Consider the following 288,358-nt stretch of genomic DNA (forward strand, 5'->3'; position numbering starts at 1 on the left):
TCCAAGACTCAATAGCTGTGGATGGTCACTACTAGTCCTAAATTTCCCAGGATAATACCTGCCTTAGAGTGTTGTTGTGGGTTATAAATGAAATACACATGGAAAATATTTAGTTCAGTCCTCAGAAAATGGTACCCATTGTTGTTATGTCTCCCAATGCAATTACTACCTGTAGGTGAGATTTATTTTAACACATTAAAAAACATCTATTGAGAAAGAGACTCAGCTCACTGCTGTAGAGCTGCTCAGAATCTCCTTTCAGGAAATAATCTGAATGTGCTTGTTGACAGTAACTGTTACTCTGGAAAAGGAATCATTCACAGTCTTCCTGATTAATTACTGTATCACTTCCCATCATTATCGTTTTCATCTTACTTGACTGTAAATATATAATCTAATGATCCTTTCACTTAAATCACTCCTTTGATGATGGGATTTTCAAAGTACTTTTTAGGCTCTCATTAATTAGACAAATCCACCCATTTTTGTAGAGCCTATCACTGAGACACTTGAAGAACTTTGGGGAATAGGAAATTCCCCCTGATTTTTCGAGAGAAGACAGAGAGACAGCCTCACAAATTTTAAAACATCACAATAGAGGAGGAGAAAAATTCTTCCACAATGATTTAACTTTATTACTATTGCCTTACTAATGTTTCTTTGCAAGTTCCCATGAAAAGCTTTTCTCAAATGCATGAATTGACCACAGTACATAGCATGACAATTCGACCCTCTTGGAAACTTTACCTCCGTATTTCAATTATCTTCCTCTTTAAGGCCTGGTATCATGGGGATTCTGGTTCCCCAGCATTACCTTCACTTTTCTTATTTCATACCATGAAAATAATGATCTAGCTGAGTGTTTCATTTTCCTCTTAACTAGGTGGAACTGGTTATTGGATAACTGTGAATTTAAAACTACCAGGCTAAAGGAAAACATCAATTTGAAAATGAACCAGGAATTGATTGGAGCTGAGCTTTGGCTGGCAATCTGAGCAGGGAACTTGGCTGTCAACAAATGAGGCATGTTTTAATTAAGAGTTTTTGTTACATCATCACAGAGAGTAAAGACATTGTGGTTCTGTAGATTTTATTTTCGACGCTTAAGGAGGCTCTCCTGCTATGAGACTTTCATCAGAATTTGACTTTTGCCATTCTGGAAGATGATGAGAAAGAAAATGTGCTATCTTCCTTGGCTTGTACAGTGGTTAAGAAAATAACCAGATTCTTTGAAATTATAGAAAAATTACCCCTCTTCAGAAATATTTTAGAAATGGAGTGTGAGATCATTGCTGTGCCCTCAGCAGGGAATTCACACGTCAATGTGTGGTATTATCCTCACTTTGCTTAGGTCTCTCTTCAAATGCCCCCTCATTTATCTTTCTTTATAGCACATATTCCAAACTTCCCATTGAATTTTATATTTGGGTAGGGTTATTTATAGTCTGTTTCCTCAACTGGAACATGAATTCTACAAGAGCAGGTACTTGAGATGATCACTGCTTCACCTCTAGTCAATAATGGCTGAATGAAAGTTGAATGAGTTGAAACACATGGTGGGAAAATGGAGTTAAAGACTCGTGGTGTAAAATGGTGAAATGAGCACAACTCCCAGCTGGGAGCTATTGGTCCTAATTGCAAAGAATTTTTATAAAAACCTAATTCTACTTGTAAGAGCTTCGAGCATCATTTTCCCTGACCCCAGGCAGAAGAGAGAAGAGTTGAGCTAGGTGAGCATCAGAGAGTGAGGGAAGGCTGTGTTGGGGCTGGCAAAGGCTAGGTGTGAGTGGCAGTGTCGAGGCTTTCTCTCAGGTAGCTGGTGACAATAGCCTGATGCATTGGCAACTGACTTACTCCCCTGTTCTCCATGACTCCTACTTTCCTTTCTCACTCCTAAACCTCATTCAAGCCTTCCTTTGTTGCTTTTCTTCCATATTAGTATCTCTCTTTCCCTCTGCCTTTCTTAGTGGGATAGCAGATGACTCCCTCTGGTAGAAGTGAAATATAAGATTTGGAGCTAAGGGACAGGGACATTAAAATATAGTTTGTTCTTTTATTTACTGGATGAGCTGCCCATTATCTGTGGTTGAGAGTTTGGTTACAAATTTTTTTCCAGTTTGATTTTTTTCCAGGCAGTATTAAGGATGGAAGAAATTTCAAATGCTGTAATGAACATGAAGAAAGCAAATTTATCAAACACAGGTCTAGGAAAAGTTCCCTGATGCCAAAGTTCTGAGCATACCTTGTCTTATTCTGTAACTGTAGAGATCCAGGGGATGGAGCCATATTTTGGAATGGCATATAATTTAAAACAAGCAAAGGTCTCAATAAAGCATGTCTCATTATCATGCAATCAGATTCTTGGAAGGGAACATAGATATTTTGAGGTTAGCAACACTTTGTTAACTGTACGACTTTGGACTATTCATTAACGTCACTGAAATTGGTTTGCTTGTCTGTTAAGTGGGTGTCAGAGAGGAGACTGGAGATTGAGGTCCCACCAGACTAGGTCGCAGTCATGGGTATAGTCCCTCCAGGACAGGAAGCTGTACCATCTGGTATTTTCATGGGGTAAGAAGATTGAAAATCTTTATTTATACCCATTCTAGACAGTGCTAAGACTCAGGAAAATAACTGAGTACTAAATATTAGGTAAAATAGAGCTTCAAGATGGTGGAAGAGTAAGACGCGGAGATCACCTTCCTCCCCACAAATACATCATAAATACATCTACATGTGGAACAATTCCTACAGAACACCTACTGAATGCTGGCAGAAGACCTCAGACCTCCCAAAAGGCAAGAAACTCCCCACGTACCTGGGTAGGGCAAAGGAAAAAAGAATAAACAGAGACAAAAGAATAGGAACGAGACCTGCACCAGTGGGAGGGAGCTGTGAAGGAGGAAAGGTTTCCACACACTAGGAAGCCCCTTCGCGGGCGGAGACTGCGGGTGGCGGAGGGGGGAAGCTTCGCAGCCGCGGAGGAGAGCGCAGCAACAGGGCTGCGGAGGGCAAAGCAGAGAGATTCCTGCACAGAGGATCGGTGCCATCTGGCACTCACCAGTCCGAGAGGCTTGTCTGCTCACCCGCCGGGGTGGGCGGGGCTGGGAGCAGAGGCTTGGGCTTCTGGCGGATCCCAGGGAGAGGACTGGGGTTGGCTGCGTGAACACAGCCTGAAGGGGGGTTAATGCACCACGGCTAGCCGGGAGGGAGTCCGGGAAAAAGCCTGGAACTGCCTAAGAGGCAAGAGACTTTTTCTTCCCTGTTTTTTTCCTGGTGCGCGAGGAGAGGGGATTAAGAGCACTGCTTAAAGGAGCTCCAGAGACGGGCGCGAGCCGCGGCTATTAGCGCGGACCCCAGAGACGGGCATGAGACGCTAAGGCTGCTGCTGCCGCCACCAAGAAGCCTGTGTGCAAGCACAGGTCACTATCCACACCTCCCCTCCCGGGAGCCTGTGCAGCCTGCCACTGTCAGGGTCCCGTGATCCAGGGACAACTTCCCAGGGAGAACTCATGGTGGCCTCGGGCTGGTGCAATGTCATGCCAGCCTCTGCTACCGCAGGCCCGCCCCGCACTCCATGCCCCTCCCTTCCCCCGGCCTGAGTGAGCCAGAGCCCCCGAATCAGCGGCTCCTTTAACCCCGTCCTCTCTGAGCGAAGAACAGACGTCCTCAGGCAACCTACACACAGAGGCGGGTCCAAATCCAAAGATGAACCCCGGGAGCTGTGCGAACAAAGAAGAGAAAGGGAAATGTCTCCCAGCAGCCTCAGGAGCAGCGGATTAAATCTCCACAGTCGACTTGATGTACCCTGCATCTGTGGAATGCCTGAATAGACAACGAATCATCACAAATTGAGGAGGTGGACTTTGGGAGCAACGATATATACATTTATTTTTCCCTTTTTCTCTTTTTGAGAGTTTGTAAGTGTATGCTCCTCTGTGTGGTTTTGTCTGTATAACTTTGCTTTTACCATTTGTCCTAGGGTTCTGTCTGTCCTTTTTTTTTTTCTTTTCTCACTTAAAATTTTTTTCTTAATATTTATTTTTTATTTTATATTTTAATAACTTTATTTTACTTTACTTTATTTTATTGTATTTCATTTTATCTTCTTTTTTATTTCTTTTTTCCTCCCTTTTATTCTGAGCCGTGTGGAGAAAAGGCTCTTGGTGCTCAAGCCAGGCATCAGGGCTGTGCCACTGAGGTGGGAGAGCTAAGTTCAGCACACTGGTCCACAAGAGACCTCCCAGCTCCACGTAATATTAAATGGCAAAAATCTCCCAGAGATCTCCATCTCAACGCCAAAACCAAGCTCCACTCAACAACCAGCAAGCTACAGTGCAGCACACCCTATGCCAAACAACTAGCAAGACAGGAACACAACCCCACTCATTAGCAGAGAGGCTGCCTAAAATCATAATAAGGCCACAGACACCCCAAAACACACCACCAGACGTGGACGTGCCCACCAGAAAGTCAAGATATGGCCTCATCCACCAGAACACAGACACTAGTCCCCTCCACCAGTAAGCCTACACAACCCACTGAACCAACCTTAGCCACTAGGGGCAGACACCAACAACAACAGAAACTATGAACCTGCAGCCTGTGAAAAAGAGATCCCAAACACACTAAGTTAAGCAAAATGAGAAGACAGAGAAACACAGCAGATGAAGGAGCAAGGCAGTAACCCACCAAGCATAACAAATGAAGAAGAAATAGGCAATCTACCTGAAAAAGAATTCAGAATAATGATAGTAAAGATGATCCAAAATCTTGGAAATATTTGGAGAAAATACAAGAAACGTGTAACAAGGACCTAGAAGAACTAAAGAGAAAACAAACAGTGATGAACAGCACATTAAATGAACTTAAAAATTCTCTAGGAGGGATCAATAGCAGAATAACTGAGGCAGAAAAACGGATAAGTGACCTGGAAGATAAAATAGTGGAAATAACTACTGCAGAGCAGAATAAAGAAAAAAGAATGGAAAGAATTGAGGACACTCTCAGAGACCTCTGGGACAACATTAAATGCACCAATATTCGAATTACAGGGGTCCCAGAAGAAGATGAGAAAAAGAAAGGGACAGAGAAAATATTTGAAGATATTAGAGTTGAAAACTTCCCTAATATGGGAAAGGAAATATTTAATCAAGTCCAGGAAGCACAGAGAGTCCCATACAGGCTAAATCCAAGGAGAAACATGCCAAGACACATATTAATCAAACTATCAAAAATTAAATACAAAAAAACAGATATTAAAAGCAGCAAGAGAAAAACAACAAATAACACATCAGGGAATCCCCATAGGGCTAACAGCTGATCTTTCAGCAGAAACTCTGCAAGCGCGAAGGGAGTGGCACGACATATTTAAAGTGATGAAGGAGAAAAATCTATAACCAAGATTACGCTATCCAGCAAGGATCTCATTCAGATTTGATGGAGAAATTAAAACCTTTATAGACAAGCAAAAGCTAAGAGAATTCAACAACACCAATCCAGCTTTACAACAAATGCTAAAGGAACTTCCCTAGGCAGGAAACACAAGAGAAGGAAAAGACCTACAATAACAAACACCAAACAATTAAGAAAATGGGAATAGGAACATACATATCAATAATTACCTTAAATGTAAATGGATTAAATGTTCCAACCAAAAGACATAGACTGGCTGAATGAAAACAAAAACAAGACCCATATATATGTTGTCTGCAAGAGACCTACTTCAAACCTAGGGACACATACAGAGTAAAAGTGAGGGGATGGAAAAAAATATTCCATGCAAATGGAAATCAAAAGAAAGCTGGAGTAGCAACTCTCATTTCAGACAAACAGACTTTAAAACAAAGACTATTACAGGAGACAAGGAAGGACACTACATAAGGATCAAGGGATCATTCCAAGAAGAAAATATAAAAATAGTAAATATTTATGCACCCAACATAGGAGCACCTCAATAAATAAGGCAAATACTAACAGCCATAAAAGGGGAAATTGACAGGGACACAATCATAGTAGGGGACTTTAACATCCCACTTTCACCAATGGACAGATCATCCAAAATGAAAATCAATAAGGAAACACAAGCTTTAAATGATACATTAAACAAGATGGACTTGATATTTATAGGACATTCCATCCAAAAACAGCAGAACACATTTTTTTCTCCAGTGCTCATGGAACATTCTCCAGGATAGATCATATCTTGGGTCACAAAACAAGCCTTGGTAAGTTTAAGGAAATTGAAATTGTATCAAAAATCTTTTCTGACCACAATGCTATGAGAATAGATATTAGTTACAGGGGAAAATCTGTAAGAAATACAAACACATGGAGGTTATACAACACACTACTTAATAACCAAGAGATCACAGAATAGGAAATCAAAAAATACCTAGAAACAAATGACAATGAAAACACGATGATCCAAAACCTATGGGATGCATCAAAAGCAGTTCTAAGAGGGAAGTTTATAGCAATACAATACTACCTTAAGAAACTAGAAATATCTCAAATAAACAACCTAACCTTACACCTAAAGCAATTAGAGAAAGAAGAACAAAAAAACTCCAAAGTTAGCAGAAGGAAAGAAATCATAAAGATCAGATCAGAAATAAATGAAAAAGAAATGAAGGAAATGATAGCAAAGATCAATTAAAAAAAATGCTCGTTCTTTGAGAAGATAAACAAAATTGATAAACCATAGGCAGACCTATCAGGAAAAAAAAGGGAGAGGACTCAAATCAATAGAATTAGAAATAAAAATGGAGAGTAACAACTGACACTGCAGAAATACAAAGGATCATGAGCGATTGCTACAAGCAACTCTATGCCAATAAAATGGACAACCTGGAAGAAATGGACGAATTCTTAGAAATGCACAACCTTCCAAGACTGAACCAGGAAGAAATAGAAAGTATAAACAGACCAATCAGAAGCACTGAAATTGAGACTGTGATTAAAAATCTTCCAAGAAACAAAAGCCCAGAACCAGATGGCTTCACAGATGAATTCTATCAAACATTTAGAGAAGAGTTAACACTTATCCTTCTTAAACTCTTCCAAAATATAGCAGAGGGAGGAACACTCCCAAACTCATTCTACGAGGCCACCATCACCCTGATACCAAAACCAGACAAGTATGTCACAAAGAAACAAAACTACAGGCCAATATCACTGATGAACATAGGTGCAAAAATCCTCAAGAAAATACTAGCAAACAGAATCCAACAGCACATTAAAAGGATCATCCACTATGATCAAGTGGGGTTTATTCCAGGAATGCAAGGATTCTTCAATATACGTAAATCAATCAATGTGATACACCATATAAACAAATTGAAGGAGAAAACCCATATGGTCATCTCAATAGATGCAGAGAAAGCTTTCAACAAAATTCAACACCCATTTATGATAAAATCCCTGCAGAAAGTAGGCATAGAGGGAACTTTCCTCAACATAATAAAAGCCATATATGACAAACCCACAGCCAACATAGTCCTCAATGGTGAAAAACTGAAAGCATTTCCACTAAGATCAGGAACAAGACAAGGTTGCCCACTCTCACCACTCTTATGCAACATAGTTTTGGAAGTTTTAGCCACAGCAATCAGAGAAGAAAAGGAAATAAAAGCAATCCAAATCTGAAAAGAAGAAGTAAAGCTGTCACTGTTTGCAGGTGACATGATACTATACATAGAGAATCCTAAAGATGCTACCAGAAAACTACTAGAGCTAATCAATGAATTTGGTAAAGTAGCAGGATACAAAATTAATGCACAGAAATCTCTTGCATTCCTATACACTAATGATGAAAAATCTGGAAATGAAGTCAAGAAAACACTCCCAGTTACCATTGCAACAAAAAGAATAAAATATCTAGGAATAAACCCACTGAAGGAGACAAAGAACTGTATGCAGAAAATTATAAGACACTGATGAAAGAAATTAAAAATGATACAAATAGATGGAGAGATATACTTTTTTTTGAATTGCAAGAATCAACATTGTGAAAATGACTCTACTACCCAAAGCAACCTACAGATTTAATGCAATCCCTATCAAACTACCACTGGCATTTTTCAGAGAACTAGGACAAAAAATTTCACACTTTGTATGGAAACACAGAAGACCCTGAATACCCAAAGCTATCTTGAGAAAGAAAAATGGAGCTGGAGGAATCAGACTCCCAGACTTCAGACTATACTACAAAGCTACAGTAGTCAAGACAGTATGGTACTGCCACAAAAACAGAAATATAGATCAATGGAACAGGATAGAAAGCCCAGAGATAAACCCATGCACATATGGTCACCTTATCTTTGATAAAGGAGGCAAGAATGTACAATGGAGAAATGACAGCCTCTTCAATAAATGGTACTGCGATAACTGGTCAGCTATATGTAAAAGAATGAAATTAGAACACTCCCTGACACCATACACAAAAATAAGCTCAAAATGGATTAAAGACCTAAATGTAAGGCCAGACACCATCAAACTGTTAGAGGAAGACATAGGCAGAACACTCTATGACATAAATCACAGCAAGATCCTTTTTGACCCACCTCATAGAGAAAAGGAAATAAAACCAAAAATAAACAAATGGCACCTAATGAAACTTAAAAGCTTTTGTGCAGCAAAGGCAACCATCAACAAGACGAAAAGACAACCCTCAGAATGGGAGAAAATATTTGCAAATGAAGCAACTGACAAAGGATTAATATCCAATATTTACAAGCAGCTCATGCTCTCAATATTACAAAACAAACAACCGAATCCAAAAATGGGCAGACGACCTAAGTAGACATTTCTCCAAAGAAGATATACAGATTGCAGACAAACACATGAAAGAATGCTCAACATCATTAATCATTAGAGAAATGCAAATCAAAACTACAATGAGGTATCATCTCACAGCAGTCAGAATGGTCATCATCTAAAAATCTACAAACAATAAATGCTGGAAAGGGTGTGGCGAAAACGGAACCCTCCTGCACTGTTGTTGGGAATGTAAATTGATACAGCCACTATGGAGAACAGTATGGACATTCCTTAGAAAACTACAAATAGAACTACCATATGACCCAGCAATCCCACTACTGGGCATATACCCTGAGAAAACCATAATTCAAATAGATTCATGTACCAAAATGTTCATTGCAGCTCTATTTACAATAGCCAAGACATGGATTCAAGCTATGTGTCCATCAACAGATAAATGGGTAAAGAAGATGTGGCCCATATATACAATGGAATATTACTCAGCCATAAAAAGAAACGAGATTGAGTTATTTGTAGTGAGGTGGATGGACCTAGAGTCTGTCATACAGAATGAAGTAAGCATGAGAAAAACAAATACTGTATGCTAACACATATATATGGAATCTAAAAAAATAAAGAAGAGAAGGTGTTCAGAAGAACCTAGGGGAAGACCTGAATAAAGACACAGACCTACTAGAGAATGGACTTGAGGATACGGGGAGCGGGAAGGGTAAGCTGTGACAAAGTGAGAGAGTGGCATTGGCATATATACACTACCGAACGTAAAATAGATAGCTAGTGGGAAGCAGTTGCATAGCACAGGGAGATCAGTTTTTGCTTTGTGACCACCTAGATGGGTGGGATAGAGAAGGTGGGAGGGAGGGAGATGCAAGAGGGAAGAGATATGGGAACATATGTATATGTATAACTGATTCAGTTTGTTATAAAGCAGAAACTAACACACCATTGTAAAGCAATTATACTCCAATAAAGATGTTAAAAAATAAATATATATATATATATCAGTATAGTGTGAAAACGTTTGTAAAGCTGGCAATAAAATTAAAAAATGTGTATGTATTAGGTAAGTTATGCCTGCTAAGTCAAAGTTTGTTTCATTTAAATATAGCCTCAGGTATATTTAGCCTAAAAATTCAGCACCATTCATGATTTTTAAAAATATGAATTAATTGCAAAAATAGAGAACCTAATGTGATAAAAGGCATCTACAAAAATCTAGAGCTGACATATTTAGTGGTGTAATATTGAACTCTTTCCCCCTAAGTCTGGGAATGTCCATTGCTACATGTCTACTCAATGTAGTTTTGAAGGTTCAGTCAATAGGGAAAAAAGGAGTGAAAATTATAAACATATTTATAGCCTTAGGTATAGCCCCCCATAAACTTGTTTCTATGGTTTTGTGCTATGTTTTTTGTTAGTTTTCTTTCCCTTTATCTTTTCCTCTCTTCTTTCCTCCTTCTCTTTCTCCCCATTCTTCCAGTCTAAGATGTTGCACTTGCTGTACATGGTAGCTCTGGTCTTAGGGGACTCAACTCTGATATCTGCTTCCAAGATGAGGAAATCCACATCCCTAATAAGCCCTAAAGGTTTTCCCTACAGACAGTAAAATGATAATATGAATATTGTAAATAAATTTATGTGAAGAAGCTGACAATTTAGATGAAATAGAAAAATTCTTTAAAAGCACAACTTATCAAAGCTGACACAAAATAGAAGGTCTGAATAGGTCTATATCTGCCAAAGAAATTGCATCCATGATGAAAATCCTATGAAGAAAACTTCAAGCCAAAATGGCTTCACTGGCTAATCTCTCCAAAATTTAAGGAGGAAATAATGCTGTGTTTACACACAGTCTTTCAGAGAATAAAGAAAGGGAACACTTCCAATTCACGTTGTGAGGTCAGTATAACCCTGACACTGAAACATGATAAGGACATTATAGGTAAAAATTATATTCCTTTATCTTCTATGAACATAGGCTCACAATTCCGAAACATAATATTAATAAATAGAATACAACAATATAGAAATAGCATAATACGTCATGACCAAGTAAGGTTTATTTAATGAATACAATGACGTTTTAATCTTTAAAAATCAATTAGTCGGGGCTTCCCTGGTTGCGCAGTGGTTGGGAGTCCGCCTGCCGATGCAGGAGACGCGGGTTCGTGCCCCGGTTCAGGAGGATCCCACATGCCGCGGAGCGGCTGGGCCTGTGAGCCATGGCCGCTGAGCCTGCGTGTCCGGAGCCTGTGCTCCGCAGCGGGAGGGGCCGCAACGGTGAGAGGCCCGCGTACCGAAAAAAAAAAAAAAATCAATTAGTCGATACAATTTCAAAAATAACTGTAAAACAGAGAAAATCATATCTCAATGGATACAAAAATGGTCTTGGACAAAATTCAGCACCATTCATGATTTTTAAAAATATGAATAAATTGGGAAAATAGAGAACTTAATGTGATAAAAGGCATCTACAAAAATCTAGAGCTGACATATTTAGTGGTGTAATATTGAACTCTTTCCCCCTAAGTCTGGGAATGTCCATTGCTACCATGTCTACTCAATGTAGTTTTGAAGGTTCAGTCAATAGGGAAGAAAGGAGTGAAAATTATAAACATATTTAAGAATAAAAGAAATAAAATTGCCTGTATATACAAATGACATAATTAGCCACTTGAGGATTCCAAAAGAAGTTATGCACTATAGAATTAGTGAGTAATTTAGCAAATTTGCTGGATGGGAAATCAGTAGAGAAAAAGTACTTTTTTCTATACATCAGCTGAAAAAGAAAAGAAAAAAATTTAGAAAAACAATGCCCTTTAAAATCGCACCTTAAAACTGTATTTATGGGTTAAATTTAATGAAAGATGTATAAGACATCTATAATTAAAACTACAAAGTGTTGCTAAAAAAAATTAAAGAAGACAAGGAAATAAAGAGACACATCAATTTTGTGGACTGGAAGAGTTAGTAATTTTAAGGTATCATTTGGCCTAAATTGATCTATAAATTCAATGTGACCCCAATCAAAATTCTAGCACGTTTTTGTGTAGAAATTGACAAGCTGATTCTAAAATCTATATGGAAATGAAAGGACCTTAAAAAACTTAGATAATATTGAAGATGAACAAAGCTGGAGGGCTGACACTCTCAGATTTCAAGACTTACTATAAAGCTCCAGTAATTAAGACAGTATGGGATTATGCAAGGAGAGACCAATAGACTAATTGGACAGAATTAAGAGTCCAGAAATAGACTTACATGTATACAGTCTCTCGATTTATCACAAAGGTGCCACTGCAGGTCAGTGGGAGAAGGGTTGTCTTTGCGTTAAATGGTGCTATAGTTTTAAATATCCATATGGAAAATGAACCTTGCCTCCTATATTACAGCATACAATAAAAGTAACTTAAGATGGAGTATAGGTCTATATGTGAAAGATAGAAAAATGAAGCTTCATGAAGAAAATAGAAGATATGTTTTTGACCTTAGGGTAGGCATAGATTTCTTAAACAAGATACATAAAACACTCACCAAAAACCCCAAACCAAAATCAAACCAAATTGTACCCCAAAACAAACAACCTGATTTAAAAATGGGCAGAGGAACTGAATAGACATTTTTCCTAAGAAGAAGGGCAGATGACCAACAGGTACATGAAAAGAGGCTCAATATCACTAATCATCAGGGAAATGCAAATCAAAACTACAATCAGATCTCACCTCACACCTGTTAGAATGGCTATCATCAAAAAGAACACAACAAATGTTGGCAAGGATGTGGAGAAAAGGGAACCCTTGTACACTGCTGGTGGGAACATAAATTGGTGCAGTGACTATGGAAAACAGTATGGAGTTTTTTCAAAAAAACAAAAATAGAATTGCCACATGACCCAGCAGTTCCACTCTTGAGTATATATCTGAAAAAACCAAAAACACTAATTCGAAAAGATACCTGCACCCCAATGTTCATAGCAACATTATTTACAATTGCCAACATATAGAAGCAACCTAAGTGTCCATCAAGAGATGAATGGATAAAGAAGATGTGGTACTAGCCACATGTGGCTATTGATCACTTGATCTGTGGCCAGAATTAACTGAGAGATGCTGAAAGTGTAAGATACACACCAGATTTTGAAGACTTCAAATGAGAAAAAGGAACATAAAATATACTGTTAATAATTTTTTATGTTGAAATACCATGTTTTATATGTACATTAAATAAAATGTATTATTAAAATTAAAAAAGGAAGATGTGGTATGTGTGCGTGTATATATATATATATATATATATATATATATATATATACACACACACACACACACACATGCACACACACAATGGAATACTACTTAGTCATAAGTAAGAATGAAATTTTGCCATTTGCTGCAACATGGATGGACTTGGAGGGCATTATGCTAAGTGAAATAGGTCAGACAGAGAAAGACAAATACTGTATGATATCACTTATATGTGGAATCTAAAAAATACAACAAACTAATGAATATTACAAAAAAGAAGCAGACTCACAGAGACAGAGAACAAGCTAGTGGCTACCAGTGGGGAGAGGGGAGCAGGGAGGGGCAATATGGGGGTAGGAGAGTAAAGGGTACAAACTATTAGGTATAAAATAAGCTACAAGGGGCTTCCCTGGTGGAGCAGTGGTTGAGAGTCCACCTGCCAATGTAGGGGACACGGGTTCGTGCCCCGATCCAGGAGGATCCCACATGCCGTGGAGTGACTGGGCTTGTGAGGCATGGCCGCTGAGCCTGCACGTCCGGAGCGTGCTCCACAATGGGAGAGGCCACAGCAGTGAGAGGCCCACGTATCGCAAAAAAAAAAAAACAAACAAACAAACAAAAAAAAACTACAAGGATATATTGTACAACATGGGGAATATAGCCAATGTTTTATAATAACTATAAATGGATTATAACCTTTCAAAATGGTGAATCATTATATTGTACACCTGTAACTTATATAGTATTGTACAGCAACTATACTTCAATAAAAATCCCTCAAACCCTCATACTCTGGACTTTAATAAAATCACAACAGCAGATTCATTGAAAGATATCAGTCATTATAAGAATAAAATGACAAGTCACGTACTGGAAGAAGATATTTGTAATTTATATATCTGACAAAGGACTGGTATCCTGAATATATTGAGAGTTCATGTAAATTAATATGACACAAACAAACTATACAAATTTTTAAAAATTTCAGGCATTTCATGAAATAGTATATCCAAATAACCAATAAGCATATCAAAATCTAATCTATATTATTATTCACCAGAAAAATGTGAATTCAAACCACAATAAAATACCACTTTACATCCACTAAAATGGCAAAACGTTAAAGGATTTACAGTATGAAGTCTTATTGTCAAATACTGCTGGTGGGAGGGTAAACAAACATTTTGGAAAACTTACAGTTTCTATGAAATCTACATTCTTATAATTCAGGAATTTTTCTCTTAGTTACATAAGAAATAGAAATGTATACATATGTTCACCAAAACCTCTACAAGAATGTTAACAGAATTACTATTCATAATAGCTAAAAACAAGAAACCACAAAATGTCAGGAGAATGGATAGAAAACCATTGTGCATTCATACAATGGAATTAATACAGACAATAAAAAGCAATCAACTACTGTTGAATAACAGGGCTGAAAATCAAAATAATTATGCTCTAAGAAACCAGACAAAAAAAGTACATAGTTTTGATTTTATTTACATTTGGTTCAAAACAGGTAAAACCAATGTATTTGTGACAGAGGTCAGAATAGTGTTTATCTTGGGGGAGCGCCATTATTGGGAGACCATGAGAGAAATTCCTCCAATGCTGGTACTGCTCTATGCCTTGATTCAGTAGTGGTTACCCAGGTGGATACATACGTAAAAACACATCCGGCTGTATTGTTAAGATGGATGCACTCTATGTATGTTATAGTACAAATTCAAAAGTAAGCAAAATTAAAAATTAGATTTTGGTGAAAGTAAAAGGCATCAGTTAAAAGAACATAATCAAATAGGATAAAATAATAAGAGATAAGGCAACCCCTAGAAGAACACAGGTCCCAAATTCTCACATCTCTGGAGCAGACCACCAGGTTACAGCTCCCTGCAGTGAAACAGCAGGCAGTGTATACTGCGGTCTGTGCAGAATTTAGGTTCACTAGAGGTCAGCTAATTCTCTGAGCATCAGGCTTCAGAGATACCGGCCCTTTGGCTCCTGTGGATGGGTCAACTGGTACCAAACAGGCATTAACACCTCAAAGAGAGCAGGGCTCTAAGCAGCCTCAGGCAGCCAGCTGAACTGTCTGCAGTCCAGTAGCCTGTGGCAACCAGAAGAGAATTGTTGGCATTTAGACCTTCTTTTTCTCACCAGCAGACCCCTGGAGTACAGCCACCATCCTTTGCCTTTTGTCCATTATCCACAAAAAAAGTAGTTCCATCCTTGTTTCTCATGATGGGCTTTTAGGCACTGTCAGTAGACTACCACTAGGTAATCTATTTTAGGACATTGGAAAACGACTTGTAATCCATTCTGATGGAAAAATGTGTTCAATAACTGAAAGACTATTTCAATCCTGATGTTTGGAATTCTTATCACATTCTCAAACTTTTCTGTGTAAATAGTTGAGATTAACAAAGAGCTCTGTCTATATCATTGTTTTCTGTTGCCCTAAGCTTGCTCTGTGTAGATGCTGGCCCAGATGCTGAGCTGAACCAAAAACTTCTAGTCTTTGGTTTCATAAAGTATAATGACTAAAGTAAGAGCTCTGTTTGATAGTGACCATCTCAGCCTTTTATTCATCACAAGCTGTAAAGGGAGGCACAGTTAGTATTTGTGGTCATATGTTGACCAACTGAAATCTCATAGATTGTTTTCAAAAGTAAGTAAAAAATGATTTTTAGAGATGAGGTACTGGAAAGAGTAATATAGCATTGTAATAGGTAGCTCTTTTGCCCAGCATACATTCGTACTTACTAATATTATCTTTATTTATGTAAGACATTAAAATTTCAACATGCTTCTGTACAGATTGTCTCATTTGATCCTCATAAATTTCTATAAAGTAGGTACCATATCCACTGGGGATCCACTCAAGGTCACCAAGTGAGTGGAGGAGATGAAATTAGAATGCATATATTTTAGTTGCTCTACTGCAATTTCTGTGATTGGTAAGGCTGGACTTTCACAAGTGAGGTCTTTTGCTCTTGAGCTCTCAAACTTGAGAGGTTGATCTAGCAAGTGTTCTTTTCCCTTTTTTTTTTTTTCTCATATTAGCACAAAACTTTTCAATTCTTGACATTTATGCAGGAGATGTTCAACACACCATTCTCTGAAGTAGGTCATGAAAGGGGCATGGACCACACGGAGATCTTGTTATATTTTCCCAAACAAATAGACACCTGTGATGAAAGTAGGGAGCTTGTAAAAAAAAGATGAACAAAGCTTCACATTTTGCTTTAGGTTTAGAGAGTGTCAGACAAACTTTTATTAAATCATTAGAGCAGGGAGACAAATGCAGAGCTGCCATCTCAAACACCTAAGTGTCCCTAATTTCTTTTACAAAGTGTAACATATAGGACTTAACTCTAAGAAGAAGGCTAATTACAAAAATTAAGCTCTCTGTAAGTTCATTCAGCATGTGAAATGACTAAAAATACAATTCATGAACTGTCACTATTTCCTACACTATCCACGTTACTTTTCTCCATTGTTTTAGTGAGGTATAATTTTATATTTAGCAAAATTCCTCCTTTTTTTAGTGTTCAGTTCTGCAAATTTTGGCTAACGCATGCAATTTATAACAACCACCCGATCAAGATATAGAATAATGCTATCACCCCCTAAAGTCCTATATCATGTATGTTTTATGACTTTCTACAATTACCTAAAATGTGTTGACAAACCATGAAATCCAGTAACAGAAGTTAAGCTCTGTGTGCATATGCTAAATATGTAAATAATTTCCCTAAGTGGTGTGGAGCTATGTCTCTCAGACTCTGTAACTCTTACCATTATTCCAGGGTACACATGGTTGAGGTCTGGAGCTATAAAGCTAAGGAATACCCTAACCTATATAGAGAGAACTAAGAAAGACCCTTTGTCAGGAAAGTGGAACCTGCTGGAGGTGGACTCCAGCTCCCTGGCTGTAAAGAAATAATATATTGCTCTTCTTTTCTTTGACAACAACACAAACCCTTCATCAATAATTTTTGACTTAGCCCAGTGTGAGATTTTTCTCCCCTGTATGAATACTGCTCTGATTTTACAGGAGAAATCTATTAGAGAACAGAATTTACAGAACTGTGCTGTACTTGTAGAAATGCTTAATTCCACAATTCTATGATTCTAGCTGCAACTTGGCCATAAAGTAAGGGATGTGAATTTTATCAATGAGCAAGCTATCCTGGACTGAAACCCCACAGAAGAAGAAGGGATTAATTAATTAATTAATCGGACAAGTAAGAATCTGCTGCTTCTGGCATCCTCCAACTGTGTGTAGAGCAAGCATCATTATATTTTAACATGCTGGGAACACTCGTCTTGATTGAACGTTAGTCAATAAAAATTCCCCTTTAAAGGGATGATGCTGTGGGGTCCGCTCTTGTTTCCTGAATCTGCAGTGACACGCTGAGAATTCAAAGAAAAGCATACCGCACAATACTTAATAAAGTAGCCAAGAGGCACCATCCCTTGTCCATTAGAAATACAGTAAATTTTTCTGAAAGTTAGATTTAATGTCATTTTTTCCTCCTTGGAACCATAGATTACATAAATATTTCCATTAGATCCAAGACAGAGTTACATGATAACAATGATGAAATGAAAATTATAGTTATCCATTGGTTAGCAGAAGAAAAAGGAGATAGAAATTTATAGTGAAAGTAAAACTCAAAGGAATTCAATTCCATTTGCAATTAAAGCACACACTTAAGTATGAGGTTATGCAGACTTAGCTGATGAGCTGAGCTAATTTATAGGTATTTAATTAACTCCACAGGGTAGAGTCCCCTGTTGTTGCTTTGTGAATGTAATATTTATATTGATAATTATAAAACTAATTTAAAATATTAAAGGAGACCACCTACGTGAATGCAGTAAAGCCCAATCTCTCTCAGACTCCAGATGGTCCATATCAGATTGTGAAAATTGACCCAATATTCATTGGGAGCTTTACTTGGGACTTCAGTGGTAGGGGAACAGGACGAAAAGAGAGAAAAGGAATATAGAGCAAGATTCCTTCCTTTTGTTTTCTTTGGGTGGAGGAATCTAGAGTATCCTGTTTTCTTTTTGCCATCTTGGCTGAAAGTAACATAGTGCCAACAACATGAAATAACATCTCCTGTAAAAGACATAGACTGCGGACAAACCAGTCAACTCCTCAATTAGAATTAATTCAATGTAACTTTTTTTTTTTTTTTTTTTTTTACTTCTCTTGCATTTCTCCTACTTCCTATACAGGCACATTTTTTCAAAGTTAAAAGCCATCACATGACTGTTTACTCCTTTCTCTTTAAGAACTGACTCTAGAGTTGGTTCAAGGATCAGCCCACACAAGCGACAGAACTGAAGGATTATGATGGATATGTTTCTGTTCTCCCAGCAGCAGGGAATAATGTTACTGAGTTTAGTGAGCAGAACTCTCCTGAAAAAAAAAATCCATTAAACTCAACCTTCTTAGAGGAAGTAATGGCAATGTAAAAAGTGATATTATTTAGTTGACAATATTTACTGAGCACTTGATGCACAGTGTCTGTACAATTTTCTCTAAGCTTCATACTGCCTGTCTTTGAAGAGGAGAATGGAAAGTATTATTTTCTAAATTGTCTTGGGTTAAAATTCTGATTGATTACAAAATATTAGAGAAATTGTTAGTAGAGCAAATATGCTTTTAAAAGAATGAAAACTTTATTCACTACTCATAAGTGTATACTTAAAATCCAACACTAGGGACTTCCTTGGTGGTCCAGTGGTTAAGACTTCACCTTCCAATGCAGGAGGTGCGGGTTCGATCCCTGGTTGGGGAGGTAGGATCCCACATGCCTTGCGGCCAAAAAACCAAAACATAAAACAGAAGTAATATTGTAACAAATGCAATAAAGACCTTAAAAATGGTCCACATCGGAAAAAAAAACTTAAAAAAAAAATCCAACACTATATCTATTACTGTACATCATATTCAAGTAGCTCTCCCTGTTCTCTGCTTCTGTCTTCCTATCTCCTTCCCTGACTCTGATGCTCCTGTACTCCTGCCTCCCTCTTGTAAGGACCCTCATAATTCCATTAAGCCCACTCAGATAAATCAAGGTAATCTCCTCATCTCAAGGTCCTTAACATATTTACATCTGCAAAGTCCCTTTTGCCATATAAGGTAGTACACACACAGGTTTCAGGGATTAGGACGTGGATAACCTCGCGGGAGCCATTAGTCTGTCTACCCGATATGCCAGGTGCTAAGCTTTTTCCTTGGTGACAAACCCACTTTTCTATTTCGCCGATTTGAGATAATGGACTTTACACACAATATTTCTGCTTTAGTAGCTGGTTCTCTGTTAGGTTATGCCAATAGGGGGCATTAAAAGATATCAGAAGGCAAGAAGAAGAAGGGACTGAATTCTTTCTGTATAGCTTGATGCTCTTACTGGCATTGCTCCAGCAATGGTCCTTACAGGGAGCAGCAGATGGTGAGGATCACAGCCTTTTTCCACATTCCCAGAATGGCCACACTTTCAGAATCAGTCTCATTACCCTCAGACTACCCACAGAAGCTGGGCAATGGACCTCTTCATAGATTCAAATCTCAACTCATCAGAGCCACTGCTCCAAGCATCTGGGCTCCCTGATAACCTCAAATTATTTTCTTTGTTTCTCCAACCCTAGAGATGACAGTACTTCTTGCAATAATTACTACAGTGTTCATTTTTAGACTTTTCAGTTCTCCAACATCTGTTTAACCATTTCCCTACATTAAAATCTCTTGGTTGGAATACCCAGTACACTTTTGGTTCCCTGACATATTTGCACTGTGATCAGTTTTTCAAATCTCCTAACAAATGGGTGTGAAATTAAAGAGTGATAATAGCCTTTGAAGAAATGAATAGGAATAGCTGTGAGGGAAGACAAATGATATCAAGCCTGTCTGATGCTGGCTGTTTTGTAGGAAATATTATGGTATGGAAAGAAAAATCTATTTTCCCAACAAAATCATTTCACAGGATTATAAGGTTAAATTTTTCTTCTTAATGTGAAGCAACCAAAACCCAAAAGACATTCACACCGGTTTTGATTTTTTTTTTTGAAACAGAAAAATCATTTAAAGGAATAAGATACTGGATTACTAGAAAATCTTAATCCATCTTAAAGTTAAAAATATGCAAAAAATAGTTTAGTTTGGCCAGATTTAATTCAATATTTATGTAATTTTTTTTTTTTTCAGTACACGGGCCTCTCACCACTGTGGCCTCTCCCGTTGCGGAGCACAGGCACCGGACGCGCAGGCTCAGCGGCCACGGCTCACGGGCCCAGCCGCTCTACAGCATGTGGGATCTTCCCGGACCGGGGCACGAACCCGCGTCCCCTGCATCGGCAGGCGGACTCTCAACTATGTAATTTTTAATACCAGTAGTTTAATAGTCCATCTCAGTGAAGATCTTAATAAAATTTCATAGGCACATGTGTGCGCGTGCACACGTGTACGAGAGAGAGAGGGGAAGATTTATGTCATAAAACCTTACAGTCTTCAAATAAGCCGCCCAGAGAAGCAATCCATCTGAATTTCTAGATGTGTGTGCTGTAGTAAAACCACACTCACAATTTGTGACCTCATTTGTTACGTGTTTGAACATCCTCTCGATTACACTCTTGCCAGAGTGTAAATGCACTCGACCTAAAATAGTAATGTTTCAATCATGGAAATGTGATCTTAATCCTGTTTAAGTCTGCTTTTTATACTCTGACATTAATTAGCAACCCAGAGCCCCTTCTAAACCTCCACACCCAGTCTTTGAAGAGGTTTTTCATCAGATAGGAATGATGTTTGTTTAGGAGTGCACTTCTCTTAATGGACTTAATATAATTATTTTACAAATGTCCAGATCCTGACCACAACCCCCTTCTTCCCCACACCCCTGCTCACCCTCAATGGCCTGTAGAGCTCTTTAAGCTCATCAAGACACTGGGAGGAGGTGATGTGATATCAGTCTACCAGAAGTCAAAACAATCAAGTGTACATGCAGTAAAAAAACAACACCTTGGGGGTTGGGTAGAAGGAGTTTTCAACCTAGAGCAAGTCACACTGAAAGTTACCATATATCTAAAGATGGGTTACATGAACAATGGAGTTTAAAGGGAAAAATATTTCCCGGAAGGAAAAACTGAAGTGATGTGTGTGTGTGTGTATGTGGTGTAGAAGGTGGATAATATTCTTGCATTCCAATCTGATGTCTAGTGCTAGTAGTAAGAAGCCCAGGGACTGTAATAGAGGTTCAGATGTATAGATTTTTTCCCACTGGCTGCTGAGTGAGTCATTGCCCATCCTTCTGCTGTACCCTCCTTCTTAAAGCACAGAGCCTCAGGGTTAACAGAGAGCTCTCCTTACCCTGAGAAAGGCTTGTTTACTGAGAACTTAATGGGCTCTTATGATAAAATTAATTATGCCATTGTCCAATACATTGACCCACCATAGAAATTATTTTAACAGTCTGAATTATCGTGCAATATAAGAGATTCAAATATATGCTAGTTAGAAAAGAGAAATTCTATGAAAAAATAGTAATTTTAACTTGAAAATCTAGAAGTAAGAACAAGAATTGTCCTTGGAGTTTAAATTCTGGAGGAATAATATCAAACTTAAAGATATCTGGATTAAAAGGAGGAATCAAATGACAGAAGAGCAAAACCCATTAGAAATTAATTTTAAGTTTATAAACCAGATTCACGATTCAAATTTATGGACAAAGGTCTAACTGGCAACCTTTGTGCTGGGCCCAGACTCCAATAAGTCCTTCACCTTAATGTCACAGGACAGTGAGCATGGGAAAAGTGGAATTATTGGAATAACATATATTAAGGGATATAAAAAGGCTATGGTTGTGGAGAGAAGATCTGAGGATACTTAGTACATCAGCAGAAGAAAGACATAGAATATGGCTACAGTGAGCCAAATGACAAATCAATTTGAATGGATATATATTTATTCATTGGAACCTTTGCATTTCTCTGATGACTCAACTGAAAGTTCAGACCTAAAGAGGGGTCCTTGGGCATTAATGGGTTAATGCATCTTAATCCTCATGTGAGGATCTAATAGAATCATATACATAATGTGTTGCTTATCCCAGTGCCTACAGTATGTACTTACGACTCAGCAACTGTACCTAATATTATTACTGTGCCTGCTCTCTTCTTTGGGAGTGATTTTCAGGGAATAGATGGTAGGGAGTCTGAGTCACTGAGAGAAATGTGGCTGATTAATTTCTCTTTTTTTTTTTTTTTTTTTGGTACGCGGGCCTCGTTGCGGAACACAGGCTCCGGACGCGCAGGCTCAGCGGCCATGTCTCACGGGCCCAGCCGCTCTGCGGCATGTGGGATCCTCCCGTACCGGGGCACGAACCCGTGTCCCCTGCATCAGCAGGCGAACTCTCAACTACTGCACCACCAGGGAAGCCCGAATTTCTCTTTTAATTATTGTCAGATGAAGATGTATTTTCCAACACTATTTTAAAAAATTTTTAAATTATTTTTTAAATGTTATTTTTCATTATCTTTTGGCCTGGCTTATGTCCCTGGGGATTAAACAAAAATTTACCACTTGGGTGTAATTTCTATTGAAATGATATACACTGCAAAAATAGTTAAATGAAAAAAGAAAAAAAATCAAACCTTACTAATATAGACAAAACATCTGAATAATTGAATAAATCACCTTGTATTCATCTGGTGTTGTATTAGAGGGTAGCTTTAGGCACAACTATGCAATAGAAAGTGAAGTGAAGAGGAACAAGCTAATTAGTATTGTCAAATAAACAAGAGTCTAGATGTGCCAATTTTGGTATCTTCATCCAAATTAATCAGTCAAATTTTCTACAGTAATTGTATTAACTGGATAATTTCCAAATTTCATCTAACTTTTGTTTTTGTTTCTCTTCTTAGCTTTCCCTACTTTCAGCCCATGATGGGTTCTGCTTTTCTTCTCCTTTGTTTATTGCTTGCAGAATAGATTATACAGACTTGTCTATAGCCTAATCTTCAAATGGTTAATACTTATTAGTGACGGATACTTAAAATTATCCTTTGTTAGTCTGAAACCATTTTTCCATGTGACCAATTAGCTGACCTGCCAATATTTGCCTCACATGGAATCTGTCTGCATAATTTTTAAATTGTTTATATTTCAATTACTCCTATAACTATTAACTTCAGCAAATGTCCTACCATCAAATCAAACCACTAAATACATTACAGGTGAAAATGTGTTTACTTCATATTACCTTACTATCGTTTCCAACAGCTATTTTGTATAGTTTATTTTAAAATCATTTTTAACTAGGTGAAGGCCTCCCAATCTCCTTTAGAGCCATTGTAATAAACTTCAGTCAGTTCAAACCCATTCTTTTCAAATGCTGAATTTTCCAAATCCTGGGTTTCTTAGGCATAAGCCAGGAGCCACATCTCAGCTTTTTAAAATATTGGTGAAACAAAATAAGAAAGGCATGAATAATCGTAATGGATGTATTCTTTTTAATCTCACTAATCAAATTTAATAATGAGGAATAATGAGTAATATCTTATGGAAAATTATACAAACAATTGTCATGTATGAAGAATTTAAGTTTTATAACTACAAAGAGTATAAGATTATGCTGGGTAATAATTTCCATGCTATAAATAATTTTAAATAGAAAGTAACTTACTTCCCTGTTATTAGCCAGCGCATACTGGGACATTCTTCCTTAACAGCCTGCAGGTGGCCACATTACTTAGCCATAACTTTATTTATTTATTTTTATTGAAGTATAGTTGATTTACAATGTTGTGTTAGTTTCTGGTATACAGCAAAGTGATTCAGTTGTATATATACTCTTTTTCATACTTTTTTCCATTATAGTTTATTACAAGATACTGAATATACTTCCCTGTGCTATACAGTAAAACCTTGTTGTTCATTTTATATATAGTAGTTTACATCTGATAATCCCAAACTCCTAATTTATCCTTCCCCCGTTTTTCTTTCCTCTTAGGCAACCATACATTTGTTTTCTATGTCTACGAGTCTGTTTCTGTTTTGTAAATAAGTTCATTTGTATCATTTTTTAGATTCCACATATAAGTGATATCATATGATATTTGTGTTTCTCTGTCTGACTTACTTCACTTGTATGATAATCTCTAGGTCCACCCACGTCGCTGCAAATGGCATTCTTTCTTTTTTATGAATGAGTGATATTCCATTGTATATGAATACAACATCTTCTTTATCCATTCATCTGTTGATGGACATTTAGGTTGCTTCCATGTCTTGGCTATTGTAAATAGTGCTGCTATGAACACTGAGGTGCATGTAACTTTTTGAATTAGAGTTTTTTCCAGATATATGCCCAGGAGTGTGGTAACTCTATTTTTAGTTTTTTAAGGAACATCCATACTGTTTTCCATGGTAGCTGTGCCAATTTACATTCCCACCAACAATACAGGAGGGTTCCCTTTTCTCTACACCCTCTTCAACATTTATTATTTGTAGACTTTTTGATGATGGCCATTCTGACTGGTGTGAGGTGATACCTCATTGTAGTCTTTATTTATATTTCTCTAATAATTAACGATGTTGAGCATATTTTCATGTGCCTTCTGGCCATCTGTATGTCTTCTTTGTAGAAATGTCTATTTAGGTCTTCTGCACATTTTTCATTGGGTTATTTATTTATTTAGTTAGTTAGTTGTTTTGTTATTGAGTTGTATAGCTGTTTTTTTGTTTTTTTGTTTTTTTTTTTTGCGGTATGCGGGCCTCTCCTGTTGCGGAGCACAGGCACCGGACGCACAGGCTCAGCGGCCATGGCTCACGGGCCCAGCCGCTCCGCGGCATGTGGGATCTTCCCGGACCGGGGCACGAACCCGTGTCCCCTGCATCGGCAGACGGACTCTCAACCACTGCACCACCAGGGAAGCCCTATAGCTGTTTTTATATTTTGAAAATTAATTCCTTGTCGGTCACATTGTTTGCAAATATTTTCTTCCAGTCCCTAGGTTGTCTGTTCGTTTCATTTATGATTTCCTTTGCTGTGCAAAAGCTTATAAGCTTGATTAGGTCCCATTTGTTTATTTTTGTTTTTATTTCAATTGTCTTCGGAGACTGACCTAAGAAAACATTGCTATGATTTCAGAGAATGTTTCACCTATATTCTCTTCTAGGAGTTTTATGGTGCCATGTCTTATATTTAAGTCTTTAAGCCATTTTGAGTTTATTTTTTGTATATGGTGTGAGGGAGTGTTCTAACTTCATTGATTTACATATGGCTGTCCTGTTTTCCCAGTACAACTTGCTGAAGAGACTGTCTTTTCTCTATAGTATATTCATTATATATTCAATCAAATGTGTGTTCCCTCTGGTAGCTCAGCTGGTAAAGCGAAGGACTGTAGATGCCTATCTGTGGCCATCCTTGGGTCGCTGGTTTGATTCTGGCTCAAAGGAGAGAGGTTTTAAATTTATCGGTGGAACAGAGTAGAGAACCCACACAGCACCGGTCAATTAATCTTTGACAAAGGAGGCAAGAGTATACAATGGAGGACTTCCCTGGTGGCGCAGTGGTTGAGAATCTACCTGCTAATGCAGGGGACACGGGTTTGAGCCCTGGTCTGGGAGGATCCCACATGCCGCAGAGCAACTAGGCCCGTGAGCCACAACTACTGAGCCTGCATGTCTGGAGCCTGTGCTCCGCAACAAGAGAGGCCGCGATAGTGAGAGGCCCGTGCACCACGATGAAGAGTGGCCCCCACTTGCCACAACTAGAGAAAGCCCTTGCACAGAAATGAAGACCCAACAGAGCAAAAATAAATAAATAAATTACTAAACTCCTACCCCCAACATCTTAAAAAAAAAAAAGAATATACAATGGAGCCATAACTTTTAATATTGCATTTTTGAATTTCCACACAAAATCAAAATTAGTCTTGTGACTCTTTGTGTCTGCAAACCAGTATTATTTACTTTGAGAACTGGACCATTTTTCAGTGTCCTGACCACATAGGTTTTCTGCCAAGTCCATTAATTTGGAGATTGCATGCTTACTAATTTTTCTATTTTAGGAAGGTAGCACTATAATTTCTCATTCCCCAGTGATATTTACGTGTGGGTGTCCTCTTGGATTATATTTCCTTAGCTCTTATTCTCTTCCATGTGTTTTACAAATTAGAATCACTCAGCCTGGGAAATAAGACATTTAGGCATTTGCAGTCTCCTTCCAGAAATTTTTATCAGTTGTTATGTGACTTATTATAGATTTTGGCATTCATCTCTTCCAGGTCCACAATTGTCTTTGCTGGGCCAGGAAAGCTGCTCCTTAGCCATTTTGTATTAATGATAATTTGTCCTTATTTTATGTAGCGTAAATTTTGTAACACTTTCTCCAGCGCTTGTAAAGGCAAGTTTATTTACAAGCTCTCTATACAAGCTTTCAAAGATACTCTGACTCCATGCATAGCCATTTAGCACTCAGTGCAAATATTAGATAATTATTAAATAGAATGAATTCTTATATCTTAGAATTATGTTATTTCTCAATAGTAGCTGTAAAAGTCTTTATATGTATTTGCAGGGACATCTGAAAGTGTTCTTAGTATTTTTGTCAAATGGTATTTTCAAACTATATGTAATAATTAAATGAAATTATATTATTGTATTGCCTCTATGGGAAGGTAAAAAAATATGTCTTATATAAATGTGGTACATAATAAAATAATTCAGTAGTCATTTGGGTTACTTTGTGTGTAGTGGACAAAATGAGGCCTAGGTCTTAGGCTTGACTTTTTTATTAGAGATGTATGCATTTTCTTTAGCTTTTTCAAAATAAAAGAGTAACATTTTGATAAAAAAATACACAAACTTCAATCATTAAAAAAGATAAAGTCTTTAGACTATAAAGAATAAATGCAGTGATTACAGCACATATAGTTTCAAGGAAATTAATTCTCTCTTCAACAGTATATTCACATAGTAATTATACAACCAGAGGATGTGGTTACCTTTAACTTAAGGTAGTCTATGTTTGTAAAGTTTTAATTTTACTTTTTACAATTTCCCTACAAGTTGTATAAACATCCCTACATACAACTTGAGTTAAATAACACAATTTAAAGCATCCAATTTATATTGTATCTAGGCTACTAATCAGTGAGTTGAGAAAAATCTCAGTTAATTCGTTCATTAATTGGTGACTTTTAAAATCCGAATTGAGTGGTTGATTGACTATATTAGATAATAACATATCAAAATATTATGGATTAAATATTATCACATATGGAATTTACTTAAAATCATTCAATTTGAAGGAGCAGTGTGTAAAACATAAAAGTTCCCCATTAGCAGATAATTATTGAGTCTGAGGAACGAGTATGTGAAGGTTTATTAATTGTTCTCTCCAATTTTGCAAGTGTGTGAAATTTTTTATGATGAAATGTTTTAAAAGAAACCAAGTGAGAAGATAGCTGTGGCTGTAAACTACCAAAAAATATTTGTTATTTACCACCAGAACAGTATAGTCACAGGTTTACAAGAGCTAGCCATCATAAACATACACTCAGAGCAAATGATGAATCTGTTCATGTTCAGCACTAAAGTTATGGACAGCTACTCTGAGCGAACATAGTTTATGGCTTAGATGCAGGATCCCCTAAGTTTATTATTCATTGACTAAGACAAATGCAGGATTTGGACAAAGGTGTAGTCTTAAATGATGCTAGAATGGTAGTCAGAAAGATGAATAAGCACAAATAGTCATTGTATCTAATTCTTTGTTTTTCTGTGCTGAGCATTGCTCAAAGCTCCCTGAACAGTCAGATACTTGTCCTGCCTCACACACTGTGTCCAGATTTCTGACACTATCTTCCACAGCTGATCTGCAGTTCTAGGGCTAGAGCTAGACTGAGAGCTCATTATTTGACTTTTCTTCTCAGAATCTCTTTCTCTAAGGTGTTAGTGGTGTACCACAGCATTATCTTTGCCTGTCAGACGGCCCTAGTTACAGATGATTGCCTTTGGGGTTTGCAAGAAGAGACTGAAAAGAAATGCAGATTGAGTGAGTTATTCTGCAACAAGGATTATCATTGTTTCTGTGTACCTTGGGAACTATTCGAGAATGGCAGGAGGACACAAATGGTTTTTCAGGGCATAACTGTGCATGAACACTCATGAGGTGGCACATGCAGGTGTATCATTTGCTTTATTGCATCAATCTGTTCATGCCATAAAATGTAAGTGAAAATCTTATTGATGGGGAGTACATATCAAAGTTGCCAATGACATTTATCATTTGCAAAGGTCTACAAGGCTAGGACCCTTGGAGCTCCAGAAAACTTAGGTTGGGCTGTGTCCTTCTACTTATTGGTGGGAAAGTGAAAAATAGCCCCTGACATCTAGAATTTCTGGTATTATCAGCCAGGACTTGGTGTTCATCTGTTGAACATAAACACATCCATGGAACATCAACATTATACAAGGCCACCCCAAGACGTTGAGCAACAACAACAAAAAAGAACATGAGCCCTCTGTAATCATGGCTGAAAATGGACAAAACATCAGTATTGTCCATGCCACAAAAATGATCTTATATACCCCACTCTAATGAGTGACTCCTGCTTCTTTACTTCTTATAGCTCTAGCATTAGTATAGTCTCTCCTCATTCTAGATAAGATTTATGAAGATACTCATTGAATTACCCCCTACACCACTTCCTAACAGCATCCAAATCAGAGCAAAGCCCCACTTCCTTAAATCCTCCCCAAATCACAAAACATAGGGGAAAATCCTATAATAATTTCTTGCTAACATCTTCTTACTGATATGGCCCAGGGTTCCCATGATTTGTATTCTCTCTTGCTACAAAAAGTGATAAATCCAATTTGTATAATTTCAGGTGTGTTCCTGGCAATCACTGGTTGGAGGATAAACTAGTACTAAAGGGTTACAATGGGAGCCTTATAATTGATAAAACAAGTATGATTCTTCTGTCCAATCGAGTCATTAGTTTTTAAAATTGTGACGAAATACACATAACATAAAACTTACCATCTTATTTTTAAGTGTACAGTTCAGTGACACTGAATAATGTTTACATTATTGTACAACTACTACCACTATCTATCCATCTCCAGAATTTTTATGATCCTAAACTGAAACTCTGCATCAATTAAAATGTCATTCTTCACTCTCCCAACCCTTCATAATACTGTTCTATTTTCTGTCCTTATGAATTTGATTATTTTAGGTACTTTACATAAGTGGAATCATAGAATATTTGTCCTTTTATGTCTGGCTCATTTCATTTAGCACAATGTTTTCAGAGTTTATCCATGTTGTAGCAGGTATCGGAATTTCCTTCCTTTTTAAGGCTGAATAATATTCCATTGTATGATTATACCACATTATATTTATCCATTTTTCTGTCAATGGATATTTGGGTTGTTTCCACCTTTTTGCCATTGTGAATAATGCTCCTATGAGCACTGGTATAATTATGGTCATAGTTTTTTTTTTTTTGCTGTACGGGGGCCTCTAACTGTTGTGGCCTCTCCCGCTGCGGAGCATAGGCTCCGGACGCGCAGCCCCAGCGGCCATGCCCACGGGCCCAGCTGCTCAGCGGCACGTGGGATCCTCCCAGACCAGGACATGAACCTGTGTCCCCTGCATTGGCAGGCGGACTCTCAACCACTGCGCCACCAGGGAAGCCCTTGTCATAATTTTTTTAGCAATGAGAAGTAGAATAGTTCCAGGATTTTTCTGATTCTACAAGTAAACCTAAAACATTCTCCTTCTTCCTTCCCTGGCTAACCTCCACCCACAGGAATCCCCATGCTCTGAGAAATCAAACAGTTTGCTAGTGATGACCTCTGGAAATCTGGAAGAGTACACCATGTTATTTCCAAGTGTGATCACTGACTTTACCAAGATAGCAATAGGATGGAAAGAATTAGAAAAGCCAGTATAGATAGGCAAAACAATTCTGAAACAATTTTTCTTTCAAAATATATTTTCAAAATTAAGTTATAAGTTGTTTGCTACATAGTGAAGTACGAAAAATCAAGCATGCTAAAGGAGGGCTTTTGACATTGAGGTGAGAGATACAGCCAAGTCATTTATTTATTCAGACATTAAGCTATCATTTGCCACTTTCTGCCTGAAACATAAACTCAGTGAGTTCAGGGACTTGTGCTCTATCTTCCCTCTCTAGGACAGAGCACATAATAGACACTCAATAAATACTTATGAAATAAGTAAATGAATGATTATAATGAGTCCTTATTATGTCTTAGGCACTGTGAGAGGCATGACTGGGTATCAAATATCACCATCACTGTCCACATAATGCTTTAAGGCTAACTAGGGAATTAGAAACACACTACAAGACAGCTATAAACAAACTGTAATGAGTGTTCAGAAAAAGGAAAAATTACTTCTGCTTATGAATAATGACAGAAGTTGCAAAGATGAATTAGAATGGAAAGTGTTTTTACAGGTGAAAGCATGAAAGTGTATTCCATGTGGAGTTAATAGCATGAGCAAAGGCGTGGTGGTTGCAAGAAGCAAAAGGACGAACTATAGTTTATAGTTTATAAAGCTTCCATTCTGTTCAATAAACTTTAAATTCTCACTTGACTTAAGCTTCATAGCACCTTCCGTTTTCCTACCCCTCAGGAGGGAATAATCATTCTTCATGCTTCAGTTAAGGAAATCAAAAAACACATAGTAGTTAACTGGGGAAACCTGAATTTGAATCCAGGCCTTCAGATTCCATAGCTTATGATTCCGACCACTAGATTGTATTTAGTGAGTATTAATTAGCTTATTTTGGACTTGTATATAAGATGTAGACGTAGAGGAAGAGAGAGGGGTACAACCAAAATCTCTGCAGGGTTAAAATGGTGGAGGGAAGTGGAAGTTGTCACTTTTTTCTACTTTGAATTTAAGTGTAAAAAGCATTTTTATATGCTTAAAATACAATAATTCCATCTTATGATGGAATATCTGGGTAGAGGTTGCAGAGAATGATCAGAAAGCATTGATTATTAGTAGTTAGTTTTTACAAAGATTCTTTATTCCCCTTTTGTATGTGTTTTCTTTAAGTTTGACTCTATAAATACATATTTATGAACACCATGTTTTTTAATGATTTGGCCGAGTTGTTTTAAACAGAGCTCCTCTTTAAAAATATTATTCAGCTGAAATGTGTTCTAAAGTTTTCTGAGCTGTAAGAATCCTTGTTTTTCGGAACATAATTCAACATCAATTTAATATAAAAAATAAAAAGTATATAAAAAATAAAAGTATATATCTCCAACAATTGAGAAATATTATGAACTAATGAAAGAAAACACGTAGTAAAGAGCCATGTATTTCTGAGTGGAGGAGGATATGAAGTAAGGAAATGTTCCAAATAAATAGCATGTTTATAAACTGTGTATAGTTTCGTTTTGATAAACAGCTGAGGATTACATGAGTAAGTTTTAATAGGAGCAGGAAACCACTGCAATAAGTCATTCTCCTCTTTCCATTTATGCTTAAAAATTTTTTAAGGATAAGTTTTTTTAAGTTTTTCTCAACAGCACAATTAAAAATCATTAGTATTTTTTCATCTCTGTTGTAATCATAAAAATGTTGACCCATACCTTGAATTCTCTGAATAGAGTAAAACAACTAAATATTTTCATTCCTCCTCCTGCTATTGCCAGCAGCTATATGTTAAGAAATAATCATAAAGGAAACAGAAAGGTAGAATAATAGTGTGATGGTTAATTTTATGTGTCAACTTGGCTAGGCTATGATACCCAGTAGTTTTGTCAAACACTAGTCTAGATGTTGCTGTGAGGGTATTTGTGGATGTGATTAGCATATGTAATTATGTGACTTTGAATAAAGCAGATATTACTTTCTATAATGTGGGTGGGTCTCATCCAATCAGTTGAAGGTCTTAAGAGCAGAGGCTGAGGTTTCCCGAAGAAGAATTTTGTTTCAAGGCTGCAACACAGAAATCCTACCTGAGTTCCCAGCCTGCTGGCCTGCCTTTCAGATTTGCCTGCTCTCATGATTATATGAGCCAATTCCTTAAAATAAATCTCTCTATATGTCTATATTTATATCCATATTACTGTGTCTCTGGGAAACCCTGACTAATACAGTGGGCAAACTAAAGCCCATAGAAATTATATGATTTTTCTAATATCATTTAGTAAATGGTGACCAAGCTATAATAGAAAGACGGGGAAACTGGGTCATAAATTGCCTTAAAATATTGATTATAATTCTGGGAAAGAAATTCATAAACTATCCACTTTCAGCACCGTCCTTTTTAGTGGCTCGCATGCAGAGAAATGTAAAGTTTCATGAAAAACCACTACAGTAAAAAATCTGAAGTTCAAAGCAGATAAAACAGGGGAGGGATTGTTTGTTTGCTTTACCAAAAGATAAAGGGTACTATTCTTTAGAGAGGCATATTTCCTCAACATTTAAGGTGGTTTCATTTTTTAAAAATGCTTTGTAAACTTTCAGGGACACATAGGTTCAATACAATTGAATAGGGCATGTTTTTAACGCCATCTTACTAAAAAACAAAATCCCAAGATTCAATAATTATTTCATTCTCTTGAAAATGAATATTTTATAAAGATAGAAGTGACAAAGAGAGGGAAATACACATTTTTATCTTAATAAACATAGGTCTCACATTTTGTCTGATGCTTTGCTGATAACAAAGCTCTTTCATTACACTCTTTTCTGGAAGCTTCACCACAAATCTCTGAGTTACTCTGACCATTTTATGATGGAGACAACCAGGGCTGACAGAGACTAGAAGACTTGCCTAAATGACTCAGAGACAGAGCAGCCAGTTCCCAGATCTGAGCTCTCCTCATTGCCCTGCAATGATGCCCACAGAGCACCAGCATTAGCCAGAGGGTGGTGTTTGTAGGTCTCTTGACCAGCAATCCTATAGTGAGCTGAATTCTCACCCTAATCAAAAGGATATGTGGGGCTTCCCTGGTGGCGCGGTGGTCGGGAGTCCGCCTGCCGATGTAGTGGACACGGGTTCGTGCCCCGGTCCGGGAGGATCCCGCATGCCGCGGAGCGGCTGGGCCCGTGAGCCATGGCCGCTGAGCCTGTGCGTCCGGAGCCTGTGCTCCGCAATGGGAGAGGCCACGGCAGTTAGAGGCCCGCGTACTACAAAAAAAAAAAAAAAAAAAAAAAAAAAAAAAGGATATGTGAGTTCTACTGTGCTAACAGAAATATTAAGATTTACCTTGGGAAAAAAATCCCAGTACATCCTTTCTCATTCTTAAAGATAACCCTACCATGTTCTTTTGCAATTATGAATTGATTCTATGGGAGAACAGAAAATTTGGTCACATGGATAAGGTATTCTCTCTCCTCTCTCCACCTTTCCCACAGTGCTCCCTATTTGGAGTGAATATTCTTTGAGTTCTGCATCCTTGTACAATAAGCAGGCTTTAGCTGTGGTTGTTTTTAAAAAATGCTATATGGTTTACTGAATTGAAAAAAAATATCCCCACATTTTACAGCTCTCTCTCCTACCTTGGTTTTCATTTTCCCAACTTAACAGCATTTACTTTAGGAAAAGGATTTTACATCACTGGCGCAAAGAACAGAGGCACCTTTATTGCATCTACATTCACTGGGCTGCAAAGACCCCGCACATTTTCAGTCCGTTGCTTATCATTCCTATTCAGGCCATCCCTGGACTCATCACATTTGTGAGATTTGATTTTTCTCCTCTTTCTCATCTGAGAGCAGGTGGACCAAGACAGTTCTTTGGAGGCTCGACAAGTGATTTCTCTTGAGAGAGGCACACCTCTCTAGTCTGCCAAGGAATGAAAATTCAGACAATCACATAGATCATTTTGAATGCTGCCAAATAAATTCCACCAAATGCTACTGGCAATAATTACAACATGTCACTGGGAAATGTGGTGATTTTCTTCTAGCGTCAGGCTTCAGCCATGTCCTGAGTGCCACGAAAATGACACAGAGAGGACATAAACAGCTTTCTCCATAGATATAGCATACATTTCTCATAATCAGGGAAATGAAGGGGTTGATGTGCTTCTTTACCTTGAAATGTCTAGAACAGGGTGCCAGGGATTAAGTAGGAACCACCTGGAACTTACTGTTCTTTGCTGACAGCACACTTGTCAACTACTCCAAAAATTAGGCAAAGTGGTGAAGAAAGACCACCATTTTGTTATAAGCAGGGCTCTGGGCCCCGACTGAGGAAAGAAAATAACCTGTTGTAGCTTACAAAAAGAAAAGCTCTTCTGTAAGAATGGAAAGTCCTGAAAGCCAGTAGGAGAGTCAGCTCCCCAGGAGGTGATAGCATCCCAAAGTCTACTAGGATTTTAGGGTCAGCCACAAGATTGTCTTTTATACAAGCAGGGCTAGGAAGTCTCATCAGAGGACCGAGCAAGGTCATGGGCAAAGCAGCTGTGTGACCCAAGTTAAAAAAAGAAAAAGGAAAAAAAAAATAGTAAGAAGCCAAGGAACGCTGCAGAAATGGCGAGAAAAGACAGAGACGCATAGGAGGGATAAGACAGGAGGAGGGAGTCGGGGAGGGCGGGGAGAGAGGAGAAAGCTGAGCGCGGACGTCAGGAACAAAAGCTCCAGCGGAGTCTGGCGGAGGCACTAAGGGAGCATGGGGTGTTTTGAATAATTATTAAAATTAGCATGTGTCTGCGCCATCCTGTGGGTGTGGCGCGCAGCGGAGTGTAAACTCTAGCGGGGCTGGAGCAAACATTCGATTAGCGGCAGCAGCCTGCCAGCCTGCCCGAGGAGCGTGAGGACCAGCGCGCGGCACAGCGACCGCACGATGGCCTCGTCTCAAGGGAAGAACGAGCTGAAATTCGCCGACTGGATGGCCACTCTGCCCGAGAGCATCCACAGCATCCCCCTCACCAATTTAGCCATCCCAGGTAGGCGCGCTGAGGCTGCCGACGGGGCGCTCGGCGTCCGCTCCACCTGCCCCGCCCTGCTTTATCTGCCACGAAGTGGTAACTTGCCACGATGCCCGCGGGAGGGAAACTCGTCTCCAGGGGTGGGTCTCGGCCAGGAGAGTGCGTGCCTGGGAGCCTCCGGGCTCCTGGCGTTTTCCAAACGTCTGGGGACCGCGGCGCGGGGAGTCAAGGTGACTGATTTCCCATGGGTTTTTGAAGCAGGTTGTGTGAGAAGGCTGGGGCAAGGGAAAGGCTTGGCTCCAGGACGGCCCCTCGTGGCCCCCTGCCACGTTTTCCCCGAAGACTTGGGGCTGGGGGCGATTTCTGGGGCTGTGGGGTGATAGTGACCGGCGAGAGCGAGCTGCTGTCCTAAGGGCTCGGCTCCGGCCCGTGGACCTCCCACTCCATCCCTGTCACGGAATCAAGCGGATCTGGTGGATTTCTCTGTTAGAACCTTACCCGAGTCATTAATATTCGTCCCTAGTCTCCTTTAAAGAGACAAAGCGCTTCCCGAAGAGTGATGAAAGTTCAGGGACCCGCGGCGGCGGCGTGATCGCTGCCCTTGACCGGGAGCTGAAGGGGGAGAGGAGAGGAGGCAGCAGTTTCCTGATCTGCGTGGACCTAGAGGGCCTGGCCGGGTGGCCGCCGTCTGGATTTTGGTCCAAGGGCTGTTAGCAGCCTACAGCGCGCGGGTCAGGAAAGCAAACCCTCGTGGACCGTGCATTTGTTGTTCGGGACAGAAGCTGGGCAGGGGAACCTGCGTGAGCTGCGGTGGAGGGGTGGGATTAATAGGCAAATCTTAGGGAAAAGATGATTGCGGTGGTGTCCGGACAGGCTAGCAGGACAGAAGCCTGGGCAAAGCGAGGAAGAGACTGGAGGCATCCAGAGGCTTCAGCATAGCGCGCACGACTGGGACCAGAGGACGAGGCAGGTTATTGGGACGGGAGCGCAGCAGACCCTAGTTCGGATGTGCAGGAGGGAGGGTCGTTTCAGGACGGTGTACCACGGTGACAGCTGGGGACACAGCCATACTTCGTTGACTTTTCGCTTGGGCTGAGGGTGCAGATGCCTGACCCTTCCAGGACTCAGCTTAGAGGGCAAAATACCCTGCCCCAGGCTGTGCCGTGTTATCAAGTTCAACCTTCTGGTCTGCCTTCTCTAGATCTGCCCTATCCGGCGCCCCCTCTCAGCCAGTGGGGGAAATCATACTTAAAAAAAAAAAAAAGAGGAAAAGATGGGTTTTCTTGAAAATCCCAAGAGTCTTTAACCAGTAGCCCTGGAATTGATCAGTAACTCAAATCAATGGTCGTTCATCAAGTGGATGTTTGCCAGTTATGATAGGCACAGGCTACACTCTGAGAGCCAACCCTGGAAGGGAAGGGTTCTTCTACTTTTGTCCTTCTTCAAGAGGTAGCTTCCCAAGAGCCCAGGTGTCTCCAAGGAAAAGAACAAGACAGCTTCTCCACTCTGCACTTACCCTGCTCCCTGGGTGAGCCTGGGGATCGCTCTTTTGAAGGAGACCATAGAAAGCACAGAACTTTGTTGGCAAAATTCCACTCTCACTTCCACAGGCATTCCTATCCTCTTTTCTTCCTTCCTTTTTATTTTTTGGTTTTTAGAAGGTTACTTTTACATGGTCTCACCTGAGAATTTATGTTCACATAAAAGGTAAGAAGGGCAAGGACCCTGTTGCCAGCCTCCTGATAGGTGACTCTCCAGAGACACAGGGAGGTTAAAAGCGCAAGTTCACATTGCAAGTTCTGAGGGATGGTGTGATACTATGTCTGAATCTAAGTTACTTTTTTATAATACTTCACTTTTCAAAGCCCTAGCATGTAACCCAGATCACATAATCCTTCCCCACACCTTGTGAAGCAGTCGATGCTGATAAGTATTAACTCCATTTCACAGATGTGAAAATTGCACCTCAGTGAAGGGAAATGACCTACAATCAGTTCAGTGATATAACCCTTAAAATGGTCCTTAGGAAAAAATCTCCTAGGAATTTTGGAGGGAAATCTTTGGGGTTTGTATCTGGATGATTCAGCAACAACAAGTACTAATCAGGGTGAGAGGACAAGGGAATAGGCATTAGCAGGAACAGGATGAATTTTCTTTCCACAGGACAAAGTGAAAACCTGAGGTCAGAGGCTTTGATATTCTGATAGTCCTACAGCAGAGACATACTGATGATGGCATTGGATGCAGTGGGAATTTCCACTACTTTCCCGACTCCTCTTAGCTGTATACTCAAAGTGGATCCCCTGCAAAGCCTTCCATTCTCACCCTCAATACTTCTGAGAAAAAATAAACCCCTATTTCACCAATCTACACGCCTGAATTTCTCCATGATTCTGTAATGTACATTTGGCAGATCTGCACATATAAATCCAGGTTTAAAAATGGGCTTGATACCTTTCCGCATCACTCAACTTGTGAGAATTTTTGGAGGAAAAAAGACGTTCAAACTTCGATAGTCAGGGAAGACTAATTGGAGACTATTAAACACTAATGGAATAATTGCCTTAAAATCATGCTAATAGCTTCCTGGCTGCTGCTTGTTTACTTGGCCAGTTGCTACAGCTTGAATTAAGTAATTATCTCCACCATTTAAAACCACTCCTGATGTACCACACAAGTGTTTTTCTGTAGAAGGGAACGGCTGCTCGGTCATCCTCAAAGCTTCAGGTTTTCCTAGGTGGAGCAACTGGAGAGTGAAGAGCTGTCTAATTATGAAGCCATCCACCTGGGGCAGCTGATCTGGATCACCCAGAGCTAGTGCAAAGAACAATCTGCAGGTGTGTGATATTCCCCACCAGGTGTGCAGTTCTGGCATCTTTAAATGTTTCTCAAGTGTCTGCATCTTGATTGCTTTCATAACCAAATTTCTCAGCGGCTGTTTTGCATTGAAATGGCCTCACGATTCGGTATTGACTGGCCTAAGGAATTAAATTAGTAATCGGTGTTAGTAGTTTTACTTTCACTTTATTTTTCAAAGGAATGGTAGTGTCGTAACACACTGACAGTTACTCGGATTTCGGTCTCATTTGTCTTTTCTTCCTATCTCTGATGACACCAAGCTAAGTTTTCATTCATACATGTTTGCTTAACAATATCCTGGCATTTTGGTTTATGAATAATGTGTCCTGTCACCACAAACAGTTGAGAGAGGATAAACAGGGATGGAAGCAGGGAGACAAAGTATCAAATTCAGGTGAGGTCTGATGAATTTCTGGCATCTTTGAAGCCGAGTTCTAACTCTATAATCGTAGTGCTGCCAGAACCATTGTAAAAAGATCCGTCATGGGAGCAAGCAAGCTATTGCTTGTAATTTGTTGGTGATCTGGATCTATGACAGGGAGTCATTCTGTCCAAAATCTAAAAGATCAGGAAGGGTTTTTACTCCATAAGAGGGGTCTGTTATGCATTTTCTGATATGTGATGAAAGTCTTCTTCACATAATACAGTAAATTGACCATGTAATAATGAAAGATTGGCTAAAATGTTGTGGGACTAGAATCTCAGAAAGAGTGTATGTTTCCTTGGTGTCAGAGTTGATTACTGAGTTGACCACCAGTTGGCCTTCGAGCTGGACCCGGGCAGAGTTTGCTTCCCCCATCCCCTGTCTTTGGAATGTACTTTCTGCCCACTGTTCACACAGTGGGAACCATTTTCAAGGATGCAGCCTTGAGAGAGCAATGTGTTACTGAGACCATCTGGACAGTGTAAGTGGCTGAACCTCTTTAAGGCCTCTATATAAACTTTTAAGATTCTGGCGGGTAGGTGCGGAGATCCAGTCATCTTGCAGCTGCCTTAAAACAAGCTTCTTAGGTAAGTTCCCTGCTTATTAAACTTGCCATCTATCAATCTGGAAGTGATATGCCTTTCTTTGGTCTCTCCCTTGCCAGTTTTCAAATCAAAACTTGAACAGGAATTGTTGATTGTACTTTAGATAAGGAACACAGAAATGCCTTAGAAATCGATCACTGTTCTTGTAGATTCTGTACACTCTTCCAGAAAATGCTAACACCAATGAAAAAGAACCGTCTTACTTAGGGAAACTAGATGTTTATATAGCTCCAGTTTCTGTGTTCTTGTGTTGGCTTTTATTAGTTTTAAATGTCTTCCCTCACAGTGATCTCTTCTTGTTGTTCCTGGAGCCAACTGTCTTCCTTTTCCTTATAATTTACTCTTTCTATTTTGATTGGGATGAGACAATCTACAGAGCAAATCTGGGACTGGGTCTAATTGTACAAGTTTCTTTTAAAACACAGGGCATTTTTTTTCATCATTTTAGTTCTGATAGTGATATGGAAGTTCATTTTTCAAAGCAATCAAAAAACAACAAAATTGTTTAGAATGACTATCTTTCTTGTGTTGCCTTTCCAATTCCCAGTTTTGGTTTTGGTTTTGCTAAAAAGAAAAAAATTGAATATCTGGAACATAATTTATCGTACTGGGGCTCGCTCTTGATGAACTGAACTGAATCACCAACTATTACTAATCAATATAAAATGATACTTCCGTCATTTTACAATTTACAAAGTGTTTTCTCATGAACACACATGCTTTTCACATGTTCTATCAATAGTCTCCTAAGGCCTTGCTACTCAACGTTGATCCAGGGACCAGCGGCATCAGCATACATGGGTGCTTGATAGAAATGCAGCGTCTTGGACCCCAGCCCTCAGGCCGATTTAATCACAATCTGCATTTTAACAAGGTCCCCAGGTGATTTATATACCCATTTAGTTTGAGAAACACTGCTTAGGGTATCTCTAAGAGGAACCTTTCTGTAAGTGGCAGAACCAAATTTAAATATACATCTTTGACTAAGTTCTTTCTAATGGACCATGCAGTCTATCTGTGAGTGTTAAAATTTACAATCAGGCTTAGAGCCAGAGCCCCCATATCTGACTCAAGGCTAATGGCCCAGGTTGGAAACATTTCTGATAACTGACATTACAGTTCAATAAAATCACAATAAAAGTGATTTAATTGCTACCTAAGTGTGCAAATTAGGTCACTGTGATAAATGTAAAATCTTCCCCCTCATTTCCTTAAAGTCCTGATGCTCATTGATACCAGCCGTCAATAGCACTTAAAATCAGACCATCTGGTGATGCTACTGGTCACTAATGACAATTTAGGAGACACTCCATATTGGTTCTTGTCCATTTAATCCCACTTTTTTGTGCGTGTTACAGGACCAGCTACTTTTGTTATATTTATAGGTCACAGATTTGTTCACCTTATCTATAAACTAAAACTTTTCAATATTGCTCTGAAGTAATAGTGGCATCATAAATGCAAACTGTAGTAATAATCAGCATCAGAAAGATCTCAGACACAAAAGTCAACAGTAACTTGAGTTTTGATGGAAAGAAGATCAATCTTCGTATTTGCAAACCATACCTCATTTATTTTAATCATGGTTTATATGGAATAGAAACATGCATAAATGTGGTTATAACTCACTTGCTTGAATTTTAGTTATTTTAGCATAATCAGTGTGCTAAAAGAGTTAAAATTTTAAAAAGAACCTTCAAGTTGTTAAAATAGATACGTTTATATGTTAAGGCTCACACACTTTACTCATATGAAGATTTCTCATATCATTACTTAGTTTCTTGTATCCTATTTAATTCCAACCCTACCTAATGAAAATAGAAAGAATAAGTTACAAAGAAGAGGAGTAAAACTGTTGAGTGACATACATCAGCAATAAAAATAGGAAATATTTATGAGGAAAGACTAATAAATGAGGATACAGGGACACAAAATGTAATGTTCCCTAAACTCTATCAGCCCCAAAGTAAAATCGGAGTCATGTTCATTGTCAGTTTTGACCGCTCTCAAGTACCTCCTTCATGGACTTCCAAATAATTCTAGAGGGCTTCCCTGATGGCGCAGTGGTTAAGAATCAGCCTGCCAATGCAGGGGATACGGGTTTGAACCCTGGTTCGGGAAGATCCCACATGCCGCGGAGCAACTAAGCCCGTGGGCCACAAATACTGAGCCTGCTCTTTAGAACGACTAATAAGCCCGCACACCACAACGACTGAAGCCCTTGTGCCTAGAGCCTGTGCTCCACAGCAAGAAAAGCCACTGCAATGAGAAACCCACGCACCGCAATAAAGAGTAGACCCGCTCACCGCAACTAGAGAAAGCCAGTGAGCAGCAATGAAGACGCAACGCGGCCATAAATAAATATATAAATAAAATAATTTAAAAAACCCAAATAGTTCTAGAAATCTCTGGAAAAATTCTTAAATATGTTTTATAAACCGATTTTGTGGGCTAACACACGTAGTATCAGCGATTTTCCTTCTTTCCTGTTTTGGGGAAACCTATGGGGAGTTGTCATGTTTGCTGCTTTGACATGTAGAGGAACTGTACTTCCATAGTTTTATACCCAAAACACCACTGCTGCTGGCAGACCCACCAGGGCTTGTGCTAAGTCTGCAGAGGCCCAACACTGAGGATGTTAATGAGTAACAAGGACCTTGGATTCCGCTATGGTCAAAGGCTCTCAGAACTGGGTTTCCCCCATTGTGGAAGGTGCTGATGCCAATTCTACTGCTTACGCTGTCACTGCTGAAGCCATGAGTGCCAACACTGCCAGATCCTTTCAATCCTTTTGCTTTTTGTGTGGATGCCAACAAAAGAGCTCTTTGAATTTATGTTGATTCTTTTGGTGTTGCCACCTTGCCCTAGGACTCAGGTATGAGTTTATGAGGGCCGGGCAGAGGACAATAGGTTTTATTCTGCACTCTGCATCATTCTCAATGTTCATTCACTCTCTGCATGCACATGTGCATGTGCAAGTGTATGTGTGCATGCCCATAGGTGTATCAACTTTCTCTTAAGATAACTTCTTTTCCAAGAAGCTTCTTGATATTTCCTATAAGTAGACCTCTGGTGCTACCTAATTAATCATTCCTCCAGACAGGTCCAAAGTAGGAACAGAAGCTGGGGTCCATACTGTTCCCAGTGAACAGCCTGGGACAATGTAAATAGAGCCAAATAATCTGATAGACCTAAGGTAGTTATTAACACCTTCATTGTTTTAAAGCACATTAATAGAGTAATTGATGTGTCCTGAGCCTTCAAGAGAAGGTTAAATCTCATACACACATATGCACACATTTTAACTATCGTTGGTTAAAGGGGTCAGCTCTGTTAATCTGGAAATTTTACCTATTACCACCAATGAGGTTTATCCATAACCATTACCCATGGGCACTCAAGGAACTTCTAGGTACAATCATGGAGTTTGTTATCCTCAAGAAGCTTATAGATTCTCTTAGTTCTCTTTCTCTGTGTAGGGTTAGGATCAGTCTCAGAAGATTGGGGACCAGAAAATTATAAAAATCATATATTCTAGAAGGCAGGGGAAAGTGAGAGAGAAAATTACCATGGTTCAAATGAAATTCGGCAACCAGAAGCTTTCTATAGCACCATATGCTTTTATTATGCTCTATTAAGAGAGGAAGATGGGTCAGAAGGAGACGGTTAAACATGCTTGAGAAGCTGCCAGGATTAGTCACCTCCGGAGATCAGTACTGAAATGGATGGTCCGTTGATTTGTTAGATGTGCTCTTGTTATGTTCCTATATTTCATTATAGATCCTGGGAGTGGACAACTCTTACACCACTCTATCTTAAATGTCAGCTAATATTACGTTTCACATAGAAGAATTCTTCTTGTGAATTAATTTTTATGAAGCAGCCATGTTTATCCTTGGTCAACGTTATAAATGATGGTTGTGTTCCTTGATTCACTTGGAGAATTTTTCTTCATGAAGGTAAGTGGACTCTGATGAATGAATGACAATCTTAGTTGCCTTGTAGGCTTCCCTGGAGGTCCCCTCTGTCTTGTTGGCTGGTGAAGAGGAAGATGTACTTGAAGGGGTCTTCATGGGCAAATGGGAACCTATTTCAATACAGAACTCTGACTATACTCCTCTGTTGCCATGTGGAGGAGGAGGAAGATGAGAAGAAGGAGGAACAGGGCTGTCTCAGCACAGAATTAACTCTAAACACACTCCTGCCATGACCTGCTCTGGGCTTTTCTCAGGAAAAATAAATTGGTCAAGGGGATATAAAGGTATTACCTTGAAAGTTGCTAGAAAGGAAGGCTGCAGAACTGTCACCCCTCATGTCCTCATTTCTCTTTGCATCAGTTCAAATTCCTTGGGTCTAGCATTAGAGTTTCACTCTTGAAAATGTCCTTAATTCTCATCTTACTCTTTCTTGTTCTGCTTACTTGGAAGAAACTCCAACTCAGTTAAACTCATTTTTCTACATTTTCCAATCCCAGAAAACTTCAGTGGCTAAATATTTTTGAAGAAAGAGTACACAGCCTGGATGGCTCCACTAACTAGACATTTTTGACCATGAATCTTACTGCACATCCTTAGTAATCTTACTGCATATCCCTAGTAATCTGACTGCATATCCCTAGTAAATTCATTTTCCTATTCTCTGAGACAATAACTTCATACTCTTCTTGCTTCTCAAATCAATATATCCCTCCCACCTCACTCTAAACTTACGACCTCACCTCTTATTTTACAGGAAAAAAATAGATGCAAACAGATAAGAACTTTCTCAGTTTCCCACAATTAACCCATCACCCCCCTGCATCTATTCTGCATATTCTGTATTTTCTTTAGGTAAGAAGAAGTCATGACCTGATCCTACCTAAGTCTAGCTCTCTACTCATGGGCTGGATCTCATTCACTCAAATCTCCTACGTTTGATCTCAAATTTATCCCCTCTCTTTCCTGCCACTACCGGATCATTTCAGTCGCTACACAAACATATATTACTATCAATATTACCTCTCTTAAAGAAATAAAAATCCCCCTTGACTCCACACCTGTGTCTCTATCCACTGCACTATTTCTCTGATATTTGTAAAAATATCCCCTTTGTCTTCAGGTTATTTCCTTTCCTCTGCCTACTGCATACTAATCTCATTATTTCCCCACCACTGCACTAAAATTGTTCTTATCTAGGTTGCCAATGATTTTTTTTTTTTTTTTGCTAAAGTTAATGGATAATTCTCTATCATCTTATTTGACTTTTCAGCATCATTTGATGTGACTGACCACACTCCTCTTCTTGAAACATATTCTTCCTTTGGTTTCTTAAGACACTTTTTGTGTGTGTGTGTGTGTGGTTAAAAAACACATGACATAAGATTTACCCTGTTAATTGTTTTTTAAGTGTTCAGTATTCTTAATTATAAGCACAAAAGTGTATAGAAGATCCCTATAACTTTTTCATCTTGCATGACTGAAACTTTATCCCCATTAAATAGCAACTCATTATTTTCCCTTCCCACTAGGCTCTGCAACCACCATTCTACTTTCTACTTTGATGAAGTAGATACCTACTTCATGTAAGTAGAATAATGTAGTATTTGTTCTTCTGTGACTGGATTATTTCACTTAGCATAACGTACTCAAGGTTCATTCATGTTGTAGCATATGTCAGGATTTCCTTCCTTCTTCACAGCTGAGTAATATTCCATTGCATGTATATACCAATTTCGTTTATATATTCATCTGTCAGTGGACATTTAGGTTGTTTCTGTATCTTGACTATTGGGAATAATGGTGCAATGAACATGGGAGGGCTAATATCTCTTTAATAGCCTTTTTCAATTATTTTGATTAAATACCTAGAAGTGGGATTGCTGGGTCATATAGTAGTTATATTTTTAACTTTTTGAGGAAATGCCATATTGTTTTCTGTAGCAGCTGCGTCATTTTACATTCCTACCAACAGTGAACAAGGGTTCCAATTTCTCCATATCTTCACCAACATTTGTTATTTCTGGGGTTTTTTTTTTGATAATTACTATCCTAACAGGTGTGGGTTGATATCTCATTGTGGTTTTGATTTTAATTTCCCTGATGATTAGTGATGCTGAACTTCCATTCATGTACCTGTTGGCCATTTGTATGTCTTTTTAGGAGAAATGCCTATTTAAGTCTTTTGACATTTTTTAGTCAGGTTATTTGGTATTTGGTTGTAGGAGTTGATATATTTTGGAAATTAATTCCTTACAGATATATGATTTGTAAATGTTTTCTCCCATTTCATAGGTTGCATTTTCACTCTGTTGATTGCTTCCTTTGCTATCCAGAAGTTCTTTAGTTTCATATAGCTCCACTTGTCTATTTTTTCTTTTGTTGTCTGTGCTTTTCATGTCGTAACCAAGAAATCATTGCCAAGGTCAATGTCCAGAAGATTTCCCCTCATGTTTTCTTCTAGAACTTTTACAATTTTAGGTCTTACATTTAGATCTTTAGTTCATTCTGAGCTTATTTGTGTATGATGTATGGTCCAGTTTCATTCTTCTGCATGTAGATATCCATTTTCCCAACACATTTGTTGAAGAGACTAAACATTCATCGTTGTGTATTATTGACACCCTTGTCGAAGATCAGGTGACTGTATATGTGTGGGTTTATTTCTGTGTTCTACATTTTGTTCTGTTGGTCTATACGTTTGTCTTTGTGCTAGTACCGTACTGCTTTGATTGCTTTAGCTTTGTAATATGTTTTGAAACACAAAGGTTTATGCCTCCAGCTTTGTTCTTCTGTCTTAAGATTGTTTTGTTTATTTGGAGTCCTTTGTGGTTCCATATGAATTTTAGCATTGTTTTTTCTATTTCTGTAAAAAAAAAATGCCATTGAGATTTTGACAGGGATTGCTTTGAATCTGATTACTTTAGGTAGTTTGGGTGTTTTAACAACACTAAGTCTTCCATCCACAAACAGGGGATGTGTTCCCTTTTATTTGAGTCTTCTTTAATGTTTCACAAATGTTTTTCAGTTTTCTGAGTACAAGTCTTTTACATCCTTGGTTAAGTTTTGTTTGTTTGTTTGTTTTTGGCCATGCTATGCGGCATGTGGGATCTTAGTTTCCCAACCAGGGATCAAACCCGTGTCCCCTGCTGTGGAAGTGTGGAATCTTAACCATTGGACCACCAGGGAAGTCCCCCTTGGTCAAGTTTATTCTTAAATATTTTTTTCTTTTTGATGCTGTTATATATAAGATTGTTTTCTTAAATTCGCTTTTGGATTGTTGATTTTTAGTATATAGAAATAAAACTGATTTTTGTATGTTGATTTTGATCCTGCAACTTTACTAAAAGCATTTATTCTAACAGGTTTTTGTTGATTTTGTTGTTGTTGTTGTGTGTATGTGTGTAATCTTTAGGGTTTTCTACATATAGAATCATGTCATCTATAAATGGAGAAAATATTAGTTTTTTCTTTCCTATTTGGATGTCCTTCATATCTTTTTCTTGCTTAATTGCTCTGGCTAGATTTCCAGTACTATGCTGAATAGAAGTGGTAACAGTGGGTATACTTGCTTTGTCCTGATCTTAGCAGAATCATTTTCAGCTTTAACTATGATGTTAGCTGTGGGCATTTCATTTTTTATGTTAAGGTAAATATCCTTCTGGTCCCAGTTTGTTGAGTATTTTTATCATAAAAGAGTGTTGAATTTTGTCAAATGCTTTTTCTGCATCTATAAAGATGATCATGTGATTTTCACCCTTTATTCTGTTAATGATGTATCACATTGATTGATTTTCATATGTTGAATGTTCCTTGCACTCTTGGATTAAATCCCACTTCGTCATAGTGTGCGATTATTTTAATGTGCTATTGAATTTGGTTTGCTAGTATTTTGTAGAGGAATTTTGCCTTTATATTCATCAGGGAGATTGGACTATAGTTTTCTTGTAGTGTCTTTGGCTAGCTTTGGTATCAGCGTAATGCTGGCCTCAAAAATGAGTTTGGAAGTGTTCCCTCCTCTTTAACATTTTAGAAGAGTTTAAGAAAGATTGTCATTAACCCTTTAAATATTTGTTAGAATTTAGCACTAAAGCTGCCTGGTCCTGGGCTTTGCTTAGAGATTTTTAATTACTGTTTCAATCGCCTTATTAGTTATGGGTCTGTTCAGATTTTCTATTTCTTCATGATTCAGTCTTGGTAGAGTGTATGTTTCAAGAAATTTATCCATTTATTCCAGGCTATACAGTTCATTGGCATAAAATTGTTCTTAGTAGTCTCTATTAATCCTTTTTGTTTATGTGGCCTCAGTTGTAATGTCTCTTTTTCATTTCTGATTTCATTTATTTGAGTCTTCTCTTTTTTTCTTAGTCTTACTATAGGTTTGTCAACTGTGTCTATCTTTTCAAAATACCAACTCTTAGTTTTGATGATTTGTTAAAGCTATTTTTCTATTCTCAGTTTTATGTATTTCCTCTCTAATCTTTATTATTTCCTTTCTTCTATTAACATTCGTCTTAATCTGTTCTTTTATTTTCTAACTTCTTGAGGTATAGAATTAGGTTGTTTATTTAAGATTTTTTTTAATGTTTTAAATCAGAAAAGACATACTGTACTTGTTTGAAATTTTTTGCCTTAAAAGAGATCTTTCTTCTTTTTTTAATGAAGGTGTTTATTGCTATACACTTTGTTCTTACTAATGCATTTGATGCATCTCATAAGTTTTGGTATGGCATGTTTTCATTTCCTTTGTCTCAAGATATTATCTAATTTCCATTTTGATTTCTTACTTGACCTATTTGTTATTAAAGAGTATATTGTTTAATATCCATATATTAAAGAAATTTTCAGCTTTATTCTTCTATTGATTTCTAGTTCAATTTTATTGTGGTCAGAAAAGACACTTGGGGCTTCCCTGGTGGCGCAGTGGTTGAGAGTCTGCCTGCCGATGCAGGGGACACGGGTTCGTGCCCCGATCCGGGAAGATCCCATATGCCACAGAGCGGCTGGGCCTGTGAGTGATGGCCGCTGAGCCTGCATGTCCGGAGCCTGTTCTCCGCAACGGGAGAGGCCACAACAGTGAGAGGCCCACGTAACACACACACAAAAAAAAAGAAAGAAAGAAAGAAAAAAAGATAAAGAGAAGACACTTGGTATGATTTCAATCTTTTAAATTTATTTAATCCTTTTGTTTTGTGACCTAACATGTGATTTATCCAGGAGAATGTTCTGTGTGTGCTGGATAAGAATGTGTATTCTGCTGCTGTTGGATGGAATGTTCTGTGTAATTTGGTCTATAATGTTGTGTTCAAGTTCTCTGTTTCCTTGATCTTCTGTTTGAACCTTCTATCCATTATGAAAGGTGGAGTATTGAAATCTCCTATTATTATAGAGTTACTGTCTATTTATCCCTTCAGTTTTGTCAATGTATGCTTTATATATTTATATACTCTGATGTTGGGTGTCTATATTTATTTATAATTTATATATCTCCATTGTTATGTGACCCTTATGTGACAGTTTTGTGACAGTTTTTGACTCTTGGACAGTTTTTTGACTTAAAGTCTATTGTGTCTGATATAAACATAACTGCTCCTACTTGCTTTTAGTTTCCATTTGCATGAAATATATTTTTCTATCCTTTCATTTTCAGTCTATGTGTGTCCTTAAATCTAAAGTGAGTATCCTATTTCAACAGCACATTAAAAAGATCATGAACAATGATCAAGTGGGTTTTATCCTTAGGATGCAAAGATTGTTCAACATACACAAATTAATAAATGTTATACATAGCATTAATATAGTAAAAAATAAAAATCACATGATTTCTCAATAGATGCAGTGAAAACATTTGACAAAATTCAATGCCATTTCATAATTAAATCTTTCAAAAAATTAGGTATAGAGGGAATATATCTCAATGTAATAAAAGCCATATAGGACACATTCACAGCTAACATCATACTCATATGTAAAAAGCTGAAAAGAGTTTCCTCTAAAAACAGGAACAAGATAAGGATGCCCACTCTCACGACTCCTATTCAATCTAGTACTGGAAGACCTAGCCATAACAATTCGATAAGGAAAGAAATAACAGTCATCCAAATAAGAAAGGAAGAAGTAAATTTTCTCAGTTTACAGAAGACATGATCTTATATATAGAAAACCCTAAAGGCTCCACCAAAAAACCTGCTAGAACTAATAAACAAATTCAATAAAGTTGCTAGGTACAAAATCAATATACAAAAATTAGTTGCCTTTCTATACACTAAAAACAAAATATCTGAAAGAGAAAAAAGGAAAACAATCCAATTTACAATAGTAAATTGAAACAATAAAATAATTAGGACTATAGGTACCCTTCACTTTTTGAAAGTTCACTTTATGCCATTTTGCTTTTATGGAAGACCTACATTAGTACTTATTTTTCTAACCAAAAAAAAAATCTGAAGATTTTCACTTTTACGAAAAAAAGCAAAAGGCAAAAAGTGTTCAAATTTGTTTTGCAGTGAGTCATTACAAAGGCAGCACTCACCCTGAGCTGCCAGAGTGGCACTTCTAAGCTCCATCCCTGGGAGCTATGCTCAGTGTCTCAGCATCAAGCCACCATACATTGAACTGTGTCTGTGAGCATCTTTGCATTATCTTGATTTATTTTATACATCAATTAACAACATCTGTCCTAATTACTTCTTTGATTTATGCCATTTACATTTACAAAAGGTTTCATAGGAACACTCTACTTTCAGAGAGTGAGGGAAACCTGTAAACTTAACCAAGGAGGTGAAATATCTGTACACTGAAAATTATGAGATGTTGATGAAAGAAATTGAAGAAGACAGAAATTAATGAAAGATATTCCATGTTGTGGGATCAGAATAATTAATATTGTTAAAATGCCCATACTACCCAAAGCCATCTATAAATTCAATGCAATCCCTATAAAAATTCCAATGGCATTTTTCACAGAAATAGAAAAAAAAATCCTAAAAGTCATATGGAACTACAAAAGACTTGAATAGCCAGAGCAATCTTGAGAAAGAAGAACAAAGCTGAAGCATCACAGTTCCTGATTTCAAACTATACTACAAAGCTATAGTAATCAAAACAGTTTTCTACTGGCATAAAAACAGACATGTTGACGAATGGAATAGAATCAAGAGTCCAGAAATAAACCCATGAATATGTGGTCAACTATTATTTGACAAGGGAGTCAATAATACTCAATGGGAAAAAGATAATCTTTTCAATAAATGGTGTTGGGAAAACTGGCAAGAGAATGAAATTGGACCCCTTTCTTATACCATACACAAAAATTATCTCAAAATGGATTAAAAACTTAAACATAAGGGCTGAAACTATAAAACTTCTCAAAGAAAACATAGGGAAAAGCTCCTTGACTTTGGTCTTGGCAATGATTTTTTCGATATGACACAAAAAACACAAGCAGCAAAACTGAGAATGAATAGGTAGGACTACAACAAACTACAAAGCTTCTGCACGGCAGAAGAAACAATCAACAAAATGAAGAGGCATCCTAAAGAATGGTAGGAAATATTTGGAAACCATATATTTAATAATGGGTTAATTTTCAAAATATGTAAGGAATTCCTACAACTCAATAGCAAAAAACAAATAATCTGATAAAAACTAGCAGAGGACCTGAATAGACATTTTCCAAAGAAGACATACAAATGACCAACAGGTACATTAAAAGATGCACAAAATCACTAATCATTATTAGTTACTAGTCATCTAGTTACTGTCATCTCCCACATGAATTACTCCAAAGGCCTCCTAACCAGGTTCCCTGACCTCTTTTTGCCTTTCTACACAGAGTATCTTTTAAAAGTATAAATCAGGTACATCATTAACTTGTTTAAGACCCTCTGCATTTATACTAAAATTACTGTCCCTATCTCTCTGACCTCGACTCTTTCTACCCTTTGCTTACTCACTAATCCCAGCTATTCTTTCTGGCCCTCATACCTCCAGATTCCTCCCTGTCTTAGAGCTTTGCTTGGAATCTTCCTCCAGATTATCAACAGCCTGCCTTCTTCTCCTTATGGCCTCAAGTATGATGCCTTCTGCTCAGGAGATATTCCCTGACTGTGTTAACCAATGCAGTTCACCTCCACCCTCATCATTTTTTCTAACAATTGATTGGCTTATCTTCTTCATAGTGCTTGGGTAACAAAAATTAATTTATTTATATCTTATTGTCTGTCAACTGGGTAGAATATAAGCACCTTGAAGTCAAGACCTTATTTGAATCTTTTCTAGTGCCCCAAATATGCCTGGCCTATAGTTGTGTGGTATATATATGTTGACAAATGAAAAAGCCAGTATAGAGGGACTCTGATCTTGCACAAAAGATTCTGTTCTGTTGATCTGAGAACAAGCCAACCTAAAGAAATTATTCAAGTCAGCTCCATTATTCAAAATTTTTAACAAGTCTGGATCCAAAATGGGTTAATTTCAGTAAAGGGATGATCTCACTGAACTTTAATAAAGACTATATATTAAATAAACTATTTATTAAATGGGCTCAATGTTTTTTGAATGAGACATGATAATTGAACAAAATGAAATAGAAATTTGTTTTATACAGCAGTTTTTAGCCATTATGGCACTGAGTGTTCAACCAATTTCTTATAATTTATATGTTTATATACTTAATAATTGTTATAATAAAGACTTTGAAGAAATATTAGATTGGCCTATGCCTTCAAGGAAAAAAAACTTTGCTATCTTTAATACTGCTTTGATTTTAAAGTTTTGTATTTCAGTTATCTATAAGTTGGTAATTCAAGTATGATCTGTATAGTGACTTATTGAACCAAAATATAGTAATAATATTCAACTCCACAATTATTTTGAATAATGCTTTTATTAGCCTCTGTAAAGGAATATGAGGAATTCTATTAAAATACAACAAAAGTATACATGATAGCCACAAGGCAAAAAAGAGGATCCATCTACAAAACCAATATAATGGATTTAAAATGTCACATACAAAAGATGTAAGAGCTGGCACTAAATTGCAGAAATGTGTTAATATGGGTGAAGTCAAGAAAGGGTTGAGATTAAAACAATGAAGACAATACCAAGATCTCTCTTTGCTATACTTGGAACTAGAAGTAGTATAAGGAAAGGTTAGAACATTGTTTAGGGCAGATGGTGTGAAATGAACAAATGATAAAAAGAAATAAGGACTATGTAATTCAGGCAGAGGAGATATAGTTTAAAAATGCTGGCTCTGGTTTCAAACACCTGGGGTTTGTAGCGTGGCTTTGCCATTTATTAGCGCTGTGCTTCAGTTTTCTCAACTAAAATGTGGGGATAATAATAATACTTCATAGACTGTTATGAGTACTTCATAAGTATAATACTTCTTAGGTTGTTGTAAGGATTAAATGAGGATGCGTGTAAAGTGTCTAAGAAGGCCTGGTGTACACGATATTACCTACTCATGTTTGACTTGTGATTTTCAATCAGGATGAATAATCTTCAGAAGAAAAGTGAGAGGATTGTAAGAAAAAATGTTTTCAAATGTGTTCAAGCTTTTGTGCCAAGGCAATGTATATCTCTGGGTACTAAGGGGGAAAAATGATAAAATACTATAGAATCAAGGAATCATTTCTAGAGATTGTGAAAACTGAGGTATAAAGGTATGCAAATGTCACAATGTCCAAAAGAGGAAAAATAAATCCCAGCGACTTCATATGGTAATACCTGAATGATTTGTAAGTGATTAAAAAAGGAAGTGATGGTAAAGGATCACTTTGTACTGTGAAAAGTGAATCAGTTGGTTGACATGGGGCCCTGATGGCAGTCCTGGATCTGCAGCCAAGTGTTGGGCAAGTCACTTAACTCAACTAGGTCTGTGGTGTTACATCTGTAAAACTGCTTGGCAGTTAATGTTGTGGACAAACTTTGTTCAAACCATGACTCTGCTATTTACCAGCTGACTCAGGGGAGTCACTAAAAACCCTCTGAGTTACAATTTCCTCAGCTCCCAAATGGAGATAATGACAGTACCAAACTCACATCCTTTATGGTGAGGATTCAATAAAATAAAGTATCTAGCATACCTGTCACAGAATAAATGGTCAATAAATGTAACTGTTTTTCTCATTCCATCATGTCTAATTAAGCTCATTTACTTTGCTAACAGGGTCCCTTGTGGGACCTACCTGGCTCTTTGCTTTTGTAGCTCCTTTTCCCTTGTCTCCCCTCAGTCAAAGCCTGTTGACTTTTCTCTTTTCCCTTTGCAGGCTCAGCCCTGCCATAGGCTCCAGAACCCGTCCCACCATAAACAAGGGAATGTAAAGAGGGCCATTTCACCAGTTTCCTTACTGCATCTAGTACTCAGCTTCTAATGCAGCTGCATAGAGAACAATGAACTGTTGTAGGAGGGGCACACATGAGTAGCTCAGAGAGGGGAACGGAGCTTCCCATTGGTGATAAAGGTATTGGCCAGGTAGACCCAGTTGCAAGTGATTAGAAGAATATCCATATCCAGAGAGGACAGGGTCCAGCAATAGTTCTGGTCCAGCACAGAGAACAGAGTCCAATACATGGACAGAGATAATAAGAAACCTACAAGCAGATTTCCCAGAAACACAGGGAAACTTCAGCCAGGTTGAACTTGCTCACATGAAGTTTACTTGTCCAAGTCTGAGCTTTGGACACCACCTTAGATGGTTAAACTTTTCTCTTTAAGTTCTTCAGCCCCAGGCTGTACCCATATCCTAGGATGATAAAAGTTCTGTATGATTCTTCCCAGTCCCACCCAGTCCCAGAATACCTTGTGCCAGCCGGAGGTCTCTTTCACTGTGATTTATGAGAAAACTCCTGATTGTTACATGTTGATACATTAGGTAACAGAGGCTAAATTTTAAAATGATTTATAAACTTGAAGATTAATTGGAGCTATTTTGACAAGCTTTAACAATAGTCAAACAAATAAATCAAGATATAAAATATGTAAAATCAGGTCGACAGAAACTTGATTTAACTGTGGTTTGTGAGAAAAGGATCTAGGGCACATAGCCAACTGGGAGCTGGCTGTAAGTCAGTAGGGTGACATGGCAGCAATAATGTGTATGCACACGTGGGCTGCAGCACCAGATATAGTTAGCAGAGCAACGGGTATAATAGCCTGGCTGACCCTGTGCTGGGCAGAGCCATCTGCAACATGGTGCTCTGTTCTGGGCTTCAAACTTTCACGGAGATTTTGGAAAGCTGCAGGGTGTAGGGGGAACAAGGGATTGTGGATTGTGGGGAAGGCTTTACCGAGTCATTGACTCTGATGTTTCTGGAAGCCAACTTTCATGGGAATATAGCCACCTCTCTTCAGACACATGAAGGAGAAGTCTATGAAGTTCTAAATTAAAGCAATAAAAAAAAAGAATTTAAAAGGATGAAGATTTTGGCAAGCTGAAAACAAGGAAGAACCTTTTATCAATGTGATTTTTACCCTCTCTAGTAGAAATGTGTAAAGAGAGCTGAATGGTTATCTTCAAAACATCTGCATTTACACAGAATTTGATCCAGATGACCTCTAAGGTCTTTTCTCCTTCTAAGACACTGTGATTTTGGATATATTACTTATTGTCTCATAACATCAGTTTCTTATATTAAAATGGGGGTAGAAATAGTACCCATCTTCATATGATTGTTGTATAAATCAACTCACTGATCACTCTTTCTGCCTTAACCTGTCCTCCATCTGTAGCATGGTTTTGTTCTTTTCCCTTCGTTTTTATAGTTTTACTTATTGTTTAATTGCCTGGAAGAATTTAGCAATCTCTTCTAGCAGGAAGGATATGAACGGAAAATTGAGTACCCCAGGAACAAAGCCCATTTTAATTTAAGTCCTGAATATTATTTCCAGGGCTATTAGATTAAGAATAATATTTTGGTGTATCAGTAGGCAGAATTTATTTTTCTCTGTCAATGTAATTATTGAAACTGACCACCTGTGATAGAAGATATGCAGCTTCCCAGCTGCAATCATTCCATTACCCACACACAAATTGGGATTCCCTGGGCCTTTCCTGAAGTCAAGATGCCAGAATGACCCTAAGGACCTGACTTCAAGCAAAGTTCTTGAAAGAGAAAACAACAACTATGAGTTCAAAATGTTTTTCTCCTTAAAGCCAGCTTACTCTCCAGACATCTCATTATGTTAATGTGCAGTTCATCCAAGGATCATTTCAACAATTTAATGGGGGTACACTATAGAATTTGGCAACAATAAATATCAAAGAGTAGAATGATGGTTACCAGGAGGTGGTGGAGAGGAGGGGGAACTGGAGAATTGTTTAGTGTGATTAGAATTTCAGTTTTGCTGAAGATCGCCTCGGTTTTACTGGAGATCTCTTGTACAACAATGTGAATATGCTTAACACTACTGAAATGTACACTTAAAAGTGGTTAAGATGGTAAGTTTTATGTTATAGTTTTTATTTTTTACATCTTTATTGGAGTATAATTGCTTTACAATGGTGTGTTAGTTTCTGCTTTATAACAAAGTGAATCAGTTATACATATACATATGTTCCCATATCTCTTCCCTCTTACATCTCCCTCCCTCCCACCCTCCCTATCCCAACCCTCCAGGCAGTCACAAAGCACCGAGCTGATATCCCTGTGCTATGCGGCTGCTTCCCACTAGCTATCTACCTTACGTTTCGTAGTGTATATATGTCCATGCCTCTCTTTCGCTTTGTCACAGTTTACCCTTCCCGCTCCCCATATCCTCAAGTCCATTCTCTAGTAGGTGTGTATCTTTATTCCTCTCTTACCCCCAGGTTCTTCATGACATTTTTTTTTCTTAAATTCCATATATATGTGTTAGCATATGGTATTTGCCTTGCTCTTTCTGACTTACTTCACTCTGTATGACAGACTCTAGGTCTATCCACCTCATTACAAATAGCTCAATTTCGTTTCTTTTTATGGCTGAGTAATATTCCATTGTGTATATGTGCTACATCTTCTTTATCCATTCATCCAATGATGGACACTTAGGTTGCTTCCATCTCCTGGCTATGGTAAATAGAGCTGCAATGAACATTTTGGTACATGACTCTTCTTGAATTATGGTTTTCTCAGGGTATATGCCCAGTAGTGGGATTGCTGGGTCATATGGTAGGTCTATTTGTATTTTTTAAAGGAACCTCCATACTGTTCTCCATAGTGGCTGTACCAATTCACATTCCCACCAGCAGTGCAAGAGTGTTCCCTTTTCACCACACCCTCTCCAGCATTTATTGTTTCTAGATTTTTTGATGATGACCATTCTGACTGGTGTGAGATGATATCTCATTGTAGTTTTGATTTGCATTTCTCTAATGATTATTGATGTTGAGCATTCTTTCATGTGTTTGTTGGCAGTCTGTATATCTTCTTTGGAGAAACGTCTATTTAGCTCTTCTGCCCATTTTTGGATTGGGTTGTTTGTTTTTCTGTTATTGAGCTGCATGAGCTGCTTATAAACTTTGGAGATTAATCCTTTGTCAGTTGCTTCATTTGCATATATTTTCTCCCATTCTGAGAGTTGTCTTTTGGTCTTGTTTATGGTTTCCTTTGCTGTGCAAAAGCTTTGAAGTTTCATTAGGTCCCATTTGTTTATTTTTGTTTTTATTTCCATTTCTCTAGGAAGTGGGTCAAAAAGGATCTTGCTGTGACTTATGTCATAGAGTGTTCTGCCTATGTTTTCCTCTAAGAGTTTGATAGTTTCTGGCCTTATGTTTAGGTCTTTAATCCATTTTGAGCTTATTTTTGTGTATGGTGTTAGGGAGTGATATAATATACTTTTACATGTACCTGTCCAGTTTTCCCAGCAACATCTATTGAAGAGGCTGTCCTTTCTCCACTGTACATTCCTGCCTCCTTTGTCAAAGATAAGGTGACTATATGTGCATGGGTTTATCTCTGGGCTTTCTATCCTGTTGGATTGATATAAATTTCTGTTTTTGTGCCAGTACCATACTGTCTTGTTTACTGTTGCTTTGTAGTATAGTCTGAAGCCAGGGAGCCTGATACCTCCAGCTCCGTTTTTCTTTCTCAAGATTTCTTTGGCTATATGGGGTCTTTTTTGTTTCCATACAAATTGTGAAATTTTTTGTTCTAGTTCTGTGAAAATTGCCAGTGGTAGTTTGATAGGGATTGCATTGAATCTGTAGTTTGCTTTGGGTAGTAGAGTCTTTTTCACAATGTTGATTCTTCCAATCCAAGAACATGGTATATCTCTCCATCTATTTGTATCATCTTTAATTTCTTTCAGCAGTGTCTTCTTATTTTCTGCATACAGGTCTTTTGTCTCCTTAGGTAGGTTTATTCCTAGATAGTCTATTCTTTTTGTTGCAATGGTAAATGGGAGTGTTTTCTTCATTTCACTTTCAGATTTTTCATCATTAGTGTATAGGAATGCCAGAGATTTCTGTGCATTAATTTTTTATCCTGATACTTTACCAAATTCATTGATTAGCTCTAGTAGTTTTCTGGTAGCATCTTTAGGATCCTCTACGTATAGTATCATGTCATCTGCAAAGAGTGACAGCTTTCCTTCTTCTTTTCCGATATGGATTCCTTTTATTTCCCTTTCTTCTCTCATTGCTATTGCTAAAACTTCCAAAACTATGTTGAATAATAGTGGTGAGAGTGGGCAACCTTGTCTTGTTCCTGATCTTAGTGCAAATGCTTTCAGTTTTTCACCATTGAAGATGATGTTGGCTATGGATTTGTCATACATGGCCTTTATTATGTTGAGGAAAGTTCCCTCTATGCTTACTTTCTGCAGGGTTTTTATCATAAGTGGGTGTTGAATTTTGTCGAAAGCTTTCTCTGCATCCATTGAGATGATCATATGATTTTTCTCCTTCAATTTGTTAATATGGTGTATCACGTTGATTGATTTGCATATACTGAAGAATCCTTGCATTCTTGGAATAAACCCCACTTGATCATGGTGTATGATCCTTTTAATATGCTGTTGGATTCTGTTTGCTTGTATTTTCTTGAGGATTTTTGCATCTATGTTCATCAGTGATATTGGTGTGTAGTTTTCTTTCTTTGTGACATCTTTGTCTGGTTTTGGTATCAGGGTGATAGTGGCCTTGTAGAATGAGTTTGGGAGTGTTCCTCTCTCTGCTATATTTTGGAAGAGTTTGAGAAGGATAGGTGTTAGCTCTTCTCTAAATGTTTGATAGAATTCACCTGTGAAGCCATCTGGTCCTGGGCTTTTGTTTGTTGGAAGATTTTTAATCACAGTTTCAATTTCAGTGCTTGTGATTGGTCTGTTCATATTTTCTATTTCTTCGTGATTCAGTCTTGGCAGGTTGTAGATTACTAAGAATTTGTCCATTTCTTCCAAGTTATCCATTGTATTGGCATAGAGTTGCTTGTAGTAATCTCTCATGACCTTTTGTATTTCTGCAGTGTCAGTTGTTACTTCTCCTTTTTCATTTCTAATTCTATTGATTTGAGTCTTCTCCCTTTTTTTCTTGATGAGTCTGGCTAATGGTTTATCAGTTTTGTTTATCTTCTCAAAGAACCACCTTTTAGTTTTATTGATCTTTGCTATCGTTTCCTTCATTTCTTTTTCACTTATTTCTGATCTGATTTTTATGATTTCTTTCCTTCGGCTAACTTTGGGTTTTTTTTGTACTTCTTTCTCTAATTGCTTTAGGTGCAATGTTAGGTTGTTTATTCAAGATGTTTCCTGTTTCTTAAGGTAGGATTGTATCGCTATAAACTTCCCTCTTAGAACTGCTTTTGCTGCACCCTATGGGGTTTGGGCCATCGTGTTCTCATTGTCATTTGTTTCTTGGTATTTTTTGATTTTCTCTTTTATTTCATCAGTCATCTCTTGGTTATTAAGTAGTGTATTGTTTAGCCTCCATGTGTTTGTATTTTTTACAGATATTTTCCTGTAATTGATATCTAGTCTCCTAGCATTGTGGTCGGAAAAATACTTGATACAATTTCAATTTCCTTAAATTTACCAAGGCTTGATATGTGACACAAGATATGATCTATCCTGGAGAATGTTCCATGAGCACTTGAGAAATATGTGTATTCTATTGTTTCTGGATGGAATGTCCTATAAATATCAATTAAGTCTATCTTGTTTAATGTATCATTTAAAGCTTGTGTTTCCTTATTTAGTTTCATTTTGGATGATGTGTCCATTGATGAAAGTGGGGTGTTAAAGTCCCCTACTATGAATGTGTTACTGTCGATTTCCCCTTTTATGGCTGTTAGTATTTGCCTTATGTATTGAGGTGCTCCTATGTTGGGTGCATAAATATTTACAATTGTTAAATCTTCTTCTTGGATCAATCCCTTGATCATTATGTAGTGTCCTTCTTTGTCTCTTGTAATAGTCTTTATTTTAAAGTCTATTTTTGTCAGATATGAGAATTGCTACTCCAGCTTTCTTTTGGTTTCCATTTGCATGGAATATCTTTTTCCATCCCCTTACTTTCAGTCTGTATGTGTCTCTAGGTCTGAAGTGGGTCTCTTGTAGACAGCATATATATGGGTCTTGTTTCTCTATCCATTCAGCCAATGTGTCTTTTGGTGGGAGCATTTAGTCCATTTACATTTAAGGTAATTGTCGATATGTATGCTCCTATTCCCATTTTCTTAATTGTTTTGGGTTTGTTATTGTAGGTCTTTTCCTTCTCTTGTGTTTCTTGCCTAGAGAAGTTCCATTAGCATTTGTTGTAAGGCTGGTTTGGTGGTGCTGAACTCTCTCAGCTTTTGCTTGTCTGTAAAGGTTTTAATTTCTCCATCAAATCTGAATGAGATCCTTGCTGGGTAGAGTAATCTTGGTTGCAGGTTTTTCTTCTTCCTCACTTTAAATATGTCCTGCCAGTCCCTTTTGGCTTGCAGAGTTTCTGCTGAAAGATCAGCTGTTAACCTTATGGGGATTCCTTTGTGTGTTATTTTCCATTGTTGCTTTTAATATGTTTTCTTTGCATTTAATTTTTGACAGTTTGATTAATATGTGTCTTGGCATTTTTCTCCTTGGATTTATCCTGTAAAGGACTCTCTGTGCTTCCTGGACTTGATTAACTATTTCTTGTCCCATATTAGGGAAGTTTTCAACTATAATCTCTTCAAATATTTTCTCAGTCCCTTTCTTTTTCTCTTCTTCTTCTGGAACCCCTATAATTTGAATGTTGGTGTGTTTAATGTTGTCCCAGAGGTCTCTGAGACTGTCCTCAGTTCTTTTCATTCTTTTTTCTTTATTCTGCTCTGCCGTAGTTATTTCCACTATTTTATATTCCAGGTCACTTATCCGTTCTTCTGCCTCTGTTATTCTGCTGTTCATCCCATCTAGAGTATTTTTAATTTCATTTATTGTGTTGTTCATCATTGCTTGTTTCATTTTTAGTTCTTCTAGGTCCTTGTTAAATGTTTCTTGCATTTTGTCTATTCTATTTCCAAGATTTTGGATCATCTTTACTATCATTATTCTGAATTCTTTTTCAGGTACACTGCCTATTTCTTCTTCATTTGTTAGGTCTGGTGGGTTTTTATCTTGCTCCTTCAACTGCTGTGTGTTTTTCTGTCTTCTCATTTTGCTTATCTTACTGTGTTTGGGGTCTCCTTTTTGCAGGCTGCAGGTTCGTAGTTCCCGTTGTTTTTGGTGTCTGTCCCCAGTGGCTAAAGTTGGTTCAGTGGGTTGTGTAGGCTTCCTGGTGAGGGGGACTAGTGCCTGTGTTCTGGTGGATGAGGCTGGATCTTGTCTTTCTGGTGGGCAGGTCCACGTCTGGTGGCGTGTTTTGTGGTGTCTGTGGCCTTATTATGATTTTAGGCAGCCTCTCTGCTAATGGGTGGGGTTGTGCTTCTGTCTTGCTCGTTGTTTGGCATAGGGTGTCCAGCACTGTAGCTTGCTGGTCATTGAGTGAAGCTGAGTGCTTGTGTTGAGATGGAGATCTCTGGGAGTTTTTCGCCGTTTGATATTATGTGGAGCTGGGAGGTCTCTTGTGGACCAATGTCCTGAAGTTGGCTCTCCCACCTCAGAGGCACAGCACTGCCTCCTGGCTGTAGCACCAAGAGCCTTTCATCCACATGGCTCAGAATAAAAGGGAGAAAAAGTAGAAAGAAAGAATTAGTAGACGTAGAAAGAAAGAAAAAAAGAAAGAAAGAACTAAAGAAAGAAAGAAAGGGGCAAGGGAGGGAGGAAGGAAGGAAGGAGGGAAGGAAGGAAGGAAAAAAGAAAGAAAGAAAGAAGATAAAGTAAAATAAAGTAAGATAAAATAAAATAGTTATTAAAATAAAAATAATTATTAAGAAAAAATTTTTTTTAAAAAATGGACACATAGAACCTTAGGACAAATGGTGGAAGCAAAGCTATACAGACAAAATCTCACACAGAAGCAACACATACACACTCTCAAAAAGAGTAAAAGGGGAAAAAAATCATAAATCTTGCTCTCAAAGTCCCCTTCCTCAACTTGGGATGATTAGTTGTCTAAAGGAGGGAAGGAAGGAAGGAAGGAAGGAAGGAAAGAAAGAAAGAAGGAAGGAAGGAAGGAAGGAAAGAAAGAAAGAAAGAAAGATGAAGTAAAATAAACTTATTACAATAAAAAATAATTATTAAGAAAAAAATTTAAAAAACAAACAAACAAAAAAAAAAAAACGGACAGATAGAACGCTAGGACAAATGGTGGAAGCAAAGCTATACAGACAAAATCTCACCCAGAAGCATACGCATACACACTCACAAAAAGAGGAAAAGGGAAAAAATCATAAATCTTGCTCTCCAAGTCCACCTCCTCAATTTGGGATGATTGTCTATTCATGTATTCCACAGATGCAGGGTACATCAAGTGGATTGTGGAGCTTTAATCCGCTGCTTCTGAGGCTGCTGGGCGAGATTTCCCTTTCTCTTCTTTGTTCTCTCACCTCCCGGGGCTCAGCTTTGGATCTGGCCCCGTCTCTGCGTGTAGGTCGCCGGAAGGCGTCTGTTCTTCGCTCAGAGAGGACGGGGTTAAAGGAGCCGCTGATTCGGGGGCTCTGGCTCACTCAGGCCGGTGGGAGGGAGGGGCACGGAGTGCGGGGCGAGCCTGTTGCAGCAGACGCCGGCGTGACTTTGCACCAGCCTGAGGCGCGCCGTGCGTTCTCCCGGGGAAGTTGTCCCTGGATCCCGGGACCCTGGCAGTGGCAGGCTGCACAGGCTCCCGGGAGGGGAGGTGTGGATAGTGACCTGTGCTTGCACACAGGCTTCTTGGTGGCGGCAGCAGCAGCCTTAGCGTCTCATGCCCGTCTCTGGGGTCCGCGCTTTTAGCCACGGCTCGCGCCCGTCTCTGGAACTCCTTTAAGGAGCGCTCTTAATCCCCTCTCCTCGAGCACCAGGAAACAAAGAGGGAAGAAAAAGTCTCTTGCCTCTTCGGCAGCTCCTGACTTTTCCCCGGACTCCTTCCCGGCTAGCCATGGTGCACTAACGCCCTGCAGGCTGCGTTCACGCCGCCAACCCCAGTCCTCTCCCTGCGCTCCGCTCCGACCGAAGCCCGAGCCGCAGCTCGCAGCCCCGCCCGCCCCGGCGGGTGAGCAGACAAGCTTCTCGGGCTGGTGAGTGCCGGTCGGCACCGATCCTCTGTGCGGGAATCTCACCGCTTTGCCTTCCGCACCCCTGTTGCTGTGTTCTCCTCCGCGTATCGAAGCACGCCCCCTCCGCCACCCGCAGTCTCCACCCGCGAAGGGGCTTCTAGTGTGTGGAAACCTTTCCTCCTTCACAGCTCCCTCCCACTGGTGCAGGTCCCGTCCCTATTCTTTTGTCTCTGTTTATTCTTTTTCTTTTGCCCTACCCAGGTACGTGGGGAGTTTCTTGCCTTTTGGGAGGTCTGAGGTCTTCTGCCAGCGTTCAGTGGGTGTTCTGTAGGAGTTGTTCCACATGTAGATGTATTTCTGGTCTATCTGTGGGGAGGAAGATGATCTCTGCGTCTTACTCTTCCGCCATCTTCCCCTCGTCCTCCCAGAATCTTAACACCAGGTACAAGGTGGCCATCCCTGGTTTCACATCAATATGATCTCAGGCACAAACCTCCTTGTTTTTCCATTTTGTCTTTAAGTTGCTTGTGGAAACAACCGGCCCACCGTCCCCACGACTGTCGCGGCTTCGGCCGCCGTGGCCCCTCGAGAGCCGGGAGCCTCAGTGAGTCCGACCTCCCCTCGGGCTCCGGGGCAGTTCCGTGACGGCGGAGGGAACTATAGTTTTTTTTTTTTAACCACAAGTGGGAAGAAAAAATTTTCCCAGTCAGATCAAATTTTATGAGTTTTGAAATAAGCTCCTGGAGGCTTGCTATACAGTTTTCTGCAGTGTTTGTAATTCTTTGAGGCTCTAACACCAAGCAAAGGCATCTTCTTCAGCATTGCTTCTGGCTATGAGGCTAATAATCTTGCTTTTCCCTCTTCTTATTTCATTCATGATTTCACTGATTGTAGATGGCCAAATTACATTACCTTCTTAGGTCTCTGTTTCTTTAGTGTGCTATCAGACTAATGTAGTTTGTCCTCTTAAGTACCGTGCTGGTAAGGGTTAATGAAATAATATAGGGACGCTTTCAAATTCCTTGTATTGGAAACATATTCCTGGGTTTGTGAACATTTAGGATTCACATCACCCAGAGTTACCTCCCAAGGACAATTTCTCTTCTTGGGTGAAGTTGGTGACACCATATTATAACTTGGACAAGATCAGTATTCATTCATTCAGAAATTACATACTAAACATGTTCCAGGCTGTTCTAGGGACTGGAAATGGAGGTAGACAAGCTAGATTAAGTAATTCCATTTTAGTAGTAGCAAGGAGACCATAAACAACTACAGAGAAAAAGACTCTTTGGAAGAATTCACCTAAACCAGAGGAATCACGTTGATTTTTGTTAAAATATCTGAGCTCCAGGTCCTAACAATTTCTTCTGGAGGACTTCACTTTTTGTTTTCACTTTAAAATGAAGAAAATGAGCACAATGGCTGGGACCCGTCACATGCTCCCATGAGTACTCTTAGATTATTGTTCACATGGCTTGGCCCTGCATAGCCAATTAAATAGTGAAAATTTCAGGCTTTATTTTAGATAGTTGCAATATCTAGATGAAGGCTTGACCTTTCCATCTTTCACAGGGATGTTTTTGTGAGCTCATTCCTTTCTCTTTATGCCAAAACTCAGGAGAAGGGCAGGCTGTGACTGAGGCGCTCATCCTAGAAGCTGTTCTCTCTTTCTTTAACCTTGTCCCACATGCACAATCTCAGTTTCTTTTACAGCCTCCTTCCAGCCACATTTGCTTGCAATCATCATATTACACTATTTGCCTGCATCCTCAATTTCAGGCACTGACCAGGGTAGTAATAAAGTACTATCTCTCCTTTTGCCTGGCCCTTTTGGAAGCTGTTGTTCTAGTTGGAGAGCATTTGCTGAGTTTTAGGGGCACCCTGCATCCCAAGAGTCTGAAGGAAGTTGTTTTAGAGGTTAAAGACAGTTGTTGGTTTTTCTTCTTATATGTGATTCCAAAAGTATAAACTGATTCATTTTCAGTAGGCTGGAAAGCTCTCCCACAGGCAGAAGTACAGTTTCAGGAGATCCAGCTAAAAGTACTATTGCAGCAATATCATAGGAAAAGATCATAGTAATAACTGCCATTTATCAAGGGCCTGCCTTCTGACAATCACTCACACATATTAACTCTAACCCTTGTAATAACCCTGTGCAGTCAATACTATTCCCATTTCACAGATGTGCAAACAGAGAGATTGAATACTTGTACTCAAAGAGGTATCAGGTGATGAAGACAGAGAGCTGTCAGGTTTCAAAGTCTAAGTTTTGTTTTTTTTTAAAAATTAGGTCTTATATCCAGAATAAAGCTCCTAGGTCTTGAGTAGCAGTCTTCACCATTTTTCCAGGATTCTCTTCATTGACAATTATAAATGATCTTTTTCTGTGTTGTTTTAAGTGCATATTTATTTAAGCCCTTTCAAAAACAATCAGTATTTATGTATTTTAATGTTTTAACCTACTTTTCCATTATGCTATCACTTTAAAAATGTACTCAGATATTTTCTTAAATACTTAAACTAGTAAAACACCAAAGCTAATGGAATTAAATTCAGCAAGAGTGAGATTAAAAGTTTGCTTTATGCCTTAAACCCCAAGTTGTGTTTTCCCTTCACACCCTACCCCCTGCAAAATGCCATCATACCATCTTCTATGATGAGAAAAAAGCAAATGTTATAAATGAAAAAAATGATGAGAGCAGCTACATTAGCCTCACAAAGCCCTAATGGAACTTTGAATCCCAATGTTATATTCAGAAGGACACTACTGAGAGTCTCCCAATGGTTGACACATTGGTCTTTGACCCTAGGAGATGGCATTTTGATTTTGATTGCTTTTCTATTGAGAATTTAGAGCCATTCCCAGAATATTGTTTTCAAGGGATTTTTCTTGGCTAATGTCTTGGCAAAAACCATTTTTATTCCTGCTGAAAACCTCTTTTCTACCAAAGTTCAGGATAGAATATGACAAAGCTTTGGCTCCAGTCTCTCTAAAATGATTTGATTGCACTGTGACATTTGCTGACAGTCATAACACATGCACTTTCCTAAACTTTGACAATATTTTAATAGGAAATTAAATGAAACAAATACATTTTACTAGATTTTTTTTTCTTCACTAAAAAGAAGTAGCATGTGGAAACAACTTTAACAATTGCTTTCTATAATTCTAGGGAGTTTGTTAGATATTTCGGTAAATATTAGCTAGCATTTATATGTAATGCACTCATAGGGTCACTTTTTTAAGTTATAGAATTTGCCCTTTTCAAGATAATACCATGCTTGGCTCTGCACGCCACTGAAGAAGTTCTGTCTCAGGCACTGCCAGAGCTTGGGCTGGGATGCCAGGGTCACTGTCTCTGCTGACAGGAGCGGAGTTTTCTTTGGACTCACTGGGGTTTGGGCTTCAGGACAACACGGGGCTGTGTCCATGCTGACAGGAGCTGGGGTCCTGATGACCCAGGATACGCCAGGAGGAAAAGCCGTGTGGCTGACAGGGTCTTGGTGCTCCGGCCAGGTGTCAGGCCTGTTCTTCTGAGGTGGGAGAGCCAAGTTTAGGACGTTGGTCCCCCAGAGACCTCCCGGATCCACGTATTATCAAATGGTGAAAGCTCTCTGAGATATCTCCATCTCAACTCTAAGACCCAGCTCCACTCAATGACCAGCAAGCTACAGTGCTGGACACGCTATGCTAAAAAACTAGCAAGAGAGGAACGCCTCCCCATGCATTAGCAGAGAGGCTGCCTAAAATCATAAGAAGGTCACAGACACCCCAAAACACACCACTGGACGTGGTCCTTCCCACCAGAAAGACAAGATGCAGGCTCATACCCCAGAACACAGGCACCAGTCTGCTCCATGAGGAAGCCTACACAAACCACTGAACCAACCTTCGCCACTGCGGGCACACACCAAAAACAGCGGGAACTATGGACTGCGCAGCCTGTGAAAAGGAGACCCCAAACACGGTCAGTTAAGCAAAAGGAGAAGACAGAGAAAGACACAACAGATGAAGGAGCAAGGTAAAAACCCACAAGCCCAAACAAATGAAGAGGAAAGAGGCAGTCTACCTGAAAAAGAATTCAGAGTAATGATAGTAAAGGTATCCAAAATCTTGGAAATAGAATGGAGAAAATACAAGAAACGTGTAACAAGGACCTAAAAGAACTAAAGAGCAAACAAACAATGATGGATAACACAATAAATGAAATTTAAAGTTTTCTAGAAGGAATCAATGGCAGAATAACTGAGGCAGAAGAACGGGTAAGTGACCTGGAAGATAAAATAGTGGAAATAACTACCACAGAGCAGAATAAAGAAAAAATAATGAAAAGAATTTAGGACAGTCTCAGAGACCTTTGGGACAAAACTAAATGCACCAATATTCTAATTATAGGGGTCCCAGAACAAGAAGAGAAAAACAAAGGGACTGAGAAAATATTTGAAGAGATTATAGTTGAAAACTTCCCTAATATGGGAAAGGAAATAGTTAATCAAGTCCAGGAAGTACAGAGAGTCCCATACAGGATAAATCCAAGGAGAAACACACCAAGACATGTATTAATCAAACTATCAAAAATTTAATACAAAGAAAAAATATTTTTAAAAAGCAAGGGAAAAACAACAAATAACATACAAGGGTATCCCCATAAGGTTAACAACTGATGTTTCAGCAGAAACTCTGCAAGCCAGAAGGGAGTGGCAGGACATATTTAAAGTGATGAAAGGGAAAAACCTACAAGCAAGATTACTCTACCCAGCAAGGATCTCACTCAGATTCGATGGAGAAATTAAAAACTTTACAGACAAGCAAAAGCTAAGAGATTTCAGCATCACCAGACCAGCTTTACAACAAATGTGAAAGGAACTTTTCTAGGCAGGAAACACAAGAGAAGGAAAAGACCTACAATAACAAACCCAAAACAATTAAGAAAATGGGAATAGGAACATACATATCGATAATTACCTTAAATGTAAATGGATTAAATGCTCCCAGCAAAAGACATAGACTGGCTGAATGGATACAAAAATAAGACCCATATATATGCTGCCTACAAGAGACATACTTCAGACCTAGGGACACATACAGACTGAAATTGAGGGAATGGAAAAAGATATTCCATGCAAATGGAAACCAAAAGAAAGCTGGACTAGCAATTCTCATATCAGACAAAAGAGACTTTAAAATAAAGACTATTACAAGAGACAATGAAGGACACTACATAATGATCAAGAGATCAATCCCAGAAGAAGATAAAACAATTGTAAATATATATGCAGCCAACCTAGAAGCACCTCAGTACATAAGGCAAATGCTAACAGCCATAAAATTGGAAATCAACAGTAACACAATCAGAGTAGGGGACATTAACACCCCACTTTCACCAATGGACAGATCATCCAAAATGAAAATAAATAAGGAAACACAAGCTTTAAATGACACATTAAAAAAGATGGATTTAATTGATATTTATAGCACATTCCATCCAAAAACAATGGAATACACTCTTCTCAAGTGCTCATGGAACATTCTCCAGGATAGATCTTATCTTGGGTCACAAATCAAGCCTTGGTAAACTTAAGAAAATTGATACCGTATCAAGTAGCTTTTCCAACCACAACGCTATGAGACTAGATATCAATTACAGGGAAAATATCTATAAAAAATACAAACACATGGAGGCTAAACAATACACTACTTAATAACCAAGAGATGACTGATGAAATAAAAGAGGAAATCAAAAAATACCAAGAAACAAATGACAATGAGAACACGATGGCCCAAACCCCATAGGGTGCAGCAAAAGCAGTTCTAAGAGGGAAGTTTAGAGCAATACAATCCTACCTCAAGAAACAAGAAACATACCAAATAAACAACCTAACCTTACACCTAAAGCAATTAGAGAGAGAAGAACAAAAAACAGTTGACAGAAGGAAAGAAATCATAAAGATCAGATCAGAAATAAATGAAAAAGAAATGAAGGAAATGATAGCAAAGATCAATAACTCTAAAAGGTGGTTCTTTGAGAAGATAAACAAAATTGATAAACCATTAGCCAGACTCATCAAGAAAAAAAGGGAGAAAACTCAAATCAATAAAATTAGAAATAAAAAAGGAGAAGTAACAACTGACACTACAGAAATACAAAGGATCATGAGAGATTACTACAAGCAACTCTATTCCAATAAAATGGACAACCTGAAAGAAATAGTCAAACTCTTAGAAAAGCACAACCTTCCAAGACAGAACCAGGAGGAAACAGAAAACATAAACAGACCAATCACAAGCACTGAAATTGAAACTGTGATTAAAAATCTTCCAACAAACAAAAGCTCAGAACAAGATGCCTTCACAGGCGAATTCTATCAGACATTTAGAGCAGAGCTAACATGTATCCTTTTCAAACTCTTGCAAAATATAGCAGAGGGAGGAACACTCCCAAACTCATTCTACGAGACCATCATCACCCTGATACCAAAAGCAGACAAAGATGTCACAAAGAAAGGAAACTACAGGCCAATGACACTGATGAACATAGGTGCAAAAATCCTCAACAAAATGCTAGCAAACAGAATCCAACAGCACATTAAAAGGATCATACACCATGATCAAGTGAGGTTTATTCCAGGAATGCAAGGATTCTTCAATATATGCAAGTTAATCAATGTGATACACCATATTAACAAATTGAAGGATAAAAACCATATGATCATCTCAATAGATGCAGAAAAAGCTTTTGACAAAATTCTACATGGATTTATGACAAAAACCCTGCAGAAAGTAGGCATAGAGGTAACTTACCTCAACAAAATAAAGGCCAGATATGACAAACCCACAGCCAACATCGTCCTCAGTGGTGAAAAATTGAAAGCATTTCCAGTAAGATCAGGAACAAGACAAGTTGCCCACTCTCACCACTCTTATTCAACATAGTTTTGGAAGTTTTAGCCACAGCAATCAGAGAACAAAAAGAAACAAAGGGAATCCAAATCAGAAAAGAAGAAGTAAAGCTGTCACTGTTTGCTGATGACATGATACTATACATAGAGAAACCTAGAGATGCTACCAGAAAACTACTACAGCTAATCAATGAATTTGGTAAAGTAGCACAATAAAAAAATAATGCACAGAAATCTCTGGCATTCCTATACACTAATGATGAAAAATCTGAAGGACAAATTAAAGAAACACTCCCAATTACCATTGTAAGGAAAAGAATAAAATACCTAGGAATCAACCTACCTAAGGAGACAAAAGGCCTGTATGCAGAAAACTATAAGACATCAATGAAAGAAATTAAAGACGATACAAACAGATGGAGAGATATACCATGTTCTTAGATTGGAAGAATCAACATTGTGAAAATGACTATACTACCCAAAGCAATCTACAGGTTCAATGCAATCCCTATCAAACTACCATTGGAATTTTTCACACAACTAGAACAAAAAATTTCACAATATGTATGGAAACACAAAAGACTCTGAATAGCCAAAGCAATCTTGAGAAAGTAAAACAGAGCTGCAAGAATCAAGCTCCCTGACTTCAGACTATACTACAAAGCTATAGTAATCAAGACAGTATGGTACTGGCACAAAAACAGAAATATAAATCAATTTAACAGTATAGAAAGCCCAGAGATAAACCCACGCACATATGGTGACCTTATTTTTGATAAATGAGGCAAGAATATACAATGGAGAAAAGATTGCCTCTTCAAAAATTGGTTCTGGGAAAACTGCACAGCTGCATGTAAAAGAATGAAATTAGAACACTCCCTAACAGCATACACAAAAATAAGCTCTAAGTCGATTAAAGGCCTAAATGCAAGGCCAGAAACTATAAAACTCTTAGAGGAAATTATAGGGAGAATACTTTATGACATAAATTACAGCAAGATCCTTTTTGACCCATCTCCTACCGAAATGGAAACAAAAACAAAAATAAACAAATGGGACCTAATGAAACTTCAAAGCTTTTGTACAGCAAAGGAAACCATAAACAAGAGCAAAAGACAACTCTCAGAATGGGAGAAAATATTTGCAAATGAAGCAACTGACAAAGGATTAATCTCCAAAATACACAAGCAGCTCATGTAGCTCAGTATAAAAAAAACAGACAACCCAATCCAAAAATGAGCAGAAAACCTAAATAGACATTTCTCCAAAGAAGGTATACAGATTGCCAACAAACACATGAAAGAATGCTCAACATCATTAATCATTAGTGAAATGCAAATCAAAACTACAATGAGGTATCACCTCACACCAGTCTGAATGTCCATCATCAAAATATCTACAAACAATAGATACTGGAGAGGGTGTGGAGAAAAGGGAGCCCTCTTACACTGTTGGTGGGAATGTAAATTGATACAGCCACTATGGAGAACAGTATGGAGGTTCCTTAAAAAACTACAAATAGAACTACCATATGACCCAGCAATCCCACTACTGGGCATATACCCTGAGAAACCATAATTCAAAAAGAGTCATGTACCACAATGTTCATTGCAGCTCTATTTACAATAGCCAGGTCATGGAAGCAACCTAAGTATCCATCGACAGATGAATGGATAAAGGTGATGTGACACATATATACAATGGAATTTTATTCAGCCATAAAAAGAAACAAAATTGAGTTATTTGTAGTGAGGTGGATGGACCTAGAGTTTGTCATACAGAGTGAAGTAAGTCAGAAAGAGGAAAACAAATACTGTATGCTAACACATACATATGGAATCTATAAAAAACAAAAAATGGTTATGAAGAACCTAGGGGCAGAACAGGAATAAAGGCACGACGTAGAGTATGGACTTAAGGACACGGGAAGGGGGAAGGGGAAGGTGGGACGAAGTGAGAGAGTGGCACAGACTTATATATACCACCAAATGTAAAATAGAGAGCTAGTGGGAAGCAGCCATATAGCACAGGGAGATCACGTCTGTGCTTTGTGACCACCTAGAGGGGTGGGATACAGAGGGGGGGAGGGAGATGCAAGAGGGAGGAGATATGTGTATATGTATAGATGATTCACTTTGTTATAAAGCAGAAACTAACACACAATTGTAAAGCAATTATACTCCAATAAAGATGTTACAAAAAATAAAAAATAAGGATAATACCATGATTAATTTCAAGTATTTTGCATAATTTTTCAAGGACTATATTTTCTCTCTCGCTCCCTCCCTCTCTCTCTCTCTCTCTCTCCTTTTTCAGAGTACTAAGGACCAATATAATTTAACCATTTTATTATACAGGATTATAATTATTAGTATCATGAATTATTAAACTATATATCATGAAGAGATATTTGGAAAAGCATTGATATGTTCACAGCTGTTTGTACGTATACTTGCTGGACCAGATATCTATGTTTCTAAGTTCTTGTGTTTTATTGCTAGTGTTTTTTAATGTGGTAAAATACACACAACATAAAATTTACCATTTTAACCATTTTTAAGTATATAGTCTGTTGCATTAAGTATATTCACATTGTTTTGAAAACTATCACCACCATTCATCTCCAGAACTTTTCTATCTTCCTCTAATGAAACCCATTAAACACTAACTCTCCCTTCCTCCCTCCTCCCATTCCCTGGAAACCACCATTCATCTTACTGTCTCTATGAATTTGACCACTCTAGGTATTTCATATAGGTGGACTCATATAATATTTTTCCTCTTTTGAATAGCTTATTTCAGTTAGCATGATGTTTTTAAGGTTCATCCGTGTTGTAGTACATGTCAGAATTTCTTTCCTTTTAAAGGCTGAATCGTATTGCTTTGGATGTATATATCACATTTTTTTATCCATTCATTTGTTGATGGATACCTGTGTTGCTTCCACCTTTGGCTATTGTAAATAATTTGCTATGAAGATTGTTCCACAAATATCTGTTCATGTCCCTGCTTCTACTTCTTTTGAGTCTATTCACAGAGTGGAATTGCTAATTTATATGGTTAGTTCTATGTTTAATTTTTTGAGGAATCTTATTCTTGTAGTTTGATCTCTCTTGCTGTCTTTTCATTATGCCTATTTTCAAGAAACTTTCCCTACCTAGTTATACCTCTTTCTACTTTGCTGTTTATTTTCTCTTAGCTGAAGAGGGATTTAGCTAATTTGATTACAGTTGTGTTTAGAATAGAAGTAGGGAGGGACATTTAATTAAATAAAGTAGGGAGGGACATTTAAATAAATAAAGTTCATCAGCTTTAGTATATAAATTTTATATTTATTTTATCACTGAAATGTTCTTTTATTTTATGTACTTTCAGAGTATATAATTGAAAGTGTTATTGATGGTATTTTAGATAATTAAGTTCATAGGAGTAGTGACTTCTAGATAAGTAAAATATTATAGTTATTTGAACTCAGATTTCTTAATCTAGATATTAACTGTGTGTGATTATGTTCTGGTAATGGACCAAACATTGGATGATATTCAGAGCAGAACTATTTTTTGGAAATTCATGAATTATTATTAGTTATAGATGCTTATTATCTATCTGTGTCAGTCCCTAAGCACAAGTCTGGATTAGCGTGAGGAAATACTTAGTCCAGATGTTGAGTATAAAATGCAAATATAAGGCTTTGTGCACCTGCCAAAAACCAGAACAAAACATCATTGACTGGTGGTACCAATGGCCTTAATAATAGCCAGTGATCTCACTCAAAATAAATAACTACCAATAAATGACATGGCCACATGGAAAGGGGATATAATAATAATCAGTTTGTCATGATTATTAAATATTGTCTTTAGCCATGATATATGCAAGTCATCCTAAGATAATTTCTCAATGGTGTGGTCTTTTGTTTTTGTTTTTATTTTTTTTTAGTAATAAAAACTAACATGTATTGAGCCCCTATTATGTACTAGACGCTGTGCTAAGTAGTTGATAGACTTTACTGTTAGGGCCCAGGGCAGGTGCCCCCAAAATATGCCTCAGTGGCATATATTTCTCCCATGTGAAAGCTGCCCTCCCTGTACTAGGAGGTAGAAAGACATCCTTGTTACAAGCAAACCTTGTTGATTCTTCACTAATTTATTACCCAAGCCCAAACTTTGCTTAAATTCTTTACTAATAAATCACCTAATTAAGCACCAAAACCTCAATTTCTTTGTCCTGTCAGTTCCTCTCAAATTTATTGTTTCTTTGTCTAAAAAGTATAAAAGCTGCCTGCTTTGGCCACTTCTTTTTTTTTTTTAATTTTTTAATTGTGGTAAAAGTCACATAACATAAAACATACTATTTAACCATATTTAACTGTACAGTTCAGTGGCACTAGGTACATTCACATTGTTGTGCAACTCTCACCATCATCCATCACCTGAATTTTTCACCTTCTCAAACTGAAACTCTGTCCCTTTTAAACACTAACTCCCCATTCCTCTTCCCTACCCCACCGCCTCCCCGCCCCTTGGCATCTACCACTGTACTTTTTGACTCTATAAATTTGACTATTCTAGGTACCTCATATAAGTGGAATCAACCAGTATTTGTCTGCACCTGATGCATATTGGAATGAAGTTTTTTTACTTTTTTTAAAAAATTCAAACAGAAAGTCACAAAAATTATAATCATCCTCATCAGTTCACTCAGTCCCATGTAATTAATTTTGTTTTTATCTTGATCTTTTGTTAGGACTTTTATGAATTCATCAGTTTTCCATTAGAGTTCTGAAAATGCTCATTCATTCAGTTCAGCAGTATAGTCAGTTACCAGAAACCTGTACTTGTCAGAGTCTTTTCCATGAATTCCTTGAAGATGAAACCCTCTTATAGGAACATTTTTGCAAAACATCAGAGTACACCCAGAACTGTCTGTAAATGACAAAAGACTTAAAAATGACCACGGTTAAAGATTTGATGGAAGTTCATAATAATGCAATTGACAAGGAAATTTAGTTATTTCTGAGATATACATTTTAAAGTAATAACTAGAATTATGACATAACATTACCCTCAGACTTTTGAGGGATTACCATTTCTAACTACTGCAGCATTTCAGCAAATTATCTTCCCTGAATCCTTGCCTTTTCTAGGCCAGCCAAACCACCCAGCCACTACTAGGTCCCTCATATTCCAATTCAGGTGAGGACATTTATCTTGGCTCCTGGTTATTTTCCTACACTCCCACTTGTGCTCTGGGTCCATGTTTCTATCCAAAGTCTACTTGGATTTTGACCCATTTGGCTTTATCTCCCATTTCCACTTGCCTTTCATACTGGATGACAGAGAGAAAAATAGACCTCTGCAAACTAAAATAGGAAATATCTTCATTAGAAACTTCAAAGAAAGCAAAACCAAAATGGAAAAGACTTCCTTCTCCTGAAATGGAGAAGCTACTGGTTTTGAGGATTAGTCATAAGAAATCAGTATGTCCTCCCTCCTTATACTCATTCAATGACTATTTACCTTATAGAATTTACTAGACACTGCTAGGTTCTGTGCCCACAAAAAATAAGATAGTCTCTATCCTTAAGTAGTTCATAGTTTCCTGGAGAAAGCACAAATATTTAAAACAATAATAATACAGTATGAACAAAACCAAAGTAGAGATATGCTTACCTTCTGTGGAATGTATAAGTAGTGAGGGGAGTAGACAGGGAAGATTTACCATAGAGGTAATGCTGAAATTGAGTCTCAAAGGATTAGTTTTCTTATCAGGAAAGGAAGTTCAAGGCAATTCCAGGCAGAAGGGTTAATACATGCAAAAAGCATCACATTGTCAAGTAATATGGCACAATCAAGGAATCATTAGTTGTTTGACACAAAGCAACATATTTGGAGATGAGATAGAGCACTGAATAAGAGCTCTAGGAGAATGAGAGTTTCAGCTGGAGCCATCTTTTCACCTATGCCTAGTGAACAATGATAAGGTGAATGTAAAATATCACATGGTGAGAAGAACTGCCAAGTAAGACTTCATACTGGAGTAGCAATAAGTCTGGGGAATCCCATACCACTGCATTCCTTGATCTTCAGAACTGGGACCTCTCAGGTTTCCCTTTATAGGGTCCCCAGCTCCAGGCACTTCATAAAAGGCTGACTCTGAGCAATGGCTTAGTTACTTAGTATTAATTTAGCTTCATTTTCTTGTGTACTAAATTTTTAATGTAAGAGTGGCTTTGGATTAGCTTCTCAATCCAATTGGTGGTCTTACTCCAACTTTTTATATGAGGTACAAATGAGCTTCTTAATACAAAATCCCAGAATTAAACTGGCTTAACCTCAGGGACTCTAACTGCCACCACCTGGTAGAGAGGGAAACATAACACATTCTCTGGTAGGGCAGGGTGTCTACTGAGAGATGGGCAAGCTAAATGTGATAGTCCTTCCTGCACCCTTCATGGGGAGGACTGCAGAAGTATGTGGAGATAGGCCAGAAACATCAGAAGTGAGGGAGGAAGTTCTCTCCCCTCAAATACTCTCTGCTCAAGTGTCTATAGGACTTGAGCTTTTATCTTTCCCCATAATCCTCCAAAGGACTTAAGTTATGCCTTGAATCATAGTTCCTATGATCCATCCTGCTATCTAGTTGGACACCAGGATACTGCCTCTGTCTCAGCTTTCTTTCCTTGTTTTCTATTTAAACTTCCCCCAGTTGCCTTCTGGGTTTGTCTCAGCTACCTAACCTGCCAACAAGGCCTAAGAGCCAAGTATTGTTTATGATGGGTGATTTCAATCAATCTTTCTAAGCTCTTATTCCTTTAGAGGGCAGATCGTGGTATGTATGATTCACCATGGTACAAAAAAATTGTTTCCTTGGGCTAGCTGTTATTGAACTTTTCTTATGTTCAGAGTTCTTGTCTTTGAAATTTCAGGGTTGGACTAGATGCTTCCCAGGATCCTGGAGACTGTTTTATCTTATGACTCTGTAGCAGCTTGAAATGTTGAAATACCTTCATCCCTCCTGTATCTACTTGGCATAGCCTCATTATGAGCAGAGGATATTTCTCTACCTCTTGATTTCAGAATTGGCCATATGACTTGCCGAGAATAGGGGCAGAAGTTACAGTATGCCAGTTCTGAGTCTTAAAGAGGTCTCCCTCTTTCATTTCTGCCATTGTTGTGGTAGTAGCTTTCTCTGGGTAGCCTGCCAGCCCCAAGAGGAAGCCAAGAGATATGTGGAGTAGAACAACACAAGCCATTGCTGTCTGAAGTCAAGCCTTCTCAGCCACTTGAAATTTGTGAAGAAGTAAAGGCTTATTGTTGTGTGCCACTGAGATTTTGAAGTCATTTGTTATGCAGTATTATTATGGGAGTACCTAACTGATTCAGCCTCCATGGTTGCAATGTTTTGCACATAGCAGACTTGATAAATATTGATTGAATGATGCTGTTATTGAGAATTGTTTTATTGTACCTGTTTTGCATGAAGCACAAGGGTCAAAATAAAATGTCTCTGAATCACAGCTATCATCAATCCAAAGTGCAGTGGCCAGGGATTCTTAAAACTTTTCTGTAAGGGAAAGTGGAGTAGTAGTGACCCAGTGCTATATTTTGCCAGACATTTCTTAAAGTGCTGTTAATCCTGCAACTACACCCAACCCCACTTCTAGCCAGTGCATGTCTGTCACCAGTCCTTAGAGACCCCACTCCTTGCAAGCTCCCTTCAGAAGGTTCTCAAGTGACTTTGTAATTTTCCCAGCTGGTTGTATTGGGCCATTTTGTCCTAGATCATTTGAGGGAGAAAAGAGAGACTGCTAAAGAGATGAAGGCTTTTAATGAGACTCTTTTCACTGGAGTCTTTATAAATTAGGTCAGTTACAATCTGATAAAAGCAAGGGATAGTCTGTAGTGGATAATTAGGAAACTGCACTGAGATATAGGACAGCCTCTTCAAAATGACTTCTAATACCTACATGAGTTTTTTTTGAGCAAGCGGCAATGCTGAGAAATCCAGAATTTGGAAGTTGCTGTGGTACAAGGAGGCTGGATCTTAGGGATCATGGAAGAGACATCTTGATCCTGAGTACTATTTCAGGCCAAAGATCTGAGAAAAGATGTACCTGATTCTTTGAAGTGTGCTTCAGAAAGAATCGGGTAATGCCACAGGTGTATTTAGCAACAAGGATGCCGAAACTCAGAGTAGATAACTGGCCCAAATTCTCTCTACTACCCAGTGCATCCTTGTTACTTTCTATAATGTCATGCTAATGAAGTATGTTGTTGATTTTTTATTAATCAGCTATAACAAGCACTGTACTGTACTAAGAGATAAAAGGATTATTGCCTATTATAGAAACTCCAACTAATACCAGTAACAAGTACCATTTCTTGAGTTCTTACTTTGAACTAAATGATTTTTTAATCTATACTATTTCATTTAATTTTCATAATTTTACTGTAAGGATAATAACATTATTCCCATTTTTCAGATGAGGAAATTGAATCCCAGAGAAAAAAAGTGATTTTTCTCCAAGTTCACGGGACCAGAAATATAAAACATGGGCTCTGGCTTTTAGAAAAGGGAGTTTTCTCAGGATGACAGGTATAGAAATGTGATATGTGGGAGATGAGAACAGTACAAGCGGCATAAGTTTGGTTAGGAGAGGGAGGCCTTGAACATGATGGGTCTAGAGGAGGGATCTCAAACTTCTTCTGTAAAGGGCTTTGAGGGCCATATGATCTCCGATGCAACTACTCAACTCTGCCATGTAGCACAAAAGCAGCCACAAAAAATATGTAATCAAATGGGCATGGATGTGTTGTATTAAAACATCATATATGGACACCCAAATTTGAATTTCTCAAAATTTTAATATCACAAAATATTATTATTTTGTCTTTTTAAACTATTTAAAAATACAAAGCCATTCTTAGGATGCAGGATGCACAAAAACAGGTGGCAGGATAAATTTGTCTTGTGGTTTGTAGTTTGCTGATTCCTGGTCTAGTGTCTAGTAGTACATTTGTATACATATGCATATGTTTAATGAATTAATTAAATTTTTGTAGCAGGAAATGAAAAGAACATTGTCACTGAATACTGGTTAAATAGGAAAATCTATAGAAACTATATTTTGTATCCATGTCAGAATCAGTGGAAGATTGAGGTATTATGCATTGTTACGTCCTGCAGAATAATTTTTGACCTTTACTAAAAGCCTTGATGAGAACTTTGAGATTTCCTTAATCTTTCTGTACTTTAGTTTTCTCCTCTGTATAATGTGGATAATAATAATACTTATTCTCTGTGTCAGGTTCCCTGAGACTAACCCCAGGTTCAATGCCTCACTAGGAAGAATCACAGGACACAGGATATGGTGATACTCACAGCTACGATTTACTACAGTGAAAGGATACAAACTAAAAATCATAACAGGAAAAGGCACATAGAGCAAAGTCTAGGAAAACCAGGCACAAGCTTCCAATAGTCCTCTCCTACTGGAGTCACACAGGACACGCTCAATTCTCTCAGCAAGTCATGACAGCACGTGTGAGATGTTGCCAATCGGGGCAGTATATAAGAGACTCAGTACCTAGGGTTTTGATTAGAGGCTGATCATGTAAGTGTCCTCTGCCTGGCATGTATCAAGCTCTAGACACCCAGAAGGAAAGCAGGTGTTCAACATAAACCGTATTGTTTATACAAACAATTTAGGCACAGGGAGCTACTCTTATCAATTCTGGAAATGGTGGGAACCCTCCTGAAATCCAAGTTCCTAGATACCAGACAAGTGTGAAATTTGTAGGTAGGCCTTTCAAAGAATAAAACTCAAGATGCCTGGTTAACTCTTTTCTGCATGCTCTCCCAAAGTGGGGAGGATTAAAATGAGATAATGTATTAGGCTTACATAATTCTTGGCAGAGAATGAGCCCACAAAACAGTATATTTTACTCTCAGCAGATTAACCAGGAGGCAAAGAGGGATAAAGAGAAAGTTTCAGAGGGTTGCAGAAATGGCATGATCTTTTGTGGATATATTTGTGTGTTATGAATCATTACACACCCATATAACCACATGGGAAAATGTCATTAATTCCATCTGTCAAGCTGTAGCAATTAAGAATATGATCTTCCCAGAAATCTCTTGAGTGTTATGCCTTATTGGCCAAAGAGATACTTAGAGAGGTCCACACACAAGAGACAATGTCATCCTGATGTACAGAATTCCCATGATAGTGGAGGATACTCATACTCATGTACTTGTAAAACTTTGCAGATTTGTTTGAAATTAACAAAGAAGAAGGGACCTTTTGCTCCAAGTTTCCACTGAAGGTGACATCCAAATTATTGTACAGTAGTAGTTGACAAGTTTACTTCTGTGGACTCTTTCATTATGTGCCTTTCTCCCTACTAAGGAAAGCTGGATATGGAATGGATCTACTACCAGTTCCGTCATTGTATTGCTCACAACTGACACCAAGAAAGGATGATAAATTTACTATCACACATTTATTGTGCTTTGTATGAGGGAGTAAGTCATTACTTTGTTTTGTGCTGTAGAAACCCCAGTGTCTCTAAATTGATTCATTAAAGACCCAAGATGTCAAAGTTCCTCTTTTATTCTGTTGCAATATTGTTAATCTTCAATTACCCGCCAATGCATTTTCCACTTTATGGCTACTTTAGATGCTAATTTTTAATACCAGGCAGATTTTCTCCAGCCATCCGGAATATTTTCCTTCATGTGCAGATTTTTTTAGACAATAGAAAATGCTTTAGAAAGTAAAACATTTAAAAATAAATTTTTGGCATAAAATATCGTACAAATCGTTAAGGAGGTAGAAGAGGCTTATAGTTTCATTTATTTTTTTGGATTATCCACAATCTTGATGCTGATATTTGGGTCAATCATGAGCTTTTTCTAAACACATGTGTTCTTAAAGGAAAACAAAAAAATTATTCTGTTCTTTACACTTAATAAACCAATTATCTCTTAATAGAGATGTAACTTATGAATACATTAGTATCTGCAATGAACAGTTTTTCCTTCTTTGGTCAGCTAATGAATCTCCTGAGTATTGAGAAATTGGTACCAAGCTAAAGATCATCAACTCTCTAATAATGCGGTGCTTTTCTGACAAAATTATAACCTCCAAACCTTCACTGCTTCTTAAAAGGCAGAGCTTTAGGCCATTGCAATGTCATCTCTCAGAAAGAGAGTGACACGGCCTGCCTATCTTGGAATGAGATTCATGTTATTTTACTATATAGCAATTATGGTCTAGATTGTTTAATTATTTTCTTTTTAAGAATCTGCTTTAATTATTTGAGGACTTTAAAGAAATCCACTTGGGTGAAAACTCAATAATATAGCCATTTCCAATTCTATCATGTACAATTTAACATAGTTTATATGCTTCTTCATGATCTTAAATCTCTTACTCAGTTTTGTAGGCAAGGAAATCTTAGGTCATAAGAAAAATGGTATTTAATTAGACAATGAAGAGAATAAATGCTTTATTCAATTCTTAGACCGCACTCTACTTACCAAATGGTTCAGAAACCAGTCAGGGCAGCTTGGATGCAGTCAGTGGTGCTTACAGAATTAACTGCCTGTTCCTAAACTGTACAGAATGGCAGAAGCATTGAGTTTGAAAAAGTAAGAAACAAACTGCTTCAACAGTAAATCTTTTGTAACCAGATGAGGCATCCTTTATGCAGGGGCCTGCTTAAGTATATCATTTGATTTGAAACTTTCAGTTGTGAGCTCATTATATTTAGCAACTTACATTTTAAGTGAGAAGTAGATCCAGGTTTTAATTTTGTGACATTGTTCTGAGATTAGCCCGGGGGCTTGGAGTCTTGGTTGTCACGTGAATAGTGAAGGAGATGGGATAATCATTCAAACACAGCTATATAGAGAGGGCAACAAGAAGTAAAGCAATGTGAAAGGGAAGTGCCCTACCTCATTTTGGTTTTGCTGACAAATATTTCTATATGTAGTAATAGGAAAGACCATGTTTAGGTCTGACACATAATCATATTGGTATTTAACCTGGGTTATAACTGAGAGATTAAATCCCGTGGGCAAGTTGAAGGTCAATCTCAATATCAAAACCTTGGTTAGTGCAATAGAGATGGGTTTCATTTATCTTCAAAGATGTGCTTTACGAAATGTTCCTACCTTATTGATTCAACTAGATTCAAGATCAAACTCATTTTATTGAAGTCCATGTAGGTTTGTTGCAGGTGTTCACTTAAGTTATCCAATTAAAATCTGACATTAGGTTAACTGTCACTCTCAGTATGAACTCACTTTGAGATTTGCTTTTACCTAGGAAGTCCACTTCTAGGAATGTATCCTACTGATATGCTTGTACATTTGCAAAGTGATATATGTATTGATACTAAGATGTTTCAGCATTGTTTGCAGTAGTAAAACATTGGAAATGACTTAAATATCTATCAGGAGGGGTCTGTTTAAATAGTTTATGTTACAATGAAATACTCTGCAAGCATTAAAAAAATACTAAGACAGCTCTATATGTCCAATGTGGAATGATCTTCACAGTATTTTAAATGAAAACTACCGTGAAGAAATCTATATTATGTGCAGCCATTTGTGTTCAAGAATATTTTTAATGCTTATGTATGAATATATATTTATATATATGCTCAGAATGCATAGTTATCTTTGGAAAAATACACAGTAATTGGTAACAATCATTAGCCCTTGGGAGGTGAAAATTTGTTGGAGACCAGGGATGAGAGGGAGATTTAAATTTTACCATTTATGTCATTTTAGATATTTCAACTTTTGTAAGGTGTGTGTATTATATATTCAAAACATTGTTTTAAAAAATTCACCTGCCTGGGAAGAGCAAATGGACTTGTCACCTATTCTCTGGAATACTTTATTCATTTCCTATCATCACATTTATCAAATGGTCTCCTGTTAAGGATTTTCTGTTGAATCTCCTTGCTAGTGTGTGAGCTCCTTAAGCCTAGGATCATTTTATGCATTTTAACACACTCAGGATCTAAAATGTCTGGCCTGTGGTAGGGGTTCAATAATGTTTGAATGAATGTATGCATTTTTATATGCCATTATTCCCTTCATTTATTGTTTTCAATTTTTACTTTATCGTTTTATGATAATTTTGTAAACAAAGTAATAGCTAAAAATTGTATAGTACAAAAGCTTATACTGAAAAGTGGAAGTCTCCTGTCCCCACCCTGTCACTTTTTTTAGAGAAAAACCACTCTTAACTTCTTTTAAGCTACACTTTATGATATTTACCTTCTTATCTCTAAATAATAACCTTATATTGATACTTACTGATTTGTCAGTTTTAGTCACCATCTTTTGACTTTTTTGGTATAGTATACTTGAGGACTACTTACTCACTGACTCCTACTGACTCCCAGCTCCACCCCTTTTTCTCTCATTATAATTACATTACCATTTTTGGTTAAATCGATTAGCTGCTATTTACATTCCTATGACTATGTAACTATTTTTTACTACTAAGCCAAGTAATGATATGATTATATTTCATAAAGTTTTTTTTGTTTTACTAAAGTTAAAGGTTGCATTTTTTAAAGTTTTTGTTTTCTTTATGCTTATGGCTATTGTGTTCCAAATACAAAGATTTGTCACTTGCTTATAATATTTTTTCTAAATGCTCACAGTTCCAAACAGTGCATCAGGTCCAGTTTTACCTGGACACCTCATTCCTGAGCCCTCCAACCTCATGCCCTAGTATGGATTACTCTGTAGATTTGATGTGCAGCTGTTATCTGGACTTACCATTTCTGAACCTGTGTAAAATATATATATATATATATAAATATATATAATATATATATAAATATATATTATATATAGATGATAGATATATAGATAGATAAACTTCCTATATTCTGTGTACTAAGTCCATATCTTCCATGATACTATAAAGATAATAATGTTACTATGTAGCATTTATTTTTTGCCAGGCACTCTTTACATGCAAGGACTCACTGAATGCTCATGAGTTAGGTATTATTATTATCTCCATTTTACAGATGAGGAAATTGAGGTAAGTAGCAGTTAGTTTTCTTAATGGCACACAGCTAGAAAGTGGAAGAGTCAATATTCAAACCCAGGATTCTGATTCCAGGATCTGTGCCTTAATCATTTTAATATACTGCCTCTTTTTCTCAAGATATGTCTTCATTACATATTAAAGAGTTATTTAGAGGGTAAAGCTTTGAATCCTTGCATGTCAGAAAATGTCATTATATTATGTTCATGATTGATTGATATATTAGCTAGGTATGGAATTTTGTTTTAACTCAGAATTTTGGAAGCATTATCTTTTAGCATCAATGTTACTTTTAAGAAATAAAATGTCATTTGACTTCCTGTGTATGACCTGTTTGTAAATAACCTCTGTAACCTCTTAGGAACTCCTCTTTATCTCTAGAGTTTTGAGCTCTGATGATGATTTCCTTTTATTCATTCATTTTGTTGGGTAATTGGTGGCCCTTTCAATCTATAAACTTTATGTTTTTAGGACTCCAAAATTTTCCTTTTTGCTTTTTTACTAGTTTACTTCCTGTTTTTTTTGTTTGTTTGTTTATTTGTTTCTTTACAATATAAAGTCTTATTTGTCTGTGTCCTTAGAGATTCCTTTTCTCATTTGTTTTGAGTCCCTCTCTTTCATGCTGGAGGCTTCATTCAAATATCTGGTGATCTTGGATGTCCACTCATATTTACAAATGAAAGAGCAAAGAGATTTATTATAAGTTCGATGATGATAATGATGATGATATATGTTGGAGGCTTAGGGATGAAGTTCATTTATCAACTCTTAGGATTCACTCCAAGGTGATCAGATGGTAGCACGTCTGTTCACCGAGGTAGACATCTTCCCTGCTCATTTTGTGGAAGAATTTATTGTTTTTTTTTCTCAGAAGCTCTGCAGGTTATCCAGAAAAGAATATTCTAGTCTTTTGTCTGTTTAGGCTTCTAACATTAGGGGAACTAGACCAGTAAGGGAGCTGGGATTCCCACTGTTGAGTGACATTTTCCCACCTTCAGTTTCCATCATACGCATGCCCCTCCTAGATCCATTCCTCCTGAGCAGTCTTTGTTCTTCCTCCACTGTGGGGTGGAAACCTTGCCCAGCTGTATCGGAGGAAGGAAGAGACCTAACTACTCTGATTCATAGAGTTTTGACTAATGTTACCTTCATTTCCAGCTTGTCTCCTCATTGCATCTTCCATGATACTTGTGTTTCTGAACCTTATGCTTTTTCAGGGTTCTGTGGAATGACTGTCTTTCTTTTTTTGTTTGTTTGTTTTTTACATCTTTACTGGAGTATAATTGCTTTACAATGGTGTGTTAGTTTCTGCTTTATAAAAAAGTGAATCAGTCATACTAATACATACGTTCCCATATCTCCTCCCTCTTGCGTCTCCCTCCCTCCCACCCTCCCTATCCCACCCATCCAGGTGGTCACAAAGCACCAAGCTGATCTCCCTGTGCTGTGCGGCTGCTTCCCACTAGCTATCTATTTTACGTAGTGTATATATGTCCCTGCCACTCTCTCACTTTGTCACAGCTTACGCCTCCCCCTCCCCATATCCTCAAGTCCATTCTCTAGTAGGTCTGTGTCTTTATTCCCATCTTACCCCTAGGTACTTCATGACATTTTTCTTTTCTTAGATTTCATATATATGTGTTAGCATACGGTATTTGTCTTTCTCTTTCTGACTTACTTCACTCTGTATGACAGACTCTAGGTCCATCCACCTCACTACAAATAACTCGATTTCGTTTCTTTTTATGGCTGAGTAATATTCCATTGTGTATATGTGCCACATCTTCTTTATCCATTCATCCAATGATGGACACTTAGGTTGTTTCCATCTCCTGGCTATGGTAAATAGAGCTGCAATGAACATTTTGGTACATGACTCTTTTTGAATTATGGTTTTCTTAGGGTATATGCCCAGTAGTGGGATTGCTGGGTCATATGGTAGTTCTATTTGTAGTTTTTAAAGGAACCTCCATACTGTTCTCCATAGTGGCTGTACCAATTCACATTCCCACCAGCAGTGCAAGAGTGTTCCCTTTTCTCCACACCCTCTTCAGCATTTATTGTTTCTAGACTTTTTAATGATGACCATTCTGACTGGTGTGAGATGATATCTCATTGTAGTTTTGATTTGCATTTCTCTAATGATTAATGATGTTGAGCATTCTTTCATGTGTTTGTTGACAATCTGTATATCTTCTCTGGAGAAATGTCTATTTAGGTCTCCTGCCCATTTTTGGATTGGGTTGTTTGTTTTTTTGTTATTGAGCTTCATGAGCTGCTTATAAATTTGGGAGATTAATCTTTTGTCAGTTGCTTCATTTGCAAATATTTTCTCCCATTCTGAGAGTTGTCTTTTGGTCTTGTTTATGGTTTCCTTTGCTGTGCAAAAGCTTTTAAGTTTCATTAGGTCCCATTTGTTTATTTTTGTTTTTATTTCCATTTCTCTGGGAAGTGTGTCAAAAAGGATCTTGCTGTGATTTATGTCACAGAGTGTTCTGCCTATGTTTTCCTCTAAGAGTTTGATAGTTTCTGGCCTTACATTTAGGTCTTTAATCCATTTTGAGCTTATTTTTGTGTATGGTGTTAGGGAGTGATCTAATCTCATACTTTTACATGTACCTGTCCAGTTTTCCCAGGACCATTTATGGAAGAAGCTGTCCTTCCTCCACTGTACATTCCTGCCTCCTTTATCAAAGATAAGGTGACCATATGTGCATGGGATTATCTCTGGGCTTTCTATCCTGTTCCATTGATCTATCTATCTGTTTTTGTGCCAGTACCATACTGTCTTGATTACTGTAGCTTTGTAGTATAGTCTGAAGTCAGGGAGACTGATTCCTCCAGCTCCGTTTTTCATTCTCAAGATTGATTTGGCTATATGGGATCTTTTGTGTTTCCATACAAATTGTGAAATTTTTTGTTCTAGTTCTGTGAAAAATGCCAGTGGTAATTTGATAGGGATTGCATTGAATCTGTAGATTGCTTTGGGTAATAGAGTCATTTTCACAATGTTGATTCTTCCAATCCAAGAACATGGTATATCTCTCCATCTATTTGTATCATCTTTAATTTCTTTCAGCAGTGTCTTCTTATTTTCTGCATACAGGTCTTTTGTCTCCTTAGATAGGTTTATTCCTAGATATTTTATTCTTTTTGTTGCAATGGTAAATGGGAGTGTTTTCTTCATTTCACTTTCAGATTTTTCATCATTAGTGTATAGGAATGCCAGAGATTTCTGTGCATTAATTTTGTGTCCTGCTACTTTACCAAATTCATTGATTAGCTCTAGTAGTTTTCTGGTAGCATCTTTAGGATTCTCTGTGTATAGTATCATATCATCTGCAAACAGTGACATCTTTACTTCTTCTTTTCTGATTTGGATTCCTTTTATTTCCTTTTCTTCTCTGATTGCTGTGGCTAAAACTTCCAAAACTATGTTGAATAATAGTGGTGAGAGTGGGCAACCTTGTCTTTTTCCTGATCTTAGTGGAAATGCTTTCAGTTTTTCACCATTGAGGATGATGTTGGCTATGGGTTTGTCATATATGGCCTTTATTATGTTGAAGAAAGTTCCCTCTGTGCCTACTTTCTGCACAGTTTTCATCATAAATGGGTGTTGAATTTTGTCAAAAGCTTTCTCTGCATCTATTGAGATGATCATGTGGTTTCTGTCCTTCAATTTGTTAATATGGTGTATCACATTGTTTGATTTGCATATATTGAAGAATCCTTGCATTCCTGGAAAAACCCCACTTGATCATGGTGTATGATCCTTTTAATGTGCTGTTGGATTCTGTTTGCTAGCATTTTGTTGAGGATTTTTGCATCTATGTTCATCAGTGATATTGGCCTGTAGCTTTCTTTCTTTGTGGCATCCTTGTCTGGTTTTGGTATCAGGGTGATGGTGGCCTCATAGAATAAGTTTGGGAGTGTTCCTCTCTCTGCTATATTTTCAAAGAATTTGAGAAGGATAGGTGTTAGCTCTTCTCTAAATGTTTGATAGAATTCGCCTGAGAAGCCATCTGGTCCTGGGCTTTTGTTTGTTGGAAGAATTTTAATCACAGTTTCAATTTCAGTGCTTGTGATTGGTCTGTTCATATTTTCTATTTCTTCCTGGTTCAGTCTCGGAAGGTTATGCATTTCTAAGAATTTGTCCGTTTCTTCCAGGTTGTCCATTTTTTTGGCATAGAGTTACTTGTAGTAATCTCTCATGATCTTTTGTATTTCTGCATTGTCAGTTGTTACTTCTCCTTTTTCATTTCTAATTATATTGATTTGAGTCTTCTCCCTATATTTCGTGATGAGTCTGGCTAATGGTTTATCAATTTTGTTTATCTTCTCAAAGAACCAGATTTTAGTTTTATTGATCTTTGCTATCATTTCCTTCATTTCTTTTTCATTTATTTCTGATCTGATCTTTATGATTTCTTTCGTTCTGCTGACTTTGGGGTTTTTTTGTTCTTGTTTCTCTAATTCCTTTAGGTGCAAGGTTTGGTTGTTTATTCGAGATGTTTCCTTTTTCTTAAGGTAGGATTGTATTGTTATAAACTTCCCTCTTAGAACTGCTTTTGCTGCATCCCATAGGTTTTTGGTCATCGTGTCTCCATTGTCATTTGTTTCTAGGTAATTTTTGATTTCCTCTTTGATTTCTTCAGCCATCACTTGGTTATTAAGTAGTGTATTGTTTAGCTTCCATGTGTTTGTATTTTTTAAAGATCTTCTCCTGTAATTGATATCTAGTCTCATAGCGTTGTGGTTGGAAAAGATACTTGATACAATTTCAATTTTCTTAAACTTACCAAGGCTTCATTTGTGACACAAGATATGATCTATCCTAGAGAATGTTCCATGTGCACTTGAGAAAAATGTGTATTCTGTTGTTTTGGGGTGGAATGTCCTATAAATATCAATTAAGTCCATCTTGTTTAATGTATCATTTAAAGCTTGTGTTTCCTTATTTAGTTTCATTTTGGATGATCTGTCCATTGGTGAAAGTGGGATGTTAAAGTCCCCTACTATGAATGTGTTACTGTCAGTTTTCCCTTTTATGGCTGTTAGTATTTGCCTTATGTATTGAGGTGCTCCTATGTTGGGTGCAAAAATATTTACAATTGTTTTATCTTCTTCTTGGATTGATCCCTTGATCATTATGTAGTGTTCTTCTTTGTCTCTTCTAATAGTCTTTATTTTAAAGTCTATTTTGTCTGATATAAGAATTGCTACTCCAGCTTTCTTTTGGTTTCCATTTGCATGGAATATCATTTTCCGTCCCCTTACTTTCAGTCTGTATGTGTCTCTAGGTCTGAAGTTCGTCTCTTGTAGACAGCATATATATGGGTCTTGTTTTTGTATCCATTCAGCCAGTCTGTGTCTTTTGGTGGGAGCATTTAATCCATTTACATTTAAGGTATTTATCAATATGTATGTTCCTATTCCCATTTTCTTAATTGTTTTGGGTTTGTTATTGTAGGTCTTTTCCTCCTCTTGTGTTTCTTGACTAGAGAAGGTCCTTTAGCATTTGTTGTAAAGCTGGTTTGGTGGTGCTGAACTCTCTCAGGTTTTGCTTGTCTGTAAAGGTTTTAATTTCTCCATGAAATCTGAATGAGGGCTTCCCTGGTGGCGCAGTGGTTGAGAGTCCGCCTGCCGATGCAGGGGATATGGGTTTGTGCCCTGGTCCGGGAAGATCCCACATGCCGTGGCGCAGCTGGGCCCGTGAGCCATGGCCACTGAGCCTGTGCATCCGGAGCCTATGCCCCGCAGCAGGAGAGGCCACAGCAGTGAGAGGCCGGCGTACGGAAAAAAAAAAAAAAATCTGAATGAGATCCTTTCTGGGTAGAGTAATCTTGGTTGTAGGTTTTTCTCCTTCATCACTTTAAATATGTCCTGCCAGTCCCTTCTGGCTTGCAGAGTTTCTGCTGAAAGATCAGCTGTTAACCTTATGCGGATTCCCTTGTGTGTTATTTGTTGTTTTTCCTTGCTGCTTTTAATCTGGTTTCTTTGTATTTGTGTTTTGAGGTTTTTTTTTTTTTTTTGGATTAAGGTTTTATTTATTTTTTTAATAAGTCTCAATTAGATGGAGAACAGAAATGAAATTCTTCTCAAACATAAAAATGTGAATTGAGTTGCTTCTTTTTGGATGGATCTTTAACATTGACTTGACCATATGGACAGTGTCTGCAGGTAGACCCGCAGCATCTGCCTCTCTGCAAGTGGGCCAGCTGGGTGAGCACCATGTAGCTGGTAGCTGGGTCCACAAAGTTCAGCCGGCCAGCCGCGGAGGCGGCTGCGTGAAGCTCCGAGACCCTCCGCTCTGCCGCTGTTAACTCTTTGCTCGCCAGACACCTTGCTGCTCCCTCTGGTCCGCCCTGTGAGTTGGGCCCAGAGCCGCCGCAGTCTCCCTGCGAAGAGGAGCAGAAGGTGAAGCTGAGGCGCTGTCGGAATACTTCTCTGACCCGGGGCAGTTCTGGCGGTGGGGCAGGGGACGGCTGCCTCCCGAGCGTAGCGCCCGCGGACCCCGGGACCTGCCAGGCCGCCATGGCTGCCGCCTGTGGGAGGCGGGGCCAGTTTTGACAGTTTGATTAATATGTGTCTTGGCATGTTTCTCCTAGGATTTATCCTGTATGGGACTCTCTGTGCTTCCTGGACTTGATTAACTATTTCCTTTCCCATATTAAGGAAGTTTTCAACTATAATCTCTTCAAATATTTTCTCAGTTCCTTTCTTTTTCTCTTCTTCTTCTGGAACCCCTATAATTCGAATGTTGGTGTGTTTAATGTTGTCCCAGAGGTGTCTCAGACTGCCCTCAGTTCTTTCCATTCTTTTTTCTTTATTCTGCTCTGCAGTAGTTATTTCCACTATTTTATCTCCCAGTTCACTTATCCGTTCTTCTGCCTCAGTTACTCTGCTATTGATCTCATCTAGAGTATTTTTAATTTCATTTATTGTGTTGTTCATCGTTGCTTGTTTCATCTTTAGTTCTTCTAGGTCCTTGTTAAATGTTTCTTGTATTTTCTATATTCTATTTCCAAGATTTTGGATCATCCTTACTATCATTATTCTGAATTCCTTTTCTGGTAGACTGCCTATTTCCTCTTCATTTGTTAAGTCTGGTGGGTTTTTGTCTTGCTCTTTCATCTGCTGTGTGTTTTTGTCTTCTCATTTTGCTTATCTTACTGTGTTTGGGGTCTCCGTTTTGCAGGTGCAGGTTCGTAGTTCCCATTGTTTTTCATGTCTGTCCCCAGTGGCTTAAGTTTGTTCAGTGGGTTCTGTAGGCTTCCTGGTGGGGGGGACTAGTGCCTGTGTTCTTGTGGATGAGGCTGGATCTTGTCTTTCTGGTGGGCAGGTCCACATCTGGTGGTGTGTTTTGGGGTGTCTGTGGCCTTATTATGATTTTAGGCAGCCTCTCTGCTAATGGGTGTGGCTGTGTTCCTGTCTTGCTAGTTGTTTGGCATAGGGTGTCCAGCACTATAGCTTGCTGATCGTTGAGTGAAGCTCAGTGCTGGTGTTGAGATGGAGATCTCTGGGAGACTTTTGCCATTTTGATATTATGTGGAGCTGGGAGGTCTCTTGTGAACCAGTGTCCTGAAGTTGGCTCTCCCACCTCAGAGGCACAGCACTGACTCCTGGCTGTAGCACCAAGAGCCTTTCATCCACACAGCTCAGAATAAAAGGGAGAAAAATTAGAAAGAAAGGGAGAAAGAAAGAAAGAAAGAGGATAAAATGAAATAAAATAAAGAAAAAATAAAGTTATTAAAATAATTATTAAGAAAAAAACATTTTTTAAAGAAAAAAAAAAAAAAACACGGACTGATAGAACCCTAGGACAAATGGTGAAAGCAAGCTATACAGACAAATCTCACACAGAAGCATACACATACACACTCACAAAAAGAGGAAAAGGGGAAAAAAATCACAAATTTTGCTCTCAAAGTCCACCTCCTTAATTTGGGATGATTCGTTGTCTATTCAGGTATTCCACAGATGCAGGGTACATCAAGTTGACTGCGGAGCTTTAATCCACTGCTTCTGAGGCTTCTGGGAGAGATTTCCCTTTCTCTTCTTTGTTCGCACAGCTCGAGGGGCTCAGCTTTGGATTTGGCCCCGCCTCTGCGTTTAGGTCGCCTGAGGGCGTCTGTTTTTCCGCTCAGACAGGACGGGGTTAAAGGAGCAGCTGACTCTGGGGCTCTGGCTCACTCAGGCCTGGGGGGGAGGGAGGGATGCGGAGTGCCGGGCGAGCCTGCAGTGGCAGAGGCCGCTGTGACGTTGCACCAGCCTGAGTGGTGCCATGCGTTCTTACTGGGAAGTTGTCCCTGGACCACGAGACCCTGGCAGTGGCAGGCTGCACAGGCTCCCCGGAAAGGAGGTGTGGATAGTGATCTGTGCTCTCACACAGGCTTCTTGGTGGCGGCAGCAGCAGCCTTAGCATCTCATGCCCGTCTCTGGGGTCCGCGCTGTTAGCCGCGGCTCACACCCATCTCTGGAGCTCCTTTAAGCAGCGCTCTTAATCCCCTCTCCTCGCGCACCAGGAAACAAAGAGGGAAGAAAAAGTCTCTTGCCTCTTTGGCAGGTCCAGACCTTTCCCCAGACTCCCTCCCGGCTAGCCATGGTGCACTAACCCCCTGCAGGCTGTGTTCACGCCGCCAACCCCAGTCCTCTCCCTGCGCTCCGACCGAAGCCCGAGCCTCAGTTCCCAGCCCCGCCCGCCCTGGCAGGTGAGCAGACAAGCCCCTCAGGCACGGATCCTCTGTGAGGAAATCTCCCCGCTTTGCCCTCCGCACCCCTGTGGCTGCGCTCTCCTCCGCGGCTCCGAAGCTTTCCCCCTCCGCCACCCGCAGTCTCAGCCCGCGAAGGGGCTTCCTAGTGTGTGGAAACCTTTCCTCCTTCACAGCTCCCTCCCACTGGTGCAGGTCCTGTCCCTATTCTTTTGTCTCTGTTTTTTCTTTTTTCTTTTGCCCTACCCAGGTACGTGGAGAGTTTCTTGCCTTTTGGGAGGTCTGAGGTCTTCTGCCAGCGTTCAGTAGGTGTTCTGTAGGAGTTGTTCCACGTGTAGATGTATTTCTGGTGTATCTGTGGGGAGGAAGGTGATCTCTGCGTCTTACTCTTTCGCCATCTTCCCCCTCTGTCATCTTTCTTTTTATCAGTATATTCTCTTCAGGCCCTTGGGTTTCAGCTCCCTCTGCTCTTCTAAATTATTTATAATTAATTCATCTACTTTTCATTTTCCAGATATTTGTTGATATCTCCGTTTCCTTTCATATTCTCATTATTCTTATAATTTTTACATATCTTTTTTTTTTTTAGTTTGGATTGGGAATAGAGATAGACACACATATTTAATCTAAATTCATTCCTCATCATGTATCTTTAAGTGCCTTGGCTAGTGATATCATTGGACAGAGCTGCCTGTCTTGATCACACCAAAGAGGCCATTGTTGAGATCTTTCCAAACTAGCTCTTATCAGCCCATTATCACTTTTTGTCCTACCATTCTCATTCTTCATCTCACCCAAGAGAAGCAAGGCATTTAAAAAAATAGAAACTCTGGATAAACTGTTGGCACCTAAGACCTTTCAATTGAGTAAAAGAATATGGTAAGTGAATTTATGACTCACATCACCAAGAAAAGTAATGAAAACAACATATGATACAGAAAGAACATTTTCCTACCAAAATGATATATTAATATGGCACAGATGAAAATATACCCTAATTTCTTCTCACTTGTTATTTAATCGATAGTAAGTTTTTTAAAAAAAATTATTATTGCAGTTTTATAAAAATGAAACTATAATAATTTTTTTCTAGTACGTGTAATTTTTTTCCCATATTGCTAGATTTAATTATGAACTTTATAAGCATTTTTTAGATGTGCTTTTTCTGTCCAGTGCTCAACTTTCTTACACATTTGAAAATACTTTTCTGTGAAATTTTTAAAAACAATTTTCTGACCCTTAAATTTTATACATAGTATTTTAAGATCATATTCTTTTTAAAATTTTCATTCTATTTGGAGACTACAACACTTGAGAAGATTAGAAAAAGAGGGCATGAAAGAGAGCAATACTTGTTTTAAGTGTCAGTTAATGAGATCGAAGGAGAAACATGAAAATAATGGGTTTCCTTTTGTGTCTGTAGAAGGATAAGGGGAGAAAAGGAAGGAAAAACTTAATTGGGTAGTTTGTTTTTTTTTAATTCAAGATCTTGTTTTTGTGGGATAGGAAAATTTGGGGCTTAAAAACTCTTAGCCAATTTCATAGCAGAGATATATTTTCAAATTGAATTGAGGGGAATGTTCTTTTGAGGTTAGTAAGAAACATCAATAAGGGAGCTGAGACAGCAGCTTTTACCCCAAACTATTCCAAACGTCAAGAGCAGAGCTAAGAATAGAGGTTTGTAATGGCCAGTCCAGTTTTCAGACCACAGACAAATGCTCCCTTGTCCCCACGCCTGCTTAGAGCATCATTTTAGAATATGCAGTGGTTGAATATCTCTAAAGAGACTGTGAGTCACTTCCCTACTCAACCTCAATTTTCTTTTTTATTTCCCTGGTTGATTATTGGGTTGAAAGCAAAGCTGAGGCAAAGACCAAGCACAAGGTTTCTGATTCAAAGGGTGAACTGAGAATTGAGCACATGTCAAATCCTCTCCTATCTGGTCCAAACTCATAAAAAAATACTGGATAAAGACTTATAAAAATTTAGAAAACACATAAATATTTCAAACTCTGGGAAAGGGAAGTCTCTGGAGACCACAAGTAGAAATACTTTTTTGAAAAAAGAGAGAAACCCATGGACATAAGTAGGAACTGAAGTTTAGGAACATTACATCGTCTGAGTTTCCCTAACAGGGCCTGAATGCTGAGCACTACACCACCAATACTGGGGCCTCCATGAAACTACTTTGGATTTGCATAAAAGATGACCTCCCTGGGTCCTGAGAATGTGAATATGATGAAAAACATGCAATAAGTTTAGCAGGCTTAGGAATCTATTTACATCCCCCAACTTAGGAAACATTGAAGAATCTGAAAAAAAAATAAAATAAATACTTTTAATATCTTTTAAAACATAAAGAATTGAATGGGAACACCAGAAAATTACAGGGGATAATAAAACAAGAATAAGAGATAATGAAACAAAAAAGCAGATGTATTGAAAATTACAGTTAGAATTCTTAGAACTTAGTAGTTATTGAAATAAAGAGAAACACAATTACATGCATTGAGTAGAAGACTGGAAATAGTTGAGGGGAGACTAATGAACTAGAAGAACGTAGCCCAAAGATATAGAAAAGAAAAATGTGAAAAAAGAACTAGGAGACATAGAAGATTCAGAAAGTCCAACATACATGTACTACAAATTCAGAAAGGAGGAAATACAGAGAATGGAAGAGGAATAGAGTTTAAAAAGATTATGGTTGAGAATTCTCCCAAACATAAGACATAAATCTAAGACTGGGAACACCTTCTGGGTACTGAGCTAGAAAAATGATGACCAGTGGAAGCTAAAGAGAAACTTTTGAAAGTGGAGACTGGAAGTAAATATAATTTTTACCCAAACATTTTATTTCGTCATCTCACAGCTATTTTTAGTATGTGTCTAGAGCAAGGCCTGTAGCAAAATTGCTAATAAAAATTTTACATTAAAAAGTGTTGTCGCTGATTTTGTTGCATTTCCAAGGATTTAGAAAGCTTAATTCTCTTTGACAGGACAAGTATCCAAAGAGGAAGGTAGCTCTGAAAGTGAATGCTATGATGGGTGGAAAAGAAGGAAGCCCAAGGAAAACCAAGCCTAATAGTGGTTAATGCCAATGCACAATTCAGAGAAGCTTACAGCTAATAGTGCTACAGCAGTACAGGGACACCTGCCATGGTCAGGAATATAAGCCTTGTGTTATGGTTATTTAAATTCTGGAGAAAACATGGAGCCTTGACATCCAGAAAGTAAGCCCTGGAAAGATTCCTAAAAAGTTGCAAACACGTATTAGAGATAGAAAGGTAACACTAAGACAAATATCAGAAATGTGACTCTCATAGCAGCAGAAGCAAGTACAATATGACAAGTTCTTTTTTAGGTGGGACTGGTGTTTAGATGAGACCACAACTGTTTTATACAATTGGTTATAAGATACACAATATATAAACCTTCCTCAAAGCCAAGTTTGCTCAGAGTTCTATGCATGTTGTTTCTAGTTTCTCACTTTCCATTCTTTTTCCTACTCTAATCAGTTGGCTGCTGCCCTCACTGTTCTGCTAAAAATGCTCATTCTAGTTCACCATAAATTTTAAAATCAGCATCTCAGCATTATTTCACAAAGTTGAGCACATCACCTTTCTTTAAGAAGACAGTTTATTCTGCAGGCTTCTGCTACATGATACTGTCGTGGATTTTTCTCCTACCTCTTGAGCAATTCTTCCTCAGCCCTCCTCTACTCTGATTTCTAAATATTAGATTTAGGCTTTGTCTTGTACCCTCTTCTCCTTTCACTCTATATGCTCACTCTAGACGAGACACTACCTATATACAAATAACTCCCAAATTTATATTTCCAGTCAAGATCTTTCATCTGCATTCCAGGACTATCCAACTGCCAATATGCCATTAGATTGTCTCACAGGTGTTGCAAATATGTTCAAAACCGCACTTCTGCTCATACCCCATTTCCTTTGCCATGTCAGATCTGCCCTTTGGTTAACTTGACTGCTTTTTTCCCCACAAACCTGAGCAGGGTAAAATGTCAACCATGTTTTTAAGCAGAATTGCTTATGATAAAATGACCCTGGATTTCTAAACTGGATCTTGCTAGTGGAAACTCTACATACCTGATGTGGACATCAAATCTTCGGGCTTTCCTGAATATGGTGATTCTTGTAACTGGATGTGTCTCCTGCAGGGTGTGACACCTACTGCCTGGAGTCACCATATGTGACCCTGAGGCTCTCTTAGGCTCCTGGGAGTTTCTCAGGGCTGTGGATGGAACAAAGTTATCAAATATGAGGTACCTACTTCTTCAGTGGATTTGATACCTAAATTAAAATTGATTCTGTTAATGGAAAACAGAAATATGGGAGACTAAATTATCACGACTCAACTTCTAAAGAATTGTCCCTGTGATGGGAGTGGGATGCTGATGTGTTGGTGTGAACCTAATTGGGTGTTGGTGTGAAGCCAGTTGGGTTCTGACCATGACACTGAATTGGTCGCTATGATTTGGGAGCAGAAGCTGCTTCGTTCTCCCACATTCAAGCAACCGCTGTGACTGGTGTCAATGTCCCTTTCTCTCTCTCTCGATTGTCTTATCACTTAATCATTTGAAAGATGATCAGACACCCCTGAAATACTATAAAAATAAGCATGAAAGTAGAAATATCAGTATAGTTTAACAAGTGAGGCAGTGATGAAAAATGCTCCTGTAACCCAGTGTCTTAGAAAGAAACTTCCATGGTTTTGCTGCACATTTTATGGAGGAGAGAAAATTAATCCTCAAATGTATGTGAAACAGATTGCAGTGATTTAATGGAGAGTTATTACTTTTAAAAAATCACATTATTCCTCCTCCTCTTTTACAGGTTTTTGAGGTAGGAGTGATAATTTCCTGATCTTTTGTAGGATACAGAAAAAAAAGGAAATTATTTCAGTCGTGTGTTACACAGTTCCTCCAGGCTTCTCTAACAGAATCCTAATCTCTTCATTCTCAATGCGTAACACACTAATGTATCCTTTCTGGTTTTGTCTGTTGAGTCAATTTATGGATTATATAGCAAAGTCTGTTCCAATATCTGGAAGGAATATTTTGCTTAGTTTATTTACCAATAAACCAATATAATACCAAACTGTATTATATAATTTGACTTTCCATTTCAAATGGATAATGTAGGTGTAGTCCAGGCAACTTTTGGTCCTTTCAGAAAATAACAAACCAATTGTTAGGGGACAAAGATTTGATACCACTGAGAATATTTTAAGTGCATTTGCTGATAAAATATTAAAAAATTAATCATATACTGAAAATGGAACCCAGAACTTGTTATAATCCCTTTGATCAAAGACAAAATATTTAGGCAGTGACAATAGCAACAAGGAAAAAACTTGACAATTCCTAAACAATCAAAGAATAGTTTCAATAATTTTATACAGGGCTTCCCTGGTGACGCAGTGGTTGAGAATCCGCCTGCCAATGCAGGGGACACGGGTTTGAGCCCTGGTCCGGGAAGGGTTGTGTCCTCCCATCCCACACCCCTTTGACCTCATCTCCTATTCTTCCATTCTGTATCGTTCTCCCCCTTGCTCACTCCACTAGACCACCCTGGCCTGCTTGCCACTCCTTGAATATGACAAGCATGCTCCTGCTGTAACTGAAAGTGAGGTCTGGCTGCTCGCCGCTCAAAAGCCAATAAAGAGGCAAGTTGGTGGAAAGGAAAATTTGCTTTATTTTGGATGCCAGCACTGTAAGCCACTTGTTAATGATAATACATAAAATCTAATTAACAAAGATTTCAAATGAAACTTTATAAATACATAAATACATAAAATTTTATAAATACATTATAAAATTTTATCTTATAAGTCTGTCATAAATATAGCAGTGAATCTTTCAATTGTTGCAGAGTAATGAGGACTCACTAGGTAGAATTATTTGTGTGGAAACACATTCAATTTCTTGGTTACCCAGAGTACAATGGCATTAAAGTAGAAGCATACATAAACTGCTTGGTTTTTTTCAATGTGCCAGGAGGCATTTTGTTCTAAATGTTGATGAGTTGGAATAAACCCTGGAATTTCCATGCTGGGATTTCATAGCCATCACTCCAAAGTTTCTTTAAGTTAAAAAAAAGTAAGTCTAATGATCTATGTGTCTTAGTCCATTAGGGGCACTATAACAAAATATTGTAGGCTGGGTGGCTTAGAACAATAGAAATTTATTTCTCACAGTTCTGGAGGCTGAGAAGTCCAAGATCAAGGTGTTGATCTGATGTCTGGTGAGAAGCCGCTTCCTGGTTCTTACATGATGGTTGTTTTTTCACTGTGTCCTCACGGTGGAACTCTCTGGGGCCTCTTTATAAGAGCACTAATTCCACTCATGAGGGCTCTGTCATCATGATCTAATCACCCCCTAAAACTCCACCTCCAATCACATTGGGGATTAGTTTTCAACATACAAATTTTGTGGGGACACAAACATTCAGTCTATAGCATATATACTAACAGAAGATGAAAGACACATGTGACACATTTGTCCACATTTTCAATGTTTCAAGTACAGTTCAGCAGGAGCAAATGTGTAGTATATTAAAATTCAGCCAACAGTATTGAGGACTAACAACGTGGCCATCACTGTGGTAGGCATTGGAGTGCTAAAAATGAGAATTTTATCTCTGAAAAATTTACAACACAAATGGGAAGATAAAGCACCCATAAAAGCACCGTTTAGAGGAGACTGGGGACCATTATATTTTATATAGACATATCTTGTTGGAAAATATAAGCTAATTAAGTCTTCAAAATTGTAGTTCCTTTTCTTTTTGCATTGCATAATTAAGCTCTTTCTTACATATGACCTTGACCTGGGATTGTTGCGGTACGTGGGCTTCTCACTGTTGTGGCCTCTCCCGTTGCGGAGCACAGGCTCCGGACGCGCAGGCTCAGCGGCCATGGCTCACGGGCCCAGCCACTCCGTGGCATGTGGGATCTTCCCGGACCGGGGCACGAACCCGTGTCCCTTGCTTCGGCAGGCTGACTCTCAACCACTGGGCCACCAGGGAAGCCCTGGGAGTATCTGATTGAATGCAGTGGAATGTGTTAGGAAGCAGTAAGAGACAAGGCCATCTAATCAGTTGGCAGTCTTGAAGACAGGGCTATGAGATTTTGTTATTGACCTTACAAATGTGGTATTTTAGGAATATTAACTTGACATTGGTGTGCTAAAAGGGCTTGAGTTGTAATGCTAATTGGACATGCTCCATTCATTTAAATGAATTTACCATTCTTTCAAAATTATTGATATCAAGCTAGACTTATAGTATTTATTCATTGTGACATTATTTCTGGTCCCAGGTTGTGGTGATTGATTTCTCACCTCCATTTATAGCAATGGAATCCAATTGAAGGGCTTTTAAGCAAGCTACTCTGCCACATTGATGTGGGTGATTTTTTACAGCATTTCTGAAATCCTGGAGACTATTTTTTTCTTCCTTTTGTCTAGTCTGAATGCCATTTACATTTGGAAGAATCAAGACACAAAATCCTCCTAACCTGTTCAAACATGAAAGTGGCTGCAAATGTATTTTTGTCATTTGTCTTCTTAAGCCATATTTTCTTTATGGTCTTGAACCTAAGTGAAGAGACTCAGAAAGAGAAGAGAACATTTAATCAATAACTTTACTGTTCTTCTATTTAACCATTTGAAAAAGTACTTGGCATTTAAGGGAAATATTTTTCTTAGGAAAAAATAATATAAAAGAAAAAAAATCAAGCAATACTCTATGGAAACGTCTAAGCAAAAGATGCTTTTCATAAGGAAATAAGTTGTAGGACAGACACTGAAAAAATATAAATATACCTTTTTTTGTGAACAGCTAAAATGTGGTATATGTTGCATATGTGTGCATAATACCACCCAATGTTTCTGTATAAATTATCTTACAGGGTCTGATAGGGTACTTTCCCTGTGAAATGTTTGTGTAGCTCCTGAAATAAATGCAATTTATGTAGATGCCTTTGGATGTTCTTCCTCGGAACCCTGGTTTTTCGCTTGAGCCCATTCTTCCAACTTTAGCTTTTTCTGGCCTCACAGTACAAAGAAAAGCATTCTGATTTTGGGGGGAGTTCAGCATTACTCTGAAATGACCTGACCCTCGGCCCTGACGATTTGTTTTATATCCACTGTTTTGTCCACCACTTATTTCCAGAAATTAGCTCAGTGCCTGGCACAGGATTGGCATTCAGTTAATATTTACTAAGTGAAAATTATTAAACCTCATAATATTTGCTCCAACTTTCCTTGCCACTGAAAAACTTTTACTCTTCCAGGTAAATAACTGTTTATATTTCTTATTCATCCTGGTCACATTGCTTCTTCTCTCTTACTACCCAGAATTACATTTTCATTACTTCCGGTTTTATTTTCAACTTTAGTTTCAGTTTCTAACCTGTAATTTCCACTGGAGATTCTCAGGCTGTTCACTATGGTTTTTATCCTTCTATATTCAGTTCTTTAAAGACTAAATCCCTAAAGCTTCATCTACTTGGGTCGTATCTGAATCTGTTTTCTAAAATATGACACTGACCACCCTCTACCCTGTCACCTCTGACAAAGCTTATCTTTACCACCATGGATGTTATGTAGAATGGGGAGAGGCAGGAGGAAAAACAATTTATGCATGCTGGTTAAACATCATTCCAGTGACAATTCACACTTGTTCTCTCCCTTTTAAAATCATTGTTGTGTCTTAAACACATTGTATATAATGATGGTTGATTCTTTCCTAAGTTAAATTTGCTGCTTCTGTTGGTTCTTTCCACTCATATAGATACACAGTTTTCCTTAGCATCCATATACAAGGAGCCTTATATTTCTGTGGTTTTTGAACTGTTTTCTTTCTTAGAACTACAGAACATCATGGCAGGCGGGGAGAGGGAGCTGAAACACAATGGTCCACGGAGGATGGGGTGACCCAGTCTTCTTGCATTTCCTTTCCCTCCATTGCCCTGTCCCAAGGTGTAACCTGTTATATTATGAGCTTTCATGTGCCTCCTAAGAGACCTTGTCCCATGAGAGTGTTCTGAAACAAAAATAAGCAAAAGGAATTTATGTGACTTACTTGAAAGGGCACCATTTTGAATATAGTCATACTTTTCTGGGATCAAAGTTTATCTGAACACAGTCAGCTTGGGTATCAGTGTCCTGCCTGTACTATACCCAGGAACAAATACAAGTTCCCCAGGAATAGGCTGTACCAGAGAAGGTACCCTCCTGGTTTCCAGTCATCTGAGAGGAGACTGGGCACTCCCTTGACCAAGACTAAACCCTCATGTCTGTTTATCTGAGTGACTTGCCAACTCCCAGGAGCATGAGCTTCACATAGATAGCTGACTACATCCACCATAGTCACTTAAATATATAAATATCTCCCTCTATTATTAGTAGGCTATTGTCATAGTTACATTTAATTTCCTTATCATTAAAAAAAAGCCTGGTGTTCTCAGACAGAGTTTCATGCCATTCACTTTCTAATGGCTGTCTGATGGGGCAGACAAGGGTGGTTACCAGGATATACAAGTGTCAGTAGGCCCTTAAGTTGGTAATCCAATGAAATTGAATTATATATTTCAAGTATTTATATTGGCTTGACTTACTTTCATGCTTCTCAAATGGCAAAAGCATTCCCCAAATGTATTTTTGCAGAAAGTTCTTGTGTCCTATTGATTTGTATGTGCTGGGTATGTGCATTTTCTCATTAGTGCTGATGTGCTCTCATAATACACCATCCAGTCTAAAAAGTGTAAGAAGACAACAAAAAAGTGATCTTCCTTAATAAAATGGATAACTGCAGAGTTTGAGAACTTCTTTTTTCAACATGAATGGCCATTTTATTTTTCAATTTTCCTTATGAGGGTCTTTCCATCCTGAACTTATCTCTTTTAGAAAACAATCAGCAATTGCATACTGTATTTCATACTTAGAAGCACATAGAATGTTTCGGAACAATGGGTTTTAATGGATAGCTATGTTTTTGTTTGCTATGTAGCTATGTACAAAGATCATACACAGAATTCAGACAGCTTCCACAAAACTAGACAGAACCTAGGATGCCAGGAGAATTCTAGAATTATTGAGAATAATAAACAACTGGCTGTTATCTAGCTACAGGGATAAATCCCATAGTTCCTTCAGATCTCTGCTCAAATATTACTTTCCTTATGAGACTTTCCCTGACCATCCCATATAAAATTGAACCACTCTCCCTCAGCACTTACCAATTCCATTTATGCCACTCTACATAGCTTAATAAGTGTACAGTAGGATTTGAATCTCTATTTCCCTGACTCTAGACTCCATGTACCATGTACCATGATGCCTAGTTACCTAGGAATAAAGGACTGGGCAGTAGCAGTAGTAATATCTTATATTTTAAATGTTTTTATAGTTTGCAACAAATTTTCACATGTATTATTTTTAAAATGATGATATGGAACAGTAACCGTATGTGTTTCTCTTTCTCTCAGGACCTGCATTGCCATACTTGAAAATGTGGTAGAGACAATATAGTTCCTGAAATTCCCCTTGTGAGCTTATTACAGGATTGATAATGATTCAAAAGGTTTTTGAGAATCTGCTAAAAACAAATATTCTAAAAATATTAGCAGATAGTTTAAGATAGGCATTGTATCTTTTTAGAATGCATGAACTCTCATATGGCAGGATTATGTCCTTTTGTACTTTGTTTGATTTTCTGGAGTCTGTGTTCCTGTACTTCAATCCACATGGCTCTACATCTAACTTTTCTCCTTCCCATTTCCTCTTTCCATCAGAGTTCTATTTCTTTTCTCTTCTGTTTTCAGCTTCTCCAGTGCTGTTCAGCCATTGCGTTTGTGGTTAAGGCTTGTCCCCTTACTCCTGCCTGACATCTGATCTCATTGTCCTTCTGGAAGAGCCCAACTGGGCATCCTTATTTGATGTCCCTTGCAGTTTTCAGTCATATTCAAACTGAGAAACTGATGGTTTAGGCTGTGGATATTGGGAAAGAGAGAGTCAAGTCAATGGAAAAATGAAGAAAGGTGAAAGACTTCATGTATTAGATTCCTAGGGCTGCTGTAAAAAATTACCACAAACTGAGTGGCTTAAAACAACAGAAATTTGTTCTTTCCCAGTTATGGAGGCTAGAAACCTGAAACCAAGGTGTGGGTAGGTTTGGTTCCTTCTGGAGGTTCTGAGGGAGAATCTTTTCCATATCTTTCTCCTATATTCTGGTGGTTGTTGAAGATTCTTGGTGTTCCTTGACTTGTAGACACATCACTCGAATCTCTGAGTCCATCATCGCATAAACTTCTTCCCTTTGTGTGTGTCTCTGTGTCTTCATATAAGGACACCAGTCATGGATTTAAGTTCACTCTAATCCAGTGTGATGTCACCTTAATTTAATGATTTACATCTGCAAACACCCTATTTTCAAATAAGGTCACATTCTGAGGTTCAGAGTAAACATGAATTTGGGAGAGTACATTACCTAACCCAGTATACCTTGTGATCTGTTTCTAGTTTTCAAAGGAGTGCTGGTATTATGAGGTGTTCTTGTATGTGATTGAGCAGATGCCTGGAAAGTCTAAACCCATTCCAATAAAGATATTTTTCTCTTGTCAATGGAAATAACTTGTGCAGAGTTAGTTATTTGGAATATGGAACATAGAAGCCTAAAAGTCATTGATCATTGTTTTGGATAAAATCTAAAAGGCCACATAATCAAATCAAGCCCTGCGTGTTATAATTGAATTTTCCCATTGCCAACATCAGCACATAGAGTGAGTCAGGAAATGTGATGCTAGCCTCTAGAAACCAGAGACCAGCTGAATGACTCTGGGCAATTCAGTGGATGTGCCTCTCTGAGGAAAAGTGACTGAGACAAAAATTTCCTACACGTGAACATATTTTCCTGTCCTTAGAACCTGGGGTTATACAATTCTGTGCAGAAAAGCATCTGTGTTCCATTGAAGAAATATATTTAGCACCTACCACATGCTGGGTGCTATGATGGATTCTCTGTTAAACATAAGTAACTCATTTATTTCTCAACACTGCAGTGTAAGATACTTATTAGCCCCATTTTACACACGAGGCAAAGATATTAAGAAAGTTAAAAAATCTGCCCAAGATACATAGTTCTAATGAGTCATTGAGCCAGAATTTGCATTGTCTATGCTTATGTCATACAACAGAAGCAAAACCAAATGGACACACCCCAGGTGAGTGGCTGGATGAGGGGACATGCTTATGAAAGAATAAGGATATCTAGTAGACTAGTTCCCATGTGGCAGAGAAAAGAAAATAGAAAATAGTGAGCATAGTAGCAAAGTATCCAGCCAAGAATCTGTGACACTTGTATCGGTTCTTTGGCATAAGAATATTGATAGACTCTCTGGCAAAAAAGAATGGAATGGCCCAGGGTTTTTGAGACTGGAGTTAGCTATGGGAGCCTGAGAAGTGTGTTCCTTTAACTGCAAATGCTTTTAAATTTCTGTTACTAGCTGGGCTTGCCAGCATTGTTCAAGAAAATCATTAACCATTGTTTAAATAAATATGTCTCTGCCCACACTGACCTTGAAGTAGACTACACAGAGATGCTCTGTGTGGGGCGCAGCTTGAGTGTGTATCACTGCCTTGTATGTCTGCTCTTGAGGGTTTTCATTTGGAGGTCATATTTGACACTATTTTTGTTGTTGTTTGTTCTGTTTGCTCTGTAATCTATGGCATGTCTCCTTATCAGCAGTTACCCAGGTTTCACCTGGTCTGGGAGATCATTGCCTATTTATTTTAGGTGCTGCCCTGCATGAAAACCTTATAGCCTCCATTTATAAAGTTTAGACCATTGCAAGCATGCCTTCTAAATATGGTGAAAATCTAATCAGCTACATTTTATGTAGATAGACTTTTTTCTTAAATCATTTCCCATTTTCTCTTCCTTAGTATTTAGTAAAATTCTGCACTTTTGAAATCTTGGTGGTATAGTGCTAAAGAGAACCAAAGGAAGGTGGTCGTGTCCAAACTCGGACAAACGATTTAGCAGGAGACAACAGCTGCAAAATTAGAAAGAAGAGAACACCAAGGGAAGGACAAACTTGGGAGATAAACTTGGCAGCTCAGTTTGATCTTCCCATCAAAATCCTCCTTCAGGCACCAGTACCTGGGGTATTGGTTATATTTCAATAAGGAACATAATCCCCGTGAGAGGTAAGCAAGATTTGGCTGACAGTGTGGCAATCAAGATATCATTGTTGCTCAGCATAGCCACAAAATTGTCTTCATTGGAAAACTGGGTAAATATTATACTCCAAGTGTCCAAGTGTCAGGCAGGTGTTGGGAAGCCTCCAAACCAACAAGATGATATTTTATCTCACTGTTCAGTGAATCAGTTGATTACATTGTTTAAAGAAATTTGCTATCTGAAGGCTCTAGAATAAAGTGACAAATGTGAATAAAGGAAGAAACCCCATGGAGAGCCAGTTCCTAGGGCACAGACTCCCTCCAATGTCTTTTGTTAGGTGAGTTCATCTGGTCCTTTGTTGAAAACAAGGATTTGGGGTTGACACCCAGTGGAAAGTAAGCAGAGCCCAGGTCTACCTGACAAAATAATCACTCTATTCCTCTTCTGAGGTGTTTCTCTCAAATGTCTTTGGCAAAGCAGTGCTTTTTCCTCCCTGCATAAATATTTGGGGCATGCCACCTTTATTATCTCAGCAGTCTATACTCATCTTTTCTGCTAGACTCTGATCTTGCTGGCATCAGTGATGGTTTTGTGCTCACTTTTGCAATAATAGGTACATGGAGGTCTATCAAATTGAGTTGTAAATACAATCCCACCATCTTCCCCCTCAAGCAGAGATCTTTATAACATTCTCCAAAGATCATCATAGGGCAAATATTCTATACATACCTTTCTTCTATCAAGCAATTCACTAGCTTTCAAAATATTCTACATGGGTATCTCAGGAGCCAAAAAATAATAAAACAAATTTAGATTTACATTTCTGCTTTTAACTGAGATGTCTCAGGATACCTTAAGGTGTTTGGAATCCTTGAGCCTTCAGTATCTTATGAAGTCCCCCCAGAGGAAGACTCTTTGTTCAAAATGTACCAAAAGAATGGTGTTTTTCCAGATTCCATTTATCTCATCAGAAGTGTGCACACAGAGAATCTTCTCCTGATGTGGAGGCCTCCTCTAGACCAGAGATGAGGACACAGAGTTGACTGCAGGGTCTCATTAATTTGGCATGGAGGCAGCAGGAGACTCCAGCTCCAGCTTTGCTAGTTGACCTTATTCCTCTTCCTCCATTTTTCTGCTTGCATCCTCCCCACAGTCTGTGCTGCAACCCATCTCCTTTCCTCTCTTCCTACTGCCCCTCTTCTCTCTGTCCTTCTCCATCTGGTGAATCCCATGAACAAAGAGGAGGGAATCAATTGTGGCCACCCCCCTCTACTTTTCTCATAGAGGAGGATCTGTGTGTAGGCATTAGAGGCAGCCCAAAGTTTCAAGAGACCTGCATATAGAAAATGTGTCACTGATAAGGAACTTTTATAGAAAATCTTAGCAAGTAAAGCATTCTTAGGAAGACGAGAGTTAAATGGGAAAATGGTAAATTAGCCTCTCTCTTTACTGCTGGAGAGACCCGAAGTTTCTTTCTTTGCAAGAAACTTGCATCCTGCTTCGACAGTGTTGTCGGTGAGGTATGTGTAAACTACCAGCCCCTCTCCTGACAGCCACCTTTCCTAAGCACTGCCCAAAGGAACTTCATCTTTAAATTATTGATGAATAGGTTAAATTTTAATTCTCTGTCAATTGAAACTTGCTAATTAAAATTCCACATTCTTCTATCTTAGAGACCTTTGAAAAATGGAGTGTAGAAGCTTGTCTAGAGATAACATAACTACCACCTGGCTTGAAGCTTTTGTGCCTAAGATGCTATAAATGTTAATTTCCTATCAATTGCAACTTGCAAAGAAAATCAGCAGGTTTTCTGCTCTCCTTGCATCAGTTTTTTTATATGGAGTCTTTCCAGGCTGTCCTTTGTCCCTGCTTTCACCAGGCTCCTCAACATCTTGATCCTGGGGCAATCAAGCTAAGACCAAGGGCAGATTTGAAGTTGGAAGAAAGGATGGGGTGCCATAGGGCAGAATCATTTTCTTTTCTTTCAGTTTGTTTTCAGGGTACCATTTCCGTATGTAGACATACTTACTACATTGTTGCTCTCTTGCGTAGTTCTCCAAAGAATGCCAATGACATCTCTTTTAGGATTAAAATTATAAAAGTATTTGGTGTCAATACCATTTCTCTGGTTAGGCTTATAATTATGCTTTGAGATATATGGTATAGCAGACACCGTTGGTGTCCTTGGCACTCCCCATTCCTGTGCTTACCAATGGCTTCTAAATGCAAGGCTTTTTAATAAAAGGTTGATTGAGGGGTGAAGTGCAGGCAGAGGCTTAACCAGTAACAAAAAGAAGTTGGTAAATAAATATCCCAGCCTCCTAAACCCCTGGTGAAACAACTCTGAGACATATTCAATATTATATCCCAGATGTTCTCAGTGGGATAGAGCCCCAAGTCTCACAATGATATCCTGCTCATCAAGCCTTGCATAGGTTTCTTTCCCTTCCCTGTGTCACTTGCCCAATATCCTACTGGTGCTTCAAGGATCACCTCTCAAATAAACTACTTGCATTAAAATCTTAGGTTCAGCATCTGCTTTTGGGCAAGCCAAACTAAGCCACAAACAGAAATAATATATTTTATTCTTTGAACATGAAAATCTATGGTGTCACTGATAATAATAGAAAAATCTGCATGTAGTTTAGAAAATTAGAAAGTTATTTGAAATTAGACCAGGGCCTATGCTCTAAGATTTCTGCTTTATAATCTCAGCACAATCTTGTTTAGTCACTCATTTAAAAAAATTTTTCTGAGCTCTGATATGTAAGGCATTAATGCAAATTGCTATGAGGATATCAGTAAATGTAATATCTTTTTCTATTTATAAGAATATTAGCACATTTGAGGAGAATAGGGGAAAACATAAAAAGTTAAAAGATAATAGATAAAATAATATGCAGGATGCCAAGGAGTCAATGTCAAAATATAACATGAAAATGGAGACGATACATATTGGAGGCGTTCAGAGAGGAAGACATGTGTATGGAAAGTGTCCTGGAAAATCTCATGAAATAGGATCCCTGATGTGCTAGAGGAGTTTTACAGGAACAGAGAGGATAAAGTGTGTATGTGTGGCATTCTGGATCTGGCTGAAATGGAAGATTCTTTTAGGGAAGCATTAAAGTTAAAAATATGAGGTTAAAAAGAATCTGAATGTCAGGCTAAGGAGTTTGGAAGGTAAATATAATTTTTCTTTTTCTGTGTTTGAACAAAGTACTAGCATTCATTCATTCTTTCATTCATTTGTTTCATTAAACACATACTGAGATTCTGCTCTATTTAAAGGTATACACTGGGTTTTGTTACCTGGTGAAAAGAAGACAAAGAAAAGGAGACGAGGATGACTCAGACCTTGGATGACTGAAAGGTTAGGAAAATTAAGGGAGAATGAGTTTGGTTTTAGACAAATTATGTATTTAGTTATTCACTAACTTCTCTAGAAAGATTTAAGGCAGGCCACACACAGAACCCATATACCAGCCCTGAATAGTTTTACAATGTGAGACGTTACAGATTTTATTTTGTTCTCTGATTCTAACCATTTTCTCAGTTACTTTTGGAAAACCTAATTGGTACCAATTCTCAAGGCATTTTTCAAAGGATTACTGTACTGACTAGTGGCCAGTTTGGGATGTGGGAAGTAAGAAGACTCCAGCCCAGTTGGTAAATGTGCCCCAAGCTTGGCCCCAGACCTCCTCTATTCAAGGGCAGGTGGTCTTTTCATCCTTCTTGGCTCATAGAAGTCAAAAGTGTTCCTGGCTTGGACCAGCTCTGCAGGCTCCAGGAGTGATGGGAGAAATGGGCTCCAGGTGCCAGCCAAGAGCACCTTGTCAGATGCATTGATTTCATGAAGCCTTTTATGTCTGTTTTGGTCCTGGAGATCCAGAGAAATATGATCTATAGAGTTGATGTTCCAACTCTTTATGGCATTTTAAGAACTGTTTATGAGACTTTCAGTTACAGCTGTACCAGTGTCTGAGTGTCTGAGGCCAGTTTTTCTCTTTCCTCTTCCTTTCTGCACCATCATTTCTGTATGTGAATGATCGGTTGTGTCCGTGCTATTATATTGCATGTCAACCAGCAACAGCCAGAATGTTTCTGAATCCATGTTTAATTTATTCACAGCACAGTGTTCAGCCAGATGATGATAGCAAGTTAATGGGCTTTGCCTTAATTAGATAACTGTTTGCCACCCAGTTTTGAAGGTTTATGCTAGTTTTATTTGTCAGTCTTACCTAAGTGGGTAGAAGAAAAAATTGTAGCGTTATGCTGACGTATTGTCAGGTCCATTTGCAGAGAAAGACAGATGTTATGACCTCCTCCTGCTGCTATGTTCGTTGGGCCATTTCGACTTTTCTCCTTCTCTATTCTTGGCAATTAAATACAACATTCCCTCATGCTCACCCATGTGTTAGATGAAGAGGCTACTCAAGTCACATAATCCATGGAGTTGCATCTTCATTCTGATATGTTGTTATCAAACAGGGTCTGCAAGTGTACTGGCTCTGTCTCTCTCTTTCCTCCTTGTCCTCTTTGTTCCCTCTTTCCTCTCTCTTTTAATGCAGCAGGATTTAGGATCCTGGAAATAATATGACATGAAAACCTAAACCTCCCAAAGAAAGAGAAATTAACACGATGCTTTAGCTTTTCAAATACTTTGGGCTTGTCCTTTTTCTCTCAAATTCTTTTTTTCCATTTACTTCAATTACCACTGAATCTTTAACCCTGGCTAACAACCACCTCTTTCCCAGTCTTCCTTTCTGGTAACTTACTAATGCTTAGCAATGAGAAGAAAAGGGCAACAGGTCTATTAACACAATCAAATTGATTCATAATTAGTCATGAACCAGGAACTGGGTAAGAGTTTTACAAGCACTAAAGGTTAATAGAATCATTCTCCAGCCCATTTTCCAAACCAAACTTCATGAGGTTTTCTGACCTCCACCCCACACATACAACCATTGTATAAGAGCTTTTGGCATGGGTGGCATGTAGGTGGAAGTTATTTATGAACATTAATAGCTTTTTCAACTATTGAGCAATTATTAGAGCACCCCTACATGTAACTCCAGCTAGGTTCAGAATAAAGTAATTTTACAGTTAATTTAGCATTTATTTGGAAGACTGGCTTTCAAATTAAAAAGCTTGTTCAGTTGAAACTAGCGTTTATTCATCCCATGGGGATTTTTACACAGGCTCCATTTGCCAGTATGAAACACCCATGTGAAGTTCTTTTTCAGAATTGACTAGTTGAGTCAGATCACAGTCCAATAAATTTTAGAATGAACAGCCAGCTGGATAGAAGCCATACTTTCCATTACTGGTTAATTGCTTTGGTATGAATGTGATTGGCTAATCCAGCCTCTAAAGTCAAGGAGACCTTAAAATAGCTTGTAGGTGCTAATTCACTGGTAGGAAGGAACCAAACAATAGTACTGTCCTCCCTGCCATACACTATTCTCTGACTGTTCTGAAAAATAGTTTCACCTTCCTCCCTCTCCCCCAAAATATACTTTGTCTTGCATTTAACTTTTTGGAGAAATTATTTCATTGATCTTTTCCCCAGAGAAGACTCTGCTAATCAGTTTCAGAGAGGGATTCAAGGAAGTCTTACCTCATTGAACTGAAGCCTCATTTCCTAGTGAGAATTCATGACATCATTGCCATATTCCCATAGAAGGAGACTTGAAGACTTTAATAATTCTCCCCATCTGAATGACTTGCTTGTTGAAATTCTGTCATGCATTTGAGGTGTGATATTAGTTTTCCTTTGACTCACTGGGTAAAAGGTGGCATAATAAGGATGTCCCAATCAGCATAATTCCTAGGTTGGGAGCCACGATATGCCCTTCCTTAATGAGAGACCCTGAACGCTGGATATAAATGAATTGGTACTTGAAAATAGTCTGTCACCAGGAATTACTCCCCACGATGCAATAAACCAGCCTTGTTATGAATTCAGTTGGCAGGAGCCTCGAAGTCACAAATCGAAATTGACCTTCCCCCTTGTCGACTATGCTCAGCACATTAAAGAAACAGGTTTCTCTTCAGGGACATGGGAGTCTCATCAGTGGAGAATTATTTCTGGAGCTACATCCAGGGAGAGCATATTACATATTTACACGTTGTTACAAGCTGTCTATGTGACAAAAGCTTATTGAACAAGCTCTTTCTCTTCCATTCACTTCAAGAATATGAACCAATTTTTACTTCCCTCTCTCCCTTTTTTTAAAAATATAATATCCCAAAGTACTCTACTAATTTTATTCATTAATTAATGCCAAAATTAATATCCATATTAATAGCAAACCCTTATATATGCTACCATAATCAAAACGTCTACCAGGTGTTAATAAAATAACTTTGGCACACCTTTGCTATGAGTAATTTGCTTCTGTCTGTTTGCTTTGGTGCATACTTAGTGGTCTTCAGCCTATGATACCTACTTAAAATGGAACTGGACATTTGATTATTCATTTTTATTAATATCATTATCTGCAGCTATGAAATCGCTGCTTAAAATGTGTCCTCTTTTATTAATTCATGTATTGTTAACCTATCAGCATGTATTGCAGCTTAACTGATATTATAGGAGCTGAGTTATTTGTTTAAGTAATTAGGACAGAACAAGAATTGGGCTTACATTTCAGCAGCAGGAACTTAGTTCAATTATAGACAAACAGGCTATTCTTGGCAAAGTTGACACTACTGCTCAGGTGGAAGATATTGGCTGATGCTCTCTGAGAAGCACTGAATGAGCTCCTCTAACCCAACCAAAATTGTGACTCTATCTGTTACTCCTGGCACCTGAAGTGCTATCCTTAGGATTTCTTCTCTTTGACTCTAACTTTGCTATCCTCAGAGAGAATGGGTACAATATTGATATTCCTAAAAAACCTTGAGGAGTCTTGAGGATTTGTAGAAAGAAACTCTAACCTGAGGGTGATACCCATGGGTAGACTTGAGGATATAACATTAAAATACCAAATCACCAAATAACTGTTATGTGAGAAATTCGGTCATCATCACTGTTCACTTCAAATTAAGGCCACTGATTATAGGGCAAAACTTAATTAAAGATACTGGCCTAGAGATGAGTAACAAAACCTGAGAAGAAAATATATCTACAGACTGATTTGTACTTCATTAATCTTCTCATCTAAAAGAATGACCACAGGCACAAGCCTCTTAGATAGCCTCATCCACCAGAGGGCAGACAGCAGAAGAAAGAAGAACTACAATCCTGCAGCCTGTGGAACACAAATCACATTCACAGAAAGATAGACAAGATGAGAAGGCAGAGGGCTATGTACCAGATGAAGGAACAAGATAAAACCCCAGAAAAACAGCTAAATGAAGTGAAGATAGGAAACCTTCCAGAAAAAGAATTCAGAATAATGATAGTGAAGGTGATCCAGGAATTTGGAAAAAGAATGGAGACAGGGCTTCCCTGGTGGTGCAGTGGTTGAGAGTCCACCTGCCAATGCAGGGGACACGGGTTCATGCCCCAGTCCGGGAAGATCCCACATGCTGCAGAGTGGCTAGGCCCGTGAGCCATGGCCACTGAGCCTGCGCGTCTGGGGCCTGTGCCCGGCAATGGGAGAGGCCACAACAGTGAGAGGCCCATGTACCGTAAAAAAAAAAAAAAAAAAAAAGGAATGGAGGCAAAGATGGAGAAGATGCAAGAAATGTTTAACAAAGACCTAGAAGAATTAAAGAACAAACAGAGATGAACAATACAATAACTGAAATGAAAAACACACTAGAAGGAATCAATATCAGAATAACTGAGTCAGAAGAATGGATAAGTGAGCTGGAAGACAGAATGGTGGAATTCACTGCCACAGAACAAAATAAAGATAAAAGAATGAAAAGAAATGAAGACAGCCTAGGGGACATCTGGGACAACATTAAATGCAACAACATTCGCATTATAGAGGTCCCAGAAGGAGAAGAGAGAGAGATAGGACCCGAGAAAATTTTGAAGAGATTAGTCAAAAACTTCCCTAACATGGGAAAGGAAATAGCCACCCAAGTCCAAGAAGGGCAGAGAGTCCCAGGCAGGATAAACCCATGGAGAAACATGCCAAGACACATAGTAATCAAATTGGCAAAACTTAAAGACAAAGAAAAATTATTGAAAGCAAAAAGGGAAAAATGACAAATAACATACAAGGGAACTTCCATAAGGTTAACAGCTGATTTCTCAGCAGAAACTCTACATGCCAGAAGGGAGTGACATGAGATATTTAAAGTGATGAAAGGGAAAAACCTACAATCAAGATTACTCCAGCCAGCAAGGATCTCATTCAGGTTCGACAGAGAAATCAAAAGCTTTACAGACAAGCAAAAGCTAACAGAACTCGGCACCACAAAACCAGCTTGAGAACAAATGCTAAAGGAACTTCTCTAAGTGGGAAATACAAGAGAAGAAAAGGACCTACAAAAACAAACCCATAACAATTAAGAAAATGGTAATAGGAATATACATATCGATAATTACCTTAAACGTGAATGGATTAAATGCTCCAACCAAAAGACACAGGCTGGCTAAATGGATACAAAAACAAGACCCATATATATGCTGAAATCTGGAGTAGCAATACTCATATCAGATAAAATAGACTTTAAAATAAAGAATGTTACAAGAGACAAGGAAGGACATTACATAATGATCAAGGGACCAGTCCAAGAAGAAGATATAACAATTATGAATATATATGCACCCAACATAGGAGCACCTCGATACATAAGGAAACAGCTAACAGCTATAAAAGAGGAAATCAACAGTAACACAGTAGTAGTGGGGGATTTTAACAGCTCACTGACACCAATGGACAGATCATCCAAACAGAAAATTAATAAGGAAAGACAAGCTTTAAATGACACAGTAGACCAGCTAGATTTAACTGACATTTATAGTACATTCCATCCAAAAACAGCAGATTACACTTTCTTCTCAAGTGCACACAGAACATTTTCCAGGATAGATCACATTGTGGGTCACAAATCAAGCCTCAGTAAATTTAAGAAAATTGAAATCATATCAGGCATCTTTTCTGAGCACAATGCTATGAGATTAAAAACCAATTACAGGGAAAAATAAGTAAAAAACACAAATACATGGAGGCTAAACAATACATTACTAAATAACAAAGAGATCACTGAAGAAATCAAAGAGGAAATCGAAAAATACCTAGAGACAAATTACAATGAAAACATGACAATCCAAAACCTATGGGATGCAGCAAGAGCAGTTCTAAGACAGAACTTTACAGCAATACAAGCCTACCTCAAGAAACAAGAAAAATCTCAAATAAACAATCTAACCTTACACCTAAAGGAACTAGAGAAAGAAGAACAAACAAAACCCAAAGTCAGTAGAAGGAAAGAAATCATAAAGATCAGAGCAGAAATAAATGAAATAGAAACAAAGAAAAAATAGCAAAGATCAATAAAACTAAAAGCTGGTTCTTTGAGAAGATAAACAAAATTGAGAAACAATTAGCCAGACTCATCAAGAAAAAGAGGGAGAGGACTCAAGTCAATAAAATTAGAAATGAAAAGGAGAAGTTTCAACAGACACCGCAGAAATACAAAGCATCCTAAGAGACTACTACAAGCAACTCTATGCTAATAAAGTGGACAACCTGGAAGAAATGGACAAATTCTGAGAAAGATATAACCTTCCAAGACTTGAACTGGAAGAAATAGAAAATATGAACAGACCAGTCGCAAACACTGAAATTGAGACTGTGATTAAAAATCTTCCAACAAACCAAAGGCCAGGACCGGATGGCTTCACAGGTGAATTCTATCAAACATTTAGAGACGAGCTAACACCCATCCTTCTCAAATTCTTCCAAAAAATTGCAGAGGAAGGAACACTCCCAAACTCCTTCTATGAGGCCACCATCACCCATCACCACCAAAACCAGACAAAGATACTACAAGAAAAGAAAATTACAGACCAATATCACTGATGAATATAGATGCAAAAACCCTCCACAATATACTAGCAAACAGAATCCAACAACACATTAAAAGGATCATACACCATGATCAAGTGGGATTTATCCCAGGGAGGCAAAGATTTTTCAATATATGCAAATCAATCAAAGTGATACACCATATTAACAAATTGAAGAAGAAAAACCATATGATCATCTCAATAGATGCAGAAAAACTTTTGACAAAATTCAACACTAATTTATGATAAAAACTCTCCAGAAAGTGGGCATAAAGGGAACCTACCTCAACATAATAAAGGCCATTTAGGACAAACCCACAGCAAACATCATTCTCAATGGTGAAAAACTGAAAGCATTTCCTCTAAGATCAGGAAGAAGACAAGGATGTCCACTCTTGCCACTATTATTCAACATAGTTTTGGAAGCCCTAGGCACAGCAATCAGAAAAGAAAAAGAAATAAAAGGAATACAAATTGGAAAAGAAGAAGTAAAACTGTTACTGTTTGCAGATGACATGATACTATACGTAGAGGATCCTAAAGATGCTACCAGAAAACTACTAGAGCTAATCAATGAATTTGGTAAAGTATCAGGATAAAAAATTAATGCACAGAAATCTCTGGCATTCCTATGCACTAATGAAAAATCAGAAAGAGAAATTAAAGAAACATTCCCATTTACCATTGCAACCAAAAGAATAAAATACCTAGGAATAAATCTACCTAGGGAGACAAAAAACCTGTATTCAGAAAACTATAAGTCACTGATGAAAGAAATTAAAGATGATACAAACAGATGGAGAGATATAGTGTATTCTTGGATTGGAAGAATCAATATTGTGAAAATGACTATACTACCCAAAGCAATCTACAGATTCAATGCAATCCCTGTCAAATTACCAATGACATTTTTTACAGAACTAGAAAAAGAAATCTTAAAATTTGTATGGAGACATAAAAGACCCTGAATAGCCAAAGCAATCTTGAGGGAAGAAAACGGACCTGGAGGAATCAGCATCCGTGACTTCAGACTATACTACAAAGCTACAGTATCAAGACAATATGGTACTGGCACAGAAACAGAAACATAGATCAATGGACAGGATAGAAAAACCAGAGATAAACCCACACACCTCTGGTCAACTAATCTATGACAAGGAGGCAAGGATATACAATGGAGAAAAGACAGCCTCTTCAATAAGTTGTGCTGGGAAAACTGGACAGCTACATGTAAAAGAATGAAATTAGAACACTCCCTAACACCATACACAGGAATAAACTCAAAATGAATTAAAGACCTAAATGTAAGACCAGACACAATAAAATTCCCTCTTAGAGGAAAACATAGGAGGAACACTCTTTGACATAAATCACAGCAAGATCTTTTTTGATCCACCTCCTAGAGTAATGGAAATAAAAACAAAAATATACAAATGGGACCTAATGAAAGTTAAAAGTTTTTGCACAGCAAAGTAAACTACAAACAAAACAAAAAGACAACCCTCAGAATGGGAGAAAATATTTGCAAATGAATCAACGGACAAAGGATTAATCTCCAAAATATATAAACAGCTCATGCAGCTCAATATTTAAAAAACAAACAACCCAATCAAAAAATGGGAAGAAGACCTAAATAGACATGTCTCCAAAGAAGACATACAGATGGCCAAGAAGCATATGAAAAGCTGCTCAACATCGCTAATTATTAGAGAAATGCAAATTATAACTACAATGAGGTATCACCTCATACCAGTTAGAATGGGCATCATTAGAAAATCTACAAACAACAAATGCTGGAGAGGGTGTGGAGCAAAGGGAACCCTCTTGCACTGTTGGTGGGAATACAAATTGATAAAGCCACTATGGAGAACAGCATGGAGGTTCCTTAAAAATCTAAAAGCAGAATTACCATATGACCCAGCAATAACCATAATTCAAGAAGACACATGCACCCCAATGTTCATTGCAGCAGTATTTACAATAGCCAGGTCATGGAAGCAACCTAAATGTCCATCGACAGATGAATGGATAGAGAAGATGTGGCACATATATACAATGGAATATTACTCAGCCAAAAAAAATGACTGAAATTGGGTCATTTGTAGAGACATGGATGGATCTAGAGACTGTCATACAGAGTAAAGTAAGTCAGAATGAGAAAACATATATTAACGCATATATGTGGAACCTAGAAAAATCGTACAGATGAACCGGTTTACAGGGCAGAAATAGAGACACAGATAGAGAACAAACGTATGGACACCAAGGGGGGTAAGTGGTGGGGGGTGGTGATGGTGAGATGAATTGGGAGATGGGGATTGACATGTATACACTGATGTGTATAAAATTTATGACTAATAAGAACCTGCAGTATAAAAAAAAAGAGTGACCACAATAATTTAACTAGAAAAAAAGCAGACTCCAGCTTCTTACCAAAAAATAACTCTGTATCAAGACAGAACAGGGTTAAAAAAACCCAATAGCTGAGGAATAGTATACATGGATTCTCAGATGAATTTCTTATTTTTTAGCAACTCACAGGTTGTCCTTATACTTATAGCTAAGTCTGGTCTGTCTGTACTTCACCCAGCTTGCCCTGAAATGCTTCTCAAAAATGGCAATCATTTTGTTTTAACAATGCATCCCAAGTTTCCTAAAGGGGAGACTCAGTTCAGATTTCTTCCCTTAGACTGTTACGCTTCTCGGCATTCTTGCCAACAACTGGCCCATTTCTTCCATGCTCTAGGCTGTGCCTCCCATCATCATCATCATCATGATCGTAATGACAATATATTGAATGTTTACTAAATCCTAGGTCCTGTAATGACTGATTTTATCTATCTACTTACTTATGTATCATCTCTCTACTGGGCAATTATTAATGTGTGGGGATCCCTGGATCTACTCCTTCTCTTCCTCCTCACAATAAGGAGAATTCTGAATTTGCTGTCTTCATTTTTTGTGACTTGTGTGGGTTGGAGTGAAGGGTGAAGGGAAGGACTAAAACAAACCATGACAAGTTGACTGAGTCACATTAGAAGATACAGATAGAGAAGGTGAGAGGAAGGATAAGGAAGACAAGTGTCATCCAATCAGATTTGATTTGAGGTGTTTGTGTAAGGGAAGGTGGATTAGGAGCAGCTCATGAGGTGGGGAAAGCAGATTGTGAAATTTCTCCTGTGTAGTGAGTGGCACTCTCCTTTGGCATTGTTTTGCCACTGCAACACACTTTATTTGAGCTTGCTTAGTTTAATTATTTTTGGATGTTGGAAAAGTGTCACTGCTCAGTGTGACTCTGCTCAGGCAAACCATAAAATACTTCCAAGATATATTATGTGTGGTGTAACACATTCGTGATCTCATTTAAGCCTCACAGTGGTGACTTTTATTTTTCTTCCACTCATAAATAAGAAAACGGTGGTTTAGAAACAAGGTGATTTGGGCAAGGTGGCAGTAGCCTAGTCCTCATATATATTTAGCATTATTTTAAGGTGTGCCATGACATGTAAAGGGTTGGGATGCACCAATATACCAGAACACATTAAAGAAGCTCTTTGGCACTGGAAACTTTCCAGTGAACTTGGAAGAGTGTAGAATATTGTCAGCTAAGTCATACAGCATGCCTACTTTGTGCACTCACCTGTCAGTTAACACCTGTCTTGAGTTTTTTATTCATTATTACATATGGATTTAGAAAAGAAGTTCATTATTATCCTGGAATATGAAAAGTTTGCTCTTTTTAATAGTAATTATTTTCTTTCCATAGGATGGAATGATTTCTTTCCATGGGATGATTAAAATTTCAATATGATCATATAATAAGACTCTGGAATCCTTTGCTGATCTACATACTGTTCTTTAATGGACAGCAACACTTGAGTCGACTTAGGGGAGAATCTAAAATGGTCTGTTACTCAAAATCTAAATTTTGCTTTCCAAACATAGTAATACTTTTAAAAAGAATGATTTAAATCCAGACACAAAGACTTCCACAAAAATTAGCCCTCATATAGATTTAAACTTTTTTTCTGAGTGTTTAGAGGTGATCAAAGCAAGCATCTGTGACCTATGTGTGGAGACACTCTAGATATTTGCATTTATAGCATGGACCATGTTATTATTTTCATCTACAGGCAGGGAACTTGAAATATAAGGAGGTGAGATGATCCCTTCATGTTCATTTGGCAAATTGAGATTATCCTTAAGACTTGGCCTGGACTTCTCCTGCAGGTGATATGAAAGACACCCAGGGAAACAAAAGAATCAAGAAACTACCTTAAAAGTGCATGATGAGGTCCAGAATATGTAAATCTACCTAAAGAAGTGGTGGTGCATGTGGACAAATGAGAGGCTCTGGAGAAATCTCTTGGGTCCACCTTGAACTCCTCCCTGGAGAGAGGTTTCTCCATGAGGATGCTTAGAGGAGCTATCGCAGGTGAGGAACTTCTATTGGCCATAAAAAGAGAAACTGACTTCTCATGAGATTGAGGAGAAGGGTGAAAATCAGAGCAATACTTATGGGTTTGGATGTATTTGTACTCTTCCCTGTGAGAAGTAATGATCTTGCAAATGGTGGCAGAAGGGATGCCTTGTATCTGCTAGAGTTGCAGCACATTTAGTGAGTAATGACACTGACATGGCATAAGTGAGTTTTCTAATCCAGTTCTCTTCTGTGTCTTGGCTAGTGCTGTTCCTTTTTGCCAGGTATCCACTCCCCTTTCACTGTACTTCTCTTTAAGACTGTATTTTTGGGGTCTGTCATCTTTTCAGGTACCCAAATCCCAGCTTGAACTATTTTAAGCAAAAATTAAATAAATAAATGAATGAATGAGTAGACAAATGGACAGAAATTAGTGGCATGATATTTGGGTAGTTCACAAAATTAAAGGAAGGGCTGCAGTAATCAGACAGCTCTGATTCTCTGGACCTGGAATACCATCAGAACTGTCTCCGTTTTTTTTCTGCATCTCTCTATACACTGGCTTTCAGCGTCACTCCTAGGCATCCTGTTCTGACAGCCCAATCCCTCAATCTCCTCAGTCAATATCCTGTGAAAGAAATACCACACTGGGCAGAAGGAATATAAAATCAGGGTTTGGGCATGGGGTCTTGCGATGACCATATAGGCAAAAACCCCAGAGTTCCTCAGAGCATCTGGTCAACGCTATGTGCAGGAATAGTGGGCCTGAGAGCACGCCAAAGAGAAGAAACAGGGACTAGGGACACAGAGACCCTCATCTAGGCTCAGAGGCCACACAGATGTCACTGCCAAACCCAGCTTGTCCCAGATACCAGAGGGGGCTTTAACATATTCAAGGAAGGCCCTTCAAAGTGTAGAGCCCTGCTCACTCAGGACTAGTGATTTCTTCTTAAACCAGTTTCTTCTGTGAGTTTGGACCCATAGTTTGTAGGTCCATCTCTTTCCAGTCTCCCTAAAAGGGGAGAATCCCTCTTCCTCAGCTTCGGTTCTAAAGATTCTAAGGAACATTCTGCCTGTCTTATATTAGGGCACATGTCAACTTCCTGGAATAATCAAAGTGGCCCGTGGGTGAGTTACTCTTTGGCCTAATTTGGGCCCTTTTATTCACCTGTGAGATGGTGGGGGAGAGGAGTGCCATGATTATAATGAAGTATGAGCAAGAGTTCCCAAAGTGAAGAGAGTGTGTTACCAGAAAGAGTCTGAATCGAAATCATAATCATAACAGCTAAATTCTAGAGAGCACTTATTATATGCCACACACTCCTCTGTGTACTTACATATATATCAACAAATAGACTCGTTGCAATAACTCTATAAAGTAGATATTATTTCCTATACTTTATGGATTATAAAACTGAGGCATGAGAGATTATATAATATGCTCAAGGACAGCAGTGGAAAGAGGATCTGAACCCAGATGGTCTGGTCCTGAATCCATAGACTTAATCACTATCCTCTACTACTCTATAAATGGCCATCATATAAACCAAGCCCACATCCCACCTGTCTATGAATCCTCCCCCTTCTACACATGCTGTAGACTTCTTTCCACTTTTTAAAATTCACAGTCACTTCTATCCAATTTAGCACAGTTGTTATTGTTTTCACTTTTTATTCTGCCTGCCCAACTAGCGTAAGGAAATGTTTAAAGAGAGACAATGTTTTATGGTTCCTTTGTGTCTCTGGAGAATCTAGTACGTGATAAGGGACCAATATACAAGTCAATGGAAACTTGAGATATTGAAGGTTTTAGATATTAGGTTTAAATATATGAGATACTGTCAATTTAGAAATGAGTTTCTACAGTGTGGTATCACCTCACACCGGTCAGAATGGCCATCATCAAAAAATCTACAAACAGTAAATGCTGGAGAGGGTATGGAGAAAAGGAAACTCTCTTGCACTGTTGGTGGGAATGTAAATTGATACAGCCACTATGGAGAACAGCATGGAGGTTCCTTAAAAAACTAAAAATAGAACTACCATACGACCCAGCAATCCCACTACTGGGCATATACCCTGAGAAAACCATAATTCAAAAAGAGTCATGTACCAAAATGTTCATTGCAATACTATTTACAATAGCCAGGAGATGGAAGCAACCTAAGTGTCCATTGACAGATGAATGGATAAAGAAGATGTGGCACATATATACAATGGAATATTACTCAGCCATAAAATTGAGTTATTTGTAGTGAGGTGGATGGACCTAGAGTCTGTCATACAGAGTGAAGTAAGTCAGAAAGAGAAAAACAAATACTGTATGCTATCACATATATGTGGAACCTAAAAAAAAAAAGAAAAGAAAGAAAAAAAATGGTCAGAAGAACCTAGGGGCAAGATGGGAATAAAGATGCAGACCTACTAGAGAATGGACTTGAGGATATGGGGAGGGGGAAGGGTAAGCTGGGACAAAGTTAGAGAGTGGCATAGACATATATACACCACCAAGCGTAAAATAGATAGCTAGTGGGAAGCAGCCACATAGCACAGGGAGATCAGCTCGGTGCTTTGTGACCACCTAGAGGGGTGGGATAGGGAGGGTGGGAGGGAGGGAGATGCAAGAGGGAAGAGATATGGGAACATATGAGTATGTATAACTGATTCAGTTTGTTCTAAAGCAGAAACTAACACACCATTGTAAAGCAATTATACTCCAATAAAGATGTTAAAAAAAAGTGAGCTTCATTGTATATAACAGAATACAAATAATAGTAGCTTAAATAAGATGATTTTTTTTTTCCTCTCACCTGAAGGAAGTTTGGAAGATGTTAGTCCAGGGTTGAAATGGTAGTTTTATGATATTTTCATCATAAAGATGAAGGCGCTTATCTTTGTGCTCTGACATCCTTAGTTCTCAGCATCCACCCTTAAGGTCATCTCAGTCAGATACTATATCTGCATTACAGTCAGCAGAGAAGAGGAAGTGCACTCCTCAATGGGAAACCTTCTTTTAAGGAGAATTCCTGGAGTTCTCAAATAATACCTTAGCTTACATTTCATTGGATGGAACTTTTCATACAACTACTCCTAGCTGCAAGGGTGGCTGGGAAATGTAGTCCTTTATTTAGCACATCAATGTACCCACCTAAAAATCAAGGTTTTAGTAGTAAGTTGGAAGGGAAGATGACATGTTAGATAAGCAGATAGTAAGTTTTGCCACATAAAGAATGGAAATAATCTATTAGTTTCTTCTCACTACCTTTAATTTTTCATGGACAAATTTTCCATTCATTATCCATGCAAGAAATTAAAATGTGCTCTGGGTGACTCCTGGGAGGTTCAGGACACCTGGAGAACAGCCTGGTCTCCTTTTTATGAAAATAGTATATCAGGACACATCCTTGAGCACCATTGTAAATCACCAATGATGCTGTTATCCTTTGCTTAGATTGTTAAAAATGGGGGCTCTCCTGCATCAAAACAAACAAAAAACCTTGAAATTTACCTGGATAAATGTAATTTTATGGTTAAAGAAATAAACACATATAAAGCTTTGCTTTCCTTGGCTCTTTTTCAAGGAGAAAAACATTTGACTGATCACTTAGATTTTTTTTATGCTCTGATTTTAGTTGATATAAATAATTTGTAAAGTTGCTTTTCTAACCATAGTCTCAATACTAAATAAGTTCCGAAGGACACTGCCCAGATTGAAACCTTGGACGTTTCTAATGGAGAGACTTTCACATGTGTTAGCATGCTGCTCTTATTGCCTTGTGCATTAATTAAGGTAAAATGATTAAGTCACTGAAATAAAAGACCCAGGGTTAGGGGTTTCTTTCCAAACAAATGAGAATGAAATTTCACACATTATTTTCCTCACATTCCAATGATAAGCCTTACACATGGCTACAAGAGAAACTGGGGAATAGCCTTGTGTCCAGGAAGAAGGAAAAATTGGATTTGGATGACCAGCTAGCAGCATTTATCACCCATTAATGGACAATAGTTAGTCTCCCTTCTATCACGCTCTGTACCTCATAATCTAGTCTCTACCAATGCCAAAGAGGTCTTTTTAAAAAGTAAATTATATCATACTACTCTTCTGATCCAATCTCCCCAATGGCTGCCCCTAACACTTGAATAAGTCCCAAGTTTTTGCCAGTATCTACCAGACATGACATTATCTGGCCAGTGACTCTTGTTGACACCACCCCCTCCATTCTTGCATCAGTTGGGTTCAGCCACAGTGGCTTCTTTCTATTTATTGACCTCACCGAGCTCGTTGCTACTCTCAAGTGTGTGAATGTGCTATGTCCTGGGTCTGGAAGGAGCACCCTGAGATGTTCACATTTCTGCTTCCTTTTCATCAGCCCACTTTCTCCTCAAACGTCACCTCTGGAAGCAGGCTTTCCCCAAACACTTCCCATTGCCACCAGTTACTATCACAAGGCTGTCATTATGGTCTTCTTTAATAAGTAGTTTCTGGAATATCCTTACTTTAGGCATTTACTTATTTACAGTGGTTGTTTATTCGCTAAGTGTTTATCACCATTTAATAGAAAGAAGGTTTATTGTGGCCAGAACCTCTATCAGACTGGCTTATAATTCTTTCCAGTGGGCCCAATGTCTCAATATTTCATATTTCCATTAATTTTATGTAAGTTGTCACCGTGTTTAGATTATAAGCTCCACAAAGACAGGGGTGATGTCTTCTAATTTAATTGTATCTTTACATTCCCACTAGGGTGAGTCTACTAAATGAAAGATAAAAGGGAAAAAATACAGAAGGTTTCTAAGGACAAAATAGAAGGTCAGATTTTTACACCACTCCCCTTTCTAACCTCATGAGATTCTATGACAAGACTTGTCCATATGCTGCTTAAGTAAAAGAGCTTCCAGGAAGAATTAAGGTGATACTTGAAGCTCATACTTTTTCCTTGACTATACTAAATACCCCAAAGTACAGAATCAGTGAAATCAAATAGCAGAACTTTAGTTGAATTCTATAAATAAATTATTTTGGATTTTAATACACTAAGTTTGGTTTTAAAAAATCTATTCTCAGGTAGGTTTCTATCTTTTGTCCAACACAGCCCACAGAAATGTGTAGTAGCTGTCTGTTTTCTGCAAGCTCTGATTTGGCCCTCTGTACCCGTACCCTCTTATTGTGCACCTGTTAAGCAAGTGCCTAGTAAGGGGCTGTAGTATTGAATTGAAAGATTTCATGGCTGTGTGTTATGCTAGGTAGTATTGGACGGTCACAACCTTCTACTTTTGGGATTTCTTAGTAGAATGCTTGCCGATGCTATTACAAGGAGATGCCAATAACTTTTCAAATAATTCAGCAAGAGTAATAGTTAACATTTATTGAACATGTTAAGTAGAAAACTCTGTACTTGTGGGTGTAATTTAACTATTTAACCAAGCCTCTGGTTGGAGCTGAGTCAACCAAGGCTTAGAGACATTAAGTAACTTACAAATGGTATACAGCTGGTAAGAGACAAAGCCAGGATTTGAACCCAATTTAGTAACATAACAGGTACCATTCTCTGAAACAACACATTATCCAGTGTTTTGAAATGTATTCTGCAGCAGAACCATTATGTTTACCAAAGAACAGCTATTAATTTTGCTCAGAATTAGAGTTTTGCGAAGTGTTTTGTGATCTAACATGCCCTTGTCTCCCCCAACCCCTCACCCCCACCCCAATCAATCCCCCACTCTCGTCTACATATGAGGAAATTCAGATTCAGAGAGGCCAGGTGACTGTTCTAAGATTTCTCAGGCAAGAGCTGAGATGGTAGGTTTTCAACATCTTTACCATCTAGCCCAGCGCACTTTCCACAACATTCCTCTCTGTCAGATGATAAAGCTAGACAGTAATCTTGGGTTTCAAAGGCAGGCTGGCATTTTTTTGGCATACTCTGGCTTCTCAAAGGATGTTTATCAGAAGGTGACTTACGATAGTCCAAACTTGGAAAATAATATCCATCACCATGGGGCTAATTATATAAGTTGTGGTGCAGCCATATAGTGGCATCTACCATTTTTATAGAAATGATGAAAAAGTCGTACACTTGTTGAATTGGAGAAATGCCCAGGGAATATCAAAAAGTGATAAAGGCAGCTTACAAAGTAATATTCTCAGTACGGCATCATTTAAAACCATATGTGCCCTTGTGCGTGTGGATGCATGTCTGTATGTAAAGAAAAATATCTAAAATCCTATATGCCAAAATACTAATAGACAGTTCTTTGAATAGAGGCATTATATATAAATTCTGTTGTCTTCATATACAGTACTTTTTATACTGCTGAAAATGTTTTGCAAGGTGTGTGTACTACAGTTAAAATAAGAGGAAGAAGCTATGAAGCTGTTTTCAGTTAGAAAAACAAAACATTAGACCCCTTTTTCCCCGGTTTACCAATTCTAATCCTACCTACTTTCTCCAAGTCCTCCAAAATACCTGTAACACCAGCTATAGGCACAACCCTAAGGGCTCTCTAGGGACAGCCCCTCTTGCCCACACTCTTACCAGCCTCACTTTCACCCAGGTCCTTGATAATCACTTTCCTACTTTTGAACACGATGCCACCTCTTCTCTTTTCACCATATTACTTCCATCCACCAAAATTCTATCCAACTTTCAAGGCCCATTCCAAGATTCATCCTGGATAACTCAGACTCTTGATGCCTTTGAAATCATCCTATCGGTTGTGTTCCTATTCTGCTTTTACAAGACTGCTCCCTGACCTCCTTAACTAAGTCACGTCCTTCTGTTATTAGTCATTGTCCCAGTTGCATATGGATAATGTACCACTGGATAATCATACATTATCCATACCCATCTCTTCATAACCCAATGAGGAGAGGGTCCAGATCTGCTTTTGCTTACCATTGTATCCCCAGCCCCTATACAGTGTCTGGCACACAGAAGGTACTCAATAAATATTCATCGGATGAATTAATAAATGAATGAAAGGTCAAGTGACTTGGCCAAGATCACACACAGAAATCAAACCGGGGGTGCTTTGTACTATAGCAATGTGGGTAGCAGCCACCAGGGCAAATGGAGGTAAGCAAAGTCATGTGGAAGAACCATAGGGTTCACTGTTTTGGGCAAGCAGCCCTGGGATTTTTCTGCAGTGGCTGTGAGAGCATCTCCTGCTGTTTTCCTGTGCAGTAGGAGAGGAGTGAATGGCTCAGGCGCTGCTGCTGAATGTGTTTGCCATGCATGCATACATCACCCGTGCTGAAACGCTGCATCCCATTGGCTCCAATCAGATCATATCACATCGCAGCTACTCAAGTGATCCATTCATTTCCCCTTTCCACCTCCAGGCTTTTGATGGAAGGAGATTAGAGGAGAGGGAAAAATCATATCACCTCAATGGAGAGGGGTCATTTTATATTTTTGTTTCTGTGCATTAAGAATTGATTCACGAAGTTTTAACTTAATATTGCAACAATTTTCTCTCCCTACTGTGACGGTGCTGATTAGAATGCAGGGCTGTGTTCACACCACTTTAATCATTCCTAGGATGAGCATTTTATTTGCTAATTTTTACTGTCATCTTTTCGTGTCAGTAATAGAAAAACCACTTTGGCACCAAGAGCTCAGGTCTTGTTTCTTCTGTGCCTGAGCAAACATGGAAAAATCTATAAAACTGCTCTCAGAGGTCACTGAGCAATTAATCTAGCCACCTCGAACTTGAGACTGAGGAAAGGTGTTTTGGCAATGATTGAGTGGGATTTTTTACAATAGGGAGGTTTGGGGGAGCCAACCTCAGGCCATTTTTCTGACTTTCTCTTTAGCATCATTTAGGTACATAATAGGTGGGAAAGGGGGCAAAAGGGAAAGAGATAAGTATCACTTAACAAAAACTGGGCATATTCCAGGTTATGAGCATTAGGGATTTACTATCATATAATCTTCAAACAGGGCAATGAGATTGGTTTGATTATTTTCACTTAGGGTGTGGATTCTGAGGCTCAGAGAAGCAAAGATTTACCCAAGGTTACCTGGTTGGTAAGTAGCAGAGTCCAAATTCTCATCCCAATCTGACTCCAGCAGAGGAGAGCGGCCACAAAGGCAGAGAGCAGGCTGGTGTTGTGCAGGTTACCTCCGAGTTCCTCTTTCATAAAATAGTGAGAGCACTGCTCTCAGGCTGATTGAATAGAGCAGGCTGCGCTCTGCAAGGATGATTGCACAGAGCTTCAGGAGTGCAATATTCTGACCTCAACGTCAGCACTAGCTTGCTGCTCCAGGACCTTGAAAATAAGGTCAAGTTCCTTGTGACATAAGAAAATGGTTCTGGCCCAAAAGAAAACTACAGAGTGAGATGTGGACAGAGTAGACAGCCCTTTTGGTCCTTTTACGGGAAAAGATACAGCAGTCAATTCAACCTATAAACAGGTCACTTCAACAAAAATGTCGAGAGAGCCACTGGAGCACGGCTATTTATTTAAGACACAACAACTGATTGATTACATGTTTCTCTTTTCATCGGTGAGTTGAATTATTATATGAAAATAAGCAGCATCTTCTTGCTCCCATTTATTTGCTCAACCAATGCCCTTCATGCACTGACTGTGGCAGATTGCGCTGGGTGCTCAGACACCACTGACAGCATCTCTTTCCTCTTGGAACTTGGTTCTCTCACTTGCTTTTCTCTGGCAAGGTGTGCTTTGGAAAGGACAGTTTTAAAGTAATTACTGGGGGAGTAGACATTGAAAAAATGGCATGCCGTTTACCCCTGAAAATTTTAAGACCTTATAAGATAAATAAAGAATTAATTATTATAATAAGGAATTAATGACCTTATTTCAGTACAACTTCTCCCTCTTCTTTCCTTCATTCCTTCCCCTTTCCTTCTCTTCCCTTCTTACTTTCCTTTACCTTTTGAATTAACTGATACTGGCCACAAGAAAAGCAGTGGTAGCCAAAGAAATTAGAGTTTTTCAGCTTTGATAAACTTACCCAAATTTCACAATTGGAACACTTAGAAAGAAACTCCTCTACTTTTATTACCAGTATGAGAATTGCACTTTCTGCATTCAATTGTTAAAGTTGTTTTTATTTTAAATTACAAAGTAAGGGAACGGGGCCTTGTAATATTCAGTCTGGATTATATTCAACAGGTATTCATATCCTCTCTGGATTCTAAAGTCAATTTAAACAATTTCACAGCATCCGAGGGCAGGAAACCAGGGAAAGCTGTGTCTTTTTTGGGTGGACACTGGGTAGTTGGAAGTCCCTCTCATGTTGCAGACAGAGGGATCTCTCACCTCTGCTTCATCTTACTTGCTCCAACTTTCTGGCTTCTCTCTTGCTCATCTTGTTTGAGGTCCCATGTGGCTGCCCTGGGCTCTTGGCATAAAACAAGCCTCATGGGCCTGGCACCCATCATGGACCATTTGTAAGAGAGTTACTTGAAATTGGAGGTAATCACATTACTATTCCCCTCCTAAATTTCTAAAAGCAAAGTGTCATCTGAAATCTGAAATTATCTGCTTCTTACCTTCAAAAATCTTGTTTCTACTGGAGATCTGTTAATAATGGGTCAGCAAGACAGCCAGGTCAATGAGACCTCCCTCTGTGGGCTTTAATGTGAAATACTCCCATTTAGTCAGAAAACAAACAAAAAGGATGATTGGATTTTGTTCTGCTAGTTTTATTTTTAAGTGAAGAACAGAAAAGTGAAATACACAGACAGGCAACCAGCCCTTTAATGTAAAATCTAGTGAGTATTTCCCTCCCAATTCATGTTGTATAATTTCTAGAACATCTCTACGAAATTATCTACCTTGGCAAGAAAATTTGGATACATTTATTACTAAAGTGATTATATTACATGAATAAATCTATAACCTAATACAAATGTCACCACCAAGTAATGTGCAAAAATTTATAAGTCTAAATATCAAGAATTTTATGGATACATTTATGACATAGATTGTGGTGATGGTTTCACAGATGTATACTAATCTCTAAACTCATCAACATGTAGACGTTAAATATGTATAGCTTTTTGTATGTCAATCATACCTCAATAGAGTGGTTTAAAAAAGAAAGATCATAGAAAAGAAGTATATTTTATATACTTGGTGTACTTTTTACCTTTACAAACTCTTAGCACAGTCTGTCATATACTGAGAAGAATATACTTAAATAAGTATTTTTCTCATTCCTATTCAGACCAGAGAATAGGCCAGGAGTTGTATCTATGACTCTTCTTTAATTAAATAAAATTTTAGGTAGTAATCCCAAATCTCGTGCTTGGAATTCAGGACATTATCAATGAGAGATTAAATCCCTACATGGAAATAGATGATTTCCAGTCCAGGGTGTTGGCATGAATCTCCTCTAATTCTGATGTTTCGTGCATCTGTTCCGTGACTCTTGCCCGTGGTACAATTAGCTCCTCAGTAGAGAATTCCTTTCTGGCATATTTCCAAGTGAAGGCAATTTGGTCAAATATCCATTAGAGGACAACCAGTTGGCCAGCCAAAGCTGGGGGAAAATAGTTGTTCTTAGAGCCAGCTTGGATAAGCAGAAGATGGAAGCATTGTGATAGGCTGAGGGGACAGATATCTGATGTGCCAAAATTTTCCCCTCTCTTTCATGGAAACATTTCTATTTTCTTTACACTTGATAGTACATTTTTAAGGATGATTTTATAATTTAAGTATTTCATTCTCTCTCACAAAGACTTTGGGTAATTAATATCTTCAAATTATGTTAGCCCCAGGGACAACTCTGGCCCCCTTGAAGGTGTCCTGGAGAGAAACCAGCGAAGGTCACTGAACAGATAAGTGAGTACTGTCCCTCAGCATACGGCACACACCATCCAGGTCAGAGAATTCTCTTGCAGGCTTGCTGAGTTAATTTTGGACAGGTAAAGGCTGAGAAAAGAAGGCAAGTGAAAACCCAACCATGCTTGTGGAGCATTTTATGTCTTTCCTATATTTTCTTGCCTCATGAAGCCCCATTACTGACGGAAGATGTAGAAAATTTTGCTGCTTCAAGATACAGCATTTTCAACAAACTGAATTCATGCTTTTTCCATATTTAACTTTGGAAAACTATAGACAGGCCAATTCTTTATGAGTTCACTATTTTGGTTCTGTAATCTAAAACTATCAGAGTTCTAAGCAACTATTCATTTCAATTCAGCAAACCTTTTTTTGGGTTCGTTGCTCTCTCATGGAAAACAAATTAATTAAATATGTGTATTTACTTTATTGACAAACATTTCTATAGCATTCATTATATTCCAGGAACTGTTAAAGGTGCTTTACAACGATTAACTGATTTAATTTATAACAACCTCATGAGGTAAATACTATTATTAGTCATATGATATAAGTGAGGCAACTAAGGCACAGAGAAGTTAAGTAACTTGCTCAAGGCTGCACAGTGGCAAACTAGGATTCAAACTCTGACAGTCTTGCTCTAGAGTCTTCTCTCTTGATTTAGATCACTGGGAGATGCCTTACCAACTTGGCATTGGGCCCCATCTTTGACATTTGCTTTCCTCTGATATTGGCATCAAGGTTGATGAGACACTGCATATTTTTCTACCTTTATGACACTTGTAATTAATTGGTCCTAAATAAGAACATTAAACATAAGTTAAAACTTTAACTTATCTGACTCCTCAAATGAATTTTGGATCAATTTGGATGTGAATAGATGTTAACTCTTACAGAAAAGTCTCAGATCTGACTTCCTTCTCATTCCTTTTTCTCTTTTTTTCTCATCTTCCTTCCTTATCATATTTCCTTGTTTCTCTTTTTCATGGGCATTTATTTCCCAAAGCACCCACATATTCACAGCATCCATTCCCAATAAATTTGACTGTGACTTTTTTATTATTTGAAATCATATGAACATATTCATGTTCAAGAAGATTGGGGGTCCAAATTCAGTGATATTAGAAATCCCAGTCCTATAAGACAAAAATCCACAGAATTTTCCTTAAATCATCTGGTATATACTCTTGTTTAATCAATCCTTGCAATTCAGTTTGACCAGGTAGTTGCTAAGGTAACAAGAGATAACATCATTAGTGTTCTCTCTTTTTCTCCCTTCCTCCTTTCCTCCCTCCATCCCTCCATGCTTCCGCGCAAACCCCTGCAGTGGATTATCTCCAGATATTCAATGTGTCCATTCCCCCCACCCACAGTAGTGGTGTCTTCTTTGTCCTGTTTCATTTATTTAGTTTTCAGTCTTATCCATTCCTAACTTCACTCAAGGATCACTTGGTCTTTCCTAAGCAAGCCCTAGTAGAAAACTGATCATGAGTCCAATGGCTTCTTTGAGTGGTGAAAGTTTTCATTAGGTAATATTGCATATGTGTTTTGGTGTTTGACAGTATGCCTAGCATGACAGATAGAATGAGTCATTTTCCTTTTGAATGAAATCCCAAAGTTTGGACTGCTTGGGTAGCCTGAGTAATATGGATATAGAGAGACTTTCTAGGAAGCTGGAATAATTCTGTACTTCCCCAGAGAAGAAACACTGTCTTCCAGCTCTCCCAAGTCTGTCCATAGTCTGTCCATTCCAAGTTTCTGGAAATAGCCTGAACTCAGGGAGTCTTTGAAATATTGTATCAATAAAACCAGCATTTGTTTTACCCCATCTTATTTATCTTACTGTGGCACCAATTTTTAAAAACTACCTTTCCTCATCAACTGTTTGTTTTTAAATAATGTAAGAAACCTCTATAAAGCATTTTCCTTGTGTAGAAAAGTGCACTAACTTTTATGAGGTGGAAGTAGGGAAGGTGGTGGTAATAATTTTAAAAATTAAACAATTTCTGAAAAAAATATCAAAGTAGACAAGGATGAAGACTCTTGTGCTAAGACACTATATTAGTTTGTTAGCTGCCATAACAAACTACCTCAGACTGATGGCTTAAAGAACAGAAATTTATTTTCTCCCAGTTCTGAAGGCTGGGAGTGTAAGATCGAGGTTTCATCAGATTTGGTTCCTTCACAGGTCTCTCTCCTTGGCTTACAGATGGCCACCTTCTCGCTGTGTCCTCACTTGACCTTTTCTCTGTGTGTTCACACCCCTGGTGTCTCTTTTTGTTAATCCAAATTTCCTCTTCTTATAAGGACACCAATCAGATTGAATTAATGGCCCTAATAGCCTCATTTTAACTTAATCACCTCTTTAAAGGCTCTGTGTCCAAACAGTCACATTCTAAGGTTAGAGTTTAGGGGGTTCAAGCTTCAACACATGTATTCTGTGGGGGACAAAATTCAGTCCATAACAAACATCTAGGAATGCTGGTTGAAATATAATTTTTTAAATATATGTCTAAGCTTAGAAGAAAGATACAGAAATTCCTGTGAGCCAGAGATGGAGAGGGAGATAAAGGCTAGAGGAACTATCTTCCATTTAAACCATGACAGATTGGGGTACAAGGTGTGGGGGGGAGGGATAAATCTTAAGTTTGAACATCTTCCCAGAGATAGAAGACTAAATATATGATCCAAAGAGATCCCATAGAAGGGGAAAATAGATACTGAGGCTTCTGATGAGAGATGAAAATATCGAAGGACTACTATTCCAAGGAAACCCGACTAAGTGGACTCACTTAGTTTGGGAAAAGTGCAAGATGTTTGTTTCTTTTCTGGTTTTGAGTGGATCAGAAAATGTTTCCCATATTCCCTTAATGGGATTGGAGCCCAAATTTATCCTACCTAAGTGCTACTTCAAACCCTAGGCTGAGGAAATTGGCATAAAAGTTGTTCCCATGTGAATTATACTTGTGGGGTGAATGGAGGAAGAAAACGCCAAACTGTTTGAGAGCAACACTTCAACAAGCCAGACTCCCCGAAGAAAGAGAGTCAAGATCCCCTTAGGAAAAACAATACTTGCTTAAAATGATCTACCAAAAAAGTTCCTAAACACACCTGTAAATTATCTACCATAAACATGAGACAGCAAATAATTAATTTGTAAGGCTGGCTGGAGGACTGACATCCAGAAAACTTGAGATAATAGACAAATCATCTGAAAGAAAAATTCATGTAAGTATAGCTAAAATTATTAAAGATAAGATTTGGAATAATTATTTGGATTATTAAAATAAGATTTGGAAGCCAAAAGGAAAGTGGAAGGTGTCATTTATAAGAATAAGAGAAATACGAAAAATATAACAAAACTTCTGTGTATATAAGATTCTTCACTTAATTTAAAGCACAGGATATTGGGTAATAGCAGATTATGAACAGCTGAAGAAATTTGATGAACTAGAAAACAGAGCTGAGAAAATTAACAAGATTGCAACACCACAGGAAAGAAATGGAAATATGAATGATAGGGTAAGAGTCATGGAGGATAGAACAAGAAAATCCAAAGATGGAAAACAACAAGGGTTGGTAAGGAGAAAGGTGCAGCTGCCTTGGAAAATAGTTTGGTAGTTCCTTAGATAGCTAAACATAAAGTTCCATATAAACCAAAATTTCACTCCTAGGTATATTCAAAAGAAATGAAACATATGTCCACACAAGAATTTGTATGTGATTGTTCACAGCAGCATTATTCATAACAGCCAAAATGTGGAAATAGCCCAAATGTTCATCAACTGGTGAGTGAGTAAACAAAATTGGTATATCTATCCACGTAATAAAATATTATCTGACAGTAATGAAGTACTGATACAAGCTACAACAAGGATAAACCTTGAAAACATCATGCTAGCTGAAATAAGCCAGTTACAAAAGACAACATGTTGCAAGACTGCATTTTTATGAAATATCCAGAAGAGGAAAATCCGTAGAGACAGAAAAGAGATCAGTAGCTGCTTAGAGCTGAAGATAGGGGAATAAGAATTGTGGGAGAAAATGGCGGATGACAGCTAACGGCTATGGTGTTTCTTTTATGAGGGATGCAATTGCTTTAATATTGTGATGGCTGCACAATTTTGGGGATATACTAAACACCATTGAATCATACACTTTAAACTGGGTGAATTGTATGGTATTAAGTGTATCTCACTAAAGCTGTTTAAAGAGTAAAAAGTAAAACTAATAGAATTTCTGACAGAAGTAAAGAGAGTAGAGAATGGGCAATATTCAAAGAAATCAGGGCTAAAAATTTTCCAGATTTGACTAGCAACATGAATCCCCATATTTAAAAAAAACCATGCATCCTGAATAGGAAAACAAACAAGAAAAGAAATCTACATGCAAGCATATGTAGTATAGTTGCAAAACAACAAAGACAAAGTTCTTAATAGCAACAAGACAGGAAAGATTAATATGTTACAAAGAATAAAATCTATTAGGAGAATTCTCAATAATATCATTAGTGATCAGAAAAGAGTGAAGTAATACCTTCAAAATACTGGTACCAAAATAGTCATTCTAGAATTCTCTTTTAAGATAAATTATTTAAATGAGAATGAAATTAAAGACATTCTCAGAAAAGCAAAAACTGAGAGTTCTCTCAGTTCTCTCACAAAACACATCCCACCAAAATCTACAGGTAGCCTGCTGTCAAGACGAGAACCAGTTCGGGGACTTCTGACTGTGAGGGGCCCTAGAGCACCGGGACACCTGGCTCTGGCATCCTGCCTTCTCCTTGCAGCTGGAGTTGCAGAGATGCCCACCTAAAAGTGGCTGCAGCACCAAGCTGCCCAGCTCATTGTACCCCTGCGGCTCACTCGCTCCCTCCCACCCACACCTGATTACTCAAAGACCCTCATCAGTGAACTACCTTAAAAAGAAAGAAACTTTAAGGACAACGATGCCAGAAGTAAATCTAAATGAACATTAAATGCAAAACAATAATAACAATGATTATTAATTTGGGCAGAGGATTAAAATCAAGGTAGAAATAAGATTTTTGACAATAATGACATATAACGTGGGAAGGAATACTCAGTTTTCTAATATTATGTTTTTCAAGAGAAGAATAGAAACATCAATGCTAGGCTGTAGAGTAAGTATGTTTGTTAAAATTTTAAGGATGAAGAATAAAATAGAAATCAAATGCATAACTTCCAAACCAGTAGAGGAAAAAGAGGGAAATAAAGCAAATTTGATTAATACAAAAGAAGACAGAAAACAATAAAATAAGACAGAAAGAAAAAGTTTAGCAAATAGAAGGCACAAATAAGATGGCAAGAACAAACCCAGATCCATTGAAACAACAGATAGAAACAAAAGATAATTAAGAAACAACTTTATTAGAAAGTACATCAAAGACCCTAACAGATACCTTACCAAAGAAGATATACACATAACAAATAAGCATATGAAAAGATGCTCCACATCATATGTCACTAGGGAAATGCAATTAAAACAACGAGATATCTATTAGGATGGCCAAAATCCTGAATGTTGGTGAGGATGTGGAGCAACAGGAACTCTCATTCATTGGTAGTGGAAATGCAAAATGGCACATCCACTTTGGAAAAGAGTTTGGCAGTTTCTTATAAAACTAAATATACTCTTACCATGTGACCCAGTAATTGTGCTCCTTGGTATTTACCCAGAGGAATTTAAAACTTATGTCCATACAAAAAAAACTGCACATGGATATTTATAGCAGCTTCATTTATAATTTCCCAAACTTGGAGGCAACCAAAATGTTACTTTCAGGTGAATAGATAAATATACTGTGATGTATCCAGACAGTGGAATATTATTCAGTACTAGAAAGAAATGAGCTATCAAGCCATAAAGAGACATGAAAGAAGTTAAGATGCATATTAATGAAAGAAGTCAATCTGAAAAGGTTTTAATCCATTTTGAGTTTATTTTTGTGTATGGTGTTAGAGAATGTTCTTATTTCAATCTTTTACATGTAGCTGTCCAGTTTTCCAGCACCACTTATTGAAGAGACTGTCTTTTCTCTATTGTATATTCTTGCCTAGTTTGTCATAGATTAATTAACTATAGGTGTGTGAGTTTATTTCTGGGCTTTCTATCCTGTTCTATTGATCTATATTTCTGTCTTTGTGCCAATACCATACTGTTTTGGTTACTGTAGCTGTGTTGTAGTATAGTCTGAAGTCAGGGAGCCTGATTCCTCCAGCTCCGCTTTTGTTTCTCAAGATTGCTTTGGCTATTCAGGGTCTTTTGTGTTTCCATAAACATTTAAAATTTTTTTGTTCTTGTTCTGTGAAAAATGCCATTGGTAATTTGATGGGGATTGCGTTGAATCTGTAGATTGCCTTGGGTAGTATAGTCATTCTGACAATATTGATTCTTCCAATCCAAGAACATGGTATATCTTTCCATTTGTTTGTGTCATCTTCAATTTCTTTCATCAGGGTCTTATAGTTTCCAGAGTGTAAGTCTTTTGCCTCCTTAGACAGAATTACTCCTAAGTATTTTATTCTTTTTGATGTGATGGTAAATGGGATTATTTCCTTAATTTCTCTTTCTGATATTTCATTGTTAGTGCAAAGAAATTCCACAAATTTCTGTGTATTAAGTTTGTATCCTGCAACTTTACTGAATCCATTGCTGAGCTCTAGTAGTTTTCTGGTAGCGTCTTTAGGATTTTCTACATATAGTATCATGTCATCTGCAAACAGTGACAGTTTACTTCTTCTTTTCCAATTTGGATTCCTTTTATTTTTTTTTCTTCTCTCATTGCTGTGGCTAGGACTTCCAAAACTATGTTGAATAAAACTGGCGAGAGTGGGGCTTCCCTGGTGACGCAGTTGTTGAGAGTCTGCCTGCCGATGCAGGGGACACAAGTTCATGCCCCGGTCTGGGAATATCCCACATGCCGTGGAGCGGCTAGGCCCGTGATCCATGGCCACTGAGCCTGCACGTCCGGAGCCTGTGCTCCGCAACGGGAGAGGCCACAACAGTGAGAGGCCCGCATACCGCAAAAAAAAAAAAAAAAAAAAAAAAAAAACTGGCGAGAGTGGATATCCGTGTCTTGTTCCTGAAGTAATGCTTTCAGCTTTTCACCATTGAGTATGATGTTAGTTGTGGGTCTGTCATATATGGCCTTTATTATGTTGAGGTGGGTTCCCCCTATGCCCACTTTCTGGAGAGTTGTGTTTGGTTGTTTTTTTTTACCATAAATGATGTTGGATTTTATCAAAAGCTTTTTCCGCATCTATTGAGATGATCATATGATTTTTATTCTTCAGTTTTGTAATGTGGTGTATCACATTGATTTGTAGTTATTGAAAAATCCTTACCTCCCTAGCATAAATTCCACTTGACCGTGGTGTATGGTCCTTTTAAAGTGTTGTTGGATTTGGTTTGCTAGTAATTTGTTGAGGATTTTTGCGTCTATGTTCATCAGTGATATTGGCCTATAATTTTCTTTTTTTGTGGTATCTTTGTCTGGCATGGTCTTAATTTTTTATTTGTAATTTATACCCCACATACTTTTTGAAAATATTCGAGTGTATTATGGCAATAACACATCTGACACAGAGGAATTAAAATAAAAATAAAGGGAGTTAGCAATTTAGATAAAGAGAAAAAAGGAAGTACCATGTACCTCTAACATGGAATTATCTGGCTACTAAAGGAGCTTGTGAAGGAAGCTCAGAGAAATAATTTTCTGACAGTAATCATAATTATAACAGTTAATTCTTTGCCATTTAAGTACTGTGCTAAGTGCTTTACATGCATTACCTCACTTAATTCTCATAACAGCCCATTGAGTGAAGTTAGTCTGGTATTTTCCCCATTTCACAGCTAAGGAAACTGAAGCACAATGAGATTACCTCATCTAACCTGTAGCCAAGTAGCTAAGAAGAAGAGTTACTTCATGGTGAACGTAGAGCAAAATGCTACCTCCTATTTTCCCGAAACTCCAACTATGTCTTGGCATCATGGAAATTTGCCTGACTTGCCATATATGTTGTCTATTGGAAAGAAAATATCATATCCTAAGAAATCTCTTAAATCTTCCTCTAGCTCTGATTCTAATATTCTGGGAAATTATTCTAGATAATGAATGCATTGTACAGGACATAGGTCCTCTTTTTTTTGTGATGTTATCTTTATTATCATGAAACCTGAGGGTAGGGAGTATTATCTGATTTGGGGGAGACTTGTGGCTGTAAAATCTTGAGCCACAATATTGAACTGGGAAGGGAGGGACTCTTGCTACTAGTTGCATTTTCCAATTTCCTTCTCACTGGAAACCCCATTAGAGGGCATTTTCTTTCAAAATGCTTACTCCCCAATGCCTATCCTTCCAAACTTCCAACTTTCATGTTTCTAATTACAAAGAAGGAGAAGAGGGAACTAATATTGATGTAAAGCAAGACCCACTTCCATCAGTCAAGGGCTGTGGCCTCAGTCACTCCTCCAAGATGGCAGAACCCAGAACTCTGTTGCCTGCAGCTCAGTCTTGGCCCCTCTCTGACTCTACTGCTTTCCACTGACAAGGTGACTTTATGGTGAACAATGTAACCTTTTGGAGTGTAATGGTTCATCATTTCATTGTGAATATAAGAAATGAAAAAATATTTGAGGGTCATAGTCTTCCAAAAAATTATGAGTGATTCAGTGTCACTGTTGGAATAACAAATGATTCAGATAGTTTATGAGTGAATGTGTTTTCAGCTGGAAACTGGGGTGAAAGATGTGCGGAGGGGGTGTGGCAGGAAGAAGAGAGGGAACAAGAAGATATTACGTCCACTTTAGGAGCCCCTGATCTAGTTTAAGTCATAACCTGGAGGACTTCAGTATATTGCCTAGGATATCACCAGGCACATGTTAAATATTGTTTACCAAAAATTTAATATAACTCATTTTTTGTCTTCAACTTCTAGGTTTATAAAAGATTTTAAGGGCTTTTTCTACTGCCTGTCCCTCTGCTACCATGTAGGGCTTTACATCCGTAGAATTCCTTGGAATTTTCCATCCAAATACTTCTAATGGCTGTATATGAACAGCAGCCCTCAGACAGGGGTGTGTGGGGCTGTGCGTTGTTCAGAGTAGCTTGCCACAAAGAAGAAAGTCCTCTTCTCCTTCATGTTTATGTATGTGTGTATGTGTTTGATGAAAATAATCTATTCCTTCTTCAAATATCAGGAAAAAATGATGTTTTAGAAATAGATACCATGCTTATGCATTGGCTTCTAGAATACTATGCTGCTATGTGTCTATATTCATTTGAATTCTGAAAAACAATACATAGATAATTCCAAACTGTTAGTAAGTAGTGAGATGAAACAACATATAAGGCTATTTTCTTTTCTCTATCCCATATATCCTAATCTCCGAAAACCTGCCCAGTCTGTTCAGCCAGTCTGAGGTGCACCAGGTCAGCCTCCACTGTAGGCAAATTTCCTTGGCCACCCTCCCCTAGTAACCAGAGTCACCTTGCCCAAATATCTGTGGTTTCCTCACAGAAGTCCAGTCATCAAAGGTTTGTACAATACAGATCTGTGCCATAGCTTGACAGCTTTGTGGTGGTCACACTTTCCTAATAGTCAGGGAAAAGATTGGTAAACTCATTTGCAACAATTAACTACTAATCAGGGAGTAGTTAATATGAATGTGTTATTCCATTCCAGGATTTTTTTTTTCTTCCCTTGGGATTTCTCCAAGGATTTCTCAGAGACCTGATTGCCCCTCCTCTATTGAGTCTTCAGTCACCAGGTGTCTTTTTGCCTTGCTAGTTAGAACAAGAAGCAAGGGAATACTTTTTCATGGTCTCATCAAACAGCACCCTGAGCCCCTGTCTTGGTATTGAGCTAAGAGTTATCCTCTGCTTCTAGCTACTAGTTCCTGGGGTGAGAAGGAGGAAGCTGACCCAGGAATTCAGCTGGGGCCCCTGAGAAGGCAGATTTCATCACCTTATCCACCTAGCTACAATGGGAAAACTCTCTTTGTAATGCAGGTATCAGCAATGGAACCATCTTTCAGGATAATAGCCATCATAAGGAGTAGAAATAGGTATTCCTTCCTGGGATGCTTAGACAGCCCACAATGGGTAATAATAACAATTGTGTTATGTATAAAGTTCTATAATTTACAAAGTGCTATTTCAATCTTTCCCTTGATTATCATAATACCCCAATGAGATATGTGTACAAAGGAATAACGGACACCATTATTATTAAATACAGATTCAAGAAGGAAAGAGAGAGGTCTAGTAAGATATCTAGTATATCATCCTAAAATGGCCCCACCATTGTTCTTGTCATGCCCACACATGTCAGTGCTCCCAGTCTGATGACTGGTCCTGGGAAGTGTCTTTTATTCATATAAGATTAATTGTTATTTCTGGGATTCTGCTGTAGTGGAGGTTTAGGAGAGCTGCCTTTATTATTTTTTTTTTAAATTGAAGTATAGTTGAATTACAATGTTGTGTTAATTACTGCTGTACAGTGACTCAGTCACTTTGATATATTCTTTTTCATTATGGTTTATCACAGGATGTTGAATATAGCTCCCTGTGCTGTACAGTAAGACCTTGTCCTTTATCTATTCTATATATACCAGTTTGCATCTACTAATTCCAAACTCCCAATCCAACCCTCTTCCACATCCTTCCCCCTTGGCAACCAGCAGTCTATTCTCTATGTCCCTGACTCTGTTTCTGTTTCATAGATAGGTTCATTTGTGTCATAGTTTAGATTCCACATATAAGTGATATCATATGGTATTTGTTTTTCTCTTTCTGACTTACTTAACTTAGTATGATAATCTCTAATTGCATCCATGTTACTGCAAATGACATTATTTCATTCTTTTTTATGGTTGAGTAGTATTCCATTGTATATATGTACCACATCTTCTTTATCCATTTACCTGTCAATGGACATTTAGATTCTTTCCATGTCTTGGCCATTGTGAATAGTGCTGCTATGAACATAGACGTGCATGCATCTTTTTGAATTATAGTTTTGTCTGGATATATTCCTAGGAGTGGAATTGCTGGGTCATATGATATTTCTATTTTTAGTTTCTCTGAAGAACCTCCATACTGTTTTCCACAGTGGCTGCACCAATTTACATTCCCACCAACAGTGTAGGAGGGTTCTTTTTTCTAAGAGAGCTGCCTTTAAACCCACAAAGAGATGTGCATCTACTCCTGTCTTCTGGAGTTCACTTCCACCTCTGACTAGAGCAGGGGTCTTAGATGTGTGCAAAGGACCAATGGTTCTTAAACTTTTTCATCCTGCCAGATCTCTTCTCACATGGAAAGACACTTCACAGAGTTAACTCGCAAATTCTGAAAACTACCATGTCTCTTTTAAGCCAAACCAGATCTGTCTTTGGCAATGGTCCCACACTTCACACAGTGTCTGGCCTGTCACATGCTGAGTTGTGTCACTGTTTAGCAAAAGAGGATACTGAATGGATCTGGTCGTTTGGAACATTCTACTCACTTGGCCCTGGGCACTACACTGGCTTCCCATCTGCTTCCGAGTACAGCTCTTTGATCTGATTCCAATTCTAAAAGTAGGAGATGGTCTGAGACCCACCCTCATTGGGTCCTGACTCAACATTACATGCCCAGTGCTTCCTTCCTGTTGGGAAGTTATGGTTCAATTCAGTAACTCAACTCAATTCATTAAGCATCTTGAGTAATATGAGAAGAATTATGTTCTAGTTGACAGTGGACTTAGAGTTAGGAGAACTCTACTACAACCAAAGCTATATGCCCAGATACTGTTTCTTTTCCCCTCCAGATCTCTCCACTGTTCTTCACCTTGCCCTTGGTTTCAGAAGGCTCACTACTATGGAATTAATTAATGGGTTTCTGTGTTCTCAGGTTTACAATTCAGTTTAACCAGTGGAGGTACCTCAAGTGGCTATAGGAAAGTGATGTTGGGGCATTTATTGCTCTGCATCCCTCTCTGAGCTTACTTTGAGACAGGTGAGTCCCTTCACTGAAGTTCCTTGTCCCTCTCAAGGCAGCCTTCATTACAGCCCTCTTCTACCAGTTTCTGGTAACACTCCTTATCCTTATTCTTTGCAGCCTAGAAGTGGCAACAGTTCTTCAGCTGTTACTAGCCTTGAGATTATACATTACCCCGTCCACATGTTCCCTTTGTAAATAAACTCTCCTTGAATTATCCTAATTGGATTTTTCCATATGTTTTCTGTTGATACTCTGACAGATACACTGTGTGATTTGGGGCAAGTCACTCCATAGGACTAGTAACCTCAAATGTATTGAGAAAAATTTTGATGACCAAGAAGCTAATTCAGCGAATTCAAATATGCTGCAATTCAAGTACACTGATAGTGAGAAATGAATAGTGGAAAGTAAAATAATAGCCTTCTTGGCAGTATTCTATAGAATTTTTAATTTAAAATTCCTTAAAGGTAAGGACCATTCTTTTTTTTTTTTTTTTTTTTGCGGTATGCGGGCCTCTAACTGTTGTGGCCTCTCCCATTGCGGAGCACAGGCTCCGGATGCGCAGGCTCAGCGGCCATGGCTCACGGGCCCAGCCGCTCTGCGGCATGTGGGATCTTCCTGGACCGGGACACGAACCCGCGTCCCCTGCATCAGCAGGCAGACTCTCAACCACTGCGCCACCAGGGAAGCCCAGGACCATTCTTTTAAAGACATTCATTTGAGTTTATTGGAGCTAGAACTTGTCCATATCCCTCATGGTTTTTAGCATGTTTCCTTTTACATTGCAGGTGTTCAAAATATATTTGCTGATTTGAATTGACTCTTCCAAGTCCAATGCAAAACAAACTGGCCGTAATAGTTCCTCTTGTTCTGCCTGTTCTGACACAGAAATAGAGCCAGCTCACAGCAATCCCTTCCTTATGTTTGCACAGAGTTTCTGACTTTCATGATCTAATCTTGGGCTTATTCACTTACAAAGTATTTGCTTGGCTTGTATAAAATAAGTAACTTCTAATTAGGGAGTTGTTTTTTTAATTATTTGCAATCTTGTGTGATCGAGTGTTAACTCCCTAAGTAAATTTAAGCTCTAACAAGTGTAATACAGTAAATAACAGGGTTTATTGTTGTTACTTTTTGTTTTGTTTTGTTTTGTTTTTATATCAACCTGGGATCACTAGAAAATGACTGGTTACCACGGGAGATCCTTCTAACTTTCGTTCACCAAAAGTGAATAAGAACATGGAGTACATACTTGACCACAATTTAAATCCAATCCGAACAGTTCCTATCAGAAGACAATACAAATAGTCTGGCTCAATAAAAAAGATTTTTCAAATAAAAGAATTTCCTTAAGAAGTAAAACAGCTGTTTGGGATGTATTTGTTTCTGTGTGTGCTCTAAATAGTGTGCCTCCAGGTCCAGATAATATCTAGGCTTTTGGGCATGGGGAATTCTTTGAGGTACGGTCTTGAGTGGCTAGACACTTTAAGGACTGGCAAAAAAGAATATACTTGAGGAAATAGAGGTGTGAGGTGTGAGGCATCAAAACTGAAACAAGAAATGCCTGTGTCTTGTGGGGAGCTGACTGAGAAAAGTATGGGATTAGAAGAGGGTCATTATCAGAAGTGAGTGGAAAAGGAGTTCATTGTCACTGTAATTTTCCCCACTCATAACTGCCATGACTTCCACAGCCAGCTTTTAGTGTCCTTTACTTCTCTTAAGGTAGTTACACAACTCTGAGAGGATGCAGGAAGAAGTGATAGAGGAAGAAAGATTGTTAAATCATTCCAAAAATGTGTCTACTGAATTTCTGACAATTTTTTGTAAAAAAAAAGAAAGGAAGAACTTTTCTTTATATAATTTATATGAGAGGAAATTCAAAAATGCATACTAATAGAGGAATTGTTAAAGTATGTATTAGCATGTGCAATATGATGCAATCATTTAAACAATATTTGAAGACTATGTAATACTATCGAAAAACATTGATGATACAATCCAATGTGCTTGGTACACACCAATCAAACTATGTAAAATATGAATGCATGTGAACACAGACTAAAAGGATATATGGATAAATGGATAGTTTTCTCTAGGGAAGCTCTCTTAAAGGTAGGAAAATTGCATATCTTCTTTATTTTTTAATCTATCCCTTAATGTTACCACATTTGCTTTGCAGCCAATAAAATCAACATATGTATGTTGGGATGTGGAAGAGGCAGGAGGGTGAAGCTGGTGGATCACCAAGCCCTAGATGAGACTGTTGGTGTCATTTTTCCCAAGTTTCCATTGTTGGCTTACTTTTTTACCATGAGAGATTAAGAAAGATCTTGATGGCAGAGAACGGCTGTCTATTTTTCTATTGACTGCTAGCCTGGTACAGGGTACATACTAGGTGTTTGTGAAATACTAAGTTAGTTTTCAGCTAATACATTTTGAGTGTCATTGCAATATTTTCATTTCACAAATAGCAACATCCATTACCCATTTTAGATACAATGTAGAGTCATGGGTTTTTCATTTGAAAGTAAGACAATACTGTATATCCCTGATCAATACTCTATATAACCAATACTATTGCAACAAATAATGCTTTATAACAAATATGTACTTTGAGTTAAGTGGTTTGGGAATGTTTATATAGCATGTAATACGTATGTGTGTTCTTGGATTTATGGAACAAAATATCATGTAACATTAAGGTGATGCTATTCAGAATCTTCTTAGGTCTAATAATGGTACCTATGTTCTAGTTTTTATAAACCAGTGTGTATGTGTGCACCAGATCTACAGACATTGCTTATTATTTTAGTTTTGCCATGAGTTTGGAAAGTAAGATGAGGTATGCTTTTCTCTACACATACAGATCTCAGATCTCAAGTCTGGATGAAGAGGAAGGGAGATTGGAAGGAAGACAGGAGGAATAAATAATCCCCATGCCTCAAACACTTCTTTGATAAAAGAAAAAAAGATCCAGCTCTTGGCAAGTGGTGTTTTGTGAGGGCATCGTAGAATCAAAGGCTTGTATTTCAAGGAGATGTTATTTCTGTGGCACAAACATGATTAAGGGTAATGTTGTGTTATTTCAGATTTTCGTTATTCATAAAAGGAAAACCAATAGTGTCAGACATGCAAGAACAAAGCTAAATAGGCTTCAGAGACCTTCTGGCTCTCAAATCTAAGAGAATATAATAATTGGACTGTTTATTTGCCATGTTTCATATTTGATTTCTTAGAGGGAAAAACACAGTAGATATTCTTCATTCAGAATAGTTGCTTTTAGTGATGGGGATTTGGTTTTATCTACTCTGGCCCCTCCCTTTCCCCAGTACATTTCTTCTGTCTGTCCAGGTAACCAGAGCTGCTCCTGTGCTTACAAATATTCAAAGCTGCCCCAAATTCTGGAGTCTGACACTACAGGGAGGTTTTAGTGGAGAATCCAGGGAAGGAGGTAGAATCCAGGGAAGGAAGTGGCATTAAAAAGACATCAGCATCTTAAACAATCAGTTCCTAAAGAGGAGTGGGAAGACAGGGCTGACTGTGTGACAACCACATCTGACTTCCCAACTTTTTTCCTTTCCTTTATGATGCATATTCCCTGAATATGACTGAATCTTCTTTGCGTCTCTTTCAATGCCTGCCGTGCACAGTTAGATTTAGGTACCTGTCCCAAGGATAAAACTACGGGGTGAAGAGATGGTCATGGAGTAAGTTACCCTGCAGTTGAGCCCCCTACAGGTGGGTTCTGGCTCTGGATTTCAGGAGAACCTATACTTGTGGTAAGAATCTGGAATGGCATGTCGGTAAGGAACAGAGCCTTCCAGAGATGGTGGCTCTTGCCATTGCTGCATCTGGTACAGGAAAGGGAACTCATGGTCCAGGGAATCAATAAGGGAGAGGACTTTAAAACACATTTATCTATCTTAGGCACTCCTGGATGCTGTGACAATATTTCCATTGAGTAGTACTAAGAATTTTTGGCAGCCATAGTATTTATAACTTTTCGGTGCAGTTCTCATTCGTTTGCTAAGCCAGTATTTGGTGAGAACCTACTATGTGCCAGGCACTTAGTGCTCAGAGTTAATAATGCAGAAATAATAATTAATAGTGATGATAAAAGCTAATATTTGTGGAGTATTTTATGTGATCCATGTCTAGTGCTTATCATTTATTTTACTTTATACTTTTATATGTAGATTGCATCATCTGTCCATTTATAGATTAAGATATTGAGGTGTACAGAGATGGAAAGATATTATTTCATACAACAAATATTTGAGTGTCTTTTATGTGTCAATTGCTGTGCCTTTTGCTAGAGATACAATAGTGAGCAAGACAGATTAGATACTTACTCTCATTGAATTTAGATTCTAGTGGGTGGGAAGCAGACAATAAGCAAATAAGCAATTAAATAGTATGAAGCTTGAAGTTGGTGATAAATATAATACTATGAAGAAAATCAAACTTGATCATGGGCTGAAGACTAACAGGGAGGGTGGGTTGAGTTAGATACTTTAGATACAGGAAGGTCAACTTAAGAAGATGACATTTAAGCTAAGACTTGAATGAAAAGTGTGTCAGCCATGCAAACAACAAGGGACAGAGCAGAAGGATGCACACAAGGGCTAAATTGGAATGAGCTTAGGTATTTGGTTAGCAGAAAGAAGGCTGGTGTAGCTGGGGTGCAGCAAGCAAAGGGAGTCCCATCTTGAGGGGCCTTAGGACCCTGAGCTACATGTTACTAAAGGCTCCTGGGAGTCTGATTTCTTTCGACTTCATGGAGCATCTTTGGGGGCAGTGAATGGAGGAAGAACCAGACAGTGCTGTGCAAAACAGATTTTCTTGTTTCCTCTTAGGTAAAGTATATCTCTCTCTTAGGTACAGACTGTCTTGTCTTTCTTGGGCTGTCCAGGACCTTTGGGCGTTGAAGCAGAGCAGAATACCAGAGAAAGTGTGGTTTTCTTCTGGTTCTTTCCCACATTGTTTAGGAACAAAGATCCCTTTGGAGTTCTTCTCTAGGTTCTGCTAAAGTAGCCAAGGCCAACATTGTCAACAAAATATGCCGTTTTCTCCCTGATCTTTGCCACATTTCTTTCATAACCCACAACACAGTGTTTATGACATCTCTCCAAACTTGGAAATTACACAAGCAGAAATATGTGAATCAATGTGTATGTATGTATTCATGTGTGTGTCTATGCGTGTGTGTGTGTGTGTGTGTGTGTGTGTGTGTGTGTGTGTGTGAAGAGGGGAACTGGGAGTGGAGAAGCATAGGAAACTGAGGAGAGAAGATGGTGTAATGGGTATGTAGTTTATGAGCAAGAGATGCCAATATTACCTTAATTCCTCGTTATTCAAAGTGTGGTCCTTCAAACAACAGCATTGATAATACCTGGGAGCTTACTGGAAATGCAGAATCTCATGCCCCATCCCAGATTTTAACAAGGTCCTCAAGTGATCCATATGCACATTAACATTGAAAAAGTATAGCCTTAATGATTGCATATGCTTGGGTATTATTCTCACACTTTATCTTTTGTCATCAAGGATCTCTAGAAGATCATGGACTGAACAACTATTTTATCAAAGAGTATCACATATAGTTTATTACAGCATTTATCATACTTTATAATAATGGTGAATTTTTTTCTTGCCTAATTCACCCCACTATGATATGAATTCCACAAGGATGAACAACATGGGTTTGAACTACTTGGGTCCACTTATATGTAAATTTTTTCAATAGTAAACACTACAGCATAGCGTGATTCATGGTTGATTGAGTAGGCAGATGCAGAACCGCGAATATAGAGGAACCAAGTATACAGGGAGCCACCTATAAATTATACGCAGATTTTTGGCTGCACAGAGTGTGGGCACCCCTAGACCATGTGCATTGTTCAAGGATCAACCGTGTACTCTTTGATTTCCATATCCCTGACCCAATGCATGGCATGTAATAGATACTCAATAAATGTCTACCAAATGCTCGATAGTCCAGAGCAGGACATGAGGCATAAGGGATGCTTAATAGAAGGAACCACCTTCCCTTCCTTTACTTGATAAGTGCTGTTATTTTAATCTCCCAACTGCCCACCTCTTCTCAGCCACACACAGAACTCCTATCACAGTGTCTTGCACACAACAGGCACTTTATTTATTAAATAAGTTAAATAAGAACTAGACAAATCTAGTCCCTGAAAAACTCGTGCCACACAGAAGTTCCTGGAGTGGAGATGGAGATCAATGAATAAAAGGTACTTATCTGCATGGTTTAATTTTAGCCTGAAAAATTTACTGATTATCTTGAGAATTGTCAGAACAATTGAAAGAAATTTTGAGGTAAAAATCAAGAGATTGGTAGAAATAAGTGTCTAAGCCACATATTCTGTTGGGTTTCAAACAAACCCAAAAACAATGCCTTGGCTGGACCTTCAAGATGGCAGAGGAGTAAGACACGGAGATCGCCTTCCTCCCCACAGATAAATCAAAAATACATCTACAAGTGGAACAACTCCTACAGAACACCTGCTGAACGCTGGCAGAAAACTTCAGACTTCCCAAAAGTCAAGAAACTCCCCACGTACCTGGGTAACTCAAAAGAAAAAAGAAAAAACAGAGAAAAAAGAATAGGGACGGGACCCACACCAGTGGGAGGGAGCCATGAAGGAGGAAAGGTTTCCACACACTAGGAAGACCCTTCACAGGCGGAGACTGCGGGTGGTGGAGGGGGGAAGCTTCGGAGCTGCGGAGGACAGCACAGCAACAGGGGTGCGGAGGGCAAAGTGGAGAGATTCCCACACAGAGGATCAGTGTCGACCAACACTCACCAGCCCGAGAGGCTTGTCTGCTCACCCGCCAGGGCGGGCGGGGGCTGAGAGCTGAGGCTCTGGCTTCGGAGGTCGGAGCGCAGGGAGATTACTGGGGTTGGTGGCGTGAACACAGCCTGAAGGGGGCTAGTGCACCACGGCTAGCCGGGAGGGAGTCTGGGAAAAGTCTGGAGCTGCCGAAGAGACAAGAGACCATTGTTTCGGGGTGCACAAGGAGAGGGGATTCCTTCCCCGTCTGCCCACAGAAGGCAGAGCACCACCTAAACAAGCTCCAGAGACAGGCGCAAGCTGCGGCTATCATCACGGACCCCAGAGACGGGCATGAAATGCTAAGGCTGCTGCTGCAGCCACCAAGAATCCTGTGTGCAAGCACAGGTCATTATCCACACCTCCCCTCCCAGGAGCCTGTGCAGCCCGCCACTGCCAGGGTCCCGGGATCCAGGGACAACTTCCCTGGGAGAATGCACGGCGCCACAGACAGTTGCAACGTCATGCCAGCCTCTGCAACCTCAGGCTCAGCCTGCATCCATACCCCTCCCTCCCCCTGGCCTGAGTGAGCCAGAAACCCCTAATCAGCCGTTCCTTTAATCCCCTCCTGTCTGGGTGAAGAACAGATGCCAGAGGGTGACCTACATGCAGAGATGGGACCAAATCCAAAGCTGAACCCCAGGAGCTGTGCAAACAAAGAAGAGAAAGGGAAATTTCTCTGTGCAGCTTCAGGAGCAGCGGATTAAATCTCCACAGTCAACTTGATGTATCCTGCATCTGTGGAATACCTGAATAGACAAAGAATCATCCCAAAATTGAGGCAGTAGACTTTGGGAGCAACTGTAGACTTGGGGTTTGCTGTATGCGACAGACTAGTTACTGATTTTTATGTGTATATTAGTATAGCTTTTAGCACTTGTTATCATTGGTGGATTTATTTACTGGTTTGGCTGCTTCTTCTTTATTTTTTATTACTTAATTTTTTTAATTTTAATAATTTTTAAACATTTTTTATTTTAATAACATTTTATTTTATTTTATTTTATTTTATTTTATTTTTCTTTCTTTCTTTTCTCCCTTCTCTTCTGAGCTGTGTGGCTGACAGGGTCTTGGAACTCCAGCCAGGTGTCAGGCCTGAGCCTCTGAGGTGCGAGAGCCAAATTCAGGACACTGGACCGCCACAGATCTCCTGGCCCCACGTGATATCACTCAGCAAGAGCTCTCCGAGAGATCTCCATCTCAACGTTAAGACCCAACTCCACTCAACGACGAGCAAGGTCCAGGGCGGAAACCCACGCCAAACAAATAGCAAGACAGGAACACAACCCCACCCATTAGCAGAGAGGCTGCCTAAAATCTTAATAAGTTCATAGATGCCCCAAAACACACCACCAGACATGGTCCTGCCCACCAGAAAGATAAAATCCAGCCTCATACACTAGAACACAGGCACCAGTCCTCTCCACCAGGAAGCCTACACAAGCCACTGAACCAACTTTACCCACAGAGGGTAGACACCAAAACCAACAGGAACTACGAAACTGGAGCCTGCAAAAAGGAGACCACAAACAGAGCCAATCAAGCCAATCACAAGTCAATCAATAGTCAATCAAGTCCAGGAAGCACAGAGAGTCCCATAGAGGGTAAATCCAAGGAGAAACCAGCCAAGACACATATTAATTAAACTATCAAAAATTAAATACAATGAAAAAATATTAAAGCAGCAAGGGAAAAGCAACATACAAGAGAATCCCCATAAGGTTAACAGCTGACCTTTCAGCAGAAACACTGCAAGCCAGAAGGAAGTGGCAGGAGGTATTTAAAGTGATGAAAGGGAAAAACCTACCAACCAACATTACTCTACCCAGCAAGGATTGCAGTCAGATTCGATGGAGTAAATAAAAACTTTACAGACAAGCAAAATCTAAGAGAATGCAGCACCACCACAGCAGCTTTACAACAAATGCTAAAGGAATTTCTCTAGGCAGGAAACACAAGAGAAGGAAAAGACCTACAATAACAAACCCAAAACAATTAAGAAAATGGGAATAGGAACATACATATCGATAATTACCTTAAATGTAAATGGATTAAATGTTTCAACCAAAAGACATAGACTGGCTGAATGGATACAAAACAAGACCCATATATATGCTGTCTACAAGAGACCCACTTCAGACCTAGGGACACATACAGACTGAAAGTGAGGGGATGGAAAAAAATATTCCATACAAATGGAAATCAAAAGAAAGCTGGAGTAGCAATTCTCATATCAGACAAAATAGACTTTAAAATAAAGATTATTACAAGAGACAAAGAAGGACACTATATAACGATCAAGGGATCAATCCAAGAAAAAGATATAACAATTGTAATATTTATGCACCTCAATACATAAGGCAAATGTTAACAGCCATAAAGGGAGAAACTGAGAGTAACACAATAAGAATAGGGGACTTTAACACCCCAATTTCACCAATGGACAGATCATCCAAAATGAAAATAAATAAGGAAACACAAGCTTTAAACGACACATTAAACAAGATGGACTTAATTGATATTTATAGGACATTCCATCTAACAACAACAGAATACACTTTCTTCTCTAGTGCTCATGGAACATTCTCCAGGATAGATCTTATCTTGGGTCACAAATCAAGCCTTGGTAAACTTAAGAAACTTGAAATCATATCAAGTATCTTTTCTGACCATAACACTATAAGACTAGATATCAATTACTATATATCAATTACAGGGAAAAAATGTAAAATATACAAACACATGGAGGCTAAACAATACACTACTAAATAACCAAGATATCACTGAAGAAATCAAAAAAGAAATTAAAAAATACCTGGAAACAAATGACAATGAAAACACAACGACCCAAATCCTATGGGATAGAGCAAAAACAGTTCTAAGAGGGAAGTTTATAGCAATACAATCCTACCTCAAGAAACAATAAACATCTCAAATAAACAACCTAACCTTACAGCTAAAGCAATTACAGAAAGAAGAACATAAAAAACCCAAAGTTACCAGAAGGAAGGAAATCATAAAAATCAGATTTGAAATAAATGAAAAAGATATGAAGGAAACAATACCAAAGATCAATAAAACCAAAAACAGGTTCTTCAAGAAGATAAAAAAATTGAAAACCATTAACCAGACTCATCAAGAAAAAAAGGGAAAAGACTGTAATCAACAGAATTAGAAATGAAAAAGGAGAAGTAACAACAGATACTGCAGAAATACAAAGGATCATGAGAGATTACTACAAGCAACACTATGCCAATAAAATGGACAACCTGGAAGAAATGGACAAATTCTTAGAAATGCACAACCTTCCGAGACTGAACCAGGAAGAAAAAAAATATGAACAGACCAATCACAAGCCCTGAAATTGAGACTGTGATTAAATATCTTCCAAGAAACAAAAGCCCAGGAGAAGATGGCTTCACAGGTGAATTCTATCAAACATTTAGAGAAGAGCTAACACCTATCCTTCTCAAACTTTTCCAAAATATAGCAGAGAGAGGAACACTCCCAAATTCATTCTAGGAGGCCACCATCACCCTGATACCAAAACCAGACAAAGATGTCACAAAGAAAGAAAACTACAGGCCAATATCACTGATGAACCTAGATGCAAAAATCCTCAACAAAATACTATCAAACAGAAACCAACAACACATTAAAAGGATCATACACCATGATCAAGTGGGGTTTATCCCAGGAATGCAAGGATTCTTCAATGTATGCAAATCAAACAGTGTGATACACCATATTAACAAATTGAAGGAGAAAAACCATATGATCATTTCAATTGATGCAGAAAAAACTTTTGACAAAATTCAACACCCATTTATGATAAAAACCCTCCAGAAAGTAGGCATTGAGGGAACCTACATCAACAAAATAAAGGCCATATATGACAAACCCACAGTCAACATTATCATCAATGGTGAAAAACTGAAACCATTTCCACTAAGATCAGGAACAAGACAAGGTTGCCCACTCTCACCACTATTATTCAACATAGTTTGGAAGTTTTAGCCACAGCAGTCAGAGAAGAAAAAGAAAGAAAAGTAATCCAAATTGGAAAAGAAGAAGTAAAGCTGTCACTGTTTGCAGCTGACATGATACTATACATAGAGAATCCTAGAGATGCTACCAGAAATCTACTAGAGCTAATGAATTAATTTGGTAAAGTAGCAGGATACAAAATTAATGCACAGCAATGTCTTGCATCCTGTACACTAATGATGAAAAATCTGAGAGAGAAATTAAGGAAACACTCCCAATTACCATTGCAACAAAAAGAATAAAATACCTAAGAATAAACCTACCTAAGGAGATAAAAGGCCTGTATGCAGAAAACTATAAGACATTGATGAAAGAAATTAAAGATCATACAAATAGATGGAGAGATCTACCATTATCTTGGATTGGAAGAATCAACATTGTGAAAATGACTCTACCACCCAAAGCAATCTACAGGTTCAATGCAATCCCTATCAAACTACCACTGGCATTTTTCACAGAACTAGAACAAAAAAATTCACAATTTGTATGGAAACACAGAAGACCCCGAATAGCCAAAGCAATCTTGAGAAAGAAAAACGGAGGTGGAGGAATCAGGCTCTCTGACTTCAGGCTATATGACAAAGCTACAGTAATCAAGACAGTATGGTACTGGCACAAACAGAAAGATAGATCAATGTAACAGGATAGAAAGCCCAGAGATACACCCACGCACATATGGTCACCTTATCTTTGATAAAGGAGGCAAGAATATACAATGGATAATAGACAGCCTCTTCAATAAGTGGTGCTGGGAAAACTGGATAGCTACATGTTAAAGAATGAAATTAGAGCCCTCCCTAATACCATATACAAAAATAAACTTAAAATGGATTAGATACCTAAATGTGAGGACAGACACTATAAAACTCTTAGAGGAAAACATGGGCAGAACACTCTTTGACATAAATCACAGCAAGATTCTTTTTGAGCCACCTCCTAGAGAAATGGAAATAAAAACAAAAATAAACAAATGGGACTTAATGAAACTTAAAAGCTTTTGCATAGCAACAGAAACCATAAACAAGATGAAAAGACAACCATCAGAATGGGAGAAAATATTTGCCAATGAAGCAACCGACAAAGGATTAATGTCCAAAATATACAAGCAGCTCATGCAGCCCAATATCAAAAAAACAGACAAGCCAATCCCAAAATGGGTAGAAGACCTAAGGAGACATTTCTCTAAAGAAGATATACAGATTGCCAACAAACACATGAAAGGATGCTCAACATCACTAATCATTAGAGAAATGCAAATCAAAACTTCAATGAGGTATCACCTCACACCAGTCAGAATGGCCATCATCAAAGAATCCACAAACAATAAATGCTGGAGAGGATGGAACCCTCTTGCACTGTTGGTGGGAATGTAAATTGATACAGCCACTATGGAGAACAGTATGGAAGTTCCTTAAAAAACTAAAAATAGAACTACCGTACAACCCGGCAATCCCACTACTGGGCATATACCCTGAGAAAACCATAATTCAAAAAGTGTCATATACCACAATGTTCATTGCAGCTCTATTTATAATAGCCAGGACATGGAAGCAACCTAAGTGTACATCGACAGATGAATGGATAAAGGAGTTGTGGCACATATATACAATGGAATATTACTCAGCCATAAAAACAAATGAAAATGAGTTATTTGTAGTGAGGTGGATGGACCTAGAGTCTGTCATACAGAGTAAAGTAAGTCAGAAAGAGAAAAACATATACCGTATACTGACACATATATATGGAATCTTAAAAAAAAAAATGGTTCTGAAGAACCTTGTGACAGGACAGGAATAAAGACCAAATGTAGAGAGTGAACTTGAGGACATGGGGAGGGGGATGGGCAAGCTGGGAAGAAGTGAGAGAGTGGCATGTACACTACCAAATGTAAAATAGGTAGCTAGTGGGAAGCAGCTGCATAGCACAGGGAGATCAGCTCCGTGCTTTGTGACCACCTAGAGGGGTGGATAGGGAGACACAAACAGGAGGGCATATAGGGATATACGTATGCATATAGCTGATTCACTCTATCATACAGCAGAAACTAACACAAGATTGTACTTATACTCCAATAAAGATGTTAAAAAAAAAAAAAAAAGCAGGGCTTCCCTGGTGACGCAGTGGTTGAGAGTCCACCTGTCGATGCAGGGGACACGGGTTCGTTCCCTGGTCCGGGAGGATCCCACGGAGCGGCTGGGCCCGTGAACCATGGCCTCTGAGTCTGTGCGTCTGGAGCCTGTGCTCCACAACGGGAGAGGCCGCAACAGTGAGAGGCCCACATACCGAAAAAAAAAAAAAAATGCAGTGTTTCATATGTGATAGTTTTAGTTGCTGTAAGTATTCAGAATATCTTAAAAGTAAAATGACACCATGAGAAGCATGTGAGAGATGAGTTTTACTGTGGGAAAATGTGTGTGTGGGTGGAGGGAGACAATTCCATGTTTGGTTTATACTTCTGGAAATTACTTTATCTGCCTGTACAGTTTCAACTAGAGCAAGCTTTCTCAACCTTGTTAGTACAGTCGTCCCCCCTTATTCGATGTTCTGCTTTTTGAGGTTTCAGTTATCCGGGTCATCTCTGGCCCAAAAATATTACATGGAAAATTCCAGAAATGAACAATTCATAAGTTTTAAGTTGCTCACTGTTTAAGTAGTGTGATGAAACCTCATGCTGACCACTCTGTCCCACCTTGGCAGTGAATCATCCCTTTGAGCAGGGTATCCCGCCCATTGGTCACTTAGCCATCTTGGTTATCACATAGACTGCCATGGTATCTCAGTGCTTGTGTTCCAAGTAACACTTATTTTACTTAATAATGGCCCGAAAGTGCAAGAGTAGTGATGCTGGCAATTCAGATAGTTTCTTACTGTGCCTAATTTATAAGTTAAACTTTATCATATGTATGTCCGTATAGGAAAAAACATAGTATATATAGGATTTGGTACTATTCATGGTTTCAGGCATCCACTGGGTGTCTTGGAACATATCCCCTGCAGATGAGGGGAACTACTGTACAGACATTTTGGGCTGGTTCATTCTTTGTTGTGGAAGCTGTCCAGTGCATTGCAGGCTGGTCAGCTGCATCTCTGGCCCTCTACCCACTCAATGCCAGTAGCACTGCCCCCTTCACTTATAACAACACAAAACATCTCCAGGTGTTGTCAAATATTTCCTGGATCAAAATCAACCCTGGTTAAATACCACTTCTCTAGGGAAACAGATGGGTCTATTGGTCTTTCTGATTACCTAACAGTATTGCTGCTCTATTGATTTTCCTCTTAAATCTTTGTATTTCATATATAGATTCTTCCTGGTCTCAGGACCTTCCCATTTAGGAAGCTGCCCTCACCAATGCTATGCTGGCAGATTTAGAAGTTTGGGGTACTGTTATCCCTGGCTTAGCAGCTCCTGAGAATGGTCCAGGCAGATGCTGCAGTGGGGAGGGGGAATGTATAGCTGAGCTGGTTTATGGGAAGTTAGCGGTAATTTAGGGATTCTTTATTTCTTGGGGTGTCTTTTAATTATTTTTCAGACAACCCTATTGATAGTCCTTAAAAGGACATCTATATGAAAAAGAGGTTTAATAAGTTTCACCAAGGGTGGCAGTTGGAGCAGGCTTTCTTTTCTGCCCCTTGACTGAAACGCTGCTGCTCTAAACTATTCACTGTCAGCTCCTCTACTGGTTTAAAGAAACGACCCAACAAGTTTAAAGAAATTGTGATGAATATTGAGCTTCTCTACTGGGAGGCATTAATGTAATAAGGCTTCTCAAATTTAGCATCTGGGATCCTGGATCAAAAGACTTAAAAGTAAAGAAACCAACCTCCTTTACTTCAGCTTACTGTCTCTGAGACGTGCTGAGTGTGGCTTTACACAATACGAAAGATACAGATTTATCCAAGGAGAAAACACAGCATGGTCATTTTGATTTTTCCTTTACAAAAGGATTAATCTCAGTGTTCTACAAGATGTGTCAGGTTTAATTTAATATTAAAAATTGTATTTCCTATACATTTATGTCAAGTGAAGTACAAATATTAAATTACAAGCATGTAGTTTTTAATTATCTGTTCAGTTTTTGAAGTGTCTTAGTTTGTATTACATATTGTGCATTATCTCTGATGACACAAAATCACTTGTATTGTCCACAAAGCCCTATCGTGTGCTAGAGGACTGAAGCAAGATTACATGACAGGAATAAGGAGTGATCCTTATTCCTCAAGGTTTGGCCTTTGTCTCTGAAAAATCCAAATAACCGATCACTTTAATCAACAGGGGAAAAAATTAATGAGATTAATTGTAGGTTGTCAAATAATAACCAAATAATTGATTTTGACATTTTTTTCTGTCAGATTGAGCATTGTATAGTTACAATTGGAGATAATTGACTGACTTCCAAATCAAGTAAAAATGATTTGAGAATTAATATTTTTTCATAATCTGTGTATGTTCCCTACTCTATTGCAGTCAGAAACCAATAGGAGGTTTTGTTTATTAAGTACTACCAGGAATGGGGCAGTACAGATCTACCTGCAGAGATGATCACGTGCTGAGGTCAGAGTCCTATATGCCATCAATCTGGTTTGTACCCTCTCAAGGCCAGAGTCCACACAGAGTTGTGTTTAGGGATTTTAGTACAACGTAACAGGGAATGGAGTTGACTAATTAGTACTCTGGAGTCGACAATATTGAAGGAACACCAACAGGCAGAGAGACTCAACACATAACTAAGTTCTACTTACCAGCCTAACATTTAGTGGTGAAATTTCAGTATCCTAAGGGTGGGATGGAGTCATAAGAGAAAATAATTTCCTTAGAAGACTTAAATACTGGATAAGTTACCAAGGCCAGATTCCTGTTAATGAAAGTGAGACAGAGAGCAAGAGGAATTTGATGAGACGTGCCACTCTATTGTCTGAAATCAATTCTATAGCTTTTTTTCTAAGATTAAGTCCATTCTAGAGGCTGAGGCAGGATAATGCCTGAAGAGGAAGGTTACATGGTAGTAGCTAGGATAAAGGGAACATTACCTAAAAGCTATGTCAGTGGTCCCAACCGGAAACCAGGCCATTGGCAATGGAATGGAAAAGAAGAGGCCATATCTGACAGAGGATTTGGAGGTCAGTACAATGGGACTTTAAGGCTGACTGAATGTGAGGTTTGAGGGGCAGGTAAGAATTCAAGATGAATCCAAGGATGAGATGGAAGGAATATGAGATAAGTATGATAGGGACACATATAAAGGAGCAGGTTTGAAGGGGAAGATACTATGCTTCATCTAAAACATTTTAAGTTTAAGTTTCCCATGGAGCAATGAAATTTAGTTACCTGATAGGCAGACAGGGAATCTGTAACAGAGGTCAGATTAGATGGGATCAATTTATTATGCATCTATTATAAGGCATGAGGCCAAAGAAATGAATGAGATCACCCTAGGAAGAAGCATGGAGCAAGTTGAAGTCTTGAATAGAACTTTGGATAACACTCTCATTTAGGAATTGGAAGAGCAGCAAGAGGCGGCAAAAGGAGACTGAGAAAGGACAGTTACAAGAAAGTAGAAAAACTAGGAAAGAGTCATGGCTAAAAAGCCAAAGGAGGAAAATATTTCAAGAAGGAAGTATAGCAGTATCAAATGTTCCAGCAAGGCTGAGCAGGATTCACTCATTCCTTTACTCAACAATGTTAACGTAAATGCCTGCTAAGCTCTGTGCTAGGATTTAGGAATGAGATCACAGAAGGCTGGTGAGTTTCTTTAGTAGTCACTGAGGATATTTCACAGAGGTTTTATATGAGTTACAATCATGATAGTGTGATTACAGCAGTTAAAGATGGAACCAAAGTTAGGGAGAGAGAGCCAGGCTGTGTAGACTAATTTTCTGAGAAATCGAAAAGGAAATAGTAAAGAAAAAGGGGGTCAACAATGGCCTAATCTGTAAAAATGGTTATTAGTAGAAGTAGTGATTTTGCTTTTATAGCATATCCCATGTGAACAATTTTGACCCACTGACTTGAACCAAATGTTTTTATATTTATAAAGCTGGATACAGTAGTGGGCACAGGAGATTATAAGGCATAGTTTTTTCTTTTGGGGAAGCTTACAATCTAGATTAAAATCAATATGTATGTTGGGGGATTGCAGGTGGAAAGCAAGATATAAAGACTGAATAAAAATTCAATGAACATAATGAGCATTAGTTACAACATCTAATAACTGGTACTGGTTGATGAGAAGGAGCTGCAGACTAGACGAACTGTGAATTCAGGGGAAAGGAAGACCACCATGAGTGAACAAAGGCTTTGCCACAGAGAAGGGAATACATGTAAGTTGCAGAAGAAGACTAGGACTGAGACTTTCATGAAGGGAAGGCCAGTGCGTAAACTTCACTCCAGAACTCTGTCTCTTCCCATGGAAAGTAGAGATACTACCACCTGCTTATCTTCTACCCTAGAAAAGGGCGTCAAAAGCTAAATATACTCTTTCACCCCTTCATCCAGCAGTCTTCTTTCGGTTCACAGATTGCAGGTACGTATGCTTCCCTACTCCTGTGGTGTTGGCCTTATAATCACAAAAGGTACCAAGATATCAAATACACAGGAAACCTGTTCCCAGAAAGCAGGAATCTTAAAAACCTTGGCGCTGTGCTAAATGAAACAGGAATAAAACAGGCAAGGAAAGGGAAATACAGAGTGCCACGCATAAACTTTTGCAAGCAAGCTTAGTGCCCTGCAGAGACCAGGAGAGGAGCAGTTCTTACATTGATGGAGTCAGAGCCTGAATTCTAAGATCAGGATATAGATATCAGAATTGCACACTCATGAGCATGTCAAACCTTAGCCTCCTGGGCCTTCTTGTTCTGAAGGTTCACAGATGAAATGAACTTGATGCATTTTCTTTGATGTTTATTAAACCCATAATTTTGCAGAATTTGAAATGGAACTGTGACCAAACTGAGAGACCAACCAGAACTCCATCTCAAAGAGCTTTTATAAATAATGCTGGAAAGATATTGAATGGAAGAGAGGTAGTACTTAGTATACATAACAGATCAATTTTCTTAACATGGCAGAATGTAAATATTTAGCTGCTGTTCAAAGCAACAAGAAATGTGGTAATGTTGATTGTCCTACATTTGCTAAATCTTAGACAAGTGATGGGTAAGAATCTGATTTTCAAAAACTATTTACAAAAATCTAAATCCTGCAACTTAAATCATTTCCGTTCCTGCTTGCACAGATGTCCCAATGTGTGTTTGTCTAGGTAATGTTTTTCTTAGCCACAAGTGAATAGATGTTTTGTGACTAGGTATATCACCATATGAAAATAATTGTAATTTAAGTTTTATAGTTCTTTTATGGAACCTTCATGAACATGGTTCATTTCTTCCTTGTAAGAATCATATGAAGTAGGTGTGGAGAGTATCTTAATTGAACAAATTGGAAAATCCAAAACCAGAAGAGTTAACAATCCGATGACGCTCCAGTGATAAACTTTGAGTTAGTAACTGAGCTCGAATTCGAGCCTAGTCTTCCAACACATTCAATGCTGTTTTCAAAGTACTGTATTGCCTAATTTAATATGAAGACCAGGCTGCATCAGTCTGAAATCAAAGTATTGGCCAAGGCTGTAATTTCATTTGTGGCTAAGGATCCTTTTGAAAGCTTGCTGATTGTTGGCAGAATGTAGTTCTTTGAGTTGTAGCACTGTGGCCCTCAGCTCCTAGACGCTGCCAACTCTTCACTTCATAAGAAGGAAATCTTTTCCTCTTCCAACTTGGGTCCAGTGATTGGTGGTCTAAAAATTAATCAACAATAGATAGATTAACAGGAGAAAAGACAATGTTTATTTATGCATGCACAGTGTACATGCAGAAGCACTCAGAGACTAGTCACTTACTGGAATAACCAGAAAGAAAAGGCTTATATACTAAACTTAACAAAAGAGGGGTAGATAGAGCTTCAATGGGAGAGTATGGAAGGTTCTTTTTTTTTTTTAATTCTAACAAGCAGCTGAATTCACACTTCTGGTGCTAAGTGTCGTTTTTTGTTTTTGTTTCTGTTTTTGTTTTTGTTTTTGTTTTTCCCCAATCAAGTAACTCCCTGGGAGGGAAGTCAATGGTAACTATATTTTCAGAGGTTCTATTTAAATTTAGATAATGTTTCTGTATGTGGCTGCTGATTGTTCAGATATATTCAGCTCAAAGTAATTTTCATATCATTTTGGTAGGCTATTAATCACTTCAACTGCCACACGATCCTCTCTACCACATTGCATTTTGTTTCTTAAGGACAACAGAACATCTGCTGCTGCTTGTTGTCTCTGTTTGATGGGCTTACCTGCTTAGGTTAGGTCCACTCAGGATAATCTCTCTTTAGTTAACACAAAGCCAACTGATTAGGGACCTTAATTACATCTGAAAAAAAAAAACTCTTCCATATACTGGAACATAATCATGAGAATGATATCCCTCATATTTACCATGTTCAAGTGGAGGGGATTATATAGGACATCTATAACAGGGGATGGAAGTTTGGGGGGCCATCCTAGAAGTCTTCCTACCACAGCAAATTATAGGATGAGATGTTAAGTTCAGTACTACAAGAGACCATAAAAATGAGATGATCACGCAGATCCCTTACACTGTTGAGTTAATAAAATGGATGCTGCATTTTAGCTGATTAGACTATATGACATCTAAGGTCATCCATACCAGAATGCAGAATGGAGTAACTCCTCCATTCAAGAAAACTTTTTAAACCAACTTGATTTCTTTCACTCTTTCTCTTAGCTGATACATAGTTTACAAGCATAAAGAGGTGCGTATGAACATTTTAAATTTAATTTCCCTTCATTAACATTTCAAGTTCTTATATTAGGCGCTTGGGTTTGTAGACCTCAAATGCCCTCGTTAACCCCAAAGGGTTGTTATAGCTTTCATTAGTTAACTATTGCTATGTAACAAATTATCCCCAAACTTAGTCACTTAAAACAAGACACAGTTTCTGTGGGTCAGGAGTCTAGGCAAATATTAACTGAATCCTCTGCTTCAAGATCTCTCACAAGGCTGCAGTCAAGATCCCACTGGGGCAGGATGTACTTCCAAGGTTACTCAGTGGCTATTGAAGGATTCGGATCTTTGAGGGCTGTTAGACTGAGGGGCTCTGTTCCTAACTTGCTGCTGGCTGGAGGCCATTCCCAGGTCTTTGTTACATGGACCTCTGCAACACAGCAGTTTGCTTCATCAAAACCAGCACGAGAAAGAGTAGCATGATGGAAGTCACAGTCTTTTGCAGCATAATCTCAGAAGTGGTATCCCATCATGTTTGTGTTATTTAATTTATTAGAAAAAAGTCACTAGATTGGGCCTACACTCAACAGAGAGATGTAAATGTCAGGATGACAGGGAATGTTAAGGTCTGTCTTAGAAGTATGCCTACTGTCTGAATGAGGGAATGATGTAGCCAACTGAGGAGAAACTAATAAAAGTGGCTGTTTCTAAGAAATGAAAGACAATAACCTCTTCCATTCCATTCACTTATTCAGAGCCAGAGCAAAGGAACTTGACTGGCCTGGGTTCATAATGGGAGTGGCCAGCTCTTGTCTAAGTAGAGAGGACAAATCAAAGCCAAAATTGAAAAGCTAAGTTCGGAATCAAAGGAGCAACTTTAAGTATCATGTCCAAGGTACGAGTTTGGGCAGTAGATAAAATAAGAATAAGAGGACAAGAGGACAGGAACACTGAACCAGTGTAGAAGCAAAATATTAGACCAGATAAGGCACACAGGTTGTGGATTTAGAACAAAGAAATAGTGTTTAGCACTGTTTTGCTCATGGGCAGGCTCCCTGATTTTAAAGACACAGGACTGGGCCAGAGGCTTTCTCTGTTATTGAAAGTCATAAAGTAGTAGTGCTGTATTTTTGTTTTAAGTTCAAACGAATAGAAAGCTTCATGCTTTAGAGGAAATTTTGAAATTTGGGAGGAACTACTATTCCAAATGAAATTAAAAGTCTTGAAAATATTCTTTCTTGGCCAATGTTAGATTATGTATTTTCTCCCAAAATGCATAGTGTTTTATGTTGATTGATAATTTAATTCTCTTCAAATAATATTTGCATCTGGTGAATAATTCTGTTCATCAAGCTTAGAACAAATACTGGTGGGGGTATCAGTGGTTTCTCCTTCTGCCTGTTATCTGTTTTTAATTTTTATTTTTAATATTACCTTATTTTGGCCTTAATAACAAATTAATATTTCTAGTAACGTGTCAAAAACAAGGAGCAACTCATTTCTGAAAGAAGTCTAGTCATATTTAATTCCCTTTCTGTGTGCTTCCAATTATGTCTTCTATTAGATTACAGAAGTAACTAATTACTTTCATCCACCTTTTCTTCACGTGCCTGTAAATTAATTTAAAATTTTATAAATTAACCCTTATTTTGAGGGTTTATTTACTTATTTATACTTATTTTAATCCAATCCTAGATCATTTCATTATAACTGTTTTTTTTGTTGTTTTTTTTTTTTTTTTGGTACGCGGGCCTCTCACTGTTGTGGCCTCTCCCGTTGCGGAGCACAGGCTCCGGACGCACAGGCTCAGCAGCCATGGCTCACGGCCCAGCCGCTCCGCGGCATGTGGGATCCTCCCGGACCGGGGCACGAACCTGTGTCCCCTGCATCGGCAGGTGGACTCTCAACCCCTGCGCCACCAGGGAAGCCCATTATAACTCTTCTTAAGCTCACTTTTTTATTTCTTTCTTTAAACATAATCTTGCTGTATATTAAACCATAGTACAGTTTAGTTTCTTCATTTATATTAGCCATTCACTGAACAGCAACTAATAAATCAACATGCAGCAATTTAAATCCCTATTAAAATTTGCCAATGTCAGATCCAAACTGACAGTTTTCCTTATCCAGAAAGTGCTGACATTTTCTTCCCATACCATCTACTAAAGATAAATAGATCAGATAGTTCCGGATGAAAGTAAATGTGGTATTTCTATATTTTGGGGTTACCTTTCATTGTTTGAAAAATTCCAATAATTCTGAGGAATTATCTGTTCCAAGTCTTGAAAGGTTATGATTTACAAGGTATCAAAGTATGTTTCAAACTATTTTTTCTAACAACCCACCATGGTGTCTAATATCCATACTCTTGTAATTACTGTAGTCTGTTTACTGCTAGACATAGATAAATAGATATATCTCTATAGGCATAGAGATATAGATTGACATAGATATGGAATATAGACAAAGATAAATATTGCATCACTAAAAAATTTTGCTTCAAATAGCTTAACAGTTAAAGGCCCTGAGGTGATAATAAACTTACAGGGGTGTGTGTGTGTGTGTGTGTGTGCATGCACGTGCACAAGTACACATCTTGGGTTGGAAGACTGAAAAATCTAGAAAAAACTGTACTTCAATGCATGTAAATCAGGAGTGAGCAACAAGGTGTAAGGAAGCCTGAGTAACAGATGGGGAATAATGACATCTGCCTTTTCTAATGTGTGAAAAATCCAGAATATGTTAATTTAATTTTACCAAGAAGTAAAGGAGGCTTTTTTTTTTTCAAAGTCAAAAGAACTTTATTTTGATCTGGTAATCTTACATTTACCTTTAAAAATTATTTAAAAGAACTTTTAAGTGAAGATTCTCTGTAATGTTTCTGAATATTTTTTTAATTTTTTAATGTAATTTAATTTATTTTTTATACAGCAGGTTCTTATTAGTTATCCATTTTATACATATTAGTGTATATATGTCAATCCCAATCTCCCAATTCATCTCACCACCACCACACCCCACCACTTTCCCCCCTTGGTGTCCATACATTTGTTCTCTACATCTGTGTCTCTAAAATTAAAATGAAATAATTTTCCTTTATTGTGTCCAATGATATTTTAAATGGCACTCTGTACTTAAGGCAAATCATACACATGTTCATTGCTACATTTCTGGAGGTTTGATATTTGTAACTGCCAAAAATAAATAATTAAACAGGTTCTCCCTAGGAAGAAATTCTTCTAAATTTGGAAGCAACTCCAAAGAGAGCATTCACTGTAGAGAGGAAATATCTGTGAAGAAAATAGTCTACTAGTTAATTTTTAAATACCGTCAGTTGTGTTAATTTGCAAGAAAAAAATAATTGTTTATTCAATATGTAAAAAGTACCTGACTTCATCTACATTCACAATTGCCCAAATGCAGGTCAAGAATGATGTTAAAATATCAGAAATTGTACCGTCCTCTTGCCTTATCTCTCCCCTCCTTTATTCCCGTGACCTCTTGTGCTTTCCAAAGTGCAGGAAGTAACACTGATCATCTACCTGTGAAAAGGTCTTCTTTATTCATTGAAACAAGCCCTCTAGGCTTACAATCAACCCAAAATAGAGGGAAAGGGCAAGATTGTAGACAAAGTATTTGAGAACTGGTGAGTTCCTATAAATTCTACTTTATGAATGGTCACTTACGCCACCTATATGGAAAACCAACCCTAATGAATATGTTAAATTCTTGGTTTACAGAAGTAGAAGATGATCTTTTGAATTTTAAAAAATTGATTAGTTGGGATTTTTTTCTTATCATTTTACAAACCATTTGGTCAGTTGAAGTCCTCCATGTACTATACTAGGTTATAAAAAAAGACCCTTCTAAGACATTCGAATGTACTAGGTAAATATTCCTTAGTATTTCCTTTGGCTCATTTGAGGGAGAGATATGGACATGGCAAGACGGAAAGAAGTTGGGAAGGACAAAGGACTGAAATGTAACCACATTGTGCCTTGTTATTCTTCTAGGATCTCATGATTCCTTCAGCTTCTACATTGATGAAGCCTCTCCAGTGGGGCCTGAACAGCCAGAAACTGTCCAGAATTTTGTCTCTGTGTTTGGAACTGTGGCGAAAAAGCTGATGCGGAAATGGCTAGCCACTCAAACCATGAACTTTACTGGTCAGCTAGGAGCTGGGATCCGTTATTTTGATCTTCGAATTTCCACCAAGCCTAGAGACCCCGACAATGAACTCTACTTTGCTCATGGTTTGTTCAGTGCCAAAGTCAATGAAGGCCTTGAGGAGATCAATGCATTCCTCACAGATCACCATAAGGAGGTAGTATTCTTGGACTTCAACCACTTTTATGGGATGCAGAAGTATCACCATGAAAAACTCGTCCAAATGCTGAAAGACATCTATGGAAATAAAATGTGCCCAGCGATTTTTGCCCAGGAAGTGAGTCTAAAGTACCTGTGGGAGAAGGACTACCAAGTGCTGGTCTTCTACCACAGTCCAGTGGCTCTGGAAGTACCCTTTCTCTGGCCTGGGCAGATGATGCCAGCACCTTGGGCCAACACCACAGACCCGGAAAAACTGATCCAGTTTCTTCAGGCATCCATCACTGAGAGAAGGAAGAAGGGATCATTTTTTATATCTCAGGTGGTGCTGACCCCCAAAGCTAGCACCGTGGTCAAAGGGGTGGCCAGTGGTCTCAGAGAAACAATCACAGAAAGGTAAGTGTCCTTAAGTTATCAGGGGAAATTTTTAAATAATTAAACCCAAATTCAAATAGTTAATTAGTGATGGAGTTAATTCACACCCATGTGAGTTAGTTTCCTAGGGCTGCCACAGCAAAGTATCACAGGCTGCTGGGTAGCTTAAAAACAAAAGAAATTTACCATCCTTCAGTTCCAGAGGCTAGAAGTCTGAAATCAAGGTGTCAGCAGGACTCGCTCCTTCTGAGAGCTTTGAGGGAGAATCTTTTCCATGCCTCTGCCTTAACTTCTGGCAATGGTTGGCATCCATTGTGGTTCTTAGCTTACAGATGCATCACTCCAGTCTCTGCACCCACCTTTACATGGCATTCTTCCCTGCTTCTCTGTCTTCTCTTCTTATAATGACACTAGTCATATTGGATTAGGGCCCACCCTAGTGATCTCATCTTAATTTAATTACATCTGCAAATGCCCTATTTCTAAATAAGGTCACACTTACAGGTACTGGGGATTAGGACTTGAATATGTCATTTTGTAGGACACAGGTCAACCCACAGCATCATGGTTTTTGTTTGTTTGTGTTTGTTTTTGTTTTGTTTTTACCACACCATGCAGCTTGCAGGATCTTAGTTCTCCAACCAGGGGTCGAACCTGGGCCCCCTGCAGTGGAAGCACAGATGGAGTCCTAACCACTGGACTGCCAGGGAATCCCTGCACCATGCATTTTGACGCCATGTCCAGTTATCTTTTCATAGCACTCCTTTTCACATTTGCATAGCATTTTATAGATTACAAAGCCCTTTCTCTACTTTTTTCAGAGTATTTTCAAATACTTGATTCCATTTGATCTGCATAACAATCCTGGGAAGTAGATACTGTATAACAGATAAAAATTAAAGTTCAGAGAAGTGAAATGTTTTGCCTAAAGCCACTTGGACAATGAATAATGAGACAAAGACTCAAGCACCATTTTTCTCAAGCTGTATTCTATGCCTTTACACTACATTTTTAGCAAGAATCAATCGTTAGCAAGAATCAGTCTCCAGAGAGTAGGCATTCCATTGGTCAAGCCCAGACATACATGTAGGGTAGTGGTCACCTCTGAGGTGTAATTAGCAATCACCAAAGATCTTTGTAACTCATTCCCCTGATACAACATGTAGCATTGTACATATTATTTATTCTTTTGAGTTAAAGTATTAAACAAGGCAAACATTGAAGAACAAACACAATTCCTATCACACCTTTTATTTTTAACTTTAACTGATATTTTGAATTATGGTAAAGAGGCAGAGAATGAATGTTTTGCACAAGGTCTTGTAGGGAAAGACAAGAAAAGGAGAAGAAAAGATTCAGAGGTGAAAATGCTGTGGGTGGCCTTTAGAGGTGAAAATGCTATATGGTGGGGAATGGCAGATGAAATTTGTAGTGGGGCAGGAACGCATTTGCAAGAAGTCTGAAAGCCTTCTTGCACAGTCTAGAGGATATAGTTAATGAATTGTACAACTTAAAGTGATGAGAGATTAAATTACAATGAATCTAAATGTTACCACATTAAATATAATAAATCATAGCATCTAAAAGAGAAAAAAATGTCGCCATCACAGGTGAGGTGGAGGAGGGCTCTGGGGTTGTAGCCGGCACTGGTCAGAGCTTAGGAACTGGCACTGAGGATGGCTAAAAGCCAGGCTACAGGGAACATCATCCTATGAGCAATGGGGAGCTAGAAAATGATATTTAGTGGTGGAGTGACTTGACCAGATGTGCATTTTGGGTAGATAATTGGTGAAGCATGGAGGGTAGATGGAGTGGAGAAAGTAAGCAGTTAAGAGGTGCTTGGAACCATTTTAGCAAGGATATGCAAGCTAAACTGAAGAAGTGAGAAAATGTAGAAGGGGACAGGATGCGACAGCAAAAGTTGGATGACTATTTAGCTATGTGGTGTGAATGAAAGAAAAGAGGGGAGAATAAAGTTTCTTCTTGAGAAGTAGAGTGAGTGATGGATGCATTCAAAGAAGCAAGAAACAAAGATACAGGAACTTGGGGAGGACAGCGGGGAGACACAATCAGGATTATGCTAAATTTAAAGTGCTAGAAAGGCATCCAAGCAGATCCAGTTGATCATTAGGAACATAGGTTAGCTCGTTTGGGGGATACTGCATTTTTTGGCAATGAAAGCCCCAGGTCCTTGGAGAGGAAGTATTCCTCCACGCAAAAGTATAACTTCCTTCTGTTATTCAGGTATTTGCTGGGATCTCCCTGTTCTTTCAACTGAAGTAAGATCCCCAGCCCTTACTGGGGATCCTCACTGTACGCTCTATGCAAGTGTAAAGCCTTCCCTAAGATTTCTGCTGAGGTCTAGATTTCTTACATTCTTATGGAACGAGCCCTTGTTGCTTCTGGATTACGTAATTTTATGGGTTGATTGTTCCATGTGGCCTATCCATGTCCCACCCTCTATAACCTGAGACATGAAACTTGCTTCTTGCTCAATTTCTATATAGTGGTTTATTTGGACTTTACTGAAGATCTGAGCATAAAAGGGAGGTTTTATGATCATAATAATGTAGATGCCGTAAAGTTGAATTTTAGACTCATCTGAAATTACAAATCTCCTGACCTGGAATATCTTCTGAGACATCTGTACCACTTTTCACCCTAGACTCTAGTCCTCTGACTGACTCCTCTCCTCCACCCCCTTCCTGTCATTTTCTCATCTGTTTTCTTCCTCCAACCCCATGTTGCGGTGGAGACGCTACACTCTCCTCTAGATTATTGCACCAAACTATTCACCTCTCTCCCTAGCCCTAAGCCTACATTCAGTTAGTCCCATCAACGTATTCATCAGAACAAGAAGACTTTTTCTTTAATAGAACCACTTTCTATAAAAATTAAGTGTTCTCATAAATAACAACTTACCTTACATACTTAAAAATGAGGGAGTTATATACACATAAGAATGTGTTGTTTTCAAACCTACCCCATAGATCCTCCAGATTTTGAGGAATCCCCAGTAGAGGTGGGAAGGGGACAGGAGGGGCCTGGGGAATGGCTGACTCTAATTCTGTTCATTCTTGCTACACCTTTAATTTAAAAAGCTTTACTTCGAACATTTACATATTGGGCATGAAAGGAGTCTTCCCTTCCAGCTTTACCTTCTGTTGTATAGTTCTATGCTTAGGAAAACACTTTTCTGTACAATTTGCCTACTTTGCATTTGGCCAAGAACCATATCCTGACTCCATACCTGTGTAGGGAATAGCCTTTGGGAAGTCAAGAAGGAAAATCTACTCAAGGAATAAATGACTTTCATTTTTCTCTCATGCAATTTCATGCAATAGGACTTTGCAAGTTATACGTTGAACTGCTTTTTGGTTACTTATGCTTTAGTACAGCATTACCAAAGTAGGATTTGTAGAATAACGATCAGATAAGTTAGGAGAGTGTTGAAAATGATAATATATATCTACACAACTCTCCCAAAAGATTCACAATGCACATTAGCATATAAAAGGCACTAACAAGTATTTAAGTGAAGAATCCTATTTAATTATAACTAATACAATGTTTTCCAAGCACTTGATTTTTTTTTTAAGATAACACTTATTAACAGCCCATGGCATTAATTTTGACAAAATGTCCTCAGCCAGTTGCTCTAATTCAGAATGTTTCACTTGCCTCTGGCTTATATATCTGGAAAAGTAGAGTTTTACCAGTGAAAAGAGAGAGTGGGAAAAGAATTTAAAAAGTAGAAATGAAGACCCTATAGGTAGAGTCAACTATTTTCTCTCCAGGATTATGCAAATGACTTGCAAATATATCTGAACCTGGCCATGATACTTGTGCTATAAACATTCTCAATGAAGTTTGTCTCAGTACTAGAAAGCCCCTTTTTAAACCAGTTACAAAACTGTATTCTGTGTATGGTGTTAATGCGAAATCCAGAGGTTTGCTTTGGTTTGGTTTGGACATATTTCAGCTTTCTGGGTGAGGCCTATAGGGAAAGGTCATTGTCAATCCTTGGATAATGCCTTGCAAAGGTAACTTATTACTCCTGATACAGGTAGTGAAAAAACACTTGACTCCCCCAAAATATATTTTTCTCTTCTCACCAAGTGATAAAGCCCACAAAAAAGACTTTTACTGTCACTTTCCTTTTGCTGTTGTGCCAAAGCTGCTCACTGAGAAAGTCCTTTGCCACCAAAGGAGAAGTCACTAGGCAATGTTAAGACTTCTCTGGACCTTTAGTATATTTTCATTTGCAAAATTTGGAGTTTGAATTCAATTATCTCCAAGATCCTTTCCAGTTCTAAAATCCTACAATCCTGGATTTGACTAGTTTCACTATAATTTTTCATTATGTCTATATTTGGGTTAACAAAATTCTAAGCACACGAATTTAGAAAACAGTGTTTGAAGATGTGGGTGGCTTTCAGGGAACTAAATCCAGCCTGGATTTAGGTACCGTAACTTTCAATCTGGCCACCGGTTCTAAATACTGCAGATGCGTTCTCTACATTTTAGCAATGCCAAAAGACACAGATTTTAGCTTCTTAAAGACCTATTTTTAATTTATTTTTCAAACACCAGCTTTTGCACCTCACCCCCACGGAATTCACACGTTCTTAAAAAGAAGGTGTGTAACTTGAGTCAAGTCCTTCCCTAATTTGTGGAAGTTTATTAAATTATAGTGTTTTTTACTTAAAAAAAATTCAGCTAGACCACCTGTCAGAATATTTAAGGAGCAGAGTGCATCTCTGTAAGTAAATTGATGCCGAATTAATTTAGAAAATGTTTATACAAGTCAACAATTTATATCACGATGATGATGATAATGGTAATAGTAATGATGATTTATTAAATGCTCTCTTTTTAATACTATGCTAACTGCCCTGCCCATTTATTCTCATGATCACAGTCATTGCCTTGAGGGTAAGGAAGAAGGATGTGGTTGGTTTTTAATAAGCACCAATTTTATCCAACTGGGGAAAGGGAGGCAACTACATTTGTTGAGCCCACTTTCTGTGCCAGGCACTGTGCTAAGTGCTTTACATGAATTGTATCCATTTAATCCTCCCTGCAGCCTTGCAAAGTAGGCATTACATCCATTAGAGATGGAAAATGGAGCCTGAGAAATGTCTAGTACCTTGCTCAAAAGTCCCAGATTAGTTTAGCAAAGGCAGGATTGTTATTTGGGTCTGACTCCGAGTCCCATGCTTACTCCTGCAAATTAGGTGAAATTCACCTTTCTTAGCAGTGGGTGCATGTAATGCATTATTTGTCATCTCGGAGGGCAAAGTCAGGTCTAGGCATTGGGAAGGTAAAGTATACTGGAGGTGGGGTGGGAAAGGCTATGAAAGAGCAGATCTGAAGTGTATGGCTTTGCCTCAAGATAGAACGCTGGCAGGGGTCCCCTAGGGAAGCACTGCTGTTGGATAATAAAAAGGAAGGGAACTTAGAGGTGACCTGACTCAGTCCCCCTTGCCTTGTTCCTGTTTCCCATGTCACTGTTTTCCATTTAGTAAGGAAACTGAGGCCAGAGGACTGCTAAAATGTCGCCCAAGGTCACAGAGCTAACTGGCAGCAAAGGTGGAATCATAATCAGGTCTCCCGGCTTGCAGGCAGATTCTGCCCTCCATACGTCAGGGAGGGATGAGGACCGAAAAGGGACAGGAAGATCAGTGGGGCCAGGGAACATCAGGCTGCAGGGAACAACGTGGAAGGGCGAACCAGCTGTCAGACTGCACTGTGCACAACATAACATGGTGCCCTGTAACCTTGACTAGAGTGGTCAGAAGTTGGGCCTGGGATGGACCACAGATTTTGTTCAGGGCAGACTTCCCTGGGTCCTATCTCTTTGTGCTTCACAAGCACAATAGACTATTTTTTCCTTTCAGTGGGGACACATCCTAGCTCACAGCAACTCCCCAAACAACACTTGTGCTGCCGATTTACCCTGTCAGTGCACTGACCCAGCTGGTGGGGGGCTGGGCTCTGGGAAGTTGTTCCCCTGCAGCACCAGTCATCCTAGCAGCTTTGAGGAGCCAAGAAACACCACACTGAGGGAGTGAGACTCAGAATGGTTCAAAGACAGCTACAGGTGACATCAATCTTCATGATGGACAGCTTTCTGGCTCCGCCCCCTAGACTACGCCCCCAAATAGGTCAGCGCATTAGCTGGTCTGCTATCATTCTATTCAGTAAAAGGGAAAGCTGCTTCTTTGGGCTACATATGCCTAGGGAGAAAGAATATCAAGGACATTATGGAAAACCAGCATTAGAATAATCATTGTTTACAAGATGCTTTCATTGTAAGATTCTTTTTTTCAACATATGTATTAGAGGCTTCATTTGTTCAACAGATGTTATTCCCAATTTGCAATTTAGAAAATCAACGGACAATAAGGCTAAATAATTTGTTCAGGTGGTGGTGTGAGCCAGTGCTGCTATCAAATCGGAATCTAGATCTTTCACGAAAACTCTAATTGGAAAACATACATACATGTTCATAGTAGCACTATTTACAATAGCCAAGACATGGAAACACCCAAGTGCTCATCAACAGACGAATGGTTCAAGAAGATATGATACACACACACACACACACACACACACACACACACACACACACTGGAATATTACTCAACCATAAAAAAGAATGAAATATTGATACTGCCATTTGCAGTAACATGGATGGACCTAGAGATTAACATACTAACTGAAGAAAGTCCAACAGAGAAAGACAAATATTGTATGACATTACTTATATGTGGAATCTAAAAAGTAATACAAATGAATCTATATACAAAACAGACTCACGGAAAACAAACTTATGGTTACCAAAGGAGAAATGGAGGGAAGGAGGGATAAATTGGGAGTATGGGATTAATACATACAAACTACTATATATAAAACAGATAAGCAACAAGGATTTACTGTATAGCACAGCGAACTATATTCAATATCTTATAATAACCTATAATGGAAAATAACCTGAAAAAAATGTATATATATAACTGAATCCCTTTCCTGTACACCTGAAGCTAACACAATATTGTAAGTCAACTATACTTCAATTAAAAAAAAGAGTCTAGGTCTTTTGAACCGCTAGAACAAGGAGTCTCGCTTGTAAATCAGAAGGAACTCCAGAAAGCATTCTTTTCCCTAGCCCAGGGCTTGGCAAACTGGGCAGTGCTTATGTCACCCTCAGAGGTTATGATTCATGAATCGATGCTCAAAGAGTTTCACTTCTAACGTACCCCAGGTGAGGCTCACTTTGAGCAGCACTGCTCTTGTCTGCCAACAAGCTGTGCCTGAATCGCCCCCACCAACAGATGAAGTTGGTTTTAAAAAATCTGGAAAGAGAGTCAACCCCAAGATTTATCAGTCCCCTCCCCACCCCAGGTTCAGATAGTTCTTCCTTAAATCTAAACCATGACTCCTCTACCCACAGGACCTGCCAGATTTAAGTTCAAATTTGCTTGTCCTATCACTAAGGTAGAGCTGCCCATTATCGATTTCCAAATAATGGTCCTCTGCTATTCTCTCCCATGTATCTTCTCTCCCATGTCACATAGCTCGATCCTTGGATTGCTGTGCTTCAGAAGCACAGGGAAATGCTCCTGGGAGGGATTCTTTGTTCCCCTGGGCTCTAAAGCACACCCCATGGAAGAAGCCTTAGTAACTTCCAGACTCAGTGTCTTCCACCAAAACCAATAAACATTTCAGCACCAATTAACATCACAGCTCTTTGCAACCCAATGGCCTCCCAGACCTGATTTTAAGCAGTAAAAAAAAAAAAAAGATTCTGTAATAGCTTGCAACCCTGAGGCTGTGTGACAGAAGGGTGATTTTAGCCTGGGTCATGCTGGGGTATGGAAGGAGGGAGGGTTGTCTTGTAACTCTCTCTTAACAACTTTTGACCTAAGAATATTTGAAGCAGGCATGCGCATAAAAGCTCTTGCTCTCCTTCATTCTGCTAATGTTGTAAGATTAAAGTACAGGCAAATGTGGATAGGAGCCTTTCATTATCTGTAGCAAGAGAGTCAAAGACTGGAGAGAATTGCCAAGCTATTGAGAGGTCAGATACCCATTCAGTGCCTGGTGAGTGTGTGTGTGTGTGTGTGTGTGTGTGTGTGTGTGTGTGAGAGAGAGAGAGAGAGAGAGAGAGAGAGAGAGAGAGAGAGAGAGAGAGAGGATACATATACTTTTCTAAAAATCATGGAAGTATGGTTTAGGATAGAGGTTTACTCACTTTAGTAAATCTCTCTGGATCTCAATTTTCTTATATGGAATTGCTGGAGCTTAATATCTGAAGAGGAACTGACCTAGTATGTAGCTGGCGATGGGGGTAGAGGGAATAAAGATGAAGTGTCTAGGCAGCAGGGTTATTTAGTCAACCAGGTCATGGCACAATAGTGTGGGGACTTCAGCCAGCAACTTAGGGAATGGGGGGTTTGTTTGGGTTGAAAAGAACTGTGCCATGAACTGTCAAGTAGATGAACAAGTAAGACTTTTCTGATTCAAGAAGTAAAATGGACTAGATGTGGACAGCCCAGACCACGTTCTGAGGCTGTGAGAGGAGGCCTTTGGGAGGACACACACAATGGGAACCATGAGATATCCCAGTGAGAGAGGGTAGAAAGGACTTCTTATAGAATCAAGGTTTAGGTTGGTGACTTGGGGGAAGGTTTAAAGGAAGCAGAGGTCCTCTTTAGATTGGATGCTGTCAGGGCAAGTCTATAATTGGGTATCTCAATATGTCTTATCTATAGGACTAGAGCGATGATAAACTAATTGGCAAAGAAATCAAAGTTGTTCATTTTAGTCTAGAGAGGTCAGTGTTTTGTATTTTGTAGGTGATACGGTTTCTGTGCTCAGACAAAATTACAAAGTATCCTTTTTTATCTCACTTTCTCATGATCTCAAGTAATCTTGTCTGAGGTGGTATTCTGGGAGATTATGCCCAACAGGAGGAGAACTTGGCCTAGTTGTGAGAGTCCGGCCAGCTTCCAGATGTCAGGACTTGCTTTCAAGTTTCTTTTCATTCACCCCTTTTCAGTGCACTTATTTCCATTTGGTTTGAAAATTTCTGATGTGAATTAGGCTTTACATGTTCTTTTTCTTTGTTGTTCTTTTTCTCATTAAAACAATTGAGGCTGTATCTATGCAGAAGCCCAGATCATGTTGACAATGAGGCAAATCAAAGAGTTGGTGAAAACCTAGCCCAGGGCTTATCTACTAAAATGCAAACTCTTCAGATTGAGTCATATAGACAATCAACTTTCTCTGTGGTCTTAAGTTTCTGCCCATCTCATTGGGCAAGGTTGGAATTGACTGACAAGTATCAAGAATCCTGGGTGGTGGAGACCAAAGGAGTTGAGACGGGGCGGGGGGGGGGGGGGGTGGTGGGGGGGGTGGAGGGGATGTGTAAGCAAAGCATTGTGTAAAGGGAATTGCTGATTCTTTAATATTGGTAAACATTCCAACTTCCTTCCCCAAGGTTTTACAACTCATTCCAGGCAGAAAGGAGCAGGAAGTGAGATGGCCAGATATCATATTTTCAACCAATTCTTTTTCTTGCCCTTTTTGGCAGCAGGAGACGTATTTTTCTTGGCCTTGTTTGAATGAGTGTCCCTGAAAACTTGTTTGTGCTGGGTGTACTTGCAAGACACAGCTTTGGGTGACTGATCTATTAATTATCAAGGGTGATTCCAATAAGTATAAGTGCTTATTTAAGTGAAGTGATATAAGCCAACATTTCTCTGTCAAAAGTGTGCCCCACCTGGGCTTCCTTGGTGGCGCAGTGGTTGAGAGTCCGCCTGCTGATGCAGGGGACACGGGTTCACGCCCTGGTCTGGGAAGATCCCACATGCCGCGGAGTGGCTGGGCTCGTGAGCCATGGCCACTGAGCATGCGCTTCCGGAGCCTGTGCTCCGTAACGGGAGAGGCCACAACAGTGAGAGGCCCACGTACCAAAAAAAAAAAAAAAGTGTGCCCCACCTAACAAAATTGTTGCATAAATCTCAAATAACTTTCTAACACCACTCTATGCAATGACATTTCAGCTTCTAATGTATCACGTTCAGTTGATAACATGTTTTCTTTCATAATCTTTTCAATGTAAGAACAACAATAAAAAAATGCTGGGTATATGAAAATTTCTTAGAATATCTGGCCTTGGAGGCCTTCAGAAGAAAATTCTGCATGTATCAACTGAAGACACTAATATTTGGCTTTATTATATGAAGTACAAATCTTCTAGCTCTTGCTCTGTATGTCTGGGATTGTAGCCTATTGCTAATTAACTTATTTCAAAGTACTAAAAGTAATTCAACAAGAATAGCTAGAGACTTGTTTGTCATAATTGACTTTTTTTTTCAGAAATCACAAGTATAGTTTGAATTTTTCCTTTAAAATATTCCTTCCTCCTACCCCCTGATCACTTATTTCCCTGTGGCCTCAGCTATTAAAAGAGAAGAAGCTTACAAGTTGTTTCTAGAGCTGTGACATCCTGTCTTGAAGGAGCGGTATGTGGCAGTGAGATTGTAACGTGTGATTTCATTAGTGAATGCTAAAAGCACAGACTGCCCTTTGGAAATATATGTGAGATTTGGCCAATGTAAAACTGAGTGAATTCACCATGTAGCTGCTGCTTATCTAGAATACTAAACAGAAAAGCCTATATGATTTAGCTCAGGTTCAAAAATGACCCAGTCATGAAAATAAATAACACCATAATGTTATAAAAAGTTATTCATGAAAATACATCTTTCAGATTTTATTAGATTCATTTTGAAAGGGTTAATTTATATTGCCTGTTTCTCCAAAAAAAATACTTGTAATAAGTAGCTTGTCATGAATAGATTGTAGGGAAACTTGGTTGAGTGCAAGGTTCAGTCTAAGTTCAATCTGTTAACAGAGACCATATGTGGATTCAGGAAAGTCATGATGGATCTGTTGCTAGAAAATAGCCAGGAAAATTAGTTTTATTCCCACCTCAGTTTTCAATTTATTGGTTAGCAGTTAAGGGGGTTATGCAATGAACTTGAATCTTACTGCCATTCACAAGCAGAGCAGGCTGCCATGTGCATACCTACATGCTTCTACGAGACATAGGAGAATTTCACACCTTTCAGGCACACGCAACTCATTGCCACTGTGTGTTTGCACTTCTCCCATGTGTCCAGGCAGCCTCCAAACCAGATATGGCCAATGACTCTTGTATCATAAAGAAAGGCTCCTTAAAGCAGTGAACCATGGGCAGGGACATTTTGATGTTTCCATGCCATGGGCTGCGCATACAAAGGCTGTTTCAGTGAGCCACCATTTTCTGCTCCAACTAACACGAGGTAGGCAGCTTTAGGCTTTAAATGTGTGTGTGTGTGTGTGTGTGTGTGTGTGTGTGTTGAAAAGGGTGAGAGAAGTAATTAAAATAAGTAGAAATCTAGTCTTCTCTCAACACCTGTGAGAGTACATTGCTTTACTCCTGCTCATGCAGGAAGGGTTTTTTTTTTATTGAAGTATAGTTGATTTACAATGTTGTGTTAATTTCTGCTGTACAGCAAAGTGATTCAGTTATACGTATATATACATTCTTTTTTTAATATTCTTTTCCATTATGGTTTATCAGAGGATATTGAATAAAGTTCCCTGTGCTATTCAGTAGGACCTTGTTGTTTATCCATCCTACATATAATAGTTTGCACCTGGTAATCCCAAACTCCCTGTCCCCACGTCCTCCAGCCCCTTCCCCCTTGGCAACCACAAGTCTGTTCTCTATGTCTGTAAGTCTGTTTCTGTTTTATAGATATGTTCATTTGTGTCATATTTTGGATTCCACATATAAGTGATATCTTATGGCATTTGTCTTTTTCTTTCTTACTTCACTTAGTATGATAATCTCTAGTTCTATCCATGTTGCTGTGAATGGCATTATTTCGTTTTTTTTATGGCTGAGTAGTATTCCATTGTATATATGTACAATGTCTCAGGAAGGAAGAGTTTTACATCCAGTGTTTCCTTATCTTCCAATTGAGGGTAGAGGAAAAAATGCTCAAATACCTAACATAGAACTTTCTGACCTAGTTTCATAATTGTCCTGGAATGAGCATTTACATTCTTTAAGCTTGCTCTAGACCTCATTTCTTCTTTAGTGTTTTTCTTGAGGGGTTTCTTTGGTGGTTGTACTCGGGAAAACTTTTTTCTTCCCCAACAGTGCATGACTTATCTCTGTGATATTTGGGGGGCTTTTTCTTCTCTAATCCTTGCTAAAAATTCAGACAGAACTTAGATATGGTGAGGTGGAGAGGGGAAAGAAAGTAATATCACCAGTTGATGACTAGAATGTTATTTATTCTATGTCATTAAAGAATTTTAATTTCTCTTTTTCAAAATGAACCAAAGCATTTTTTCCCAGGGTCCCAGCATAAGAATCCATCCATTTATTGAGTCAGCCAGTTCTTCGACAACAACATAATAAGACCCTGCAGTGCGCTGGACATGCAGACAAGAGAGGCATGGTGTAGAGTCATAAAATTTTGCCTCATGATCTTTGCCCTTGGTTTGCAGGGCAATCTCCTTGGCGTGTGAGATTTACATAAGACACAATTCCAGAATGGTATAAGACAGAGTGCAGCTGCATACTAACATTTCGACCTGTAGCTTTCATATGCCGGAGGGGCTCAAAGAAAGGAAAGATGACAAAAGTGACTTCTCTAATATCTCAGGACAATAATACCCTGACCTTTCCTGCCATTTACCTTTCCTCAAACGATTGTAATATTTTGCTCAAATATCAAGAGCACGTCTATTTTCTCTACTTAAATGTGATCTACCTTTGTGGTTGTCCAATCATTGACCATTGAAAATAGTAAAAAGCGTCCTTTCTAAGGTAGAAAATTATGCTTGGTTTGGGGACTATTTCCAGACAATAAGGTTCAGATTAAGCCAACAAGTGAGAGTTTCATGGAGTTTGAAAGACCCAGTCACAGACATTCAACACTTTGTGTCCTCACTGGTGTCAGTGACAATTGTTTGTGAGAGAGAGGGGGAAAGCAAAAGCATGATGTAATTACTTTTGACCACAAAATTCAGCAAATTCTCTGAGAAAATTTGGTAACTACATGTTACATGTTTTAATTTACAAACCTGAGGTGGAAAAGAATGCTTTTAGGCTTGCCATTCTGTCCTATACAATGTATAGGCCAAAATGCATGCTTTATTTTCAAAGTTACGTACCAAGCCAAGTACATTCCTTCACTTATTGAATTGACAACAGGGGAACCGCCTTTGGGACACCTGAAAGACAGTTGAGAAGCAACCTTTTGACACGTGTGGTTGGCCTCTGCCCTGTTTTTTTCCTCTCTTCTCAGTTTTTCAGTGAGGGGGACAATTTTATAGCAACTTGACAAAACAGCAGAGCAGGAAGTCCCAGCTGTTCTCGCTCCAGCTGCCTCTGAGAGCTAATAATATAGGGTGGGAATAGCACATCTCTCTAAAGAGCACACACATTTTAAGTTGCTTTAATTTTCCTGCCAATTAGAGTTTTAAGATGCCAAATACATCTCCAGCAACCTCTGTGACAATTTAGTACTCTTTGGTAAAGGAGCCTAAGGCCGAGGGAAATGTTCAAGTGGCAAAATAGCATGGAACAAATTTACTCTTTCATCACCAAAGAAGAATTCATGCACATCCTTTCACTTATGGAAACAGGGGGACATGGGGATATTAACAGTGATACTAGTGAAGGCCACCAAAGAGCCTGGGAGTCAGAATTCTCAGCCTAGAGCAGGGTTTTTCTCAGCCTCAGCAGAACTGACATTTTGGAGAGGATAATTCTTTGTGGTGGGGGGCTGTTCTGTGCACTGTAGGGTGCTCTGCACCATCACTGGCCTCATCTGCTGGATGCCAGTAGCACTTCCTCCCCTCCCCCAGTCATGGCAGTCGAAAATGTCTCCAGACATTGCCAAATATTCACCCTTCAGGGATGTATGTGAGAAAAAAAAATCCCCCCCTCCCCCTGGTTGAAAACCACTGGCCTAGGGCAGCCACCAACACGAAACGTCTTGTGATAATCACTTCTGAAGCTCAGTTTCTTTACTTGTTAGATAGATGGTACCAACTTCCCAGGGATTAAGGAAACATAAAATATTTAGTTATATAGCTTGCTTTTTGTGTAAATGGATTTATGCCAAAACGTATCCGTTTTCAGTGCCTGCTGCCTTCAGATTAGTCACCCTGGGAATGTATTCATCCATCCAAGTGATACTGAAGAAATTTAAGAATAATTTTAGCGAGGGGTAAATCTTGATCCTTTCAAGGTGAATTGGTTTTTGAAACAGCCTGACTCATTCAGAGCCAAGTAAATAAGGTGGGTGAGCAAAGCTGATGAGGAATGCTGTTTGGAGACAAATCCAACTGGAACAACAATGAGGTTGATTTTTCTTATGTGCCTTGTGAACATATTCTGAAGGCAAGTTCAATAGAAGGGTCATAAAAAGATTTTGAGTCTCCTACCATTGACGGGTTGAGTGAACAATCATCTCCACAGGTAACAATTCTGAATGACAGCTCACTTTCAGCTTGTAAGTTTGGGGGTGTTTGTTATAAAAAGAAAATCTCACTATGTTGGAGTCATACTTCATAGAATAAGATTAAGAGAAAATGTTCTTGATTTTTGAAAAAAAAAAGTCTTTCCTTAAATATATTTATTATTATTTGTATTACTTAGATAAAATGATAGATATTTACAAAATTTTACTGAGTCTGTGCTAAGTTCCTGCACTTCAGGTTGACTGTGACGCACACCCTGGTTCTCAAGGAGGTTACTTTCTAGTAGGGAGACATATTCATGAACAGTTTATTCCAACAGTGTAGTAAGTGCTAAGATAAATCAGAAGCAGGTGTTTACCTGGTTTCTCAACCCAGACTGCCTCTTCCTAACTAACTGAGTAAACTGGAGGAAGTCAGTTAATTTTACTTGCCTTCAGTTTCCTGATCCTGTACAGAGAAGGCATTGCTAACCTTTGTTCTCTCTTCTAGCATCAATATTCTGAGCCTATGGCAACAGTGACAATTCCCAAGTGCATATGTATTACAGTGTTTTGTAAGGGAAATCTAATCATATCGTATCTAAATATTAACCATTAGTTCCATTTGAATCATTACCAAAACTGGACAAAATGCCCCATTAGATGTTCATGAGCAAGTGTTGAGAGATGTGACCTGTTACTGATAGTTCATTATTAAAGAATGACCATAAACCAAGTGAATTATCCTGACTTTCTTCTTCCTGGACTAGGCAGGGTTATAATGAGCTATATGTAGCTTTGGTGGACCACAAGTTGCTGTATCCAAGGAAAATGGCAAGCAGTGGGAAGTGAAGTATATAAACAATAAAATGTCTATATTTAAAATAATTCACAAATTCTTTGTTAAATTAATGTATTATTGGAAAACAAAGTACGTTACATCCATCAACCTCGGTTCAAGTTTGTATGACTTTCAGGCCATCGGTTTCTGACCTCAACAGAATTCTCCATTCTCAACTGTAAAATGAACGGCTTGGAATGAGAAACAATATATTCTAAGTGACTACTATAGACACATAATATATGTTCTCATTTTAGGCCTCCTAACAAATGAATGATGCAGATATTTTCACTTCTATTTTATATGTGGGGGAAAAAATGAGGCTCAGCAAAGTAAACCAACTCACCTAACCTCATACAGTGTCTGTGGCAGAGCTGGGAGTCAAACCTATGTCTGTCTGATTTCAGGGTCTGTGTTTCTTTTCTTTACCCCCATATATCCCTCCACCTTTGGAGTTGTCTGTGATTAAGTTCTGAAATTATATAATTCTTTTCACAAGTAACCCATAGTGATAGTGTGAAAGTATCACATATTTACTAACAACTGCAAAATAAAAGAGAAGAAAATGTTTATATCTACTTCCAAATTCAGGGATTTTAAATGACCAACAACTTAAAAGTCCTGTCAGGAGAGTAGCTTTCCCCAATATGTGAAAATGACTTCCAAGGAGTGTCATTAGTTCTTATCCAGAATATTTTAAAATCCCAATGCTTCAGGGAGAGGGGAAAAGGCAATCCAATCTGCAGGTTATCCCTTCAGTCGGTGTACTACCAGACATGCTAACATGAAAATAAGTGTGCTGTTCTGTTTGGTGACTTGCCCAAAGAGCAGCCACCTCTATCTCTAGCTTTGAACTTCTGTCTGTGAGAGACTTATTTATATTAAAATCATGATAATTAGTTCAAGATTAAAATAGTCAATTAAGTGAAATATCCATTTTAACCATATTACGTTTGGGTCATATTGTGGTATGTAAAATTGTAGAGAATTATAAGGCAAGAAATTAACTGACAGCCTTGAGATGTGGCTGCCAACAAAGAGCAAACATCTGTCCATTCATTTCTTCATTCCTTTATTTGTTCTCCCTCCTGGGAATGAGTGAGGCAGAGTCTCATGTTCATTCCATTAGGGAATCTCATTCATGTTTCCAGTAGAGATGAAGTAGCTCAGAGCGTTCACTCTGGACACAGTGCTGGGCTTGTCCTGACTCTGCCACTTGGCCATTGTGTGACCTTTGGCGAGTTCCTTAAACTCTCCGAGCCCAGTTCCTTCTCCATAAAATGGAAAAAAAATACACCCGTCTCATAGGGCTATTGTGAAGCATACAGGAGACAATCACCCAAGGTGTTTACCTCAGTGCCTGGCACACCGTGAGTGATCAATAAATGTTGACTTTCATTATTATTATTAACAATAAGAGTTTTGTAAGGACACTCAATGATGCTCTGATAAATTAAAACAGTAAATACTCCTCTTTGAGAACCTGATTTCCTAGGAAGAGATTTCGTTATAAGACTAATTAAGTGTACTTTAAATAGAACTGCATTGAAGTAGAGTTTATCATGATGATTTGGGTTTTTCCATACATGTGGGCACACATAACAATTCCATACACTAATTGTCAGATGTTTTGTGGCCGTCTTGTGACAGATATCTTGGGGTTTTGTTTCTAATACTAATATTATAGATTTCTATTATATTTATCATTATTTTTATTTTGCTATAATCATTTTCAGAACTAAGCTGAAGTGTGTTACAGTGATTTTGTGCATCAGAATTACCAATGGGACTTTACAATCTACACGTGTCCTTGACGAAATGGACCACCACCTCTTCAGTTTTGTACCCCTAAAATGGCTTAAAATATATATTATGTATTTTGTGAGTAGTTTTGGAAGTCAGATACCATAGAAGATAATAAAAGAGAACTTGAGTTATGTATTCCGAACAAAAACAAGGTTTTCATGTTTTAAGAAATGAATTAATATCTGACAAATTCATAATTGGCCAATGCTACCTTAAATTATGACAATAACAATTTTTTAATTGACAACATTGTTTTCTAAAATCTCAGTCTCTAGTATTTTTCTGACATCTATTGATATATCAATTTATACCAAGGAGCAAAGACTAGCCACCATGAATGAATAGTTTAAATACTTGTTCTTCAGGGATCTGTTGACAGGTTGGGCTGGCTGGATAATGTTGACAAAGCACTGTTCTGAGAAAGACATGTTTTTGTCATTAATCACATTGCCATTATTTAAATACATAAAACAACCCAGCAGATTCTGTTGCAAGTAAGCATATGTCCATCTCGGGGTGAGGCCAAGCGTGTCGGCATACATACTGTTGTGATAGTAAAACTGAAAATGGTTCATTAAGTCAATTCTAGGATCTCTGTCACCCTTGGTGACAACTTGGTGTGACTGGAGTAATTGTGCAGCTAATTCTGGGAGCTCATGTGGAGCCCTGGGATGTATGAATTTTCCACACTCCCATGCAGCTCTCCCTGTTTGCCATGTACCTTACAGTAACACCATATGACCCTCCAGATGGCATGGCCTACTGAGCCTTTCCCATTTTGTCCCCATCAGCAGAAAGATGAGAAGGGAGGATGATTCCTCCTATCACTGGAGGCGTGTCCCCAAGAGGTTTTGATAAAGCTTCATAGCATGTGTTTCAAAATACATTAATAGCAGAAAGCTTCGTCCAGATATGATACTCTGTAAACTAGGTTATATGTAAACTGGGTTAAAGTGAGACGCCATTTTCATTCTTAAAAACAGGGATCCACATAATTTGGCAATTATTGATATGCCTAATAATAAGAAACTTAACCTTATGTTAATGAAGGGACAGTTAAAAGGAGTGACCCCAAAGTCAGTCAATAGTAGTAGTATCTCAGTAATTGCTGATGCCTGTGCTTTTAGATCCACACACATGAAAAGACTTACCCAAAGTCATTTACTAATTTTTGCCTAGATCAACATCTTCTATAATCATGCCGAGTTTTCTCCCCACTACCACAAGAGCATCTTTTGGTAATAATGCCCATTATTGTAGTAAATCTGTCAAGGACGTCAAGATGCTCAGTTTTTTGGAGAAGAAGTGATTGGGTAGTAAAGATAAACAACCCAGTTTTGCAAACAATCATTTCATATAAGTTAAAAATTGAAGCCAAAGGAAACCATTTTATGTCCAAAGAAAAAAGATACAGTAGTTGGAAAATAAATAAGCCCTGAGGTAGAGTGAGCAGAAGTTATTTTCTTCTCCTGATATCATCACCTGTCCCAATCCAAGCTCAAGTCTGACCAACACTCCCCCCTGCTGACTCTCCATGTCTTATATGCAGCCCTCTCTTGTGAGTAGGGCAGTGTAGATGGGGAGCAAGACATCATTTAGTGAATAAAAACAATGCAAAGATACACATTTCCTTTCAATGTGTCAAAGGGATTCAAGAAAAATCCCTAGGCAGTCTTCCAGCTCCCCTAGCTGACATTGACATCCTCTCCAGGCATCGCAGGGAGAGTTTGGACAGTGTCAATGAACACTGACAGTCCATGGCATGACTCTGTTAAGAGTTCAAAAAAAGCTGGAGCTTCAGGCTTAAGCAGGAGCATGGAGGTTGCAGTAGATGTGGATTGTGATGTTATTATTTTAGATAAGTGCGTTATTGCCTAGAGAGATCCTTATGCAAGCTGAAGAGTGTTCTAGAGTACATCATCCCTGTTCTGGCTGGAAAGGTGTTTCCCCAGGTGCTGTGTGGCTCTTTGTAGCTCTGTGTATTTTAAAATACAATCTCCAAAGACAGAAGAATCATTTACATCACACAATCAAATGTTGGGTTAGGAGTTGCGATATCTAGCACTCTAAGGGTATTTTCTGTCTGTCATAAGTCTAAGAGACTGCCTACTTCTGTACTCTTAGTAGACTGATACCTGGAATCAGGCCAGTGTTAGGGGAAGGAAGAGATGGGGGTACAGTCAGGTCTGTCTTGGAGTAAGCATGGACAGAGTTGGGGTATCAGAAGCTTGGTGTATATCTGTCTTTACTCTGCTAGGAGTTTTTTTCTTTAGATATATGAACCTACAATGTATCTGGAGGTAAGAGAAAGCACACAGTGCATTAGGGAAATAGAGAGGGGTTCTGTGTATTGTAATATAGCATTTGAGATTAAAGCAAGAGATACGTTTAGAGGAAAAAGCAGTGCACATTATGAAGGGCTTTCCTTTTATTTCATGCTAAGAAATTTGAGGATTTTCTTGAGAACTAATTGAAGTGTTTTACTCAGGGAAGTAATAGTATCAGATTTGGATTTAGTGGAGAGAATGAATTTGAGTGGGAAAATACTACAGCCCTGGAGACCAGAGAGAATTACCAGACCAAAATCCCCAACGAAGCAGGGACTTTGTCTATTTTTGCTCCTCAGGATCTAGGTACATAACAGATAGTCAATAAATGTTTGTTGTTGAATGAGGCTATGATAGTAATTTAGATATCCTATGATGATGGACTAAGCTAATGCGATGACAGTAGGGATTGAAAGAGGAGAGGTGGACAGAGATTCTAAAGATGTTATGAGGTAGAATCTATAGGAGTTGAACACCTGACTTGTTATAGGGAGAGGGGAGGATTTGGTGGAATCAAAATAAAAACAGAGTTTTCTGGCTTGGATCACTCATGATGCCATTCGCTGAGGTCGGAAACATTGGATGTAGAGCAGGTTGAGGGAGGGAAGATGATACTTTGTTTCAGCTATGTGGATTTTGAATGGTATGTAGGACATCCATATCCTGAGGAGCATTAGGCAACCTGGATAGAAAGGTCTAGAGTTCTGGAGAGAGGTCTGGGCTGCAAAAGTATTTGGAGGGGTTACATCACACAGATGGGAATTAAACTATGGGAATCATGAGATTGTTGAGAGAGGGAATGAAAATCCCAAAAGAAGTAGACAGAAATCTGACAATCACCAACATTTTAGTTTGGGGCAGAAGAAAAGTGGTTGCAGAAAAACTGAGAAGGGGCCAAAGGTTGGAAGAAAGTACCTCAAGGAGTAGGGCTTCCTAGAAGCCAAGGGAGAAGATCTCAAGAAGGGACCCATATTTTATACACTGAAGATATAAAGATAAAAGAAATATTGTTCATCCATGGAGAAGTTCAAAGTCTGCTGAGATGGGAGAGAAGTGGATAATACAGAGCCACCAACACTCAGAGTAGAGAAATGAAGTATTGCTGGAGCCCAGAGGAAAAGTGCTTCTACCTGTCCCTCTATGCCTAAGTTTCCAACTAAAGAAGTAGAAGAATCCTGAGCAATTGCTTACTTAAGGAGTGGTTTCATAGCACAGCATAACTTTGTATTTTACCTGATAGTTTGTTTACTATCTGTCTCCCTTTGATAAAATTGAAACTCCAAAAGGCATAGAGTTTTGTCTCTTTTGATCACATTTGTGTCCCCAGTGCCTAGCATGGTGCCTGGCATATAGCAGATGCTCAAAAAACATTTGATGTGTGAATAAAATGTCAATCATACATCTGGACTGGTTGTGTACTAACCTCAAACCATATCTAGGAAATCCTGCTTGTATAAAACTACTAATATGAATTCATTTTCTTGTGTTTGGCTTCTTCTCTTGAAAGCTGAATGCTTAAAATATTGGTTTTGACTGAAGTTTCCAGTGTGCTGACTTTAGTTAAGCAAGAGTTCACTGTGTCATGAGGATTATTCAGTGCCTCTAGTAAAACTTCTTAGCATGATGGGCACCGTCTTTAAATCATATGGGAAAATCTTCATATTATCTTGCTCTTTAAAGTGTTCATTAAGAGGATTCTCCTTCAGATAGGTTCAACTCTGGGAAGAATTCCGTAGCCAGTGACGACACTATGGGTCTTTTTTCAAGTTAATTCCACTCGTGTAGAACTCTCCTAGAAGATTACCTGAAACTTAAAAAAAAAAAGTCCACAACTCCAAAAGAATGACTGGTTAAAAAACATTTGTTTCATTTTATGCTCTCTAAACAAAGCATTTTTCAGCTGTCGAGAATTGTTCAGAGGTATGTTTGTTATTTGCTTGAATAAATCAGACAGCTGGGTCTTCAACATTTCAGACTTACTAGTACAGAATTCTGAATAGAAAAGGTAGCTTGTATAATGGATTACACCTTTATTCTAATCAAGTACATTAGAAAATTAAGAAAAATAGGCATTTAATACTGGGTTAATTATCATTCATTCATATCTCAAGCACCTGCTTTTCCAGAATTTGCTAGATGTTGTCCATTTAAAGTTAAATAAGACACTGTCTCTGCCTTCATGAACCCAGAGGTTTTCAGGAAAACTTCACAGAGAAAGTGATTTTTGATCTGAGAGTTTCCCAGATGAATCTGAGGAAAAAGAATTTTTGAGGCAGAAGGACTACTATATATAAATTGTAGGAGGTGTGAAATAGGCAAGAATGTTCATATTCAAGACACACAGGTATTTAATGGGTCTTGAACCTAAGTTCATGTGGGAGGGACCAGATGAAGTAACAAGAAGTTTAAAAGAGGTCAGACAATGGGGTGTTTCCCTTGTGTGCCGAGCCTTTTAATTGACAAGAAGACACGGTTCTGTATTTTATAATTTTAAATACATATATGCATAGGGAGAATGTATCTGTGGCCACAGTCCATACTGTGGCCAGTTTTATCATCAGTCAAGTTCATTGCTTAAAATTCTCAGAATCTGGACATTTTTGGAAGAGGCCATTTCTGGCCTCATTAAGCCCACATAACTTAATGTTGCAGTAGATAAATTAGGTAAAAATGCCTTAGTTCTGAAATCTAATAGTCACCATGAAATTTAATATTCACCATGCCAGAATACTGCAATCATTTTTCTTTTTTTTCCCAAATGTCTCCTCAAAAAAAAAAAAGGCATATTTCTGACATGTTTCAAAGCAGTAAAGTGATGCATGGAAGTTGAGTGTTATGAATTAATTGAAAAATAATATAGACTCAACATCTTGAGACCAAGATCTGATTGGTCCTTAAAGTGTAATGGACAGTAGTAATATCATTAACATTGCTTTATTCACTGAATGAATGAAGAAACAATTTACTACACTGGCAGCAGAAAGAGCCCTGGAATTTGAAAACAGGAAGACATCTCAACCATTCTCCTTATTGCAACTTCATTTTAAATATATGAAAACTGATGACCACAAATCAAAGAGAAATTTAGCAGAGTTGGTCCTAAAATTCAGGCCTTTGGACTCCTGTTCCAGTGGCTTCTTTCCACTCTATGTCTCCTGTCATCACTGAGATAATGTTTGAACGGCCTCTGTTCTGCAAGGAGCCCAAATAGGAAGTTGGAGGGAGATCCTCATTTTCCTTGTATTCATTGAAGCCTACTGTGTGCTCAGACCTCCTGCCAGGTTCTGGGGATACAATGATGGAAAAAGGAAACAGCATCCCTACTAGCCTTAAACAGGAATAGATATTAGCATGGTACTAATGAAGTCATATTGATGTGAAACGGCAAGCTGCAAGGCGTGCTATGTGGAAAGATGTATGGCCCAATGGAAACACTTGTCAGAGGGACCTAGTGAGTCAGATTACTTACCTGATTTTGTTGTTGTTGTTTTCTTAGACGTCCAAGCCATCTGAAGATTAGAGCAAGTTTGCTTCAAAAAAAGTATTTGCTCTGATTTCTTGGGATTTCTTTGATAGTTCATGAAACATATCACCTAATTTAAAGTTTTTCCAATCCTTTCCACAAATGATAGTATAAAGTATAGTTTGGTGAATTTTGCCCACTGTAAGAGTAGGAATCAGTTCTTTGTAGAGCTTTTCATTTCAAGATGGTGGTAAAGGCATAAATAAAGTTGCCAAAAATAGATACTAGTCCCATATTCCACAATTTTAAAAAAGATAAGATCTAAAAAGGAATTCAACTATTGAGATTTTTATTAGTTTATGCAAATTTTTTTTGTTTTTCATCATACTTTAAGAGGTAATTTTCTGGGAAAAATTCTATTGTTTATAATTGCCCTACTTCATGGATTTCTGGGACTTTTCCATATTGAGTATTTTAGAATGGCTACCCAGAGAAATTTTATTGACCTCCTCTTTGGACAGGATTGCACCTGATTTTTCTGATACAATATGCTCAGGTAGCTCTTATTGTATTCCTTTAAGTGTGATTCAGGAAAGATGAACTTTCTATTTAGTTACCCAGTTCTCCATTGCCTTAATAGTTTTTCTAATGGAATGTATCTAAACCCTAAGAAGAAAGAATCCCGTGAAAATTCATAGTATCCTCTGCATAATGGAGATAGGACCTAATATCCTAAGATTAATTCCCTTACTTAAGCTTCAGGTGGAGAGAAAGGAAAAAATGGAGGAAAAGAGCAAGTGGAGAGAGTTTTAAAAAGAGCTGGGGTGTGCAGCAGACGTGGGGTCAGATGGTGAGAACTGTAGCAAAAAGACCTCTCCCAGGACCTCCCTTATGGGGTCTGCTGTAGAATTGCCTAAAATCAAATATGCCTCATGCATCTTCAATGAATAAACAGAGAGGAGAAACTAAAAGAGTAAGAGAACTGGGCTCTTAAAGGGAGGGAAGCGGAGAAGAGGCGAAGCCAGGAGTAAGGTGTTTCAAGCTCGGTCATTTCTAGGATTCTCACTGTGGAAATGACCTTGAGTATTTTATTTTATTTTTTTTCGTGGTACGCAGGCCTCTCACTGTTGTGGCCTCTCCCGTTGCGGAGCACAGGCTCCGGACGCGCAGGCTCAGCGGCCATGGCTCACGGGCCCAGCCGCTCCGTGGCATGTGGGATCTTCCCGGACCGGGGCACGAACCCGTGTCCGCTGCATAGGCAGGTGGACTCTCAACCACTGCGTCACCAGGGAAGCCCATCCTTGAGTATTTTAAAGCAACGGTACTCAAGCAGCATGTTGCAAAACTGCATGCTGAGCTGTCAAATTTTGATCAATGTGTAGAATTTATTTAGACTTTGTTGTGAAAATAAAGCAGACTGCAAACTGCTCCCGATGTTTAGTACATGAAGAAGAAGAGACTTAGCAGATACTCAGCACAGAGGAGAATGATTTGGCTTTCCAAACTCCTCGGTACCTTGAAGTTAAAAATGTTCTATGCAGAACTACTTAAAAACTTGAGCAAACGGGAGATGTGTGAGGATTAATGTATCTTGTGACACAAGGGACAGTGGAAACTTCTGGCATGGGAAGTGAGTGGGGTCTTCATCAACCTCAGGCCATCATGGAGTCATCTGAAAACAGATATTAGCTCAACTGCACAGCTTAGGCAGCACAGGATAGAGCTGGATACAGTTCTCTGCAACAAGATGGTGCAGAGCAGTAAAAAATAAAAATAAAACCTGTGTTTTACGAGGACGTTCCAACTTTGCTTTGGGAGTTCACGGGTACAGTCAGGGCTGTAAAAAGAATAAGCATAGTACTAAAGGACCACCAAGGGACTAGTGCTATGTAACCCTAGGTGATATATAGGCACTGTGTTACATGTGACTGTGTAGTAATATTACTCACCTGCTTATTGCTTTTTTGTCTTTTACTCTCCTCAAGTGTGCAGCAAAAAAAATTCTAGCATTTTAAAGTGTCATTTAAATCTCCAAAGAACAAGAACCACTGCTTTAAACCCTTGGACCATTTCATGTGGGAAAAGTATGAGATGTTTTTGACAACCCCTCACCTCCAACTCCACACCCACCATGGAGTGGGATATGCCCTGGTTGCTGCTGCTTAAAAGAATATTGGGGCTTCCCTGGTGGCGCAGTGGTTGGGAGTCCGCCTGCCGATGCACGGGGCGCGGGTTCGTGCCCCGGTGCGGGAGGATCCCACGTGCCGCGGAGCGGCTGGGCCTGTGAGCCATGGCCGCTGGGCCTGCGCGTCCGGAGCCTGTGCTCCGCAATGGGGGAGGCCACGGCAGTGAGAGGTCCGCGTACCGCAAAAAAAAAAAAAAAAAAAAAAAAAAAAGAGCTAAAGTGATTAACTTAAAGTCGTTCAACCAGCTAGCATAGAGTTTGAACCCAGATGTATGACCCTTCCTTAACTCAATGAAAATTCTCTCCCGTATACTGTTATTCTCATGTTTATAAAAAAAAAAAAAAAACAAAAAAAAAACAAAAAAAAATAATTAAAAGAATATTGATTTCTCCAGGATAATGTCCTTTTATCACACTGTGTGACAGAATTTAGTACAACAAAATGTTAAAGAATTCCATACACTTTTCCTAACAAGAGGACTTGACATTTCTGAATGTGGGAAAAGTTATTTCCCTGAGAATGACAGCCCTCCTTAGGAGCTGTTTGATTCTCAAAACATTTTTTCACCCAGACATAACACTTTGACCTTCTGATTGCTCCTTTTTTCCTAAAGTCATGTTTAGTGTTCTAACAGCCTCGAATGAGCCCCGCTATCCTTTTAAAAAATAAAGCTTGCTTTGGAAACACTGGCCAATTAAACAACTATTGGATAACATTAGGAGTCTTCTTGCAGATGCAGAACTGGTAAAAGTATCTAGACCCTCTCTATACTTTTGCATTGATAGTCACTATCTGTTGATGCATATTGTCAATAAATCATAGGAAAGATTAGCAAATCACATTACAGTCATCTAAGGATTTTGAATTATATGTTTTAGATCCAGTTACTGGATAAGTGGAGCAAGTACTTGGATGTGTGGTTACTAGTTGACCTTGTTAAACCCTACCACTTTTCACTACCCTTGGCAGACTTTTCAAAGCTCAGTGTTTCTACGTTTTCTCTGAAAGTGAAGGCTTGTTCTCATTCTCAGGCAGTTTAAAGTCTCTCTTCTGTACCATTTTTGTAACCCTAAAAAATGGTACAAATGAACTTATTTACAAAACAGAAATAGAGTTACAGATGTAAGAAACAATCTTATGGTTACCAGGGGGAAAGAGAGGGAGGGATAAAGTGGGAGACTGGGATTGACATAGACACACTACTATATATAAAATAAATAACTAGTAAGGACCTACTGTATAGCACAGGGAACTCTACTCAATACTCTGTAATGACCTATATTGGAAAAGAATCTTAAAAAAGAGTGAATATATGTATATGTATACCTGATTCACTTTGCTGTACACCTGAAACTAACACAACATTGTAAATCAATTATGCTCCAATAAAAGTTAAAAAAAAAAAAAGAATCAATCAGATCCTTGGAAAAAAGAGTCCAAAAGTGCTTGGGCATCACGTGGTCAAACAGCAAATTAATAATTTGTTACATAATTTATAATCACAAAAGTATCATACAAAATTACAAAAGAATTTTGCAATTTGTCATTTTACAAGTGTAATTTTGAGTAAAGATTTCCACAAGAACACTAAAAAAAAGTCTCTCTTTTTCCTTACCTATTACTCATGGGGAAACTGCAGGTCTCGTTCCCAATGCCTTTCTAGTTAGTGAGCCTGCATTGTAGAGACTGCCAATCACCTACTGTATTCAACATCATCTCTGGCCCAATGGCTTTGGGATGTAACCAAATCAAAGAAAAACCCCCTGGTAATTTGCTCTATTTGCAAGTCATCGTTTTATATGATGGTTATGACGTTTCTGGAAAAAAAATCTGTTTCAGAGTTGGAAGACGTTTTGTTATTATATTTGCAAAAGATACTTTGTCTTGTTAATTAACTAGTTAAGCTAGAGTAGTAGATATTGACATTGTACCTGGAGAGGTGGGGAAGCAAAGGGAAAGACTGATAAAGCCATCAACTTTCATTGTTAATGGACTAGTTACCCCTTGGAGACTATTTTGTTTTTTCTCTCTCAGTCTTTTCTTTCTTGTCCCTACTTGTTGATTTTTTGAGTAACAGTGCCTCTACTTGATCTAGTTTTAGAACAGGGAAAGGCCAAAACTGCAACTTAGGGCAAAAGTGTTAGAGAGAAGATAGGGAGACTGAGGCCAGGATGAATGTGAGCTGGGCTCACACGTCCTCTACTAATGTCTGTCATAATCAGGAACAACTCTAAGATGATGACCATCACATATAGACATTGTGCTCAGCACAGGGCCACAGTCTCACATACATCAAGCTTTCTGCCTTTAGAACCTCAGAGTTCAGTGAGAAAGTCTGGCATTGCAGTAGATGGTTACAGTGCAGTGTGATAAGCAAGTAATATAAGTATGAACAATGTGCTATGAGAGCTCAGAAAAAAGATCAATCATTTCATCTTGGAGTGAAAGGTTGCTAAAGACCTAGAAACTGATCTAGTAAATATCCAGAGTGGACCAACTCTACAGAGTGTCCAGCTTTGCCAATAATGGACCAGAGATCATTTAAATAAGTGAAGCATTTTCTTTTACTGTGCTGAGGACTCTCTTCAATATTGTAATTTGGAAAGTTCTAAAATGTCCATTTATTTTTTTTTTTTTTTTTTTTTTTTTTTTTTTTTTTTTTTTTTTTTTTTTTTTGCGGTACGCGGGCCCCTCACCACTGCGGCCCCTCCCGCTGCGGAGCACAGGCTCCGGACGCGCAGGCCCAGCGGCCATGGCCCACGGGCCCAGCCGCTCCGCGGCATGCGGGATCCTCCCGGACCGGGGCACGAACCCGTGTCCCCTGCATCGGCAGGCGGACTCCCAACCACTGCGCCACCAGGGAAGCCCTAAAATGTCCATTTATTAAAGCAGTGAGATACCACTACACATCTATTAGAATGGCTGAGATCCAAAATGCTGACAATACCAAATGCGCCACCAAATGTGGAGCAACAGGAACTCTCATTCTTTCCTGGGGGGAATACAAAATGGAGCAGCTATTTGAAAGACCGTTAGGCAACCGTTCGGCAGTCTCTTAAAAAGCTAAACGTAGTCTTACCATGTGATCCAGAAATCTCATACCTAGGTATCGATCAAAATGAGTTGAAGATATGTCTACACAAAAACCTGCACATGGATGTTTACAGCAGCTTTATTCATAATTGCCACAACTTGGTAGCAGCCAAGATGTCCTACAATAGGCGAATGGGTAAACAAACTGTGATACATCCATACAACAGAATAATATCAATATGAAAAGAAATGAGCCACAAAGAGGCATGGAGGAAACTTCAATGATTTTGATAAGTGAAAGAAGCCAGTCTAAAAGGCTACATGTTGTCCAATTCCAACAACATGACATTTTGGGAAAGGAAAAACTATAGAGACAGTTGGATGGTGGTTGATGGCTGCACAATGTGAATGTACTTAGTGCCCACTGAACTGTACACTTAACAATGGTTAAAATTGTAAATTTTATGTTATGTACACATACACAGAACTATATAGACAGTAAAAGATCAGTGGTTGCCAAGGGTTTGGGGAAGGGAGGATAGGTTGAATAGGTGGAGCACAGAGGATTTTTAGGGCAGTGAAACTGTATGACACAGTAATGGTGGATTCGGGACATGTTTCATTTGTTAAAACCTATAGAACTGACAGCACAAAGAATGAATTCTAAAGTAAACTATGGACTTCAGTTAATAATAATGTATCAGTATTGGTTCATTGATTGTAACAAATGTGCCATACTTATGTAATATATTAATAATATGAGAAACCATGTGGGGAAGCAGGATAGAGGGTACATGTGGAAATTCTCCATACTTCCTGTGTATTTTCTGTAAATTTAAAACTTCTCTAAAAACTAGAGTCTATTAAAAATATCCATTTGGATAAAGTCAAATAAGTATACAGGAAAAATGAAATATAAAATTGAGCATGAATTAATTTCAGTTTTGATTTGAGCAAAAGAGTAAAAATCTGTAAAAGTTAGTGGCTCTAAACCTGAAAATATACATGCACACACACACACATACACACAATTTAGGGAAAAGGATTAAACATGATAAGTAATTGGAAACTTACAAGATATCCGGTTGTATGCATAGCTATATTTTTCTTTCAGCAGTGGCTTGAGCTGAGTGATAGGTTGTGTTCAGAAAACAATTGTTCCTTCATGAATATTCTCATTTTCTTGGCTTTCTTACCACATTGCTATTCCAGTTATTGCCTTAGTGCATTAGATAACATTAGATGAACCAGACATAGAGTGGTACAGATGAAAGGGATTCACTCTGGACAGGATTTTAGCATAATGGGGTTCTAATTTCATCTCTACCACTGAGTGGAAACAATGCAAAGCAAGCTACTCACTCTTCCTCACGCATAATTTCCACATCTATCCAATAAGAGGGTTGGACTACATGCTCTCTGAACTACACTTTTGCTCTCAAGTTCTTTTGTCTTGTCTGGTTAAATTTAGCCAAGACATAATTTGGAGAATCTCAAAGAAAAGCCATGTCTGCAGAGACAATTTCATTTTGAGGCAAATCAAATGTTGACTTACTTCATCAATTACTATTTGGACTTTGAAAAAAAAATATCCAAGTCAGTATCCTGACTACCCTGACTGGGTCAAAGTCACCCTGTTATATACACTTATAGAGCCATTTAACCTCCTTACATATCTCTTACCACAGTTTGTAATTACATCCTTATTTTTATGATTACATTGTTAATGCTTGTACACACACACACACACATACCAGTAAATTGTGAGTTATGTGAGAGTAGAGAATGAATTTATTTTTTTCACCATTAATTACCCAGTCCCTGGAGCCCAGAGTAGGTAGGCAATACATATGTAAGTAAATGAATGAATGGATAAATATATTAGTTTAATGCAATACAAATATAATTTTCAATTATGTGAAGTAAAATAAAATTATGAGTTTTTTTTTTTTTTTGCGGTACGCGGGCCTCTCACTGTTGTGGCCTCTCCCGCTGTGTAGCACAGGCTCCGGACGCGCAGGCTCAGCGGCCATGGCTCACGGGCCCAGCCGCTCCGTGGCATGTGAGATCTTCCCGGACCGGGGCACGAACCCGTGTCCCCTGCATCGGCAGGCGGACTCTCAACCACTGCGCCACCAGGGAAGCCCTAAAATTATGATTTTTAACACATGCTTTATTCTGAATGAATTAGGAAGCTTTTCCTAAATGGTATCTAACATAGGTTGCAATCTTAAGCTGAAAATTTTCCAACAGGAACTTAGGAATTTTAATTTTTAGGAATCAATAGTAATTTCCTTTACATTAATGATTTACTGTTAATTGATGTGAGTCATGGGCATCAGTTACATTTATATATTTTTCATCTAAAATAATTTCTAGGCAAACTGATGAGTTAAAATTAAGTCATAAGAGAAAATTAATGAGAGGTATGCTGAGTATAAAACTTAAAACAAAAATATTTTAAGTGACAAAGTGGAAATAGATTTTTCATTTTAGATTCAAATATTTCTTCAATTGATGATTTGGTCATTTAGAGTTTATATTTTCATTTTGCTGTGGAAAAAGTAACTGACAAATATAAAAAGTCCTACTTTTTCTTGAATAAGAGCTGAAGCAATCTGAAATCTTAATTTCAGATTTAATTCTACCCTTTCTAAAAATAAGTTGCACTTCTGGATGGTTGACTTGGCACTTATTCTTTCGGTCAAATATGTCAATAAGCTTTTGGACAGACTACCTTTTGCCTTCTTCTATCCTGTGTTCATGGAGATGATTCTAAATGCCAGCTGAATTCTTGCCCTTTATGACCAATTTATTATTCATGTTTTAGAAGTCCATCTGAAATCATTCCTTTTCAACATGCCCATTAATTCAAATTATCAATTTAGAAAGATTATTTCTTCACTCCAAGATAATGTTCTATGGCAAATGGAGAACCACAGATGCCATTTAAAACTTAGAACAAATACAAGATAGTAAAAAAGCAATACAGCTTTTTGTTACTCATCTGAAATTGAAATAGATGCCTGAGGTGTAAAAAAGAATTTTTCAAACAAAAGAATCATGCAGTTCAGCTCAAGCAAGTAAATAACACAATTAAAATGTTTGCCTTGTGTATAACATATATAAGCTTGGGCTTTAGGGAAAAATGCTTTAATATGACTGTGACTTGACCTTGAAAAACATTTTCATTAAGATCAGAAAAATGTCAGAATACACTATTAGCTAAAGTCATTATTTTCTCCAGGTTTAAGCATATTGGATTTTCATTGTGAATAAAAATATACTCTGTCTAGACATGTGTTATGGTCTTAAATTATGTCAATCCAATGGTCAGGCTGTAACTACACACTGAGTTTAGTGATTTTTGCGGTAGTCCAACATAGAACCACCTACTGGGGTTAGATATTTTGACTTTGGAACTGAATTGACCATTTATTTTAGCCAAAAGGAAGGCACTTTGTATATAAACAAAGTTAATTTTCCTTTGCCTAATGGTAATTCATTTTCAAAATATTCATTTGGATACTTGGAGATATTTTGTTTTGGCTTTGGATTTTTTTTCTGTTTATATAAAAGATTTTTGAAGCAAAGCAATAGATTTCAAATAAACACAGTCTTCAGATTGCATAATAAAAGATAGCCCCTCTGTTCGAAGGAAAGAACAATTTCCCTGTATCATTGTGGTGTATTGGGTAGTCTCCATGTACCATACCCTTAGAAGCTCAGTATATGAAGGACCCAGGGCAGAAAAAGATAGAGCCACCTGGTTTAACTCTAAGGATCCTACAGAGTGTGTGAAGTTGAAGCAGCTTTGATAGCACAGCGTGTTGATGGTAATGAGTTACCATTAAACTTTTACGTGCTTCTAATGAAAAGAATATCCGTTTTCACTCTATACTCACATTCAGATAAGTATAGGTCTTTGAAGCTGTCAAATGTTCAGTTCTAAGGACATGACGACTTCTAGGACCCACCCAGTCATTCACCACTATTCTTAGCTTTGTCCAGATGTTATACTTCTTTAGTAAAATGCAGAAAACGCCAAAAGGGGGGAACACCATTGCTCATATTTTCTGTATTTGAAGCAAGGATATCAGCTTATTGAAATAACTAAGTAGATTACAAAATCTTATATATGTGAATTTTGGACTGAATCAGCTCCTTCTTTCCTGTTGTTTTACATTTTTGCTGCACTAGGGTGTTTTGCTTCTGTTTTGAAATTTTTCCTACCACAGTTGCTGGTGACTGTTGATATATTAAACAGAGACAAGAATGAGATGCTGAAGTTGATAATAGAATATTGGCATTAAATTTGCAAAGCATTCTGGACATTTTATTTTGTATGTTCAATAAAATATAGTTTGTGAACCTTCGTCTTAAATCTTCAAGCTGCCTTTTGGCTCAAACTCTTGAAGTTTTACCAAATCTTTTACCAAACTTTCTGTACCATCATTAAGGAGTTTGGTGGACAGAGTTAGTAACATCTAACTACTGCACAGATGGTGAAACTAGGGTCATTTCCTGAGTTGATGTTCTAGTGTTTGGTTTAAACTAGAAACTTTAAGGTCTCATCTTGACATACTCTTCTGAGCTCACTCTTCAACACCTGGAGCAGTGCCTCCATTGCCTAGCACAGTGCCTGGAGGGCAGTAGTATTTGGTTTAACAGGAGCAAATAGAAAACTATGGCATCATTAGCCAGAATGATCCTAAAGTGAAATACTCTGCTCAAGCTGATGTTACCATGGCTTGATCAACTGGAGGATATATGGATTACCCTGTAAAGGATGGTGACCTCAAAATCACATCTGCTTGCTGCTGTGCTCATTTACAAAATGGACAGATCTCTTCCAGGCTACCTAGATTTAGTCTTGAGTAGATAGATGAGAAGACAGGAGACCTCAGTCCCATAATCAAGTCTCATTTATTACAATTGGAAGAAAACCTTCTTGTGGATGGTAGAAACTCCAATTGAGAGGAGCTGTGGACTACCTTGAGCAAGAAAACATGACTAAAAATGTGCTCCTTTGCCACCCAGTTGAGTTGTTTGGTCCCAAAGCAGCAAGCTGGAATTTCAGTTTATAACCTATAGGTACATAGAACTAGATGACTCCAACTTTGTTTTAGATTCAAGTCATTTGAGCTTAGCAACATGGGGAAGACTCCAAGAAATGTAAAAATACAGAGTGATAGAAACTCACTTTCTGCCATGACCTTGACTATTTTCCACCACTCTTTATGACCTCTAATAAGGTAAAAAGGATGCTGTATAGCCAAGGCAGGTTGGATGAATAAACATGGAAAACCCAATGGTAATCCAACCTTTTTACAAGTGAAAAGTTCAGATGAGGGCACGAGGATTTCCAGTTTACACAATTCCACATAATTCGTTTAATTGGAACAACTTAAACTTGTAAGGCACGTTGCAATTTTCAAGGGTGTTCACAGTCATAATTTTATCTGAGCTTCCCAATACCCCTGAGTTGGAGTGATATATTTCCATTCTGTATCTTGCACAGAGAGGGTCAGTGACTTGCACACATGGTTTAAGTAGGGTTGCAGTCTTGGTTTCAAGAATGACTTTTTCACAATCAGGAAGAATGATGTCCATGTGGACACTGATGTAGCAGTCTAGAGATGTGAAATTGATGCTGTTGTCTTCCATGGGTAGCCCTTAGTAGTAGAACCAGGTTTAGAATCAAAGTTTCACAATTCTCAAGTCAATCTTACTGATTTTCTTTTCCACTCAGTTCTACTAGATATAATAACATAATGTAGCTGAGAAAAGTAAATCATCATCATGGACCATTATGGAAATAGTAATGAGTGTCATTCAAAAATGGAAAGTATTTTAGGAGCAGCATCTTTTACATTTATGTGCAATGTCGTACTTCAGTAGGATATTATCAAAGGTTTCTATTTGTTTTTTAAATATCAGACCCTTTTCATCCCCTAAAATAGAACTGAATACCAGGAATAAAACCTGTTATAAAATATGTTCTATTATTAGTAGTTTCAAAAGCCACACATTTGAAGATATTTTCAACTGATTTCTACTTAATGACTTCCAGTGGGACATGAGTTCCTAATAAAATTAGAAGCAACATTCTTTAGGTTCTTTCCTGCTGATTTTAGCTTTTAGTTGAAAAGTATTCATTAATTTTTTTCTCTTGAAAATAGCGCTGACCCTCTGAAACAGTTCCCTATCAGAGAGAATTTTACACCTTGGGAGAAGATTCTACTGTGTCCTTGCCTCTCCCTCGTAAAGCTGTTGAGAAACTGGCCCATACAGCCGTCAGAGACAGTGCCCATCACAGGGGCTGCCATCTAGTTCTCCACCGACTTCCCTTTGTGGGTTCCTTTTCAAATTTGGACTCGAGTTGTTTGAAAGAAAAGCTTCCAGTCTAGAGTGAAAAAGAATACATGGCATTTCTTTTAACATTGTACTTCTGGTCTAGAACAGAGAAACTGAGAACACTTGGCATTCACATTATTTTATGACTTTCAGGTAATTGATATATAATATCAATTATATATCATATGTTTTGTTGCCTCTAGGGTAATTTTGATATTTTAGTATATTAGTTATTTAATTAAATTGTTTTATAAGATCATGTTATTTGTTTTCAGGACACTGTGTGCAGTCAATTTCAAAATTCAGCTGTAGGCAAATACCCTGACGTAAGGCTGACTGTGGTGTCTGCTGGCCAGCGTGTTCCCTGAATGAGACTGCTTCTTAGTATCTCACAGAGGTGCTGCTAACAGATGTCAAGAGAGCAGCATCTATATAAAAACATGCAGTTAATGCAATTGTAGGTGTGACTCTATAGAATTTTGGAAGTTAATTGAGATCCCAGAAAACGCGCACACACACACACACACACACACACACACACACACACACACCCCAGAGCCTCTTTTCTGAATTTTCAACAGGTCTTCATGTGCCCACCTGAAGGCTCCTCTGACCTTCTTTATGGCCAGTGATTTTTCTTCTATTCCAACCAGAATAAATCCTACAACAACTTTTAAAGACCTATCCCTGCAAACCTCCCCTGAGATAATCCAGGACTGGATAGGGTCTGCCATGAGGGAGCATTTTATTTCACCTTTCTAGGAGTCATTTTTATTGCATTCTAGATGAATGTGAGGGAGATTTTAATTAAGAAAAAGAAGGGTAGCAAGTGTCTTTTTAGGACCACATTTTCAAACACTGCCCTAAAACATAACCAGACACAGCTGCAAATAATGCTTCTCCTTCATAGGGCACATTATATGCTCAATGACTCTTAGAATCAATAGCTAGTTAATTAATGACTTAATTAAAACTACAGTGAGCACCAGCCCTGAGGAAGGGCAGCATTATTGTCATCATGTCACTTTGCCAAACCCTGCTTCTGTAGTCGCTAAGTGCAGACTCAATCAGGCAGGCAGATAATTTACATGGCCAACTATTCACATGCATATATGATTCCAAGTTTTGAAAAACATTAGATTTCTCTGTATTCATTGCTATCTTTACTCTAAAACAACCCAGTGGAGACTCACCTGGATGTTTAACATCCCCTGACAATACCGTTGCTGCTGCCAGCTGGGGCTACTTCCTAGAGGAACCAAACTTCCGTATTTCTCATCTGCTGCTGCTTCTTAGTCTCCAGCAACTATCCAGCCTCAGATCACTCTTGAAGGCTCTTCTTAAATTTCTGGTGGGACCTCGCCTCCTGCATGCTTGGTACCTTTTTTGGTGACAGAGAGGAGATTCCCTGAACTCAAGAGGAAGAAGAATGTGTAAGGTAACAAGCTAGTGTTGACGCTTCTAGAAGGAGAGCTGCTTCCCCTCCATTGGTAACCTAATACCTTCCTACTTCCTTCAGAAGAGGCTGTTAAAGAATTCCAAGGAAAAGATGGCAATGGAATGGCTGGGAAACATGAATAGAGAAATAGTCAGAATCTTTGGCCATAATAAGAGAAGCATAGTACCCAGAATGAGGGTGGAGATACTCTATTATACTCCATACCTAAGTTAGAAAATTGCATGGTTTTCCAAAGGTAACTCTTTTGTAGGGAATATACACCAAGTGGAGTGTTCAGAAGGGAGTGGCAAGGACAATAAAAATGTTCCAAATGGGATGTTTAAGATGGAGAAGGGCAGGTACAGATGGTGGGGTAGGAGAATCCCAATCATTTTCAAATATTTAAAGGAATATCATGTTGAAGAGGGGCAAACTTGTTCTGGGGGAACCTAAGAAACTTCTAACAGTGGAAGCAGTCTTAAGATGGGAGGGTCTGACTCAGGAGGCTGTGAGAATTTTCAGTCCTTGAAACATATGATAGAGTTGAGTCTGAAAAGATGCTTTCTAACAATAATTCCGGAACAGTGTTCTGTAGAACATTAGGTCCACTAGATGTCTGTTGGTTGTTTGTAGGAAGAAATTTAAAAGATGTATTTGTGTGTGCATGCCCATGTGTTAATAGTTTGAGGACTATTCTTGGGTCAAATAAGTTTGGAAAACACCAGTTTGAGGACAAGGGAATAAGTTCTTGACCTATCTCAATGTCCTTAATATGACAATATGTTTAATATGCTATTATGTGTATTGTGAACATCAAAGAGGCTTCACTATTACTAAATTTATTCAACCAATATTCAAAGGAATATTTATTTGTTTTAGGAATATCTTTCAATAGCTCATGAAACATTGTAACATGGAACTCTGTTTAGGTAACATTTTTTTAGAGAATATGGTCTCAGATTATAAACATCTTAGAGACATTTTCAAACCTGATAGCCTCTGGTGCTTTTCTAAATGTGGCAAGGAGGAAATATACAAGGAAGAGGGAGGATGCATTAGCAAATAAGACACATATATGGCACCAATATGGTTTGGCAATATTTATTGTACGTTTTTAAGTTCCTAGGAATTTTCCATGTTGTCAAAGAATGCTAAAGTGGAATATTTTTAAAGTGTCAGGTAACACGATTTCCCAAAAATATAACCAACAGAGAACACAACGGAAAGCACTCTTCTCATACTAACTGACTTAAAATTTTGCACTCTTTCAGTACTATTAAAACACTCTGACTTTGTAAGACCATTGTCAGGAGGAAATTATAGAATTAACAGCATAATGAATCTTATTCTCTTGCAGAACAAATGACATGTTCCTCTGCCCTTTGCACCTGCAGTTGTCACCGATTAAAGGGGAAAAGGCCAAAGAAATCACCCCCTGATAATTATGCATGATTGCAGGGGCCCAGAGACACACAGACACATTAGCACCTGGGAAATTATGATCAAATTAAATTCTGTTTGTATTCATTCTGCATGTTAACATTTTCTCTAAGGAATGGGAAATCTCTGAATTTGACTTTTTAAAACAATTGAACATCTGAAATGGATGCTATAACAACATTTAGCTTTGAAAGAGCATGTCAGGGACATGGAGTTGCACAAAGTACTATACAGAAAAGGTTGTGATGATGGAATAAATACCACCTCGCCACCCCCCCCCCACCCCCAGCTTCTGCTGGGCAATTTGGACTGGAAAAGTCTCCCATCAGAGTGACCATGACAATTGTTTCCTTTAGAAGTAGGTTTAGATGTTCTGAGCTTCTGATACATTATTCATAGCATAATGGTGTCCAGAGGGAAATCCTAACAGATGACCAATGTAAAACTATGTGGTCACTATTTCTAAGTAGTCTAGACTTGGTAGCCTTTCTACTTTGCCAGAGTAAGTGGAGGTACCCACATGATTCTGCATAGTGCACGGCACTAAGCATAAAGGAAGTTTTTCTCAGGTGATCTTCTCCCACTCTCCCTCTTGAAAAACAACCCTCAAACCACCATAGGACCTACCCTGTTTGCATTTAAGAAATGGAAATGTAGTTTTAATTTCTCTATCTCATTAAGGTTACCAAAGGCTACCCTTGATTCCTACTTGGGTGAAAGTCCACTGATCACAGAATTTCTTGCCATCTAAATTGAACACTTGTAGGTTGGGTTTCCCAAGAAATAGACTCTAAGGCTCTGAGATTTGTGGGCAGTTTTATTCCAGAGTTCACTTGGGATCCACGCCTATGGGAGAGTGACAGGAACAGGATTGAGTAGAGGGAGGAGTCAGCTGTGATGCAGTCACAACAAAGGTCTTAGCCAAGCCTATAGGAAGCTCTGGAGCTGGGATGAACCTTCCGAGTTGTCCCACCTTGAGGCAAGTGCCTGTATACACTCCTTCCCAAAGATCAGTCATTGAATGCAGGTTGTCCCCAGAGAGGGTGTGTGACCTTGAGTGGTGTGACTAACTCTTTAGCTGAGGGCAATTCTCAGACAGAAACTCAGCTGACAGCTGACAGCCAACAACATTCCTAGCACTCATTGAGATGAGTGCTCTCAATCTGGAAGGGAAAATCTGGTCAGCTCTTCACAGCAGGCACTACACATCAATATAGAGAGTAACTTTTTCATAGAGTTACTTGCCTTCAAGTAATCTGAAAGTAGGAAAAATGAAGGTAGCTAACATTTATTTACTGTTTATTATGTACTAGGTACTTCAAGCATGAACACTAAGAATGGAGTAACAGCTATCATTTATTGAGTTATCACCACTCAAGTATTATGTTAAAATTTTATGCATGTTATTTCATTTAATCTCCACATTAATTCACTCTTTTTATTCTCTTTCACAAGTGAGGAAACTGAAGCTCGAAAAGTTTAAGTGACTTGCCTAAAGTTACATGAGTATTAGTGAGAGTGCCAGGATTTGAACTCAGTCTGCTGCAAAGTCCTCTTTCTTAACCTCTATGTTACACCACCTATCCATCTTGTATTGTTTTGTTTTAGTCTTGCAGAAACCCTAGGATTTACATATCATTATTATCCCCATTTTACAGAGAAAAACAACCTTCCCCAAAGTCACACATTACTAATAACTCAAATAAGGCTCTGTCTAATTCTAAAGCTCTTATTCTTTCTAGTGCCCCTGTATCAATTGTAGGCAGTCCATTAAAACTTAATAAATACTCACTTAACTTATGAGTACTTAGAGAGTAGTCTTTATTTAGCCTCACAAATATATAACATTCCATGGAATATTTCCACTTGGAATTGGAATGTGTGCCAAGAAAGAGGCCAGCAGCTAGTTCATGAGGCCAAAAGAGGCTTCATGGACATCACTGTCAAATGTTTTCATGCAACTCTATTCAGAGCAATTAAACAATTTCTATTTGTAACAATTCAAGTATTTCCAGAATTAGTCCTATAATTAAGGCAAGGGCCATGTCTGACTCATCCCTGTACCTACCCCAACAATTGCTACATGATTAGTACTCAATAAAATCTATTGAAAGTGAGAGAGAATATATGAACATGATGGGGACAAATAGTTCCCAGGATTTCACCATCAAGAATCTCTACAGATGGATGGATAAAGAAGATGTGGTATATACACAATGGAATACTACTAAGCCATAAAAAAGAATGAAATTTTTGCCATTTGCAACAACATGGATGGACTTGGAGGGTATTGTGCTAAGTGAGATAAGTCAGACAGAGAAAGACAAATAATGTATGATTTCACTTACATGTGGAACCTAAAATATTCGACAAACTAGTGAATAAAACAAAAAAGAAGCAGATTCACAGATATAGAGAACAAACTAGTGGTTACCAGTGGGGAGAGGTAAGGGGAGAGGGGAAATATAGGGGTAGGGGAGTAAGAGGTACAAACTACTGTGTATAAAATAAGTACAAGGATATATAGTACAACACAGGGAATGTAACCAATATTTTATAATAACTATAAGTATAGTATAAGCTTTAAAAACTGTGAATCACTTTATTGTACACCTGTAACTTATATAATATTGTACAGAAACTATAATTCAGTTTAAACAAAGAATCTCTTACACCATTTTTCCTCACAGAGACCATCTTCTCTTAATACATGTATATTTTATAGGTAATAATTTATCTCTCCATCATTAAAATTAAAAGCATGCAGATTTCCACTAGAATTTCAAATAAGCAACAGATGGTCAATACTAAACCTGAACTGATAAAATGATTCTGCCCATTGTTAAGAAGAGCAGCATTTCAGTTAAGCTGTGTGACCACAGTTCATGGGTGACTGATTTCTTTTGTGACTTTCAACATTCTTACCACTGCTATCCCGAGATCCAGGATCCCCAAGTCAGGAACAATTGAGAGTGAAGGGATAAACCTAGATAGTCCTTGACATGTTTGTTCCAGGCAAAACCAGAAATGTTAAAACTTCTTTTCTGCACAGGTGAGCAGCAGCTCTTTCTCTGCAAATGGAAATCTTTCCAAAGAGGAGAAAGGACAGGCAGGTGCCAGCAGATAGAAACTGTATGCTTTGAGTAAAGTAAATTGCTTCTGAGCTTTGAGTCCCCAGATTCCCGGAGCATTTGTTCTGAGTGAGCGGCTATTTGGTACTGAGGAAGAGACTGTGAGGTGAGAACACTTGATCCCACACAGATGTGTTCATCATATTGAGACTCTACCCTTGAAAGAAAGCCCACTGTCTGCCTCTTTGGCAGTCTAAATCTTAATACACTGAAGGGTCTCTTTATTTAGAATGTACGAAGCTTTCTTTCTTCCTTCTCTCCCTTAGAAAATCAGCAGACAGAATAGTGCAGAGGCCCCATCGAGGGCTGGCTGTGCTCATATTCTGTCTCCTGGCAGGGTTTATGGCTTATTCTGAAACAGGGGCTAAAGGGAGTGATGGGCCTGAGGACACAGCACATCTTATGAACTCTAAACACCATTCTTCTTGCAGTTTATATGATCTTATTTTAATTGAAAATGGATTTTTGACGGTTTTCTTCCTTGCCACAATAAAAAGGGCTACTTTTGCCATCATCAAAGGAAACAGATGGCGTCTTTTGCTTTGATGTGACTGCATTACTTTTTGTCAAACAAACACAAAGCTAAACTAAACTAACAAACTTCCAGGCATGAGAGGGAGGTGGGATTGTTCCCATGTCTTCTTGAGAACTTGGAATCTGTCCCTTTGAAAACTGAAGGCGGCTAGGATAGTTAGGGTGAAGGCGAGGGTCAGTCAGTCCCCCGATATTCCTGGTGTGACAGTGGCTCTTGTGTCCTTATCTTGTGGCCCCCGGAGCATGTCAGCTCTCATGGCTGTGGCCGAGGTGTTATGAACAACCCCGACCTTACATCTGAATAGTACCCACATAGAGATCATCACCTGGTGCGGAAGTGTCTACCCCAAGTGTTGTCACACCTAATTTTCCAAATAGGAAAAATTGGGACTCACAGGGTTAATATAATTTATGCAAGATTATAAAACACAATAAAAGACATTACTATAGTCAGGACCAGAACTGAAATTTCTCTCAACACCAATCCAGTTGACTTGACAGTTTTTGTTTGTTCATTGTTTTGTTTTTACTTTACATAGTCTTTATTTTTTTCTAACATCTTTATTGGAGTATAATTGCTTTACAATGGTGTGTTAGTTTCTGCTTTATAACAAAGTGAATCAACTATATGTATACATATGTCCCCATATCCTCTCCTTCTTGTGTCTCCCCCCGACCCTCCCTATCCCACTTCGCTAGGTGGTCACAAAGCACTGAGCTGATCTCCCTGTGCTATGTGGCTGCTTCCCACTAGCTATCTATTTTACATTTGGTAGTGTATATATGTCAATCCCACTCTCTCACTTTGTCCCAGCTTACCCTTCCCCCTCCCCGTGTCCTCAAGTCCATTCTCTATGTCTGCATCTTTATTCCTGTCCTGCCCCTATGTTCTTCAGAACCATTTTTTTTTTTTTAGATCCCATATATATGTGTTAGCATATGGTATTTGTTTTTCTCTTTCTGACTTACTTCACTCTGTATGACAGACTCTAAGTCCATCCACCTCACTACAAATAACTCAATTTTGTTTCTTTTTATGGCTGAGTAATATTCCATTGTATACTGTGCCATGTCTTCTTTATCCATATATCTGTCAATGGACACTTAGGGTGCTTCCATGTTCTGGCTATTGTAAATAGTACTGCAATGAACATTGTGGTACATGACTCTTTTTGAATTATGGTTTTCTCAGGGTATTTGTATGGAAACACAAAAGACCCTGAATAGCCAAAGCAATCTTGAGAAAGAAAAACGGAGCTGGAGGAATCAGACTCCCTGAATTCAGACTATACTACAAAGCTACAGTAATCAAGACATTATGGTACTGGTACAAAAACAGAAATATAGATCAATGGAACAGGATAGAAAGCCCAGAAATAAACCCATGCACCTATGGTCACCTTATCTTTGATAAAGGAGGCAAGAATATACAATGGAGAAAAGACAGCCTCTTCAATAAATGGTGCTTGTTGTTTGTTTTTAATAAATCTCTCTCTCCCCAACTAGAAGGTACACACCAAGAGGGCAAGGGTTGGGTCTCTTTCTGAGCACCCTGGCATCCTCAGCACACAGAATAATATGTAGCACATAAGAGGTGCTTTATAAATATGCATTGAACAGATGTCTTTATCAAGCTGCAGATGGAGTTTGAACTTGATTTGAGCAGAGAATCTGGGAAGGTTAAGGAGAGAGGGATTTCTTCCTTTCGTGGCCACAGAGGGATAAATTCAAACCAGCTATATGTTTAGTTGTAACTTCCATTATTTTCTGTTTTACACCTAAATAGTTGTGGGGATTTAGTTCTGAAAGTACATAGTGCTTGTCATAGGAAGACTTGGGAGGACTTTAGTCTCTTAGTCAAGAAAGCCTAAGTCCTCTAAAATCTCTAGAGTTGATTTTAGGGCATTTTTTTTGCAGATCATTCACATGACTTCATTCTTTCTCTGAATGCAATATCAGGGGAAAAAGGTTTTTTTTCCAAAAATGAGTTATTTTTATCAGGCATAAATCAGATATGCTCCTTTCTAAACAGAAACAGGTTTAGCAAAAAATGCTAAGCCTTGTCTTCATGCAAGTTACAATCTCTGAGATACATCCATCTGTCTACCTGAAGTTATTCTGAAGCCCTTTCTGGGGTTTAAAACTACAGATGCAAAGGCCCTGCCTTTTATCAATCACTGTATGATTCAGTGCATGAAATGCCAACCTTTTGGGAGTTTCTTTTTGTTTCATCTTTCTCTCCTTTACATTTTCAAGTGAAATTTCTAAGCCTTCAGAAATGGCTAGATTGACAGGAAATCACATTTTAAATATGTCAGACTTGAGTTGAATTAGTTGGTCCTGAGTGACTCAGTTGCCCAAGGGAAGAAAGACCTGTGATCGTTATTTGAAATTTTGCAGACCAATGAAGCCTCCATTTCTCAGGAGAGGCTGGGTTTAAGAAAGGCAGTAACAAGGCTCTGACATTTCATTGTAATCTTTATTTCCAAGGGCATCAGAGAGTTCTGTAAAAATTAATTTAATTTAAAGATTCTATTTCGTTCAACAAAAGAAACATTTCATTGAAAATTAAATATATTCAAATAAAATTCACTGAAAGATTCAAGTGTTTTATTATCCACATTGTTCCTTCATAACCACAAAATACAACAGTTTAGAGAATTTAGAGAAGTAGCATGTATAAAATGCATTTTTTGTAAAAGTATTAGGTATACACACACACTTGAATATGAATTTGACATGGGTTCCTAATAAATTTAATTCTAATTAAATGATAGGTAATTATAATTAACAATAAATTGATAGTAAATAAAGAAATCTGTTTAATTAAGTTTAATGCTAATAAACTTTATTCTTAGAGAGATGATGACTACTATTGTCGTTATTAACACAGACTCTCGGGACACTTTACGTATAATGCAGGAAAGGCATTTTGCAAATTGACTGTTCAATTTGGAAATTTGCCAGTAAGACCTGCCAAGTACAGAAAAGTTAAAATCCTTCAAGTTAATTTTTAAAAGACTTTTGTTTAGCAAAATAGCAGTGAATTCACAAACTAAAATCTGGCAATAGCCACGGTGAGGAAAACTGAGCAGTCTTTCCATGAATTATGTTACTGCATGCACTTTTATTCTAAAACTCAACCTTTTGTTTCTAAAAATAAAATCTATTCATTCAATACAAATTTATTGAGTACTCAGTCTATGCCAAGTGCTATGCTGAGCCTTTGGGCTCCAACAATGAGAAAACAGACAGTCTTTGTCCTCAAAGCCACTGCTGTCTAGATAGGGGGCAGGTGTTGATCAAACATGTAAATATAATTACAATTCTGACTAGTGTTTTGAAGAAGTGACATTTAAACTATCACCTGAAAGAAAAGTGAGTGAGTTGGTCAAGTGAAGGGGCAGGGAAGATGAGGTATCCTTGGTGAAGGGAAAAAAAAAAAAGTGAACAAACAACAGCCCTTACAATGTTCCCTGAGGAAAATTAGGTTGGTCAAGATGAGTAAGACTGTGGATGTGGCTAGAATTCAGTGAGGGAGAGAGGGACCAGAGATGAAACTGGAGGAGCAGCTAGTAGCTGCTGTTCAGAGCCTATAGACCAGTTAAGAATTTTTATCTTCATGCTAAAAGCAGTGAGGGGTGATTGAAGCATCCTAAGTAGGAGACTGACATGAATTAATAAGTCAGGGTCAACACACTGAGGGTTACTGAACTCAGCACTTCCAATTCCTAAATCTTTTCCTTTAAATCTTTTCAAAATTGTTTCTCAAAGCTAGAACATCAGAAGACCTGGCTCCCACATCGCTGCTCTCCTGTTGCTTCCTTGGAGGAAGGTTTTCTGATTCCTGTAGACTTGCCTGTTTCTTCTCCAAGAAGCCTGCAAACTGTTTGAAGATGCCTTTCCCCAGGAGAGCTCCATATTCTGGAGAAGGGCTTTTAGGTTTCATGTACCAAATTTTGGTTCTGGACCTGGTCTTTTGCTAACTTAAGTTAGAATCTATGATGGGAAAAGCATATTTGGACGTTTGCCCCAATTATGTGCCCCCCCAAAAAAACCCTTCCAAGGATACTTCTCTAAAGCTTCATTGCCAGTCTTGCCCTTATACACAAGGACATCCCCCCCACCCACTTTCTATCATTGATAGGAAATTGTGAAGGTTGGAAAGAAATCCCGCAGGCTCATTTTTATATCACAACTGTATTATGGCTGGGTGTTGCCCTCAGAATTCCCTGCTGCCTTCCTTCTTTGAGACTCTGGAGCAGGGCATTGCCTGGGCTGTCACTCAGTGGATATTCAATACATTACCACTCACAGAGAGCCAGGCACTCATCTAAGCACTTTAATCCTCATTAATATGCTAATGTAATAGATGATAAAACTGAGGCTTAGAGTGTTAACTAACTTGCTCAAAATTAATGCCAGTGCTGAGACTTGAGCAGAAACAGTCTGGCTCCAGATTTGACACTAGTGCTAGGATTTTATTTAAATTTTTCTTTATCTTGAAATGATTCTCCTGGTAGTCAGTGAGGTCTTGCGAATAAACAGTCTAAATCCACACTGTAAATCCATCATCTAATGAAAATGAGAGATTAAGAAAAAGAGGGGCATTTAAAAGACAACATTGCAGTATCTATTTAGTCACATCTTTCTATGTGATTATAGGAGACCAAAGGAGACTATTCCATAAATAGATACTAAAATATTAATATACAAATTCAAAGAGAATTTAGTAATCTCTTCAGACTACATAATTTCACTAAGAAATATTTTCCTTCATAATATTAGTGAATGCTCTTCAAATTTCTGTTAGCAACTTTTTGGTTATAAAGGTGGAACTAATATGAAAAAATGAATGAATGAATGAGCAAATGAGGGCTTTTTAGGATCTCGTAGCAATCTGAGAACTTCCAAAGGGAACTTCCTAAGCTCTTTATTTATAAGTGAAGAGAATACAAGTTTCAGTGCCATTAGATGATAGACTTTGTATGGAATTAATATTAGATTCTTCATTGCATAGGAAAATCAAAGAACTCTTCTTTAGACGAAATCAACAGCAAACCTAAGTGCATATAAAGGGAAGCTCTGACTTCACAGGTTGTCAAAGGAGGCGTTAACCATCTGGCCCAACACATTCCTGTTCCTCCCCTATTCCAGTCAGTCCCCCTAGTGTCCCCACACCTCCATGGCGCCTACTCTCTGGTCACCTTGTCTTTCCTAATCATGTCCTCTCTTTCATGCCCATATGCTTTTTAAAAAAAAATACTTCATTGAGGTCTGGCATATAAAATGCTGTACATTTTTAATGTATACAACTCGATGAGTTTGGAGATCGGTACATACCCATGAAACTATCACCATCAAGGCTATAAATATATCCATCACCTCCCAAAGTTTCCTCCTGACCCCTTTATTATTTTTTTATGCGTGTGTGTGGTAAGAGCACTTAACATAGGATCTACCCTCTTAGCAAATCTTAGCATACAGTACAGTTTTGTTAGGAGGGCATTATGCTAAGTGAAATAAGCCAGACAGAGAAATACAAATACTATGTGATCTCAGTTATATGTGTAATCAAAAACTGTCAAACTCGTGGAAGCAGAGAATAGAATGGTGTTCACAGGTGCTGGAGAGAGGGAGAAATGGGGAGGTGATGATTAACGTGTACAAAGTTTCTGTTATGAGAGATAAGTTCTGGAGATCTACCATACAGCCCATATTCTATTGGATGTGCTGTTCCCTTTTCTTGAAATGCTTTCTTCTTCTTTATCTAAAAAGTCTTGACCAAGCTCATATGTCACCTATTTTGTGACATGCTCCTTAAATTTCTCCATAATTTCTCCCAAGTGAAATAAATTATTTTGCCTACATGCTCCCACAGGATCCTATGCCCATGTCTGTTGTGCCATATTGTATTGTCATGGTTGGTTCACATCCATTTTTCTTGTTAAACTTTGAGACAGCTGAGACCAGGATTTCTAGGTAACATTTGAGTTCAATTAATGTGCTATTTTCCTTTTGGGTCCCAGGGATTGTGGCAAGTACAGGGGATATTTTGATGACTATGATATGATTTTTGTTTTTTGAAAAGTGTGCAGGTGCTGATAGAAATAGGCATGGAAGTGGAAAATCTGAACACCATGTGCAGTGTGTAGTTACAGAACTGTGCTTATGGAGATAAAGCATCAAGAAAAGAGTTCTTCACCCAGATTTGGACTTGAGGGATGGAGATGCTGCCTGGGCCAAGTCTTGAAGGGCAAGCAGAAATTAGACCAAGAAGGGTACTGAAAGAAAGAATGGTATTTCATATAGAGAGAAGCCCTGAAAAAAAAAAATAAAAAAGAGGCATGAAACCACAGGGTGTGTTTGGGAGAAAACATAAGCATTTCAGTATTACTAGAGAAAACATGAGCAGGTAGGAAGTAGCAAAAAATGTAGCTGAAGAGAGGTGTGTGTGGTGGATGCGTGAGGGAGGATGGAGGGACTCATATATACTGATCAAGAGCCTATGTATCTTGTAGGTGACAGAAGACTTTGCAGTGTTCATGTAGAAGAATAATGCATTTGGTTGAGAGAAAGAGTGTTGTGACTGTAGTGTAGAAAAGGCACGAAAAAACAATTTGGTGGCAGGGCTGTGGCAACGTTTCTTGGAGAGAGGTGAGGAAGGTCTGAACCCCAAAATGGCTCTAGGGAGCTACACCTAGAACGCTGTCTTCCACAGATACAGTATATCTTCGTTGAATGAGTGATTTTTTTTAAATGAAAGTTAAACCAGTTTTTCTTTTTAATTTTTTAAAAATTAAAAAAAATTTATATTGGAGTATGGTTGATTAACAATGTTGTGCTAGTTTCAGGTGTACAGAAAAGTGATTCAGTTATACGTGTACATATATCCACTCAATTTTAGATTCTTTTCCCATATAGGTCATTACAGAATATTGAGTAGAGCTCCCTGTGCTATACAGTAGGTCTTTGCTAACCAGTTTGTCTTATACCATGAAAATTATTACACTGAGACAATATTTTATTACCACCAGAGTAGGCTTTTCAATTTACTCTAATTACCTAATATAAAAATTGATTCTCAGGAGGGCAAATAAAAAATTTACTCTTTTTACGTAAAAAGCACAGGTATATACAAACAACTTATAAGCATATTTAGAGTCTATCTGTGGTATTAAAATTTTATTGAGAAGGAGGGTGAGGAGGGAAAAAATATTTTAAAAGGCTCCATAAGGGGGAAATAATTTTAAAAGTTTAAGAAATGCCACTCTAAATAATCATCATAACTTCAGTAGCATTTGCTAGTTTTAATCCAGTATACTGAGTCTTTTGTTTAACATAATTCTACTTAAGTCTGTCTGAGTATTTCATATTCAACTTGGTGTTATTGCTTGTTTTGTCTTTGGTATCGTACTGACTTTACAAAACTATATCTGAACAGAAAAAGAGAAATATTCCCATGACTCAGAGAAACAGCATTTAAATGTAAATCTCCTATTTCACCTGAGGCCTAAAAGCTATTCCAAGATGATATTTCATCAATCCTCAAAGCAATCTATTTTATAGAGAAACAGAGAAGGGCACTCATATTCTCCTAACATAGCTCCATGGGGATAACAATTAGTTGTTCTAAATACAGGCCCAGGAATTTCAGTCTTAGAGCAGTAGCGGGCATCTGAGTATCTCTTTCTGTGATGGTCATGGTTCTAAAATGGGGGTTCTGTTGCTCAGGAGCCTCCCAAAACCTAGTACCCTAGGGATCTGGTAAGCCAGCTACTTGGTTAAACTTAATACATCAGCAGCACGCTTCTCTACCCCACCTCTCACATCTCAAAGTGAGTATATCTGCTAGAGAACTATTCTTCCCAGGAAATGCACTCGTTCTGATACTTTTTCCAAAGAGTGTCTGCTTTTTCTAAAATGCCAAGGTGATACTATATTCACAACAGAGATATAACCATCTGCCCTAGCAAGTGCAGAAGAGAAAGTAATGGAATTCAAACCCAAGTGGCTGCACACACATTGCCACGGCATCTGTCTTTCTAACGAACTTGAATACACTTGAGTCTGTGCTCTAGGGATCCAGATTTTTCATTTCAAGATAGAATTCTCTTCTGAAGCTGTTGTTGTGAAGACCAAATTTCTCCACCTGCCAGTCTATTTTCTGAAGGCAATGGACCTTTTATTTATTTATTTATTTTTGGTAATGGACCTTTTAAATCAATGTTATGCTCTTTTAGAAGCACTTGTATCCTCCTCTATCTGTATGCTGAAAAATGTGGATCTGAATTTTTAAGGTATTTCCCACAGGATGAATGTAGTCCAAGGCAGTTGATTCAGTTTTGCCTGGATGGGTCAAGTTTGACTAGATACACTTTCTGAGGTCTGGAGAAAGACACACATATTACATTCTATGCTTCAACCTCACAAACCAAAAGAAGCATGGATTTCTTTTCTCCTTTATTTCCATGACACTACCTGCTCCTAATTTTCATCTTACTTCTATGCCTACTTCTCTCTTTTTTTAATTGAATCAACTTTTCTGCCCATGTTGTTGATTTTCAAATTTTCTCTTCTCGTCCTTCTTTATACTGTCTTCCCAGGTCATTTTATCCACTCTCATAGCTCTAACTATTCTTTCTATGTGATGACTCTTGACCAGCTCTATGTCCTGAATATCAGAACTGTACTTAACTGTGAATTAAGATCTCAACTCATATGTCCCAAAGTCACCTCAAAGTCAACATGTCTCAGATTGAACTTAGCACATCCACTGGAAAGCCTTCAGTGCTGTCTTTCCAAGATTAGCGAGTGATGCTCACCTGCCAGAATACCGCTAGAAATCTAGGCATCATCATGGCTTCTTTCTCCCTCTCCATCTACATCCAATCCCACACCAGTCAAATGTTGTCATTTTATCTCCTCAGTTCCTTTCAAATATATCTATTGTGGCCACTGAGATGTAAGCTACCATTATTTCTGGTCTGGCTTCCTTCCATAGCTCCCTAATTGTTAGCCCTGATCCCAGTCTTACTTTCTTCCATTCATTTGTTCACAATGAAGGCAGACCACTCTCTCTGAATCAAAAGTCTAAGCATATTATTTCCCTGGTTAACGGCTTTCAGTTGGTCTACATTTCTGAAAGCCCTCTATCATCCGGTTCCTTCTTATTTCTCCAACATTTTTAAGACTTCCTTAAATTTTGTAACTTCTCTGAGATTCTTAATCTCATCATTGTCTCTCTACCCACTCACTTCTCTCTCTCCCTCCATCTCATCCAGGAAATTAATGTCCACATGTATTTCCTCACTCTTTCATTGTTATTGCACTACCATCTCTCAGACCTCAGTTCATTTATCCCTTTTTCATGTCAACCTCCCTTCCTGCTCCCTTAGGTCATAGTGGTTTCTCTTCAATATGCTGTCATAGGATATTGCATCTTTCCTAACATCTCCTGGATCTGTCTGCACGCCCTACTCCTAAGCACACCCTATTCCTGTCAATGAATGAAGGAATGCTATTTCTTCTGTCTGAAAATGCACTGCATCACCCTGTTCCCACCTTTACCCGGCTAAATCTTCCTAATCCCTCAACATTCAGAGAGCACTCTTCTGAAAAGTTTTTCCTGACTTTGCAAGCTAGGCTAGGTGACTCTCCACTATGCTGTCATGGTAATGAATCATCTTTTATAATTAAGTCAGATCATAACACTCTTCTGCTCAAGGTCCTCCAAAGACTCCCCATTTCGTTCAGAGTAAACCTCAAAACCCTTATAATAGTCTACAGTGCTCTACAGCATCTGCCTCCCTTTCCTTATTATTTCTCTAACTTCATCTTTTAATACTTTCTTCTTTCTTTTGCCACATTTAGGCATGCTACCATTTCAGGGCCATGGCAGGAACTGAAACGCTTTCCCTAGCTTTCTATATGACAACTCCCTTGTCTTCTTCAAACCCTCGCACAAATGTCCTCTTGTCAATGGACCTGCGTAAGCACCTATTTTAAGTTGCAATCTGCTCCACACCTCTCTGTCTATGCACTCCAAATCCTCCTTTTTTGCTGCGTTTTAATAGCACTTATTCCTTCCTATCAAATGATATAATTAATTTATGATTATTAGTCATCGTTTGTCTTTCCTTATTAGACTGTAAGCTCCACACAGGTGGATATTTGTATCTGCTTTGTTCACTCAAGTATTCCAAGTGCCTTCAAGGGTGTCTGGAACAGAAGAGGTGATCAGTAAATATGGTTAAAGGATGAGCATTGATTGTGCTATACAGTATTAAAATTTTCTTCCTTGTCCACCTGCCCACCACCAAACCATGCACTTGTCAAATGCAGGGAGTTTTGCCCTTAAATCTATTTACAATATCCAGCATATTTGCTGAAAATAGTGGGTTCATAATAAATGTTTGCTAAGTGCATGTATGCATCTCTGACCTCACTACCCCATAGCTTTGCAGGGTTTGCAATCACACTATACCAAACTAGAATATGAGTGCAAGAATGTTGTTTCCTTAGTGGAGAAGCTTCTCTATAAATTCTCATGGCATCTGAGATCTTCAAAGATGGAGTCCAATGTGGACCAAAGTAGTGAATATAGCCAAGCCATCCTTCCATATCCTAGGGTTCCGTATGCATAAAATTGATCCCGAGTTGGTTGAATTCACGGATGCAGAAACCGCAGATGAGAAAGGATGACTTTACTACTTCATTTTATATAAGATACTTGAACATCCACAGACTTTGGTATCTGTGGGGATTCCTGGAACCAATCCCTCGTGGATTCCAGCGATGGCTGTATTTCTCCTGCAGAGTCACTTCAGAGGTTAAGAATTTGCCATTGTCCATTTAGCTTTTTTCTCCATTCTGTGTCTGTAATAGGGGCATTTATTTTAATAAGTTAAAAAACTAAAGGAAGTCCTGGAAATCATGAGCTCAAAAAATAATATCTTTCCTTCTGTGACTTCTCTTTTTTCTTCTTTTCTCAGAGCTCTTCCTGCCATGATGCAGTGGGTCCGCACGCAGAAGCCAGGAGAGAGTGGCATCAATATTGTCACTGCCGATTTCGTAGAACTTGGTGATTTCATCAGCACTGTCATAAAGCTCAACTATGTCTTTGATGAAGGGGAAGCCAACACTTGATAGTACCATTTGGAGTGCCAGTGAATAAGATAGAGAAAACTCACTGTATTAGGCATATTATCTATAAACACTCTGATCTTCCTATTCCACTGAGTCTCTGAGGGAATAAGGGCTGAAAGTGGGTGGGAAAAGGGGGAAACCATTTCTTCAGTGATTATTATCATACTCTACATTACTATAAATATTTCATTTCCCATTTGATGAGCAAAACCTACTTCTAGTGTTAGGAATAAAAAAAGACTAGTACATTTCGTTTCTCAGAATTAGTTTTTGTAACTTATGAGTGTTTACTTGATTGTGTTTCTGATTTCAACCTAGGGCTCCTACACTGTGTATCCTCTAAATGAACCTTTCTGCTCCCTCTCTAGCTCGCTCTTTTTAATCAGCTGTTGTATGGGACTTAAAAATAATTAAATGCCCAACATAACGTGTATTACCAATACATTGTTGTGCTGAAATGTACTTGTTTTGTGGGACCTGGTATAATATTCTGTAGTCTGCAATCTCACTAACTTTGGGTCGTAAATAATATGCATCAAATCTGTTTCCCTGCATAAGTAATGTTGGTGGCCATAATCAGTAATTTTTGTGTTATATAAAAACAATAGTGTTTCACAGTATTTCTATTTAAGGCAGCTATAAATATAGAGTAAAAACTTTTGTGGAAGAACTATTAGTGCCAACTCCATAGTGAAAAATGGGGGTGGGGGAAGAGATGGATATCATTTTAATTCAGAAATATCTTAACTAATATTGTCCTACAAATGCTCAGTAAATGAAAAATTATGACAAGAGTTGTTAAAATCAGAAAACTCTGAAAAGAACTCTTACAAAAGTTCTTCTAATAATTATCTTGACTGAAAAAATAAAAAGAAGAAAAGAAAGAAATGAAAGATTGAGCAAGCTTTCCTAACAAATTGAGATTTCCAAATATGTCCTTCTAAATCCCAGATTTTGAGGAATATATTCTGAGAAGGTTCAATGTGAGTTTTTTTACTTGAAGTTGAGGAAAATGGAAGGGTGGCAGAGTGAATTAGAGCAATGTTTTTGAAACTATGACCGTGAACTCTCAAGGATCGGTGAAACATTTTTAGGAGATTCTTAAATACATGTGATTTGGGCAGACATATTGAAAATCACTTCTGTGTCCCACCCCAGGGTCAAGTTTGAGGCAGAGGCCAAAGTTTCACAGAAAGTTTCTGCCATCCACCATTTGATAGTCCAGGTGTATGAGGAAGAAAAATGGTAATGCAACTTTGAGCACTGCTTCTGCCTTGGTGTCTTTGTGATGCTTGACAGCTCTAAACAATCTTAAAAGAGCATGATAGCCCTTACCAATATGCCTCACAGGAATATTGTGAGGCATTTATAAAAATCTATAAAATTTGCTGAATTTGTACAATTCTGAATTATTTTATCTTCATGTTTAGAAATAATCTCACCTCAATAGTTTCCTGGGAAAACACAGTCCATGTAAAATGGGGCCATAGAGAAATAAAAGCATGCTCTCAGCTTTCAGTTAATTTAGATGTATGACATGTGGTTTAATCTCTGAGTCCTAGGTAAGGGATTTAATTCCAAGGTTACATACATCAAAATTATAAATAATCAAGAGTTGATTAAAAGATTATAAATACTCACTATGAGAAAATAGTGCTTATTAGCAGCTGTGGGGAAGGAAGAGAAATTGTTTATACTGAAGAGAACATTTATGAAAAGTGTGCAGGTGTGTGTGGTTGACCAAGTAGCATGCATATACACACAACAGATATGATCTCCATTCCAATTGTGTGTATATGTCTCAACAGACAAAATATATCAATATACACCCACTCTTGTGCAGGCAGACAGACACAAATACACACAAACACACACAGTCATGGACAGACACAGTGAAATTCTTCTTTTCAAGTGAAAACTTAGGTAATATTAAGTAATTTAATTTTAGGACCAAAACCCTTAACAATGTATGAAAAAGAGTTGATGAGATTTTTGAAAGTAGAGTAGCTGATCATGTTCAAATATTTTTGTAAAAATCGATATTAATTATCTACAAATATAATTTTCTTTCTGCTTTCCCTCCCCCTTGCAGTTTTATTGTCTTTCTATCTCTCTCACCTGCTCTTTATATGCAATTGAATATGAATCCTTTCTGAAGGACTATAGCTTATTGAAATTTATGTCCTGTGAAGTTGTTTTTTGGGGAGGTTTTCTCTGACTATTCATTATTCATCCCTCAGGAGGATCTTTAGCGAAGCACACTTGCAATGACACAAGGATTTAACTTATAAATGTATGAGAAAACAGATCTTTCAACATATTCAATACAAATGAAAAATGAATAAAATATAGAGGTACATATGTTGTGTTTTCTTGAACTTAGATGCTTTCTTATGTTTGCTTAGAATTAGCTTTGTCATACCTGTCATTTGGGTGCTGGAAAAAAACAAACATGCTGAAGCATTAGATTAATTTTCCAGTTTCTGAGTTAGAGAAAGCTTTTAATTGCTATTAATGATATGCACATAGAATCCTTGTTTGACAAAAGATACTTCCAAGCCAATGTTTGGTGTCCACGTGGATGTACAGCATCTAAGTAACAGGCACTGGGAGTAAATGGACTTGCCTTAATTTCTAAAGGAGGGAACAGATAGAAGTGAATCATGCATCCTCCACTAGAGGAAGAGTTCACTAGGAGGGATTCCTTTGCAAGGGGAATGGAGAGAAAATGCCTTTGGCTGTCTTCTGCCCATTAGCCCTGCTCTGGGACACACTTAGGGAGCAGGCTGTGGGCCTTAAATAAAGAGGTAGGGGGTGAGGACTAGTGGTATGCAATCAGAGCTTACCATCAGCCTAAGCTCCTTTGTCTTAGCTGGGCATTGAGTTTCCAGAGAGTTAGAGCACAAGGGCTACAAATAGACCCCCAAATGGTAGGAGATACATCTTGGTGCATTTTTTGTTTTGCTTATTTCTTAAGACTTTTCCATCACAAGTCCTGCAAGGCAAAGAAAACAGAAACAAAATCCAACTTTTACCCAATCTACAGCAGGAAATCAAAGGAGTGAGTGGCTGAGATGAGGGAAAATATACAAAGAGTATCATTTTTGGGTTTGCTTTCCTGTCTGTAATTTCGAAGGACGAATATTTAGATACTCCTGCCATTATTCTTATGTCTCCCTTATTACTACACAATCATATGAATGCAGAGAATGAGGAGGCATCTTTTAAAAGCCTTAGGATATTCTATATGATGACCTCAATATTCACTTTCAGCCATACTGGGAAAACTCATGTTTCATGGAGTGCCACCTAACAATGAATGTATTAGAGCATAAAGTATTTGGTATGTATGCACCTGTGTGTGTACACACGTCCTCACACACACACACACATACACACACACACACAGACACACACACACACACACACACACACACACAACATGCACATCTCACACACTATTCAAGCTGAAACTGCACTCTAATCACTCAACCTGATTCTATTGTCATTTTAACTCTTAAAATTAGTATCTCCTACGTAAGTAGGAACAAACATAATTCAAATATTTAAGAGGAGAAAAATCACTAGAAAACCAATGAAAAATGAGATCTTCATAAATAAGAAATGCCTAGCAGTAATAATCTAACTACACTGTCAATTACACTTCAAGCTAGAGAATCAAGGATGGACTTAAATATAAATCACAAACAGACAGACATGCATCTTCGCTTAATGTTGTTTTAAGTTCTTTGAGTTCTAACATGTTTTAGCCAAGGTTACCCATTCAGGATCTCCCCTGTTAGGATTCCAGACTGGAAGTTTGGAAGTCTCAGGAAATGTATGTGTTCATGACTTTTTCAGTTCTACAATTTTAATGATCCAATGACACAATCTTCTGACCTTTGGTTGCTAGTCCAAATGAGAGCTCCACGGTAGAGTGCTCGCTTTTTGAATTGCTAATAGAAAATAATGCGTAGTGTCCCTCAGGATATGCTAAACAAGGTTTTTAAAAGTATTTTATTTTATAGCACTTTAGTTTTTTCAACTAGATTTCAGTGACACAATGGTGTAAATGCTGTATTTGCCATAACTTATTGGTGGCTCCTGTGTTACATACAGTTTTAAATAATGCTCTAAATTATTTGTTTTCCCAATGACAGCGATAAAATGTTCTGTAGAATTTGTAAAACGTGTTGATTAAGTCAGTTGAAAATTGTGCAATTTTTATTTCATTTGTGATACTCTTTTGTAGGTATTAGTCCTAAATGTGTATTTGTATGAGTCAGAAGTATGTGCTTGTATGTGGTATGTGTGTATTAAGTATACTGTATCTTATACAAAATCAAACTTATCCTAAAGAAAAAGGCACATTATGACCAGCCTTAATTCATTGACATTTTTGTTATTGTTTCAATTTGGGATTAAAATTTTAAAAGAAATTATATTTTTGTTAAAAATGGCCTTTTTTTTAAAATCACATGAGAAATGTGCTTTAGCACTCATTTGAGTTCCCACAAGCAAATAGTCCAGCCTGTGGAACACCCAATGCTCTTTAAGTTTCAAACATCAATTAATTTATTAACATCAATAACATGCAAAGAAACTAAATTCAGATTCATTTCCATCAACAACAGAACCAGTGCATTCCTAAAGCTGTTCTTCCAAATATGGAACCCATTTTGCTTAAAGGATAAGTTTTCCATAAAAAACTGTTTCTCCAAACCATTACTTTTTAAAAAATTGGATCTTCTCAAGTGAGATGAACTGCCTTGGCCCTGTGAGAGTCAGTAAGGACCCATCAACATTAGGTGGTACCCTTTGAAAAAAAACAGGGTGCAACACTCTTAAATTTTTGCTATCTGCCTATATGCAGTTTAGCAATAAAAAACTAAGTACTAATTTGAGGATCTGCACAGGTGGCCATGTTCAAAGCAAAACTCTGCAATCTTTGGGCCTGGGATCTTGGTATGGAATATTAATCAATCTTCTTTCCTCTCTTTCTCCATCTTCAATTATTTTTGTCCCATATTTAAGGTTGCTAGGTAGAATACAGGACACCCAGTGAAATTCGAATTTCAGATACATATGAATATTTTTAGTATAAGTATTTTCCCAATATTTCATGAGATGTACTTATATAAAAAAATGACTCATTGTTAATCTGAAATTCACATTTAACTGGTTGTGTTTGTATTTTTTTCTAATCTGGCATCCCTATCCATCCTGACTTTCTACTTTTTTCATCAGGGCTACCTACCTATAGGGGGTAAAATCCTACCTCTTTCTACACTCCTGTGTTAAAATACTTTACGAAAATCCATAGTCCTAATACCCTTCATGAAGGAAAATATTGGCCCATGCCAAGTCCTACAAATGCATTATGAAGGACCCACTCAAATCTAGGAGGAATAATCAGATAAGAACTTTTATAAGATTAATGCCACATTCACTGGCCTGTTGTGAGATCCAAGTCTCGCTCCACCTGCCCCCCTTAATCCCTTAAGTAACATTTCTCAATAATTGGGACAACCAGTAACACACCCAGACATTTAAAATGACCCTGGAGTATATATAGTAGCACCTTCCAACCCATACCAGGATCTCTTTTAAAATTTATTATTTTTTTCTTTCAGAGAGGTAACAAACTAATCCCTTACTTTTCTCATTAACATCTTACCACAGATTATTTTTATCAGATTAGAACTGGTCTCCTACAGAACAGTAGAAAATTTGACATAGGAACTCTCTTGACTGCCTGAGGAAGAGAGGAGTCTGAGGTCTGAACACAGCTCTGTCGGTGCAGCAGGTGGGAGATAGAATGTAGCGCCTGACAATGAAGCCAGCACCTGACAGAGGCGCTCGCCAAAGCAGATTATCACAACCAGCACTTTTTCTGAGGAAACCCAACACGTCCCAGAGTAAGAACAGTGGTATCTAAGGCCAGTTTCTAGAACACTTTTCAGAGAGTAGAACCATGTCGGCATTCCTAAAATAGAGTTTTCAAATACTGTTGTATCCAATGGTGAATCCTTGACAGAGTCCGAATGTGGATGGAGTTTGAGAACATTTGGATAGCTACCTCCTCTCTTGAAATTTGTGTAAGTGATAAGAAAATCCAAATCCCTTAATGTAACATTTCCATCTCATGGCCCCTGCTGTCACACATTTGTGTTGATTTGCTTCATGTCTATAGGATGGGAATTTGCAGAGCTGGTGACATTTCCTTCATTGGACACTAGAAATTCACCAGAGGGAGACAGATCTATGCCTTCTCTTTTTAGGATCTGGTCATTGATACTTTAATAAATGTGGTGTAAAGAAAATACATGCCTACAGTTCTGTTTAGCAAATGTGAAATTTTTTTTATAAGATCGTGTTCTTAATGTTTAAAAATGTTTCTTTGTATCCAGTGAAAAGCTTAATAAAGTCCTGATACCAGTTGTCTTAATATTTTTATTTCATATTCATCAGTGCTGCATGATAGCCCCAAAGTGGATCTCTTAAATAGGACACGACTCAGAGCAACAGGAAATATCATTCTTTTGTAAAAATATAAATCACCATATTAGGATTTCCTCTGTGAAAGAATATAGTATTCTCCACCAATAAAGGCAATGCCATGAGTGCTTCCATTACATCAAAGTTAGGTATCTCCGAAGTCTGATGCTTTTAGCTTCTGATATTGCCACAAAGGCCAATATCAGTATAGCAATACTATGTTAATATAGTATATTAATATTATAAAACAGCGTCTTGAGTTAAAAGCTTAATGTGAAATCTACTTTTGCTGAACCTCCACTATGTCCAATGCGTGAAATATTATGTCAGAAGTGAAATTGTATTTCACCAAATAAACCCTACTTGTTGGGTTCAAATCAGTCTTAAAACAAAACTTAAGCATTGTAATAGTATTATAAAAACCCAGCAAAAAACTGTGGTCCAAGATTATTTTTGAGGTTGAATTTGGACATAAATCCCCCAAAACGCTCTGCTTGTTATGAACACTGGTAGGTTCATGACATTAGAGGATTTCTATTTATAAAGCTGTAATGATTTCTACATTTATGAAATCATATATATCTGCAAATAATATTCCACATAAGTATATCTTGGACCTTAACATAACACTGCTATAGTTTTATCACGGCCATTATTTATTTATTCAGTAATTCAGCAATTATTTGCCAAATGCCTACTATACAGCAGGTCCCCTGCTAAGCACTACAAAGCATTTCTAAGATGTTCTTTAGGACAGTGGATAAGTACATCTCAGGTAGTTTATCATTAGAAATAACAGGTGGCATTATTTTGTCCTCTAAACAAACAAATATAAATTCATTCTCAATGATCTTTTCAAAGAAATATCCCCAGATAGTAAAACTGTTTGAACACAGTTGTTCCTAAAAGCCTGAGAAGAAAGGGACAATTTCTACAGTAAGTATAATGGGAAATAGGTTGTTCTTACCATGAAGAGTGGATCCCCCCCCTCCCCCGCCACGATCCCTGTCACCATGCATAGGATGCTGTGTGTGAACTTGGGTGCCATATTCTATCCATAGCTCCAAAACAGCAAAAACAGAGGCTCCGGGCTTCCCTGGTGGCGCAGTGGTTGAGAGTCCGCCTGCCGATGCAGGGGACGCGGGTTCGTGCCCCGGTCTGGGAGGATTCCACATGCCGCGGAGCGGCTGGGCCCGTGAGCCACGGCCGCTGAGCCTGCGCGTCCGGAGCCTGTGCTCCGCAATAGGAGAGGCCACAGCAGTGAGAGGCCCGCGTACCGCAAAAAAAAAAAAAAAAAAAAAAACAGAGGCTCCATCCCTTTTCTTTGCTCCCCACTTCCAGAGCTTCAGATGAAACTTCTTTTTCTCGCCAGCAGAGGCTGATCTCCTAAAGTAAAGCAGACCCCATAAAGAAGTGTCTCCCTCCCATGGGGTAAAGACGGTGATACCTCCTAGACCAAAGGAGTCCACATATCAGCTGGCTTTGGACGAAATATTTCTTTCTTAGTGGAAAGTAATATTGTGGTACGATGGAGCATTTCAACATTGAATGTCAACAGGTGGTTTAATATGTGTCCGTCATAATAACCGCACTGAATTAAGTGGCAAGACATGAACCTAAATGTAACTGGGCATCTTCTACCATATTCATCTTTCAGTCCTGTGGATAGAAATATTCCTGGGAGCAACTGGAGCTTTAGGCAACAGTGAACCACATTAAATTCTAGAAAGTGGGATGTAGTACCCTGAGTGAGAAGCAGAGGAGGGCGGTGGAGAACTCCAGTGCTGGCAGCTCCAAGCTTTCCTTGGCAGAATGTTTATCCTCTACTCACACTTCTTCCCTCAGAGGAACATGTAAGCTTGACCCCTTGGGGTTTTACTGAGAAACAATGAAGGAAAAAAATCTCTTGCATCAACACAACTGCTCAGCTATTATTAAATTGTACTCTTTCATTATGGAAAAAGAAAAATGTGCCTACAGACTGGTTTCTATTTGGGCATGGGGAAAAGGCAGACAATATTAATTTCGAACCAATAATTCTTTTCTCATTGGACTAAAAGGTTATGAATCTTTGATTTAAGCTTTAAAGTTAGAGGCACATCTTTGCTGTTTTTGTATTCCCAGGGCATAGCAGTTATTAAAAGAGTTTGGAAACAATGAAATGAAATTGTGACAGGTTATGACCCAATCGAGTGGTAGACAAGTGCTTGATCAGGGCTGTGCACATGCGGAGCACAGTCGGATGTTGATGAGTGTTCCGAAAAGTACCAGCAGTATCCTCCACTTCTTGCATTCCTTGGAGAAATATTGACAATATTGGGAGAATTTAGGGGAAAATACACTGCGTGGTGTTCTCTTCAAACACTAAGGCCTCTTCTCTTAGCTGTAAAGTCAACTCTAAATCTTTGTGAAGAATACGCACCCAGGGGAACTTGCGTTAAGATGTATCGATTTAAAAGGAGCTGAGAAAGGGTACGAGAGGGGATTCCATTTTGAGCTTCAACAAATCTCTTGTTAAATTTTCCCATCCCTCATCCTTTTGCAGATACAAGTGGGGTTGCGTGAATACATTAACTAAAATTCCACAGGCTTCTGTTTCCACACAAGAGCTCTGCTCACACACCCTTTGGAAAGACTGTCCCCTTCACCACACTTTCCTGCATCCCCAGAAGATGTTTTCTGTGCCGAGTAAAACTCCATGACCTCTGGCTACTGGCTGCTGCTGCACTCTCATCTCAATGCCCCCTGTGGTCTCCAGTCATTGCCATTTCTCCACCAGAACCAGCAACCTGCCCAATTGGCACTGCTTACACCCAGCTGAGCATCACTCCAGAGGTAAAGTCCTCAGGTGCCAAAGGGATGAGTGGTCTAGTGCCAAGTGAATAGAAGTGAGGAAATACTTCTCTCTTTATGTTATATCCTTGTGTCCCAAAATAATTAATTAAGCAAGATCAGAGGCAAAGAGCTTATTCAACTCCCTCCCCCCCCACCTCTCTTTCTCTCCCCGTTATGGGCTTGGGACAGATATCAATTCCAGTGACAGCCACCATGTCATTCTGAAAAATCACTGCTCCCCTCTGAGGACCAAGGCTTTTTTGTTGGTCAAATTTATCTTCCTGGTTTTTCCTTCTCTCAAGAAATTATCTTAGGGATTTCCTTAGTTCTTATACAATAGGCCTCTGATAGACCCACCCTCCCAATTCTGTTATTTAGTTTCATTCTACATTCCACAGATGCATGTGGCCTAAAAGGACCAGCAGCTCCTGCCCATAGCCATCTCCACAAGATGGGCAAATGAGCAAACTGGGTAAGGGACTTGGTGTACAGGTACCTAGCTTCTCCTTACTGGGATTCCTCCTTCCCCTGTCCACCACAAAGAAAACTTATTCCCTCACAAACAATCTGATGAACTTATTCACAATGAAGTATTGATATTACCAGGGATTAAAATAGTGGTTTTCAAACATTTTTTACTTTAAAGACACATTTACAGAAAGGTTAAACTCACAAAACAGCATATTACAGATGGGAAAGGCCAATGGCTCTGTGTCCCCCTTCTATGAGTTCTCCTGGGTATTCCTGTAGAAATTCCTAGGACTCCCCTGAGCTGCACTTCTCAAACTTTATTATGCCTACAATTACCAGAATCTTAATAAAATGCAGATTCTGATTCAGAAAAATGAGGATGGAGCCCCAGATTCTGACTTTCAAACAAGCTCCTAAATGATGCTGATCCTGTTATGGCAGGCATCCCACTTTGAGTAGCCAGGCTATGGAGCCCAACGTTAGAACAACTGCTAAGTCTTGACTTTTCCATGAGATTTACTTGGTGGGGGGGTGGGGAGGGTAAATGACCAAATCTTTAACTATAAAACAAACAGTTTGAGTGGAGGAATTATTATAGGAAAGAAGAAAACCAAGCCTCGTCAACCGAAAGCCACCAGTAACTACTTGTGGTCTTATGAAGTCAGGTTTATTTACCCATCGCAGTAAGAGAGACCAGGAAGATGAAACATGGATTATCTCAATAACTAAGGAAAACAGAGTTGTTACAGAGTTCTGTGCAGGGGTGGGCTTTAGATGAAATTTAAGTCTATTATGATAGGCTCAAAGCAAAGTAAGGCTGTGTAAAGGGTCTGGGCTGCAAAACAGGCCTAATGTCTTGGCCCTTCAAAGTTAATATAGCTGAGGAAGGCTGTGTGCAGAAACCCTGGATGTGAACTTCTGCCCCCAGGTTGTGAATTGAAGCTGATTTCCTGTATCAAAGTGACTTAGATCCTGCATGCGTGAGTGAGATGTTTCATTCTTACTGATAGAATTTCCAATAGCCTTCATTACTCAAGAAGGGGGTTATTATGACACTTTAGAGCTGCAGTGTGTCCTTGAGAGAAGTATTTCCTGTTAACTTTGAAGAGCCGACTTTATCTATGCCTGTTATTCCAGCCTAATGAATGGCCAGGCAGATTTTACTTTCTTAGTCCAAGCTATTTTTTTAATTTCTCAGTTCGCAAGTGACAGAAATACAACCCAAATTAATTTAAGCCAAAAGAAAAAAAAAGCGGGAACTTTTCAGGCTAATTGAAACTGAAAAAGAAGTAGCTTTGGGGATAACTGTATCTGTGCTCTCATAAAATATCATTAGGGCTTGATTTTTCTCCATCTCTCAGTTTTACTTGCCTCTGCATTGACTATATTTAAGTTGGGTTTTTTCACACTAAGGCAAGATGATCAAAGAGAATTTCTTTTTCTCAATAATTTGAACTGAAAGAAAATTTTGAGTCTCATTGGTCTGAGTTGGGCTTCACGTCAAGTTCCCAATTGTGAGAATGGATGGAGAATGGGGAAATGGCGGCTTACAAGGAAAATTGAAGTTCTGGACTAGAAGATGTGAGAAGTTGCTCTAGCCAAGTACAAACACAGATGTTCTTTACAGACTTTCCCAATACCCTGAAATCATGTCCTGTAGGGGGCACTGCTTTCCTTTATTCAAAATGTTGGCCTTTATTGCTTTCAGTCTGAATTCCAGAGATGAGAGAGTAACAATTAATGCTAAGTATATTTTTAACTTTTATGTTTTGGGGTCTTTTTAAAAATCTTTTTTATCGTAAATAATTTCAAACTTACAGAAAAGTTGCCAAAATAATGGAGAAAACTTCCATGTACACTTTCCTCAGAGTCATTTGTCGATTAATATTTTTTCAATGTTCTAAAACTAGTGTGTTTTAAAGTATTATTCACATTCCAGAAGCAATTAAGATGTCATAACTGAAAACTTTAAAAATCTATATCCTTGGGAGGACCTTCAAGATGGCGGAGAAGTAAGACATGGAGATCACCTTCCTCCCCATGAATACATCAAAAATACACCTACATGTGCAACAACTCCTACAGAACACCTACTGAACGCTGGCAGAAGACCTCAGACGTCCCATAAGGCAAGAAACTCTCCACGTACCTGGGTAGGGCAAAAGAAAAAAGAAAAAACAGAGACAAAAGAATAGGGAGGGGACCTGCACCAGTGGGAGGGAGCTGTGAAGGAGGAAAAGTTTCCACACAATAGGAAGCCCATTTGCGGGCGGAGACTTCGGGTGGCGGAGGGGGGAAGCTTCAGAGCCACGGAGGAGAGCGCAGCCACAGAGGTGCGGAGGGCAAAGCAGAGAGATTCCCGCACAGAGGATTGGTGCCGACCGGCACTCACCAGCCCGAGAGGCTCGTCTACTCACCCGCCGGGACGGGCAGGGGCTGGGAGCTGAGGCTCGGGCTTCGGAGGTCGGATCCCAGGGAGAGGACTGGGCTTGGCTGCGTGAACACAGCCTGAAGGGGGCTAGTGCACCACAGCTAGCCAGGAGGGAGTCCAGGAAAAAGTCTGGACCTGTGTAAGAGGCAAGAGACCATTGTTTTGGGGTACACAAGGAGAGGGGATTCAGAACACGGCCTAAATGAGCTTCAAATATGGGCACAAGCCACGGCTATCAGCACGGACACCAGAGATGGGCATGAAACGCTAAGGCTGCTGTTGCAGCCTCCAATAAGCCTGTGTGCAAGCACAGGTCACTATCCACACCTCCCTTCCTGGAGCCTATGCAGCCCACCACTGCCAGCGTCCCATGATCGAGGGACAACTTCCCCGGGAGAACACACAGCACACCTCAGGCTGTTGCAACGTCATGCCAGCCTCTGCCTCTGCAGGCTCACCCCGCAATCCATACCCCTCCCGCCCCCCAGCCTAAGCGAACCAGAGCCCCCTAATCAGTGACTTCTTTAACCCTGTCCTGTCGGGGGGAAGAAAAGACGTCAGAGGGTGACCTACATGAAGAGGTGGGGCCAAATCTAAAGCTGAACCCTGGGACCAGTGTGAACAAAGAAGAAAAAGGGAAATCTCTCCCAGAGCCTCAAGAGCAGCAGATTAAGTCTCCACAGTCAACTTGATGTACCCTGCATCTGTGGAATACCTGCATAGACAACAAATCATCCCAAATTGAGGTGGTGGACTTTGGGAGCAACAGTAGACTTGGGGTTTGCCATAAGTGACTGACTAGTTTCTGATTTTTATGTGTATCTTAGAATAGTTTTTAGCACTTATTATTCGTGGATTTGTTTATTGGTTTGGTTGCTCACTTCTTTTATTTTTATTACTTTATTTTTTTGTTTTAATAATATTTTCTTAATTTTTTTATTTTAATAACTTTATTTTATTTTTTCTTTCTTTTTATTCTCCCAGTTCTTCTGAGCCGTGTGGCTGACAGGGTGTTGGGGTTCCAGCCAGCTGTCAGGCCTGAGCCTTTGAGGTTGGAGAGCCGAGTTCAGGACACTGGACCACCAGAACCTCCTGGCCCCATGTAATATCAATGGGCAAGAGCTCTCCCAGAGATCTCCAGCTAATGCTAAGACCCAGCTCCATGCAAGAACCAGCAAGCTCCAGTGCTGGACACCCCACTAAAAAGATCCAGCCTCATTCACTAAAAACAGGCACCAGTCCCCTCCACCAGGACGCCTACACAAGCCACTGAACCAACCTTAGCCACTGGGGGCAGACACCAAAAACAACAGGAACTACAAAACTGGAGCCTGCTAAAAGGAGACCCCAAACACAGTAAGTTAAGCAAAATGACAACACAGAGAAATACGCAGCAGGTGAAGGAGCAAAGTAAAAATCCACCACACCAAACAGATGAAGAAAAAAATAGGCTGTCTACCTGAAAAAGAATTCAGAGTAATGATAGTAGAGATATTCCAAAATCTTGGAAATAGAATGGAGAAAATACAAGAAGTGTTTAACAAGGACCCAGAAGAACTAAAGAGCAAACAAAACATGATGAACAACACAATAAATTAAATTAAAAATTCTCTAGAAGGAATCAATAGCAGAAAAACTGTGGCAGAAGAACGGATAAGTGACCTGGAAGACAAAATAGTGGAAATAACTACTACAGAGCAAAATAAAGAAAAAAGAATGAAAAGAATTGAGGACAGTCTTAGAGACTTCTGGGACAACATTAAGTGCACCCACATTTGAATTATAGGGGTCCCAGAAGAAGAAGAGAAAAAGAAATGGACTGAGAAAATATTTGAAGAGTTTATAGATGAAACCTTCCCTAAAATGGGAAAGGAAATAGTTAATGAAGCCCAGGAAGTAGAGTCCCATACAGGATAAATCCAAGGAGAAACCCACCAAGACACATATTAATCAAACTATCAAAAATTAAATACAAAGAAAAAATATTAAAGCAGCAAGGGAAAAGCAACATACAAGGGAATCCCCATAACGTTAACAGCTGACCTTTCAGCAGAAACTCTGCAAGCCAGAAGGGAGTGGCAGAATATATTTAAAGTGATGAAAGGGAATAAACTACAACCAAGATTACTCTACCCAGCAAGGATCTCATTCAGATATGATGGAGAAATTAAAACCTTTACAGACAAGCAAAAGCTAAGGGAATTCAGCACCACCAAACCAGCTTTACAACAAATGCTAAAGGAACTTCTGAGGCAGGAAACACAAGAGAAGTAACAAACCCAAAACAATTAAGAAAATGGTAATAGGAACACACATATTGATGATTACCTAAAATGTAAATGGATTAAATGTTCCAACCAAATACATAGACTGGCTGAATGGATACAAAACAAGACCTGTATATATGCTGTCTACAAGAGACCCACTTCAGATCTAGGGAAACATACAGACTGAAAGTGAAGGGATAGAAAAAGATATTCCATGCAAATGGAAATCAAAAGACAGTTGGAGTAGGAATTCTCATATCAGACAAAATAGACTTTAAAATAAAGACTATAACAAGAGACAAAAAAGGACACTACATAATGATCAAGGGATCAATCCAAGGAGAAGATATAACAATTATAAATATTTATGCATGCAACATAGGAGCACCACAATACATAAGGCAAATGCTAACGGCCATAAAAGTGGAAATCAACAGTAACACAACTATACTAGGGGCCTAACACCCCACTTTTACCAATGGACAAATCATCCAGACAGAAAATTATTAAGGAAACACAACCTTTAAATGACACATTAAAGAAGATGGACTTAATTGATATTTATAGGACATTCCATTCAAAAAAAACAGAATACAATTTATTCTCAAGCATCTTTTCTGACCACAACGCTATGAGACTAGGTATCAATTACACGAAAAAAAACCTGTAAAAAATATAAACACATGGAGGCTAAACAATACACTACTAAATAACCAAGAGATCACTGAAGAAATCAAAGAGGAAATCAAAAAATACCTAGAAACAAATGACAATGAAAACACGATGACCCAAAACCTATGGGATGCAGGAAAAGCAGTTCTAAGATGGAAGTTTATAGCAATACAATCCTACCTCAAGAAACAAGAAAAATCTCAAATAAACAACCTAACCTTACACCTAAAGCAACTACAGAAAGAAGAACAAAAAAAAAAAACCCAAAGTTAGCCGAATGAAAGAAATTATAAAAATCAGATCAGAAATAAATGAAAAAGAAATGAAGGAAACAATAGCAAAGATCAAAAAAACCAAAAGCAGGCTCTTCGAGAAGATAAACAAAAGTGATAAACCAATAGACAGACCAATCAAGAAAAAAAGGGAGAAGACTCAAATCAACAGAATTAGACATGAAAAAGGAGAAGTAACAACTGATGCTGCAGAAATACAAATGATCATGAGAGACTACAAGAAACTCTATGCAAAAAAATGGACAACATGGAAGAAATGGACAAATTCTTTGAAAAGTACAACCTTCCGAGACTGAACCAGGAAGAAATAGAAATTTTAAACAGACCAATCACAAGCACTGAAATTGAAACTGTGATTAAAAATCTTCCAACAAACAAAAGCCCAGGACCAGATGGCTTCACAGGTTAATTCTATCAAATATTTAGAGAAGAGCTAACACCTATCCTTCAGAAACTCTTCCAAAATATAACAGAGGGAGGAAAACTCTCAAACTCATTCTACAAGGCCACCATCACCCTGACACGAAAACCAGACAAAGATGTCACACACACACACAAAAAACTACAGACCAATATTACTGATGGACATAGATGCAAAAATCCTCAACAAAATACTAGCAAACAGAATCCAACAGAACATTGAAAGGATCATACACCATGATCAAGTGGGGTTTATCCCAGGAATGCAAGGATTCTTCAATATATGCAAATCAATTACTGTGATAGACTATATTAACAAATTGAAGGATAAAAACCATATGATCATCTCAATAGTTGCAGAAAAAGCTTTTGACAAAGTTCAATACCCATTAATGATAAAAACTGGCATAGAGGGAACCTTTCTCAACATAATAAAGGCCATATATGACAAACTCACAGCACACATCATTCTCAATGGTGAAAAATCCTCTAAGATCAGGAACAAGACAAGGATGGCCACTCTTACCCTTTTATTCAACATAGTTTTGGAAGTTCTAGCCACAGCAAACAGAGAAGAAAAAGAAATAAAAGGAATACAAATTGGAAAAGAAGAAGTAAAACTGTCACTGTTTGCAGATGACACGATACTATACACAGAGAATCCTAAAGGTGCCAACAAAAAACTACTAGAGCTAATCAATGAAATTGTTTAAGTTGCAGAATACAAAATTAATGCACAGAAATCTCTTGAATTCCTATACACTAGTGTTGAAAAATCTGAAAGAGAAAGTAAGGAAACACTCCCATTTACCAATGTAACAAAAAGAATAAAATACCTAGGAATAAACCTACCTAGGGAGACAAAAGACCTGTATACAGAAAACTATAAGACATTGATGAAAGAAATTAAAGATGATACAAACAGATGGAGAGGTATACCATGTTATTGGATTGGAAGAATCAATATAGTGAACATGAATATACTACCCAAAGCAATCTACAGATACAATGCAATCCTTATCAAATTACCAATGGCAATTTTTACAAAACTAGAACAAAAAATTTCACAATTTGTATGGAAACACAAAAGACCCTGAATAGCCAAAGCAGTCTTGAGGGAAAAAATGGAGCTGGAGGAATCAGACTTCCTGACTTCAGACTATACTACAAAGCTACAGTAATCAAGACAATATGGTACTGGCACAAAAACAGAACTATCAATCAATGGAAGAGATTGAAAGCCCAGAGATAAACCCATACATCTATGGTCAACTAATCTATGACAAAGGAGGCAAGGATATACAATGGAGAAAAGAAGTCTCTTCAATAAGTGGTGCTGGGAAAACTGGACAGCTACATGTAAAAGAATGAATTTAGAACACTCCCTAACACCATACACAAAAATAAACTCAAAATGGATTACAGACCTAAATGTAAGGCCAGACACCATCAAACTCTTAGAGGAAAACATAGGCAGAACACTCTATGATATAAATCACAGCACGATCCTTTGTGACCCACCTCCTAGAGAAATGGAAATAAAAACAAAAATAAACAAATGGGACCTAATGAAACTTAAAAGCTTTTGCACAGCAAAGGAAACCATAAACAAGATGAGAAGATAGCGCTCAGAAAGGGAGAAAACATTTGCAAGTGGAGCAACTGACGAGGGATTAATCTCCAAAATATAAAAGCAGCTCATGCAGCTCAACATCAAAAAAACAAACAAGCCAATCGAAAAATGGGCAGAAGATCTAAATAAACATTTCTCCAAAGAAGACATGCAGATGGCCAAAAAGCACATGAAAAGCTGCTCAACATCTCTAATTATTAGAGAAATGCAAATCAAAACTACAATAAGGTATCACCTCACACCAGTTAGAATGGGCATCATCAGAAAATCTACAAACAGCAAATGCTGGAGAGGGTTTGGAGAAAAGTGAACCATCTTGCACTGTTGGTGGGAATGTAAATTGATACAACCACTTTGGAGAACAGTATGGATGTTCCTTAAAAAACTAAAAAGAGAATCATCATATGACCCAACAATCCCACTACTGGGCATATACCCAGAGAAAACCATAATACAAAAAGACACATGCACCCCAATGTTCATTGCAGCACTATTTACAAGAGCCAGGTCATGGAAGCAACCTAAATGCCCATCGACAGATGAATGGATAAAGATGTGGTATATATATACAATGGGATATTACTCAACCATAAAAAGGAATGAAATTGGTTTATTTGTAGAGACATGGATGAATCTAGAGACTGTCATACAGAGTGAAGTAAGTCAGAAAGAGAAAAAAAAATCGTATATTGACAAATATATTTGGAACCTAGAAAAATGGTACAGATGAACTGGTTTGCAGGGCAGAAATAGAGACACAGATGTAGAGAACAAACGTATGGACACCAAGGGGGGAAAGAGGTGGGGAGGGTGTGGTGTGATGAAATGGGAGATTGGGATTGACATATATAGACTAGTATGTATAAAATGGATGTCTAATAAGAACCTGCTGTATAAAAAATATAAGTACAATAAAATTCAAAAAAAAGAAAAAAAGAATGGTAGAAAATATTTGCAAGGGAAGCAACTGACAAAGGATTTATCTCCAAAATATAGAAGCAGCTCATGTAGCTCAATATCAAAAAAGACAAACAACACAATCCAAAAGTGGGCAGAAGACCTAAACAGACATTTCTTCAAAGAAGATATACAGATTGCCAACAAACACATGAAAAGATGCTCAACGTTGTTAATCATTAGAGAAATGCAAATCAAAACTACCAAGAGGTATCACTTCTCACCACTCAGAATACCCATCATCAAAAAATCTACAAACAACAAATGCTGGAGAAGGTGTGGAGAAAAGGGAGCCCTCTTGCACTGTTGGTGGGAATATAAATTGATACAGCCACTATGGAGAACAGTATTGGAGGTTCCTTAAAAAACTAAAAATAGAACTACCATATGACCCAGCAATCCCATTACTGGGCATATACCCAGAGAAAACCATAATTCAAAAAGAGTCATGTACCACAATGTTCATTGCAGCACTATTTACAATAGCCAGGATATGGTAGCAACCTTAGTGTCCATCGACAGATGAATGGATAAAAAAGATGTGGCACATATATACAATGGAGTATTACTCAGCCATAAAAAGACATGAAATTTAGTTATTTGTAATGAGGTGGATGGACATAGAGTCTGTCATACATAGTGAAGTAAGTCAGAAAGAGAAAAACAAATACCATATGCTAACACATATATATGTAATCTAAAAAAAAAAAATGCTTCTGACGAACCTAGGGACAGGACAGGAATAAAGATGCAGATGTAGAGAATGGACTTGAGGACTCAGGAAGGGGGAAGGGTAAGCTGGGACGAAGTTAGAGATTGGCATAGACATATATACACTACCAAATGTAAAATGGCTAGCTAGTGGGAAGCAGCTGCATAGCACAGGGAGATCAGCTCAGTGCTTTGTGACCACCTAGAGGGGTGGGATAGGGAGAGTGGGAGGGAGATGCAAGAGGGAGGAGATATGAGATATATGTATACGTATAGCTGATTCACTTTTTTTATACAGCAGAAAGTAACACACCATTGTAAAGCAATTATACTCCAATAAAGATGTTTAAAAAATCTGTATCATTGAAAACATTCATATAATAAAGTAGGTCTTCATTTAAATGCACGATATTCCAAAGCACCACACGGAATATAAAAATAAAGCCAATGGCTCATATAAAAAGAAGAGGAAGAAAAATGTGAAAATGTATAAATTGTACATCTCTAAAATGTATAATATATTGCAGGATGTTAAGTATGCTGTTTTGTCTGGATAAGACGTGGAGTTTTTACTGTGGGGGAAGTGACAGGCAATTCTTCTGAAAGAGACTATTTTCAGAACAAGGGGGCAACATAGTCAAATTAATTCAATATTGGGAGAAATTTATAGCCTTGGTAGCACCAACTCATTTCTCCCTAATCAATGCTAATCACAGGAGATCCGGAAGTCATCAGCTCATTCCTGGGGTAACAGTTAAAACCATTAGCTAAACCTAATCTACCTGATTCCTGAGATAAAGCATTTCTGAATTAAGGAATTGGATAAAGTGGTGTGTGTGCCTGTTTGTGTGTGTGTGTTAATATTTAGGTGCTCCATTGGATTTTCTGCAGAATATCATCTTAAAACTTTTATTAATAATTGAGTTGAAAACTTATTAGATATCCACATGTAATAAGATCCTCCACAAGGCCATATTTCCAAATTTTAGCTGTCATTTTAGCAGGTGCAATTTCTTATGACGCTGTAAGAAGAAAAAGCCCTTCCAAGTTGAAAATACATGTAAAAATAAGTTTTTAAGCTAACACTGAAAATATCAAAAATAATTAGCAGCCCGTGGGGACAAAAGTGATTTTTGTCTTATTACCAGTGAATTACCAACACCTGCCGTTACAAATGCAATAGCTTAAAACAACAGATGTTTATCCTCTCACAGTTCTTCCAGAGGCTGTAAGTCTGAAATGAAGGTGTCGGCAGGGTTGGTTAATTCCTGGAGGCTACAAGGAAAAAACGTTTCATGCTTCTCTCTTAGATCACGGTAGTTGCAGGAAATTCTCTCGCATTCCTTGGCTAATGGGTGAATAATTCCAATCTCTTCTTCCTAGCTCACATTGCCTTCTCTATACTTATGTCTGTGCTGTCCTCTTCTTGTAAGGACACCAATCATTAGACATAGGTCCCACCTTAATCCAGTATGACTTCGTCTTAAATAATTACAACTGCAAAGACCCTATTTCCAAACTAGATCACATTCTGAGATTCTAGCAGACACTATTCAACCACTACCAATCAGTACATATCTTAAAGAAATGCTGGATTAGCCACTGTGTGTTAAAAAATATTAGCATATCATCCATCTTTCTTTTGAAAGATTCCTCTATAATTCAGTGGGCTAGCTGTTCAGTAAATATAATTTATATCAAAACAGTGTAAAATAAAATTCAAATTACTAGTATGTAAAAACCCATTTGGAACACTTTTTTCTCATATACTGACAATATAACAAAGAACTACATGACCTGGACTCCAAAAATCGACCTTTTTACATTGTTATGTAACTAGAAAAATGTTCTAGCACACTCTGCTCAACTAGTGTGTCTTTTTTCTATAACTCTCCTATTACAGGTCTCTGTAGACTTCTTCTCAAGTAGAATGATTACATGACCAATAATCCTGTTTTCCTTTTTTATCTACCATTTTTTGAAATGTTTCACTTCAAGAGATATAGTAGACTGAGCCCTGTATTAACAGGCTTATAGAATGATATCCAAATAGAACAGGTTTATTGTATTGTGGTCCCATATAGATAATAATAAACCCTGGTGCATCCATCAGGATCAAACAAGGGGACAGAAACCACACAATAATTTGAACAGAGAAATCATTAACTAATACAGGGGATTGAAGTAATGAAGTATTGGCTACCAATACTAGCAATGTTGAATGGTAACCAGAATAAACCAGAGTAGAAGTATTCAGGGAGGGGTATCATAGAGAGCAGAACTTGGTGAGGCAAATAACTCTGCCCAATCAATTCCTCTATTTTCTATAGGCCACTGGGATGGGGCTAAAAGTGCGTTCTGTTTCTATCACTTAAAATGTTTTTAGCATCAACTCATCCATCTTTATGTCCAATTCCAGTGAAACAATAGATATCAGATCAATTCTGTGGGTTAGGGGTCGGGCATACCGTTTTTCCTTGCTTGGAATGCCTGCCTGAGAAAAAGATGAAACAATTTTTCTCTGGTAGACATTCAGGGGATACTGGATATTTTGATGATGCAGGATTAATCCTAAGTTTTCTTCCTTCCCTCCAGGGCATCTACCAGAGAAGTATGAGCTAGAATGGCTATGCCCCAGGAAATTTTAAACTGATTAACTGTAGACATATAGCATACAGAAGAAAGATCCTAAACTCTTCAGTCAATGGAAACAGACCCTTCATCGGTTAAAAACAGAGAAGAAGAATTTTTCACTAGTTACTAATGTGCTTAAGGAAGGCTTAAATTTTTCTAAGGTATAGAATTCTGGAGAATCTGCAAGTCAATATACTATCCAGCCAACATCCTAGGAATTAAAGACAGTCACCCAGAGCCTCACAGACCAGGAAGACCAAGACAAAGGAATTGAAGTAAAGAAAAAGAAAGAGAGAAATAAGGGATGGAGTGTGGGAAGAGAAAATTAACATTTATCCAACTTCTATTACCTGCCAGCCTTTTCATACATGTTATTTTTAACCTTGGCAGCTGTGAAGTTGAAGAATCAGGACCTCTCAAAGGATAATAATGTTGAAAGCATTGCAAAATTTGTAAATAGGATTTCAACCCAGGGCTGCCTGACACCAAAGTTCATGTTCTTTGCAGTAAAATAGAAGGTGTAAGAGAGAAAGTAGAAAGTGTATTCTATTCCCAAAAGTCCTGAAATACTTGCTAATAACAACATGGTTACAATATATGTAAGTTAAAAACACATTCCACGTGCCCTGAAACAGGCCAGACAATATGAAGTCTAACTATGGTACCTCTTCTTGCAATTTCTCTTAGCCAACCTTATTGAATTTGTTTGATTGTCTTGCATTTTCCATTGGCAGCTGCCTAGTGGTGTCTCTGTGATTAGCTATAACCTGTGTCTGCCCAACAAGTTATAAACACATATTTATTGAAGCACTCAAACAAAAGGACAAGGTCTGACTTGCCAGTGATGTGCCAACCTAGACAGTTAACGAACACAAGTTTAGAATCACAAGATGTCTTCCTGTCTTGAGAAAAGCCCAGTAGAGACTGCTGTCTTCCTGTATGTGCTGTTCTCAAGTGTGAAGAACTTCTTACCAAGGCAGTTAAAAGGAAGGCAATTTTGCCAAAAAGAATAATGTGTAGTCCAAGGCAAAGAAAATTGTGTAGTTCAATGTTTCACCTGTTTTCATCAGTTTAGCCATAGAGATGTCAATCATACACCCACGCCTAAATTAAAAATTCAGAATCTCAAGAAATAGCTGAACTCTCAAAGAGAAGAGACAGTCATACATTCATGGAATTAATCTTTTAATTGAACACTCCTCTTTTCCAGGTACTCCCCTATATCCTATAGATATAGAGGTGAACCAGATATAAACATGCTTGTCCTCCCAGAAAAAAACTTACATTATAGCAAGGAAAAGTAAAACTAATTATTACACAAATAGTTACATAATCACAAATGTGATATGATATACAAAGTGAAAGTCATGATTTTAAATGAATGTACATACAAAGAATTACCTGACTTAATCTGGGCATCATAGCAGGCTCCTAGAAGAAGTGATACTTTAATTGAGTTCTAAAGGATAGGTAGGTGCTGGCTAGGTAAAGAGGGAGGAAGGTTCAGGGAGAGCTTGGGGAGCAGCATTAAGTGGAAGCATGGAATGCTTGGGTATCAGAAAGAATTCCAGTGAGGCTCATGAAGACTGAGGAGGAAGGCGGTTGAGATGGAGCTGAAGAGGTTATACAAGATCTTGTGGACTGTGAGAAGCATCCCAGACTGTATTTTAAAGGCAGTCTCATGCCATTAAAGGATTTTAAGCATGAGAGGCAAGTAATCATAATTTTTTGTTAAAAGATTTCCCTGGATGCCATATGGAGAATATATTGGAAGATCCAAATAAAAATATTTTGCAAAAATTCAGGAAAGAGATGATGATGGTTTGGACTAGAATAAAGGCAGTGGAGGTGGAGATAAGTAAGTGGGTTTAAAACACAGAATTTACGTGTCCAGAGCCTGTGATCCGCAGCGGGAGAGGCCACAACAGTGAAAGGCCCGCGTACCGCAAAAAAAAACAAAAAAACAAAAAACACGGAATTTAGTCTTTGACTCAATAGGAGGGTCAGGAAGAAAGAAGTCTAAGATTATTCACATGTTTGTAACTTGAGAAAATCAAGAAATTGTTGTGCTAACTATGAAAATGGAAGAGATTCCAAGATGCACACATTTGGAAAAATGGATCATTGGTTCAAACTTTGGGTATAATGAATTTTATTCTTTTTACATCTTTATTGGAGTATAATTGCTTTACAGTGTTATTTTCTGCTTTATAACAAAGTGAATCAGCTATAAATATACATATATCCCCATTTTTCCTCCCTCTTGCACCTCCCTCCCACCCTCCCTATCTCACCCCTCTAGGTGGTCACAAAGCATGGAGCTGATCTCCCTGTGCTATGCAGCTGCTTCCCACTAGCTATTTTATATTTGGTAGTGTATATATGTCCATGCCACTCTCTCACTTCGTCCCAGCTTCCCCTTCCCCTCCCCCATGTCCTCAAGTCCATACTCTACGTTGACATCTTTATTCCTGTTGTGTCCCTAGGTTAATCAGAACCATTTTTTTTTTAAGATTCCATATATATGTGTTAGTACACAGTATTTGTTTTTCTCTTTCTGATTTACTTCACTCTGTATGGCAGACTCTAGGTCCATCCACCTCACTACAAATAACTCAATTTCGTTTCTTTTTATGGCTGAGTAATATTCCATTGTATATATGTGTCACATCTTCTTTATCCATTCATCTGTTGATGGACACTTCAGTTTCTTCCATGTCCTGGCTACTGTACCCTGAGAAAACCATAATTCAAAAAGAGACATGTACCACAATGTTCATTGCAGCACTATTTACATAATGAATTTTAGATACTCTGTGATGGGGTGGGTAGCTCTTGAGTAGGCAGCTGGGTGAACTGGCTGAAGACAAAAATTGAAGAACAAAGTGACCTTCTCTAGATGTATTTAGGAAGAGAACCTGGATTGAAACAAGGCCCCCTCTCAATTATTAAGGTTATATAGGATGATGACAGCAGGACACAGATATGAGCAAATGAGATACCATTAATGGATATCCTTTGTGAAAAGTATTCTCCTCCTATGTGGGACCTCAAGTTAACTTTTATCTTTTGTGACAAGTATTCTCCTCCTATGTGGGACCTCAAGTTAACTTTCCTGGCCAACTTTAATCCACCCTCATGTAAGTGGCTTCTTTGTGTTTCAGTTCTATTGGGATAGGATTTGAGCCATCAACAAATGGGAGTGAAGAAGTGAAAGGAACATTGTCAAGAACTTTATTCCCCTAAGAAATGGTAAAGGCTAAAATTTCAAGTATAAAAGAATATATTCATAGATGAAAATTTCACAATATAGATTAAACAGAAACCAGAGGCTAATATCAAGAAAGAGAACATAGTTCCTCAAGTGTAAATTCTCAACACTGACCTAGCAGTATATAGGGTATTTTTAAAATACTTGCTATACATCATGTTTATTATTAATCAAAGGTAATTAAACATAGATGAAAGATATTTAAGTATTAAATGGTATAGATTTAAAAATCAGGCTATGCTCAAACATATGGTGTATTTTATTTGTTCAATTAATACTTGCTGAGTAACCATTTGACAGACTCTGTATTGTATCTATATCTGAGGATACAAAGATGAATAAAATATTAGTTTCATTATGGAAAGCCAAGTTTTGGGGGGAAAACAGATGAATATCAAATAATTTCAAGCATAATAAATACACATTTCCATGGGAACATGTAGATAGAATCAAATTAGTGGGGGAAGGGATATCGATTGAGGTTAATATTAAAAGGTAAATATGCCAAATGGAAAATGGTGGAGAAGTTTGACAAATGTAAGACATAGCATGACAAAAGAGTGGAAGAATCGAAGAATGAAAGACTGTGGTGGGTTCAGTGACCGATATACAGGTGTATGGTGGAAACTGGTAGAAGAAGAGTCTGGAATGATGGATTGGAGTTTTGTGTACTGTGCCATGGGGTTTATCTTGCAGGTAATGAGGGAGGATATGACCTATTCCCAAGAGGGAGATGAGCCATATTCCATCAGGAGACCTAGGTCTGGATACTGGTTGAACAGAATGTTACCTGAGTAGTCATAGGAGTATAACAAATTATGTTCAAAAGAGAACACAACTGCTACAAAGGCAAATCTGTCAAGTGTGAGGGGTAAGTACTCTAAATGAAGTCAAGAGTACCATAAGTCAAGTGGTTGCAGGAACAGGTGAATAACAAAAAGCAGGGGTTCTGGCTAGGACATGGATGAGTTGCCTTGGTTAAAAGGAATCCCGATGGGGGAGCTCTCACACAGGGAGACACTGATGGTTGTTGAGCAAGGGCCTAGCATAATTAGAAGGTATTTTAGAAGGATTGCACTGGGGCATGGTGAAATACAGAGTGGAGATATAGTAAACAGGGGTCAGCAAAGCATTCTTTCGTGACAGTGAAAGAGAGTTTGATGAAGGTCTGAGCTAGGGCAATGTCCATGAGCAGGAGTAGTTTGATCAGCAAGGGGAAAGATAATGTGATGCCAGGGTGGTTGCTCAAACTTCAAGGTCATTTGCAAGGTGGGTAGAGTTTAGCTTGACAGTGAAGAATGGAGAAGGGACTCCGTACAGGAGGGAAGGACAGGAGAACTTTTTCCAGAAGAGCAGATTTGGCAGACTCAAGCCTGACCCCGTCCGGCATTTTGATATTCATATCTGGTTCCTGGTATGAGCTCCATCTCTTGGAAAGGATTTGTAAGTGGGCCTCAGCACCATACTGACTATTGTCCAGTGGCCTCCTGCATCAGTCACCTTTAGTTTTAGTACAACAGCCTACAGTTGGAAACCAATATAAAAAGAGCTTAGCTGTGGGCTCAAGTTTATTTAGGAACCTAAAAAGATATTTCCTGAGGTTCTCACTATCCATTCTCTCCATCTCCACAGGATATGAACTCTTCTCAAATGTAGCTGAACTTTAACACAGGATTATGCACCATGGTGTAGTGGAAAGAACTTGAGCTTTGACCACATATTTAGCTAAGTGATTGATGAAAATTACCTTACAACAGAGGATGACTGTCTGTCAAAAGAAAAAATGATATGGCGTAAGTATCTGCACATCGAGTTGCAGTGGCTTCCGTGGAGACGTTCTTCAGACTGGTCACTGCTTTTTAATGATTCCACTGACGTCAGATGGTGTCTAGTGCAACCAGCTATTTTTATGTATCAACTGAAAATGCAGCAGCTATCTCTCCTCTGAATTAGATCACAGAGCAGCAATGAAACACATGCCTCCATCATAAGGTAGATGAACAGGCACTTCTGGGTTATGTTAGAGAGAATATGACTTTTTCTCCATCTGCCCTGAAGCAGTGGTTGCAGTTGTCAATTGTACAAATCACCGGGTGCTTTTTCTTGAAGTATTTGTAAGGAAAGAAGAAAGGGAATATATTGCTCTGTTGATCTAAGCGTAGCTGCAGGAAAGCCGAGCACAGTACACAGAGCAAACCAATCTTAAGGAGAGAGTGCAGCAAGACTGTCAATGCCAGACAAGGAAAGGAGTGAGCATAAAATGGTTCATGTCCTTCTCTCGATCCTAATGCTGTTTCCCTTGATGAAAAGGAAACTAGATGATCAGGTTCTGGGCCCAAGAACTCCGAGGGGCACCTTCTGTGACTTGAGACTATGGTTTCCAAAGCTGAACTGAATATATCCAACTGGATGTATTCTGATGCAGACATTACTGAAAATACCTTCTGCTGTTACCGTACAGTAATCTCTGGACTAGGAAATCTTACTCATAATCACACAGCAGCAGCACAACTACCATTGGTATTCTAAGCAGAATTCCCAGAGTAGCTTTGAACATATTTTCATGTGCTTCATATTTTGAGCAGAAATAAAGCAAACGATGATCAACAAACATCACATGATGCATATTCAAGAAAAGTTTCTTAACCATAATAACAGAGACCATGTAGTAGATGTTTAAATTTCCCTATATAAAATTAGTTTCTTGTACATAGAAGTTTGTTGGTTGCAGAAGGTAGAAGTTCATTATTTTCTAAAATTGAGGAGTGAGGTGGGGAGGAATAAATATTCAAATTCAAAACCATCAACTTTTTGTGATTATGTTGCTTTCCCAGATAAGTACAGACATTTCAGCAAGACCCTTTGTTTGCTGGGCTGTATTATACGACGGCACTTTATAAATTCTGAATTTTAAATTGCAGACAATAATATCAGCTCTCAAATGTCAGACATCATGATGAAGTGGCTTTTCAACTTCTCAGGCCATTCACTTTCTTTGTTTCCAAAATGTCAAGTGTAAAGCCTCCTGATAACAAAGCTGTGCAAAGCATGTTTTTTGTTTGTTTGTTTGTTTGTTTTGTTTGGTTTTTTTTTTTTTTTGCAGCAATCATAGTACTTAATGGACAATCCTTCCAAAGCTTGTTTCTTATACGCAAAAGCCTGTGTCCTTTGCCTGATATTCTAATTGTTCAGACTGAGTCAGCTTTTAAGTAAATTAATCAATAAAATCCAACCCCCCTCAATTTAGCACATTTGAAATGATTGATTTCCCCCACTTCTATAGTACTAAAATTTGTGTGAAAACATGTCTATCCAATCCTTAACTAAGCTCTTATTTTTAATTTGCTTTTGTTCCAGGCACACAGATGTTCATTTGCCCTTTTGGAAAGTGAAGGTAGGGCAGCTAAAAAAGGAATTTCAAGGCTCATGAATTTTTCTTCATTAACATCTGAATTTAGCAAAACTGACATAAGAATTGCACCTTATACTTCATGGAATGTTCCTATAAAGAAGTATTAAAAACTGGACAGTTATACCTTTTTTTTCTATTTTCATCAAAGCTCAAACATAAATACTCATTGTTGAAAAGTGCAGAAATTAAACATAGATTGTTTGATGGGTGGTTGATTTATTTATAAATGTACTCATCTATTCACTCATTCAACACATATTTATACAGTAGCTACCAAGTTCTAAGCATTAGACTAGGTAAGAAATACAAGGATAAATAAAGCACAGTTTCTGGCTTTGAGGAGTGGAATTTAAGGTGGGAACAGGCTATACCATAGCCATAGCCATATTGAGCGAGAGCTCAGTAGGTCCAAGGCTACTCATTTCTTCCTTCCAGACATGACTTTGAAATTAAGTTCCTGAATTTCTGAAAATGAATATTACACAATAATTCTTGAAAAATGTACCTAAACTATAATCTAACATAGCTCTGAAGGTCCCTCTTTGCTTAGGTCACATTACCTTTCCACTTTTACCCTTGTATTCAGTGATGTCTCCCCTATAACACGAGGCAAGGCACAGTGCCCTTATACTTTCCATAATATAGACAAATACAGATTCCTAACAGTGATCCTCAGGAAAAAATAATTGCACGTATTGCTACATTTTCAGCAAATTACTTCTCCATTTTCTGTTTTATCTCTCAGGAAAATGAGTTGGCATTCTAGTCAATTCTTATAACGGTCCTGAGCTTGCTTTTTATTACAGAGGGCGCACATAACTTTCAGATGGCTTAACTGGTAAGCAAAATCATCAACACAGTAGACTCAAAAACCCTTCCTCCATATTGGCAACAGAAGAAAATAAATATAGTCATATTATATATGCATCAAATATCTCTAGAAATATACACAGGAAACTGGTAACATCAATTTCCTCCAAGATTGGGACCTGGATGGCTTAGAGGCAGTGACTGTAGGAACATTTTCACTATATATCTTTGTAAGCCTTTCAAACATTTGAAATGTGTGTGTATTACATATTTAAACACACATACACAACACACACACAGAAATGCTAGAGATTAGAAACTTCTCAGGCCCACTAAACAGAATATTCTCACTTAGTTTCAGGACCCAACATTGATGTGGCTCTCTAAACCAGAGGTCCTGAAATTCTATGATTTCCTCTCCCCGGTCAAGCCAGCATTCTCTTCTTCATTCCATTTTCCTTTTCTGCACCATCTTGTTCAGCATCTTAAATGCCGACAATTTCTAACTTTCTATTTGCCACTACCCTCTACCCCTACCCCCTCTCTCCTCATGCCCAAGGTAGTTCAAAGTCTCTGAGAAACTGCCTTTGTTAACTAAGTCAGGGGAACAATATTTTTGAGGACTGCAGGTGATATATGAACACTGACTTCTCCTACCCTGTATTCCTGTCCCTGCTCTCCATATAGAAATATATATTTCTAATAAAATAAGTTAAAATTCAAGTGGCTATATGAAAAATATATGTAAGTTTGTCAATTCTTGTCTGACTATCTCCACAATGACCTGTGATCTCAGAGGAGGTCACAGATCTGTGAGCCTCCCAGGTGCAAATGTGACAAAAACATACATTGTCTTGAGAAGTGAGGTCAGCCTCGCTCATCTGTCCCCAAGATGTCAGAAAGGAAAGATGCTGTCTTCTTCCTGGTTAAGGACTTTCTGAGGCCATGTAATTTATTCCTGATTTCCAACAACCAGAGAGTAACCTAAGAAAGTATTTTTTTCCTTCCTACATTAAAAAAAGTACCTACGTTTCTCTTCATTAAGTTCCTTTTATAAAGAATACTGCTATCTTTGCCTGACTGAGTTCAGGTATTTAACTGTTACATCTAAAATGACATTTTATATGAAATATTAGTCATATATTTCAAGAAAGAATTACTTTTCTTTTAAGTGATACTCTATTTTGAGTGAGTGCCAGAGATAGCAAATCTAGAATACAGAGTAAATCTGTTATAATAATCCATGACTGTGACACCTTTTCAGATCTTGTTCTATACTTGTTGCTTTCCTTTGAAAGAGCATTGGTTGGTGTCTTTTGTTAGAATTTAGTCTGTTGCTAGGAAATTAAGGACAATATAATTTATCACTAAACTGGGTCTGTTGTATTTAAGTGTTAAAACTCTTAACAGGACATACCATAGGACATTTTTATAGAATGTCTTGAACTCTTACTTAAAATATGTATTGTGTGTTTTTATATCTTGTCTCTCAAAATATGCTACATGCCAAATCTTATTTAATCCATGGCATCTGCCTCAGTGTCTTCAAGAAATGGTTGAATAATAAATAACTTGAAAATAAATAATAAATAACTAGAGTCAAGAAGCCACAGGGAGGGAGAAAGATACAGCCTGGAGGAGAAACATTTGGGCCAGTACGAATAAACCATTTTCTTAAGGATTAGTATCCTCAATGGAAAATCACTTGACTGTAAAAAATAACTTAAGAAGTTTCACTTTATTTACAGAGGAAAATAGCCTAGCTACTTTGACAAGTGAAACTGATTATTTATTAAATATGCATAATTAGTTCAAAGGAAAAGTAAACTACTGTAGTTCTCAACTCATAATCAATTAAAGCAATGGATCTAAGGAGGCAGAAGAATTTTTAGAAAGTAAAAATAAGGGGGAAAAAAGCAGGACAGATTAAGGGAGAAAATTAATGAAGGGAGTAAGAGGCAAGAGTGTGAAGGACAGAAGTGAAGATTCAAAGGGGTGTGATTTCTAGGATGTTGGTTGGTTGTACGTTTTTATTGTTTATTTTGGGTTGTGAAGCTCAGGGTAAATTATTATTAATCAGCTTAGGAAGCTCTTTGATGCTTTAAATGATAGATTTTACATTTCCTTAGTGATGAATTAGTTCTTTGACTGATATTCAGTGCTCATGTGCTTGACTATTGCATGGTTAGCTGTGACATTCCACCACTGAAATATGGTAACGGAGAAACACAGCTGGCATTCCTGTGAAATCACCCCAAGAATCAACCTATCCTGAGAACTAGCTGTCCATGACCCCTAACAGGCTCCTTCACCAAATCCAGATTCTGGAGGCTTCTATGTTCGAATTAAGACTATTCTGAACTAGAAGAATGGAAAAACTCAACATTTTTCTCAATGAGAGAAGCAGTATCAATTGAAGATTGTTACTCTAATAATAATAATAATACCTAACACTTATTAAATGACTACCATGTATTCACTTATAGATGCTGTGATTTGCCTTTTACACTCATCATCTCATTTTCACTGCTACAATCCTAAAAACAGACCATGGGCCAAAGGTAGCCCAATGCAGGTATGATGCCTACAAAACCTGCTACATGCAATCACAACTGCCATCCAGCTGTGCTGTTCAGTGGAACTTGAATATGCAAGTTCACCTTGAATATGCAAGGGTAACTTTGGGAATAAGGACCAAAGAGAGCTTTACCTCTCTGTATTTGAGAGCCAAGAAGCCAGCAATATTGTATGGGGCTGAGAAAGGATTAGATGAAGTAGACATGAGAATGAGGCTGCCAAGAAACTGTCCCCAGTGGCATGGTGGCTTAAGGACTTTTATCCCAAAGATGTCTACAGTTTAATGTGAACTTGTTTATTGTATGTGATGTATACTCTGATATAATTCAGGAAAGTCTTCTACACAAAATTACCTTGTATGGGAGTCTGCTTATTTTTGTTGGTTCATTTTGTGAAGTGGGGGGTTGCATTTTTTTGTGTATGTGGAAAATAAGGGAAATATCCATGTCCTACCTCAGAGTCGACACAGTAGGAGAGGAACAACATGAGAAAGACAGCAATCCAATTCATAAAATCAGGGCCAACAGTGGAAGCACATGTCCAAAGCCAGAAGTGACCATGAGAGCACAAGTCCCTCGGGGGCTCATGACTATCTTGGAAAGGGCTTTGGTCATCCACAGTCCAGGGAATGGGGCCCAAATCAATCCTTTTAGATCTAAAAGGATAGGAAGAACTCCAGATACAGACTACATAAATATTTACTTTGAACAAAGCACTTTCCCTACAATTAAGTTATTACACAGACCGCAGGCAAAAGTTTTGTGTGTCTATTGCCTGTTAGAAGGCTATGTATTGATTACATCTCCTGAATAAAAACTAGATTTCTGTTTTCCCTATAAAAACTTCATTTTTTTTTAAAGTAGGTTGGTCCCTAGAGAACTGATCACTTGAACTAGAGTAACACATTATATATGTAATTATTTCTCTGGAGCTTCAGCATTCATTTCTCCTAAACTCCCAGAGACATGGGCTAAGGGGGTGTACCTGAACCAATATTTTGGGGTCAAAGGATTATGTTCTTTGTCTCTGGTGACATATTTCTATAGAAACCCTATTTGAATTTTCTGTAAAATGGTCGTTGAAGACATTGTGCATTTTGTTATTCTCTGTCTGTGGCAGAGACGACTAGTTGCTTATCAGATATTTTTAGTGGTATTCATTACTACCCAGAAGAAGACTGCATTTCACAGCCAACCCTACCTTCCTATGTGATGTGGCATGTGACTAAATTCTAGCCAATAAAATAGATGAGGAAGTGTTTGGTGAGAATTCCAGAAAGCTTTAGTAAATGGGAAGAGACAAATGAGTTTTCTGCCTTACTCCTTCTTGCTGACAGTCTGAAACTCAGATGTGATGGTTGGTGCTCCAGCAGCTATCTTGGACCAAAAGATGAAAACCATACATCTTGAGGATGATGCATCAGAAAATAGGAATCTGAGTCCTTGGTGACACCATAAAAATTCTCCAAGTAAGCCTGGGATTCACTATGTCTGACCTTACTTTACATAAGAGAGAAATAGCTGCTAATTTGTTTAAACCATTTTTATTTGAGTTTCTCCTGTTTTATACAGCAAATCTAACTGCCTGTCTCTTATATTAGGATATGTATCATAAGTTTCTGTAGCATTGTTAACAAGAAAGACTACCTCTTCCCTAATAGGTTTACTTCATATTTCACTGTCTTTGCTCTTTTTGGCCTGGTCTACTAGGATAAGCAGAGATGGATTTAGTGGTTGTTTGCAGTAATGACACTTGTCCTGGGCTGCTGGTATAATGATTGCCATCCCCTCCCTCCACCCCCAGCCTGACTCATTCCCACATCTCTGGTAGTTTACCTCCATTTGAATAGTCTAGTTGCATATCTTTATAAACTTCTTGAAAAGTGTTTTTAAAAAAACATAATCAGAGGATTTAGTATAGTCTGCTGATTAGGTGACAATGCATTTAAAAAAGGAATAATATAGGAAAGGGCAACTGTGACTTAAATCATTGATATTTAAATCCTAAAACTACTTAGTTGTTCTTATTTGAAACAAATCAAAGCCAAACAAAAACTAAAAACTCTCTCTCTCTCTCTCTCTCTCTCTCTCTATATATATATATAAACATTTATGTAGTAAATATATATATACTTACAATATATACTTACAATATGTATATATTTACAAAAATAATACAGATTATAAATAAATATAGTTCTTATGCCATTGCTTCCTTTGCACACATAGAACTCAGGAACCTGATACATGGCTACTTACAGGTACTAAATTAATTGGTGTTGGATATGAACTTTTACAGCAATAGTTGGTAAGTGGCAGAGCCAGGATCTAAACCCAAGACTGTGTACATCTCAAGCCTCTGCTCTCTGTTCATACTGATTCCTACATGTGGAAATATTATTATTTATAAGGCACAGTCTCAAAAAAAAAAAAAAGCTAATCTGCTAAGCCATCTCCTCCCCTCTCCAAAGATTTTTTTTTTAATTAGAAGAACAGATAACAGAAAATAAGGTGACACAAATCCCACAGTTGCACCTTTGCCTCCTGTCTGAGGTGTGGGCATCTTGAAATCAGTAACTTTATTTCCTCCTGCCCCTCCTCTACCTGTTCTCCTGCTTCCTCCAAGACGTGGTGGAAACTTCTCAGATCTCAGGGACTTGCTACAGGTATAAATACATAAGAGAGAAGTGCGGGGTGATTTTCAACTACATTATACAAATATGTGCAAAAAAATAGAAGCCTTATTTTTACTGAAACATAGTTCTGACTGCAGTCTCTTTTGTGGGTGGATAAAGTTGTGCTCACAGTAGATGATTTTGCTAAACCTGCTGTCAATAGGAGAAGAAAGTTCTATTTCCTCCCAGCAATCTCTTACTTAAACACAAAGATTTTCTTAAGCAAATTATTTGGAAAACATAACTCAATAGATCAGTGTAAGGGTATATGTTTCCCTAAGAAATATCCTGAAATAACCTTTTAAAAGCCCAGAGAGAGAACTGGCTCAACTGCTCCTGGACATAGGTCCTAGTTTCCAGAATTATATTGACCCCCTCTATTCACTCCTTGGTCAGTACTTGCCTTAGGATAGTGATGCCGTGTCTGTATCCATCGGTCCCCACTGTTGACTCTTCTAGGGCAGGAACTGTAGCACAGTGCCAGGAATCCATACAGTGGTGACTCCACAAATGCCAAAATGAAGTGAGTTGCTAATTTAAGTCCCTCTTGCCAGTTCCCTGTTCTTCACAGAGAGATCTGTTCACACCCACACTTAATCTATTCTTTTATTTGAAGATTTGCAATCACCTCTACATTCTGCTCTCCAAGCCATTCGTGTTTGTTTAATTATGTTATTCTTTCCTAGTTTGATGTGGTTCTTGGTCTTTTGACTGCTCCCCTCCCTTTATGAGTGGCAACTAACTCTCTCCTTCACTGATAAACCAGAAGTAGTTGCAACAGCAATGACACTAGGGCATACTAACTAGAATATCAAAGATTCAGCAGGCTGGCATAGACGGCTCTCTCCCATGAGACCTGGTCTCATCGCTGAGCTCTAGAGCCTAAACACTGACTCCTTGATGCACTTGACATCCTGCTACATGGCGAGTGTATGGCATGAGTTTTGTTATTAGTCAATTATTCTAATTAAGAAAGATTAGTCTAATTAGTCCTTAAATGAACTGCCAATTTCCAAAGAATTTAAATACAACAAAATATAATAAATAGAAAAAAACATGTTGTACAAATATTTTTTTCAAGATCCAAAAAGTATGTCAAGATTGCTCATAGATCATTTTGCCCAGTCCCTGGAACATAATAAGTTCTGATAACTGGAATCAGTTTTATATTAAATGGAGATTATTGTGCTCAGACATGTCAGTAAACAAAGTATAGATAAAATATAAAAGCGAAGTTATAGGAACTGCCACACAGGTTCTTATAGGTCCAAGGCAGGAGAGGGTTTCTTCTAATAGCACAACTCACAGGCCACTTAGGAAGCTAAAGGTTTATCAGAGTCAGTCTGTCCGCTGCCTTGTGCTCCACTTCCCACCCCCATCTGCAAACCAATCTTACCCCCTTGTCATTCTCATAAAACAAATCATATTTAATCTCCCAAGTATACCTTCCAGAACTCACTGGATAACAATGAAGCAAATTCACATCTAAGACAAAATTTCCAGCCTAGTAATAGAAAGCTTGTGTTGCAGAATCTGCAACGAAGTTGCAGGAAGGAAGTTTATTAGGGAGTATTCCTGGGATCAACAGTGGGGAGAGAAAAGGGACCAGTATTGGACAGAGGGAGAATTGGGGCTTTGATGCATTCAAATCAAGGCCTCAACCAACCCCCCTGAAAGCTGCAAATAGAGCCGGGAGTCTTTAAGAGTTGTTTCACGTTGGGTCAATAGGCCCAGGCTGTTACTTCCCCAAGTCAACCAGTCAGTGGAGCAAGCTGCCCTGCGAAAGAGTTGTGACCTCAGGCAAGATTGGCGCTCTTCAGTCAAGGCAATATCCAGACAGGCAGACAGCTCTCCCCAGCTGGAGAATAAATCTTTCATCCTGGAGGGGGGATCAGAGTGGCACAAACCAGCATCCACATAGGGTACACATTTTCTCCATTTAAGTTTTCTAAAGTCGCTTGATATTTTTAGAATTTACTTTACTTGCTTTATGCATGTATGCAATACGTTGATGTCTCCTGATTAGTATTATACTTACCAATTCTAAGTAATAAAGACACTATAACTTTGTGGATGATAAAACTTAAAAGCACTGAATTGGTTGTTATGTTCATACCTCCATTTTCAAATAGAATAGCTTGCCCTTCTCTCTTGCCCAGCTGTTGCTAAGTAATTTACAACTCAGGAAAGGCTAATGGAGGTATAAACAATGCACAGATGTCTCTCTGATTTCCTTTATTTTGTTCTTCCGGGAGGTGTTATGGAAATCATTCCTCCACTTTGCCAGAGTTCGATGAGGAGGTTGATCATAATGGAAATGAACAAGAGCAGGAGAACAAAGAGCAGTTCTGCTCTTTTCATCAGAGAAAGTGATTGGAGGTGCTAAAGTCAAGATGCCAGCAGAAGGTGGACTTTGGGAGAATTGTTTCATAGAGGATTTAATTATGGTACATAAGCAGCCATTTTCATTCTAGACTATGCAGAAATGTGATATTAGCTGGTTCTAATATTAGCTTCTATTAGCTTAATTACTAATAGAAGAGATATTAGCTTCTCACTTAATTACTTTATTCATTCACCAACAAATTTCTGAGGGCCCACTAAGAACCTTGGAGATACAGTAGTGAGTACAAAAGATACAGCTGGAGAAGCTTCAAGATGGTGGAAGAGTAAGACGTGTTGATACCTTCCTCCCCACAAATACATCAGAAATACATCTACATGTGGAACAACTCCTACAGAACACCTACTGAACGCTGGCAGAAGACCTCAGACCTCCAGAAAGGCAAGAAACTTTCCACGTACCTGGGTAGGGCAATAGAAAAAAGAAAAAACAGAGACAAAGAATAGGGACGGGACCTGCACCAGTGGGAGGGAGCTGTGAAGGAGGAAAGGTTTCCACACACTAGGAAGCCCCTTCGCGGGCGGAGACTGCGGGTGGCAGAGGGGGGAAGCTTCGGAGCCATGGAGGAGAGTGCAGCAAAAGGGGTGCGGAGGGCAAAGCGGAAAGATTCCCACACAGAGGATTGGCGCCGACCAGCACTCACCAGCCCGAGAGGCTTGTCTGCTCACCCGCCAGGGCGTGCGGGGCTGGGATCTGAGGCTCGGGCTTCGGAGGTCGGATCGCAGGGAGAGGACTAGGGTTGGCGGCGTGAACACAGCCTCAAGGGGGCTAGTGCACCACAGCTAGCCGGGAGGGAGTTCGGGAAAAAGTCTGGACCTGCCGAAGAGACAAGAGACTTTTTCTTGCCTCTCTGTTTCCTGGGATGCGAGGAGAGGGGATTAAGAGCGCTGCTTAAAGGAGCTCCAGAGATGGGCACGAGCCGCGGCTAAGAGCACGAACCCCAGAGACGGGCATGAGACGCTAAGGCTGCTGCTGCCACCACCAAGAAGCCTGTGTGCGAGCACAGGTCACTGTCCACACCTCCCCTCCCGGGAGCCTGTGCAGCCCGCCACCGCCAGGGTCCCATGATCCAGGGACAACTTCACCGGGAGAATGCACAGCACGCCTCAGGCTGGTGCAACGTCATGCCGGCCTCTGCTGCCGCAGACTCACCCCGCATCCGTACCCTCCATCCCCCAGGCCTGAGTGAGCCAGAGCCCCGGAATCAGCTCCTCCTTTAACCCCAACTTGTCTGGGCGAAGAACAGACGCCTTCAGGCAACCTACATGCAGAGGCAGAGCCAAACCCAAAGCTGAACCCTAGGAGCTGTGCGAACAAAGAAGAGAAAGGGAAATCTCTCCCAGCAGCCTCAGGGGCAGCGGATTAAAGCTCCACAATCAACTAGATGTGCCCTGCATCAGTGGAATACCTGAATACACAACGAATCATCCCAAATTGTGAAGGTGGACTTTGGGAGCAAAGATATATATATATATATTTTCCCCCCTTTTTCTCTTTTCGTGAATGTGTATGTGTATGTCTGTATAGCTTTGCTTTTACTATTTGTACTAGGGTTCTGTCTGTCTGGGTTTTTTTTTTTCTTTATTTGTTTTTTAGTATAGTTTTTAGTGCTGATTACAATTGTTGGACTTGAGTTTTGGTTTGGTTGCTCTCTTCTTTCTTTTTTTTTTATTACTTAAAAAAATTTTAATAACTATTTTTTATTTTAATAAATTTTATTTTATCTTCTTTTTTCTTTCCTTCTTTTTTCTCTCCCTTTTATTCCAAGCCGCGTGGATGACACGCTCTTGGTGCTCCAGCCAGGTGTCAGGGCTGTGTCACTAAGGTGAAAAAGCCAACGTCAGGACACTGGTCCACAAGAGACCTCCCAGCTCCAGGTAATATCAAACGATGAAAATCTCCCAGAGATCTCCATCTCAACACCAGCATCCAGCTTCACTCAAGACCAGCAAGCTACAGTGCTGGACACCCTATGCCAAACAACTAGCAAGACAGGAACACAAAGCCACCCATTAGCAGAGAGGCTGCCTAAAATCAAAATAGCTCAACAGACACCCCAAAGCACACCACCACACATGGACCTGCCCACCAGAAAGATGAGATCCAGCCTCATCCACCAGAACACAAGCACTAGCCCCTCCACCAGGAAGCCTACAAAACTCACTGAACCAACCTTAGCCACTGGGGGCAGACACCAAAAACAACGGGAACTACGAGCCAGCAGCCTGAGAAAAAGAGACCCGAAACACAGTAAGTTAAGCAAAATGAGAAGAGAGAGAAAAACACAGTAGATGATGGAGTAAGGTAAAAACCCACCAGACCTAACAAATGAAGAGGAAATAGGCACTCTACCTGAAAAAGAATTCAGAATAATGATAGTTAAGATGATCCAAAATCTTGGAAATAGAATGGAGAAAATACAAGAAACGTTTAACAAGGACCTAGAAGAACTAAAAAGCAAACAAACAGTGATGAAAAACACAATAAATGGAACTAAAAATTCTCTAGAAGGGATCCATAGCAGAGTAACTGCGGCAGAAGAATGGATAAGTGACCTGGAAGATAAAATAGTGGAAATAACTACAGCAGAGTACAATAAAGAAAAAAGAATGAAAAGAATTGAGGACAGTCTCAGAGACCTCTACAACAACATTAAACGCACCAACATTTGAATTATAGGGGTCCCAGAAGAAGAAGAGAAAAACAAAGGGACTGAGAAAATACTAGAAGAGATTATAGTTGAAAACTTCCCTAATATGGGAAAGGAAATATTTAGTGAAGTCCAGGAAGCACAGAGAGTCCCATACAGGATAAATCCAAGGAGAAACCAGCCAAGAAACATATTAATCAAACTATCAAAAATTAAATACAAAGAAAAAATATTAAAAGCAGCAAGGGAAAAACAACAGATAACACATAAGGGGATCCCCATAAGGTTAACAATCTTTCAGCAGAAACTCTGCAAGCCAGAAGGGAGTGGCAGGACATATTTAAAGTGATGAACAGGGAAAACCTACAACCAAGATTACTCTACCCAGCAAGGACCTCATTCAGATTTGATGGAGAAATTAAAACCTTAACAGACAAGCAAAAGCTAAGAGAATTCAGCACCACCAAACCAGCTTTATTACAAATGCAAAAGGGACTTCTCTAGGCAGGAAACACAATACAAGGAAAAGACGTACAATAACAAGCCCAAAATAATAAGAAAATAGTAATAAGAACATACATATCGATAATTACCTTAAACGTAAATAGTTTAAATGCTCCAAGCAAAAGACATAGACTGGCTGAAAGGATACAAAAACATGACCCCCATAAATGCTGTCTACAAGAGACCCATTTCAGACCTAGGGACACATACAGAATGAAAGTGACGGGATGGAAAAAGATATTCCATGCAAATGCAAATCTAAAGAAAGCTCTAGTAGCAATTCTCATATCAGACAAAATAGACTTTAAAATAAAGACTATTACAAGAGACAAAGAAGGACACTATGTAATGATCAAGGGATCGATCCAAGAAGAAGATATAACAATTATAAATATTTATGCACCCAACATAGGAGGACCTCAATACATAAGGCAAATGCTAACAGCCATAAAATGGGAAATCGACAGTAACACAATCATAGTAGGGGACTTTAACACCCCACTTTCACCAATGGACAGATCATCCAAAATAAAAATAAATAAGGAAACACAAGCTTTAAATACATTAAAGCAGATGGACTTAATTGATATTTATAGGACACTCCATCGAAAAACAACAGAATACACATTCTTCTCAAGTGCTCAAGGAACATTCTCCAGGAAAGATCATATCCTGGATCACAAATCAAGCCTTGGTAAATTTAGGAAAATTGAAATCATATCAAATATCTTTTCTGACCACAACGCTATGAAACTAGATATCAATTACAGGAAAAAATCTGTAAGAAATACAAACACATGGAGGCTAAATAACACACTACTTAATAACGAAGAGATCACTGAAGAAATGAAAGAGGAAATCAAAAAATACCTAGAAAAAAATGACAATGAAAACACGACGACCCAAAACCTATGGGATGCAGCAAAAGCAGTTCTAAAAGGGAAGTTTATAGCAATACAATCCTAACTTAAGAAACAGGAAACATCTCAAATAAACAACCTAACCTTACACCTAAAGCAATTATAGAAGAAGAACAAAAAAGCCCAAAGTTAGTAGAATGAAAGAAATCATAAGATCTGATTAGAAATAAATGAAAAAGAAATGAAGGAAACGATAGCAAAGATCAATAAAACTAAAAGCTGGTTCATTGAGAAGATAAACAAAATTGATAAACCATTAGCCAGACTCATGAAACAAAAAAGGGAGAAGACTCAAATCAATAGAATTAGAAATGAAAAAGGAGAAGTAACAACTGACACTGCAGAAATACAAAGGATCATGAGAGATTACTGCAAGTAACTATATGCCAATAAAATGGACAACCTGGACGAAATGGACAAATTCTTAGAAATGCATAGCCTTCCGAGACTGAACCAGGAAGAAAAAAAATATGAACAGACCAATCACAAGCACTGAAATTGAAACTGTGATTTAAAATCTTCCAACAAACAAAAGCCCAGGACCAGATGGCTTCACAGGCAAATTCTATCCAACATTTAGAGAAGAGCTAACACCTTTCCTTCTCAAATGCTTCCAAAATATAGCAGAGGGAGGAACACACCTAAACTCATTCTACGAGACCACCATCACCCTGATACCAAAGCCAGGCAAAGATGTCACAAAGAAAGAAAATCGCAGGCCAATATCACTAATGAACATAGATGCAAAAATCCTCAACAAAATACTAGCAAACAGAATCCAATAGCACATTAAAAGGATCATACACCATGATCAAGTGGGGTTTATCCCAGGAATGAAAGGATTCTTCAATATATGCAAATCAATCAATGTGATACACCATATTAACAAATTGAAGGAGAAAAACCATATGATCAACTCAATAGATGCAGAGAAAGCTTTTGACAAAATTCAACACGCATTTATGATAAAAACCTTGCAGAAAGTAGGCATAGAGGGAACTTACATCAACATAATAAAGGCCATATATGACAAACCCACAGCCAACATTGTCCTCAATGGTGAAAAACTGAAACCATTTCCACTAAGATCAGGAACAAGACAACGTTGCCCACTCCTACCACTATTATTCAACATAGTTTTGGAAGTTTTAGCCACAGCAAACAGAAGAAAAAGAAATAAAGGGAATCCAAATCGGAAAAGAAGAAGTAAAGCTGTCACTGTTTGCAGTTGACATGATACTATACATAGAGAATCCTAAAGATGCTACCAGAAAACTACTAGAGATAATAAATGAATTTGGTAAACTACCAGCACACAAAATTAATGTACACAAATCTCTTGCATTCCTATACACTAATGATGAAAAACCTGAAAGTGAAATTAGGAAAACACTCCCATTTACCATTGCAACAAAAAGAATAAAATATCTAGGAATAAACCTATCTAAAGAGACAAAAGGCCTGTAGGCAGGGCTTCCCTGGTGGTGCAGTGGTTGAGAGTCTGCCTGCCGATGCGGGGGACACGGGTTTGTGCCCCGGTCTGGGAGGGTCCCGCATGCTGTGGAGCAGCTGGGCCCGTGAGCCATGGCCACTGAGCCTGTGCGTCTGGGGCCTGTGCTTCACATCGAGAGGGGCCGCAACAGTGAGAGGCCTGCGTACCACAAAAAAAAAAAAAAAAAAAAAAAAATGGCCTGTAGGCAGAAAATTATAAGACACTGATGAAAGAAATTAAAGGTGATACAAATAGATGGAGAGATATACCATATTCTTGGATTGGAAGAATCAACATTGTGAAAATGACTATACTACCCAAAGCATTCTACAGATTCAATGCAATCCCTATCAAACTACCACTGGCATTTTTCACAGAACTAGAACAAAAATTTCACAATTTGTATGGAAACACAAAGACCCCAAATAGCCAAAGCAATCATGAGAAAGAAAAACGGAGCTGGAGGAATCAGGCTCCCTGACTTCAGACTATACTACAAAGCTACAGTAATCAAAACAGTATGGTACTAGCACAAAAACAGAAATATAGATAAATGGAACAGGATAGAAAGCCCAGTGCTATACCCATGCACATATGGTCACCTTATCTTTGATAAAGGAGATAAGAATATACAGTGGAAAAAAGACAGCTTCTTCGATAAGTGGTGCTGGGAAAACTGGACAGCTACATGTAAAAGAATGAATTTAGAACACTCCCTAACACCATACATAAAAATAAACTCAAAATGGATTAAAGACCTAAATGTAAGGCCAGACATTATCAAACTGTTAGAGGAAAACATAGGCAGAACACTCTATGACATAAATCACAGAAAGATCCTTTTTGACCCACTTCCTAGAGAAATGGAAATAAAAACAAAAATAAACAAATGGGACCTAATGCAACTTAAAAGCTTTTGCACAGCAAAGGAAACCATAAGTAAGAGAAAAAGACAACCCTCACACTGGGAGGAAATATTTGCAAAAGAAGCAGCTGACAAAGGATTAATATCCAAAATTTACAAGGCTGATGCAGCTCAATACCAAAAAAACAAACAGCCCAATCGAAAAATGGGCAGAAGGCTTAAATAGACATTTCTCCAAAGAAGGTATACTGATTGCCAACAAACACATGAAAAAATGCTCAACATCATTAATCATTAGAGAAATGCAAATCAAAACTACAATGAGATATTATCATCTCCCACCACTCAGAATGGCCCTCATCCAAAAATTTTCAAACAATAAATGCTAGAGAGGGTGTGGAGAAAAGGGAACCCTCTTGCACTGTTGGTGGGAATGTAAGTTGATACAGCCACTATGGAGACCAGTATGGAGGTTCCTTAAAAAACTAAAAATAGAACTACTGTACAACCCAGGAATCCCATTACTGGGCATATACCCTGAGAAAACCATAATTCAAAAAGAGTCATGTACCACAGTGTTCATTGCAGCTCTATTTACAGTAGCCAGGACATGGAAGCAACCTAAGTGTCCATCAAAACATGAATGGATAAAGAAGTTGTGGCACATATATACAATGGAATATTACTCAGCCATAAAAAGAAATGAAATTGAGTTATTTGTAGTAAGGTGGATGGACCTAGAGTCTGTCATACAGAGTGAAGTAAGTCATAAAGAGAAAAGCAAATACCATATGCTACCACATATAAATGGAATCTAAAAAAAAAAATGTTCATAAAGAACCTATGGGCAAGACGGGAATAAGGATGCAGACCTACTATTGAATGGACTTGAGGATACGGGGTGGGGGAAGGGTAAGCTGGGACAAAGTGAGAGAGTTGCATTGGCATATATACACTACCAAACGTAAAATAGATAGCTAGTGGGAAGCAGCTTTGAGATACTGAGGGGTAGAGTTTCAGTAGCAATTTGACTTTGCTTTGGGGGCTCCCTGGGCTAGACATGTACATTAAAGCCATGAGACAGAACGATACTGACCAGGGAGAGTTTTGAGACCAAAAAGAGTAGCAGACTTAAAACTGAGCCAGGAGGAAAATCAATGTTCGAGGACTGGGCCAAGAACAAAGTCACAAATGCATCTGAGAAAAGAGCATGCAAAGTCTTAGGAAGAAAACAAGAAGAGTTTATTTGGCAGAGATTTTTATCTGAGCATCAATCTGCTTCTTCTTCTTTCTAGACTATTTTCCCCAGCCTACCAGGAAGTTCGGTCTTACCATATGATTAAGCACTGATTGATGGAATGGGAGCAAAGTGTTGAAGGCCACTTTCAAAGCTGATGCATAAAAATCTCCCATAATGATCTCTCTTCACCATCCAGTGGCTCAATGTCAATACCCAGAGGAAGCCAGAAGAGCTCCTCATCCCCTGAGGGAAAGCACTATTGGAGTTTACAGAGTGAGAAATAAACTTCTTTTGTGTTAAGCCACCAAGATTTAGGGGTATATCTACTGCAGCAGAAGCATTGCCTTCACTCCTACAGTGTGGAATCATAGAAGCCAAGGAAAGAGGCCATTTCAAAAAGGAGAAGGCATTCAACAATGTCAACTGACAGCTGAGAAATCAAGTAAGTTAAATACTGGAAAGAGACTCTCAGATTTAGCAACAAATAGGTCCTGAGTGACCTGCATGTATCAATATTTGCAACTGAAGATTTTAGAATAAACCTAAATATATCTAGGATCTTGTTTTGAGGTTGTTTCTGCACTCATAAACTAATTCAACTATTTTGACAAACTTTGTGTATGGGGCGTTTTCAATGTCACTTTTCAGTCAAATAAGATTTCTGAGATTGGTTACATGATTGGATTTTGATTTATTGACTTTGTCCTCAGTTTTGACTGACTGAGCAGATTATTTAACTTTGACTCAGTTTGAATGAAAAAACAAAGCCTGTTCAAAGTGTCAGAGAAGAATGTGAGATTTATACTAATCAATCAATAAATCAATCAATGAACCAATGGCTGTTTTGCCTGGTTGAAACAATTACACCTACTGTAAACTCTTTGAATTTTCTAAATCAGTGATTTAAACCTAAATTTTATACCCACTAAACCTTAGTGTGTATAATAGTCATGAAGACTTAGTTAAAAATGTAGAGGCCCAGAACCCCACATCCGAATATTCTAATTCAGCAAATATTGGGTCTTGGGTCCAAGAATTCACATTTTTTTTTGACAAGCACTTCGGGTGATTCTGATAGGAGTGGTCCTCAGCCCACACTTTGCTAAACACTGATCTGCATCTACTGGAATGCTTTAAAATTCAAATTTGTTCTCAAAAGAGGAACTACACCTAAGCCGGAGGAGTTGGCATCAGAAACAAAATTTGAAAAAAAAAAAATCAGAAAAGCATTTTTGTTATAAAGCAATGGCAGGGAGAGTTACAAAAAGCAGTCACATTTTTCTTTCCTTATAAATTTACAGAAATTATTTACTCCATTTTAATACATACTCTCCTCATTGTGAAATTCAAATAAAATGTCAATTCAATGATGACATTTTCTCCTTTCAGAGCCCCAGAATACAATTCGCAAGTGATGCAACAAGCTCCTATAGTATTTTGTTGCATTATGAACACATTATGAAAACAAGAATGGTTTTTACCAATCTTCAGATGCACAGAAAGGCAGCTGAAGATAATATCACCTACTACATTCTGCTATTGCCTGAAGCCTGTGCCTTAGGCATCTCGCACAATGCCTGTTTACCATTAAAATTTCATTTACTCCCATTAAATCGATTTCTGAAAGAATTTCTCTATTGGCAACAATTTCATATATGGAGAAATAAGCAACTGAGCCTTTCAGAAGCTTGTATACAAGAGGTTTATGGGGGACTCCATATTCCATGCCCGGCCTGAGTTTGTGCTGAGCTAGCTTCGGTAGGTAACCCAACTAATTTGGAAAAAAAGAAGGAAAGAAGGAAGGAAGGAAGGGAGGGAGGGAGGGAGGGAGGGAGGGAGGGAGGGAGGAAGGAAGGGAGAAATGAGAGATTGCAGTTTATCAACTCCAGTGGACCAGAATAACCAATTTTAGTGATATGAGCCTGTACAATGACTATAGTCATCATACACAGCATAGCTTCATATGAACTACCTATTGACAAGATCAAGGAAAGCTTGAAAAGCTGAATTAAAAGGGGAATTGGTTATGCATATAAACTTTTGGCAAAACTTGAAAGCCAGTTTTCATCAAGTAAGGTTATATGCCACTTTTACATGATAGCATCGTTCTGACAGAACCTTAATCCCCAGCAAATTCACCTTTTAAGACAGCTCTCCCACTCCTTTTCTTTATAATTTAAAGAATGGGACCTCGCCCTCCCACCCCATCCAGATGCATATCCATTTAAAACACTCTTTCTTCTGCTTTCTCTTTATACAAATGTTGTTCAAGAAAAACACTAGGCACAGGTGTTTCTGCCATACCACCATATGTATCCATTCTTCACTTTTTTGCAAAATCACACACTAAACATAAGAGCACTCATGGGAAAAATAGGGTCAGGAGCAGACACTGCAAAACCTAGGGCACTTTTTAACCACGACACTAACAAAAACCATACGATTCTGGAAGATACTAGAAGAGTTAAGTCTCCACTGGTCTTTGCCCCACAATCTGAGCCAGTCTACCCTTTGAGGTCTCAGACCCTGGAACTCAAGCTTCCCTTTGGAGATACAGATCTTTAACAAGAGCCACTTTACAAAAAGACAGTTACATCCAAAATAAAAAATATGATTCAGAAGTTTGGGGTTCTTTTGTTGTTATTTTCTTTTTTTTTTTTTTGAAGAAGACTTCAAGCAGTCTTTTTTTTTTTTTTTTTACGTCTTTATTGGAGTATAATTGCTTTATAATCGTGTGTTAGTTTCTGCTTTATAACAAACTGAATCAGTTATACATATACATATGCTCCCATATCTCTTCCCTCTTGCATCTCCCTCCCTCCTACCCTCCCTATCCCACCCCTCTAGGTGGTCACAAAGCACCGAGTTGATCTCCCTGTGCTATGAGGCTACTTCCCACTAGCTATCTATTTTACGTTTGGTAGTGTATATATGTCCATGCCACTCTCTCACTTTGTCACAGCTTACCCTTCCCCCTCCCCATATCCTCAAGTCCATTCTCTAGTAGGTCTGTGTCTTTATTCCCATCTTACCCCTAGGTTCTTCATGACATTTTTTTTTCTTAGATTCCATATATGTTAGCATACGGTATTTGTCTTTCTCTTTCTGACTTACTTCACTCTGTATGACAGACTCTAGGTCCATCCACCTCACTACAAATAACTCAATTTCGTTTCTTTTTATGGCTGAGTAATATTCCATTGTATATACGTGCCACATCTTCTTTATCCACTCATCCAATGATGGACACTTAGGTTGTTTCCATCTCCTGGCTATTGTAAATAGAGCTGCAATGAACATTTTGGTACATGACTCTTTTTGAATTATGGTTTTCTCAGGGTTATTTTCTTGTTTTAACACAGGAAAGTGCCCAGGTTCTTAATCTGCATTTACAGTTTTCTCAGGTAGTTTAGCATAATGGACAATAGAGCAGGTCTCCACACTATTGAACCAGCCACCGTTTGCACTAAAGGCAAACATTTGGAGACTTCTCAGGTTTTTTCTTTTTTGAATCTCTTCAAATATCATTAAACCTTGTATTTTATTGAACTGTGAAAAAGCTGAACCTTGATCACCTCCAAGAATGATCACACTACGAAAAATCATGTTTGGTCCAATTTGTTTTCTGTGTTATGCTGACATCACTCCCGTAATTACTAATTGAATGTGAGTTGATTTGTATTTTAAAATATGTGCTGTAGCAGAACAGACTGTAGATGTAATAAAAAAAAATTCAAAGGAGTTGAGCATTGTGCTATGATAAACAGTGCCTCAAAATTCCAACCCCCTCCCCACACTGTATTCCTTTCAGAAGTGACAACCTCCGATCTTTTTTAAAAATTTTTATTTTTTATAAAATGGGCTCTTATTAGTTATCTATTTTATACATATTAGTGTATACATGTCAATCTCAATCTCCCAATTCATCCCACCACCACCACCACACCCCCTGCTTTCCCCCCTTTGTGTCCATACATTTGTTCTCTACATCTGTGTCTCTATTTCTGCCTTGCAAACCGGTTCATCTGTACCATTTATCTAGATTCCACATATACGCGTTAATATACGATATTTGTTTTTCCCTTTCTGATTTACTTCGCTCTGTATGAAATCTCTAGGTCCATCCACGTATCTACAAACGCCCCAATTTCATTCCTTTTTATGGCTAATATTCCATTGTATATATGTACCACATCTTCTCTATCCATTCATCTGTTGATGGACTTTTAGGTTGCTTCCATGACCTGGCTATTGTAAATAGCGCTGCAATAAAACTTGGAGTGCATGTGTCTTTTTGAATTATGGTTTTCTCTGGGTATATGCCCAGTAGTGCGATTGCTGGGTCATATGGTAATTCTATTTTTAGTTTTTTAAGGAACCTCCATACTATTCTCCATAGTAGCTGTATAAATTTACATTGATAGACCACCACCACCAACAGTGCAAGAGGGTTCCCTTTTCTCCACACCCTCTCCAGCATTTGTTGTTTGTAGATTTTCTGATGATGCCCATTCTAACCGGTGTGAGGTGATACTTCACTGTAGTTTTGATTTGCATTTCTCTAGTAATTAGTAATGCTGAGCATCTTTTCATGTGCCTCTTGGCTATCTGTATGTCTTCTTTGGAGAAATGCCTATTTAGGTCTTCTGCCCATTTTTTGATTGGGGATAACCGCTGATCTTGTTAGAAGTTTGGAATAGTGTGTGCATTGGTGCACCCTGGTGGTTAGCAAAGGACAGTCAGACTTGCTATATTTGGCTAATATATTAATGAAAGAAGGCAGCTCTATTTTATTAACTTCCTTTATATCTCAGCCAGTAATAAACAAACAAATAAAACTCAACTCCAAGCTTTCTCAGAGGACATTCTTTTGTTGTTGGGTTTTTTTTTTTTCATTCCTTTGATCATCACTCCTTGCTTGTTTTGTTTTGGTTTTTTTCTTTTCTCATTTCTCCTTCACAACTGAGATGGAAAATAAGTAGATTTTTACTTCTTGTTCTAAAAGCAAGAGCTGTTTCCCTGAAAGATTTTAGCTTCTAGATTCTCTGAGGGTAACTAATGGAATGTGATATTACAACAAGCAGCAGTTCTCAAATTGCTTGTGGACCCTCTTCAGGATAACTGGTGCTCATATAGATTACTTGTCACACTCACTCTTCCTGCTCTTGTTGGGGAACAATATCACCAGAGGAAAGAGGAACCAAGAACTGCTATAAATAAGGCATCAACTGCTGTACCAGCAACAAGAAAATAAGTCTCGTTATGTTGTCAACATTTGTTCTACTAGATATGTGGCCACAGCCTAGAGGGAACGTAACCATACTCTAAGGATCCCAGTGGTAGAAAAATCACAATACAGAACACAGCTCATGGCACTCCATCTCTCCACAGCCCCAGGCTACACAAGTTTCTCTGAAAGGTGAAGTTTTCTGAGGTCCTGCACCTAATCTTTCAATATGTGAACGGTAGTCAGACTACAGTGGGGACTGGCTTAGTTTTACATAGATGAAGTTGATCCATCAGGCTTACCCACATTAGTTGTGACCATGAACAAAAGAGAAGGCAACAGATCTCAGGAGAATACAAAGCAGAATGCAGAGCTCAATTCCTCCTCAATTAGGAGATATAGAGTGGAGGAAAGGGAAGATCATCATGCCCCTTAGAGAGGGGTGGCCTTTTTGAACATGTTTGAATCCCCTCATCCTTGCAGCCATTTCCCACGGCCTCACCAGTTGATAGAATGTCATCGGCATCCATCATACTGCATCTGCCTTATTTCATAGACCCTCCATGTAAACTTGGAACTCCTAATGGTAAAGCCTAGAATTCTGGCCACGTGTCCCCTGAAACTACATTCTTTCTGAGGTCAGTAGCAATTCTCAAACCCAATGGATAAAGCCGAGTCCTCATTTAGCTGACTTTTGTACTATATTTGGCCTAACTGTCCAGTCCCGTACCCTCCTCTCAGAAATGATCTTCTCCCCATGGTTCTCTTTGTGGGTCAATGCCTCTCTCACTCTCACTTTCACTCTGACTGCCTGCTCCTTCATTTCCGCCTCTCTGAGCTTCACAGCTCCACTTTCTTATCCACAGACTTTGCAAGGCCTGCAGCATTTCTGCTGCCCTGCATCATTAACTTACTTGTGGCTTTAGCTTGTCATGAGATCAGAGCTGACCACATGTCTCCATGATCATTTGATCCAGTGTATAATACTGTATGGTCAGTCAGAGTCACCGACCATATATCTTAAGACAAATGTCTGAGATAGAGAATCTGCTTGGTCACAACAGAGCCAAAGGATGGACTGACTTTGAGCAGGTATACGCTCTGGTCTAATCAGCTGTAGACGGTGATAAGTATGCTACCCAGTCAGAAAGCCCCACAGGGAGCACTGGGCAAAGGCCAACTGACTGTAAGTTTATGGCATAGGAGTTCTTCACTCTGTGCCCCCAGCTCGTCAGCTCGTCTCTACCATAATCCATTATTTATCTCTTGTTATTCCCTGCCTTCCCCACTTTTGCTACATCCACAACGGAAGTTTTGCCATTTTTTCCATACTTTTTCAAGCTTTTGCAAATGTCTGCCTGAACTGTCCTCTACCATTTCTTTGTCTGCAAAATTTATTTCTTAAGATCCAAATTCACCTTCTCTGGAATAATTTCCTTACCCTTGTAGGCACTGTTGTCATCTCTAGGTTCCCATTCTCCTTTGTATTTATTCCATTTTAGTACATTTTCATAGTTACTATACTCCATGGGCCCTGTTTATTAACTCGTCTTTCCTAATAGAATGTGAGCCCCTGGAGGGACACATCTAGCTCTTTAGTCATCATGGCTTTTTCACCAGTGCTTAGGACTGTGTCAGGAATGCAGTAGGGAGGCAATAAAGGTTTTCTGAAAGAATCCGTATATAAGAGAATGAAGTATTTGGAGAGAAAATAGAAACAGTAAATCAGGGGTTAGTAAAAGAGGAAGAAAGAAAACGATAGTACTCAGGCTATAAATGACAGTCGTCCTCTTTAAATACTTTTTGCCAAACAAATACACCTGTGCAAGGCAAGTTTGTACTGCATCAATTGACTTGTTTATAAAAGGTAAGCCTACATTTATTGGGAAAGAAATTGATATTATAGCTTATATACACAATGAATACCATTTTAGAACTCCCTTTCTATAAAATAAATAGTAGCTTTTCTTAATGTTGACATCCTGGGCAAATTCTTAAAATAGCAAAACCTGGAATTGATCAGCATTATTAAATCTTTCTAAATTGTGTTAATCTGGGATAAGAATAGGAGATGAGAAAATTTTTCATTTATGGAAAATGTAGAATTATATACTTTTAAAACAAGGAACTGTTTCAGTTATTTATGACTGCAAATAAGCTATCCCAAAACCAAGTGACCTGAAACTACCATCTTTTATTTTATCTCAAGGTTTTCTCTGCCGTGAATTCAACTAGGATTCAACTGTGTCCTTTACTCCACATGTCATCGACTGCTGTCACTTTGCGATATTTAGCTAGAAGCTGAGCTGAGGGGGAGAGTTCAAGATGGCTTTCTCACATGCCTGGTAGCCTGGGTGCGGGGGCATGCGGGCGGTGCTTCACCAGTGACGCTGAACTTTGTAAACGACAGCTTCAGCCTCCAAGAGACCACGGCAAAAGTTGCTGTCTTCCTAAAGATCAGGACCCGAACTAATGCAGTGTTGCTCTTACTGAACTCTATTGGTCAAAGCAGTGACAGGCTGGCCTAGATTCAAGGGTGTTGAGGAATAGACTTCATCTCTTGATGGGGGAGTAGCTTGTGATACAAGTAGAGAAGAAATAAAGGTGGCCATCCTAAGGACAGCTACCATGGAAATAAAATTTTCTTTCTTTTAAGAAGGTGGGTAACTTGATTCAGGTTTAAATCTGTCCATGAATAATTATGGAATATGTATTGTGGGCCTTTCTCTCTGCTCAGTTTTATTTGGCCTGCCTTAAAGCCCTTAGAAGGCCTCTTTTCATGATAGATGTTACTGCTGATGATGCTTCTTGGAAAAACCATCTCAATTTGGCCTTAAAAAAACCCAGCCCTCCCTGGGTTGAGTCTCAGAAGAGGCAAAGTCTCATTCTAGCCACCTGTGTGATTTGGGGCAACTTAGCAGAACTTTTCAGAGTTTCTGTTTCTTTATCTGCAATATTTATTTAACTAGTCTTAGTATCTACTCTATATCTGTTCTGGTCTAAGTACTAATGATACAAAGAAACACAGGACTATTTATGCCTCAAAGAACTCACAAGGAAAGGGGCACATTCATATGTAAGTATAATGTACAGTTTTACAACAGTTAGTACTGATTGCTAAGCTCTCTTTCATGTCTAAAGTTGTGTGACTCTATGAGTTTTGATTAACTTATATAAAATTTATATGTAAATGAGTGTCTTTGAAGAAATTATTCTCTTAAGGATTTAAAATATGCATCTGTACAATTTGTTTACATTATTAATTTGTAATTCACTGCATTTTAATCTCTTCTTACAGAGTCATAAGACTCTAGAACTGAAAGTGGTTAGGAAAGCATTCACTCCAATCCCTTCTTCTATAGACAAAAAAACTGAGACACAGGTTAAGGAACTTTGCCTTACATCACACAGCTTGTTACTGGAAAAGGAGGCCACACCAATGCGTTCTGCACTTCACAGACCTGCTTGCTTTTAAACACACTTTAGTCCATTATCTCTTTGCCCACTGAGATGCTAAGTTCTAGAGCTCTGCCAGTTTTATTGCATCTTGCTCACCTTCTCCAGAATTCCTGTACTGTTTTGATGAAGAGAATCTCTCTACTTCACAAATTTTGGAATTCATATGGTGATATGTTAACACTTCTTTGGCCATAGGGGAAGGTCCCTAACTATGTACACACTAAGACATATGGTTACCAATTCTACTTTCACTTGCACTATAATTCCTAACTAGGGTGAGCCTAGAAAATATAGTTGTTCACAAAAGTAAAAATTTTCATTTCTCAAACCATAGTATTAGACTAGTTTTTTATTACTCATAATCAACAAGACATGCACTAGAGACACAGCTTTTCTGAACTTCTTTTCTTTCTCTGAGCTGTCAGGGAGAAGCATAGATGTCCAGACTACTGGCACTGGAATTGATCTTAGAATGCCTTGAAGTCAGTCTCCACATTTTCCAGATATGGAAACTGAGACCAGGGTTTAGCAGGCGTTTCTAGGTCCCATAGACAGTCATCAGAACTTAGAGTCCAGCTTTCTCATTCCCAAGCAGTGCCTGTGTCTAAATGAAGAAGCTTTGCTGGAGCATCCTCAGAAAATTATATTGTAATTTTGGAGGAATGCAAAAAATGAAAGTAAAGCTATTCTCCTCCAAAAAGAAATGCTAATAGTTGCTATACATCAGAGAAATGCTTTCGAAATCTATCCTTCTCTCTCATTCACAAAGACATTTTCTTCTCAGGTGGTTCAATCAGTCTATACAGATAGGCCCTGAATGATAGGTAAACAGCAATTTGTCTTAAGGCAAGTACGACAAAAGGGATGAGACTTTCACATTTGCCTCAATAATGTTTTGTTGATATCAAAATGGTTTACTATGGAAATTCCTTGAGCCATTGTTTTCTGCCTACAGATGGTTTCCTCAAATTTTTTCAAATTAAGAAATTGTTGACATTATATTTTAAACATAAACATTTATGCAAATTAGGTCTTCCTTCAACTTCAGCCAAGATGAGTGTGGACACACTATAAACCAGAGCAGAAACTACTGGGACACAGCCAGGCCTTGCAGCAGTGCTGAGCACATTTGTGCCCAGTGGTGGCATATTGGTCTCTTTGCTATATCTCTTCATTTAGCCCCCAAAGACCACCAAATCTTCCTGTGTAAATCTTTTTAACTCTTCTGCACTCTTCCCTCTAAACTTATACTCCTTATCTTACTGTGATCTTTCTTGTGTTTTCCGTTTTTCAGGTATCAGCATAAATCTAAGACAGGACAATGTTCAGGCACCACAATATCACATAAACCAATCATCTGAGAGGAAAAAAATCAATAGTTCACTTTTACTCTCTATGTATGGATGTTATATAGACCTCTCTTGACTCCACCTGTATTTTGAGTTGGATAGGAAGCATTTGGTTTATTTTCAGAATAGGCTCCAGTGAGTAGTTTCATCTCTCTTGACCTAATTATGAAGAAAACACTTAGATCTTTCAAAAATATCCGATTCTGACTCCCAGACAGAAATGCTACTGGGGTCTTCCCTAGTGGCACACTGGTTAGTAATCAGCCTGCCAATGCAGGGACACGGGTTCGAGCCCTGGTCCGGGAAGATCCCACATGCCGCGGGGCAACTAAGCCCGTGCTCCACAACTACTGAGCCTGCACTCTAGAACCCGAGAGCCACAACTATTGAGCCCACACACCACAACTACTGAAGCCCGCACGCCTAGAGACCGTGCTCCACAAGAGAAGCCACCGCAGTGAGAAGCCCGCGCACTGCAGTGAAGAGTAGCCCCTGTTCGTCACAACTAGAGAAAGCTCACATGCAGCAACGAAGACCCAATGCAGCCAAAAATAAATAAACAAACAAACAAATAAATAAAAGAAATGCTCTTGGATTCAAATCTGACCTTCAGGGTACAAATGCTGGAGGCTATTCACTTACTCTTCTCAGTGGGATTTGCTGATATTTTCCTCTGGTTCTAATGTAGCCAGCAGTCATGTCTTTAAGACAGCTTTTAAAAAATTAAACAGAGAAAGCAAAAAGCTAGCCTCAAGGATATAGGCAAACAGAGGCCAGACTCATCTTTTTGGCAGACTAAGACATCTCCATCTGGTTGTGGCCGCAAGCCTAATGAGAAGGAAAGGCATTAATTGAATAAACAAACAACACAGTTTGATCAGAAGACGCAATACAGGCAGTTATAGCCAACTCCCAGCTTTTTCTAGGAAGGAATTACACATATTCCAAGGACTTGGTTTGGTTTCACCCTCCACAATCACTTCCAGAGGAAGAACTTCAGCGTATATGCTTCTGAATCATTGAACTTATCCTGCATTTGGGTTGTACCTTAGAGGCTAAAGTTAACTGTAACATCTTGGTTGTATCCCTTCTGCATGAGGAGAGACCGAAAGACAGAACTATCCCAGGCTCCAGGTTTGTGGAGATACGTAGCCTAGAACAGTCTGTTGGCTCTCTTCACTTGCTGGCTCCCATACCCCTGGTGTCTCACAGTCTACCCTCGGGGAAGTTGGGAACACTCCACTTTGGGTCCTGTCTTCACTACACTGTTCATGGTGGAGACAGATGATATGAAAAGCTCTGAGTGCTGTTTTTCCTCTATTATCTGGTCCCTAGCACAGCTGTGGTACCTCACTGGAACCTGGCCTAATGGTTTTATGCAGTCAGATAATTATTCACAGGACTTAACTTCACTGAGCACATTCTGGGGAGAAAAATAATAGCAGGATACAGGAAATATTATCTGCCTCAAATTCAAAATTGGCTTGCAAAGACTTGATTCTCGTTGCTATTATGAAAGGAAAATGAATGGTCTGCTTTTCTTGGGTATGAGTACATTTGCTGAGCCCCTCCCCATAACTTCACAACCATATATCAAAAAATACAGGTGTTCCGCACTGTTTTCCAGTAATGGAGATGGATAATAGAACCATGTATATTACCTCTGTTGGTTCTTGTTGACCAACACAATACCACAATGGTATGCATATGTGCCATGATATTGAGCGAGGGAAGTCCCATCTCTATTTAAGTTTATATGTATGGCTCCAGGTGACCTCTATTAAAACATACAAATGTTACCTGGAAGGGAGACATGCTGACGCTTTGATCCCCAAAGAGTAATTTAGCAGGTCTGGTTACAGTTAGGTAGCTTGCATCCAATGCCATAAAGAGACACAAGATTTTTTGATAGAGAAGGAAATTAAGAAAGATTTCTTAGAAGTTCGGGTCTTTGTAAGTTGTAAAATAAGGACACTATACATTCAGGGGCCATCACTCAAGATCTGAGTGCCTCGGTGCTGTTTAGAGAGAAACGACTAGAAGTCCAGGAGGAGGGAAACCATAGAGAAAGTTGGGAGAGATGACAGTGATGACGGATAAGGTAAAATAGTGCCACAGGCAAAGCTTGAGTGAAACTCACCTTTGATTTGAATGTAAACTTTGAGGAATTCAAATGACCTTAGGGAGAGTAAATCTTGTTCAGATATATTGCTTGAAATTTGTACGTAGACTTTTTAAAAAGTCAAAAAAACTAAAAACAACAAAAATCTTGCAGCCAACTGACCTGAAGTTTGGATTCATCCTTTTCAAATGGAAGAGTGAGTGGGACTATTGGCCTATAAATTACCAGTACATGTTCACTTGTTCTATTGGTCACTGCATGAACTATCATTGCTTCCCATGGTCAGTGTTAGGGAGCCACCTCCATGAAATAGCCTTTTGCCACTGCTACTTTTCCATCTTGGTCACTTCACACAGCTGTTAATGACTTATGCTTCAATCCAATCCCAATTACAAAAACAAAAACAAAGGCAACACTGACCTTTATACTCCAGCATTTCTTATTGCAATAACTTTCTTCCTTAGGTTGTGGCCAAGATGACAATACCTTAGCCAAAATCATTTGACAAATAAAACTGGTTATTTTACCTCCTGAACCATGGATAAAGAATCAAGTATATTAAGGCTTCCCTGGTGGCGCAGTGGTTGAGAGTCCGCCTGCCGATGCAGGGGACACGGGTTCGTGCCCCAGTCCGGGAAGATCCCACATGCCGCGGAGCGGCTGCGTCTGTGAGCCATGGCCGCTGGGCCTGCGTGTCTGGAGCCTGTGCTCCGCAACGGGAGAGGCCACAACAGTGAGAGGTCCGTGTACCGAAAAACAAACAAACAAAAAAGAATCAAGTATATTAGAAAAATCCCCGTTTGAAGGAATGCTTTACAGAGAGTGGGTGAAACTAATTTGTTTTGTGTTTATACCTTCTATTGGATGTTCTAACATATTGATATTTCTACTCAATTAAGTCTTTTCATAATGTCTTAATGCCTGGTTTCAGAGTGACTCCAAACGCAGTAACATGAAGTTCAGTGATGAAATGGGTAGCAGTACATAGAAGAGTAAAATTTCTGAGAATCTCAATCTTCCTAAATCAAAGAATGCCTTCCAAGTTTTTGGAGATTACTAAGAAAGGAAACATAAAAAATGATTAAATTTCATCCCCAAATTGGAAAATGAGTTATATAGGCACTATCCACAGACACACACCATCTTAAAAATGGTCTTTTAAATTATCCCAGAAAACTCAAACTTTCTGTTCTCTATGAGGGCCTGGAAGCGCTCCAAGAGAGTGAAGCAGAGGCCCCTCCTGTGGAGAGTGCAGCAGGAAGCAGGAAGTGGAATGAGAAGGCAACCTGCTTTCAGGGGATGAATTCCTCCCTGGTCTTCAAAACCCACAGTACGAACCTGAGCTCCTATTCCAGTTTAAATTATTTCAAGCAGCTTCTACCACCTTGAGTATGACTGCAAACTTTAGAAATTGTCTTGTTTACTACAATTTTATCCCTTTTTATTTTCTGATTGTACTTTCCTCCTCCTCCCTGCTCACCATAGTCCTTCAACTCCAGTTGTGTGAAACATACTTTAGGAAAAGTGGATTTTGAAAGGAAGGAAGGACAATAGAAGAAAGGAGAGAGGGAGAGAAGGGAGGAAGGGAGGAAGGTAGGAAGAAAAGGAAGAAGGGAGGGAGGGAGGGAGGAAGGGAAGAAAGAAGAAAGGGAGGGGAAGAAAGAAAAAGAAAAAGGAAAGAAAGAATTTGCTTGCTCACTTATCATATACAGACAGAACTCTTTTTTGGTAGCAGTTTTTCTCATCCCAAAAGAAGGTGTCTTGCTTCTTACAGCATTTAGCATATTTCATTCAATGGGATGTTTTTAATTCAATTTTTATGTATTCCAAAAGCCTGTCAGAAACATAGAATTTGAAAAGTATTATGTAACTGAGTCACAGAACTGGGTTTCTGTGTGTGCAGATCAGTTTACTACTTGGTAGCCACTTCATTTGCCCAGACTGAGAATTTAAAAGATATTCAACTTGAGTCTAGAGTTTATATTAAGCTCATAGTAGAATAAAAACAAACTGTTAGCCTGAGTTACTACCAAAAAAAAATATTAAACTGTAGGAAACTTCGGCTATAACTTGTGAATAACCTAGAAATCATTATTCATAAGTGGATAGGATAATAAACAATACATTTAAAAAAACTAGTTTTTCTCCCTCTGCGGTTTAGCTTTTCAGCTGGGGGTGGTTTGCTCCCTAGAGGACACTTGGAAATATGCGGAGGAGGTTTTTGATTGTCATAATGACTGGGGACAACCGCAGGCATTTAGTGAGCACAGCCAACGATGCCAAATAACCCTCAATGCATACAACACATTCTGGCTTGATGAAGAACTGTCACATCACAACATCAACAGCACCTCTGTTGAGAACCAATGGTGTCCCTCTTCTGTATAGGTATGACATATGGGAGATATTAGGAAACTAGAATGCATAACTTTTTTTTTTTTTCAGTGCAATCACAGGCAGATAAAGTGAACTAATTAGGAAACAGAAACTTCAGAAACTTTCTCTTCCTAAAATCATAGCTGACACCCAATGTAAGCAACTGTAATTTAAATTCTCCAGGGTTGTGCCCAGGGGCCTGCTGGCTTTATGTAAGGTGGCAGTGTGCTGGAAACTGCTCACCTCATCACAACTAAAAGTTGTGAACATATCCCAGAAAACAAGAGTTTCTACGATTCCAAGTGCTCAGCATTGGGACAACTGTGAAGGGTTAATAGTGTTGAACCTGAGAAATAGGATTGAAAATTAACGTTAGCCCCGTTAAGAGCCCAGACATCATCGTTTACATTGACGATGGAATAAGTATCAGACTGAAAAGCCATACATATATCAAGGAACAGAGGGTAAAGTAAACCATCTATTTAGTTTGGTCTTGACCAAGTAAACGTTTTTATCGTTTGTTTCCTCCATGGAGAAGAACTAAGGTTGGACTCATATCTTTTAAATTTCATCAAATGTTTGATTTAATGATTTTTCAAATCAACTAAGTAACTAACCTCTTCAAGTCCATTAGAGCACTATCCCCTAAAGGCAACATCAATTTATTACATTCTTTTTTTTAAAGCTTTTAAGATGTAATTTCTCATCCATGAGAGTGACCCAGAATTCAGTTCTTTACGATTGAACTAAAAAACTCATGAACATCTTGGTTAATTCACTGTTTATGTTTAGATATTGCTACTTCCATCCAACAAGTCTCTAGCTTTAAAACTGTTTCATATAAATAGATCCATGTGAGCTTTCAAAAATATTTTTGTAAATCCTTTATGGTGAAATTGAGTTTCATTGTGTATTTCTCTGTTCTCAATTTTTTGAGTTATGCTGGAAAGTAAAATAGATAAAATAATTATTTGGCTTTGAACTGCGTTTCGGCTATTACATTACAGTTAGTTGAAATATACTTTAGTTTTGTGTTAGAAAGCTCTTTGCCATTATCTTAATCCTCACAACAATCATCTGTATTTCCAAACTACAGCAGCAGAGCACTTGAACGACTGGGTCCCAAGGTCTAACATTTGGAAAGGGACAGATATGCCTTCCAGTCTGAAGCTTTTCCTATAATAGTATATAACCTTCCCACTTTCATTTAAATGTGAGTGCTTCATATTTTAGCTAATAAAAACATTTAATAACATCATGAAACTGCTACAATGCAGAGACCTGAACCTAAAACAATTTGAATAAAGAACAAAATCCTTCTCCATTGCACATGGAATAAAGAAATTTATAAAAATTGACTCTACAGATCTCCTTTGGATATTTAGGCTTTGTAAGGCAATACAAAAATAATGGTTTTCAAATTTGTTTTATCTTTGTTTTTATCATAATGCATTAGTAGGAATTTTGATCAAGATTTGGATGATACCACAAATATGTTATAGAGTGATCAGGGGAATTAAAGCAATTTAAATTTTTGCTTCTGAGGACCATCTTTCTGGTGTTTTTCTTCATTTTTTTTTTCAAAATCATATCAAGTTTTATAATTTGGTGGAAACATGGTGTTTTATAGAAAAAATGCTAGTGTTTATGTAAAAATGTTTTTCTATATGAAGTTTTGAATCTGATTAAAAAGTTTTTATGCTGACAGTATTTTTTATTTTTAATCATTGTATCTGTCAAAGAAAAAGAGGAGATGAAGTGATGAAAAGAGAAAAACTGGCATAAAAATAGGTGATTTCAAGTTTTGATGAAAACATAAGCAGAGAAATTGGAGAGTAGCTGGAGGTTAAAATGAGAGTGATTGTTTTATTTTGTTTTGGTTTTAAGATGGGAAAAATGAGAGCCTGCATGTGTGTTCATAGGAACCACCCAACAGGGAGAGAGAAATTGATGATTAACAAAAAAGAAGGGAGATAAATCAGAGGAACCTTCCTGATTAAGCAAGAGCAGATGAGATCTGGTACATATGTTAGGAGAATAGATTGGGAGAATAGACTGTTAAAACCAACAATAGCAGGGAGGGCTGAGTATGTGCACACAGATACATATAGATGGGTAGAGGAGGTGGTAGCTGTTTGTGGACATTCAGTGCTAGTGACTTCTACTTTCTTAGTGGTATCTCTGCCTTACACTTAACGAAGCCTGCTCTCAGACACTTTACTTATATGAAAGTATAAATAACACTAAAAGTTTGAAGTATTACCTGCTGTAGTATTTGTTGGGTAACAAAGGTGAAAGCTTTCATTTAAACTGCAGAAAGCCTAGCTCATTCAGACAACCAAAAAACAAAACAAAACAAAAAAGTGAAGATGCACTGGGAGGGAAGGAGTATAGGAACCTCCCACTTATACTACATCGCGAGACAACTGTTCCTTTACCCACTTGTCAAACCTGGTCCATTTTATCAAGGAATAGATTGGCCTTCAGCTTCTCTAATAACAGCTCATAGGTGCAGAAGTTCAAGGAAAAAAAGGAGATTGGTACAGAGCATGCTACAGTTGGTAAGATTATCAATGTCACTAGAGGCATGAGGTCTTAGCATAAAACCAGACAAGCTTAATGCCAGACAATTTGAATTCAAGATTGAGAAACCCCATTGTATGATATACAAATTAGCTGCTGCCAAACCACAACATTTCATCAGCAGAGAGGATCTCTGATTTCAGTCAGTGAAGGGGTTAGAGTTGAGAGGGGCTTAGCAGTCTGGATAATACAGTCCAGTCTGAGGACTTTAAAGAATTCTCAGATTCTTAACCCCAAATCACATTTAACAGATTTTTTTTTAACTGCACAGCATCCTCATGGTATTAACTTTTCAAATTGATAATATATCCCCTTCTCCTTCCTTTCCATGAACACATCTCATTTCATAGATGCTTAGACATTTTTTTCACAAGGATTTTTCCTTCTCTGGGACCTGCTCCCTCTGCAGATAATAATCGGTAAGAATGGGCTCTTTACAGCAATGCAATCCCCCACTTGACCATAAGTGAACTCCTGACCAAGCTGGCTACTCATATTCTCTCCTCTGGGAATTAAGAATTGGGACTGCCAATCCGTCCTTACCTTTGAGTGACTTGTAGCATATGAAGTCAGTTGTGGAATGCTGTCTTCTCCTTCATAGACGACACACAGGGGAAGCCAGTCAGTGGAGATATGAGAATGCATATGGTAGGCAAAGAGAAGAGGAAATGTGCACCGGGTTTATGGCTGCTATTGACTGTTTCATCCCATTATATGCAATGTCCTTTAAGTAGCCATTGTTTCTGTTACTTGTAGCCCAAAGAGCCAAACGTCCCTTCTTCCAAGAGTGTGAAATAATGAAAGTGTACCCTTTGGTACCATCTCAAGACATTGATTCCTTGTTAAGGGTAACTGGCCCCTCAAAGCATCCCTTCTCTGGGAAAATGATATAGACAACCAGGAGAAAAATAGCTGTGTATTGAAACTACAGGTGTTCCCCAATTTCCTATAAAATTTGAAGTGACCCAATCTTTCTATACCCATCTGCTCTGTTGTAAAATTATTCTAGGAGACTAAGATGCTGTCACTGAGACCCAGAGTAGCAGAAATTACATAAGCCCATGACAGGACTCCTCACTGTTTGCTCCCTACATAACTTTCTTTCTAGATTGCAGCTGTTATTCAGTCAAAAATTCTTAAAAATTTAATGTTATTAAATTGAATAAAGTCTATTCCAATACTATGCTATGATCGTCTCACTAAAGGGAAGTTCTTAACCTTCATACTGAGCTAAAATATGCAGTGATAATCTCTGATCCATCAGACAATGATCAAAATAATTCTAAAGGTGTGGTGAATGGAGTAATCAAGGTTATCTGCCCTTGGTAGATATACAGTGAGGCTGGAGATATAATCTATAAGTAATATCTTAATTAAACTTAAGAAGTTGAGGCTAATAAGAAAAAATGAAATAATGCCATTTACAGCAACATGGATGGACCTAGAGATTTTCATACTAAGTGAAGTAAGCCAGACATGTGAAATCACATGATATTGTTTATATGTAGAATCTAAAAAAAATGATACAAATGAACTTATTTTAAAAACTGAATTAGATTCACAGTCATAGAAAACAAACTTATGGTTACCAAAGGGGAAGGGAGGGGAGGGATAAATTAGGAGTTTGGGATTAAAATATACACACTACTATATATAAAATAGATAACCAACAAGGACCTACTGTATGGCACAGAGAACTCTACTCAATATCTTGTAATAACCTATAATGGAAAAGAATCGGAAAAAGAATATATGTATTCTTTTTGGAGTTCACCTGAAACTAACACAACATTGTAAATCAACTATATTTCAATAAAAAATTTTAAAAAAGAAATTGAGGCTATAAATTTAAGTACTTTTTCAGAAACAATTTTACTGGCTGAGAGAAAGACAAAAATCATACGGCTATTCTTTCTATTTTATGTAATATAGACAGAGACTTACTCGCATACACCAAGCATCCCTAGAAACATTTGCCAAATAAAGCCAACTGTGTGAAATTTGCCCATATTGCAACTTTTAAGGGTGATGGTGGGGGGTGTCTATACTTAGATAACTAAAAATGTTATAAAATCCTTAATCACACATTGCCTTTGGGCATAATCATCAATTATATTTTTTCGCTGCTGCATACAATGTATTTTCACAAGTCTAAAATGCCATCAAGAAGCACATCAATTTAATTACAGCTTTGAAGAAACAACAACGTTTTTTGTTTTTTTTTTTTTTCCGGTACGTGGGCCTCTCACTGCTGTGGCCGGCCTCTCCCGTTGCGGAGCACAGGCTCCGGACGCGCAGGCTCAGCGGCCATGGCTCACGGGCCCAGCCGCTCCGCGGCATGTGGGATCCCCCGGGACCGGGGCACGAACCCGTGTCCCCTGCATCGGCAGGCAGACTCTCAACCACTGCGCCACCAGGGAAGCCCAACAATGTATTTTTAAAACACACACTTTTTGTTGTTGTTGTTAAAGATAATAACACAGATTATTTGTACAATTACGATTACATTCTGTTTGGGGCCAAGAAGGAGTAACAGGGACTCTGCGAGACAATAAAAAAAACAGACAAACTAAATAAAACAATAGCCCTTCAGACATTGGATCCTGGGCAGGGTAGGACAGTGATTACTGAGAGAGGGAAAATAAATGAGGTGGGCCCAGTTTACAGCCGGGATAAAAATTTCTGGCCTGGGAAAGAGAGGAAAACTCAAGTGAAGACTGGCAGTCTCCCAGGGCTGAGGAAACAGAGTCGGGAATACAGAGAATGAAGCCAGTTGGAGTTCACTGGGTCCTGTACTGATGAGGAGAGACCTGCACAGAGGGAGAGGAGTCTGAGAGGGTAACCAGCAGAGGGCCTTTCTCTAGTCTGTGGCTGAGTATTGATCAGCTCATGTATGTGAGGGAACCATCCGAGGCCAAACAAAGAACCACTAAGAGGATTGGAGGGGACGAACCACTAAGAGGATTGGAAGGGACAACCCACAGACCTCACACAGGCTGGATGTGTGTGTATTCCTACCAACCAGAGAGGAAAAATCCAAGCACAAGATCATGAAAAAAAAAAACAACAGTACACCAAGGCTCTTTTTTTGTTTTGTTTTGTTTTCTGAATTTTATTTATTTATTATACAGCAGATTCTTATTACTTATCTATTTTATACATATTAGTGTATATATGTCAATCCTAATCTCCCAATTCATCCTATCCACCCCCCCACCCCGCTTTCCCCCCTTGGTGTCCATACATTTGTTCTCTACATCTGTGTCTCTATTTCTGCCTTGCAAACTAGTTCATCTGTACCATTTTTCTAGATTCCACATACATGTGTTAATATATGATATTTGTTTTTCTCTTTCTGACTTACTTCACTCTGTATGACAGTCTCTAGGTCCATCCACATCTCTACAAATGTCCCAATTTGTTCCTTTTTATGGCTGAGTAATATTCCATTGTATATATGTACCACTTCTTCTTTATCCATTTGTCTGTCATTGGGCATTTAGGTTGCTTCCATGACATGACTATTGTAAATAGTGCTGCAATGAAGATTGGGGTGGATGTGTCTTTTTGAATTATGGTTTTCTCTGGGTATATGCCCAGTAGTGGGATTGCTGGGTCATATGGTAATTCTATTTTTAGTTTTTTAAGGAACCTCCATACTATTCTCCATAGTAGCTGTATCAATTTACATTGATAGACCACCACCACCAACAGTGCAAGAGGGTTCCCTTTTCTCCACACCCTCTCCAGCATTTGTTGTTTGTAGATTTTCTGATGATGCCCATTCTAACCAGTGTGAGGTGACACCTTATTGTAGTTTTGATTTGCATTTCCCTAATAATTAGTGATATTGAGCAACTTATCATGTATCTCTTGGTCATCTGTATGTCTTCTTTGGAGAAATGTCTATTTAGGTCTTCTGTCCATTTTTAGATTGGGTTGTTTGTTTCTTTAATATTGAGCTGCATGAGCTGTTTATATATTTTGGAGATTAATCCTGGTCCATTGATTCATTTGCAAATATTTTCTCCCATTCTGAGGGTTGTCTTCTCATCTTGTTTATAATTTCTTTTGCTGTGCAAAAGCTTTTAAGTTTCATTAGGTCCCATTTGTTTATTTCTGTTTTTATTTCCATTACGCTGGGAGGTGGGTCGAAAAAGGTCTTGCTGTGATTTATGTCAAAGAGTGTTCTTGTTATGTTTTCCTCTAAGAGTTTTATACTGTCCGGTCATACATTTAGGTCTCTAATCCATTTTGAGTTTATTTTTGTGTATGGTGTTAGGGAGTGTTCTAATTTCATTCTTCTACATGTAGCTCTCCAGTTTTCCCAGCACCACTTATTGAAGAGACTGTCTTTTCTCCGTCGTATATCCTTGTCTCCTTTGTCATAGATTAGTTGACCATAGGTGCGTGGTCAGAATAAACAGAAATGCTGTTTATTATCACCTACTTAAAACAATTACATATTAGTCTCTGCATATAATTATGTTTCCATCCATGGTCATGCCTTTTTCCCATTCCAGAATCCCAGCCAAAGCAAGTTAACACACTCCTTTTTTAAAATCTATTTACTCATTTATTTGGCAAATATTTATTGAGCGTTCTTTTAGGTACTGGGAATGACAATAAACCACAGATATTGTCTCTGTCCTCATGGATCTTAACAAAAGCACTTTTTGGTTTTTCTTGTGTGTTTTTAAAAAATTTTTATTGGAGTATAATTGATTAACAATGTTGTGTTAGTTTCAGGTGTAGAGCAAAGTAAATCAGTTATATATATATATAATCCCCACTCTTTTTTTGGATTCTTTTCCCATATAGGCCATTACAGAGTATTGAGTAGGGTTCCCTGTGCTATACAGTAGGTCCTCATCAGTTATCTATTTTATATATAGTAGACCATACTCCTTTAAATATCTTATGCTTGTGCTTTCCAATAATTTAGGATGTCCATTTATAACATATAAAAGAAGACCAAGTTTGAAAGTCAACACAGAATATTTTAAAACCACCTTTAAATGATCTTAGTTATCTGTATTTATATATTATATAACATATATTATATATTATATTATATATTTATATATTATATTATATAAGATATATAACATATATATTATATTATATATTTATATATTACATTATACAACAAATGTCTTTGCAAACACACAGGTGGCCCAGGCATCTAGAAAAGGCTGGCACACTATAAAATATTTTGCCTTAAGGTATGGATTAAACATCCAGCCTCTCTGCTTCAATTTGATGCTTTTAGACAGTCCGTTTGTTTCCCAAGCTCTCCTCCCTTAGAACAGACTTACGCTTTACTCCATGTTTCTAAGCACAGGTGAAACTTACATCTCCCATATCCAGCCTTGCTCTAGTGACTCCAGCTCAGGTAAGAGCCCTAGGCCACCTAATATCCCAGAAGGAAAGGAAGGCACACACAGGGTAGCCTGTCCTACCTTGCAGCTTCAAGAAGAACATTTGCAAAAATAGTTCTATTTTTTATTCATCTAAGCATTTATTTGTCAATGTTTTAGATCCCTATAATCAGAAGTATTTACTTATTTGGGAGAAATTCCCTCTTGTATGAATAAAGCTGAAAATCCTGGGACCTAGGTGCTTAAGTTAAAAATCATCACTGTCCCAGACTTTGCTTCTGGAGCAAAGAACACGAAGAAGAGGATGTCACGGAGAATTCTCTTTGGTCGTGGCTGCAGGATTGTTTGCAACAAGATCACATTTTCAAGGGCAGTATGCCTGCAGAGCTAGTAACAGCAATAGCATTCAGTGTCTGATGCTGTGGTGTCCTGGCCCAAATTACTGCACCTAGTGCTTGGTAGAAAAAATGTAGTTCTGGGGATGATTTAGAGTACTGATCCAGGCTGCTCTGAGCTTGGTTGTTTAGCTTGTTCATTGGTTATTTGAGATCCTCCAGCTTTTTAAAAATAAATATGTTTTGACCTAAATCAGCCATTGTTAATTTCTCTAAGAGCCCTCATGTAAAAACCTGACTGACTATATAACAACCAAAACACTTATGCCAGAGGTAAGAGAATGATATATAACATGAACTCAGAGTTTGAATTAAAAATTCAGAGGTCCTAGATTTGAATCAAAGCTCTACCCACTCTAATTGGGTAAGTTTGAGATAAGTAATGCATCTTCTTTGAGTCTCAAGTTCTTCAGATATAAAGAAGAAGTAAAGCATAATAGCATGATTGCAGGAATTAAATAAAATAATGAAGTAGTAAATCAGTCTAGATTAAGATCCTTAAAGCCTTTACATATGAAAAATCTTTTCACATTACATTAAAATTATTTATGGGAAGATGATATTTCTCCCTACTAGATTATAAACTGTTGTATTAGCCAGCTTACGCTGCAGCTAGAAACAAACACAAAATCTCATGGCTTACAATAGCAAATATTTATTTCTCTCTCTTAGGTCTGAGCGTTGACTGTGCCTTGGCTGGGTTCACCAGGGTCATCTGGCTCAGGGTCAGTAATTCTCCATGTGCTCTAGTTCTGGTGTCCAGCTAGAGGGCAGTGGTTCTCTTTGAATAATGGATGATAATTAAAGCCTGTGTACTTCAGGTCAGTTCACATTCTACTGATATGGGTACACAAACTGGCCCCTGTACCTGGAGAACAGGATAAACCAAAAAAAGAGGCAGGCTACACAGATTAATAGGCAGCAGCTTTAATAAGCAAGGGAACTTACATAGGAAGCTTGTTATAGGTGGCTGCAAGATGAGTCAATCTCCACATCTGTCCACAAAAATCTTAAGAGTTTATATAAAGTCTTTCACTGCATTCAGTCACATAATCCCATCCAGGTGGTCTCAACAACACATTGCTCTCTCAAGGCTGCATCCTTGAAAATGGCTCCCACTGTGGGACTGGTGGGAAGAATGCACATTCCAGGAACAAAAGAGGGGGTTGAGGAGCCTCTGATTGCCTAGATCCTGCTCATAGGTTAACTAGTGATCACATCCTCTCAACGACCTCCTCCAACAACTGTCCATGCCCAACATGAATGGGACGGGGAAGTATCCTCCTTAGACAAAGCAGTTGAAGGGGAAGTGGATATTTGCTGAATAATAATACAATCTACCACAGTTACCAACAAGTAGAGACAATATCTTTAATTTTTTTATCTCAGAGTCTAGGATATGACTTGACACAAATTAAATGATTCAAGAGTATTTGCTGAGTGGAGTCATGAATGCCAGGGCCATGAATGGATAGACAACAGCTCTAAAATAGTTCTTAGAAGTCACCGAATCCTTCCAGCTAATTTTAAAGAATGGGAAGCTGAGTTCCATAAATTTATGTCATATATTCAAGTTTTCAGTTAGTCTTGTGCCTATGTTGATGGTTTTTCTATCAGGGAGCATAACTTCAGGTCACCCCTCTATCCCAAGCCTGGGGTGTAAGCA

At 38.4% G+C, this 288,358-nt stretch overlaps 1 protein-coding gene and 1 pseudogene across 1 annotated transcript; one reads left to right on the forward strand and one right to left on the reverse strand.

Annotated features, from left to right (window-relative positions):
• Positions 1-34,892: 34,892 nt before the first annotated feature.
• PLCXD3 (phosphatidylinositol specific phospholipase C X domain containing 3) lies at positions 34,893-219,159 on the forward strand. The gene is made up of 3 exons (XM_060007062.1): positions 34,893-34,995; positions 166,234-166,942; positions 219,006-219,159. Exons 1-3 carry the CDS (start codon positions 34,893-34,895, stop codon positions 219,157-219,159), a joined length of 966 nt encoding a protein of 321 aa, XP_059863045.1.
• Positions 89,496-89,933, reverse strand: LOC132422269 (uncharacterized protein C1orf53 pseudogene; annotated as a pseudogene).
• Positions 219,160-288,358: the final 69,199 nt, after the last annotated feature.

This window comes from Delphinus delphis, chromosome 3 (assembly GCF_949987515.2).
Source record: "Delphinus delphis chromosome 3, mDelDel1.2, whole genome shotgun sequence".
NCBI classification, from domain to species: domain Eukaryota; kingdom Metazoa; phylum Chordata; class Mammalia; order Artiodactyla; family Delphinidae; genus Delphinus; species Delphinus delphis.

Bases quoted from the DNA above. Each gene is read 5' to 3' on its own strand.
- PLCXD3 (XM_060007062.1), top strand. From the start codon at position 34,893: ATGGCCTCGTCTCAAGGGAAGAACGAGCTGAAATTCGCCGACTGGATG. The intron at 34,996-166,233 runs GTAGGCGCGCTG...TTATTCTTCTAG, and splicing joins CACCAATTTAGCCATCCCAG to GATCTCATGATTCCTTCAGC. The intron at 166,943-219,005 runs GTAAGTGTCCTT...TTCTTTTCTCAG, and splicing joins AGAGAAACAATCACAGAAAG to AGCTCTTCCTGCCATGATGC.